We start from the raw sequence: 255,384 nt of genomic DNA, 5'->3' as shown, positions 1-255,384 counted from the left end.
AAAAGGTTAATGCAGGAGGAGCATTTGATGGCTCTGGGCCTGAACTCGCTGGAGTTTAGAAGGATGAATGGAATCTCATTGAAACCTACCGAATATTGAAAGGCCCAGATAGAGTAGATGTGGAGAGGATGTTTCCAGTAGTGAGAGAGTCTAGGATCAGAGGGCAGAGTCTCAGAATAAAAGAAAATCCCTTTAGAACTGAGATGAGGATGAATTTCTTTAGCCAGAGTGTGGTGAATCTGTGGAATAAATTGCCTCAGATGGCTGTGGAGGCCAAGGTGTTTGGTATATTTAAAGCGGAGGTTGATAGGTTCTTGATTAGTAAGGGCATCAAGGGTTACGGGAGAAGGCAGGAGAATGGGGTTGAGGGGGAAAAATATATCAGCCATGATTGAATGATGGAGCAGACTCGATGGGCTGAGTGGCCTAATTCTGCTTCTGTGTCTTATGGTCTTTGCTGTCTGGACTTTCACTTGCAGCAGGTCTATTGTGGCCACAGAACAAATTCCAAGTGCCAACATTTCTGACCGAATTGAAAACACAATAGGAAATTAGATAGGAAACAAAAAAAAAGTCCAGCAAACATGGATAATTAAGGGATTTAGACCTCCAAGTAATATTAAACATCATGGCCTCTTAGGGTGTAGATTTCCATAATTATTATCTTTGCAATATTGGCTGCAAACAGTAATTGTTGCTTTAAAACAAACTGCTGAAGGAACTCAGTGGGCGAGGCAGCATCTGTGGAAGGAAATGGACAATCGATGTTTCAGGATTTGTCCAGATGAAGAGTCTCGGCCCAAAACGTCGACATCCATTTCCCCACGGATGCTACCTGACCCGCAGAGTTTCTCCAGCAGTTTGTTGTTCACTCCAGATTCTGCAGTCTCTTGTGTCTCCAATTGTTACTTTAATGCTACCGCCCTTTTTAGGATTGTGTCATGTAATTAACTGGTGTCTGGGCTCAACTATATGAATGGAAAGTGTTAAGTGCCAGTCTGGGAGCAGCTCTTCGATAAACTACACTTACATTGTTTGAGCTCTTTGTTTTGCATGTGTATAAGACTACATTTTGTAATGGACTTAATTTGATATTAAGAATTCACCGAACACACATTTTACAGTTGCCTGGAGCCAAGTTAACTAAATGGCAAGCTACTAACAATTGCATTTCAATAGTATCCTCATGGACTCTATTAAAATGCAAGATGGCTGGTTAGGCATTTGTACCTTGGAGCTGTGTGGATCTGATATTGGATGACCAAATTTTCCATGATGGTCATTTTAGCTCCAAATTTCCATTGGCTGTCATCTCGAAGTTAGTTAGAATACTGATTTTCTCCTTTCACCACTAAGCTTCATCATTATTGACTTAATGAGACATTGTACTGACATGCATGCTGTTGGTTTTCCAGGATTTAATGTGTGTGATTGTTGGACAGAATTTTAAAGTGGGGGGAAGGTACTTTGCTACAGAAAGAGAATTTGATAGAATGCTTCCTGTGTTATATTTTTCTTTGGCATCTATCTCCAGCCATATCAGTTTCAAAGCAAGCTTTGAAGTGCTGGTAAACGTTTTCCTTGCAACTAATCATCACAGTTTGGAAGGAAGTTTTATGTTTTGGGTGTATTTTCAGCCCTAATGAAGGATCAAAGGCCAAGTTGCAAAGACTGACCAAAAATTCACTTAAGTAGGAAAGTGGGCGAGCTAAATCAAAGTAACATTCAGTTATGTATGAGTACAAGGAAAAGTACAAAATATTTTAGAAATATGGATTAAATTGATATGCAGTGTTTCAGCAGGTTAGATTGTATTTTCTTGCTTGTATCATACACAAGGCACTATTAGTAAACATGTTAGAACAGACTGGTAGTGTTGCCTGTTAGCAAATTCACACATCAATAAAACTATGGATCTACAGAATGCAGTTTAAATTACAAAAGACTTGATTTCACTTGAGATATTATGCAAGTCTCACCTGCAGCACAACAGGGAATCCTTCACTGGGTACAGGTATACCGAGGTCTTATAGTATGTTTGGTGTTCATAATCACTGCAAGTAAGGGCCACAATCTCAATCGATAAGAGGGCGTTACATTTACAGAGGGTTGAAATTAGATTGATCAGAATACCCAGGAATCTATGGAGATGCAGGGGCTAAATCTTGGCTTTTCATAATGATGTGAAATGTGTGATGGTGATTTGGCTGCCTGTCTTACATCTCTCTCTAACTTCAGTGGAAATAGAAATGAGGAGATACAAAATAAGCTGCCACTTTGCCTTCAGCTGCTTTATATCATACAATATGCACCCTATAAATTTGGGAATACAAATGGATATGTATTTGACAGAAAAATTGACTGAGGATTATGTTAGAGGCTGCTATTTTTCAAAAATTGGGGCACACCAGAAGGACAACTATAATTTCCCTTGCTCAGTTCATTCTTGCATTTGCATATTGACAAACTTGTGAAGTATCAAATGCCTTAAATTAATTTGTTATAGGGAGTGAAGAGTATTGGAGGTTCAGCCAGGCACTCAGACTCCACAGGAACATTTGAAGGGTACTAAAAATTGAAGAAATGTGACCTTAATGAAGTTTATGAGTTGACTGCAAGGACACTGCATTAGGATGGATTAGTCAAGTTTAAATGCTGTTATAGACATCCATGCATCCCATATAGCCAAAACCTCTGATAGCCATTGAAAGGGGGGGGACAGAGGTCCAACACTGTTCACCCTCTTCCCTAAAATCTTGGCCATGTTTTCCATATCCACTCTGTAAACAAGGCTAATCAATTAAAAATCTAACAAAACACTCATTTATTCTGCAGTCCCAGTTATTTCCTCAGCTGAACCCAACTCTGGGCCAACATTCAAATATTACAGGTCTTAATCCACTCAATGTAATGATATCCCAACTGTACCAATGAAGCAAAAGCTCTTTGCGTAGGAGATCACTACCCCAGCCCTGGATACACATGGTGCTATCATTCTCCCAACCATTTAGAGGTGGCTGAAACAAATGGCAATCAAACACAACACTTGATGAATTTAAGCCCATGCACTTAAAGTAAGAAATCAACTGGTGTAAATGAGAGCTCACGCTGCAATGGGAGGCAAGCTGCTACTGTTTTGTTCCTTGATGCACTCCTCACTGGTGCTCTTAGCTTTATTTGACTTTAATGTGACATTTCAAGAATGACAGGTGGGTATCTCAGGTCTTAGAAAATTAGGAATGTCCACTGACATAACAAAGTCTAATTCTAAAATGAATTAGCCATATGTGGAATTAACAAAGAGTCGATAATGAAGGAAGTACCATAGTGATTCAGAGGATAAGCAAGGCTCCTGTGGACTACAAAGGGTTTACGAGAACTGCAGAATGCCTCTATGAACAAGCAAAAAAATAAATACAATAAAGTTCTACTGTGAACTAACACAATGATAAGCTCAAGGATTTCACTGAATAGAAGGGAATCTGACGAGTCATGTGTGTCTGTGCAGGCGGGCAGAGTGGGCCAGCTCTCTGCATGGAATGTCTCTGAAGAGCGATTGTTTAAGCTGTTTTTGAAAACTGATGGAGTGGTTGATTTGCTGAACAGAGATGAAAAAAATTAAAACAAAAAACTTTTTTTTCCCCATTTAATCACAAAATGAAAAACAGTTCTAAAATGACACAGAATTGTAAAAATGTGAGGCAATCATGCTGTGGCCCAGCCTCAAAATATGGCATCGATAAAAACAGGTATGGTCCGTTGAATTTCATGATCAGTAGCCTCCAGCTACAGCAGGTGGGCCAATGGCACAATGTTTTGTAGCAATATACCAGTAGTACGCCAAGGCACAGTGCATTGTAGCAGTTGTACCTGTGGTACACAGCATCCAGGTCCATACCTCCATTTGGTGAGTTGCCATGTCATAGTCAATGGAAAGCACCAAGCTGAAGGTCCCATTGAGATATCTTGGGCTGCTCTTGCATGTATCCAGGCAACTGATTCTGGGGACACATAAGCAAATGCCATGGACTAACAATTGCTGTCTTGAAGACCTTGAATGAGAGATGAAAAGAAATGCAATTGAAGCCAGTAATCAAAGCAGAAAGCTGAAACTTACAATGAGCAGTTAAATATGATTTTCATCCCAGAGAGTTTCACCCATAGGACAGTCATCAGTTAGTAGAACTAAACTCCAATAATCTGGCATCGAATTGTTTGGAAATCCTAGTGGTTTGGCATCTGGTGCATTCATTAGTTTGGAGTGTGAGCTGTGGGTCCAGAGCATAATCGGGGTGTGTAACTAAAGCCAGGGGTCCTGATAGTGGGCTGATGTGCAATCTGAGCAGGGTTGTGGTCTGAAACACTAGGGCTCAGGAACATAGGTAGATTTGCAGCTGGAACCGGGGTCCTGAGCACTTGTATATTTCCCGCTCCCCTTAAACTCACTGGGTTCACTGCAAAATCTATTATGCTACTATGTAATATGTAAAAAAAAAGTGAAATAAAAATGTGTATTGGTATTAATAGGAATAACATCCAGTTGTGCAAAAAATCTGCCAGTCCAGCACCAAAGTCTCAAGGGTGCTGGATTATTGGAAATTTACTGAAGCATTTTTGCCTCAGGGTTAGAAAGTTAGAGGTAATGTATCACACTTTGACTCATGCAGATAGCTTGGGTTGACTTTCCAATGGAATATACAAAGAACATTTTGGACGAGGGCAAAAAATTTTCATTGTACCTTTCTCGTCCAGTACCAACAAAAAAAAATTAACTTATTGTTCAAAGGTGCCAAAAAAATTGAAATTGGTTTATTATTATCACTTCTACTGAGATACAGTGAAAAACTTATCTTGCATACTGTTCATACAAAGCGCACTGAGGTAGTACAAGGAAAAACAATACAGAATGCAGAATAAAGTGTCACAGCTACAGAGAAAGTGCAGTGCAGGTAGACGGTAAGGTGCAAAGTCATAACAAGGTAGATTGTGAGTTCAAGAGTCCATCTTATTGTACTAGGGAACCATTCAATAGTCTTATAACAGTGGGATAGAAGCTGTCCTTGAGCCTGGTGATATGTGCTTTCACGCTTTTGTATCTTCTGCCCGAGGGGAAAAGAGAAAATGTCCAGGGTGGGTGGGGTCTTTGATTATGCTAACTGCTTTACCGAGGCAGCGAGAAGTATAGACAGAGTCCATGGAGTGGAGGCTGGTTTCTGTGATGTGCTGAGCTGCGTCCACAACTCTCTGCAGTTTCTTGTAGTTGCGGGCAGAGCAGTTGCCATATCAAGCCATGATGTATCCAGATAGTATGCTTTCTATGGTGCATCAATAAAAATTGGTGAGCGTCAAAGGGAACGTGCCAAATTTCTTCAGCCTCCTGAGGAAGTAGAGGTGCTGGTGAGCTTTTTTGGCTGTGGCATCTATGTGGTTGGACCAGGACAGGCTATTGGTGATGTTCACTCCTCGGAACTTCTCAACCCTCTCAGCCTCAGCACACTTGATGGAGACAGGAGCATGTGCACTGTCCCCACTTCCCTGAAGTCAATGACCAGCTCTTTTGTTTTGCTGACATTGTGGGAAAGGTTGTTGTCATGACACCATGCCACTAAACTCTCGATCTCATTCTTGTTCTCTGACTCATCGTTATTTGAGATACAGCCCACTATGATGGTATCATCTGCAAACTTGTAGATGGAGTTAGAGCAGAATCAGAAAACCAGTACACCTGAGGATGGGGAGAGTTTCAGAAACAGAAAGGCAGATCAAGAAATTGATTAAAAAAAAGAAAAGTAGCATACGAGACTAAACTAGTGAGAAACATAAAAATAGGAGCTTCTGTAGGTAAATAAAAAGGAAAAACCAATAAGGACAAATGTGGGTTCCCTTCAGACAGAGGCTAGAGAATTTATAATAGGGAATAAAAGAATGGCGGGGGAATTAATCATAAGAGACACATGGTGTCTCCCAGAAATACTGGAGAACCACGTTAGTAAGCTTTGTTTTCTATCTGTTGACTAGCTCTTAATCTATGCTAGTGTATTACCCCCAATTCCATGTGCTCTAATCTGGTTTACCAGCCTGAGACATTATTACAAGTCGCCTGCAAATCCAAATAGACACTTATTAACTTCCACTAAAACTGATAAATCCCAAGCATTGGATAATTCACATTCTAGTGACTTCACAGAGATGGCTATGAAATTCCAGAAGGTTCCTGAAGGTTGGAGGGTAACAAAAGTGACCCGAGACAGAAAACAGGGAATCACCAACCCGACAGCCTGACACAGGTGGAAAAATACTGGAATCTATAATAAAGGATGTGATATCCAGACACACAAGAATGATGAGATTGAGCAGTGTCAACATGGATTTCTGACAAGAAATCATGTTTGACTAATTTATTGGAGATAAAATGAACCTGTTAAGCCACAGGGAGGGTGGGGGTTGTGATGTCCCTGATGGGGTTAAACTGTGGTGACCATGGGGATGAGCTGATTTTCACAGCATGGTTTAAGTGTTGGTTAACAAAAAACAAATTCTTAGGTTGACAGACCATAACTAGTGACGATCAAAAGGGATCAGTTCTTGGGCCCCAACTATTCACAATCTACATCAATGGCTTGTCTTAGGGAGAGAATAGGGCCCCTTAAAGATCAGCGAGGTCATCTATGTGTGGAGCCACAGGTAATAGGTGAGGTCCTTAACGAAAGTTTCTCATCCACATTTACCATGGAGAAAGACGTGGATGTTAGGAAACTCATGGAAGTTAATAGTCATGTCTTGAAGACAGTCCACATTACAGAAGAGGTTCTGGAGGTCTTAAAATACATAATGGTAGATTAATCCTTGAGGCCTGATCAAGTGTATTCTAGGACATTGTGGGAAGCTAGGGAAGAAATGCAGAGCTCCTCGCAGAGATATCTGTATTATTGATAGCCATGAGTAACGTGCCAGAAGACTAGAGGGTGTCTAATGTTCTGCCTTTATTTAAGAAAGGCTACAAGGAAAAGCCTGGGAACTACAGACCAGTGAGCCTAAAGTCAGTGGTAGGTAAGTTATTGGAGGAGATTCTATTAACACAGGATCTACATGCATTTGGAAAGGCAAAGACTGATTAGGTATATTCAGCATGGCTTTGTGTGTGGGAAATTGTGTCTCACGAATTTGGTTGAGCTTTTTGAAGAAGTGACCAACAAGATAGATGAGGGAAGTGAAGGAGATATTGCATGGACTTTAGCAAGGCCTTTGACAAGGTACCACATGGTAGGCTGGTCTGGAAAGTTAAATCAGATGAGATCCAGGGTGAGTGAGGCAAGTGGATACAATTGATTTGACAGTAGGATACAGAGGATTGTGGTGAAGGGTTGCTTTTCAGACTGGAGGCCTGTGACCATCGGTGCTGGGTCCTGTTCATCATTTATATGAACGATTTGGATGAGAATATAGGTGGCAGGGTTAGTAAGTTTGCAGATGACACTAAAATTGTGGTATAGTGGACAGAGCAGAAGATGATCTAAGATTACAATGGGATCTTGATCAACTGGGCCAAGGAATGGCAGATGGAGTTTAATTCAGATAAATGTGAGGTGTTACATTTTGGTGAGATGAACCAGGGCAGGACTTACACAGAAAATGGTAGGGCCCTGAGGAGTGTTGTAGAACAGAGAGACCAAGGGGTGGAGGTACATAGCTCCTTGAAAGTGGTGATGTGACACAGGTAGACAGGCTGGCGAAGAAGGCATTTGGCACACTTGCCTTCATCGATTAGAATATTGAGTGCATGAGTTGGGACATCATGTTACAGCTGTACAAGACACTAATAAAGCCACATATGAAGTACTGCCCTGTTACAGGAAGGATGAAAAGAATGGCCTCGGAGAGGGGTGACTTTTTGTGTGCACCTCCCAAGGGAATTATCAAATACTCCCATTTACAGTTACTACAGCTTAAATCTGCAGCCACAGACACTGCAGTAAGTAACATGGTTTCAAGTCATTTAAAATAAAACTGGCAATCTTTAGAACTGAGAGACTCGGGACTCCAGACCACCCCCGTGGGGAGTGAGTACAGCAGCTGGAAGCTCAGTGAATATCTCCATTGTCTCAGGAAACCTGGCTGCAGGGCAGGGCTGCAGGTAAAACTGAAACGCAGGGCCCTAAGGCCCCCCCCCCCCCCACCTTCCGACCATCCTCCTTGCTAATGTACAGTCTCTGAAAAATAAAATTGAAGACCTCAGAGCAAGACTGCAGTACCAGAGGGACATCAGAGACTGTTGTGCACTCTGTTTCACAGAGACATGGCTCACCCCCAGGACTCCGGACATAGCACTCCAGCCCGAGGGCTTCATCATCCACCTCATGGACCAGACAGTGGTATCAGGTAAGGGCAGAGGCGGCGGTGTTTGCTTCGTGATTAACTCATCATGGTGCACAGAAGTGGCAGTTATGTTTCAGTCCTGCTCCCCCAACCTGGAACATCTGATGGTCAAGTGTCATTCATCTTACCTGCTGAGGGAGTTCTCCGCTGTCATCCTGGTTGCAGTGTAATTCCACTTATGGCAAACTTCAAGCTGGCACTGGAGGAGCTGAGCACCGTTATCGACAGTCATGAGACAGCGCACCCTGATGCCTTCCTGATCATTGCCGGGGACTTCAACTAGGGCAGCTTGAAAAAGTCTCCGACAAACTACCACCAACAGGTCACCTGTGGAACCAGAGGAGCCAACACACTCGATCACTGTTACACTACCATCAAGAACGCTTACTGTGCCATCCCACACCGACACTTTGGCAAGACCGATCACCTGGATGTACTTCTACTCCTGACACATAGGACCGAGGCACCAGTGGTGAGGACCACGAAGGTGTGATCAAGGGAGGCGGAGGAGCATTTACAGGACTGCTTTGAATCAGTGGACTAGACCATATTCAGGGATTCATCTGCGCATCTGAATGAATAAGCCATGGCTGTCACTGACTCTTGTTGGCAGAATCTCAGATGGTGACGAGGAGATGTACAGGAGTGAGATAGATCAGCTGGTTGAGTGCTGTCGCAACAACAGCCTTGCACTCAATGTCAGCAAGACCAAGGAATTGATTATGGACTTCAGGAAGGGAAAGTCGAGAGCACACTAGTCCTCATTGAGAGGTCGGTGGTGGAAAGGGTGAGCAGCTTCAAGTTCCTGGGTGTCAACATCTCAAAGGATCTATCCTGGACCCAACACATTGATGCAATCATGAAAAAGGCACACCAGCGGCTCTACTTCATTAGGAGTTCAGGAGATTTGGTATGTCAAAGACTCTTGCAAATTTCTATAAATGTAAGGTGGAGAGCATTCTGACTGGTTACGTCATTACCTGGTGTGGAAGCGCCAATGTGCAGCATTGAAAGAGGCTGCAGAAGGTTGCAAATTCAGCCAGCTCCATCACAGCCACAAGCCTCCCGACCATCGAGGATATCTTCAAGAGTGGCATCCATCATTAAGGACCCTCACCATCTGGGACATGCCCTCTTCACGTTACTACAATCAGGGAGAAGGTACAGAAACCTGAAGACCCACACTCAACATGTTAGGAACAGTTTCTTCCCCTTCACCATCAAATTTCTGAACAGTCCATGAACCCACAAACATGACCTCATTGTTCCTCTTTTGCAGTATTTATTTATTTTTGTAATTTACGGTAATTTTTATCTCTTGCACTATACCGCTGCCACAAAACAACAAATTTCACAACATATGTCAGTGATAATAAACCTGATTCTCATTAAACTGGAAAGGGTGCAAAAATGATTTACAAGGATCTTACCAGCACTGGAGGGCTTGGGTTCTAAGTAGGCTGGAACTTTTTTCCCTGGAGCGAAGGAGGCTAAGGGGTGACCTTATAGAAGTTCATAAAATCATGAGAGGCATGGATAAGATGATAGCTGAAGTCTTTTGCGAGAGGGGAAGATTTAAAGGGACCTGAGGGGCAACCTTTTCACACAGAGATTGGTGAGTACATTGAATGAGCTGCCAGAGGTAGGTAATAACTATGGCATTTAAAAGGCATTTGGACAGTTACCATGGATAGGAAAGGTTTAGAGGGATATGGGCCAAATGCAGGCAAATGGGACCAGCTGGGTTAGGCAACTTGGTCATCACGGATGAGTTGGGCCGAAGGGCTCTATTTCTGTGCTTCTTGACTCTATATAATATTTCCACATTTGTTGATTATACAAACCTAAGTGAAAATATGAGTAATGATGAGGATGCAAATAGGTTTCAAGAGGATATGAACAAGCAGAGTGGACCATATGGCAGATGGTATACAATGTGAAAAAATCTGAAGCTATCTACTTTGATAGAAAAAAAACAGAAATACTATTTTTTAAATGACAAGAGATTGGGAAATGGTAATGTTCAAGAGGACTGGGTGGCCTTATACACGAGCCACTGAAAACTAACATGCAGATGCAGTAGTTAGAAAGGCAAATGCCATTTTGGAGTTTATTGCAAAAGGGCAGGGCCTTGGTGAGACCACAGCTGGAGTATTGTGCGCAATTGTGGTCTCCTTACCTAAAAGAAAGGTACTAAGAAAAAGGTGGAACAAAGATTCACTAGACTGGTTTCTGGGATGGTAGTTCTGCCATATGAGAACTGGTTGAGTGGTCTAGGCCTCTACAGAGATTAGAAGAGAGTTGTGACCTCATTGAAACATACAAAGTTCTTTGATGATCTCAACAGGGCCATTGTGGGGAGGATGATTCTCCCAGTTGAGAAGTCTAGAACTAGGTGACACAGTGTTAAAATATGGGGTAGACCATTTCGGAGTGAAAATAAGGAGAGATTTCTTAATTCAAATAGCAGTGAATCTTTGGAATTCTCCAACTGGCTGTGGAGGTTCAGGCACTGAGTTCATTGAGAACTGAGATTGATATATTTCTGGATATTAATGAAATCAACAGACATGGAGATAAGACAGAAAATGGTGTTGGAGTTAAAAAAAAGACAAGATCTTATTGAGAGGCAAAGCAGGCTTGAGGAGCCAGATAGCCTATTCCTATTTTTATATTCTTATGTTTTTATGTTCATCATTATCTCAGAGAAGGAGTGAAGGGAGATCCTACCAAAGAGGAAAAGTCAAGAATCTGCACAATCTTGTAAGATCACTATCAATCAGGTGTTTCATTCTCTGGGAGAGAGACTTTCACAATGTTTCTAGCTGACTTTCCCTTCTGGTCATATCATTTTCTTGTGTATGTATGCTGAACATCCATTCCCAAATATCTTCTAATTTCTATTTTTTTTAATGATTCATATTTAAACCATGTCTTCTTTACCAATTTTCTCATTTCTTCTCCTGAGTCTGTCGATTCAGCTCAAGCTCTGTAACTATGGTCCCACTGCTGTATCTTGCCCAAATACCAAATCTCCATTTGTGAGCCTCGATGAATGTTTGGATAGGATAGTCACCTTTACCTTAGCATCAACACAGGTGCATTTCATTCAGGAACATTACAAGAAACTGAGCTGAAATAAGACTAAATGGACCAATGGTTCAAGTCTTCCAAACCACCCCTCAGTTTCCTTACAATAATTCTGTAACTGGAATCCCTCTATCACTTGCAAGGCACAGTGACTAGTGATCAACGTGCCCATTCTAACATTACCAAAGACAGCTTGGCCTTCACCACCATTCAAGCTGCAACCAGCATTTGAAAGTAAATCCAGGACCTTTTTTTGTCTATATTGCTCAGAACTATGGCATCTGAAATTAAATGCCACCTCAGTGCTTGAATAACTCTAAATAATATGTAAACTTCTCCCACTCTGCCAAAAAAAAGCATTTGATTCTAATTTAGGTTCACTGAGCTTCACATCAGATCTGCAGGCAATAACCTCCCACAAGGCTACCTTTTAATCTTCTGTTGTTGAAGCTATACAAAGGACACTTCTTTGTAAAGCTTTCAATGCCAATGTGGACTGCCACCCCTGCCTTTCTTAAGGACCTCAACATACGCTGCCAGATGCTGATGCTCCCAGGTGAGAAAAACCTTCAAATAAATGAGGTGTTGTTACAAAGTCTGCATTTTCCTATTCCATTGCTAATGATGAATTCCCTAGGGTCGAGCATTATTCGTATCTGTGCCTATATTCTAAAGAGAAGATTGCATGATAGAAATCTTTCTAGAAAAAGTGTATATAATTGATCAGACAAATCTGGGCACCAGGAGAAACCACAGTACTATGGCTGCCATCTTATGGCCTACATTGTACATTGCATTGTGGAATCTGTCTTGAGTTCTCTCTGAGCAACTCCTGAATTGTGTTTCAGAACTGGAACAATGAAGAACTTCGATTCATTTTGTCAACTGAACCAAATGACATTTCGTTAATTTGCACTTCCTTCCCAGGTCGATCTGATTTTTTACTGAGGGTATGCTACCATTTAATTTTCCTCAGCATTCTTTGTGGATTCTGATCTCACTTCATAATGCACCTTTTAGATCTAGTTTGGGCAGGAGACCTACCACTAAGTCTTTGCAGAGAAGCTTGGAAACTGAAGTCTTAACGAATGCATGATTGGTCAAATGACATCTCCCTCATTCAATTACTGGAAAAAAAAACAAGCTTATTGTGCCTCTGTCTCTGCTCAGTTCATTACATCATCTCCACTTACAGCTGTTCCTCAGTATAACATGGAACATCTAAATTGAAATCTAGTTTCAGTATCTTAGATTTCCCCAAGCACAAAATGAATAGTTGGTCAATCTACATCAACTTTGCTCCACCAAGGCCCAGATAAGAGGGTGAATAAGGTCTTGGGTGAAATCCAAGGGAGCCTAGGAGGCCTCTCCTGCATATTCCTAAGATCCACTAAGATCCTCTAAGATCCTACCTCATATTTAATGATTTGTTACCAAATTAGATAACATGCTTATTCAAGCAAAGCACAGCTATACTAAGTCCTGATGCAGGGTCTTGACCTGAAATGTCAACATATTTCTTTTGCCTCCACAGATGCCGCTTACTGATTGAGTTCTGCCAGCAGTTTATTTTTGCACCATACAATGATCACTTGCAACAGAAAACACTCATCAGCCAGGGGCCTATCACGTGTCAGTAGGTTGTGCTTAGGAACAAAGTGACGAAACAATATACTTTCAGTGGGGTGTGACTTCAAACTTGGGCAACACATATCTTCAGAAGATCTGGCCGAGTGCTGCCACTGCCTAAATCACTCTGGAGAAGCCCAACACTGCTCAGCAAAATGTTAAGAAAGGCAAGAGCTTGCAACCTGGTCTGACAACAGAATGAAAAAAATTATGAGGCTGGAGGAACCCAGAAGGCCAGGCAGCATCCATGGAGAAAAGCAGGTGGTCAACGTTTCGGGTCAGGACCCTTCTTCAGGACTGAAGATAGGAAAAGGGGAAGACCAATACATAGGAGGGAAAAGCAGAGCAGTGATAGGTGCACAAAAGAGGGGAGGCTGGGTGGGCACAAGGTGGTGATAGGTAGATGCAGGTAAGAGATAGTGATAGGCAGGTGCGGGGAAGGTGAGGAGAGCAGACCCACTAGGGGTGGGTCACAGGTAAGGAGAGAAAGGGAAAAAAAGGGGTAAAAAAAAGATAAGCTAGGAAAGGGAAGAAGAGAAGAAGCATGGTGGGGATGGAGGGGGGGTTGTGGGGAAGGGGGGTGGGGATTTCTTAAAGTGGAAGAATTCAAATGTTCATGCCGTTAGGCTGCAAGGTTCCAAGATGGAAAATGAGGCGCTGTTCCTCCAGTTTGCGCTTGGAATCCTCCTGGCAGTGGAAGAGGCCGAGGACTGACAATATCAGTGATAGTGTGGGAGGGGGAGTTGAAGTGACTGGCAACAGGGAGATGCAGATTGCAGTCACAGCCAGAGCGCAGGTGTTCTGCGAAATGGTCACCTAGTCATTGTTTGAACATAGAACATTACAGGATAGTACAGGCCCTTCGGCCCACGATGTTGTACTGACATTTTATCCTGCTCTAAGATCTTTCTAACCTTCCCTCCCACATAGCCTTCCATTTTTCTATCATTAAGTGGCTATCCAAGAATCTCACCAACGTAGAGGAGGCCAGACTTGGAGCACCGAACGCAGTAGATGATATTAAGGGAGGTGCAGGTGAATCTCTGTTTCACCTGAAAGGACTGTTTGGGTCCCTGGATGGAGGTGGTGCAGGATCAGGTGTTGCACCTATGGCAGGGGCAGTGGAAAGTTCCCAGGATGGTGGGGGGGGGGGGGGGGGTAGGGTAGGTAGGTAAAGGAGTGAACTAGGGAGCCGCGGAGAGTGCAGTCCTGAAACGTTGATGGCCTGCTTTCCTCCATGGATGCTGCCTGGCCTTCTGAGTTCCTCCAGCATTGTAGTGTTTTTCATCTAGATTCCAGCATCTGCAGTCCTTTGTTTCTCTGACAATGAAATGGCACTTACAAATGAAAGTAATTTGTTTCCTAAACTTCCTTTTAGTATTGCCCGTCTTTCCAAATTGATATCCAGTAAATAAGAGCAGCATGGTTTGTGATGACATAATTTTTACTAATCCCTCTAATTCAATTTAGAAATGCTTCCATTAGTTAATCTGCACAATGAGAAAAATAATCATGTAATCCAAAACAGTGTCCAGAAACGAAGAGGTTGGAGACTGTAAAAGCTTGTTCACATAGTTATTAAGATGCAAGACAAAGCTACATGTGCCTGAGGTGGTGGCAAGGTCGACTGAAGGGCCTTTCCAGGACTCATAAGCTCATAATACCAAAGCGCAGCCAAGCAACACTGTCAACTGTTCGTCTAACACATCATCTTGATATTGCATTGAGATGAGTTTAAGAGCAGCATTGTTGTTTTCACTGGGGTAAACAAAGCATACTGTAAGCAAAGATACATACACTTTCAATTTAGCCTATGTGTAAGTGTACTCCCAAGACCAATTTCTTCTTTGGTCTCTGCTAACAATTTAACAAGTAGAGCATACACGAGGCAGACTGTACCTTTGAGGACAGAAATGCTCACAGTTTTGTTGGCTTGGACCTTGCACCCTTTGTTTACCCTGGTAACACTCTGTTATCCTACGGAAGAACCTTGCCTTGGATCGATGAGCTTGAAAGCTCCACCATATCGATTGGGGCATATGACTGCTGTTATTGAGAGAAGACATCTTGCGGTTTCAAAACCTGACGATTGCAGTAGGAGTCTCAAGCATTAATTTTGCCACAAGTGTTTCTTTGAACATCCCTTTGCAAAGCCAAATCAGAAGAAAAGAAAACTGAGGGTGAAGGCCCACATGACCCTTGCTCAATTTTATTGCTAAGCCAGGACGTACCAATTCCAAGTGCTAGCCCAGTTACATTTCAGTGCTCAGTTTCTGCTCCATAATGTTCCCTGTGGAAATTTCCAGTAGCAAGATACTTTCTGGAATCAGGTTTCTACACCGTTTCTCTGGAAGTGAGTGAGTGTATAGAGAAAAAGACAATTTTCCCTTCTTTGTCCATGATCCTCCAGCTACCATCGTCTTCATTGGCATCTTAGCCATCCATTTGCCAAGTGTTTCCAGTTTCAATAATAGCGGAAAGCCAGCTGTTTACTATTCAAAACATCTCAAGCATTTATCCTTGATGTGTGGGATCATTTTAATGTTCACCTGTGGCATAATTGACAGAAGACTTTAAATAGAGAATGGGTGCTTTTCTACTGGTATTGAGCTTCAAGCAAGCTCAGGAGCACTGCCTTTGGTCCAAATTCAGGTCAACCATTGAACATTAGCAGTGGTAAGAAAAACAGAAAATGCTGGAAGTACTCAAAGCTCAGGCAACATCTGTGGACAGAGAAAGAGAGTCAATGTTTCAGATCCACAACCTATGAAATCTCACCAATGCCAAAAGTCATCTCTATTTCTCTACTAACAAAATGCTGCCCTGCCTGCTGAGTATTCCCAAAGTTTTTCTGTTTTGATTTCACATATCCCCCATTTGCAAATGTTTTTCCCTTTTAATTATCAGGCTAGGTTGAATGGTGAGGTTGAAGAGCAAGGATGTGCATGCAAAGGGCGAGAGCAGGTGGAAGCTGTTTTACCTCTTGTTTTCATTGTGGGTCTGCTCCTAAACCAACAGTGGCTGCTGCTCACCTCTTCTAATGCTGTCCCACATGGCTATCAATCCATCTAGTCAAAATACAACACCAGCTTGTTGTTGAAAATTGCATCTTTAGTTTGTAGGTTTTTCCAAAAATAAAAGCAAATAGCAACAGTATCTTTGTGACTGAATGGTCTTCCTGGAATTGGAGAGGATGCATTTTTCCATTTCACATGCATGAAACTTAGGGATGGGTAATAAATGCTGACCTCGGCAATGATGTCCACATCCTGAAAAATGCAAGAATGAAAAGAAAAACTTCAAAAGAAGATTATGTAGACAAAATATCAAGCATTGCTTAGCAACTCAATGTGCTCTGAGAAAGCTAAATATTGTTTTGTTGCCTTAACCATGCATGGAACATTGTTCTGAACTCCTCTGTCTTTACCTTTCTTTGCATCAAAAGGTCTTCCTTATCTCTCTTCCTCCAAGGTTCAGTATCAGTGCCTCATGAAATAAGTCTTGTGATATTTTCAGTTTTTTATCTAGTCCTTCAGGTTTGTGGATAACTTGTCTGCAGTCTGGGTTTGTGGAATCAAGGTCAGCGATGGAACCGCAGACTCTTTCACAGATGGAGTGGGATGTGCTTGATGGGGTAGGTATGTAGGCAGGTGGTGAGGTGGTGCATTCCTTCTGCTAGTCATACAGGGCATTTGTGTGCTCCTGATGCATGGACTTCAAAGTTCTTAACAACATCCTGGATGCCCATTCTCTATTTTGAGCAGTCATTGGCCAGGGATTCCAAGGAGTCAATGGGAATGTTGCAATATTTTTCCAGAGGTTTTGATTACACTCTTGAGTCATTTCCTCTCTCTGCCTGGTAATTTCTTCAAACATCAAAGGTAGGAATAGAAAGTCTGTTTTGGGATCATAATATAAATGCAAGCATTAGTACTTATCTGGCTAGAAGAGTAAAACTTGTCATCTGTGATTATTTGCCTGTAATTCCTGAAGGAAAATGTGAATGTCTGTAGGGAAAGAGCAGGGGTGTAGTACAAACTGAATAGATATAGTATAGACAAGATGGGCTGAATGCCTTCTGTCTAGTCTACTGGATACCATGACTTCCTCCTTTATGCCCCTTTACCCCTGAACCTCTCTTTCCTTCTTTAAACCCATTTTATATGCTACTCTGACTAGGTTTTCAGTCACCCTAATTAAAACCTTTTTGGCTTCAGATTTATTTTTAAAATCATGCCTCAGTGAAGCATGTTGCCATATTTTACCACAGTGAATGTGTCATCACATTCAGGTTTTTGTTTTAACATGGGTCACCTCAGATGAGAATATGCTTAAAATTTGTGAGAACACACTTTTTATAGTCATAGTCACGGAGCACTATGGCACAGCTACAGGCCCTTCGGCCCAACCAGTCCATGCCGACCATGATGCTCACCCAGCTAGTCCCAATTTCCTGAGTTTGGCCCATATTGCTCTAAGCCTCACCCCTCTATGTATCTATCCAACTGCTTCTTAAATGATACTATTGTACCTGCCTCAGCCACTTCCTCTGGCAGCTCATTCCATATACTCACCACCCTTTGCGTGGAAGAGTTGCCCCTCATATCCCTGTTAAATCTTTCCTCTCTCACCCTGAACCTATGCCCCCTCGTTTTGGACTCCCTTACGCTGGGAAAAAGTCAATAACCATCCACCTTATCTATGCCTCTCATAATTTTAAACACCTCTATAAGATCGCCCCTCATTCTCCCACGTTCCAAGGAATGAAGACCTAGCCTGGCCAAACTCTCCCTATAACTCAGGCCCTCTAGTCCTGGGAACATCCTCGTAAATCTGTTGTACAACTACGCTAACACATCAGGGCATGTGACTGTGATTTGAAGGTAGCAGTGAGGATGACATTAATAATGCTCTGAATTAACCAAGCAGATACATGTCACTTTTCAGTGTTGATACCATTTTAATTGAATATATTTGTTAACCTTCTACTTTCCTTTATACCCTATTGATAATATTACCTGGGGCCGAGGAGCTTTCTCAGATGAATTGTCACAAAGTGCTCACAATATATAATGATTGGAACAAGTTTCCTGTTTTGGTCTTCAAGTAAAATAGAGCTTCCAATTCTGATGCAGTGTCATTTACCAGTAACTTGCTAGTCAGGCCAGCTTGGCTCAGTTAGTAGCAGTATCTTCTGGGTCCCACACAATAACATGACAGTTTGAAGAAGAACAATGGATTCTTTGTGCATTGATCACCATTCAGTTACTGAAATCTTCCAAAGAATGTGAACCTTATTGTGGTTCATGCAAGTACTTCCCTCATTTTTTTTATATACATTTCCCTTTAAAGGATCTCTTTCTGTCATTTTAAGAATAATCTGTTTATGTGTCACATGAATCCCAGACTTAAAAAATGCAGCATTTCAAGTGATTTATAGTTTTCATAACACACAGTTCCTAGATTACAACAGAGAAAACAATAGGATGATTCATCCTTGCAGAACTTCATTTTCTGTAAAGAACATTGGACTGTTTGGAGGCGAATTAAAATCCAAGTCATTCATTTCCTTCCACATTATGGTTTTGGTGTTAGATTTTAGGTTTAGCAGAATAGAATTTATCAACTTGATTAAGTCTCAGTCCAAAATGGCAAGAGTGCAATTCAAAACATTGTTGAGTTAGATTGGGTTTACATCTCCCACCATAAATTTTTACTTCAACTTGTTCATCATAGCATCTGGTAAGGAGGTAGTGGCTACTTATCCCAAGATGAAAAATTTTCTGACTATTCTCCCCATATTCCTATTAACATCCCCCAGGTTCTATCACTCAACTACACACTAGGGTCAATTCACAATGGCCAATTAACATATCAACCTGCACCTCTTTGGAATGTGGGAGAAAACTGGATAACTTGACGAAAACCCACACTGTCAGAGGGACAATGTGCAAACTCCACACAACCAGCACCAGACGTCAGAATTGATCCTGGGTCAGTGGAGCTATAAGGCAGTACTCCTACTTGTGGAGCCACTGTGCTGCCCTAACTGAATCCTGGTTGATTCTTCCAATGCATTCTGAACCAATTTTCTAACTTCCACCTCACAAACAAGCTCATTTAAAACCCATATTTACCTCATACCTTCTACAATACTCAATTAACTAGATAGATTCTGATCCAGCTTTGAGTTTAGAATTTCTCATTTTGTAATGAAAACCCTTCCTGGTCTTGCCCCTCTTTTATCACTTTAACTTTGTACACCTGACAATTTTTTGCATATCTTCAATTCTGGCCTTTTGAGCATAACCAACTTCATTTAGGTCACAATTACTTACTTATTACAACACAGAAGGAAGCCATTCAGTTCACTGGGTCTGTGCTGACTCCCAGCAGAATAATTCCTTCAATGTCATTCCCCTGTGACCCTGTAACTTAATGTGTCTATGCCAACATGGCACTCTGGGTGCTTTCAGCTATCTAGCTGCAAAGCACTCTAATATTTTTCATCTTACTTTCTCTTTAAAAACACTTGTTAAAACCTGCTACCTATCCCAATATATGTTATGTCGTTGAGTGTCAAAATTTGTCTGTTATTAACATTCTGGAGACGCACCTTGCAATACTTTGATAAAGACGCTAGAGTAAATGCACGTTACTGTTAAGGTGAGCATTATTTGAGGGAATAACGTTGCAGGGTGACAGAGAAAGAACAAGTGGATAGGATTGACTGAATTCCTCTTAAAGAGATTCAATGAACCAAATAGCATCCTCCCAGTATTTAATAACGCAATAACATTTTTGTAACACAATGTAAGTCAGTGGATCAGAGCAATTAAGAAAAAAAAATTGTTGAAAATACTTTGGTTTTACGAAGTCACTACCTTCGCCATATGAGTCAGAGCTCTTTGGCTGAGAGCAAGTCATCGACGTGCTGTCTATGGGGAGCGCTGTAGAGTGCGACCATGCCAGAGAGGGAGAGACAGAGGCGGGCGTATCCCTCTTGGTCATCGCACGCTCGTTGGCTGGGTTTTCCAGAGCGGCTTCTGTTATTGGGCCGCAGACGTTGCTGTTTACCAAGCTGCGGTCGCGGGACTGTCGGGATAGTAGGAGTTGGAGCTGGAGGACCACAGGAAGTCCTCCGAGCTGCCGCTGATGCCCAACGACAAGATGGCTGTCGGTGGCAAGTTGGAGCCAGCAGCCACCAGCACAACGGCGTCTTACACGTACAAAGGAGGATAGCTGGAGACGAAGGCTCCCGCTTTCGTACTGCTGGGATATTATTAGACCGATATATGGACAGAAATGGGGTCTCAGACCCTTCAAATCTTGAGACAGGGAGTCTGGGCTTCCATCACTGGCGGATGGTATTATGATCCTCATCAAAACACATTTGTGAATGCTTTCCATCTTTATATCTGGCTCTTCTTCCTTTGTTTCCCATTCACACTGTACATGGTGAGTGTTTGCTTGTGCATTTTTTAACCAATAATCGGACCTTTTGCTTTGAAATTCGCTATTGGGGTTTCGGAGATGAGCATATGCAGGGTATACGCTCTATGTACAGCGTGAAAGAGTCCCGTCTCTAAGAAGATAGACTAGGTAGGAGTAATACAGTGGGACTTTGGTCCAAAATAAATACATTCTGAATTGATTTCTATGAAAGAACTGGGATTAACAAGTTAATCACAATTAAGGTGTATAAATGATAGCTATTGTAAAATCAGCTTGAATACAAAGAAGGATTTTTTTTGGTTAAAAGCATTTAGGAGTCAAGATTTAGACACAATGTGATCATTGCTGGACTGCGTTGTGGGAGCGAAGTGGGACAAATTTTTATTTTCCTTTGATTTTTCATAGATTCACTTGTGTTTTTATTTAACGTGTTATTTTATTTAGAATTGCTATAAACAAGATGAAATTAACCTTTTAAACTGTTTGAGGCTTAGTTAAACATATTGGCCTTTTATGTAAACCTACTCTGTTATTCCGATTACAAGGATTGCCGAATTCTTTGCAGCCACTCTATTTTGCCAGCTGGTGTTGTTTGTTTTTCTATTTTGTTACTGGTTGTAATGTCACCTGATTCATTTAGTAGGTCATGCTTCCGGGAAAAAATGGACTTAATGAAGGTAAGAATAAATGAGTTGGATGTGTGTGCAGCATAAAAAGCAATCTTTCTGGGAATGGAAAGTTAATGTTGTTTCACAAATACACAATTCTAGTTATATCTAATGACGGTCTTTTTATGATAAATGAGGTACTATGTGTGCAGCTTTTGGAAAACGCAAAGTATAATAGTGTATAATATGATACAGGCTGCAATTATGTGAAATATAAGAATGATTTACATTTATGTGGCCTCTTCCGTGACTGCTTCAGTCACCTTCAAAGTGCTTAACTGACAATGAGATACATCTTGGAGAGTAGTTACTGTTGTAATATGGGAAACACAAAAGCTAATTTTCACACAACAAACTTCCACAAACTGCATTGAGATGATGGATAGATAATCTGTTTTAGAAATATTGAGAGGAATAAATGTTGAAGAGGACATAGGGGATAATTTCTTTGCATTTAGGCAAACTAGTGCCATGTCATCTGATGTAACAGGTGGTGTCCTGGTGTTTACCTGAAAGATGGCACTTGTGCTAATTCAGGATGCTGTCAGTAGACTAAAGTGTCAGATTGGATTTATGGGTTTGAGTTCTGTTGGTTATAGGTTTTGTAGCAGCAACAAACATTTATGGAGTGTCTTTCAAATAAATTGTCCCAAGGTGCTTGGCAGGGGATACAATTTGGGTAGAGTAGTTTCAGGGTATTTTTGCTTCCGAAAGAGAAAAATATGACTGTTTTCTTTGTCCCCTTTTGCTTGTTCATGATTCTGTGACTGATTTAGTACTGACAAGGGGAACACCCAGTCCCCACATCCAATACAATTTGTTTGATTCTTTCCCTCTTGCTTCATGCATATTTAGCATTATTAGATATTTCATAGTACCAAAAGTGAACACTGAGCAGTTAAGTAGGATTGCTAACTTTCCTGGATTAACCTTGACTATTAAAAGTAATCCATATGATAGGGTATAAGGGGATAAAAATATGCTTTATATGAGTGTAGTCATAAAATCTTGAGTTGTGCAGCACAGAATGGGTCCTTCAGCCCACCACATCCATGCCAACCTTTTTGCCCTTCTACACTTATCCCACTTGACCGTGTAAGGATTGTATCCTTCTATGTCTTGCCTATTTATCAACTTAAATGCCTCTCAAATGTAGTAATTATATCCAATTCCATCACTCATCTGCAGTACATTCCAGATATTAACCACTCTCTGTGTAAAAAAGCAAAACTTGCCCCTCAGATCCCCTTTGAAACTCCTTCCTCTCATCTTACACTATACCCTCCTGTTTGTGACACCCTGACCATGGGAAAAAATATTAACCATCTATGCCTCCCATAATTTTATATACTTTGAACATGTTTATTATAAAAATGCCGTTAAACTGAACAGAGTAATGAGAGGTGGAAAGTCATGTGATTAAAACCTTCAGGACAAGTTCAAATCAAAGTTGTTGACCTTAAGCAAAGAATTAGGTGAGAACTAGGTGTGAAGAATTAGGTGTGAAGAAACATGGGACTTTAGCGAGATCATTCTAAAATGTGTGGCCAGGATAGCAGACGCATTACTGTTGATGGAGAATTGTATGGCTGTAACACTTGAAGGAAAAAGTTTGCAGGTAGAGCTGGAAGAAGATTGCGAAGAGTGAAGCAGAAGAGGACACGAATGTGCAGTTTTATGTATTGGAAGATAGAAAATCCAAGGAAGATAAATGAGAATTGGAGGATGGGATTGTTTTTGTCTCAGTATATTGGGTTTAAGTATTTGAGTTGCAGTTGAGGCTCTGGAAAGCCAGCAAAGAGTGTGTTTGATCTGTGGATTTATGGATAATGCGTTTGGAGGCTATGGAGCTAATGGAGAAAGAATAGGTCATAGTGAGCAGTTTTTTTTAATAAAAAGTATCTTTTTCAGCATAATTTCTCCAAATATTAAATGTCAATGGTAGAAATAGAAATTAAAATAATACTTGCCAACAAAAAATTGTAACATATATTTGAATTATTATTACGTGTTGTAGTAAATTTGCCTTTCTTTTTGCATCTCCAAATATTTGCCTTGCTGGAACATGATAGTGATGTGGTGCTTTTAGATTGCAAGTGAGCAATTTGCAAATGGTACTACTTTGACTTCTACAGATTGCAATGTATTGTGAACTTTGATAGCTACTATAGTGAAGCATTAAAACACTTCCCAGTTCTGATGAAGGGTCTTCGACCTGTAACGTTACCTCTTTCCACAGATGTTGCTTGACTGGCTGAGTTTTTCCTGCATTTCTGTTTTTGTGGCATTGAAAACACCTCAATGTTTTGTCACTGCAACACTCTCATGTACTCAGTGCACATGCATGTTTTCAGCTGGATTTTGGAAATGGATTTAGGATTGAATTGGCCCAATATTTGTGACTGGAGAATGTGAGGAAAAGTAAAAGAATATAAGAAATGCCACATTATTTCAGTACCTCTGCTCTTCTAATTATGGAATTTGGGCATACTGTCAAGGTTAACTTTAATACCTGATCTGGGTTAAGAATGGTCTTCAAAGACTTGATGCTAATACTGGGTGCCTAAATCAAGTGTCGCTATTAATGATCTCTCAACTTGATGATTGTATTGGTTTTAAAAGACAAAAAGGTAGATAATTCAGATGACAGATGCTGTATCTCAAATCTTAGCCAGCATCCTATCATTGAAATTTTATAAGGTTAGGAGCCATGCACACTCTTAGAATATGAAAACAAGAAAGAGAGGCTAATTCACACCCCACATTCTGCTCCACCATCCAATTAGATCATAGCTGAACTTTTACCTTGGCTCAATTTTCCTGCACTAACCCCATATTCCTTGATTAGTTTGAGCCACCAAAGCCCTCTTTGACGGAGAATTCCAAAGATTTGCTACCCTCTGGTTGATGGCGATTTCACTCATCTTGCTCTTGAATGTTGTTCCCTTATTTTGAGATGGTGGCCCTGGTTTCAGACATCCCACCCTGTCAGAACTTATTATGTTTCAATATATCTATTCAATTGGAAGTATATATTTCCTTACGTTGGCAGACCAGGTTCCCAGATGCAGTCTTGCTAGGGCCCTGCATAATTGGCACAAGACATCTGTATTCTTTTACTCAAATCTTCTTGCAATGTAGTCCAACATTTTGATTTCTTGATTGCTTGCTATAACTGCATGGTAACTTTTAGTGTTTTCTGTTTAAAACATTCAGGTTCCTCTGAATACCGGCACCTTTCGTCCTCTTATCATTTAAAAATAAAACTTCGTTTCTATTTTTTCTACACATGTGGATGAGCTCTCAGTGGCAATCCTGCAGCACCCTACAAATCTCAGCTTCCTGTTTCAGAAATGAGCCATTTATTCCCAATCTGTTTTCTCTCCATTTACAAGTCCGTGGCAGTATGTTAACCCCAACATTGTGAGCTCTGTGCTTTGTGCAGCACCTCAACAAACATATTCTGAAAGTCCAAATATACCACAACTGGTTCACCTATCTTTTCTGCTAGTCAAACCTCAAAAACAAATGATTCACCTTCCATATCTCCCCATCAACTCTGCCCTTTATTACTATATTTTAAATGTTCTGTTAATACTTCCTTCATAATGGATTCCAACATTTTGTCTGCAGTGGATGTCAGGTAAACTGGTCCATGATTTCCTGTTTTCTGTCTTCCTGCTTTCTTAAGTAGTGAGGTTCTCTTTCCAATCTGTGAGAACTGTTCTAAAATCTATGCAATTTTGGAAGATGACAACCTGAGCATTCACTATCTCCATAACAACCTTCAAAACTCTAGGATGCAGGCCATTGGGTTCTGTGATTTTTTTTTTGCCTTTTAATCTCATTAATTTCTCCAATAATTTTTTTTACTGATGCTAATTTGAGTTTTTCATTCATTCTACATTTGGAGTCATGCTCCTTTCTTTTTGGGAGGCTTTCTGTGTCTTCCATGCAGGCAGATGCAAAATATTTGTTTTATTCCTCTGCTTTTTCCTTATTCCTCAATACAATTTCTTCAGACTTGGTCACTTCCATGACAACAGCAGCTTAACAGTAACAAAGCACAAGACACCTTGAGGGGTACTGCATTATTTCTTAAAGAAACTGAGATAATGGATTGACTTGACGTAAGCATCATGCATGTTGCAAATCTATAATTGGGGAAGCTGCTTTCATACCTAGACAGGCAAAATTCCAAGTAATTGATGTTGTATATTCTGACAGCTACTGAGACTAGTAAATTTGTGTGATTCTGTTACTGTGGTGGCTGGAGATGGAGCAAATGGAACTTGTGAACATCAATTTTAGTGAGTCAGTGGACACATTTGACATTTTGTATTAAGTGAAGACTGCATGCTATTACACAAATATTTCACTATTATGCAGCACCTTTATCCAATGTCGAGGGAAATCCCAGCTGCAGTGTTTCATGGAGGCTTCTCAAATACTAATGAATTTTCTTCAGGTTTCCAGATAAATGGAAATTTTAGCAATAACATACCAGCATTTGTTAACACCAATGGAAATAACAATATTAAATTATATTTTTCAATGAAGAATGGTGGAATAAATTGAATGAAAATTATGGGCATGTGAGGAAATAATAAACATTTTTCTCAGGAGAAGATGCAGCAAACATTTGATTTCTGGACTTTTTGATGCAATAGTAAGGATACTAATGTCAGTGTTATCTTGGATGTATTGGGTTGGGAGGATGGGGCACAGGTCATGGCACTGAGGGGAGGGAATAGTTGATGATCGTGATAGAATAAATTTAGTGAATGTAGAATTGGCTAGTTTTTCTTAACATGATCATTAATCAGTAACAATCTTTTTGGCTGTCTAGTGAGAATTATTAGTTGAGGATAAGGTTGGCTCACTTCTGATAATTCATAGATCATAGAACTGTACAGTGAAGGAAAAGGCCCCTCAGCTGACAATGTATGTGCCAAACATGATGCCAAATTAAACTCATCCCTTCTGCTTGTATATGATCCATATCCCTCCAATCCCTTCATATTCATGTGCCTATCTAAAAGCTTTGTAATGCCACTACAGTATCTGCTTCCACCACCATTCATGGCAGTGCATTTCCAGGCACCTACCACTCTGTTTTAACTTTAAACTTTTTCCCTCTTGCCTTAAAGCTATGCCCTCTAGTATCTGACGTTTCTACCCAGGGAAAAAGATTTTGACTGTCTACCCTATCTATGCCTGTCATAATTTTATAAACTTCTAATAAGTCTACCATTCGCCTTTGATGCTCCAGAGAAAACAATCCAAGTTTGTCCAACCTCTCCCACTAGCCAATAACCTCTAATCCAGGCAGCATCTTGGTAAATCTCCTCTGCACCCTCTCTAAAGCCTCCACATCCTTACTGTAATAGGGCAACCAGGACTGCACACAATACTCTAAGTGCAGCCTAACCAAAGTTTTATACAGCTGCAACATGATTTCTTGACTCTTATACTCAGTGCCCCAACTGATTAAAGGCAAGCATGCTATATTGCCTTCTTTACCACTCTATGTAGCCACTTGCAGGAAACTATGGACTTGGACCCCAAGATTCCTCTATATGTCAGTGCTGTCATGGGGCCTACTACTAACTCGATACTTCCCCTTACATTTGACCTCCAAAGTGCAACACCTCACACTTGCTGGAATTAAACTCCGGCTGTGCTTTCTCTGCCCATATCTGTAACTGATCTATTATCCTGCCATATCATTTGACAACTGTCTGTAACTCCACAAAATTTTGTGTCGTCTGCAAACTTACTAAGCAATCCATCTAGATTTTCATCCAAGTCATGTATATATAATCACAAACAACAAAAGTCATGATCATTGCGGAACACCACTGCTTACAAACCTCCAGCCAGAAAAACACCCTTCCACCACTACCCTGTTTTCTATGCACAAGCCAATTCTGAATCCAAACTTCAAAGTCATCCTGGATCTCATGCATCTTAATCTTCTGGATCAGCCTATCATGAGGGACCTTGTCAAATGCCAAGAGACAACATCCACTGCCCTACCCTCATCAACCACTTTTGTCACCTCAAAAAAAACTATCAAGTTCATAATACGAGACCTGTCCCACAAAGCCATACTGATTGTCCCTAAGTAGCCCCTAATTTTCCAAATGCTCATAAATCCGATCCCTAAGAATACTCTCCAATAGCTTCCCTACCACTGATGTGCGGCTCACCGGCCTATAATTTCTTGGATTATCCCGATTTCTCTTCTTGTGCAAAGGAATAACCTTGGTTATTCTCCTGTCCCCTAGACACCTCCTATGGCTAGTGAGGATACAATGATCTTCACCAATGCCCCAGCAATCTCCTCTTTTTGCCTCTCTCAATAACCTGGGATAGGACCCATCAGGCCCTGGGGACTTATCCACCTGAATGCTCTTCAAGAGACCCAACACCACCACCTCCTCTTTGATCTCAAAATGCACTAGCATATTAGTATATCCCATACTGATCTCACTATCCTCCACATCCTTCTTGGTGAATCTCGATTCAAAGTACTTGTTAAGTACCTCGTCCAAATCGCCTGACGCAGAGCATAAATTCCCTCCTTTATCCTTGAGTGGTCCTACCCTCTCCCTAGTTATCCTCACATTTTTAATATATGTATCAAATGCCTTGGAATTCTCTAATCCAATTTACGAAGGACATTTCATAGCCCCTTTTGAGCCTTCTAATTGCCTGCTTTAGTTTTTTCCTGCTTTCTTTATATTCCTCAAAGGCCCTATCCAATTACAGCTTCCTAAACCTTACATATGCTTCCTTTTCCTTTTTGAAGAAAAAATATGTTCCTGATTTAAATTGTCTCCTGAAATTCACTATTGAGGCTCGCACACGAACTTACCACCTCATTAGGAGGAGAAGCTGTTATTTGGTGCACTCAGATGTTGTGTATTTGAACTTGATTTGAATCTCAGTCTAGACTGATCTTTACATTTTAATTTCTTCACCAATGGTTCCCAGATTTGAAGATGGAAAATAGATTTCTGCTTTGTGTTTCAGAAATATCACTGCATAGCATCAATGACAGAATTTGACCAATGAGTCTCGGGCTGTTTTTGAGATCAAAAAGGAGGTGGTGGTGTTGGGTCTGTTGAAGAGCATTCAAGTGGATGTCCCCAGGGCCTGATGGGACCTATCCCAAGGCTATTGAGAGAGGCAAAAGAGGAGATTGCTGGGGCCTTGGTGAAATGGAGGTAGAGGATTTTTCTCTTGTCCTGACTAAAAGTCCACAAATATGCAACCGAGAGCAAATGGCTTCAACCAATAAAATGTATAAAACATATGTAGCACAGGAACAGGCCCTTCAGCCCATGATGCTGTGCCAGACTAATTAAACTAATAATGCCTAATTAAACTAATCCCTTCTGCCTGCAAATGGTCCACATCCCACCAATCTCTGCATATTAATGTGCCTATCTCAGAACCTCTTAAACACCTCTATTGTATCTGCACCCATCACTACCCCTGGCAGCACATTCCAAGCACCCACCACTCTGTATGTAAAAAAAAGAAAACAAACAAACTTGCCCTGCACATTTCCTTTGAACTTTCCCTCTGTCACCTTAAATGCATGCCCTATAGTATTGGACATTTCAACCCTGGGAAAAAGATACCAGTTGTCTACTCTTTCTGCACCTCTCATAATTTTATAAACTTCCATCAGGTCTCCCCTCGGCTTCCGCTGCTCCAGAGAAAGCAACCCTAATTTGTCTAACCTGTCCATATAGCACATGCCCTCTAATCCAGGCAGCATCCTGGTAAACCTATTCTGCACCCTCTCCGAAGCCTCCACATTCTTCCTAAAATGGGCGAACAGAATCGAATGCAATACTCCAGATGTGGCCAAACCAGAGTTTTAAAATGCTGCAACATAACTTTCTGACTCTTGAACTCAGTGCCTTGACTAATAAAGGCAAGCATGCCATACGTCTTTTTTACCACCCTGTTGACTTGTGCGGCCACTTTCAGGGAGCTATGGACTTGGACCCCAAGATCCTTCTGTACATCGATGCTGTTAAGTGTTATAATTAGGACAAAGGACTAAGTGATGCCGATGCTAATCAGTAACATTTTCTGTATTCATGTTGTACCCTCAACATTCAAGGAGGTTACTGTAACGGTTGATTGAATTAATGGACACTCAAACTATCAATGGCACATTCCTTTCCACTGCAGAAAATCATTTTCCCTAAGCATAATATATATTGTGTTGAGTTTTATTTGTGATTGTTCCCAGATGCACTATTTGGTTAATGTCTTTTCTGCTTTCTGCATATGAAAGCTAGAATTATGTTACAAGATTTTACTGTGCTGCTTCTCATCATGTGACCTAAAGCTTTGTGTTTAAACAGAAATGATGCTAGTTGCAGTAACATAAAGAAGGAATATATTGTGGAAAATAAAACTTTTTGTGCTTTTAAAATCTTATTCTACAAAGTTAGAATCATTTGATTCTGTGCAATTAAAGGGAAGGAAAGCACACCCATTTGCAAATATATTTAAACAACTTTCATGGCAAAACCATTGTAATATCTGGTGGGAGAAAAAAAAGTCTAAATAATTGAGAAGCAATATTAGTGGACTTTCCAGTGCTAGGAACAATAAAGAAACATTGGAATAGAGTGGCAAGAGACCAAGACATCAGTTATCTACCATCTGCTTAGATGAGAAAACAAAATGCAATAGCTGAGGCTAGAATGAGCTTTCAAGTTCCTTTGCTGAGTTTGAAATAGTAAGCGTTAGTTAGATTTTGTTCCAAAAGTTCAGAACAGGTCATTGGGCATCATTCATCCAAATGTAACTCCTCATTAATAAATACACAGAAATGTTCACTAAAGATTTCTGAACTACTGCCTTGTAGAGAAGGAGATTTCAAAAAAAAATTATTGAGTCAAAGCCTGGAGCTTCCTTTGCATTCTTTCCAGACGAGTCTATTTTCTAGAAGCAGGCATCCAGCTCCTCTTGAAAGCAAATAACATGCAAGGAAAGGTTATCAACCTGAAATATTACTTCTGTCTTTCTCTTTACAGATACTGCTTGATTGACTGTGTATTCCCAACATTTTAACAAGCATTGTGTTTCTATGGAATAGAATTAATTTGTTTTGTTATAATTTAGTTGAAAGGGGTTGATGTACTATTGTAGAAGGTTCTGTTGCAATAATTTGAATACCCTCCCACTGCCTCTTCCCTCACCCGCACCCACCAACCCCCCCCCCCCCCCCCCCGCCCCCCGCAGCTGTAACTCTTGCTGGTGGACACCATTTTGGTTTTCCAACAGCTTGCAGATAATCACAGGTCAAGCTCAAACTGTTATCGTAGAATTTGGTCAAATTATATTTTATTTTCTTCCCTTCGGTTTTCTGTTGTTGTGGCCTGTCTGATCAGGGTTAGGTCATTTCAGAGCCAATTATGTTGCTTTGGGACAGGAATCACCTTTAGTCCAGACTGTGAAAGGATTGCAGATTTCATGCTGAGGAACATTAATGAATGAAGTGGGCTTTTACGACAATTTGAATTTCATACTGCTGTGGTGAGATTTGAACTTGCATCGCTATATTGTAATCCAGGCACACAAAAGATGTACTTCACTGTGTGTTTCGATGTACGTGTGACTAATAAAGATATCTTATCTTATTAGCCTGGTAACGTAGACAGTGTGCCATCACAATACTAGTTTGCCAATTATATTCCAATATATTTACAAAAATGATTTTATGTAGCAATGTTTACAATCATTTTTTTTCCAATTGCTAATTGCAAGAGAAAAAGAAATGGTAATTCTCTTTCTTAACTTTTCTCTTGTATCCCTCAGCTATACAGAAGTAACTTGGGTTATGTCAAGGGCGGACTTTGTTCTCGCCTGTCTGTTTGCATGTTCATTTTCCTTCAGAGAGTAACTGGATCAGGAAAAAAAAATTTTTACCGTCTCTCTGACGAAGAGACACCGAAGCTAATTTACACTGTTTTTGTCCCGGAATTGAAATAGACTAATTGAATACTGTGTTCCATGTATCACATCATGGGAAACACTTTTCTCGTTGGTCACTAGTGGAAGATGATTTTTCCAAAAATGAGTTACACAAAGTTGCCCTCATGACTCAGCAAATTAGCTGAAAAATCACAGGCTGAATCTTTGGTGCTGACTTTGCCAATCTCAAATGGAGCCACATTATTGATTATAAATAGCCTTACTGACTTGTGTAAAGAAGGATTCAGAGAAATAAAATGATTCATCAATTTTACGATCAAGCAACCTGTAGGGAGAAAAGAAAAGGTGTGTTGATTAGGGATTGTTTTCAATTCAGCTGTTTCTCCCCCATTCAGTAGTCTACTGTTCAGTGATAATTTTTCCATTTGGTAGAGGTGGTTACAGCCTATGGAACCTTACCCTTTTACATAAAAGCATCACTGAGAAATATGTCTTGATTTTTTTTCTCTCTAAACCATTCATTTATGTTGCAACTACTTTGTTAAAAAAAGGTAAAAGATAAAATTGGATAGACCACCCGTTTTTGATATTGGCATAAAAATTAACATGGCAAAATCACTCCCACCCCAGTTGACATTGTCAAGTTCTCCTCAGGAACATCTGAGGATTGGTGTCTAAATTAGGAGAGCTGTTCCACCAATTAGTCTACGAATTGACACTGTGACATTTGTGGCAATTGAGATTTATGACAGTGCCAAAATTTGACATGCTGTCTGATTCTATGAGTGACACAGTGGCAGAATTCTCCATCACAATCCCTGGTATGCCCTGTTACACTAGCAGAATGGACTTATTAGAAGTGGTAGTACAGGGGTATGTGAGAGGGAGTAGCCTTGAAAGACCTCAGTATTGACTCCAGAACCCGTGAAGTCTCATGGCGTCAGGTTGGACGTGTGGAAGGATGTCTTCTGATTACCAGCTACCATCCACCCTAAGCTAATAAAACGGTACTCCTCCATGTTGAACAGCATTAGGATGGAGAGTAGCAAGGGCACAGAATATTCTTTGGATGGGGAGTTCCATGTCCCAGGATTAATCTGGTAACACTGCCAATGACTGAACTGATTGAATTCTCAAGGACAAAGCAGGGGTATTAGGTCAGAGGTAGTTACTCTAACTTGCTCACTGCTACTCAGTTTGCGTTTTGTCAGGATCACCTTGACTTGTCCTCCTCACAGTCTTGGTCCAAACATGGATCAAAGAACTGAATTCCAGAGATGAACTAAGAATGAGTGTCCTTAACATTAAGGCAGCATTTGAGGGTGGCATCAATGAGCCCTGATAAAACTGGAGGGAACAGCCATCACAGGTTGGTGTTACACCTTGTATCGAAGAGGATGTTCATGACTGCAGGTCAGTTATCCTGGCTCCAGGACATGGCAACAGAGGCTGTTAACTGCCAAATAATGACCATCATCATCAAGGGAGAACCTGGCTACTGACCATTGGCATTCAATGCATTACCTTTGCCAAGCTAACCCACCCTCCACCACCACCATCAATATTTTAAGGTTGGGAGGGTTGGAGGTAGTGTTTGGCCATCCAAGACAGAGTAGCCTGCTTGATTGGCACCACTCATATCAACTAAACATTCATTACCTCCAGCACTGGGGCACAATAGCTACAGAATGTGCTGTTATTTATCTTGGATATCTAGCAGCATGTTCCAAATCCATGTATTTTACCAGCAAGATGGACAAGGACAACAGGCATAGGGATCACCACCAGGTGCAGGTTGCTTTCCCAAGTCGTGCATCATCCTGACTTGGAATTATATCGCTGTTCCTTCATCATCACTAAGTCTAAATCCTGGAACCTTCTACCCAATAGCACTGAGGGAATACCTTTGCCAGAAAGACTGCAGCTCATCACCTTCATGATGGCAAGTAGGAATAGGCTTTAAATAGTTGCTCTGCCAGTGATGCACACATCCAGAAAATACATGAATAAAAAGAACAACAACTTTAGATTCATTTGAATGTTGAGATTTCATAATAATGTTGAGTATAAATTTTCTTTACATAGTCTGCATCTTGCTATTGGTGTTGAATATATTTGGCTAAAAAGTCAAAAAATTATCTTCTTTGCTTACTTGGTTCTTAAACTTAGTATTGGATTTATTTTCTGTCCTTAAAAGTTCCTGATGGAAATCTTAGATGAAAGCAATGTGCAGTATTGACCAAGGATGAAGAAGCTTTTTTGTTCAAAGTTTAATAGAAGGTTTTACCAGCCAAGATGATGTTGAACATTGTCACATACATTATTAGAATCGAGCTAAAAATTCAGTGGCAAAATTTGCTCTCTTCTGGGTGTTTGCCTGTTCACCCATTATCTCTGCACATTTGCTGACTCTCAGTGCCTTTAAACTTTAAGTCTTGTGTTCAAGCTTTGCTCACAGTTCCTCCCAATGCCTGACCACTCCCATCTCCACAACATCATTAAGCTTCAGCTGGTGTACAACCAAAGTGCATGCTTCACATTGTTCCAACTACGGCTTCAGCCTATTATTGGTGGCTGTATCTTTGTTGCTATGCTTGGCTGGAAATAACAGGTTAATACCAATGTAAACTGAGACATTTAAAAAGAACTTGTGTTGCGTGCCTTGATGTGACAGAAAATCATCCGTGTTTTAGCTGGTTCAGTTGCCTTGTGTTTTGTTGAGGGAGAAGGGAAACAGTGGTGGAGATGATATACTTGATGGGTATGAGAATGTGTAGAAATGCCCTTGGGCCTCTACAGTCATAAAGGTGTAAGGATAGTGATGAGCCAAGTCTTATTTACTTAGGCATACCTTCTTATTCCACTAAAGGGAGCCATCTATATATCTAAATTTGATGATTTTCTAATTGTTATAACTGGAGGTGTCTGATGTATAGGATTGCAAAAATAGTGAAACTTGATCCATTCTTATTCAGTCCAAATGCACTACTGCAAGAAGGTAATTTGCTGTGTATCTGTTGGTGAGAAAAACGCATGCTTGTTGGAATATCTCTGAACGGTTTGCAAATAGAGCTCGCAGTTTGTTATTAGGCAGAGGCTGTAGTTACTATGTGTGTGCAGTGCTTAAAATAAGTAGAATTTATAATGAATTTGCTGTTTGGGGGAAGAAGATTCAACCAGTTCTGCAAGACCTTTAAAACTAATCGCGAAGGCTAATGACTTAAGCTTATAGGTTGATCAGAGGGTAATATTTCTTCAGTATTGTAGTGGAATGTAGGCCTGGATTAATGTGGGACTTGACATCATTGGTGGGTAAGTTATTGGAAGGGATTCTGAGAGACAGGATTTATTTGTATTTGGAAAGGCAAGGACTGATTAAGGATAGTTAGCATGGCTTTGTGCTTGGGAAATCATGCGTCTCAAACTTAATTGAGTTTTTTTTTGAAGAGGTGAACAAGAGCATTGACGAGGGCAGGGAGGTAGGTGTTGTCTTCATGGACTTTAGCAAGGCTTTTGACAAGGTTCCGCATGGTAGACTGGTCCAGAAGGTGAGGTCATGTGGAATCCAAGGTGAGCTAGCCAATTGGATACAAAATTAGCTTGGTGAAAGGAGTCAGAGTGTGGCAGCGGAGGGTTTTTCAGACTGGAGGCCCGTGACCAGTGCTGTGCCGCAGAGATTGGTTCTGGGTCCCTTGCTATTTGTCACATATAGTGATAATTTGGATGAGAATGTAATTGTCATGATTAGCAGGTTTGTAGATGATATCAAAATTGGTGGTATGCTAAGGTTACAACAGGATCAAGAATACCTGGGATAGTGGCAAAGGAATGGCAGATGGAATTTAACTCGGACAAATGTGAACATTTTGGTAAGTTGAACAGTAAATGTCAGGGCCCTGGAGGGGTTCTTTAGAACAGAGAGATCTCTGGGTATAAGTACATAGTTCCCTGGAAATGGTGACACGGGTTGAGGAAGTGGCGAAGAATGTATATAGTATGCTTGCCTTCATCAGATGGGGCATTGAGTATAAGAGTTGGGATGTCGTGTTAGAGCTGTATAGGATGTTAGAGGGTGAGACTGCACCTGGAATATTGTCTGCAGTTCTGGCTGTCACGCTTCAGGAAGGATGCAATTAAGCTCGGTAGGGTGCAGAAAAATTTACAAGATTGTTGCTGGGACAGGAGGACTTGAGTTATGAGGAGAGATTGGATAGGCTGGGACTGTTTTCCCTGGAGTGACCTTAAAGAGGTTTATAAACTCAAGAGGGGCATGGATAAGGTAGATAGTCGCAGTCTTTTTCCCAGGGTAGGGGAGTCTAAAGCCAGAGGGAATAGGTTTAAGGTGATAGGGGAAGGATTTAAATGGGATCTGAGGGGCAAGTTTTTCACACAGGGTGGTGGGAATATGGAACAAGCTGCCAGAGGAAGTGGTAGAGGCGGGTACAATTACAATGTTCAAAAGACATTTGGACAGGTTCCTCAGTAGGAAAGGTTTAGAGGGATGTGGGCCAGATGACTAGCTCAGGAAGGTACCTCGATTGGCACGCACAAGTTGGGCTGAAGGGCCTTTTTTTAATGCTGTTTATTTCTATGACTCTATGATGAGTGTGACATTTCCATAAATGTTTAGTGCTGAATTTTTGGTTCCAATAAATATTGTTGGTGGACTTGTCTTGCCTTGCTTGCATGCTTTTCATCCTTCCCACACACCCCACAATCTTTTAGTTCCTCCTGTTTTTTCCTGACTCTTCTCATTTTGTTAAAGTTGCATTTCCATGGGCATTGTGTCTTTGTCCAACTCGTTATTCCTGTGGATTGGTTGCTAAGAAATAGCTGACTGATCAACTGGAGGACAACACAGCTGAGACCAAAGCTGCTATGCTAATGGACTTGTTCCTCCAATTAGAAATATACCCTATTCTTGTCATTAAAAGTCAACTCATTTGTTGACAAAATGAAAGGTAATTTAAGTTTTGAAAATTGTGAGATTGCCTAGCACTGTTTGGATTGGTAATTAATATGATCTGATCCTCCAGAGGCTCACTGGCATTAGAGAAAACCTGCCATGATTTCCCTTAAATTGTTCCTTGTATTTGAATTGAGGGAGACAGTAAATTGTATCATTTATAGAACAAAAATGTTGCTGATGAAGATGATTGCTTTTGGTACTGGCAGCCAGGAGGTGACACTCTTTGGGTGTGTCACTACTTTTGAAAACAAAAGCTTTGCACGCAATGCCTAATTATTTATAAATGGAGCATTTATGTTCTTGCCCTTTGGCTTTGATTTTTGTTACTGCCAACTTTTTTTTTGTTGTTGACAATTGAGGGAAAGCAGCTGGGAGCATTGTTGGATTATGCAGGCTGTTAGCAATGTGCAGTTCACCATGAATGATAAAAACAAACTGTCAGATGTACTAGGAATTGTATTTACACATTAACCCTGCAAGTACTGAGAAAGGTTGCTGATTTGACATATTTTTGTTCACACTAAAAATGAAATTGTCAAGAGTTTGTTAGAAAATTATATTCATAAAAATTAATTATAATGAATATCAGAGAATAATTAAAAAATGTATTGTCCAAAATCTAAACATTGCAGATGCTGGAAGTCTGAAATGCAAACAGAAAAGCTCAGCAGGTCAGGCAGCGTCCTTGAAGAGGGAAATGGTTAATGTTTCAGGTGTATGTCATTGTATATAATTGTGTTCAGGTGGTTCTGCACAATTAATATTTATAATTACTTTTTGAGCTCACATTAGATCAGTGTCTTGCACATTGCTAATGGAGCTGTTATATTCTGTACTTGTCAAAATGAATTTTCATTTCTAAATATTCATGAACTGAATAGAAAGCTTAATGGTACCTGTAGATTTAAACATTTTGTTAAATTAGACTAAGTTGGAGTAACATTTTGTTAAATTAGACTAAGTTGGAGTAAAGGGAGTTATGAGGCTCTCAGGCAGGAAATTGGAAGCATAAATTGGGAACAGATGTTCTCAGGGAAAAGTACAGAAGAAATGTGGCAAATATTCAGGGGATATTTGTGTGGAGTTCTGCATAGGCATGTTCCAATGAAACAGGGAAGTTGCGATAGGATACAGGAACCATGGTGTACAAAGACTATAATAAATCTAGTCAATAGGAAAAGGAAAGCTTAAAAAAGGTTCAGGGAGCTAGGTAATGTTAGAGATCTGGAAGAATACAAGGCTAACAGGAAGGAGCTTAAGAAGGAAATTAGGAGAGCCAGGAGGGGACATGAGAAGGCCTTGGCAGGCAGGATTAAGGAAAACCCCAAGGCATTCTACAAGTATGTGAAGTGCAAGAGGATAAGACGCGAAAGAATAGGACCTTTAAAGTGCAGCAGTGGGAAAGTGTGTATGGATCCGGAGGAAATAGTGGAAGTACTTAATGAATACTTTACTTCAGTATTCACTATGGAAAAGGATCTTAGTGATTGTAGTGAGGACTTGCAGCAAGCTGAAAAGCTTGAGCATGTACATATTAAGAAAGAGGAAGTGCTGGAACTTTTGGAAAGCATCAAGTTGGCTAAGTCACCGGGACCGGATGAGAAGTACCCCAGGCTACTGTGGGAGGCGAGGGAGGAGATTGCAGAGCCTCTGACGATGATCTTTGCATCATCAATGGAGAGGGGAGAAGTTCCGGAGGATTGGAGGGTTGTGGATGTTGTTCCCTTATTCAAGAAAGGGAGTAGAGATAGCCCAGGAAATTATAGACCAGTGAGTCTTAGGTCAGTGGTTGGTAAGCTGATGGAGAAGATCCTGAGAGGCAGGATTTATGAACATTTGGAGAGGTATAATATGATTAGGAAAAGTCAGCATGGCTTTGTCAAGGGCAGATCCTGTCTTACGAGCCTGATTGAATTTTTTGAGGATGTGACTAAACACATCGATGAAGGGAGAGCAGTAGATGTAGTGTATATGGATTTCAGCAAGGCATTTGATAAGGTACCCCATGCAAGGCTTATTGAGAAAGTAAGGAGGCATGGGATCCAAGGGGAAATTATGGATCCAGAACTGGCTGGCCCGCAGAAGGCAAAGAGTGGTTGTTGAAGGGTCGTATTCTGCATGAAGGTCGGTGACCAGTGGTGTACCTCAGGGATCTGTTCTGGGACCCTTACTCTTTGTGATTTTTATAAATGACCTGGATGAGGAAGTGGAGGGATGGGTCAGTAAGTTTGCAGATGACACAAAGGTTGGAGGTGTTGTGGATAGTATAGAGGGCTGTCAGAGGTTACAACAGGACATAGATAGGATGCAAAGTTGGGCTGAGAAGTGGCAGATGGAGTTCAACCCAGATAAGTGTGAAGTGTTTCATTTTGGTAGGTCAAATATGATGGCAGAATATGGTATTAATGGTAGGACTCTTGGCAGTGTGGAGGATCAGAGGGATCTTGGGGTCCGAGTCCATAGGACGCTCAAAGCAGCTGCACAGGTTAACTCTGTGGTTAAGAAGGCATATGGTGTATTGTCCTTCATCAATCATGGAAGTGAATTTAGGAGCTGAGAGGTAATGTTGCTGCTATATAGGACTCTGGTCAGACCCCACTTGGAGTACTGTGCTCAGTTCTGGTTGCCTCACTACAGGAAGGATGTGGAAGCCATAGAAGGGTGCAGAGGAGATTTACAAGGATGCTGCCTGGATTGGGGAGCATGCCTTATGAAAACAGGTTGAGGGAACCTGGCCTTTTCTCCTTGGAGTGACGGAGGATGAGGGGGGAACTGATAGAGGTATATAAGATGATGAGAGGCATTGATCGTGTAGATAGTCAGAGGCTTTTCCCCAGGGCTGAAATGGTGGCCACAAAAGGACATAGGTTTAAGGTGCTGGGGAGTAGGTACAGAGGAGATGTCAGGGGTAAGTTTATTTACTCAGAGTGGTGAGTGCGTGGAATGGGCTGCCAGCAACGGTGGTGGAGGCGGATACGGTAGGGTCTTTTAAGAGACTGTTGGATAGGTACATGGAGCTGAGAAAAATAGAGGGCTATGGGTAAGCCTAGTAATTTCTAGGGTAGGGACATGTCCGGCACAGCTTTGTGGGCCGAATAGCCTGAATTGTGCTGTAGGTTTTCTATGTTTCTAACACTGGTAATCATCCAGCCACCCACAGCCTCGACATTCTGCAAAGACATTTAGTTTGGTGGAGCTACACAACTTGTATGCTTCAGAGTGCATAAATTGAACAAAGCTAAACTGGAACATCATAATGATATTAGTGATCTATGGGAAACATGTTTCAGAGCAGTCCATAGAGTTTAAATCTTTTTATTTATTCTTAAATTTATCTTGTTCTGTTGTAACATAACTTCCCTATTATTTTGTGGCTTGGCTAACAAAGGAATGTCTCCTATGTAGACACAAGATTGCTGACGCTGGAATCTAGAACAACAAATAAATTGCTGGAGGAACTCAGCAGGTCGGTCAGCATCTGTGGAAGGGAAATGGATAGTCGACACCTTGGGTTAAGACCCTTCTTCTGGACTGAAGGTAGAGGGAAGATGGCGAGTATAGAAACGTGAAGGAAGTGGGTGGAGCAAGAGCAATGGGTGGGGGGGAGACCCCATTTTCTGAAAAATAACTTCTTGAATGTACTGGAGTGGAAGTCCTCATCTCGAGAACCGATACGGCGGAGACGGAGAAACTGAGAAAAAGGAATGGTATCCTTACAGGAGACAGGGTGGGAGGAGGTGTAGTCAAGGTAGCTGTGGGGGTGGGTGGGTTTGCAGTAAATGTCTGTCTCCTGAGGTGGAGATAGAGAGATCAAGAAAGGGGAGAGAGGTGTCATAAATGGGCCAAGTGAAGTTGAGGCAGAGTGGAAGTTGACAAAATTGATGAGTTCTGCACAGGTGCAGGAGGCAGCACCAATGCAGTCATCAGTGTAGCAGAGAAAAAGTTGGGGAGTTGTGCTGGATAGGTTTGGAACATTGACTGTTCCGGGTAGCCTTTTATGGGCTTTCTTCAGTATTGAACTCTCAATATATGGCAAGATTTTTTCACCTTATCCTCCATTCTCTGTTGTTTCAGTTCTATAGTTCTCCAGATTTGTATATCCCATTCCTTTTCCTTTGTGGAAATATATTTGGTCTGACCTATCACTGTTTCCTTAAAATCTTCCTGCTTCTCTGGCAATTCCGGTTCCAGTCCATTTTTGCTGAATCATATCCTAGATCAGTAAACTCGGCCTTTGCCAGTCGAGGACTTTGGACTCTTGTTATTCTTTGAATCTTATCCATAACCATGTTAAGATGGTAAGTGTAACTGAATTATGAACACTGCCATAAAATTATTCTCCCACTGATGTTCCTTCCAACTGTTCAGCTTCACTCATCAAAAGTGAGCACTAAACTGTACCTCCCCCCCCCCCCTCACCCCACTTCCCTTTGAGTTTGCTAATTAGTGGTTTAAAAAGTTCTCCTGGATAGAATTTTGTGGCCCCTACATTTTGTTCAATAATTCTGTCTCCTACTAGTGTTTATTTTAGTACTATCATAAAGTTGCCTAATATTTGGAATTAAAATTCAAACAACAAATTAATATGAAACTTTTGGAAAAAGTCACAGTAACCATGAAACCCACAGATTGTCTTAAAAACCATCTGATTCATTAGTTTTTCTCCCCTCTTCTATAAATCTCAAATAGTGAACTAATGTTAGAAGATTTCTAATCAAAATGCACATACAGCTTCAAGAGAGCTATGGAAGATTGTGACATAATCGGAAGATTGTGACATAATCATCCACAAGTTACTTACCCATTTCTCTAAATAATGTAAGATGGAGGAAAATAATCATGTTCTGAAGATTCATGACTTCAAATTGCTACTATTGTTAAGGAATCAATGGAAATGATGCAGGTTTGGGCCCAAAACGCCGGCAATTTCTCTCCTCCCATGGATGTTGCTCAATCCGCTGAGTTCTTCCAGCAGATTGTTGGTTGCTAGTAATCTACTCATGGTCAGTTCATGGGCACTTAGGGATAAGTAATAAATGTTTATGTTGCCAGCCATTGCCAGATTCCACAAACAAACAAAAATATCCCAGATTCTGTCCAAAATCGGAAGCGCTTTGAATTAAAATTTCTTTAATTTTCAAATGATGATTCAATGAGTTAGAATGCGTGGCTCTCCTTAAAGGACTGAAAGGAGATTTTGATATAAAGTAACGAATTACAAATTCCTGATTAAGTTGCATTCTTTTTTCAGGACCTAAGAAATATTAATGTTTGTGTATAATAACAAATTCCCTGTATATACCTCTCTTGAGGTAGAGGTAGCAGTAATCATATGTAACAGCAAATCCTCTAGGGTTATTACATGATTGAATTTTCCAGGCGTATGTTGAGGAAAATACTGTGGATACCTGTAATTATGTGCAGTTGTCATTTATTTGCTTTCGCTTTGTTTTTGACTCTGGCATTTTCTTGTGTAAAAAGATTGAAAATTCTGTGGAACTTGGTGGGGACAAAGGTGTATAGCCCTTGGCTGCTGATGTTGCTTTTGTCCCCTACTGCAGTTTGCAGAATCCAAACTTTTTGTCATCTAATTGAGATAAATTAATTTGCAGGCAGAGTTAGCAATTGGAAAGACAAATTTGAATATTGTTCTTTAATGTAAGAGGCTTGGAGAAAAGATTACAGAAGTCTTGATGCAATAGTACAAGACTTCGGTGAGACCACACAAAGAAAACACATGTTGTTTTGGTTTTTTATGCCTCATGAAAGACGTAGAGTCATAGAGTTATAGAGCATGGAAACAGGTCCTTCAGCCCAAATGGTTCATGCTGACCAAGATGCCCCATCCGAGCTAGTCCTATTTGCCAGCGTTTTGCCCATAACCTTCTAAAGCGTTCCAATCCATGTATCTATCCAGTGGTCTTTTAAAAGTTGTGTCTGACAGCTCATTCCACATAGATACCACCCTTTGTGTGACGGGGGAAAAAAGTTTCCCCTCAAGTTCCTAATGAATCTTTCCCCTCTCACCTTGAACCTATGCCCTCTAGTTCTTGATACCCCAACTCCAGGAAAAAGACTGAGTGCATTCACCCTATCTATGCCCCTCATGATTTTATATACCTCTATAAAATCACTTCTCAGTCTCCTACGCTCTAAGGAATAAAGTCCTAGCCTGCCCAACCTATCCTTATAATTAAGTCCCTCAAGTCCTGGTAACATCCTCGTTCGTCTTTTTTGCAGCCTTTGCAGTTTAATAACATCTTTCCTATAGCAGGGTGACTAAAACTGAACACAGTACTCCAAGTGCAGCCTTGCCAGCATCCTGTACAACTGCACCATGACCTCCCAACTTTTATATTCAATGCTCTGACTTATGAAGGCCACCATGCCAAAAGTGGCCTTCACCACCCTGTCTACGTGTAACTCCACTTTCAGTGAACCATGTACTTGTACTTCAAGGTTCCTCAGCTCTATAGCAGCTTGGATTTCTGACTGATTACTGTTATGAAATGGTTACCTTCACTGGATAGTTAAACATCAAAAGAATTAGAGGTTATTTTCATTGAAATGTTTGAGATTCCAAGAAGCAAGCTGCTGAGAGACTGTTGACCCTGACTGGCGAGTCTAAAACTGGAGGCATAATCTTAGATGCCAGGTCAGCCTTTTATAGCCGAGTTAAGGGAAGTTATTTTGATTAGATTGTGAATCTTTCAATTCTCTACCCAAAAGGACTGTGGATGTTTGGTGGCTGAGTGTTCTCGATGTTATGATTGATTAATGGATTTGTAAGAAAATTGAAAAATGTGAAGATTAAATGGGATCATGAATGAGGTGGAGGATCAGGATAATTTTAGTGACCAGCAGATAAAGCTTGAGGGACCTTGTGACTCACTTCTGGTTCAGTTTCTTGTGTTGTTAACTGAATTGAATTTTGCAATTTGTTTGCCTTTGGTGCAAAGGCCTGGTCAGTTCATAAACTTAAACCAATTAAAGCTCAGGACGTTCAGAGTGCGCTTCAGTTCCTTCCTTGAACAGAAGCCCAACCAGACCTCCACCACCACACACATTTATTTGGCTGGTTGAATGCTTTCCCATGCAGCTGCAGGAGATGCAATACCTGCCTCCTTTAACTTTGCATCATATAGGGACCTACACGATTCTTTAAGGTGAGACAGCTATTCACTTGCACTTCTTTCAATCTAGTGTGTTGCATTTTATGATCTTATAGAGGTGTATAAAATCATGAGGGACATGGATAGGGTGAATGCCCTCGGTCTTTTTCCCAGGGATGGAGAATCAAGAACTAGAGGACATAGGTTTAAGGTGAGAGGGGAAAGATTTAATAGGAACTTGAGAGGCAACTTTTTTACACAAAGGGTGGTATCTATGTGAAATGAGCTGCCAGAGGAAGTGGTTGAGGCAGGTACAGTAGCAGCTTTTATAAGACAGTTGGACAGGTACATGGATTGGAAAGGTTTAGAAGGTTATGGGCCAAATGCTGGTAAATGGGACTAGCTTGGAATGGGCACCTTGGTTGGCATGGACCAGTTGTGCCGAAGGGCCTGTGTCCATACTGTATAACTTGACGACTCTATTTGGTGTTTACAATGATCATGCTCTTGACTGGAGAAACCAAATGCAGATTGCGTGACTGCTTTGTAAAACATCTCCACTCAAACTGCAGCATTGACCCTGAGCTTCCATTTGCCTGTCAGGTTAATTCTTCATCCCATTCCTGCACTGACCTATCTTTGGCCTCTTACAAAGCCAATCCAAGCTTGAAGAACAGCACCTTGCCTTGTGTTTAGATTTGGGGATTTGGCATTGAACTCGGCAGTCTTGATAACCATCCATTCCTGTTTGTGTCAGAACCAGTCACTTCTAATGTAAGGTCATCCACCTATAAATATAGTTCACCTTTTCTTGCTCCACAGGTGCTGTCTGATCTGCTTGCTATTTCTAGTATTCTCTTTTGTTTCATATTCCCAGTGGCTGCTGTGTTCTGCATCTTGCAGTTCCAGCATGTCCTTTTTTATTTTCTCTCTCCAAATGCCTTCTTCCATCTTTAAACTGGACAGCACCAAAAGCATTTTGCCACCTGGACAACCTTGGTCTCTACCCTAATACAAATATTCCCTTTATTCTCAATGCTCCTGCCCCCTCTTTGCAACATAAAACACATGTCCTTTTTTCCTTTAGTTCTGATGATGAGTAATTGGCCTAAAACAGTAACTATGCTTATCTCTCCACAAATGAGCCTTTCCAGTATTTTTTCATTTTTATTGCAAATTTCCAGCGTTTGCGGTGTTTTTTGTTTCTCCTCTCCTGGATTTCAGTGATTTCACACTTCTTGCAAATCTAACCAGGAATTAAACTTTACACATGCCCCCTTGGTTTCCTGTATTTCCTTCTCTTGGCGCATCTGCTGAAGGCCTGCACTATCAAACTTCAATTCTAATAAAAGTTTATCAACCTGAACTATTAACTCTGCTTTTCTCTCCACATGTATTGTCTGACCTGCTAAGTGTTTCCAGCAGTTTGTTTTTGTACCAAATTTCAATTCAGGTACCTTTGGCAGAAGAATTTTATTTCAGCTGAAATTTGTTGAGAGTTGGCACAATGTTAACAGACAACAGAAAATCTTCTTGGAGGCATTGAATGGAGTATTCTGTTCAGGTAATAAAAATTATGACCTTCAGGGAAATGGAAAATCAGAAGAAATAATGGGAGTTTATTAGAAAGGTACTGTAATAACCATTGGGGATTTTAATCAACGTAGACTGGAAAAAAAAATGGACTAAGGCAGCCTATATGAGGAGTTTGTAGTGTTTTTGAGATAGGTTCCTAGAATAGTGTGCTCTGGAGACAACCAGAGAGCAGGTTATAGTAGTTCCAGTATTGTGCAATGAGATAGTGTTACTTGGTGAGCTCATCATGATTGGATCCCTGGATAGTGAACATAATGCAGTTGAAGCTTTCTTTTATTTTGATGAAAAGGATTGTGTGTCCAAGACTAATATTTTAGTCTTAAATGATGGCAACTATGAGGGCATGAAAACAGAGGTAGATATGGTAGACTGGCAACTTAGCCAGTGTCAAGGTGTAGTAGCAGATAATGAAGGGAATCTTTCAAAATACAAAGAATTTTGCGTCAGGACAGGAGGTAGATCGGATGATTAGACCAATTTTTTTTTTAAAAAAGCAAAGAATGACTACAAGAGTAATAAGGAAGGAAAACTTAGGATAGAAGAAAAAGTTTGCCAGAAAGATAAAAGCAGATTGTGAGAGTTTCTGATTGTTCCATAGAAATTCATAATGGAAGAGGAGCTGTTTTAAACGGGTATTTTACATTATTCTTCACACAGAAGATATGAGTAACACCCCAGAAATAGCTCTAACTTGAGAACTGGAAGGGAGATAGGAACTTGGGAAGTTGCAATTACCATGAAAGTGGTATGAAGTGTGGTTGAAGCTATGGGCCGGCAAATCTCCTGGTCTTGATGGGTTTCAGCCTCTAGTCTTACGAGAAGTGGCTAGCGAGATGCAAGAGACCACGGATGCTGTATTCTGGCCAATGAGAGATGGTGGTGTTAGTTTTAATTTTCCAAAATTCCCTAGATTTGGGGAAGGTTCCATGAGATTGAAAAATACCAAAACTAAATCCTTTATTCAAAGAGAGAGAGAAGGAAAAAAAACAGGAAACTTCATGCCAGTAACTACATTTGTCAAAGGGAAAATGTTTGAAGCTATTATTAAAGAAGTTGGAGCACAACACTTCGGAAAAATTCAGGGTAATGTGATTTTGTCAAAGGGAAATTTATTGAAGAAGTAACAAGAGCTGTGCTTCAAGGGGAATGGATGGATGTACTAAAATTTCCAGAAGGTATTTGGTCAGGTGTCACATCAAAAATGATTACAGCAAATAAAAACTCGTATAGGAAGTGATGGGCATAGAAGATTAGTTGCCAAATAGGAAAATGAGAGCAAGAATCAATGTGTTTTTTATTTTGGTTGGTAGGATATAATGAGTAGTATGCCTCAGGGATCAGTGCAGGGGGCTCAACTTTTTACATAAATTTAGATAAATAAATTGTCTAAAGGGACCAAAGATATGCTTGCTAAATTTGCTGATGACACAAAGATAGGAAAGTAAGCTGAGAGGAGGACATAAGGAAGCCACAAAGGGATGTGCAGAGCTAAGTGAATGACAAAAATCTGGGAAATGGAGTGTAAAATGGAAAAATATGAAACTCTCCATTTGGGCAGAAAAAATTTTAAAAAAGCATATTATGAAAATAGTGAGAAGTTACAGAGGGATCTGGGTGCTCTTGTACTTGATTTGCAAAATGCTATTAGGTAGGTACAGCAAGTAATTAGGAACGCTAATAGACTGTTCTTGCTGGGAGAATTGATTTGAAAAGTAAGGAGGTTGTACTTCAGTTAAATAGGGCATGAATGAGACTGCATCTGGAGAACTGTAGACAGTATTGGTCTTTTTATGTTAATTCATTGAAAGCAGTTCAGAGAATGTTTACTTGACTGGAATGGGTGAATTGACCTTCAAAGATTAACTGAATGGGTTGGCTTGCATGTGCTGGAGTTCAGATTAGTGAGGGGGACTTGATTTGAAATATTTAAGATGTTGAGGGGTTTTGACAGGGTGGATGTGGAGAGAATGTTTTCTCTTGTTGGGGAATCCAGACCAAGGGGTCACTTTAAAAAGAAAGGATTATCCATTTGAAACAGATAAGGCAAAATATTTTCTCTCAGAATTGTGAGTTTTGGAGCACTCTTCCTTGGGGCAATGGAACCAGAGTTTTTGAATATTTTTGTGGCAGAGGTAAGTAGTTTATTGATAAGCAAAGGATGAAAGGTCACAGCAGTGAATACGGAATGAGGTTACAAATGGATCAGCCGTGATCATGTTAAGTGGTGGAACAGGCTTGAGGGGCTAAGTTAATTAGTTCTACTCCTAATTCATATATTTGGAAGGAAGAACAGGGATTTGTGTTGGCTTTGGTTCTAAATGATGATCCTCTGTTGATGGTTACAGAAGATTGTCATTTAAACTGCCTGATGTCCGTATTGATCTTTCTTTGGTTTCACTTTCTCTTAATGGCAGCATGAAAGTGAATCACTTGCCAGGGAGGGGAATGAAGGGATTTGGTTATTTTAGGTGTGCAGTACTTGCAGACTATGTATCGATATGTTCTTGAACTGTTCAATCTTTGTGTTCCCACCTCTTGGGAGAACAATTTGAAGGATTGCTGTTTAAATGTTTAATTAGTTTCTATTTTTATATATTAAAATATGCCCTTAAAATATATTAATTAGTAAAAAGAGAGAACCTCTTTAGAATTGGCTCTGCATATGTCCTTTTTGCATTTTGAAATCATGTGTATCGAATGTTTGGAAGATTGTATGTTGAGGTGACAAATCTTGGAATCGGTTTTACAGCACAGGTACAGGCTTGCATTGATTTGCTGCCAGCTGACGACCCTCTTCATTTGCTCACTCCTTCAATTAAAATACTTTTTGACTTTATTCCTTTTAGTAATTACTTAACAATTGTGGTAGAAGAAGCACAGGGACCATTATCACATAATGTCATTGGGAGCAAAGGACTGCAATGTAACGTGAATACCAGAAGTGATTAAACATGAGAAAATCGGAGGAAGGGAGCTCCAGCCATTGGATTATGGTTGTATCGACAAGTCGAAGCAAACATTTTGCATTTATGTAACCTGTTTATAATTTCTCTTGAGTAAAACAAGTTCTTAAATTTTTAAGGGTTTTATTTTAGCCCTACCTGCTTGGCCCCTTTAAACATGAGTAAGTAAACCATAGTAGAATATTTAGCCCCTTGAATGCCATTGCGTGTTTGTGGCCAGTCTGTAAGCTAATTTCACATTTTTCTCATCCATGGTTACTTATGATTAAAAAATCTGTTAATTGTACTGTTAAAAATCTATTAATAGAATTTAGCAGTACAATTAATCTTAATCTTACAGTTAAAATTATCAGTTAACCAACAATCAGTTGCCATGATCTAAAGTGCTTCCCAAATTTCTAACATTCTCTGCAAACAGAACTGTTTTCTAATTTCATATCAGAAAGACCTGGCTAATTTTTAGTATCCCCAATGATAGACCGCCTAGCAGCATAAATATTTTTTCTCTGCTTGCTGTATTAGTTCCTCTTAATGTCTTTGAAAACTTCCACATGTTAAACTTGTAAATTCTAGAGAATACAATTTAACCCTCGGAGTCCAGGTGTCATTCTGCTGCACTCATTCGAAGATCAGTACACCTCCTGACCCAGTGATAGTTCCCAGAACTGTCAATACTCCCAGGTGTGGACTAAGCAGGCTTTTGGCTAGTTTAGAATGGCTCTTACACCACTGTACTCCAGTCATTAAGGTGCAAAAGTCAGCATTATGTCAGGCTCTATCCTTACTTGTTGTACCTGCACATGGCATTGTAATGATTTATTATGCTCCCTCTCTCCACCACCACCCCCCCCCCCCACCCCCTCATTTTTTTGGACTTCTACTGCTCAATATTGTCTTTAGGGCCTCGACTGCAATTTTATTTCAGGCATAAATTATGCAATCGTATTTAGAAGATGACTGGGAGATGAGTTGGGCTTGAAATTTTATTTTCCTTTTGTTTTGTAAAACCAGGTGTATTTCAACACTAGTTGGCCTCTTTCCTTTGCTCCCTCTATACACTAAACCCTTTGGGAACCCCTTTCCCCTCACTGAATTGTATTTCTATGGGCTGCTAATTTTTCATTCCCTCAGAACTCCTGTACTGCTGATCCATTGTCCTCTCTAAAAATGCCATGGACTTGGTCATGCATTTCCTGGACGAGTGGGAATAATTCGCCAGTTCTCACAAAAAGCCTTGAGTTAAAATCCACCATGATGCTACTTCTGCTTTTGTTAATCTTTTCTGTTTTTCTACTGCTTCATTTACCATTGTTATGTCTTTCCTGCAATATGTTGACCAAAATTATATACAATATTTTTTGCTGTGTTGAACTTTAGCAATCCAGTGAACTGATTCCTGCTTCAAGAGACACAAAATGGAGTAACATCTGATTTTTATTGGTAGTAGTGTCAGATTAAATTGAATTTCAATCCTAGAATTGCAAAACCCAGTAATTCGAAACCATGACTTGAAATCTAGCATGTATGCAATTCAGGAAGGAAACAACACAAGAAGTCTCATTAGAAGTACAGGCTTCAGCTCCAGCATGCTACTTAAGCTTTTCACAGACCTCTACATAGAACAGATGTGATGAAAAATAGCATTGATTCCAGCAGAAATTATAACATTTCCTGTTATGAGTTGAGCCATTAACCTTTGAAAAACATTAAGGTTTTGTGGTATACAGTCCTTTTTTTAATTGCAAATAACCATAGACTTGACTTCTGTTGGGGGACCTATAGTGTATAGCAACACACTTTTCATCGAGCATGCTAATCGGATTGAAGAACTTCCACAGACAACAAACCAAGAAATAAAAGTACTTCTTTCCCTCTTAATAACTTTCAGAATATTATACAGAAAGTTAAGAGGAAAGGCCAACAGAAAGGCAAAAGGTATGTCAGTTTTCATTGCAAGAGGATTTAAGTACAAGAGCAAAGATATCTTTTACTTGCTTTAAGTAAAAGATCAGCAATGATTTTGTTGAATGACAAAGCAACCCTTTTTTGGTTGGATGGTCTACTGCAGCTGTTTCTTGTGTTCTAAAGTCTGGAGCCTACATATAGGATTTAAGATTGAAGTTGAAATATTGTGAACTTCATCATAAAAATATTATGAAGTAAATGAAAATACGCAGGTACTTTAGTGTGAAAGTTGCAGAGATTCCCACGTTCTTCTGAGGGAGTGAGCTTATATACACAAAATTACTTCTTTGGTGCCAGAAAGGTGGTTGTAATTATGACTCATTATCCCATTTAAAACTCAGTTAAGGCTGTTCATTGAGGCTTAGCATTTTCTGTGTCTGTTACAGCAAAGATAATGCATATAAAGTTGAAGCTTACTGTAAATAATTGACTTATTCTTGATTGCCTCTGCAAATATTGTAATAACTCTGAAGAATTAAGAGCATTAGTGGCAGAGCGGAATTTCAGTCTTGCAACCATGGGTGCAAATGCCAGAAGTTGAAAGTTTTACAGTCCCTAGTTCTAACTCTGCCTGGACTTTGTCAGACAGAGAGATCTAAAGTCCTGTTTCTCCCTGTTGTGAGCTTTTTCATTCTGCATGCTGCTTGCTTTGAAGATGTGGTGATTCCTACTATTACTCTGCTTATTCAGAAGAAAAAAATGCACATACTGAAAATGTGATCCAAATTTTAGAAGCACACAGCAAATCAGATAGCATTAATGGGAAAAAAAGGCAGTTAACTTTTCGCATTTTGATCAAACATCATCAAGCTGAAATCTGTCTTTTCCTTCATAGGTACTCCTTGACTCTCAATCAATTGAGATTATGTCACTCAATTGATGGAGAAGCAATCAATTCACCAAATTGGAATTACCTTGCTTTCTGAGTGAGCATCCATTTGATCAGGTAGATGCCATGGTCATGTCTATACTGGAGCAGCTTGCCTCATGAAAAGATGCATGTGTCCTCAATACTTCGGGGTATTTCTTGTGTACAGTGCATTGGATCACTTCTCTTTGTGTATCTGAAGTGAAACAGTGGAAATAAGCTTCTAATTTTAAGAGGATATGCAATAATGGAAGGATTAACCCACCAACTGCAGAACAGTTGCCCTTAGCTACTCCCTATACGCTCATGACTGTGTGGCCAGATTCTGCTCTAACTCCATCTACAAGTTTGCAGATGATACCACCGATGAGTCGGAGTACAGGAAGGAGATAGAGAGCTTAGTGGAATGGTGTCAAGACAACAACCTTTCCCTCAATGTCAACAAAACAAGAGAGCTGGATATTGACTTCAGGAAAGGGGGCAGTGTACATGCACCTGTCTACATCAATGTTGCTGAGGCTGAAAGGGTTGAGAGCTTCAAGTTCCTGGGAGTGAACATCACCAACGGCCTGTCCTGGTCAAATCACATAGATGCCATGGTCAAGAAAGCTCACCAGTGCCTCTACTTCTTCAGGAGGCTAAAGAAATTTGGTTTGTCCCCTTTTGACTCTCACCAACTTTTACTGATGCACCATAGAAAGCATCCTATCTGGGTGTATCACGGCTTGGTATGGCAGCTGCTCCGCCCAGGACTGCAAGAAGCTGCAGAGAGTTGTGGACACAGCCCAGCGCATCACGGACACCAGCCTCCCCTCCTTGGACTCTGTCTTTACCTCTCGTTGTCTTGGTGTAGCGGCCAGCATAATCAAAGACCCCACCCACCCGCGACATTCTCTCTTCTCTCCTCTTCCATCGGGTAGAAGATACAGGAGCCTGAGGGCACGTACCACCAGACTTAAGGACAGCTTCTACCCCACTGTGATAAGACTATTGAATGGTTCCTTTGTACAATGAGATGGACTATGACCTCACTATCTATCTTGTTGTGACGTTGCACCTTATTGCACTGCATTTTCTCTGTAGCTGTGACACTTTACTCTGTACTGTTATTGTTTTTACCTGTACTACTTCAATGCACTCTGTACTAACTCAATGTAACTGCACTGTGTAATGAATTGACCGGTAAGACCTGTTTGTAAGACAAGCTTTTCACTGTACCTCAGTACAAGTGACAATCATAAACCAATACCAATAATGTTAGGGGTGGTGTCACATGTAAAACAAGTAATCTAGTGCAAAATTAGTTGGTGTTTGGAAAAATATGTGCTAATAATTCACAAGTAGTGCAGATGTGTGAAAGGTAAATTATCTTTAACTAACTTGATAAAGTTCTTTGATTAATTAACTAGTTACAGCAGTATTTGAAGGGATGTAGGGAGGCAGTATTAACTAAGGCACAGGAAGCAGAAAGGAGTGGCAAACAGTTGTTTTTAAGACCAGAGATTAGTGCACTGTGGTGTCCCCTGAGAATCTGTGTCAGAAACACAGCTCTTGTGTATGTTTAAAAACCCGGGCTTGGATATAAAAAAAACATAGTTTCAAAGTTTACCAATAATAAGGAATTTTAAAACACAGTAAATAATGAGGACAATAGTAATAAGCTTGAGGAAGAAATTGACAAGCTGCTGTATTGTCTGACTCATGGGGAGTGACATTTACAGTTGGGAAATTTGAAGTAATGTTGGTGAAAAGAAAGGAGCAGCAAATAAATTAAAAGGTAAAAATTTTAAGTGTTTCTGGAAGATGGAAGGTGTACACACATTTTAAAAAGAGGCAGGGCAAATATCAAACAAAAAAGGCTGATCAGATAATTGATTTTGAAAATGGAGCATGTGATACAAAACTAATTAAGATTTATGAAGCTTCTATAAAACACTGGTTAGATTCCAGCCTAAGTATTCTGGTTGATTTTGGGCACCACACTTAGGAGAGATGTCACAGAGTGCTGGAAGCACTCAGCGGGTCAAGCAGCATCTGTGAAGGCTGATGCAGGGTCTAGATCCGAAACATCGACTTGCATCTTTTACTTCCACAGATGCTGCTTGACCCACTGAGTTCTTCCAGCATTCTGTTTTTTGTTCCGGATTCCAACATTTGCCGTGTCTTTTGCCTTCAGAGATTTCAAGAGGATTCAGAAGAAATGCAAGCGATGAAAAGCTTGGTTATTGCAGAGACTAGATAAACTGGGGTAGGTCTCCTTTGAGCATACAAGGCTAAGAGAGGAAATAAAAAAGATACTGAAAATTGGAGGCAAGTGGGGGATATGTAAAGGGAGACTGTTTTCCATAGCAGAGGGACCAGACGTAAAAAGTAACCAGAGTTAGCCATTAGATCAGGCATCATCTATGGAGGGAGGAAAAACCAAGTTAATGTTAAAGGTGGTTGACTTTGCATCAGAACTAGCCAGTTCAGACACAAGAAGGACTGATTGTCTGAAATGTTCATATTTATTGTTGAATCCTGAGGGCTTCAAAATCTCTAAATGGAAGATGACCTGATTTTATGTTGAGCTTCGTTGGAACAATGTAGGGGGCCAAAGACGGATCAAAGTGGGATAGAGAATTTTAGTGACGAGTAGCTGGAAGCTCAGGGTTACCCTTGCAGACTGAATGGAGGTGTTCTATGAAGCTGTCACCCAGTCTGCACTTGGTTTCTCTATTGTAGTGGAGATTACTATGTTGTAAGCACTGAATGTTACGAAGGGAAAAAGTGCAAATGAACTGCTGCTTTGTCATGGAAGGAATGTTTGGGTTGTTGGATGGTGAGAAGTGACAGAAGGACTGGAGTTGAATCTCCTGCAGCACCATGTTGGAGCTAGAAGAGCTGCTGCCTCAAAACTCTAGCAATTCGAGTTCAATCCTGAACCCTTCTACCAATCCAGTTAAGTGTAAAGAATGAACAATTTAACACAACGTGCTTTAACATCATAAGCTTGAAGGAAATAAATTAGCATCTTGTTACTGTTTTACCAGGAAAAGGTAGCTTTTGATTGACTTTTGACAGTTTCGCAAGAATTTTCTGGAGAGTTGTTTATTCACATGTGCACATCCTTCTAAGAGAAATTTAGGAGTAATACAATTCCTTGCAACTTTTCTGCACATTGCCACAATTTTATAGCAGTGGAAGAAAAAAATGTTATACTTGTACAACAGGTGGCTGGGTCTACCTCATGACTCTGGGTGCTGCTGTGAGTACTGATGATGCCAAATAAACATTGATACTGAAACTTCCTCATAACAAGAATCCATCTGTGCCAGTGTAATACCTTAAATATATAAGATATTTCATTAAAATTTCACATCTTTAACTCTTGGTTTCAGCTGGCTTTTTCACCCATTTCTGCAATGTGTGCTGGCCATACTCTTATAAGATGAAGTACTGATCTTAAATTATTTACTGTGGTATTTTCAACTTGATCATGAAGTATTTTTTGTACCAGAAAGAACTGTAGAACATAAGTTGCTCAACCTATTTGATGGAAATGGAGACTTCTGCTATTGAAATTCCCTGCTCTGTGAATGTAACTGACCTCGGAGGCTTATGTTAGACTTCAAATGTAAATATTGAAAGTGACAGCTTCATTTGCCTTCTCTTTCTTGGAGTTTGGTCTATATATTTAAATGAAATGGCACCTCTACCTGCATATCCAATTAGAAATTGAGTATTTGATCATAAGTAGGGTGCATAGACCAGATGAAAAGTCGTGGAAACTGAATGGTATTGGTTTGGTAGGCAGAAAAACCTGAAAATTTTAGGGGGATAATAAATATCATATTGCCACAACATTTCCTGAAGTCAAAAATCAAGAAACTGCAGATGCTGGAAATGTAAAATAAAAACAGTAAATGCTGGAAATACTCAACAGGTCAGGCCACATCTGTGGGAAGAGAAACGGAGCTAACATTTCAGCTCTGTTTCTCTTCCCACAGATATGGCCTGACCTGCTGATTATTTCCAGCATTTTTGTTTTTTTTTGAGATTCCCTGACTGCGATCTGTTTTGAAGTAACCATGTGGTAGGGGTGCTGCCATCTTATGTTGCAGATGTGGAAAACCGTGGCCTAATCTATAAAAAGTAAATTGTTATATTTCTATATTACTGCAGGGCAAGGTATGTTTTAAACCAATAAAGCATCTTGCAAATTGCATGAAAGAAATGATCTGAGCTTTGCTGTTATGGAGTATTATATTTACAGCACACAAACTGTGTATTTGGCCCAGTAGCTACAAGTTTGTGTTCTTGCTCCATCTAAGTTTCCTTCTCTGCTTCTCCATCCAATTTTATCTTTCTATTCCCAATTTCCTTTGACATATCTTTTAGTCCATTGATTAGTGAATGTGGTAGCAAATTCTATATCCGAATATGTAGCAAAGTGTTTGACATCTACATTTATGATGTATTGCTGGATGCATAAAATTCAAAACTGTTGCCTTAAGAATTAAAACAGAAGAGTGCAGTGCTTTATTTATCTCAGTCTCATTACTCAACTAAATTAAAAGAGTAATGTAAAATGGATCGTGTGTTGCTATCTGGGGAATATGCACTATATGTTCCAAATCATATGGCTTGGGATTTATGTTAGGATGATATATTGATGATTATATTGCAAATGATGCATTGCATATTTCTTTGGATAGTTTTGAGGGTTTTTTTGTACCTATTTCTGGATACTTGGGTAGCAATGTTACTATCATCATCTTTTGAATTTATAGAATGGTCTAGATGTGTGGTTGATCCTTGCCAAATCTTCCTCATAAACACAATTCCAATTTGTTTCATTTTTTTATGTGATTACTTCAGTTCTTTTACATGGTACTCTTTCTATGTTAGAGGAATTTTCTGATTCCTTGGGTCAAAAGTATATCTTGAAGTTAGGCATGTGGAAGTGAAACAACAACAAAAAGCGGGCTGATTTCCAAGGCATTCCCTGACCCAGAGAGTAATTTGATTATCTTTGTCCTTAAGTATATAATACTTACTATACATCAATCTTTTTGGAAGTGCACATTGAACACTTAATTTGTTACCAGTAAATTTCAGTAAATTGTCTTCAAGCTTCTGTGAGCCCAGCAGAAATACTATTGATCATTGTGAAAGAAAATATATTTTATGCTAGTTTTGCTTGCTGACTGGAACATTTTATCTGCATTGAATTTCTTCATCAATAAAATTATAAACGTGTTGGAATTTTAACCACATTTGGTGAATTCTAAAAATGAATTAAGAATCTACAATTCCTTTTGATTCAATAAATGTGATAAGAAAAAGCAGTCACAGGCATGAAATTGTACATGGAAGTCTTGAACCTTTGGAAATGAAGGGAGATGGACCCAAGTTCGCTCTCCACCCTGATTATCTGCCATGGCTTCTCAGATTTCCAAAGCTGGATGTTGTTGAGGGAGCATTTATAGCCTGAATTGGTTCTCTAAAACAAGCTCATTTTGCATGGTTACTGTAATCCTGAGAGGACAATTTACAACACTATTTTCTGAGTCTAGGTTTAAAATGAGCTGATTGTTAGCTACTTAATACGTTACTCTTTTTGAGAAATTTGCTGTAAATCTTGCAATGACTGTGCTAAATCTTAAAGATTAAACCCCACCTCCAGAAAAATCAATAAATATATTATAACTTCTTTCCAGACAGAATTAGCTCCATATACTGGAGACATGGAGACATTCTTGGCTGCATTCCTGATTTAATGCTCGCATTGTTGAAAAATTACAGGGATTGTAACAGTTCTCCTCTAAAGATTTTCTACTGCAGTTTTGCAAGTAAAAGGTTCCAGTAAAAAGCAAAACTAAATCAAATAATTTTTCTTTTTCCGCAATCTGTACTGAAGTTGTCTAATATTTCTGCACTTAGTGGTCAGTGCAGTATAGGTTCACTGGATTGATTCCTGGGATGAGAGATTTGTCCTAAAAAAAATGATTGGGGAAATGGAGAGATCATCTATGATTTTGTTTTTTTTTGAGGACATGAATGCTGGTGGCAGATCTGAAGGAGAGAGGGCATTATCTGAGGAGAGAGAACCATTAACAGGATCAACCAGTAAAGGAAGTTGAATGGTCATCAGAAGCTTTTTTGGGAATAAGCTTGAGAGGGCAGGAGATGGATCAAATGGACAATATATGCTTGGAAATCAGATGAGGGGAAAGTGGAAAGAATCTATAAAAAGAAATACTTTATCTTTCTTTCTCCAAAATCCTCCTCAAATCCTACTTGTTTCACTAAATTTGAAGCACTGCTCGTAATAGTTCCTTTGGCTTGGTGTCATATTTTTATTTTATCACTCTTCGGTGATGCTTGGAATGTTTTATGATGTTACAGATGCTATAAAATACAAGTTGTGTTGACTTGATTCTCTTTTGGCATACGAGACTTAAGCTGCTCTTGTACTTTCTTTAAAAAAAAGTGGAATCCAGAAGGATGACTTGACTTTTGTTTATACTCTTGGGCTACAATAAAAAAAAGTCTCTATAGTCAGCTGACTTGGACACAGTTTTACCTGGATCTATGAATCTGCAGCCTGACTATAGAAAACTGATTTACCAAATTTACCAGCAGAATTAGTGAGAGCCAACGTAGATTATTTGAATAAACACACCATATTTTTAAAAAACCTGTTAGGAGTGACTCTTGTAAGAGTGGAGATCTGACAAATATTTGTATTTTTAAATACCCCTTTCCTGTCTTGAAGGCCTCTCTAAGCTTTTTTTCTTTGTTGTTCTTGGATCCTGTGTGTAATCATGCTAAATTGTTGGCTGAATTAAACTGCCCCACTGCTGTTCTCTGAATTATCCCTCTGTCTTTTTGGCTAAGTGTAGTTGTTTGTCTTGCTTTCAAAAACAGATACTGTTTTTTTTTTCCCTTCCCTCCAACCCTCCTTCCAAAGAGTTTTACCGGTTGTTTACTTGGATTAAAAGCACTGCTTTATGTATAATAGTACATTTATCTTGAATGTGTTTGCGACAGAAGAAAAGTGACTTTCGAAACTATATTCTGGTAAAAATCTTAAAAAGTGAGAAACTTACTATGTCAAATAGCTTCACAATCAGCTGACTCATTTTATTGTTCTGTGCCTCACATAAAACATTTAAAAAGAAATAAAATTAGTAGTTTGTGATGATGTGCCCAAAGTCTACTCAACCATTTAGCAAGATGAAGTGCACGTTTCAGTTCATGTTCTCCTTGGGGCCAAATGATCTATCCATCCTAGCCTTGAATGTACTCTCAAATTAAAGGATCTTAGCCTTTTAGGATAGGGAATACCAAAGATTCACAGAAAGATGTTTTTCTCCTCATCTCAGTGTTAAAATGATGACCCAAGTTCCAAAGTAATGCCTCCCCACTCCATTTCAGCCAGAGGAGAAAACCTTTCCCAATATACCCTGCCAGTACTACATAAACATTTATATTTTTCATTAATGTTACCTCTCATTTTTCTAAATTTGTGGGATTATAGACCCACTCTACTCATATTGTCCTTGCGGGGCAACATCGCATTCCAGAAATCAATCTAGTTAGTCTATTCTACCCTGCCTCGATGGCAAGTATGACCCTCCTTGAGTATGGGTGGTGAGAAAGAATAAACTGTGATCAGTATATGTGTATAATCTGATATGTTTTCAGCGGGTTTTCTTGTGTGGCAACATGCTATTAGGCAATTGGGGGTGTGGTGAGTAGTCTTCCAGGAAATAGTCTGGCTTTCACTATTGAGGTAAGAGTTTAACCAGAAGAGAGCAATCCCACCCAGAATGAAATCAGAGAACCAGAGGGTACTGTCACATGGGTTGTCATGTGTGACTCATAAAAACTGTTTTGCATAGAGAAACCTGATTGTAACCTGGGTTTTAAACTCAGAATTTGCTTTTGTGATGATGACAAGGCTGTTTAAATTGCCATCATTATTATGTAAAACTGGCAATGAGTTCTGCCATCTGCACTTGGATAAATGTGAAAATGTAGAACTTGCTGTCAATGACGCTCTACTACTCCATAGACTCTGCTGCTGCAGTCTTCATTGATGCAATCCACACAGAATCAGAAATTCAATTGTAATTTTACATTTGCCCACTTCTCGCTGTACAGACCATTGAGAATGTTCAGCCTTCTTCATTGAAGTGTAGTTCAGTTTTTAAGCCATATATAAGGCATTATTGATGAACAATTTCAAATGAGTAACTGATTCCTTGAAGATCTAAAAACTGGAGATGCTGGAAATCCAAAATAAAAACAAAATACTGGAAACACTCAGCAGACCAGGTAGCATCTGTGGAAAGAGAAATTGAATTAACAATTCACATTGAATATCCTTCGTCAAAGTTGAGAGAGGGAGAGAAAACCAGTTAGTTTTAATTGCAGGGAAGGTGGGATGTGTGTTGATTGTCATTCTCTCAGAATAACATGTTAAAAGATTTTATATTTACAATTTGTTCCTGAATCCCACAGGTATGTCACATTCCTTATTCATTTTTCATTAGTGAGTAAAAAGGTGAATAAAATATCAGCACTTTTTATCTCCTGCCTCTGAGAATTCATTATTCTCATTGGATACGCAGCTTGCTTGATGATAACACTTTTTTTCAAGGATCCCCTACAGAAAGCGCATATCACATTGGGAAAAGGGGATAATCTTGTCACAGAGCCAACCAAATCATTCGTGTATAATTTTCTCAGCACCTGCTGTACTGAACACTGTCCAGAGTTGGGGAAAGATTTGGAAGGCAGCAATGTCTTAAAGACTTAAAAGAAGAAAGGGTGGTTGGAGATGGGGGAGTATTTGCAAAGGCTTCAGAGCAAGAAGCTTTATTTAGGAGAGCAGTGGTGGCAGCTTTTGAGATCTGGTGATATTTTCATTCCATTAAGTTGTATGCAGCTGAAGCACTCAGCTTAGTAATATTTACTGAACAACTTCTTAACTAAAATTTCAAACTGGATGAGAGCATTCTTTCAGGCTTTGGCAGTATATTGACTATGAGGTGGACTTGGACAACACAGCATTCTCCATACCATTGCTCAACATTCTCCTTCTTTGAACTTTTTAACAGTGATAGTGAAATAAAGAAATTAAATAGGTAAAATGCTTCATTCACTGAAAGAAGTAAGAAATTACTTCCATAGCTACTATAGTTCAAGGGACTAAATACAACCCTCAGAAGAACAATACAAATTAGAACCAAGTCAAAATTGGCTATCTTTAGAGATATGTTAAATAAGTAATTTTAGATGTGGTTATGGTAGGTGTTGTATACTTGAAATGGAAAAGGTGACTTTGAAGCTGTTTTACCCAAAGCTCCATGTTGCCAGGTGATTTTCATTGACCCATTTTTGGCTCTGTTGCAGACTAATTCATAGACATTGATTTTTGTTTAGTTCGGGCTCCTTTATCATGGTAGAATACAACTGCCAGAATGATTGAGAAATGAACCTTGGGACCTTGATCATTTTGTTTTGTGTTTCATTTGATCCTAACCAAAGAAGGTCATACAACAATTTACTTTATAGGAAATTAGGCGATCAGTTAAGGCAATTTATGTAGGAAGAGGTTAGCTAAGGTTCCAATATTAGCACATGAGCAATGATTAGAGATATTTTGCAGGCATTATTTTGGTTTGTTGTTTGGCTTCTTTCCAAAGTTTCTGCTTAAACTTTCTGGCAAAGATGTACTAATTAATATTTTGGGTATAAACCCATAATTACAACAAAAAGCCCATTTTTCTCTTTTAAGATGCTGTCAAAGAATAACAATGTGTATTTGTTACACGTCAACCTTCATTGTCAAGTGGTCATCAGAGAAATTAAGCATGTAGTGAGTGCCTCCAATTCATGTCATGTGCCGACTTTTCTTTGTGATTTTGTTCCTTTTGTTTCCACTCAAGCTGTTCTAGTCACTATTTCCCTCCCAGCTTGCTCTATTTGATCAACTTAGTAGAGAGATCCCCTGTTGGCTAGGCACCCTCACTGACCTGCTAATCTTCTCATTCTGCTCAATTGAATTACTACTTCCCCCACAACTCTGAATGATCCACAATCATTACCTTCCTCCATGTGTTCTTGCCATTTATGACATTTATTTTGCATAATTGCATTGATGTCAAGTTTTGACTGAAATATAGCTTCATGGTGGTGACAAAGTCTCTCTGCTTGGCTTTCTGCTTTTCTACCTGCAGCACACCTTTTGGTTTTACTCCCCGTTTCCACCTACACTCTTATTGATGTTTTTATTTCTGACTCTATAGAGAGGTTAGATTGGTCATTTGTATGCAAGTTTTGAAAGTCATATGCAACAGCCATAAAATATATTGGTAAATTCTTCTTCTTTACCACGTATTGTAAGTATGGAATAAATCAGTGTGTGTATATAAAAAAAATTCCTAAGCTTTCTGGATTTTTTTGTTTTGGTTAAAACCCAAAACAACAATCCAAAGCTTAAAGTCCCAGAGCACATTGGGAGTGTTACCATTATTGCCAGATTTTTAGGAAAAAAAATTGTGATTTCTTAGTCTTCCTCTGGTGACCAAGGCTGTGTATGAGATGCAAGTGAGTTCTTGCTATGGAATGATTTGGATTGCCTCACTTTAGTACTGTTTTATTTGAAATCCCTGCGCTGTCATCTTTTTGATACCAATTTAAACTAGGTGGATAGAATGAAAATAGTAGGAAATGAGTTTAATTACTGATGTTTAGCGAATGAAAGATGAAAATGTCAGGTAATAGAGGTAAGAGGGCAGGTCATTGCTGGCTCATTTCTTTATACAACTAAGCTAAAATAAAAACTTTAAAACAAAACTAATTTCAGTTTATCATTTGCTATGAAAGTTTAGAGCAGAAGTTTAAGGTGAGGTGGGGAGGTTTAAAGGGGATATGAGGGGTAAACTTTTCCACACAGTAGTTGGTATCTGGTGGAAGGTGGTGGTAAAGATGGGCATTTAGGCAGGTACTTGAATGAGCAAGACATTGAGGGATATGGAATTAATGCAGGCAAGTAGGTTGTTATAGATAGGCATGATTGTCGGCATAGAGGCAGTGGGCTGAATGGCCTGCTTCTATGCTGTACAACTCTATGACTCTATTTCTTGCCCTCATTTTATGAATTATATTGGCTGCATGGTTAAATAGTGCTAATGGAGAATAATGCTCTGAAATTAAACTTGGTTTAATTATCCTTAGATTTTATTTGTCTTTCATCAAGGCATTTTTTATATATTGGCCCAGCCTGTGTTTAGATTTGCAATCAGTACAATAAACTTTACCTATCATGCACTTACATGTCGTGCAAAAGCATTGCATAATTGTTATAAACAAAATTGTTTACAGATATCTTTAGTAAGCTCCATATTTTGTCTCTTGCTCCTGATGTTTTAGACTTTAGATCTGGTTTTCTACTGTGGCAATATAATTTGACTTGAGCATTTTGAATTCTCAAACAGTACATTGGAAAATCAAGAGAATATTTTCCAGTAGATGTATAGATATAATAGTAGATTATATTTGTTAATAAATCATTAAGTTGAAAGAACAAATACTGACCAAAGCTCTAGAAAGTGAAAAGACTTTTCACTATAATGAATATTTTTGCAGTCAGCCTCCAGAATTGATCTCTGGTTAGCCATTAGAACATCTTAGTTTTAGAATCTTCCTTATTGAGGTTGATTCTGAATTGCAGTCGATTCATTTTGTCTTGTTTTCAGATCCCTGTCATATAGAATAAGCACAGGGGTACTGTGAGCAAGAGGATGATGCATTAGATTGTCCTTTTATTTCTTTGGTGCAAAGATTGAATCACAGTTAACACTATGCAAGCAGGAAGAAGAATGGCAAGGAATCATCTTATAATTTGTTTTTTAGGTAGATAGAAAGGTGGCTCTGTGCTGCCTGTCCCACCCTCCCTCTCTCTACTCCCCAAAAGAGAGAAAACGAAGGAAAGCAGATAAGCAAAAGCAATAAGTACAAAAAAAAGTGGCTTTCCTTTATTTTAAGTATCCATTTGACTGACATTCTGTATGCATTTCCTCTTCTTGCAGGCCCTTCCTTCAAGCATGATCATTGTTGGAAGCTACAGTGCTGTTATAGCAGCCGTATTTATTGTTCTTAAAGCAGTGAACTATCGGTTACACCGTGCACTGGATGAAGGGGAGATAGTGGATCGGAGCAACAGTGAGGTAACTGAAAGACGTGCAAAAACTGAACAGCAAGATGGATCCTCTAGAAGAAATAACAGCAGTGGACCAGGGTGAGTGAGTGACAAAACGTGTGCGTGATTCCAGTCATTCAAAAATGCTGCTTTTTAAATATACCCTGTTGGTTGCAGCAACTATTTTCCTTTGGCTTCTCATATTCTCAAAGTAGGCAGTCAATTGACTCTCATTACAATTAAGATATTGCTGAAAAATGAGTTAGGTTTTGTGCAAGTTGACTGAAGTCTTAATTGTCGAGAGATTATTTACCTTTCCTTTATAAGCAGTTCAGTATTAAGATCTTTACTAGTAATTTGATTGTTTATACATTAAATTTTAAATAAAATTGGTTCACTTTATTAATACCAGGTCTATGACTTGGTGTGACTTGAAAATTTTCATCAAGTCATATATATTCATATTCTATATTCTAACATTTTACTTCAGTGACCCATAATCTGATAGTAAACCCACCAAATAGAAATAAGTGAATCTTTTAAATGGTTTTAAAACAAGAATTTTTTTAAAGCAGTAAAAGCTATGAGGATGATTTGAAGTTAATATATGTGATGTAAGCTAAATGAGTTGTGTAAGTGCTGGAGGACCTTGTGATTTTTTTTTCTGGATTGTTTCTTGATATAAAATTTCACTGTAAAGTATAATTTTTGTTGACTAAGGGCCTCTGCGATGATTGTCCATTCTCTGTAGCAGAAAAACACGTTGAGTTTCTCAATAATTGATTAGTGGTTACATTTTATGATGAATAAACTTAGAATGTTGGTGTTATATAACTTGACCTGTTTTATTGGCTGCAAGTTAATGTGGTGAGAAAAAAAATTGATGTTCATCTCCTTTGGATGTCCCAGAGCATCTCGCACAGTCATTTAATTTTGACATGCAACCAGTGTAGTTGGCAATCAAAAAGCACACATGGTTTTCTGGATAGCTATGTGATAAATAGTAAGTGGCATTTGTAGATGGATATATGTTAGACAGGACAAGAACTATTCTCCACTTCAAATAGTGCCAGGGGATCTTTTAAGTTAAAAAGGTAATTAAAGCAAACTTTTAATCGTTAATTGAACAAATACTTTGGGAGGGAGATGTGGCAAATGCATCCCGCAGAACCAGTTAAAATTCTGATTTAAAAACAAAACTTCTAAATAAGCTGGTTAAAACTATGATTAAAAGACAGAAGTAAAGACTTTGTGGGAGAATATTGTCTTGGACTGCTAGGATCATAAGTTATCTTTGAAATGAGAAACGGAATGAATTATTGTCAGCTATTAACTCGACAAAGCTCCATACATGACTTCAGTTTAGCTTTGGTAAAAGAATTAATATTAAATCTTTATCAGTCTAGCAGTTTTGCTTTTGTTATCTTTCTGTATTATAATTAGGCAGAGCCAGTATAAAGTGTTAATTTTCTTTCCTTTGAGTGATCAAATGGCATTTGTCTTGTTCTAGGTTTATGTTCTTAAAATGATTATAGTAAGTTACCTTGCTGGGTTTTCATGTTGTCTTTGTCTTCAATCCCATATATTGGAAGTTATCTTGGACTTGCAAGGTTTTTAGAATGTACAAAGTGTTGAATACAGGAACGTGAGACTAAATCAATTACTGCATTTAAGAGGAAATTAGATAAGTATTCTAAATTGAAATTCTTTGTTTTATGACGCCCAAAGCACTTCGCATTCAATAAATTGGAACTGAAAGGTCGCCACATGGCAGCTTACATTTGTATATTATGGTCCCACAGATGATGAAATGAATGATCAGTCATACTGCTTTTGATTTGGTTGAGGAAAGAATATTGGTTCAATACACTAGGTGTACTCCCAGCTCTCTGAATAGTGCCAAAGAATATTCTCATCTGCTTGAGCTGTCAGGCAGAAAAGGTCTTGCATTATAGGGAAGAGCAGGAAGGTGGAATTGGAACTGGTAGCTCCAAAGTAAAAACAACAGTGGCCTTAAGGCGCTTGTGTAATAACACTACCGCCGTTCTTAGAAATAGGAGAATAGTTTATGATCAACAGCTGATCATAAGCAAACAGTTCTCTGCTATTTAATGTGGATTCTGGCTGATTTGGCTTGTTTATCCAGTAGTGTTTGAGATTGGAGGACACGTGATCTGATATTAGTACCTAATATCATTGGTCCTTTTAGGAAAATCCATAGTAATGTGTTGGTTTGTGTCCATGCTCTGCCATTGTTTGCATAGAGTAGCAGATGTTGGTTTACTAAATCTTATTTAAATAATTCCCACTGAGTTTGTCTTAGTAACAAGTTCTGTGTTAACTAGTACTGAGGCATTTTAGAACATAGTACAGTACAGAACAGGCCCTTTGGCCCACAATGTTGTGCTGATAAAGCTAATCCCTCCTTCCTACAGAATGTCCATATTCCTTTATTCTTCTCTCATTCATGTACCCATCTGAGCCCCTCTTAAAAGCCCCCAATGAATTTGCCTCCACCACCCTATTGGGCAACGCATTCCAGGCATCCACCACTCTCTCAGTACAAAAAAACGTACCCCTCGTGTCTGTTCTGAACCTACCCCCTCTCACCTTAAATGCGTGCCCTTTGGTATTGGATTGCTCAATAATGGGGAAAAAAGATATTGCTTGTCCACCCTATCTATGCCCCTCATAATTTTATACACTTCCAACAGATCACCCCTCAGCCTCTGCCATTCCAGAGAAAAGAGCCCAAGTTTGTCCAGCCTCTCCTGATAGCACATGCCCTCTAATCCAGGCAGCATCCTTGTAAACCTTTTATATGATCAGTAAAAATATTTGTGGATTGCAGTTCATAGACACCCATCTAATTGCAGTTACTTAGACCTATAAACTGTTGTGATAATTGAAGCTTTCAACATGGAATTTTCTGGATTCAGTAGTGATCTTACAGTAACAATGCTTGTGATTTATCTCTTAAAATTCTGTTAAAGGTTAGGCATCTTTTTTTAAGATTAAAATCTAGTTTGTCTCTTCTGTGTATGAGTCAAAGAGTTAACAATCTGCTGAATAAATGGACAAATGTTTCTCTAGTTTTAGTTTATATAATTCTGGGTAAAGCAGTGGTGTGATCCCAATTTTTTCTCTGCTGGAGGCAATTATTAAAGTGTCATTTGCGTACTTGCCATAAAGAACAGGATCCCATGACTTTAAAGTATACAAATGCAAGTTTTAATAATTGAAATTTGCATCAAATATTCATAGTTCGTACATCATATCAGTGTCTATGTTAGTATTTTTGATTTTTCAGAAAGATAACTATCTGTCATAGTGAAAACTGGCAATTTGATTATAATGGGTAATTACAATGCAAGATTGTAATCTGCAAGGGTATTTTGGCAATGTGAATGTTAATTTTTTGTTTTTGTTAACATGATATGGTTGTAAGACAGAAGACAATCAAATTGAAAGGATTTTTCTTCCAAATCGCTCAGGCTTGTTTTATAATGCTACATGTAACTCTCAGTCATTACATGGCAATTATAAGTAAAATTAATTGTGTATAAGGGACAACACTTCTTTGCATTGATAGGTGCGTAATTAAATCTGCTCTGATTCCTTCAGCAGCTGTCCAACACACTTAACTCAATTGTACTACTTTGAATTTGTTTTTGGTCATGGTGCCAGTGCAACTGAGAACATGTCATTCCCAGTTGATCTGAGGAGATGGTGGTTGGTCTTGTGCTGGGCTTACCACAGTGACATTAGGTTGGAAAATACAACATGTGAAATGATGAATAGTGGAATAACTAGCCAGTAATGTATGTGAATTGGAGAGAATGTTGATGGTGAATCTGCTTTTGATGCTTCTCGGTAGTGGAAGTTGCACATCTCGGTTGAGGTCTTCGGTTAAGCTGCTAAACTTGCAGGGGATTGTTGCAGTGCAAAAGTTTTGCTAGTTTGAATTGGCTGTTCAAACAGAAGAACATGAATAATGCTACACACAATCTATTTCTTTCAAGTTAAGATCTGTGTTAATGCCTGCATTCCTCAGAAGTCAAAGAATGATGATCGGAATCAAGAGATGCTGGTTATCTCTCCCCAGCCCCTCCTTCGACATGCAGCTAGTTCAATAAAACTAAACACCAGTAACTCCATATATTTTGCGCTAGATCCTGAGACCTTGTGTATAATATGGGTTTGTGACATACAAGGCATTGCACAACCATGTCAGAGGAGTATAGAGGGATGTAAGATGAGGAGGAAGGAAGACTGGAGAAAAAAATAATTTGCATTGAATAGTGTATTGTTAAGAGCAATTGATGCAGTGAGCTATTGCCATTTAGTTGAACTGGATTTGAAATATTTCAGACCCAAAACTGTTCACTTGTATAAACAGAACAAATTTTGTTTTCTGGACTATTTCCAGTTTCAGTAATGTCCACTTATGGCAGATGATTCCTGACGGGATCAATGAGAGACCATGGAATTTGAAATGCAGTGAATCCAGAAAATTACATACATAGCTGAAAGTATATGTAAAATTTGCAGTTTATTCAGATAATGTATTAGATTAATATATGAATGATTCTTTTTACCAAGGGTTAATTTTGGGGGAAAAAAGACTTAAAACAGTGCAATAAAAATTGTTTTGCTGTGTTTTGGCTTTTGGATTTGAGCATTGAAATTTGATTACTGTGCTTAGTATTAATTAAGACATTCATGGCAGTAAGCTCTTTACTTTGAGTACTAATTTGCCATCTGAATTGCATGTACATATTTATGCTTGAGATTTTCATTAAATGTGAGGCATTTTCTTCGTTCCTCTTCAGTAAGTTGTATTGTGTCTTTTTAGATGCTGAATTATTCCCGTGTGCATCATACAGCAGGTTAGAGTAGCAATGCATTGTACAATTAAACATGTAACTGCTACTGTATTTCATAACTCATCTGACATGCTATGGAAAATTACTGAACTGTGATCCCATGAGACATTAAGGAAAATCAAGGAAATTTTCCTCTTCTGGTATGGTTTCTATGAATCTGCTTAGGGGACCATTGGCAGAGAGCTTAGGAGCAATTTACATAGAGCAAGCCTATATCAAGGTTTTGGCAATAATTTGGATTATTAATATAATTTCAGCAAAATAGGATTGTTGTCTAGATGCTGAGTGTAGGTCACTGGTCTGAGGAGCCTGTGTAAGCTGATATGCTCTTTTCTGGCTCACAGTGAAATGTTCAGAATATCTCTTATTAAAAGTGGTTGCCATTTAACTTGAGAATAAATAATACTTTTTTAATAACGGCTTAGAACAGAGAAAATAGGTGTCTTAGCTTCCTAAAATGATTTTGTTCTTCCAATGATGTAAATACCTGAAAGATTATGGCTGGCACTCTCATGCATTGGAGTGGTATGACTGTTGTCATAGTTCATTTCATATCAGATGCTACCAGCTATTAGAGACAGGTTTAGTTTCCATTATTCTGCCTTGGATTCAAATCAAGGTCTGTGGAAGTATAAGATACTTTGCTGTAGAAGTAATAACAGGGTAGTTGCCTCGTTCAAACGTAAAACTTTGCAGGTTGGCAAAAAAGAAACTTGCATTTTGAAGTTACTAATTCCTTTTGCAGGTGAAAACCTCAACTTGGTGATGGTATTTGTTTGAGCCAGGAGGCCTTGGATTCCAGTCCCAATCCAGAGAATTAAGCATGCCATTTGACACCAGTGCAGTATTGAGGGGATGCTGCTCTTTTGGATGCACCCCCTTTCAAATGAGACATCCAACTTAGTCTGCAGGTCCAGTGAATGCAAAAGATTGCTTGGCACTATTTGAAGAGCAGGGGAATTCCCTGATATCCTGTCCAATGTCCATCCCTCAGCCAACATCACTAAAACAAATTACACAATCATTACAATCCTGTGCACAAATTGGCCGTTTTCTCTTCCGAAGTACATTATTTGACTGTAGAGAACTTTTGGATGATCTGAGGCTGTGAAAGATTCTACCTATCGATATAATGAGAGAGGGAAAAAAAATCAAAGGTTTCAAATTACATCATTAAACCATGACAGGAAAAGCATGATCAGCTGTATTTTGTAATGTGATTTTCTCCCCTTTTCCCTGCACAGATTTCCCCTGCCATGCACCTTCACCAGCCAAGAGGACAAGCTGCCAGGCCTCTACCAATGCTGTCAACCTGGGCACAAGGAGGTGTGTGAAAATGGCCCATGGTAACTTGTCCCATGATTCCCACTGCCGCCCCCGATTTTTCCCCCACCCCCACCCTTCAACCTCTGCTCATTGTTCCACAATTGCTTTCACAGGTGTTGGCCTTAACTCAGTGGTAGTACTCTTGTTGCTCTGTTTAAAAACTCTGGGTTTAGGCTCCAACCAGAGGCTTAAGCACATGTTGCACTGACTCCATGATAGCACAGTTTATAATTTGGTATTTTAACACGCAAGGCAGTTAAGGTTCCTTGGCAAGTCAGAACCCAAATTAGGTTTCTTTCTTGAAATCACTTTTTTCCCCCCAGTATATGCAAGGTAGAATAATATATTGGCAATGGAAGAAGTTGTTTGGTTCATTTGGGGACGGCTTGGTGACGTTGAACAGTTTGGTATTCATAGTGAACTCGTAACATATGACTATTGGAGGGTTGCTTCCTGCTCACTGAGCAATGCTAACATTTGTGATGTTTCTGTGCATAAAGGAGAACATGCTGATCGTGGTATCTTGCCAAGTTAGAAGTTTATACCTCTTGCCATCCAGTTTCAGAATAAAGCTGCATTTATCGACAATGTCGTTGGATGTATAAATTGTGCATGGATTGGGTTATTAAAGATATTCTTTGCTTATAATAATTTGGTTTGTCTGTACTTGAGCATGTACTGTACTTACTGTCTTGCCATCCAGATGGATCTCAAATGAAATTCGTATTGAAAAACTAACAAGATGTTATTACATGTTTATTAGGGAATAACTCGCAGTCATTCTGCAGCAGGTTTTGGATTAGAATGTAAATAAATTAAACTATTAAAGGAAATTGGAATGTTCTGCCAAACACATTTTGAGGAAAAAAATCATAACCTATTTTTATTTGGTGTTTCTTGGTTCCAAATCATTGTCGGGCACTGTGATGCTCCAGTTAGTTTTAAAATGAATGAAGGAATTTTATGGGGGAGTTGATGGGCATGTGAGAGGGAATAGCTTATAGGTTACATGAAATAATTGGGGTCTGCCTGTATATGAAACGTATAAAAATGAAAATGGGGATTAGAGCAAGGAATCAGGATAGAAGTGAAAAATACATGGCTAGTTTTCCTGAAGTTGAAGAAAAACATTGAGGCCATCTCCAAATGATAGGAAAAGCTTTCAAAATTTTTCCTGCAGTGAGATGAGGGTAATTTTGTGTTGAAAGACAGTATTCCCTTTTGATTTCTTTGGGGAAGCAATTTGATATTAAGGGGCAGAGAATTCGGAAGAGTGGTGGATTGAAATAAAAACAGTTAAAATTAAGAGAGCATGGTTAAAGGCAGTTTCTCTAAGTGGTTACATATAATTATTTGAGTGCCAGAAGAGTTCTCTCCTTAAACTGCTATTAATTGTGCAACGAATACAAGGTTACAAGGGGTGATGTTTAAATTTGTATACAGTACTAAAAAAGCATCGTAAATAATTTTGGAGATCAAAGGAGGTTACAAGGGGATGTTATAGTGCATTGAGGAAAGAAGTCATATGTAATTCTTTTTCAGGAAATAGAGCTAGCATACATGGAAAAATAAAATCACCAATTACTAATATATTGAATAAAGGATAGGAGATGTAAAAGAGTAGAAAAATTGAAAAGTGCATTAAGCCAATGGAATAATTGATTTTATGCCAAGGTATATATAATATAAAAGTGGGGTTACATGCATACAAAACCTCAGACCACGTTTGGAGTTGTGTACTTTTAAGTTGCATGTTGTAGGAATGATGTTAAAATATGAATGATAGAAAAATAGGGGGCTATGTGGGAGGGAAGGGTTAGATAGATCTTAGAGCAGGATAAAATGTCGGCATAACTGTGGGCCGAAGGGCCTGTACTGTGCTGTAGTGTTCTATGTAATAGAGATACCACGTGGATTCAGTAGAATGTTGCTGAGTTTGAGGAGATACAAATTTTGACTTCTGTTTCTGTTAGAATAGAAAATCAAGGTAAGTGATTTGCTGAAGGCATTTTGATATTATGAAAGATGTGACAAACAAGTGAAACTGTCTATACCAAGTGTTAGCAAATAAGAAAAGGTTTAGGGGTAAGTTGAGAGAGGTGGTAAAAATCCACAAAGAATTTAAATCAATATATATATTGTTTTCAGTGACTAGTACTCAGGGCACATTTTTAAGTTGACGAGTAAAAGAAATTGAGGCAACATGAAGGAACACAGTTTTATGCAATGATGGTTAGGGTCTGGGAATGTACTGTTTGTTGGATGCAGATTCAGTAGTAATTTTCAAAAAGAAATTGGATGCATATTTGAGGGAGACAAAAAAATTCAAATGGAGTCATGGAGTGAAGCTGATTGGATTACTCTTCAAAAGGCTATGTCCTAATGCAGTGGACCAAATTGATAGCATCAAAGCTGTAGTGTTCTTGATTTGATGACTATTATTCTAAGATGAAATACAAGATATTTAGGACAGAAAACAAACTTTCTTTTACATAAAAGATTCAGGCTGCAGAATGTACCATGTTTTGATGGACCTAGAATGGGTTGATACGTGGATGGAAGACTGCGATACAGGCAGTCTCCAAGTTACAACAGGGTTCCGTTCCTAAGAACTGTTTGTAATATGGACTGTTTGTAAGTTGGAAATGAACAAAAACAGTATGTGGGGAAAAGACCACAGAAGCAGCTGTGATGGGGGAGCGAGCAGGTGCAGGAAGAGTGGCCGCCAGCCAGCCAGCCTCGCTGACTCAGTGAATGAGTGAGTGTGCTTGCTTAGTGATTTTGGCTTAACCCAGCCCCCGATTGTTGTTTTGGCTTGGGGATGGGGTAAGAAGGCACATGGTAGTGCTGCCTTCTCCCCCCACTTCCCCACTCTTTCCCCCCCCCCCCCCCCCCCCCATTCTCACTCGGAAGATGTCTGCAGCCCTGCAGCATTTGGCAAATCCATCCCGCTGGTCTCCCAGATGCTCGATCGTACATATGGGGTGTCCATAAGTTGGGCGTTCATAACCCCTGGGAAGACCTGTAATGAAAAAAGGGATTAGGAAAAGCGAATGTATTAGGACTACTGCATGCAAAGAGAATAAATGCTTACATTTGGGCTGCACAGTCTGTTTCCATGGCAGAACTTGCATCCGGTTCTGTATCATTTTACATGAACAACAGAAGCAACAGTGTGCATGTAAAGCAGCTTTAATATAGCAAAGCAGAAGAAATGAAATAGTATGGATCCTTTACCAGCTCTACTTTCTCAGCTGATTCCTGCATCTGCTTTTCTTAAACGTTATCACTTTTGAATGTACTCTTTATCTGTACATCCAAAGCTCTTTAAAGGAGAGGGTTCCAAAACTTTACAGCACTCAGTGGAAAGGAATTATTTCTCATTTCAATTCTGACCTCTCAAAACGAAATGAGGTGCTCTACTTATGGATTCTACAGCTAGAGGAAATGACATCTAGCCTGTCACTTTCCCTTGGTATCTTGCATACTCAATGAGATCATCTTTGTCTTCTAAACTCCAGTAAGTATCAGTCAGTCTTGATCAATCTCTCCTTTTTGTCTCAGATACCATTTTGTGAATCCAACTGCACTGACATTGAGGCAGGTAAATCCCTTTTAGATGTAGGAGGCCAAAACTGGAAACTGGAGCTCTCAATAAAATGCTGATGTTATCTTAGCAAGACTTTCTTTCATTTGCACTCTGGTCCTTTTCGATAGAAGTCAATGTACCAATTGCCTCCCTAACTGTGTGCAATACTGCATGTTTATGTTCTGTATCCTGTCCATCAGCCCGCTAAGATCTCCACACACTTAATTTCCCTCTATAGACTGGCACTTATTATTTTCTTATGATAGAAAGTACATTTTTTTCTATTCCTACTACCAAAGTGCGTAACCACTCATTTTCCTATATTATGTTTTATTAAATGTCACCAAGTGCTGCACAAAATTTGATCCCTAGCCACAAGAGATATCAGGACAGAATCGAAGTAGGTTTTCAGCAGAGTGAGAAGTAGAGAGGCGCAGAGAGATCTGGAGGAAAATCTAGAATGTAGGTTATGACTGATGGTAGAGATTTGAAGTTATGCATGTAGATGAAGCCAAAATTTGATATACAGAGACCTCAGAGTTGAAAAATTTAAAATCAGGAGCCACAGTAGGTCAGTGAGCATGAGGATGAAGAAAGTTGGTTGGGTAATCCATAGTGGAGTGTTAAATGATAAGATATCTTTATTAGTCATATGTATATCGAAACACACAGTGAAATGCATCTTTTGCATAGAGTGTTCTGGGGGCAGCCCGCAAATGTCACCTTGCTTCCGGTGCGAACATAGCATGCCCACAACTTCCTAATCCATACATCTTTTGAAATGTGGGAGGAAACCGGAGCACCCAGAGGAAACCCACGCAGTCACAGGGAGAACGTACAAGCTGCTTACAGACAGCGGCAGGAATTGAACCCAGGTCGCTGGCGCTGTAATAGTTTTACGCTAACCACTACACTACTGTGCCTGCTCAAGTTTGCAAAGGGTAGAGGTTCTGTCTAGAGTTGGAAAGGACAGTAACTTCTGGAAAGGCAGGATGAATGAAGAATGAGAAGGGAAATTTAACCTTGACAGTCTTCTTCTGGATTAGAAGCTTGGAACACTGTTGTTTTATCCAACATGTGGTTTATTAAAGAGACTAATACAAGGTCCCATGGCAACATCCATGATTCAAGCATTGGTACTTGCTAGATTACTTCATTGCCTGAGCAAGGAATCGTAAGGATGCTCTCATCTCACCTCTGTCAACTTGGCAACAGAAATGCAACCAGAGGAAAATCTTTGCAGGGTCTTATCCCTTGCCATGGAAAGTACTGTTGTCTGCACCTCGCATGTAATCTGTGAGACCCTATCAACAGGAGTTGCTGAATTTCCACCAGTGCCTGGACTGCTCTGAAGTTTGTCATAACTGGTACCTGTGAAGAAACTTAGCTGGTCAATCAGAAAACACAGAAGATTGCTGGGGATAACCAGAAGATCCAGGAATGTATGAATTCTTAAATAACGTGGGTACTCTTAGGCAGGAAGGGTAATCATGTCATGAGGGGAGAAAGAATGGACATAGAAGCATCTGAAGGCTGATGTCCAACAAAAAACTTGGAACATAAAGAACAGATGGTATGTAGGTAAACACAGAAGTTCCAGCAATTGGCTGATCATTGTTGTTCTTTCAGCACCATCAAGACTATCTCTGCCTGGACATCTATTGACCCATCTTGCTGAAAAACAAGAAAGAGGGAGAGCTAATCAAAGATGAGAGAGGCAATGTACCTACGGGAAGCAGCACTTAAAAGAATTTCCTTGACTGAGACTTTTCTTGACTGAGACACTCTTTCCTGCAGTGTCCTTGACACCAGTTTACAGTATATTACTGACTTGGTTTGGCAAGAGATTGAAATGTCCAATTGACAACTGAAATGATGCTGTAGCAGACAAAATCGTTGCTGTAGTACCAACACTTGATCTCTTCTCCCTTAGCTGGGAAGAGGAGATATACCTGGTGATGCTATCTTCAAAAAAAAGATGTCTTTGAGTGAGGTAATTACAGAGGATCTCTCCACTGCCTGCCAAAGGGAAAGTCATGGCAAGGATCCCCATTCTCCTTTATGCATGGACGGCCTACAGGAAACACTTCAAAGTACTGAATTATTACCAAAGCTTTTAACACAAGATCTTGCAAATCCACTCGATATCCTCTCCCTACCTCCTTCTCCTTTTATAGGCAATCCCTTGGAATCAATGATGACTTGCTTTCACTTCAGTTCTGTAATTTCTGAGGTGGCTGGAGTCAACTCTGGGATTCACTGATTCAGTTGAAGAGGGCCAGGAGGTGCTTTAGAGGATGGGTGAATGTTTTTTTTAGGATGTTGTGCACTGCTTCCACTGTCTGCAGGTGGATTCCACTTACTCCCATTGCGCTTATTGATTTCCTGGATGGATCTTCCCCATTTGAGTGGTCACATCCTTTCCCATGGCAACATTCCCACCATTGAGTCTATGATCAGGCTCAATCAGCTGTTGTGGGTGGGTCATGTTGTTTGCATGTCTGGCTTCTAAACCAAATACTTCAAGCTTCTTCACAAGATTTTCAGGACAGAAAGTACATTTTACAACTTCCCTTGGGGAAAAAATATAATATCCTTTCGACTTGGAGGAATCCCTGGTCTATGACCATTCAAATTGAGGAGGTCAAATCCAAATCTAACAAAGGGAGGAATGACTATTTAACCACTTGTTGATCTGAGGCTAGAATGGAACAGGTCAATCTTATGGAGGTACAAGTGGACTATTATCAATGATGGCATAGGTATGATCCCATGAACTGACCTTTGGGCCAAGTAGGACACACATGTTTGGTTCTTCAGAGGCCAGGCAACAAAATCTATGATAGGTACCTGATGTGGTAAGTTTGATCATATTAATATCAAGTTGGAGAAAATTTCTGCTCATGCCTTACTGGATATTGAACAAACAGTGTGACAAAAAAGGGGCAATGGTGAGTTTGAGAAAAGTCTTGGGTGTCACTGGTGTACATGTGGACCCAAATATGTTATCAGATGATGTGAAGGAGCGACATGTAGATAATAAAGGGGACTAGAGATGGAAATTCCCGAAGGTTTCGAGAGAGATGATGCAGGAAATTGAAGATAAGTGATTATAGGTGATATGTTGGTAAGAATAGAACATAGCAAGAATAGTCCACCAACTTGGACAGTGGAGGAAAGGTGCCAACGACTGCACAGTACAGACTACCCCTGCATTATGGAGGGGTAATGTTCCTTGCAAACCGTCTGTATTGTGATTTTCAATAATGCCAACCTCCTTTTCCCATTGAATCCCATGTTATACATGGAGATGTGTTCCTACAGGATGTTTTTCTCTCATGTTCGTCTATTTTACCGGTGATGACAAAGTGACCCACCAATGATATTTAACAACTGAGGCCAACATTAGTCTCGGGGGATGGACAAGGCTCTTGGATTAGGAAAGAGTTTAGGAAGTGGGGGTATCAGGGAAAGGGATAGGATTCAAGGATTGGGGTTCATGGGAGAAGGGTTGTGCAGAAGGAGTTCAGGGGAGTGGTAGGTTAAAGCACGGTGACTTTGTGAAAGTGGAGTAAAGGCCAAGGGATTACTTGAAGGAACTGGTGTAAGATCTGGCTGTAGTCCCTGCGGTCTCTCTCAAAGAAAATGCCCCACAGATGAAAAGCGCAGCAGCACTGCACTCTGAGATGTCTGTTCACATGTATTCTGACTGGAGAAGGAGTGACAAAAGAGGGACTTGTCAATTGGGTTGGCAGTCACAGCCATGGTGATGACTTATTGCCCCACAGTATCAAATGACTAAAAAAAATCACTTGTATGGGTTTAAGTAATTCATAAAAGAGCCAAAAGAAACCAGAAGAAGAAAAAGATTCAATGTATCCCTGATAGAACAGTGGAAACAGATTTCATGGTAACCTTCTGTAGGAAATTGGTTTCGCAGGAGCATTGATAAAGAGTGTGGCTAAATGGACTGCTTTTTGTATAAAATGCCACAGATTCAGAAGGCCTAATGGCTGCTTTCTTGAGTCTGCTTTTCTCACTCTGTAAGGGCTGTTCAGTATTGTGGCAGTGGTGGGGAAAAACTGATCAAAGGGAATTGTGGGAAAGATGAGCATATACTTACAAGATGTCAACAAGTTCAATTACATGGTGAGGAAAGACAGTTTGGGGGATGGACCTACACCAAACAACATCTTGTGGGGTGGGATGCAGTTCAAAAGGGTCTTTTTTTATGGACGGGAAAGGGAAAAAAAAGTACAGAACTGATTTTATAAAGCCCCTTCCATGACCTCAGGTCATCCGCTTTGTAACCAATGATGCACTTATGAAGTGCAGATGATGTTGTTGTGGTAAAGGAAATGTGTTTGGCAATGTGCACACAGCAAGTTCCACAAGCAACATTGTGATGACCTGATCTGTTTTAGTGATATTGATTGATAATTACAAGCCAGGACACTAAAGTGGAAAAATTGTAGTCTACAGTAAATGTTGAATCCTTATGGATCAGTTGTGAACAAAGGCCTAACTTAAAAGAGTAAATTTGCATAATTTTTCATAAGTTTTCCTCAATATTCTCATTTTTTTTTACAGGGACCCAGGAGGTGGAATAGAAATGACTGAATTTGTACGGGAAGCAACCCCTCCAGTTGGTTGCAGTTCACGAAATTCCTATGCAGGTCTGGACAGCAACCACCAGGTACTGTGAACTCACTGATTCTGCAGTCACTTCCTGCTATTCAGAAGTGTTTTTTTTGTACTTGGTTTTCAACCTGTGAAGTTTTAGAAACTATCAGCATCTTTTACTTTAAAAATAGATCAGATTTAGTCCTGAAAATATAGAAATATACAATTTGAAAAGACAGAGCCCATTGTTCTTAACATCTTCCTTGTTCCATTGTCTTAATACTTTTCAAAATTGCTTTTGTAAAATGTAAAAATTGTAACATTTAGGTTATAGGAGTGGTGATATAACATAGATCACATTGGTACTTCCTATTTTGCAATTAATTACGCATTCATTAAATCCAAGCATGAAATTTACTTGAATCTTTTCATAAATTCTATTCACAAATCATCCATAAGTTTGCCAACCTCCTCTGGCTTCTGGATAAGCAGTGTGTTTTTTTTTTGAAGAAACCTCTTCCCTGCTTTTAATTTCCCTTTATAGCTTTGCCCCTCCCCATAGCTGTTATTTCCTCAAGCTTACAAAATATCTACACCCCTGCACTCCTGGTCTCTTGGTTATCCCTGAATTTATTTGCTTTATCTCTGGTGGCCAAGCCTTCAGCTCAAAACAGACCTATGTTCAACCACTGAATAAGTGATTAATTATTACTTGTATAAATATATTAATGGATTTATGGTCTGCTTTGGTGAATCTTTGTTGTATTCAGTATGATTGCTGGCAATTTTGGTTTGAATTTTGAGAGATGGAAAAGATGTTTTTGAAGAGATACTGAGGTTTAAGGAATTCATGAAATCATGGTGTAGAATTATACACTTTTATTTTCAAGCAGTCCTTTGATGCAATATTATTTGAAGTAATAAGAGATGGGAGAATTGGATAAGCAAAGTATTTGGTGAGCCAAAAGCATTTCTCTACATGTTTAGCTGAAGAGTAGCTAGAACTGCATTGGTCTTGTCACAATAGGCAGGACTATGCATTTACAGCATAACTTACAAATTAAATAATAAGTATAAGAATGGATAAGAAAAGTTATAATGCTTTAAAAACTTGAGATTTTCTCAGAGGTGTATGATTATTAGCATGTTATGTAGATAATCTCTTCATAAGTTTGAACACTGTGTGGTTTAATGTGTAATAACCTTTACTTGAATGACCATGGTTTCAGGTAGTCCAGGATTACTAGATCATAAATAGGGATTGTTGGATTTCTTTCTCCTCGGTGGGTGTCAGGGTATGAGGCAATGACTATTGGTTGTTTCAACTTATTTGGTGTTGAGCATTCCTTTAAAGCACAAACAGTATTCATGTTGTCATTTGAACATAGAGGCTACAAATATGGCTGCTGTAGAATGATTTATATTAAGAGTTTTCATCTAACATCTTTTAGACATAATGTAGAAATACTAGAGTCTTTGTATGGCTCTCGACAACACTATGACAGCCGTAGTTGGAGGGAGGACATGCATTGCACTATCATTATTTGCAGCCCACTCATTGTTGTACAGCAAACAAAGTCAATGTATCAGAAAACATTGTCTGTTTAGAAAATGTAAGCTACAGAATTATGATTCAAACCACACTAAATTGTCCCAATAAAAGCCAAGCTATTTGTTTAGGAAAATGGATTGAGTAGAGTTGAATATAAATTATTTGGAATGAAATGAAATTCAGCCACTCATACCATTGCAGTCATCAAGATTGATTGACAGGAGAATTATCTGGTCATCTTCAATCTGGTTGCAAATGGTATTGTAGTTGTATACAACGTTGCATTCTTCTTTGGTATGAATTGTAAGCCCTCATATCCATTCTGTAGATTCAATAAATGGCCTTTTGAGAGGTCAAGCGGAGAACTATGGTGTCCATTTGGGCACTTTTGAAGTCGTGTTCTATTGATTGGGGCTATTGGCTAATGCGGGTCATTGAGCATCTTCCCTTTGTGAATCAGGTGCCCTCATTGTTTATGATCCATGGAGATTCTGCTGGGAAATCTTCATCATCTCCAAGGGAGGTTGAAGCCAGGGACCTCTACTGTGTGTGTGTGGGGGGGCGGAGGGCGGAGTTTCGGTGGGTGTCGGAGGGATGGGTATGGATTTCAGTTACCAGGTAATTGTTCTCTGAATTGAATGTGTCTTGCAGTTCTTTCCATCTGGGTACTGTGTGCCTTGTGCTTGCAGCAAGGTTGTTATCTGCTGTTTCTCAGAAAGGCAGGTGTGATTGTAAACACTTTTGTATTGGGTTTGTCAAGTCATTCTTAATTGTATTGGTTGGTATTGTATTAGGGTCGTACAGCATGGAGGCAGGCCCTTCGGCCCAACTGGTTCATACTGATTAAGATGCCCATCTAAGCTAGTCCCATTTGCCTGCATTTGGGTCTTATTTCTCTAAACCTTTCCTGTCCATGTACCTGTCCTAGTGTCTTTCGAATATTGTTAATGTACCTGCCTCAACCACTTCCTCTGGCAGCTCATTCCATTTATGGACCACACTCTGGGTGAAAATGTTAACCCTTGGGTACCTATTAAATCTATCCCCTCTCATCTTAAACTTATGACCTCTAGTTCTTGATTCCCCACCCCTAGGGAAAAGACTGTGTGTTCATTCACTCTACCTATTGCCCCTGTGGTATGTATTTTGTTTTGCGTAATGCTGATTGCTTGAGGAATGAGTTTCAGTTTTAGGCTTTATAAATATGAGAATTGAGTGCATGAGTTAAAAAGAATGAGAAAATTGGAGAAGGTGATTTGTTGGTAATGACATTATGGATCATAATTGGAACACAGCATGTTGTGTTTGTGCTTCAACATAAAACATTAACGTGGCTATCTCACTAACGATTAAAAACTCAGGTGAGGCACTTCAGTGCTATGAAATAACCTTCAGTTTAACAGCAGAAAACCAAAGAAAATTAGGAAATTAGAATCAGCTAAATGACATTCAGATTCAGGAACCTAGCTATCTGAATTGTGAAGCACCAATCATAGAATTGTACAAATGCACAGCACTAAAACAGGCCCTTCAGCCCACCATGCTAATGTTGCCCATTATACACAACAACACCAATCCAATGCACCCTCACTATGCCTGTAGGCCCTCCATGCCTTGATGAACCAAGTACCTGTCTAGATGCTTCTCCAATGTTGCAAGAGCAAATACCTCCATCAGTATGGTAGTGAAAGATTGGCATTCAAACATAAAGCATTAGAATTCCTGGACATTGGACCTATCCAAACAAATACGATTTGACCAATTACTCGTGACTTTTTTTCCATTTTATGGAGAGCATTGGAATCGTGATTAGCAAAGAGAGGCAAAAACAGTAGACACTCAGTTGGAGTAGATTTAAGGATTTTTGTCCATATGGCTTCAGAAAGCTCTACATCTTCCTGTGATGACAATAGGACCATGAGGTGGAGCAGTATTCAGCAGTAGAGTGTGTAAGAGCCAGTATCGTGGAATATTGACCCAATCTGGGTTAGATTGGCAGCATGAAGTCCAGAAAGGCCATTCTCGTTGATGAAAGTCACTTGCAAGCATCCTGTTTCCTTTAGCAGTTGATACTTGTGGCAGCAGTGCAATGAGGTTGGCATAGACAAAGTTCCAGGATTTATTGCAAGGCATATTGCTGTGTCGTTGTTGAAAAGAGCTAGGACAAGCATTGATCCCCCTCCCCCATTCCAACCTCCTACTCCCTTTTGAGTCTTCATGCTTGGTTGCTCTTGTTGCCAAAAGAAATGCAGATTTTTTTTCAACAGGGTACAAATAATTATTGCATCATTATGGATCTAGTAAAAGAGTGGAAAACAGGAATGAGTAAACAACAAAAATGATGGTGCTAGGCAAAGGGAAATGACATATGTAGAGGAAAAATGAGATTAGACTCCTAGCTTAAACTCTGAAAAATTAAGGTAAGTGCTGGGGATACACAGCAGGTCAGGCAGCATTTGTTAGGAGAGAAAGCAAGTTCATGTCTCAGTTCAATGACCTTTCATTTATCCTGTCATTTGCAAGTTAACAAAGTAACATGTTAGGTTGATTATGTCACTTATTGTGTCCAGTGATGTAATGTTAAAATGACAGTGCTTTATTCAATTTTGACAACAATGCCTACAAGAGCATTCAAACTATAAAGTCATTGCTGAGCTAAGTTTCAAAGTTAATGCCCAACATCAAAGAATTGAATAGCATGGAAAAGCAATGAACTGTACAAGAATGTGGATGAGTAAACAAGATCTTAAACGATATTGATGAAGAACACTGTTTCATGATTTGCTAGGAAATTGGAATTGCAGTGTATCTTGCATTTCGGCAAATAAAGTTTTTGCAACTCTTCTGAAGAACTTCCTTTAGCAGATGGCTTAAGACTACTCAGGCAAACAAGAAGGAAAAATCTTTATTCATCCAAGTGACTTTTAGATGTAGATTTAATCACATTTTATGGGGACAGTTTGTGTTTTGGCTCGTTTATTGTGCTTGACCTGTTAAATCACTCTTAAATCATACCAGGATATTTTTCAAGTTATTTCTCCTCTTCAGTGGACATACAGCAAAGGTTAAATGCAGTACAACTCTCCCTGGTGAATGGGGCTGGCAATGTTGAAGGAATAATTATGATATTAGAAATGGACAGCAGAAAATTGAATTATATCAGTGTTTGGAATGTAATGTATTCCACATTTTCCTCTTCAACTGAGATTACAATAGTTTACAACTTTCAAGAAGAAAATGGTCAAAGAGAAAGATAAATAATTTAATAACATTCCACTAGGACAGCAAAAATGTAATGGGTAAATTTGTTGTTTGTGACATGGAGAAATTCATCTCTTGGCAAAGAATAAATTGAGTTACCTTAAAAACTTTGGGTCAGTAAAATTTGCTGGTTGATATTGCAATCATAAATCCACTTGCAGTTCCCAATAACATTCCACTAGGACAGCAAAAATGTAATGGGTAAATTTGTTGTTTGTGACATGGAGAAATTCATTTCTTGGCAAAGAATAAATTGAGTTACCTTAAAAACTTTGGGTCAGTAAAATTTGCTGGTTGATATTGCAATCATAAATTCACTTGCAGTTCCCAAGTGGATAAGGTGCTTTATTCAACTCAGCTGCATATCCCATTAATGTAGATGGTTAAACTTATTAAGTTACTAGTTACCATCTTGCTCAGCTGAATTCCTGTAGTATGAAACATGATTGCCACATTCTTGTTACTAAGAAAATGGTGATTATAGCACAATGTATTTGGGGGAGAAAAGCATAAAATGTGGGATATCAGAGCCGCTTGCAGACACAGATCCCCAGAAATTGACCTTGTAACTGAACCATAAGAACCTTGCAAAAGAGTTGACCCTGTGTTCTTTATGTGCAACATAAAGATAAGTTTGTATGGACTTTGAAAGCAAAGCAAAAAGAAAATGGGAGGAGAAAACATAGGCAATGCATCACTTACAAATACTTTATCTAAAAGTCTGAGTTTCCAATGGGGAGAATAGTCATGACTTCAAGCTTCCTCTGGAAAACCATTTTGACGTTAAATAATTTCTAAATCTGTCACTTTAAGAATTGCACTTGGATCCATAAGTTTCTCTCCCGCCTGCCTAGTCATACTATTAAAGAAATAATCAGTTGAGTTCTAGCTAAATTAAATTTTTTGGAAAATTACCCCAAAAAAACACAAGATTTCTTAAAATTTAGTGCAGCACAAATGAATCAGATTACAGCAGTTTCCTTATGCACAAACCTTTATTTAAGGTAGATTTGCAACTGTTTTTACTAGCTTTTCTGTGGCTGTTAATATAATAGGAAAAGCCCATTCCACTCCTGGAGCCTGTTTGGCAATTTAATTAGATCTTGATTGGCTTGAAGCTTAACCATGCCAAATTGAAGTCAAAGTCAAGTTTACTGTCATATGCACAAGTACATGTAGGCACAGGTGCAATGAAAAACTTACTTGTAGCAGCATCACAGGCACATAACATCAGATAAGCAGCATTCATAAGAAAACATAAATTATACACAATTAGAACCAAAACAAAACCATGTCCATTGTAGTGCCTTGGTTTTGCAAATTCTGATACCCTTGGCAAAAAAAAGCTTCAAATTTTTCAGCCAACCTAGATGGAACAGCTTTATATAGCCATGTATAGGCTAGGTCTAATTTTGAATAATTAAGACATTTTGATGGCGCAGGTTTGCAGAGTGAGGCCTGCTATCTGCACTCGCTGGTGACGTACATTAATACTGCACACTTTACCTTTCCATTTTGTTCTACTAGTCCATAGTGATATCTGGCTTTGAGCCACTATATCTCTCTGCTCTATCATGCTTCATTTCTGACCATTTGAAATAGACTTTAAACCCCTAAATGGATGGTCTCTTACAATCCCATATGGAACTTCTTCATCTCCCACATTCCTGCATACTTAATTGATCAATTCTTTTGTTGCCATTAACACTCCTATTCTTCTATTTCAATTGGGTATTCTATTCCCTACCTAAGGCAAAAGTGGCTTCCAATTTCATATGTGTTCATTTTCTTTAAGCATTTTTATCACACCCCTTCTGAAAGTCCATGTAAATAACATACATTGACATCGTCAGTATGAGTGAGGGTTCCATTGTAATGTAGGTGGTGAGAGGAAAAAGATGCTGTTAACTTGAGAGGGCAATGGATTTATATTCTATGGTGCCTCTGCTATTCTGCTTGGGACAGCTGTGCAGCAGTGGAATGACAGCCCTAACCCTTCACATGAATGGACTCCAAAGCCATGTTTCACGAGTCTGAGCTTAGGTGGCTGTAAACTGAGCTCCCACAGCAGCACTGATGTTGTGTGTCTGATGCAGTAGTGTGCAACTTCCGACTAATGTCTCATTAGCTGGGAACAAGTGATTCATTGAAGGCCAAGATTAGCTTTGGACTGTAGGGAAATAAAGGGTTACAGTGAATAGAATGGGCGGCATGGTAACATAGCGGTTAGTGATCAGGGTTCAATTCCCGCTGCTGTCTGTAAGGAGTTTGTACGTTCTTCCTGTGACTGCGTGGGTTTCCTCTGGGTGCTCCGGTTTCCTCCCACATTTCAAAGACATACAGGTTAGTAGGTTAACATGGGTGTAATTGGGCAGTGTGTGCTCATTGGGCCAGAAAGGCCTATTACCGTGCTGTATAAATAAAGTTTTAAATTAAAGATGCGAAAGTGGAGATGAGATGAGATGAAAGATCAGGTCATAATTTTATTGGATGGCAGTGCAGGCCTCTAGTTTATGTATAAAGCATTCCTATTGATTCTTCTGTTCTATATTAACTTTTGAATCAAGCAAATCATATGTAATATCTAAGAACTGTCACATCAACCTAGGTACAGCCTCGTCCAGTTATCTACAATGCTGTAAATTACCAAAGCATTCTAACTCATTAATTTATCATGAATTCCCCAGGCTTTTATCTTTAAAACTTCCAGCTGCAAAACTTTCTATGTACTTTGTTTTTGAACCCAGGCACTTACTGATTTTAGCTTGTATCCTTGACATTATCTGAGTCTTTATGAGTGGTTCTTCCTGACACAATGCATCTCAAAATTCTCCTCCAGTTCTTTTGCTGCTTTGAGTATCTAAATCTGTTTACTTTAAAGGCACTTGTTTTCACAATACAAAGTACTCTACTTTAGATTTGTTGCCAGTATATTAATGATGCTGCAATTTAGATATCAATCCTGTAAAATATTGGTTTTCTGTGCAATGTTTAGAGCTATTGATACTTAGATTCTTATTTCTTTGCCTATCTGTGTGTCCTTCCTTTACAATAATATGTACTTTGCTTGTTTTCTTCATTTATTTTCAGATTTTTGCTGTAATTGTGGAGGTCCATTATTTAAGGTTTCAAAAAGGTTTCCTTCCAACTGTTTTGCAGAAACCTCTGGATGTAGGATCTAAGCAGATTGTTTTGGTCATAATTTTCTAAATGTGCATGTGACAATAAATTTGTGTTCCATGGAAAGGTTGACTGAATAACTTCTTTATTTTTAGCGTTTAGACTGACATCTTGTTCACAGTAACAAATTTAGTTGTAAGGTGAAAATCCTGAACTATAAACCTTTGCCATTTTAATTATTTCCGATCATTTGTTATCAGGTTGCATCACCTCACCATGGAGCAGCAGCAGATATCAAAGGTATGAGATTTTCAGCTGAATGAGGTCTGTTCATCGGTCTGTTTAGTGGTGCTAAATATCCCAGAATTAAATTTCTCACTAAATTGTCCTTTTGATAATTTATTGCTGCTCTGTGAATGAACATGGTGAAAATAAACATTTTGGATCCTTGATATAAAGTTTAGGAGTCACTTGAGCCTCTTTTTAGCTGCTAGTTGAAACTGAAACCATATATCAAATGCTTCAATATATGTTATTGTGACCTCTGGTATATGGAAAATACTGAAAGCAGATAGTAACTGTGAGAGATGGAACTTTCAACAGAGCTTAAATTTAGCACTGAATTGGTGCTCTGAACTTTTTATATTTAGCAACAAGTAGAATATGCATGCATGTGATGAGTTCAATGGATCCCTGTGGACATTTCAACTACAATTGTATTCTCAGTGCAAGCTTTCAACAAATATCATTTGTCTTCATAAATCATATGTAAGGATTTTGCATTCTTTTGGTAACACTTTGGTTTATCATATTATAATAAAAATTGATTGTTAAAATACTGTATAATAAAGGTAACAAAGTACTTAGTGCATTGCCAAAGAAAGTTAAATCCTTGGTTTCACTTAATGGATAGTTTTTGGTTGTGGTACTTAAATTCCTGGCTCTTGTCTAGTAAAACATCACTCATGCAGTCCTGAAAGTGCAACCCAAAGTTACCATTCTTTAAAAATTGAACTAGTGCCCCACTTCAGGTGGGCATCAAAAAATAGCGTTAGGGAGATAATCAAAGGGGAGTTGACCTGGTTTCCTAGATCTCTTTTCAAAGAAACTTAAGATATTGCTGCTTCCCAAATCTGTGCCCATCTTTCCTGCACTTAGAGTTTTGACAATCAGGTATCTACCTCTGCATAAAATAGTGATTTAAAAATGATAAAATGTACTTTACTAATGTCACAAGTGACATCATATATTACTGTAGCCATCGTGTATTATTGCTTTCCAACTGTTCTATAGTCATTGGCTTGGTCAAACATGCCATCTCATCCATTGTCCAGCTCGGTGTGTCTACTTTCATTTTGTTCCACTTCCCACTCTGATTATAACCAGATAACTGTAACAATGACTTTCCTCCTTATTTCAAAGAATGCTCGAGGTTAAGCCTTGCGTGTTTTTAGTTACTTGAATTCGGTTTCTTGTTGAAAGCTACAAGCATGAGGTCAGCTTCCATATATGTAACATCCAAGAAACTTGAGGCTATTCAAGGCAAAGGAACCTGTTTGGCTGACACCCCATCAACCACCCTGAACAGTCATTCACTCCATTACTGGGGCATAATGGTTGCAGTGTGTACCATCTACAAAATGTACAGCTATTCCAGGATTCAGAACCATAACAATGAAAGATCAGCTATATATTTTCAAGTCAGAATAGTGTGCAACAGAGAAATCTGAAGGTGATGTTCCCTTGCACTTGTTACTAGTCCTTCTTGGTGGTAACTATCACAGAGGGATGCATTTGGAGTGGCTTAAGTAAGTAACTACTGTGCATTTGGTAAGATGGCCCACCCAAAGTTTAAATTGTTAGTGTTGCTCCTTTAATGTGATGTCAACATGAAGAACTTCCAAAATGGATGTATCTAAAATAGAACTGGCCAGGGGATGATGTGAAAATCTTGGGGAATATATTCCACCACCGCTCATCCCCCCATTGTTTGCCTGAATAATAGGTTATCCATAGTTACTTTTACTTTCTGGTTAGATATCTTTCTTAGTAATTGCATTGTGATGGAGTAGCACCTAAATCTCAAAGTACCTTTGCTCTCTGTACTTGGAACCAACACTGCAAGGTAGCTATCAAGATAATTGCATGCCTGTTTTTCTACAGTACAGACTGAGTATTCCATAGTAACCAGCATGTAGTATAAATTCGTGCAGAGGGGTCACTCCAGATCAGTATATACTTATACTGAATACACACATTTAACTCTGGATGATTGATTTTTCCTTTGTGTCCAATGTAGGAGATGAAGAGATGGGAAAAACTTCTGATGATATTAGTTTGAGCTTGGGCCAGAGCTGCAGTTTGTATAAAGATGCAAATGAAGAACAAGGTGAGCTTGGCCTGCAAGAATTTAACTGGAAAAACAATATAGTGTAACAGTCAACATGAACATAAATGGAATTTGAATATAGGCCTGCTTTTATAAGATGCAATGTAATGATAAATATTGCTTGGAATGAATTAGTGTCAATTGTAGTTTCCAGACTACAAAGTTAGGTGATGCATTCATTTCCAGAACTCTGCTACAAGATTTACCGTGGGGTTCATTTTTGTGTGAGCTATTTTCCTTCGCGCATATCAAAATCTAAACTTTAGGAAAGGAGTTGGAAGAAGAAAGATAAAGTAACATCAGTTGAACATAATGTATGAACATAATAGGAGGAGCCTATGGAGCCCATTTGGCCCCCTCGTGGCTGCTCTGCCATTCAGTAAGATCTCATCACCATATTCCTGCACTGATCCCATATCCTTGGTTTCTATTGGTATCCAGAAACCTCTTGATCTGTAACCAAGCCTCCAAAGCCCTCATGGCTTGCAAAGCTTCCATGTAAAGAGTGAAGAAATTTCGTCTCACCTCTGTCCTGAATGGTGAATCCCCATGACCCTCCTAGACATCCCGTGTCTACCCTGTCAGGGCCTGTTTAAAAAAAAAAATCTGCACGTTTCAATGATATCACCTCTTTTAAACTCGAGGCTCTCCTCATAGGACAACCTACCCCATCCCAGGGATCAATCTGGTGAACTTTCATTGCATTATATTCTTCCTTGGATAAGCAGACCAGACCTGTTCATAACACTTTGATGTAGACTCATCAGCTCCAAGACAGCGGAACAAAATATCTCTACTTGTGTACTTAAATTCTATGGCAATCAAGGTCAATGTGCCACTTGCCTTCCTAATTGCTTGCTGAACCTGCATATTAACTTCAAGTGATTTGTGCTGGATGCCACTGAATGCCAATACCTTTCAATCTCTCACCATTTAAAAAATACTCTGCCATTCTATTGTTTCCACCATATCTGACGACATTGCATTGCTTTGCATCACAGAACAGAGTTATGTGATGACAGGCCCTTTGGCGAAACAAGTATGCACTGACCATGATGCCAATCTAACTAATTCTATGTGCCTGCACTTGGTCCCTGTCTGTTAATATGTCTGCCTAAATGCCTCTTAAATGTTACTGCTGTAGCACCTTTTTCCACCTTCCATGGCAACAGATTTTAGGGAATGACCACTCTGTTTTTTAAAAAAAAAGCTTTCCTTGCACATACCCTTTAAACTTTCCCCTCTCACTTTAAACCTATGCCCACTAGTACTTGACATTTCCACCCTGGCAAAAGACTCAGGCTATCTACTATCTATTTTCATCTGCATGTTCTTGCCCATTCCTTTTATCAGCTTGTATCCACTGAAGCCTTTCCGCATCCCGCTTACAGGTCATATGCCACCTCACTTTGTCATCGGCAAACTTGGCTACATTACATTTGATCTCCTTACTAATCATAGATAGATTGTGAACACCAGAGTCCAACCACCAATCCCAGTGACGTCCCACTATTCACAAACTCGCCAATTGAAAATGGCCCATTTATTCCTGCTGTTTTCTATCTATTATCCAATCTTCAATCCACAGTAGTATGTTAACCCCCTCCCCCACCCCGCCACCAATCCAGTAAAGTTCCAATAAATTGGCATCCTTGGGACTTTGGTGGTTCCCGACTGCCAGATTCTCCAGATTATTGGATCTTACTCCTATTAATATCCCACTTTAAATTTAATTCACGTTTTTTTTAACATGTTACACAGTGGAAGAAAAAAACTTTCAGTGAACCTGGGGAGATTAAAAGAAACATGCGAAATAAAACCTGGCAAGTTTAAAGAGAGCTTGGGAAATAAGGCCCTGTTGAGTTCAAAAGCACCATTTGAATGGGGCCTCAGTGGATTGGGGAGTGCTGGAAACAGTACGCTGAGGAGTTTAAAGGGAGCATCAAATCTGTGCATCAGTTAGTTTATAAGAAGTGCTTGACATAGAGCCCTGGTGAGTTTGTAAGCAGCATGGGACTAGGGCCTGGTGAGTTTAAAGGGAGTGTGGGTCTGCAAATTAGCTGATGTGCGTCATGCCATTCGCCAATCACTTATTTCCATGTTGTCCAATGCTAGTCCTTAGTCTCCTAACAGCTGGTTTAAATTCATCGTCCTCATTTCTAAATTCCCTCATGGCATTGTCTGTCATCATTTCAGCAATGCTTTCCAACCTTCTACCCTCTCTGGCTCTTATTGTCTCTTTGACCCTGGCCTCTTGTGCAAGTCCCTTTTCACCTGTACCTCAGCCTTCTACATTTCCCGCTTTTAAGACCTTCTTTAAAATGAACTTCTTAGACTAAACATTACTATTCTGTTCATCTGTATTTCCTCCTTGCATTTCCACGAAGTGGCTTGGCAATGCGTTTCTGTGTTCAAGATGCAGGTCTGAAATATTAACTTTTTGATCATCATATTAATCTTAAAATCAATTTATGAAATAGGAAAATTTACAATTTGTTCATGATTATAAAAACAAAAGTCTATTTCCAACAATTTGTGTACAAGTTACTCAGAATGTAAGTATTAATATTTGCCATTTCTTCCTATAGACCTGGCACAAGATTCTAAGCTTTTCCAAGTGGTGGTGTCAAATGATTCCTTGATGTCTAATCAGGCTGTAACATCTTCAGGAGTTCAAGACTTTCCAAGGGATTCGAGTGACAAAGTGACCTACCATCACACAGAGCATTCATTGTCCGCTGCTTGTGACACAGAAGCAGCTTCCCTTGTACCTTTGCATTCCCAAACATACAGGAAAGATCACAGGCCAAGGGGAGTGCCAAGGACTTCAAGTTCAGCAGTTGCTTTTCCAGATACATCTCTCAGTGATTTTGCTCTCTTTCAACAAAGGAGAGGTTTAGATACTGTCTGTGAATTGGAAAGTTCAAAACCTGTTTCAGGATCCAAGGAATCATTGACTGAAAACTCTTGTTATGCTGGTGTTTTCCAGCTAGATGACTTACTCAAGGGTGGTACTTCCCAACCATCGTCCAAATCGGGACACAGTAAGCCTTTAAAAACAGATAATAGTGTTGATAGCCTCCAGAGTCTCAGTACCAGGAGTAGTGGGTCAACAGAAAGCTACTGTAGTGGCACAGATCGAGATACAAACAGCACCGTTAGCAGCTACAAGAGTGAGCAAACAAGCTCAACCCATGTGGAGAGCATTCTTTCAGAGCAAGCAGAAACTTCAGCAGATGAGAATAACTCAGAGAAAAAAGATTGCGAGAAAAGTGATGCTCGCAGCGGGTATAGTAGTGAACCAGAAGGTGAAAGTATTGTGGAAAGTAGCGAAAGGACTAATGGCAAAGGGAAAAAATTACATGCTGAAGCTAAAGAGGGAAGTTCCAGTCAAGATTCTGGGCAGGGTTCCAATCAGGTGCAGATTTCTGACCCAGTGCAGACTGGAGAAAGACTTGGTTCTGGTTCCGGTGATGCTAACAAAAATCCTCATGCAAACGAATTGACCGTTGACATCTTGAAGCAGCAAGGTGAATTACTTCCAGAGGCAGTGGTGGAACAGGCAGAAGAAGAGGTGGCTGAAAAATCTCACCTATCAATGGATAAACAAACACTAAAAGATGAAGCAGCAAAGCAAAAGGATGGGGATGTAAGACCCAAATCTAATTTTATCCACAGAGCTGCTTCTACGCACAAATCGAACCGAAGAAAGTCAGGGAAAAAACGAGCAAGCAGTTTTGACTCTAGCCGGCATAGAGAATATGTGTCATTTCGTGGTGTAGCTGGTGTTAAAACTGGCAGTAACAGTTTTTGTCCAGATGAAGATTCAAGTGACCAGAGTGACTTGAGCAGAACCTCCAGCATGCATTCAGCACATCGTTTCAGTTCAGACAGTTCATCCAGCACCACTTCCCATTCATGTCACTCTCCCGAAGGACGGTACCATGTCTCGAAAGCGAAGTACTTATCTCGAGAAAGAGGCACTGACTTTGAAGCTATGTTAAAGGTCCATTCTGGTTCAGAAAGTAGTGCGAATGCAAGGAGAAGGTCAACACACAGGACTCTCAGTGCAGCCAGTGCCAAAACTCATGCCCGAGTTCTCAGCTTAGACAGTGGCACAGCAGCCTGTTTAAGTGATCCTAGCAGACTAGGGACACCAGATAAAGTGAGGCCTTTAACTACATCTAAGTCAGACTTGGAAGCCAAGGAGGGAGAGGTGTTGGATGAATTGTCTCTTATAGGCAGAGCATCACAACTAGAATCAGTAACTCGCTCACGAAATAGTTTACCCAATCAAGTAACCTTTCCTGAAGCAGAAGAACAAGGAGCAACTAGTACAGGTGGGTTGTTAAAAAGTTCGACTTGATTGATTATTAGATGCATTCCCATGTATTACTAATACACAAATCTTTGATGTAAACTTATCAGTTTGGATCTATTTCCAGCTTTGCTTTGTGGGGAGCTTGTTAACTGATATAGTTATTTCAAAGTACTGGGAGAATTGCATTGAATTATTCCAGGTGTGTTTGTAAATGTATACCCATTTGTTGTCTGATCTGATCTCTGTAATGGGATATGTGTGGATACAATAATAATTAGCTGAAATAGCTGGAATCTACTTCCAGCAGCCAGCTATGAAAAGGAGATTAATAAGTAAAGGTTATCATCTGGTGTTGTACATTAAATTGATAAAAGTAAATTCATACAATTAGAAGTACATACTACTATAATGGTAGCAATATTCCTCAAGAAGAAGCAATGCATAAGAAAATAAGAGCAGTCATTGTTTTCACAGAATTTCCAGATTTAATAATAAATAAATGATACAGTTCAATACCATAATATATTAAAAGCCTGTTGGTCAACATATCTTTGGATAAGTACATGGATAGGAGGGGTTTCAAGGGATATGGACCAAATAGGGGCAAATGGCACTAGTTTGGGACTACCACTGTGGTTAGCATAGACGAGTTGGGTTGAAAGGACTGTTTCCATGCTGTATTACTCTGTAACTCTATATCTACAAACGCTATGCAAACAGATAATATAAAAGTATATGAAAAATGAACTTTACGAAATAACAGTCGAAAATGTATCAGTCTTAATCCTGGTGAAGTACAGATCATTTAACAGAAGTATCGCAAGTGTATTCCACTAATTGTTCAAATTTGCTTATCAAGTTTATCTAAATTTGCTTATTTGCTTAGAATAAGTAGTAAATGCTAGCTGACAGTTAGCTAAGTGGAGTCAATTTCGGGAAGAGCCAGAAGTTAGCCCCGATTGCTTGGCATATCTTTGTATTCCAGCATGACTGAAACATTGGTTATTAGCACATTGTTGTTTTGTGGGAGTTTGTTGTCAGAAAATTGGCTCTCACTTTTTGTACTTTATAACAGCGACTACTTTTCAAAAATAGTTCATTTGCTTGAAGTGCTTTGGCACAACCCTCGGATATGAAAGACATCATCTAATTCCTTTTTAAATAAGACAGTTCATTTGATAACATTTTGGTACCTGATTAAAAGAGTTTGAGTTTATTTCTTGCTGTGAGGAAGTGAAAATAACTTGAGTGTGCCTTCATTTTAGCTTGGCATATTTCTTTGCAGACAAGCAATTTAAACTGACCTCCTTACAGAGCTCAGCCCTAACTTAATCAAGAATTAATTGGAAAGGCCAATAGCCACAATGATTCTGAATTCTGCAAGAATCTGTCGTGGTTTCATTCCAGAAATATTAGGTTTGCATTTTAAAACTCAAGTGTAGCTTAAGTCCATTTCTTTTATTATGTATTTTTTTGGACAGTTTGTTTCTTGTGCAACTGATTTCTTTATTTGATCCCTTGAAATGAGTTCATTGCAGTTCCCCAAAACACAACTAATATCCCACTCAAAGAAAAACAGAATTGTTTCTAGTTCTCATTTGATTCTCTACACTTTGAATTGCAAATGTCTAATGGGATGTATTGGGTATGTGCTTAGTGGAATTGTAAGGGAGATAAAATTGGAATCCATCCAAGTTACTTCCTTTGGTTTCACAAATAATTGTCTTTAAATCCTATGTGAGGTCACGGTATTTATCATCTTAAAAATGCTCTTTTGAAGAGCATTTTTAAAAAATGTGTATTAAATCTTTCCATATCCTTAGTTGCCATTTGACTTTTACAAGCTACGTGACAGTTGCTGGTAGCTGGGCTTTTAGAATTCAGCCAGTGCCAAACTGACCTACCTGCTGACAGCTATGTCAAGTTGCTTTTGGAATGTGTTTGTAGTTTCTCTTTTGTTTACCCTATCAATACATTGGGAATTGTAACAATCACCCTTTTTCTGGGGATGTAGTAGTATGCCTGCTTTAAGGCCTTGCTGTGCCTACTGGTATGGAGAGAGCAGCTTCTTTGGTCTCTTGCAACCAGCTGGTAAATGTAGGTGACTGGGGACTGGGAGAGGCAAGGCTGGTGTTGCAAACCAAACCCAGCTTGATACAGCTGATCTTGTTAAATTGGATTGTGCATTTTTACTTTTTGATATTTTTTCAAACTGATTATTCTCTCTCCCATCCCCATCCATTCCCAGGTCTTGATAGCCTGGCAGGAGTATCTCCTTGTCTGTGAAAGTCTGTATTGCTTGCCCTTTTTCTGGTTTGTTAAAATGAAATTCTAATAACGTAGGCAGTAATGTAAAGATCAGATTTTAAACTTGTATGTAAATATAATAAAAAAGCAAAGCATATACTGAGACTATACACTTTAAATATAATGTGATAATATTTGTTATAAGATGCACTTGTCATTAGCTTACAGAAATGTCAAGTCCTGTGTATTTCATGCCCCGTGTGTTATGCTTCAAAAGCACACTTTCACCAATTACAACTCACTTGGAGAGACAAAATGTAATTCTACTGCTGAATGTTTAACATATTTAACATGAACGCAGTTAAAAAAAAATTGCAAATCTACCATCAAAATGTTAAGCACCACTCGAGTTAAAGGGGGAATAAAAATGAAAACATTAGATTGTTTTCTTTCTGATTATGTTATACATTGTATTTGCATAATGCCTTTAGCATCATAGAATGTTTCAAAGCTTTTCACAAGTGTTATCAGACAAGATTTGTTACCAACCCTTGCATGTTCTTGAAAAGTTGTTTCTTGCTACTGTTATTTTCTTAAAATTAATTATTTTTTAGTCATGAAACATTTATGAAATGGCCATTCTTGGATTTTTTTCTACAATAGCCTGTATTTCATAGGTTGGTTATTCGTGGTCTGCTGCTGCATAGAGTTTGCAGTTCTCACTATGTCTGCCCTAAATGTTAGTGGGTGTTTTGAATCTTGTATTGACAGAAAGCTTGATCAGAATTTTCCATCTAAGCTTCTCACCCCATTACTGTGAGATATTTTTACAAAAGATTGATTTTTCTTAAATGTCAAAAATGATAATTCTTTAGGAAACTGTCTTTCTTCCAGTAACTCTGTCTTCAACTGATTTGAATTAAGTGCTTTGATCTTGTTTCTTGTGTTGCCTTTATTCCTGATTTTGAGCAGTTCGTAATGAACCTGAAGAAAAAGAATGTTTTTACTGCTTTTCAAGATGATTTATTGAAGAGAGATTTTCTGAATTGTCTGTAGAAGAATTAAAAACTTTGTTTTGCAATAATAGACTACATTTGAGTTTTCCTCTGGCCATTAGAAGAACCCTTACTCCATTGTGTTCGTGTTTAATTCAGCAGTAGCTCTACTTTGCAATTCTCTACATACTGCTTTGTTGAAGTAGCTATTAATAATTGTCATTGCAAAGAAAGTTTTCAGTTTATCTTAAAGCATACACCATTCTGAGGTATTTGTGCATGTTTGCACCTATTTATTACCTATTACAAATTGAACTTGTAAATAGCCTATTATTATAAAAGCACTAATATTAATTGAGTTAAAGTTAGATTATTAAATAGATGGTAGAATGTGGCATAAGATTAATGGTGTGAAATGGGATTGAGTGGATTATCATACAAATGCTTAATAGTTATTATTTGGTTCATTTCTAATTTTAACATTAGTCAGTATCTTAAAAATTGGCTGCAAGAATCAAATCTTTTCAAAAACAATTTAAAAAAAAAAGAAAGCTGTTCATTCATAGTTGTTGCTTCCAGCTGACCTCGAGTAGATTTAACTTTTTGCCTTCAGCATTTACAGTAGAATTATGGGCCTCACATGCAAGGTGTTCTTATTCTTGAGCCAATCCTCACTGAAGTTCAATATTAAACAAATGAACTTAATGAGAATGATCAACATTGGCCTTAATTAAAATTGGACAATCCAGTTCCACCCTATAAATATAATTTCAAGCTGATAGAGGAACTGAGCTTGAGACTGCTAAAGTGAACATTTCACATTTCTTCTTCCTTGTACTTGGTGCTTTCATTTAATGGTAGTAAACATTTCAAACACCAGAGTGAACATGCTCCCAATGAATATACTTGGGATATGAATTGCATCCCTTTTTCATATTCTTGATCTTGGATGTAAATGAAAATTGGTGAAAAACTGAATGCACTTTGTAAACCTCAGCATTCAAATGCAAAAACTTACAATCAAGCATTTTATGATAAAAGGGATGTGAAAGATAAAAAGATGTTCTAATATTGTTTTTATAGCAATGCAATTATTATACAGATGTGAAATATTCTTGGGTGGTGTGCTGTTTGTGTACAAAAGGTTTTAATTTTTTAAATTATTTAAAATTACATCCATGGTGTTTTTCCTGTTTTGGTGATTCAATTTGCTAGCTTTATTGAAAGGCACTAATAATGAGTGTATTATAAATTTATTTTTACTCGCATCCTAGATATGTAATGCCAAATGAAACTTAACCAGCTTTTATCTTTTAACCCCTGTACCCAACCTAACTAGATGTACAGGAAAGTTGCATGATTGCCAACAAATATTACAACTAAGAATGATTTCTGGGAGTAGTTAATTGTTCCCCTGGCTTTTGTTTTGCTGCATGGCTACAGTTGCTTCCTGTGATATGTACGAGCAAGTGACTAAGCTTTGTTTTCTCTCAGGCATCAATGTTACCAAGTGCTCCTGTGAACAGACCTTGCATTCTGTTGAAGTTTTCAAGATTTCTTTAAATGGCACTTATTTTATTTAATAATTTGGAATGAGGAAAGCAAGGGAGGTAGAGCAATTGCAGCCAACTAGCATTGAAGTGCTGGTCAGCCGTTATCTATTAGAATGCTAGAACTGACCTGAGGGGCTGAATGACATCAACTCTTTATCTTAGATTGGGCCTTGAGCTTTCAACCAACAACTTAATGAATCAGGTTATCTTGTCATCTGCCATTTGAGAGACATGTTTTCCGGTTTGCTTCTTCTGTTAGAACAGTAACAAAATTGCAAAAGCATTTCATTGGCCATCAAGTGCTTTATAACCACCCAAAGTTGTGAAAAATGCTGTATAAATGTGTTTCTTTCTCCCGTTACTATAAGTAAGTGTAATCTTGGACAATATTTGTTGATTTTTTTTAATTAATAAGAACTCCAGTCCATTTTTTGACTTTAAAAGAAAGACATATTCTGTGGAACGTGCTCAAGTTCCTTTGTTGGCTGGCATAATAATTTTCCTGTTAATTGATAAGCAAAGTGCTTCTAAAGAAACTAAGGAAAACAAGCTCTTTATGGGAATGTCAATTAAATCTTTTTGAAAGTCAGTGGGATAGAATCCAGTTAAAAAGGCTACATGTAATTACATGCACAGCCTGTCTTTCAAAATGATCCACATGATGCTATATGAAATCTACTGCCTTTTAACCAAATTAGCACCTTGGACTTCCTGTTATGTTTCTGTAAGGATTCACACCCTGTGGAATCGGCTGAAATCAGCATGTCTGCTCCCTTAATGCAAAGCATTTCCTTTGAGAAATATCCTGTGATCATGGGACATTATGTTTTCATGCTATTTACCAGAAACAAGCAATGCATTGAACGTGAATTAAAAAGAAATCTTTATCTGCACAGTCTTGTCACTAACCCATTGCATTAGGGACATTACATGGAAGTTTAAAAGACACTCATCATTAAACATGTCAAAAAATGTGGCCTTAATATTTCCGGTAACCAGGTTGAAAGTCAAAATGTTTTCAGATTTAATCAGACCTTGCATATGAACTTATTAGGAGCTGGAGTAGGTCACTTGGCTCCTTGACCTGCTCCACAATTCAATAAGGTCATGACTCATCTGACTGTAACCTCAACTCCATGCTCTCCACTGCCTACCTTCAATGACATTTCACTCATTGCTTAACTCAGATCTGTCTACTTCTGCCTTAAAAATATTGAAAGGCTCCGTTCTTGGAGTAAGAGCGCTCCAAAGATTAGCACCACTCTGAGAGAAAATATTTTGCTCTTCTCTGGTCTTAAGCTCTGTATCCCAGGGTATAAAATATTCAGGTGAGATGGGGGTGGGTGGGGAAGTAAAAGAGAAAGTGGCACTGCATTGTTAGTCAATGACTACATGACTTCAGTATTGAGAGAGGATATCCTGGAAAGCTCCTCAAATGAGGCTATATGGGCAGAGATCAGGAACAAAATAGGTGTTGTCACTTTGCTGGGGTGTATTACAGATCTCCTGACAGTCAACAAGAGGTAGGAGAACAAATATGTAGGCAGCTATCAGAGAGATGCAATAAAAATAGGGTTATAGTATGAGGGGATTTTAATTTCCTGAATACTAACTGGGATTTCCTTAGCAAAAAATGCTCAGGAGGTGGAATTTTTGAGATGTTTTCAAGAGAGCTTTTGACACGGTATGTAGGTAGACTAACGAGGGAAGGAGCACAACTGGACCTTTAATCTTGGGGAATGAAGCTGGTCAGGTGGAGGGAGTGTCAGTAGGATAGCATTTTGGGAATCATGACCATAACCCTATATATTCCAGTTGTTTTAGAAAAAGTTGCAGATGGATCAGAAATAAACATGTTAAATTGGGGAAGGCCAATTTCATTTGAATAAGACAAGAGCCGGCTAAAGTTCACTGGGAGCATCTACTTGCAGACAAGTCTACATCTGCACAATGGGAAGCATTCAAAGGAGCAAAAGCAAGAATTCAGGGTAAAAGCCTGGGGCAACAAGTTCAGGTGACCCTGAATGTCAAAGTTTATTGAGACAGAGTGTTATGTACAAGGTTGTTTTAGTGATTGAATGCCTGTTACTAGTGGTGTTCCTCAGGGCCTAATGCTGGGACCTTTGCTCTTTGTAATATATGTAAATGATATGAATGTGGATGTTGGAGGCATGATCGTTAACTTTGCAAATGACATGAAGATTGGTGGAGTCCAGGATAGTGTGGAAGGTAGTCTTAGGCTACAGAGTAATCTCGATGTGTTGGTGAAATGGGCTGATAAATGATGGATGGAGTTCAATCCATATAAATGTGAGTTGATGCATTTTTGGATTACTAATGAGGTTAGGACATATACCATGAATGGTAGGGACCTGGGAATATTGAGGAACAGAGGGACCTTAGTGTACAAGTCCAGAAATCCTTGAAGGTGGCAGCACAAGTAGAAAATGTGGTTAGGAAGGCATATGGGATACTGACATTCATTAGTTGGGGAATTGAATACAAAACAGGGAGGTTTTGCTCTAACTTCATAAAACTTTGGTTAGGCTTCAACTGGAGTGCTGCATCCAGTTCTGGATGCCGCACCAAAGGAAGGATATAATAACACTAGAGAGGGTCTAGAGGAGATTCATTAGGATGTTGCCTGGGCTGGAATGTTTCAGTTATGAGGAGAGGTGGGTCTGTTCTCACACTGAAGTGGAGGAGGTTGGGGGGGGGGGGGGGGGCGGGGGGACATGATTAAACTGTATAGAAGTATCAGGAGTATAGATACGGTAGACTGCAGGAAACTTTTCCTCCTATCTGATGTAGATAAAATGAGAAGACATAGATTTGAGGTAAGGGATTTAGAGGAGATATGAGGGGGACCATTTTCATCCAGAGAATAGTGGGTACCTGGAATGCTCTGTCTGAGGGAGTGAATGAAGTGGGGATGCTGACAGCATTTAAGTAGTTTCTATAGAATCACTTAGGCATAGAAGAGTTGGGAGATGGGATTAGAATGGATGGGTGCCCATTAGTTGATGTGGTGGGATGAATGGACTGTTTCCATGCTGTATATCTCTGACTCCATGACTTCAATGAAGTCACCTCCCGCTATTGTAAACTCTAGCGAATACATACTAGCCTATCTAACCTTTTGCTCGTGAGACAATCTGCCCATTCCAGCTTTGAGTCTAGTAACCTGCTATGAACGACCTATAACCTTCCAAAGTGATTGCACACCCTTTGCTAAGAAAGGGCATCAGTACGGCACACAGTATTCCCAGATAGGTCTCAGCAATGCACTAAGTAAGCTCACAAACTTTGAATATAATTCCTCCAGCAATAAACAATAACGTCTGTTAACTTTCCAACTTGTGCTTGCACACCATTCTTTTGTGAATCATGCAGTAGGGCACCCAAATCCCTCTGCATTTCGGCTTTGTAATTTCTCATCATTTAAGTAATATTTTTCACTTTTTCCCCTCATTTTCTCATTTCCCACATTATACTCCAGTTGCCAGATCTTTCTCTGCTTCCTTAAGTAGGCTACAAAGAGAGATTGGTTATATTTATTTTAAGGATTCGAGTTTGCATGTATTTAATGCAGCTTGACACAGTGTCAGTGCATCCAAAATAAAAACTGAATTGAGAAAGTGAGCTGTGTAGAATAAGTGAACTGAAATGTTGCCATAGGTTGGGAACAGTATTGTTTAGAGATACAGCTATGTATATTAAATGAACCCTCCTAATTTTCCCTTCCCAGGGGTATAAATAAAATTCCTACAATATTAACATATTCACTTGATTCTTTCTTAAGTCTGCTTTAGTCCTAGAGATCAAATGCAGTGTTCTGTTGTTTACTGAAGACAGGAGATGGGTCTGTGATGTCAGAGGAATAATTCCCTAAAATCGTTATTCCAGTCAGGTGTTCTATATCTTAACATACTTCTGGATACTAAACAAAATCAAATATCCATCCATTTAAGATAAGATATCTTTATTAGTCACATGTACTGGGGACAGCCCGCAAGTGTCGCCATGCTTCCAGTGCCAACGTAGCATGCCCACAACTTCCTAACCTGTGTGTCTTTGGAATGTGGGAGGAAACTGGAGCACCCGGAGGAAACCAATTTGACGCTGAGTCTATTGCTTTCTTGGTACCAATACACTAAACAGTATAAAGATTTTTTATTAACTTTCTTAAAATTGTTTATGATTTTAAGCTTCTGTGTGATAACTCATAAATTTCTTTCACCTCATGAAAAGAGCTCCCAATGTTTTTCTTTCTTCTTGAAATGGAAGGCTCTCAATCCTATGGTGATCTTATGAATCTCTGCTCTATAACCTCATCATACCCCAAGCAGGGCAGAAAATTCTCGTTGTCGCCTAATCCACTGCTTGTACAAGTTGAAGATGAAGGGTTTCAACCCGAAACGTCAACTGTCCATTTCCCTCCACAGAAGCTGCCTGACCCATTGAGTTCCCCCAGCAGTTTGTTTATTGCTCTAGATTCCATCATCTGCAGTCTCTTGTGTCTCCAATTTGTACAAGTTTAGTTTTTTGCTTTTGTATCCTATTTATAAAACCTTGAATCTCATGTACTTTGAACAGTTGGGGAAATAAAACTGAGCCACATCACCTGACATGAACGAACCGAATTAAAATCAATGAAAGACTTAAAATAATCAAATCTATAAAAACGTTTAAGTAATCCCAGTTAAGTGGAAATAAATGTCAGCTCCATAATTCTTACCTCAGTGCTTTGTAGATGTCCCTTTCCTGTTTCAGGAGCACTATTATTTCAGCAGCAAGTCTTAATTTGGTGCAAATTCAATGAAAACCCAGCGTAACTGGTGGAGGATTGGAGCAAGTTTGCACTCTGCAGCTGCCCTCTAGAGGGAAGTTGCATAATTGCTGGCAAAGAGTGGCCTGCGCATCAGGTACTTCCAGCATTGGAGCAGGCTTCCTGAACTTAGTGGCATTTACATGGGAAAAATTACCACCAGTTTGATATGGAAGTGCTGGAGGCAAATTTTGATCTCATACTTGGAAAGTTCATAAATACACTCTGGTATTTTCTTTGTAAATTGCTCCATAATGTACTCAAATAATTCTATTAAACTGCTCTTAACCTTGTAAGAATGTCTTTAATGAATCCATGAGACCATCCTTGCAACATTTCTCGTTGAGTATTGATCCCACCACTCCCCCCTCCCCCCCGTGTTGTGGCCTTAGAAAGCTTAATAAGTGAAAAGTGAGGCTATAATCATCACAGGTATATGTAATACAGAAAAAATTACCTGGACTTGTCATTGAGCTTTAATTAATCTATTGATTTCTCTTTTTCAGATATTTTTTATTTTAACGACACAACTTATGCAAGATAGCTGCTTTTGCATATTGAAATCGTAGATGGGAATGTGGAGTTGAGGTTGTAATCAGATCGGCCATAATCATATTTAATAGTGGAGCAGATGTGAGGGGCCAGGTGGCCATCTCCTGCACCTATGTGCTCCTATGCATGTACTTGTGTAGATACACTCTGTTTCTAAACAGTCACCAAAGTTTTGTTAGTTCAGCTTGCTCTGTTTGGTTATGTACCTTTGAGTATGATTTGGTGTTTTTTTTTATCCTGTCCGTATTTTCCAAATTACTTTGTTGAATTCCAACTGCCTTAAAATGGGCTCGGGTCTCAGCTCAGGTTAAAATGCAAAATATCTGAAAATGGTATCTATTTTGGCTTAAACCCGCACACTGGTGGTTTTAACAGAGGTTATAATCAATTTGCTTGTGGGATGGCCATTTAACTATTATAACAAGACTTCCCACCATCATTTTTAACGTTCATTCTGGTTTTAGTTTATCTGGACCAGGTGTACAAATCATCCTGAAATTCAGCAGCTGCTAGAAAGCTGAATTCATGAGGTCCGTACCTATGCAGCCTGCATGTGAGTCAGGAGGAGCAGAAGTACTTTCCTCCAGCATCTGCAAGATTCATGTTTGACATTTCCCCATCTATTACTTTGTATTTTGAATATCTCTTGAGCATCACCACCCCTTCACAAAGATTTCTCTGACTTCCATAGTACATTTACTTGCTCTCTTTAGCTTCAACATTGTTGAATGCTTCCTGCTTTGAAGACCCCCAATCTGATTATCAGGCTGCCTGTGGATAAGAAACTGGTGGTGGGGGGGTGGTAATTTCAAGACATCTGGCGTTTTCCAGGTTTTTTAACCTCAGAATAACTTGGACTTTCCCTCCTCTTTACTCTCTCCTTCTCACCCTCACTAGGTGGGTCTTCACTCCTGGTGTTCTTGAGAACATCTTCAGTAACCCTTATATTTATGTAACTTTCTGCCAGCAAGCACAGGAAGTAAACGAGACCTTTCTGAAAAGATTTGCCTCTATCCTGTGTGTTCACTGGAATACATATCGTCCTTTTGGGGCTTGAGCGACAGTGTTCCAACCTTTATTTAGTAATATGTTGACTGGAATTGTATGTAGTACTTTGAAGTGCAGTATAACAAAGATTTGATACAGGTCTAACTTGCATGCTCATGAATTCTATTGCTCTTGAAAAAAAACGTTTGGTTTGCATTTTTCTGTGGCCTTGCTAATATGTGGCACAACTTGTAGTGTTTGCATTATGTGTACTTAAAGATACCTTCACTCTTCTTTCCTACCTAGACTTGCAATTTCTAAGTGTTTTTTTTCTTCTGTTCTTCCTATCAACATGTACCATCTAGCATTTATCTATATTGAACTTCATTTGCCCATTCTGCAAGTTTATTCATACCCTCGTCAGTAATGCCTTCCCTCCCAATTTTGTAGATTGCAAATTTAGAAACTATTTTTGATTCCAGAGTTTAAATCATTAATATAAATTGTGAATGATAGTGATCCCAGCACTAATGCTTGTGGACTATCACTTTTTTTGACTATTCACAGCTACTTTTCCTCTGCTTTGTTACCTGAAGCCAGCTGACAATCCATTTTGCCTTGGCAAAGCATTCTCAGACTTCAGTCACTAATTTATTATGGACTACCTTATGGAAGCCCTTTTTAAAATCTAGACGTTAAATTTGTTTCTTTACCATTGTTTCCTCTCCACGTTATCTCAAAAAATCTGGGCAAGTTTGATCAGGCAAGATTTCCCTTCTCAAATCCTTGCTACTAGTTGTGCTTTTGGTCTCGAGATGTTCTTCTATTCTCTACTTTAGCTGGGATTCCATTATTTTTTTCTGCCACTGATAGCTGACTGGTGCATGTTCTGTCCCTCTTAAATTTGTGTTATGATATATATCCATCTATTCTCTGGAGCTACACCTATAGCTAATAAATTATTAAGCATTTGTGGTAATACCTCTGTTATCTCTTCAGTAGATTATTTTAAAATGTGTAATGTAATCTATCTGAACCAGGTATTATATCCCGTTTTGAGTTTGATTTGTTTATTTAATACATCTGTCTTTTCTGTTTTAAATGAATTAATTTCATTACTCACCCCATAATCCAATGTTATGTCCACCTGTTCTATTTCTGATTTACTATTTCTGCCATTTCCTTATTACCTATCCTATTTTTCTGTCTGCTCCTTGATTCCCCTTTTCCTAAAAATGTAAGTTTTGAGGAGAAGAGTTTGGCTGGAGACAGGAGGAAACTCTAGTCCTTAGTCCTGAGCATCTGAAAGTTCAGTTCCTAGTAGATCATGGATCCCAGAGTATTTGGGTAGTTTTCCTATGATGGATTTTAATGAAGATAAACCTGTGCAAAAAGTAATACAAAAATATATGGTCAATGTTCTGTATAGTCTGTAACGTGTGACTTTTGGTAATTTTTCCACCCAATTCTCTTTATTATCTGAGTGTAGACTGTGAAAATCTAGTTCTGAAGCCTGTGGCGATGTATATGAGAAAGGTTAACATGAGACTTTTTATATGACTTGCCCTCTCTCCATCTGAATGTGTGATTGCAGCACCTCCACAGAGTGGTGTTGCTGAGAGATGAATCATTTGACAGAAAGTGGGTGTTAGTCCTCATTTCACTTCTCTACAGAAATGATTGAAATTAATTTGTAAGTCATTACGCATACTTTAAAAGTCATTACTTGAAGTTGCTCTAAAGATCTTTTGTAATAGCTGTAATAGTTGTATTAATAATTGGATTGGTTGCAGTTAAAATTCCCTGTTGTTCCATTTGTATGTCCTTCATAAATTGTGCAGAAAACTATCAAATGTGCAGTGGCTATGAATCCAATTCTCATTAATTGTGCATTGCACCAATGAATCTTCTATTTGAATTTTTTATAACTTTTTAAAACAGCTGGAGTTAATTTTCTTAGTTTCAGGTGTGTAGTCATTGATGTACATAAAATACATATATTTGCATATATATAAAATATCAGCATTACTGTTAAAGTTTAAAAGCAACCTGTTGATGACTTAAGTTTATATTTTATACTAGTTTGTAGTTTTGATATTGACCTAGAGTTACTCAGGTGGATAGGGTGTTGAGGTTTTCTGATATGTGACAGAATCTGTTGATTTTCAGTGAACTAAGCATTGCTGTTTTGGTACAGAATTGCCACTTTATGGGTGGCCTGTATAAATAGCCATTTAACATGAACAGAATAGAATTGCTCATCCTGTTTTTTGACTGAGTTGTTAATGCTTGTGTTGCTTACACCTATCTTGCTGTGCCAGCCCAAGCCACTGATGAGATGGTTACTTTTCGTCGTGAACGCAGCACGTTCAGGCGCCAAGCCGTACGGCGGCGGCATAATGCGGGCAGTAACCCCACCCCTCCAGCCTCACTTATTGGATCACCTCTCAGGTATGACCTAAAATGACCATGCGAAGTGCATGTCTCAAATATCAGTTGCATTTCACTACTTACTCAGCTATTTTTAACCTAAAGCATGTTCTGTGTCTTCAGCTGCTGCTGCATGACTTCATAAGCATGTTGGCTTAATGGAAGTGCATGTTTGTCTGCTGCTTTGTGCATAATGTTTTGATGTTGCAAATCTTGGACTACAGTTAAGCTTCTCCATTTAAAAAATGCCACCAAATCACTAGCTAGTGTTTGTTGCGACTCTAGTTTAAGGAATAAAGAAAACACACGTAGGTCTTAAACGACTAGTTAGATGATATCAATGTTATTTTGTAATTCATGGTTGACAAAATTTGCAAATTATTATTGTTTTTACCTTCCCATCTTCAGGAATGTCTTTATATTCCACATGAAAATAATTTCCCAGCCCTGAACACGCATGATAAATTCTGTCAACACAAGCTTCTAATTAATACTTACTTTTGATCAAGTTAGAATCCTGACTCCACATATTTAAAATGTTGTTGTCAAAGTGATGTTGCTTCCCCTCTGTTTATGTATGCATTTTCCACTGTTTGGAGGTTATGAATTGGAACAGGAGCATGGCTGGGACTCAGCCCAAGATGGATTAGAAGGGACGACAGCAGTGTGTATTGAAAATTGGTTAAGCAAACTGAAACCGAGAGTAGTAGTGATCAGCTTGTTTATCAGACTAGAGGGGAGTGTACAGCAGTGTTCTCCTGGAGCTTAGGATCACTGCTTTTTCTTAATATCTATTATGACTTGGATTTGAATGTACAGGTTACAGACACTGGATTTTCAGGTGATACAAAATTTGGAGGTGTGGTGAACTTTCAGGAGGGATAGTCATGGACATCAAGAAAATGTAGACATACTGATGCAATGGGCAGAGATGTCACAGATGAAATTTAATGCTGAGAAATTTAAGGGGTATTATTTGGATCCTTAAAGGACGCAATTCTAAAAGGGATACAAGCACAAAAAGATATTGAGCTATCCGTGCATAGTTCATTGAAAGCGGCAGGACAGGTTGAGAAAAAGATTAAAAAAGCATACAAATAGAGGCACGGAGTACAAGAGTATATGAGCAAGCAAGTCTTGATGAATTTTTATAAAATGCTAATTTGGCCACAACTAGAGTATTGTGTCCAGTTTTGGGTGACAGCTTCAGTAAAGATGTAAAGGTTTTAGAGGTATATAGAATAGATTATAGTAAGGTATTAAATTGGGAGGACAGGTTGGAGAAAATGGGATTGTTCTCCCTTGAACAGAGGAGGTTGTGAGGGGATCTGATATAAATATCTAAATCATGAAAGCTGTAGATAGAGAGAAACTGTGCTCATTGGCAGAAGAGTTAAGAACCTGGGGATGCAGAATGAAAATAATTGTCAAAAGAACCAAAATTACAATGAGAAGGAATTATTTTTACATAAATGATCAGGCCCTGGAGTGTGCTGCCAGAAGCCGGAGTGGAGGTAGATTGAATTTGAAGCATTTAAAAGGGAGCTGAAAAGGAATCCCATAGGAAAGAATTTGCATGGTCTTGGGAAAGGGCAGGAAAGTGGGAAAACAGGATTGATTTTGCAAAGAGCTGGCACAGATATGGTTTTCAAAATGGCATCCTTCCTTGTTATATTCATTGTAAAAGGACAAGTTGGGTGGAACAGTTCACTTTGTCAATGGCAGCAGCATAAAGTTGACATAATTAGGTGCGTTTCCAGTAATATTTAATTACCTTAAGCCCATTATGCCTTTGGCATCTAAGGCAGCAGTAAAGCTGTTCTTATCCGTAGGTGTTCAGTCTGTAGCTGTTTCTGGCAAGTTTTTCAGTAGTTTTCCAGCTTTGCCCCAGGTTTTTCAGTTCCACATCCATAGCTTTTTGCGATACTATTTTTGCTTGCCTCCAGGTATATTTTTATTCTGACCCTCAAGATCTTTAATCTGCAGAGGCTCATCACTGCTATGACCTGAACTAGCTTTCCAGTTTCATACATTGTCAGTTTGTTCCAAAAAACCAATTTTGTTTTGTATCTTGGTGTGAAGCACTTCATTCTTCACGCCAGTAGCTTCATTTTGGCTTTCACAACTGACAGTCATATGAGTCATTGATTCCTGAAGGCCAACACACACAGTAGTAGTTCCCCCCCCCCCCCCCCCCCCCCGCCTCCGCCCCCATTGCTGTTTCAGTAACATTCCTGGATTTTTTTTATGGGGCAAGGTTGCTATCTCTGTGCCTAATCCCCAACCTGAGGCATTAGGGTGACTGTTTTGTCTGGTCCCTGCTCCTAACTCCAATCTGGCAGTGAAAAAAAAATCAATCATAATGTGTGTGATGGTCTTCAGGAGTCGATGACTGAATCTACCAGAAACAAACGCCTCTGTTGGAATGGACTCAGGGATCATGAGAACACTCAAGCTGTTCAGCCAGGCCAAGGCAGGTTTTTCAGGATCAGCAATATTCAAATATTAGCATTTTGCTCAAGGGTCTATCAAGGGCTTCTAAGAATTGCAACTTGTGCATGATATTGCTGTGGTCAGCAAGTGGGTCTTGATATTATTTTCTAGATATTGATCCATGGGAAAAGTTAATACCTAATGAATAGGTTTTTACATTTCATAAAAAGAAACTCTAATTATTAATTATGTAACCAGGTAGAGGGCAATTCGTAGCATATCAACACAACTTTTGAACATTTGACTCATTGCAACTCCACCAGCTTTTGTTAATCCAGTTAGTTCCACTCCCTGCGTCTTGTCATCCTGCAATGTTTTCTTTCCCCCTTCATATACCTAATGTTTCTATTTTGAAAGCTGTGATTGAGTCTGCTTCTGTCACCCTTTGAGGCAGTGAATTCTTGATCATACTGCGTATTATGAGAAAATGTTTTTTCTTGTGCCATTCCTAATTCTTTTGACAATCACCTTTACTCTGTGACCCCTGGTTCCTGACCTTACTGCCAGTGGAAAGTTTATTTCTATTTTCTTTGCCCAGCTGATGATAAATATTTTTGTCAAATTGCCTCTCAATCTTGCCTGCTTTATGGAGAGTAAACCAATTTTGTGTGTGCATCCATGTAATGGTCCCTCATCCCTCTACCATTTTGTGCACCTTGTCTAAGGTCTTCATATCCTTTCTAAAGTTTGAACACCAGATCAGGACACTATCTTTCAGCTGCAGTTGAACAAACATGTAAAAAGAGGCTCAACAAAATTTCCTTGCTTTTGTGCTGTGTCACAAGTTACAAAGCGCAGCATCTTGTAAGACTTAGAAAGCTGTTTCTTCAATCTGTTCTGTCACGTTTGAAGACGTCCATACATATGCCTCCAGGTCTGTTTGTACCTGCACTGCCTCTGGAATTGTATCCTTATTATAGCCTTTCCTTGTTCCTATCAAGACGTATCACTCTGTTAAGTCCTGAATGCAAATGTCCACCCATTCCATGAGCCTGCCTATGCCCTTCTTGTAGGTGATAAATAGAAGAAACCAGAGCAGAATTTTGGTTTGACTTCTGTTAATAAATCTGTAGACTATGGTGAGAACCTGGTTAATTTCTCCTTCTCACTCCACCTTCATTGATATTCCCAGTTTCTGGTACTTCTCCCATTGAAACCCATGCAGGCTGTTTAACTTTCAAAAAAGTCACAGCCAAGTAAAAACAGAATGCTGCATTGAGCAGACCAAGCAATATCTCTGGAGACCATGCATGATGTTATTCCTCACCAGATGTTGGAGATTAACTATTTTTAAGCAAGCACATAAAGCAAGAGGAAAACGGGGAAAAAGAACAATGAAAATACTTGTGATAGGAAGTTGTAGCTAAGGAATCTTGTTTTCTCTTGTCAAGTGCAATGTTCATCATCCAACAGTCTGTTGTTGGAGACGGTAAGATCATGGTAACCTTTCCCCACCTCACCTGTTGTATAACAAGCATATAATTCCTCTCCATTACAATTGCTCTTAACTTTTCATTTCATACACTGTTTTCCTCCTTATGGAAGAGGACCCTTTAGAGTTGTCACAGTTGGCATCTAAAACTTGATCAAGTGAGAAGCTGAAACACTTGGAATACAGAACTTTTATCCTTTTTGTTCCCTCTCTTCAACTGATCCAGTTAATATTGGGAACAAGCTATTGCATCATGATGTAGCACAATGTAACATGCTTGTCACCTGTGGCCACTTCTTTTCTAACCTATACACATTAGATCTCAAGTATATCAAAATAGGAAGCCAATTGTATCAATTGTTGTGGGGGACACAGCAATTACAATCTTGTATCTGGATGAAATAATGACCTCATTTTTAACATTTTTGCATTCATTTTTTATCAGTTAACTCCCAGGTGTGCTTTAATCTATATTGACAGAAGATGCATTAGTATCAACTAATTGTTGAATTACAGATTGTCAAGAATGTTCGTTTTGAGTTTTATTTTAATATTTAATAGCTGTTGCAAGGAAGTCCTCTACAACAAATACAACTTTTAAGTAATGGTAAAGACATATATAATAGTTTCTCAAATTAATAATTTTAAAACTACCAAGATATTTAACCTGGATAATTATATAAGATGATAGAGCAAAAGTCCATAATTTAAAAACCTCGAGTGAAATCTGAAATTAGGTTGGATATATACCATAGATAGATTAGGTGATTTTAGTTTAATTAAATATTTTTTACATATGATAACTAGATGACTGTGAGTAGGGATCCTAACAGCTCAAACTTGCTTTGAAGCAAAGCATCGGTTTTCTTTAAATTAACTTTAAATTTGCGAAAGGATTGTGATACAAGGATCAGATGGGTTAAAATGGAAGAGGCCTAAATGTTCAGCTTTCCCAGGTTAACTGAAAATTTTGTGCAATAATTGTGAATCAAGAAAGGTGTTTCTTTAAAATCAACTAGCTTATTTTATTTCAGTAAGTGAGGCAGTGCCATTATAGTTTTGGAAGATGAGTCTTGCATGATTCTTTACCTGGAATTCCACACTATGTCCATTCTAATAATGAAACAACAAGAAGCCCAAATATTGCATTTCCTTGGGTATATGATCAGCTATTAAGAAATCCAGTCAGATTTAAGCTTAATTGTTCCCCCCATTATTTATTTTGCAGTTTATAAAATTTAGAGTTAAAAATACAAATTTGGATTTTGCATATGTTAAACATTTCATACATTGATATACTGTAATTAGGATTCAAAATTAATAAGCTAGTATATCTGTCAATCTATTAATATAGAGCCAAGGTCTTCAGACTGGTCTCTCTCATTACAGGACATCTCCCACTTCAACTGTGCAATATCCATTTTTGTACATGGAATTTGTGTTGAGTTGTTACATACAATATATAATACCCTGTACCTGCAGTGAAAATAACTACGTTTATAAGGTGAAGTGCAGGATTACATGTATTTATTACTTTTTGAGGAAGTGATTTAGGATTGGACACAAGATAATTTAGCAGAGGTTGGCCCATTGCCTAAAAGCCATTTGCTGCATTAAACATTCTCTTTTCTGTTTTCTTATTGATACTATTCTCTGCTTCATTTGATGGGTTGTATTCTGTGGGTTTGCAAACCTAAAACTGCATGAATTTCCAGGCTTCTACTGTTGGTATGCTTTTGTGTTCCAGTGTTAATCAGTGCATGGTCAACTCTGTTAGGTCAATGTTTCCTCCAGTTGTCTTTTGATGTGATGTCTTCGTATTCACTCTTTTTACTGTAGCCTTCAAGATAGTCAGCAGGGTCAGTCATCTACTTCCCAGATCAAAATACAGTCCTGTCCCCCATCACAAGCTGCTGTACTTAGCGCTAGCGCCTCTCTACTGGTCAGAAATGGAAGTGTCCACTTGGAAGCATCACATGACAGTGCCTCTGCTGTTGGTGGCTGCAGTTTACAGGATGAGTTTGGTAGGCAGCTAAGCAGACTACTGGAGTTAAATCATTATTATTATTAAATCTTGTTATAAGCAATCTGTAAAGAGAGAGTACTCCTTTTTGGGGAATGACATTGGCTAACTGAAAATTAAAACCTGCAACATATCCAAACCTCAAAACCACTCAGAAGAAGCAATCAGTGATAATGTTGAATATGGCATCTGCTTAAATGGTTAAGTGTGTTTACTGCAATAATTTTTCAGTATGCAAAATTCAGCTCAAATGTTTTAAGGATATACTGTCTCTTTAAGTTGCTGATTTAAGCTGTTTCATGCTTTTTTTTAAAAAAAAAGGAAAGTGGAACTTTGAATATTTCAATAGCACAAATGTTTGATTGATGATTAAGTACAATGTTCTCCAGATGTGGTAAATGTTTATTTTCATTTGCATGACTCGCTCCTGGATTTTTATGAGATCATTTACTTTGGATATCTGTTACATTTTCTTCATGGAGTACAAACTGAATGACGCAATTCAGCAGGACTTAACATACATGAAGGAAGAAAAATGCTTCAGCAATATCTCAAAGAAAATGTCCTAATGCTGGAATGGTTGGAAATTCAGCAGTGAGATTAAGGATTAAATAGTGATTTGGATCATCTTTTATCCTAGAATTACAGAAATTATATTTGTTTTTCTGTGTTTGAGTTAATTGGCAACTTGCATACAAGGCATAAATATGGTTGAAGAGTTGTTAAACTAGCAATAACAAAAGGAAATCCCCATATTTCTTTATGCTGTGGAATGATGCATTTAAAATTGAACAGGATCTTCGTAATTTCAGACCAATACTAGTTGAATTTCAGGGCTCAAAATATTTTTCTACTATTCAGGCCAATATTTATTCCTCAATGACCACAGGAAAAAAAAGTAGGGTTATCTTGTTAAGATAATGTAGTTTGTGGGTCTTGTTTTAAATTAGGATGCAGCATTTCCTACATTACAAAGTGTGTTCAGACATTCCTGGAACGTGCTACATAAGTACACGTTTTTTTTTAAACTATGGCCTAAATTTACAAGAGTGATCACTGATATGTAGCCTTGTGTTACTGCTTGCCCTATCATGAATTACGGAATTTGTTGGATGCTCCAATCTTGGATTGAAATGCACTGACTTGCTGTTGGACAGTGAGTTTGGTGCTTATGTGGCTGGGTGAAATGATGTTATTGGGGTGCGTAACTGACTGGAGAAATGAGCCATTTATTGGTAATCCTGGCCGGAGAATATCCTTTTCAAGAGTCAAGTCTCATCAACTTTGACCACAGAGTATACTGGTGTTTCATTGCCTCATGATAGGCCATTGACTCCAAGGCTGTTACAATGTTGGATGATCCAGCTAACCACCAGAAGGGATGAAAGCAAATCCTATTTAGGGTGAGTGGAAGAGTGTATTGATAATGGGAGTGAGAGTTGGCAAAGTCAATTGAACAAATATTGTAGAATTATTTAGTTCAATGGGGTGCAACTCAGGAAGATTATAAGGTATCTTACAGAGAGAAGGGTAAGTGGTGAGGTACTTTTACAGTCCCGTACTGAGGCACAAATTACATCAGGTAATAAAAAAGGAAATATAAGATAGGGATAATAATAGAAATGAATTATTATTGGGAGAGAAAATTACACGCCTCCAGACCATGGTGGAAGCCTTCCCTGTGACATGAGATGAAGAAAGCTCCAGGTCAGCCATAGAGTTGTACAGTGTGGACACGAGTCTGTGCTGACCATTGAGCACCCATAATGTTGCAGGGAATAGAAATTTTAAGGATAGTAATCTAAAATTGATAAAGACAATTCCAGCAACACGTCTCGTGTGACTAAAACGTCTCACTGATAAAGTTGATTTGGGGAGCAGAGGAGTCCCCGGTTCTGATGAAGGGTCTTCAACTAAAACATTAAGTCTGTTTCTCTTCCCACAGATGCAGCTGATCTGCTGAGTATCTTCAGCATTCTTTGTCTTTGTTTTGTGGTCAGATTTATTTGAAATAAATCATACACAACAACTTTTAGTATTATTTTCTATGTTCGGGTGATGAAGGGAAAGATATGCCCATTAATTTTTGAAGTGATATTTTAGTTGAGACTAATCTGTGGTCTCTAATCATGATATAATCTCCCAGATCACCATCCTTAGCAAGTTTGGTGACATAATTCATAAAAATTGTGATTTAGTGAGTTTACCTTTCCATTGCAAACCTGCTCAGAATTTTACATTTTCCAAAGTGAGCAGAGTGGCATTCTGGCCTATTTAAAAGTTGAAGTACTGACACACCAAAAGGCTGTAGAACTTTTTTAAATGAATGGAGGCGTAGCTTCAATTATTGTTTTTCATTTAAATTGTACTTTTGTGACATTTGAGATTTTTATTTGTTGGTTTGCTTAAGTTATTTTTAGATTTGGTCTTCTCTTAATCCCTGTATTTTAGGAGTAATAATTTAAGAACAGAGTTACTGACAGTGTTGTGAATTTTGAGGGCTAAAAATGTGAAAGTTAACATTGATCTTCAATTTATTGAATAATTTCTAGTTTTGATTTGAATTAGAATGAAGGTGTCAAATCTTTAGGGAAAGTAAGTATTTTTAAAGTGACATGCGGATGTCTTTCTCATTAAATGTGCAATATTTTAGTGGTTATATGGTACATTCATTTATTCATAACTGAGGCAGTGATGATTGATTGACAACTTACCTATTGAATGCTAGCCTTTCATGATTTTAGTAAGGTTACCTGAAACTTGTAAATGACCCCATATGGCATGGCATGGCATTATTTAAAATACAAATATGTGAGAAGGGACCAGGAGTCAGCCATTTGGTCCTTAGAGTCTGCACTGCCATTTAATAAGACTGCTGATATGGTTATTACCTCAAGTCCACATTCCTTTCTACCTATGGGAATCTTTCTCCCCATTGTTGATCTAGGATCTAACCATCTCTGCCTTTAAAAAAAAATTAAAATGTCTGTTTCCAATGCCTTTGAGGAAGAGGGTTCCAAAGATTTGTTACTCTTGGAGCGAAAATGTTTTATCTCATCTGTCTTGTGTGTGACTGCTTATCTTTAAATAGTGACCCTGAGTTACAGATTCTCTCATGCTGAAACATTCGACATTCACCCCCTTTCAAGATCTCTCAGGATCTTGCATGTTTCAATCAATCTGCTTTCAATCTTTTAATCCTGAGTGGATACGAGCCTCGCCTGTTCAACCTTTCCTCATTGTCAGCCTACCCATTCCAGGCATTCGCTTAAGAATTTTTTTCTGAACTGTTTTCAGTACGTTAACTTCTTAAAATAATGATAAACCCACTCATGCCTATATAACTGAAGCACAGCCTCCCTACTTATGCATTCAATTCCCCTTACAATAAACAATAGCATGCTTGTAGCTTTCCAGTCCCCTGCAGTACCTGCATACTTGCTTTTGAATATCATGCACGGGGCCACCAACAACTTTTTCATCTCGGGGCTCTGCAATCTCTCAACATTTAGATAATGCACTTTCTTATTCTCTGCCAAAGTGGACAATTTCACTTTTTCCCTACATTGTGCTCCATTTGCCAGATCTTTGCCCACTCAGCTAATCTATCCACGTCCCTTTGTAGCCACCTTATGTCATCTTCACGCCTTGCTTTCCATCCTATCAATGTGTGGGAGCATGTTTGGCAACCAATCCCAATCCCATTGTGGAAAGCAGATGTTCAAAGTCCCTAGTTTAATCTTAATCATAAAAATACATATTTAAGAACTGGCAATTTAATTTTAATCTTGAATCAACAAATTATTTCTCTGTCAGGCCACCACCATTTTTCTGCCTTGAAATGAGCTATTAAGATTTGAAAATAAGATTTTCATTTCTATTAATTTTGATGATGTGGTAATTACTCTATAACCCAAGTGGATCAGATTCAATTCCCTGGCACTTGGCATAGGCCACATTTATTTATATTAAAAAAAATGGAAATCCTACAGATAAAATTGATGCATTTATTGAAATCATCGAATACAATTTGTATCTTTTTGTGAACACAGGGTCCTGTGCCTCACCTGTACTTGAAGCCTGGCTATTAATAAATTGGTTTTATTCTAATGAATCTTGGGATGAGGTTTGGATTAATGGGCTCATGCATATTTCAAGACCCTTTCACAAAACTTGTTGTACAAACTCTGACTAGTTTTTTTTCAGTTCTACAATGGCTTTAATAGCAGTCTTTGAAAGAAATGGAGGCTGCTGGAAAAAAAAAGCTGGTGGGGAAGTTGATATTTTTCGAACTTTTCCAACTGTACTGTGTGTGGGCTGCTGCTGGCTCAATGCTTCTGCAAGTTATGGAGCTCTGGAACTATTCTGGTAAACCTTAATGTCCTTCCAAAAGCGTTCTGACTAGAACAGGGCACTCTGCCTGGGGCCTAAGCAGAGCTTTGTGAAAGTCCATCTCAACTTCTTTTCTTTTGTATTCATTATACTTGCTTATGAAGCCCAAGGTCCCATCTGATGTGCTCACTACTCTTTTAGTTCTTGTTAACTATACTAATCACTGTACATGGACATCCAGGTCCCTTTGTTCTGGCACATTCTTTAGTACTGTGTCAGTCTCTACATTGGCTCTCCCCATCCCTTCTCCAAAGTGCATCACCTTGCACTTCTCTGCATTAAATTTCACCTGTCACTTGTCTGCCTGTTCTGTTTACTTGCTAGCCTATCCCCTTGAGCAGAATGTTGATATTGTTTTCACTGTTGGCTGATTTTTGGTATAATTAACAAGTTGTGGGATGTTGCACTGTGGTCCAGTATCCAGGTCACCTACAATGTCAAGAAAAGTTGTGTTCTGGCACTGACATTTGGGGAACATCCTCCACTTCTGTAGAACAATCATTTACTATGAGTTGCTAGCTTTTTCCCCAAGCTGACATTGACCCTTCTATCCCATGGAATTTTTGTGTTACTTTGTCAATTGTTTTCTTAAAATCCATATAGACAGCCTTCAATTTCTTCCTTTTCTCAACTTTTGTTACTTTACCAAATCGATTAGTTCGGTCAAACATGATCTGTCTTTTACAATCGGTGCTAGCTCTCCTTAATTAACTCAATTTCTCCAAGTCTTTTTTAAACCTGATTATTGTTTCTAAAAATATTATCCACCACTAATGTTAAACTGTCTGGCCTATAGATATTATAAGTGTCCTTGCAGAAGGTCTCCAATTTGTGTGTGTTTAAAAATAATCTGGTTCCAGAAGCCATTCTATAAGGTAAAGTTTACGTAAATTGGATTTCACTGGAGCTGTTTACACATTTATGTTTTATTGTACACCTTGAAGGTTGTAGGTTCCTTGCCTATCTGTACACTGTAATGAATACACTATATTCTGCAAGAAAGCGTAAAGAAAAATCATGGATTAAATAAACTCTGAAGTAAAAATAGAAATGCGTGAATTAATTATAAAGTTATTTTAACATCTTACATACCTTAATTCCAAGTATTGGAAGGTACTAGTCTGATGCTGGCTAATTAATCAGATGACAAGGATGAGGTTGGGAATAGTTGTGCTGGTGCCACTGTAGTTGAAGATGCTCATGGTCATTCAACCTTCACTGTGAACTTGTCCAGGGAATACTGCCCAGCAGCCTTTAATTTTCATTGTACCAAGACAGACCATCTAGGATGATACAGCTGACCTTTGTGAACCTGGTAGTGTTGAGGTCCATCTTCTCAAGGCATTGCAGTCCTATGTTGGAATGCCTGAGTTCTTTGGCCAAGTCTTTCACAGTGAGCATTTTTGGTGGTTCCATGTGGGTTAAACATCTGCTGGGGTCTCACCAGCTCTTGACAGCTCTCTCCTGCAACATTTTGACCTCCCAACTTCCATCTCAGGCTTGAGTTAATGACCCAGCTTGACAATTTTATTGGCCATAGTTTCCTTGAAGCCCTTGAAACTGTGTGAACTGAGAGCACACTATATTCCAAACCCCATTCATATTTGTCAGCTTGTCCACTGCTTGGAACCACAGTGTTATTGATGATCTCATAGATACTGCACCCCCTCAAAAATTCCTTCAAAGTATTCCCATTCTCCCCTTCTGTAGCCTGGATCACATGAACAAACATCCTGCTCAGATAACATGCATCGAAGGTTACAGCACCCCTTGATCCATCTGTTGCAACAATGAGGTTATGTTTGGTGGCATGTACATAACAATGTCTGATAATCTCCTAAATATTCAGGCAGCCCAGCAGCATTGTCAACAATCATAGAGACTTTGAAGGGCTTTTCTTTGGCTTGGCAATACTCTGTCAAATGAGAGATTAGGTTAGTGCCAAAACCAGGCCTCAAATATGACAGTAGTAACCCAGGCTCTCTGGTTAGACATCCATATACTGGGGAGAGAGCACTTGGTAATCCCTTTTAGTGGCTGAGGGGTTTCAACACAACACACTAAAAGGTATTTCAACTTGTAGGCCCCAGCTACATTGTCCCTTGGCAACACGGAAGGATGATCCTTGGCCACATTAAATCCAGCCATTCATTCATTTTCTTTTACATTGTAGGTATGATGTGGCATTTTCTTCCAAAATAAATTTGTTTTGTTACAATTAAACATTTGCTCAGGCAAATAACTCTTTCAAAAATGATTTCAGCTAACGCTTCTGAAAAATTCTTGGCTGCCTTCTCATCAGGACAGGTAGCTTCACTACTCAGTTTCATGCAATGCAAATTCATATGAGCCATACACTCATGGAAACAATCCATGCCTGGCCATAATGGTTCCCTCTGTTTCATCCTTCTTTGCTTTCAAGTCTTTGTAAAGACTCTTGTCCTTCTCCTGGATCATCATGAGGCTAAGTGGCATACAGCATTGATTTTGAACTTCTATCCACTGTTAATAATTTTACCATTTGCAGAAGCAGACTTTTGCTTCGTAATCACAGTGGATTGGTGCTGAGTCTTTCGTGTGTTCTTTAATCTATTCTCTGTCCTTCACTATGGTTTTCATGGTGGACATGGCTAAACCCAAAGCACATTGTATCAAAGTTACTGTTGCATCAATATATTGAGTCACAGAGTCATACAGCATGGAAACCAGCCCTTTAATCCACTGAGTCCACACTGGATATCAAGCATCGATTTTCACTGATCTCATTTTATTCGTCCCACATTCCCATCTCCTGCCCGCACTTGCATACTAGGGAATGTTTACAGTACCCAATTAACCTACTGACTTGCACGTCTTTGGAATATGGGAAGAGATTCGAGCACCTTGAGGGAACATACGTGGACACAGAGACAATGTGCAAACTCTACACAGACAGTCCCAGAGGTCAGGATTGAAAATGGGTTGCTCGTGTTTCCAGCAGCTCTACTACTTGTGCCATTCTTTCTCTCCAGTGCCATTGCAAAACACTTCTACCACTTTGGGCATTATTGCAGCAACAAAAATTGAAATTGCTCCAACTTACTGAGCAGCTATATATATACAATAGACTATGATGTGAAAGGTAGCCATCTCCTCTAACCACATGGCTGCTTATGTGTACTTATCTGTAAAAACAAACAAACAAATAAATAAATTACACAAATTAGGATTTTTTAAAATAAAGCTGAATTTGCGCAAGTTGTTTCATAACCTCTGACAAACTTTCTTGTCATCCTAGTCAGAATATAATATAAAAATAGAAGCAGATGTAGGACACTCAGCCTATCGAGCTTGCCTTGGTTCAATGGGCCAAGATCCTGGCTGATCCTGTGCCTCCTCCATTTTTCCTTGTTACCTGCCTCTGTCGTCCAATTCCTTTCATTTTCAAAAATCTATCAATCAATGACCAAGCATCCACAGCACTCTGAATGAGAAAAAGAATCAAAGATTTACAATCTTCTCTCATTGAACTTTTCCTCAGCTCATTCCTAAAAGCCCCACCAGCCCTTTCCTGAGATGGTACTCTAGTTGTAGACCTTCCAACTGTATATATATATAAAAAAAACATTCAGTTGGCATCTATCCAATCCGTCCCTCTAAGTATCTTGTATATCTCAGTGAGATTAGCTCTCCTTCCAATCATTCTCGCAGTACCTCCTCATGGCACAATCTCTTCATTCGAAGAAGCAATCGAGTGAATCTATGCTGCACCGTCTCAAAAATATATTTGCCCTCCTAAATAAAGCTGCACCGTGTACTCTAAACATGGCCTAACCAAAGCAGTTCTCCATCTCAGCAAAACTTCACTACTTTTATCCTGAAGCCAACTAGCCCGAACTGGCTTAAACAAGCCTCTGCCTTGCCAACTCTTCAAGTCTATTCTAACACTTTGTTTTACAGCAGTATTAATTCTGTGCATAAATTGCACACCAGTGTGATCAGAGTAGCCCTTGGTGGCCAAGTGAATTGCTACACAATGATGTAATCACAGCATTTGCCAGGATCTTTGACTGGCACTTGCCTATGGTGACTGCATATTGTAGGAGCACAATCACTTTCATTTTCGGTGGAGGGCAGAGTTCACATGGAGCATATGTGTGTAGTCAAAAATACCCTGCCCTTTGAAGACTCATGCAAAGCTGCATGCTTTCTCTGTCTGCTGGAATCTGACAAGAAAGAATGAAATGTAGACAGTTCTTTGATTAAAGAGCCTCAGTGATCTCCCTTACACCACACTGGATGTCATGTTGCAGAATTTCTAGCTCTCCTAGAACTGATCAAGTTCAGGACTAGGCACGTAAGTTCAATTCTGCAGTTATTTGACAATGCACTCCTTGCTTGTTCTGAAATTTTATTTCTGGCAATAATAGATGAGGAATTTAATGAGATAGAGTTTTTGAAGTGAAAGGTTCACATGTTGAACCAGACTGACTTTAATTGGTTGAATTAGCCCCTACAAACTCTTAATGGACAAGATTGGCAATTGAAAACCCTTCTCTCCCCTTCCTCTGCCACTTCTTTTCTGAGGCAAGACCTTTGTACGTTGCTTCTGTGCATTCTTACAGTTATGATGTTTACTAATAGGATGCCTACAAACACTAGGTTTTCAACACAAATCAGAAATATTAAAGTTGGGGCATGGTCCATCAACACATGCAACGTGACTCTTTGTAGACTAATCGAAACAATTGAAAAAAGGCCTAGGCATCGATAGAATCACCTCAACAACCAGAAATTATCATCTGACAACTACTTCCTCTTCCGCTCTGTTGAAGCATTTCCTATGATGTAGTGCACCAAATCCCTTGGAAACCTTTGGTCAATTACCATCTCTCAAACTTTTTACTACCAGGGCATTAAGACCAGAATAAACCTTCATCTCTGATTGTCATCTTATAATTTCTTCATCTGTTCATTGATGCAAAAAAAAAGTGAGGTTTGCACATCAAATATTGAAGGAAGTGTATGCTGAGCAATGATGTCCCTTTTCTGAGTTTCAACATTGCTGCTGTATTGGATATCTGCTGTCTGTGGTTCCTGGATGATATTGGCTTTCCTGTTTTTAAACCTGGCAGGAAAATTATTATTTGTCAATAAGTTATTTTAATTTTTGCCATTAGTTAAAATTAGCAATGTTTAGATGCTGGTTAAACAACCAGATTTCTTTTCCTCCATGGGCATTCTCCTTAAGATGACAAATCATCAAATGGGAGAAAAGGTCTCCATGTCTCCACTGAGTGACCCATCCTGTTGCAATGTGATCTGTATGTTAAGTAGACTAATTAAATTTTTAAGTTGTTTACAAAAGAGTTTTATTTGTCATTGCCTGCTGTTCCTTGATTTTGAATAGAGTATATAATAGATGGCAAAAGGATGTTGTATCAGAAGAACGTGTATACAGTATATGTAGAGCTGAATGAAGGGAGAGTGCCCCTTTGTTCTGAGACCTTTGATAAAACAGGTTTGAAATGAATTTCACTGTGACAAAGAAGAGTTGATGGCTTTACATCAAGTACGCTCTGGTTGATTTTTCTTTTTTTCCATTAAAGCGACATTGAAAATTAGTTGTAATGTATATAAAATAAGTGACCCATTGTTACAGTCTATACCCCTGATGAAGTCGAATTTGATTCCTAACACATTTAGACTTGCCTTGCTAATACATGTGTAAAAGTGCATTTGAGCCATGGTGTAGGCCATTGGTCCAGTTCATCTATCCAAGTGTCATATTTTGCTTTCTGCAGAAAGTGTTTGTTACCAATTTTAGCATGTGATTAAATTAGCTGCTCTAAGACATGTAATAGAAGTTGTGTATGAGTGACCCCATACTATCTATGATTTATAACTACTTCTTTCCCTAAAGGAAACTGCTGGCTGCTTATGAAACCACAGTGAGACTTTAGAGCAGGAGGGATGATGCAGACACAGACACATTCATGTTGCGCCAAACATACTGTTTCACAGGCCCACATAAATGTCTGCTATTTTTGGCCTTTGTCCTCAAATCAGACTCCCTTTTGGTAAGAATGCTTCAAAGTTATTGCCTGCTGTTCAGCTTCTTTGCCTTAAGACTGGTTATTGGTAGAGAATCTTTCAAAATAGAATGGCAGTTAACATAAAAAGATGAATTTGAATAAGGAACAAGTAATATACTGTATATCTACTGAAGGTATTCAACAAATAACTTGTTTTTTTTTACTTGTATTACATTGTGTAAAATGCAAGTAAAACTCTGAAATCCAAGTGTCAGACCATTTATTATTGTCTGAATATCTTCAAGATGATATTAAAATATAAATGTATTTATTTTCATAAGCTACAGGATAACTTAACTGGATTGCAGTTTTTGGAACCAGCTGAAAAATGTTTGCAGCAAGGTTGTTTAAGTCTTGATGGACCGAACAGCAATAACTTTGAAGCATACTTCCCAAAAAGGAGTGTTATTTGGGGACAAAGGCTAGAAATAGCAAGCACTTATGTGGGCCTGTGAAATAGTGTGTTTGGTGCAACATGAATGTGTCTGCATCATCCCTCCCGTTTCTACTTTCAATCATAAGTAATATAATTCATATGTTCTTTAGTATGTGCATTATTCTTGTCAATCATATTTCCTATATTTGTTCAACTATTTTGTAATGCTCTGCTTTAAATGAACTGTGTTTAGGGTACATTGTTTGAGATTTGTGCTGATTTTATTACTTAAAAATAAGTTTAATGATCTTGCAATTATGTTAGGAAAATGCATTTACTTTAACATTGCTTGAATCATTACTTTGTGTTTTCTTGAACCAAAAAGATGCACTCTTTAGGCTGAAGCCATGGATTCTGAAAATTTGTTTTCAGCCTATTAATGTCTTTAATATCTTTTGCTTATTCTTCTAACATTTTTATTCAAAGGAAAATCTAGCAAAATATTTTGAAAGGTATAAATGCTGTACACTCATGCAGGAGATGGATGTAAAGTGCTTAAATGAAAATCACATGGATTTTTAAATAGTATTTTTTAGTGCTTTGTGCTCATGCTCTTTTGTTTTGAGCATTGCTTTTTAGTTCATTTAGAATAAAAATTATTATTACAGGAAGGGCCATTTACAAAAAAAACAGCGTGGAAGGTAGAAATTAGACGAGTCTTTTCCATCACAGATTTCTTTGAAAAAGTAGTTGGGCTCCATGTTGCCATATATGAACAAAGCATAGAAAGAAATGGTTACCCTATTGCATCTGAAGAGCTTAAAGTTGTTTTAGTGCTTCAATGCATTTTAAGAATGTGGTTGACCTCTGTGATATTACCCTCTTTACAAAGTTCTGATATCTTTAAATGTGTTTTAGCAGGTTGGGCTTTGACAAAAATTGTGTTGTTGTTGTGTCATTAATAGAGATACTCATTGCCATAGTGCTTCCTATGTGAATAGAACTATTTTTGAAATGTGCCAGGTTGCCTAAGAGTTTGAAAGTAAAACTTAATTCCTAAGATTATATGTCAGTGCAGTTAAATGTTGCTTCAGAACAAAATTAGGAAAGTGGCTTCTTAACCTCCATAATTCTTTATAACATAGAATGAGGGCATTCAGTACATTGAGTTTATGTCAGCTCATGGAGCAATCCCATTCCCCTACTAATGTTTCTTGTAACCTATTCTCCCCACATTCCCATTAATTCCAGCAATCATATTACACTGAGGGGAATTTAGACTATCAATTAACCAACCAACCTGCATGTTTTTGGGATGTGGGAGGAAACTGGATCACCTGGAGGAAGCTCACATGGTCACAGGGTGAATATGCAAATTCTGCACAAACAGCACCAGAGGTCAGGATTAAACCTGGGTCTCTGCAGCTGTGATTCAGCACAGCTCAACTAGCTATGCCACTAATTTATGGAAATGCAGTTAAATTGAATCATAGCAGTTCTGATCAATTAATATTATAGTTAAGAAAATAATACTCTGACCAAAATTGGTGATTGTTCTGGTTCAGATAGCAGCTCAGTTGTACAGTTTGTGGTTCAGTTGATTTTGTTGAATACGCTTGTAATAAGTACAGGGAGGAATAAGTTGTCGATTGACTTTTAAATCAAACTTTTCTATATCTAGGAATTATTTAAACCCCTGCCTTGTAAAGCATCTGTAATGCAGTTAACCTGTATGTGAAGAGAAAATTCTGAGATTCTGGAAATAGCATGTCCAAACTAACTACTTTATTTAAGAAGGCTGATATGAATGCTGGTCTGTTATCAGTTATTGAATTCCCAATTCTTAAAATTAGTATAAGAAATTTTAAAAAATGCACGATACTAGAATTTGAATTAACCACTGTGTTACAGGACGAGTCAATTTCCTTGTCAATGGTAATAGCTTCCTTGTAGGTCATAGGTAACCTAAACTCATGTTTTATAACTTAAGTGATTTAAATCCTGGACTTTCATTGCTTTAACTTATTTTACTTAGTTCGCTGGCAAGCTCCATTGCATAAGGTGCCGTGCTTGGATCTTTTCTATCTAAATCCTAGATTGTTACTGCACAGAAGCATCAAGACTGAAATGCTGGGTTCTGTGTGACTTTTGACAGGGTAGATGTAGGTCCTGGGCAAATAAATAGGAAAAGTTATGATGTATTTTTTATGATTAACCAAATTTAATGCCCTCTAGATTTAATCATTAATGTGCTTTTCCATTCCACACATTTCAATAAAATGAAATCCAACATCTCTTGTAACAGCTCTTTCATTGGATGTTCTGGCTCCAAAGATCTGTATTACTGCATTTCTTGCTTATCCTTCTGTATTGAGGATTTTGCCATTGAATGTAATTCTGTAGGTTGTTTCATTGACTACAGTTGCCACTTATCTCCTCATTCCTCTAAACTATCTATGGCTTCGTGTAGTCTTTTGCATTTTTCCATATACTTGTTGTTATTTTGATATTCCCTTTCAAACTTAAATGTGTGCATATATGACCCAGCTGCATTTAATCATAGGTATTGCTTTCTACATTTGGGTCATTCTTCCATCTACATTAGCAGCGACCTTAATGTTTTGTTGCAGGTGTCTTGCGTGACTTCATCAGATGATCTTTAAAAGTTCCAGACATGTATTGTTCACTTTGTTCCACTCAAATATCTACATTTATTTTCACAAATTTGTTTAAATTAACCATGCCTGGCTTGCTTTACAAATTCCTGTTTACTATCACAGTGTCCACTAATGATATTAAAGTTTCCTTGTTGTGAGAATATTTGGCCTACTATTAGCTGAATTAATTACAGTGTCTTAACCTAGATTAAAGATGAGTGGGGTTTGTTTTCAGTTGACTTTATGGCGTATATTTTCTGACACATTGGACAAGAACAGATTCAAGCATATTCCTGTCCAACACAGATGTATTGGAAATTTTATTAGCTTCAATAGATTAAGATGTTACTATTAAGAAACTACATTAAAAATAGCTCTGATAGCATCTCTTGACAGTCTTTCAGCAGAACTTCAGTTTAGTTGGAGATGATAGAAAATGCTGGAAATACTCAGCAGATCAGGCAGCATTTGTCCAAAGGAGAGAACGATTAATGTTTCAGGTTGAGAATCTTTTGTCAGAACTGGAAAAAGTTAGAGATGAAAGTTTTAAATTGTATTGTTGAGTCTGGAAAGCTATAACGTGTCCAGTTGGAAGGGGAGGTTTTGTTTCTCAGGCTTTTGTTGAGCTTTGGTAGAACAGTGTAGAAGTCTAAGATTAGTGTGGGAATGAGACAGAGGATTGAAGTGCATGTCACTATAAATTTGATGTCACATTTATGGATTGAATGGAGGTGTTCCACAAAGCGGTTGTCCAGTCTGTACTTGGTCTTCCCCGATGTAGAGGAGGCCATATCAGCGAATGTAATATTCCAAATCAAAATCTGTAAAACAAACTGCTTCATGTGAAAAGTGTTTGGGGAAAGGAGAAGGTGAAAGGGCAGGTATTGAATCTTTTGGGTTGCAAAGGAAAGCACCATAGAAAGGCGAGTGGAAATTGGTAGAGATAGAAGAGTGAACTGAAGCATTTTGAAGGAGACAGTCCCTTTACGTTGCTGAAAAAAGAAGAGAGGAAAATGCATTTGGTGTAACCACATTGGATTACTGAAAATGGTTGATTCCAGTAAGTAATCCAATGTATGAAAGTGAGGATAAGGTGAATCTGAAAGCAAAATTCTGCAGATACTGGAAATCTAAAATAAAACAGATAAAGCTGGAAATACTCACCAGGTGAGAACCAGAATGGAGAGAACAGAGTTTCAGGTAAATGATCTTTCATCAGCATTATTCCAGTGATAGGTCATTAACCTGAAATGGTCATTTTTTTTTTTACCTGATCTACCTAATTCTGTTTTAATAAAGTATCATCCTTTTCTCACTCTGGGAATGTGAAGTGCAAAGTTCATATTGACAATCACGTTAGAGAGAGATCCATCATTGCCAATAAAGGAAGATGTATAGATAGCACTGGTTTGGAAGGTGACATTGTCAGAACAAATGCAATAGGTGCGGAGAAACTGGGAGAATGAATGGAATGAAGTTCTTGCAGGAAGAATGGTAGGAGGAAATGTAATCAAGGTAGTTGCATAAATAATTGGCCTTGTAGTGGATGCTTGTTAATAGTCCATCCCCAAATGGTTATAGACAAATAAAGAGAAAGGAAAGTGTTGGAAATGAACCAGAAAGAAATTAGCAGCAATGATGAAGAAATTCTGTAGTTCAGAACAAGAGCAGTGTGTTCCACTGACAGCAATCAATGTATGGAAAGGCATTTGAGGGAGGGGATTTTAGTAGTACTGAAACAGCGAATGTTCTACATATCTCACAAAGAGGTGAGCATAATTTGGATGCGTACACATTTCTACAGCAACACTTTTTATTTGAGGAAGTGAGTGGCATCAAAGCAGAAATTGTTCAATGTGAGAAATTCAGGCAGGCAGTGAGGGGGAATTGGTGGACCTTTGCTGCTGCTTTGACTCCTCGAGGCATTCCAGAGCGGATGGAGGTAAAGAGGAAGTGGATGTCTTTGATACAAATGAGATAGTTGGGGATAGTAAATTGGGAAACATTAAAAGTGGCAGAGGGTGTTGGAAGTGTTGTGAGGGACTGGGATGGAAAGGGACAGGAAGAAGTGGATTCTCTGTGGCAAGTATAGGCTGAAATGATTGGTGTGGGTTTAAAACAAACATTCCTGCTTTTCAATGGTGTAAGGGGCCTTTTTGGCTCATGGACTTGGAATATGGCTGTGACAGTCAATGTGTCTGTTGTAGATTTCACAAACTGGCAGTCTTTTTGTCCTAAAACACAATTCTCAAACATCGATAGATTCCACACTCTTTCTTGTGAAGAAAGCAATGAGTGTTCACTTGGCATAGTGCATTCCTGTATTTGAAATCCTTGTTTTCAAAGTCAAGAATTGCTCATTGGATGTATGTTTTACAGGATTATGAAGAGCTCAGATCAAGTAATCAGCCAGAAGCTATTTCCCAAAGCAATAGGGTTGGAAGCCAGGGAGCATTAATTTATGAATTCATAGAGTTATACAGCATGGAAACAGGACCTTCTGCCTAAATCATCCATGCCGAACAAGATACCTTTCTAAGCTAATTCCGTTTGGCCCATATCCCTCTGAACATTTCCTGTACATATACTTGTCCAAATGTTTTTTAAACATTGTAGATGTACGTATCTCTGCCACCACCTCTATCAGTTCATTCCATATACCCACCACCATTTTTGTGGAAAAACTTGCTCCTCAGAGTCCCTTCAAATTTTTCTCCTCTCACCTTAATCCTATGCCCTACAGTTTTAGACTCCCTTACCTTGGGGAAAAAGACTATCTACCCTATCTATGTCCTTCATAATTTTATAAACCTCCATCAGGTCACTCCTCAGTCTCCTTTGCTCCGGGGAAGATAGTCCCACTTTCTAATCTCTCCTCAAAACTCAAGGCCTTCATTCCAGATAATTATCATTGATAGAAGAATTAGAAAAGAGATGAGGATTGTTTTCATGTGTGGAGTGGCAATTGGAAGGCAGACACCAACATCACATTTAAAAAGAACTTGGATGTGAATTTGAACAGTTGTGACCTGGAGGTCTATGGATCTCGTGCTGGAAGGTGGAATAAGGTTAGATGGTTCCTTTTGGACAGATACGATGGGCCAAATAGTGGTGGGTTCATGGTGTATAGGGTGGTATGAAAAGGTGTCAGATAACTGCATTTAACCTCTGCAAGGTAAATCAGTTCACCAAACAGAAGAACCACTCCTGCCTGCAGGCTTAATAACATTGTTGATGTTGGTCTTAAGTGAATGATGTGCTACAAGCTAAGAGGGACTTAGATGAGTGAGTGAGTGAGTAGAGTGGGAAAATTGAGATGGATGATTTGCTGACAATTTGCCATGACAAGAGTGCATGTACATTGTCACATAAGCAGTTTCTTTTAAGTTAGAATGTCTGGATAAACCCATTGAAATCAGTGGAAACAGTGAAAGAAGGTAGCAAGGGAAATTGGGGCATAGTCCCTGTAGTTTAAAAGGCTGAATTTTGTTGTCAGGAAGAAAACTGAAAAGGCAATGCATTCTGCAGTGCTGATGTCCAGTCATAACTATGACTTGAATAAGAGATGTGATTTGTTTTGAATGAGATGTGGGTTGAATAAGAGATGTGATTTGTTTTCAATACAGTGCAGGTGGAAGCAGTCTGGAGACTATGTTGATTTATGAAGAACAAAAAAGAGAAGTTCAAAGGAGAATCCATCATGTTACTTTGCCCTCTCACCCTGTCTACTCATTCAGCACAGCTATCATTTCTACCATCTAATCCATTGTTCACAGCCTTACACAAATTGTAGCGGGCAACAAGTTAAACCATCCAGTATCAGATCTGACTGGAGCACAATTGGACCCCAGCTCTCATGGGTTTAAGGTTTTTAGTTTTGTGGGAAATTAGCTGAATGAGAAAGAACACTATTATGATCTGTGACTGTTAAACTACAATGATGACTTGTATTCATATAGCACATTTAATATGCTAGCATGTCTCAAGGCAGCACAATCAAAGTAAATTGAGAAGGAAATGCATATCCTTTAACATTGGTTTGCAGATGGTGTGTGCAAACGTAACTTGTATAAAAATATACAATGGAACCCTTAGAGATTGCTTGTAAATTGCCAAAACAATGCCATGTGACCTATGCCTGTGTTAAATACTTTAACAATTGTATAAGAGGCAAACTTGCCAAAGAAATGTCCAAGCCATGTACAATTTACCAATAGACAGTTTTCGCTTGTTTTGAGATTTTCAGCCAATAGGCACTTTGATTTTCAAATCAACCCAATAATTTCAAGGAGAAAACACAGATTACTTACCACTGAAGTTAAAAAGTCTTCCAGGAAAATGGGAAGTAATTGTTTTACTTGAAGGTGGGGAAAAATAAAGAACACAACATATTTAGTGTCTTTTTTTACTTAGCTTTTTTTTTGGTTATTCATTTGAGAGATTTCAGGAGGCTAGAAGTCTAGGGTTTGTGGTTTGTATCCTCTCTCACCTCACTAACTAGGGAAAGAACAAATTCTGAAAATTAGAAATGTTGAATCACCCAATTACTGTATATAGCTCTCAATGTGTTTTTCAAATAAACTGTTCAATAAATCTTCAACTGCTCCTTTAGTTGAGGATAAGTGTATTTGTCCCACGAGATCTAAGGAAATCGCACTGAACAACTTAGGTACTTTGGCAGTTCTGTTTTAAACATTGGTTGCAAAACTTCATTTGAGCTTTCTTTTACTGATAGAGCCAAAGAGCTGATATTTTTAATAAGGAGATAGTGGAAATGACTTCTTTTTGCCGAAGACTGACACACATTTATAAAATACTTGCATTCATGTGAAAGAAAGAAGACATTTTCGATAAATTGTGTGTGTGCGTGTTGTGGGGGCAGAGGATTTGGAAGTTGGCCTATTGCTGTTTAGAACTGAAGGGTTTTGATAACTTTGAAATTTGTTTTAAGCAATGATGTTTTATTGTTGATTATATGCCATATGGATGGCATCTGTTCCCACCTCACAATAAACAGAGGATAACAACACAGCTTACTTTCTCCTGCTTTTCATCTGTGAATAGTTGTACTTATTTTAATTCTTCAAATAACTTTGTTTTTATCGAGTTTGATTATTTTGTTCTATTTACTCTGATTTTCACTTATTTTTATTGTTCTGATAGGTCCCACATGCTCTTAGTTACTTACAATTATTAATGACAAAAGTAAAGTGTGTAATCTATCAGTTTGCTGATGAAGCAAAGGTAGGTGGGCAAGTGGGCCATGAGGACAGTCTGCAAAGAGTTGTGGACAGTTTAAGTGAATGGACATAAAGGCAACAGCTGGAGTATAATGTGGAGAAAAGAGAGGTTATTCAGTTTCATTGGAGGAATAGAAAAAGAGCTCATCTTAAGATAGTAAATGTGGGTTAAAGACATTTGGATGCGCTGGTTCATGAAATTCAACAAGTTAGTGTCAAGGTACAACAAATGGTCAGGAAGGCAAATTTTATTTTGGATTATGTTGCCAGGTGGTTGCAATACAGAAGTAACGAGGTCCTACTGCAATTATATAGTACGTTGGTGAGACCATGTTAGAAATACTGTGTGCCTTCAGTCTTCATATCAATGAAAGAACATGCTTTCCTTGAGGAAGTGCCATTTGGCTTTAATAGATTTCTGATGTGAGGAAGTTATCCTTGGTGGAGAGATTGTATGATTAGCCTATTCTCACTGGAGTTTAAAAGAATCTAATTGAAAATTTAAGATTCTGGGAGGAGTTGGCAGAATGCAAAGAGATTTGTTTCTTTCGCTCTGGAAAATGTAGAACTCTGAGGCATGATCTTGGGATGAGGGGTCAACCATTTAAGACTGAAATGAGAAATTGGTGAGCTGAGGTGGTTATAAATCTTTGGAATTTTTAACCTCCAGACTCTGAGGTCAATAGAGTTTTGGACACTAAGGGAATCAGAATATATGAAGAGCCGAGAAGAAAGTAGGTTTGAGGTTCAGGATTACCTATAACATTAAATAGTAAAGCAGGATGAAGTGGCCACCTGGCCTACTCCTGTTTCTATTTCTTATGTTGTTATGTTCTTATTCTAGGCAAATTGTATGAAACAGGGGGCTGTGACATGTCGCTTGTAAACTTCGAAACTGCTGCAAGAAGGACGTCAAACAACTTATGGTATGTAACTCTGGTGGAGAAAAGAGGTAGTGAATTTTAACTAGAAAATACTGTGATCTAATTGGATCTTTCATATCTGCTCCTGCACGCTTTACTTGGATCATGGATTCTCCTGCTTTGATGTTCTGTCAAAACAAAATCCGCGATGACGTCTGAAGAATTTGATTCTGAGAGTTCCACTCTACTAAATTAACCAGATAGAATTTACGCACAGTGCTATTCTGTTTTGTTTATGAACACAATGATTCCACAAGATGATCTTGCATTAAATCTGGCCAGTCCTGATAAGAACAGGAAAGGCGAGTTATCTGAACTGTTGAATTCAATATCGAATCCTGAGGGTTGCATTTCCTCTAGCTGAAAGAGGAGGTACTGCTCCTCAATCTTGCATTAGGCTTTGATGGAACAATGTTAGCAGCTGAAGTTAGAGATGTCCGATTAGGATAGAAAATTTAAGTGAATGGCTGCTTGAGGTGCAAAGTCACCATTGCAGAATCAAGAAATTGCACCTTGAGATTAACTAGCATTTACTTTCTTCTCTAAGTTGGCACCAAGATTGATTGTGTCACCTGGACCACTTTGGTCTCCACTCTATCGTAAGCATTCCCTTTGTCCTTTACAAGTTTGAGTACCTTTGCTTTCTCACTTTTCTAATTCTAATGAAAGCTCATGGACCTGAAACTATAGTTCTGTTTCTCTCTGCAGATGCTGACTCACCTATTTAGTAACATTAGCACATCATTTTTATTTCAGATTTCCCACATCTGCAGTGACTTGCTTTTCAGTAAATATAATTCTCTGTTTCAATTGTTCCAGGGTTATGTCAAAACTAAATATTGAGAAATTCCAAAGGGGCCTAGCCTGCAACTTTCTGGCCATATTAACAAAATTCCTGTGGATTTTTTTTTCATTGAATTGGAAATCTTCAGTCTTGACATTTCCACAACAATTAGTGCTGCTGCCTCACAATTCAAGGGACTCTGGTTTGATAGTGATCGCGAGTGCTGTTTGCATGGAGTTTGTACATTCAGCCCATGAATGAGTTTCCTCCCATATCCCAGAGTTTAGCTTGCAACTGTAAGTGATCCATTGGTAGGGATTAAATGCAAAAAGAATCAAAGGGGAACTGATGGGAATGTGTGAGAGAGGATAAGTTGCAAGGGTGCATGGAAATAAGAGAAGGGAAACAAAAATAATGGGGTTGCTCCCTTGGGAGCCAGCAGACACCTGGCATGTCAAATGGCTTCCTTCGTTGTTATAAAAACATGGAGATAGTGGGAGATTATTTAACCCTTTGACTCTTTGGAAATGAAGCAAAGACGGGTGTATGTGAAGTTGGATCATGACTTATCCACACTTCACATGCGCCTGTCTTTGCTTCATTTCCCTTCCGGCCCTTACCTAACAAAAATTTATCAATCTCAATTTTAAAATGTCAATTGCCCCAGCGAACTTGGTCTTTTAGATTCCTGTTCTAGACTTCCTATACATTATGTGTATGTGTTGGGGTGGAGAGGCCAAGTTTCCTGATTCACTTAAAAATGGTCCTTTCTTTGTTAAGTCCCATGTTCTCTATTTTTTTAAACCTTCTATGACTGATGTTTTTAAAGAGTGGGACAAATTAGGTATCACTTGCTTTCAGGATCTGTTTGTTGAAGAAAACCTTTTTTCGTTTGAGCAATTGTCTACCAAGTATAATTTACCAAAAACTCATTTTTTTCGATATTTACAAATTAGAGATTTCCTTCGATCTCAATTACATTCTTTACCTATGAGTCCTGATAAAAATTTATTGGATGTAATTTTTAATTTGAAACCTTTCACAATGGCTCAATATCTAATATTTAGGACAGGTTATTAGGAATGAGTAAGGTGCCAACTAGATAAAATTAAAAACGCTTGGAACAAGATTTGCCGATGTCAATTTCTGAGGAACTTGGAATGAAATTTTTAAATTGGTTAATACTTTGTCTTTATGCGCTCGTCATTCTCTCCTTCAATTTAAAGTGGTCCATAGAGTTCACTTGTCTAAAGATAAACTATCCCGTTTTTATTCTGATATATCTCCTTACTGTGACAAATGCAATAATGGAGTGGCTTCTTTAATTCACGTGTTCTGGAAGTGTCAGTCTTAAAAAAATATTGGACAGAGGTCTTTCAAACTTTTTTGGTACTTTTTAAAATAAATTTCAAACTTAATCCTTTGACTGCATTATTTGGGATCGTTAGTGAAAAAGAAATAATTTTGAAGGCTTCTGATTTACACATTCTGCCTTTTATTTCTCTTATAGCCAGGAGAGCTGTATTGCTTAAATGGCAGGAAGTTACTCTGCCTACTCATGCTCAATGGTTACAGGATGTTATGTCATACCTGAATCTAGAGAAGATCCGTTGTTCAGTTTTTGAATCTAATGTAGACTTTCAAACCCTGTGGGGACCTTTTTTTGAATTATTTTCAAAATCTTTGATTTGGTGACTGAAACACAGACATTGGATTGGCTGACATTGTTACATTTCAAGGGTTTTTCCTTGTTTTTTTTTATCCAACAGCTTCGGTTTTTGGTTAGTGGGAGTAGATATTTTTAATAATAAAATATTCCGATTTTTCATTTATTAACTAACTATTACATGTGACTATTAATTCAGAGTATTGTGATCTTAAGTATGATTTAACACAACGTATTCTGTAATACTTTTACTCTCTTTTTGATGCATGTGTTCCTTTTTCTCATGGAATTAATAAAAATATTGTAAAAAGAAAGAAAAAAATGGTCCAACTCTAACTGTAAGGTTATGCCCTATTGTTCACCAGAGGACATTCCCTCTCTCCCCCAACCTCTCACCACCACCCCCCCCCCCCCATCCCTTACTTTTCTAAACTTTGGGGTATACAAACCAAGATTCTACAATGTCCTCATATCATTTTAAGCCTTGGCAACATTTCAATGGATCTGCATTGTGTTTCCGCATGAGGCTTAAAATTAATTACAATTCTCTTGAAGTAAAGGCTAATTTTTATTTTCTAATCTCTGTCTAGTAATTTGTATACTTGGAGACCTATGTCCATTTGCTCCTTTGCAGATGATATGAGTCTGAAACAAACCAGAAAATGTCAGAATTATTCAGTAGATCAGGCAGTATCTGTGGAGGGAGAAAAAGAATTTGTGTTTCGGGTTGATGGCTTTTCATCAGAACAAGAAATTAGAAATAAAACTAGTACCAAATTGGAGAGAAAGTGGAGAGGATAAAAAGAATGATCTGTCATAGGGCAAAGAGTAGGGGAGCTTAAAGTCCTCCTTATTCCAAAGTAAGATCCTTACATTGAACTCAACTCTGTCTTAGTCTGTCAGTTTTCTTGGATAACCTCTTCCCTTTCCCTTGTTATTTCTAACAAGTTGTTATTTCTAATAAGTTATTTCTAACTTGAGAGTCAGCTGAAAATTGGATATGCAATGCTCTATTCCTTTTTTATGGTTAACACCATAAAAAACACCACTTTCCACATTATGTCAATCAGAGAACATTCCCTTTGTCCCTACTTTGCCTCAATAATGGCTCAGAGCTGGACAGCACACAAAGTAGTAAATTTCTTGAACAAGTCAGTATATTCAGGCCTTCATACAGTGTACACTGAGGGGCACTTCAAGTGAGAGCTCAATACTCCATTGACCCAAAAAACTTGCAGCAATTTATAGTATTCACGTTACAATAGTTACATGTGGATTGTACAATTTCATGATAATTCATCAATAACCCACTTTGTAGTGTTTGATATTTGTTTATCTCTGCTAGAGTTGCCTCTATCTACCTGACGGCCATTTCACCTGTGCTTTAATTTATGATCTTGATTTTCTGTTCTGACTCCGCCTATCTCATGATAAGCTCTCCTGCACTTAGCCTGCGTTCCAACCATCATTTGTTTATCTCTGCACCAGCTAGCTATGCCTTGCAATCTAAACACTTTCCTAACCTGATTTCTGTCTCTTCCAATGTGACCCTTAAACTGTCTCCACTTTTCTCTTCATCTCTTTCTAGTTGGCACCTATATTGACCGTATTACATATTTTCATAATTTTCTTATGATCTCTAGGGATTTTTCCTTTACCTCCGATCTCTCCATCAACTAATGACCCTGAATTAATTAATTATTCATGCTATACATTTGATTTTGACTAATAAGCTTCAACCAAATTCCATTCATTTGCATCTCCTCATGTGAATGGTCATCTTCAAAACTATATTTGAATTTGACAGATGCATGTCATCCTAATAACACATGAATGAAAGAGCTAAAATCACGAGAAAATTTATATGAAGGAGACCTGGATATTCCTTTCCCACCATATTTATTTTGTCCTTCTATTTGGTAATGATTAATGTGCGTTACACTGTAACTACATTTGCTTTCCTTTTCTTGACATTATTCTCTGATTTTAAAAAAATCTTTCAGTCTCAATCTTGAAAATTTTAGAGATAAGAACAATAATAGACCCCTCAAATATGTGCTGCTGCTCTGCTGAATCATGGCTGTTCCATATTTGTCTTTAGGAGACACAAGGGACTGCGGATGCTGGAATCTGGAGCAACAGACAATCTGTTGGAGGAAGTCAGCAGGTCAGGCAGCATCTGTGGAGGGAAAGTACTTGTCTGTTTTGGGTCCAAACCCTACATCAGTTCTGAAACCCTGACAATTTTGGACCTGAAACCCTCACAATTCCTCCCCCCTCACAGATGCTGCCTGACCTGCTGAGATCCTCCATCAGATTGTTTGTTGTATTTTTCCATCTCTGCTCTTTCCATCTATTTTTGGAATTTTCTCATGTTTGGGGTACAGTTTATTGCTCTGTTGTGAACTGTTAGTAGACTTCATAAGAGGTCTCCCTTCATGACTGTAGAAAATGAATTGTTATGAAACAATATGAAGTTGATAGATTCACAGTCAAGCTCAGCTTTATCTTTCTTCAATTTTGGCACACGTTTCCAGAAGACTTGTTAGGTAGTGATCAGGAACAGAATCTCCAGCTGACTTTCTCTTTCTGTTGCTGTTCCAGGATGTTTCACAGCAATTGCAATGGTCCCAATTACTGCTCTTGTTGAGAACATATAATGCATTATAGTCTTGTGATTAACCTGGAAGCTTTCCAACCCTTTCTAAATTGTTTATTACTGTTGTTGATAATTTTCTCTTAAATGAAAGGAGGATCACACAACTCCTCCATTGTTGTTGGTGTAATTTTTAACTCGACTAATCTGAATAATGGGGCAGAACAGATGGGTTGCTAGTTTTCCCATCGGGTGAGAAACAGCAGAGAGGTAACAGTGAGCTTGTTAGAACTGAAATTCTGCTGGTAGATGACTCAAAAGTAAAAAAAACTGCTGTGGTGGGAACCAGGCCTAAACCACTTTGCCACCTGAACTTGATTGTATTTTTAAACGTGTGGAATGTGGCTTGAAGTTATGACTCATCATTTGTTTGAAAGAAACAAAATGGGACAGAGCAATAGTGATGTTTTTAATAGCGCTATTCCTCAATTGAAGGTTAGGTTGTATTATTTATAGCTGAAAGGCTGTCTAGCATTTCAGTTGTATAATGTTAATATGACATCTTGTGAAGATTAAAATCTTCCTCTTTTATTTTTTGAGATTCAAGTTATTTATAATGTTGCCTAAGATCAAAAAAAATTAAAAAATGAAAGTCAGCTGAGGTGCTGAACGTTTCAAAATATAATTTATGATACTCTTAACCAGTTACAAAACAATTAAGATTTATACTCTTCATGTACTTATGCCATAATGTTCCCTACCACTCTCTCCCCTTTGCAGGGAAACAGACTCCCATCTATCAAGCTCTACCTCAGTTAGATTTTATCCACATGATCTAGTAAGTATTGGATATAAAGCTGTGCGTGAAAAAGTATTGTTGGGTTGTTTGCAATGTATGTTCTAGATTTGCTGCAGAAAAAGGAAATGCTACATAAATACTGCAATCTGGTTACCATATTAGTAAATAAGGTATTTAAATCTTGAGTTAGATCAATCATGAGACACATTTATATGTTTCTATGTAGCATTTTCTGATTACCCGAGCCAGAGTGTGTACTAAAAATGCTAAGTTGGGCATTTGGATACCAAGTAAACCTAGTACATGTTTTAAAAAAACAGGTTTACATTAGGTGAAATAATGGTGGATGTATGTCAAAAATCTCGAATACACATTGCATTCTGATTTTCTATTACCCACATTATAAAGGAATGAAAAGGCCAAATGATTTAAACAATAAACACCTACTGAAACATAAAGCTGTTAATTTGTACCTTTGACTCTGCTTAATTATAGTTCCTGATTTCTGTTAACAGGCAAGTTGCATGTCCTGATTAAAAGTAATCCTATTCTCTGAATCTAATATAAAACTATATTGCATTGCCAAGTACTCTTTGAAATGATTTACAGCATAGAGGTTGTCAGACCAAAAATAACTTTTCTCATTTCAATAAATAATTAAGCAAAAGTATACAAATATAAATTTTCAAAAGAAATGTAATTCAAAAAGAAATTCAAGTTTAACATCTACTTCGGCTTGAAAATGTGTTCAGAATGAAATGTGTGGATAAGCTTATTTGCTGGAACACATCAGTTTGGCTCAAAAGAACATTGCCAATAATTAAATGTGAAAGCTTTTTTCAAATCAAAAACACAGTGCAACTTCATACATTAGCATCAAGCAACAACCAAGCTACTTGGAGGAACTCATCGGATCAGGCAGCATCTGTGGATGTTGATGATAGTTGATGTTTCGGGTCAAGATCTTACACAGGGTCCTGATGCAGGGTCTTGACCTGAAATGCCGATTATCCCTTTGCCTCGGTAGATACTGCCTGACCCACCAAGTTCCTCCAACAGCTTGTTTTTTTTGCTCCAAATCCCAGCATCTGCAGTCTCTTGTGTCTCCATTATACATTAGTATGTTTCTGCTTTAACCTAACCCACTTACAGTTGTCTCTTCCACAGATTCGACTGAACAGGCTGTTGACAATTGATCCTGATCTCCTGGAGCAGCAGGACACTGACCTTAGCCCAGATCTACAGGATCACACACAACCACAAGAGGAGGCCCAGAAAATCAAGCACTACTATCGGTTCTGGCTTCTTCCCAAGTTATGGATTGGCGTAAACTTTGACCGCCTGACCCTATTGGCTTTATTTGATAGGTAAGAGATTTAGCCATTCAAGGGGACATAGGTGCATGTTCACTCAATGCCAGACTTGTGTGCCTCTTTACAAAGTAAAAAGTTCATATGGAATAAAGCTTAATTTTTGTTTTTGCCTCCATTTTTTCTAATGGTATATAGTTCCATAGATGTTGATGACTCTGATTTATTCACTATTTCCTCTGTGAAAGTTTAGATAGCGAGTGTTAGCAGGTCATTTATCCATGGAGGTGATCACAGTTCTTCAGAAATGTTCTCACCTAGTATCTGCACACAAGTGCTTTCAACATTTGATGGAGAATGGAAGCTCTGACTTGAATTTCAATGTCTAAAATGAAAAGACACTGACTGTATTTGAAAGTAATGTGGTCTGTGCTCCACCTTGCATTGGCACAAATTGTCTTGAGTGAGGCTCAATAACTCTCACTTGAGAGTTCCCTAATTCCCCAGGTTACCCTTTACAGGATTGGAAAGGTGACCTTGCTGGCCCAGGTGGCCCTAAAATTGAACAGTGAGGCCCTGAATAGTGGCAGATCCTCCAGTGACATAACTGAATCACATGGCTGGCTGGGAACAAGCCTGCCCTCCATCTATTAAAGTTGACTGTTGAATTCTCTTAACATTCAGAAGCATTCAAGAAGTCAAACTTAAACCATTAAAAATTATTAATATTTATAAAATAAAAACAGAGGAAGCACTTAAATACTTCTGAATAGCTCTACCTGGAACTTTCTGGGTGTGGCTGCTAATAATTATTTCAAATTTTATTCCAAATTTATTTCAAATTATTTTAAATCCTATTCCAAATCTTAATGCAAGTTTAAAACAGGGTTTTTTATGAGATAAAAATCAAAAAAATTGAAGAACTGAAGGTCACAGGAAATGTTATTTTGATTTTTGTTGCAAAGCTTTATGTTATCAAATGAATTGGTCTTTATCCGACTAAAATAAAAGGTGGAAAGAGATTTCAGACTAACAAATTGAGCATTCTCATTCTGTTACTTCAAGTCCGCAATCAATTGTTACTGGGAATCTTGCACTCTGCAGTAATTTAAAGCTCTGATTTTGTTTATAGGATCAAATTTAACACCAACCACTGCTAAATATTGGTTAACTGCTGCTTGCAGCAATTACTAGATAATTGGTTGCATTGTTGCATGCAAAACTACAATTTGCGAGAACACCCTTTGAATCTAGAATTGGTGCTTGCTCATTAACTTGCTGATTGAGATGATCATGATTTTTCTCTATACCTTAGAGTTTGTTGTACAATAGGCAAAATGAAACTCTTACGAATACTGCACGGTAGCTGAAAGCTGGAATTAATGTTGTGTGTATTAGGGATCCGGAGGGACAAGGGTTTTTTTTCTGTTTTTGCTGTAACAACTATCTGTAATGGTTTGTTACAGCTACAACCTATACATCCTTAGTGAATGTAATACTTCCACACAGATTGTGCACAGCGCATACATAGTCTTAATATTTGGATATGTTTTTATTTTTAAGTCAGTTGAAATCTTATTTTGTTCAGTTAGTACAAAGTGTGTGATTGTATGATGGGGTTACCTTTGGAGCAGACACTTGTAGTCTTTATTATGTTCTTGTGCTTTTTATGATATAATACATTTTTAGCCAATACTTTTCTGAACACATATTCAGGAAGGTAGGGGAAAAAAAAGTCATCTGCACTTTTGACCATTAACACCTGGATGTGGGTGGATATGTTGATATTTTTGGGCACTTCTACATTGTAATTTGGGTAGTCCTGATCCCATTTAAGCATTTTTCAGATTACATACTCCCTATTTATAGTTGAACCCTGCAGTCAGTCTCTTCTAGGTTCTGTTCACATAGGACTGGTCTCAACTGGAGATCTGCATGAATTCCTCAGAAAAATATAGATGTAACTTTATTACTATGCAATGAATATAGATCATTTATTTCAGGCAGAGGTTACTATTAACTGAAAGATCAACACAGTGGCACCACTATGACACATCTTGCTATTCAGCTAGTTGCTCCTTTCCATCTCAAATGTATTGTCCAGTTGCAAGTGATAACAGGTGGTCTGCTCTTCAGGGGCTTTGGGAACAATATGTGAAGGAAAATGCACCCTAGTTTACTTGCCTACCTCCGGACAAATAAGCAAGGCAATCTTTCAAAACTTGTTAAAATTCCAAACTATTTGATGAAATTCCCATTCAGTTGTTACTTGGTCCGGCATCTGTTCTTGTGACAAAACAGTTGTACATGTCTGTAGTTTTTTAGTTCAATGATGTGCTGAGATTTTACAGCAGAGTAAGAAAGTAAATAAAGAATTATGTCATGTTCATCCTTTTCTATTTGGCAAATAAAGATAGGTATTGCTGGTTTGCAGTTTTCACAGGAAATTGGATTGAATCCTGGAATTGAATTCTCAAAAATATAAGTAAAATTTTCAGAATAAGTTGAAACTTGGCTCCATTGAAATAACTAAAAACCCGCAAATTATCTTGAGGTGTTGCTGCACTTGCCTGTATATCTTTCGTTATGTTTAAATTTACTTAACAACTTGCATAAGTTGCAAGCTGGATTATATGAAGTTCCCAAGTGAAATAGATCAGTTCTGCTTCCTATGCTTAACTTCGATTACTGTAATAATGTACTGGAATAATATGTCTGATCTGCCCTTAGGAATCGTGAAATTATGGAGAATGTTTTGGCCATTGTTCTGGCAATTCTTGTTGCCTTCCTTGGATCTGTTTTACTAATAGATGGATTCTTTAAAGACATTTGGGTCTTCCAGTTTTGCCTGGTTATTGCCAGCTGTCAATATTCACTTCTGAAGGTATGTGTTATTTTATTGTTGAGGAATATTACATGACAAAATGCCAACAAATTACGAAATGAATTACACTTTGTTCTTTTCATTTTAACAGAGTGTGCAGCCTGATTCTTCGTCTCCGAGACACGTAAGTTTAACTAGTTTTTTCCTGGACAAATACTTGCTCTGTTTCTTTTTCTCTGTTATTCATAACCATTGATTTAATTTGATGTATTTCGATGGGGGAAAACAATGTGTTACAATATCTTGCAGTGTAATGGTTATTTCTGTCTTTGGTTATAATAGTTTCCTGGATAGGAAAAGCAGATAAACTTACAGACATATTTGAAACTATAAATGTACTTTCCAATATATAGTTATAATTTCTCAGTCACAGTTGTTCACAGTTAGCTACTTCCTCTAGATGTTCAAAGGTTGCGTAAAATGAATGAATAAGTGTAAATACTTCATGCCCAACTGTTAAATCATTTATTTCTTCCCTGTCAATCTGAACATGGAGACTTAAATGTCATTACTTTAGAGTGGAGCATGTTATTGTAAGCTTTTTATAAATTAAATAATTAAAAGGCATATTAATTTATATTTTTTTTAAAATGGTAGAAGTACGCTGGGTTTGTTAGCATCAGAAAAATATTGATTAATTTTCTGGTTAAAAGAAAAACTGACTTGCCGTTGAATATATCACATTTTATTTCAGATTAAAGATCTTTATATCTTCATCACTGGTGTGATTAAGTTTTTTAATTCTGTATTTTTATGATATTAAATTTTAACTGGAAGTACTGGTTTAAGCTCTGCCATTTGACTGGCTGTGATTGAGCAATACATTTGGTGAAGCACCCTATTTTAGAGAAGATAGCCTGGAAATTATTGAAGTTTGATCTGTTTTTAGCTGTTTAATTTATAATCGGTTGACAAAAGCATGTCACCTCTTAAGTAATTGTGTTCATGTCTGATTGTTATTGGTGCTGTGCAGTTGGAAAATTGGCAGAATAGAGAAATTTCTAGATGGGATTTTCAATGAGTTTTTTTCCCAACACTTCTTCCTGATGTAAAACTATTCAAAATAATATTGACAGCAGTGTGGCATGCAAGGTTTGTCTAATATTTTTAACCTCACTTGTGTGAAAAATGATGGTCCTTATTTAATCACAGAACAGCCATGTTTTAGTCATCTCCTCTTCGCCTTCCCCTTAAAATGTGTTCTTTAATGGCTAACACTCAAACTACATTCTTCTATGACCTACTGCGACCTCAAACACATCCTGGCTAATGTACTTGGAATCTTTTACCGTGAAGATCAAAGTCACTGTCAGCTGCTAAGCATCATCCTGGGCTGCTGCTGCTGATCTCTACCAGAACTCTGTTTGCTGCTCGCCCTGTGTCAGGGAATCATCCAGACCCCAAACTCAAAGAGAGCATTTTGGCTACTTTTCTCTCAGCCTAAAGCAGCAGACAGAAGAGGCAAGTTTGCAGGTAGTCCCAAAGTGCAGCCATTCATAGACTGGACTCATGTGTTACAACCTCCTGCAGGGCTGCCTTGAAGCACTCTTCAACCCCCCCCTTTATGGTCTTTGGAGTACCGATTCATTCAGAAACAATACTCTACTATAAATGGAAGGAAGGGTGTTGCTTGTATACCACTGTCAGAAATGGCTGCAGAGATTGAACCTGCTTTGTGGAATGTTGGCAGCTGCCAACATTTTACATAGGGAAAGTCACATTGAGACCATTGTTAGTTCCAACATAGTGTAGCAAGGGGAAACCAACAATGCTGTCTATGAAACTTGTAACTGAAGATATCAATCTTTAGGTGACATTCAAAAACAACAATAGGGTGATCCACCATCCTGTTTTTTTGCTATCTCCTTTCCTTACTTGCTATTTTGAAATACCATGTTGCAGTGCTTCTGAGTCCATTGAGTTCTAAGTTACTACTAAAAAGTTTTGCTGTTGTAGTTTATGAATAATGTCACGTTTGATTTCATAACCTTCAGTTCTTCCATGAGATGCTGAAGTCAAGTAAATTGAAAGATTGAAATAAACTTAATGTGTCATCTAATTCAGATGTTATTGTTTCCAGCGATACTCTTTGATTTGAGCATCTAATCTAATCTGACATTTCAATGCTTTTTCAAAAAAAGTACTATGTTGTTGTGGATATTATGTTTCAGCTGCTGTGAGACATTAAGCTGTCATTTCAATGAAAAGGAAGATCCCATAACATTACTCAAAGAATAATGAAGTCATTGTTCTGATGTTCTAACCAACATTTATCACTAAAACATTGCTGCAGACTAAATAGAGTAACTGGTTATTTATCACATGGCTTTTTGTGCCAAATTGGTTGCCACTTTTCTGATACTAAAGCAATTATAACTCATTGTAACATAATTGTATGGTACTTTTATATGCTTGAGGGTATGAAAGATATGGCAATTCATATTTTTTTTTCTCTCTATAAATTATTCCACACATACAAGGTTCACATGTAGATGTGGAAAGTCGATAACACCTTAAATATTCCTACATATATTCCCATATCAAGTACGTGAACAGAAGTATAAACTAAGGTTAAAAATGTTGAGAACAATTTTAATTGAGAAACTGTTAAGGACTTATTACACACCACACTGGAGGGATTCTTCACATTATGGGGCCAGATAAATCTCGTGCAATACCACAGTGTGTTCAGGGACCATTATTTCTGTAGCTGAATACTATGAAAATATTCTCTCAAGTCATTGAGCTATTTTCATTTGGGTAGTTGATAGTAGTTTTCAAAACTAAATGCAGAAATTCTTGGCAGTGAATCTTGATCTGCATAATTCCCTAAATGTTATCACTATTTCCAGCAAGTCATCTGAGCAGAAAAATTAAAAATTGCAACTTTACTCAAAGTTAGTCACCATTGTGTTGATCTCTTTGATTCCAGAATCAAATGGCACACAAAGTTGTCTTATCACTATGTACCAAATTGGAAATTATGTGGAGACAGGTCTGATGATTTCTGCCAGAAAACAATGTTACCGGAAGGCACTATTCTGTTGCATCTAAAACAGAAGTACCAAATGCTTCAAGTACTTGGGCATTTAATTTGCAATTCACTGCATTATAAATGACCTAAGATTTCTCCTCCAGTCTTGGCGGTTCTGCTGTCTGAAGCCTGATAATTCTTGTCTGAAAGCTGGTTTAAACATTGTGCGGTCTCCCAGTGTGCTCTGGGAAAATTATTGGGTCCTTCAGCAACATCTCCTGATTGATAGGGACAGGTTCATCCTCTTCTTCAGGTGTGTCATAGAGTTGTACAGCATAGAAACAATCAAAAACAAACTGCTTGGTCAGGCAGGATCTGTGGAGGGAAAGGAATGGTCAATGCTGCCTGACCAGCTGAGTTTCTCCAGCAATTTGTTTTTTGCTACAGACACAATCTTTCTGGCCCGCCATATCCAAGCTGACCTTTTTGCCCATCTGCACTAATCCCATTTTCCCCCATTAGGCCTGTATCCTTCTGTGCCTTGCCTATTTAGGTGCATGTCTAAATTCCTCTTAAAAAGTAATTGTATTTGATTCCATCACCTCCTCTGGTAACATGTTCCAGAAATCAATCACATGTCTTCATATTATCAGGGAAACGTATCCAACTTTAGTCACCATTGAACAGCCAGCTGAAACTTTCCCAAGGTTTTAACCAACTTGGACAGCATTGAGTGGCCAATTGGAAACTTCCCAGATACTTTAACCAACAGAAGGGGACATTATAGGCAGGAGATGGTAAGCTCAAAGAACAAGGCAGTGGGTGCACCTCCTTTGGAAGGGGAGCGCCAACTTGAGGGTATGGGTTTTGCAGTTAAAAATGAACTAGTCTGGCATCTCCCCCTGTCGCATAAGGAAGCAACTCATCGTCCTCTTGGTCCCTCTAATGCTAAACCAAACACTATTGTCATCAGTACTTTGTTGTGAGTGAGAGAACAGATTCGATGGGTCTCAAAAGCAAGGACTCTCAACACAGTCTGGCAGTAAATGATTTTATTTACAAAAGACGAGCGTGGGAAAATGGTAACGGGAATAACACACACGCGTACGGTTTATAGCGAGCGTGGGAAAATCGCACCAGGGATAAAATACACACACACATACACAACGACCTAGGTACATACAATCAAGGAAGAACAATACGATACCCGCCACCCCTTGGCTCAGTGCACTCACGGCTCTATGCTACTAGGGACACTAACTAAAATGCTCCCAACCCTTTAACAGTGCACGCCTCACCAACGACTTCTCCAGCGCCATTCCACGGTACTTGGCTTGGAGTGAAGCAGGGTGGTCCCTTGAAGATGGCAAAAGAGAGCGAGCCGAGCACACGTGGCGCCCTTTACAGTGTTGGAGGGCTGGGGGGGTCCAGCCCAGGTAATTTACAGGGGGCCAATGGCTACGTGCCAGCAAGGACTAATCGATTGCAAAGGCCAATGGCCCAAGGGCAAGTACAAAGGTACTTAAAGGGGCCAATAGTGTGCGCTGATGGGTGGGGTGGGGCCAAACCTTGATTTGCAGTGGTGTGTCTTCCGACCAGGTAGTGGGCAGTGCTGTCACGTGACAGCCATGACCCTCCACAATACATGCTTATGCACCAACCTTGGCATCTGTGGATGCCAAAGAGGATTTCTACTCTGACAAGATCACTAGATCACAAGACAGAGGAGCAGAAGTAGGCCATTCGGCCCATTGAGTCTGCTCCATGAGCTAAACTAATATAATTCCTATCTAGCTCCAATATCCGACCTTATTCCCGTATCCCTTGATACCTTGACTAATTAGATACCTATCAATCTCCTCCTTAAACACCCCCAATGATTGGGCCTCCACAGCTTAACGTGGCAAAGAATTCCATAATTTTTAAAAATCAACAGAAAACAAACTAGTTTAATGTAGGTGTGGGTTCTGGCAACTTCTGGCATGTATCCTCCAGGCACAGTTGACCACAAAAAATGGGAGCTTGCTAATAGTTACTGGCCAGTCATGAGTAGGCAGCCAAGAATAAAAAAATGTAGATTTTTCTTGATAATATTGTTAACTCAATGAAATACACAACTATGTGCATTTGGATCATGAAAAGGTTTGGATCAGCCATAGTTGGGACATTGCATCTAGTTTTGTCTGCAGCATCTGGTCATTGAAGCTGAGGTTTGACAGATGGAGCAGTGGAAGGCAATGTCTCCAGTTAGACCTCAAGTGTAGAAAACTGGCAGAGCTAGGACCACATTGAAAATAATATTTATGAGGACGTGACAGGGATGTTATTTTTTTTAATTATTAAAGTAATGGCTTGAGTAGATGTTAAGATACTTGAAACATTTATAATGATGGGACTAGAGGTCTTGCCTTTAATGAAAAGCCAGGTTACATGGAGAACTATCACTTCTTGCAGGAGATTAGCAATGACTGTGCTAGGTTTTCAATAATCACATTATTTTAAAAGCCAAAACAAGTGCACGCAATTGAAGAAAATTGGGTTCATGAGGGTTGGTTAAATTTTGCTAATGATGTAGTACACAGACATAGAGTCTATTGCAACAAGTCACCACCATTTGGCCCGTTACGGCATAGGCAGATATTCAAAAGGACAATTTGGTCCCCACACTCTTGTTCTTTTCCCATTATTGTTGCAAATTAGTCCTCCACTTAACAGTTCCAGTGGAATCTGATGTCCCCACTCTTGCAGATTGACATTCCAAATCTTAACCTCAAGTGCGGTTTTCCTCATTTTCCCTCTTTGTTTCTCGCCATTTTATCAAGATTCCTGAATGAGAAAACCCTAGCCTCTTGAGGGAGACAAACTGACCCTCATGGGTAATATCAATCCCAGTGTTGGAAAGGATGCAAATCTCTGGAAAAGCATGAATGAAAAAATAGGCAGAAGGGAAAACTCCAATGAAGTTGTCCTGACAAAATGCTGAGTACAGGCCAGTCATAGCCAATCCCATGTTCTGCCAGAAATATAACCACAAATCAAACTATGTCATTAGAATATACTGTTGTACAAATGAGAGTCTGTAAGAATCTCTGCATCACCCGTGCCATAATGTGCACAGCTGATAGATGGGATTGATCGCCACCTAATCCACTCTGTTATTTTCATCAGTATGGCCCAAAAACAGCTGAAACCAAAGAAATGTTGCCACCGGAAAATTCAAGTCTCTGTAATTTGTAACCTGTAATGAAAACTGTTCTCCCACTATGCCTCATAAACTGGTGATCCCACCAGCAGGAACTTCAGAACCTTTGCAGTGCCTGGATTGCCCTGAAGTCTGTCAAAATTAGTACCTGTGAAGAGGCCCATGTCTTCTACGCCAGGACTGATTTAATGAGATCCAGGAGCTAATTAACTGCATCACAGGTGCTCCTGGTGGGCGAACTCCATCACACCTCAGAGTGATCAAAACAGCTCCACAGGCACCTGAAGACCAACAGATCTATGATCTAAAGAACAGATTGTGGTGGAAATCGCACAGATGATGCAGCAGCTCACTGATACCCAGGATATGCACGGATTCTTCTTCATTGTTGAGACAGTCCAAGGCCAAGAACGGATGAGAGCTTATCGGAGCTAGAGAGGCCATCAGCAACTGCTGGAACACTTTGAAGAACTCCTCAGTTGAGACTCTGTCCTTGACTCTATCCCACAGAGCACTGACCAGTCTACTGTCACTGCCACCCCACACTGATGACAAGTTAAAAAGGCTGTACAATCTCCCATGCATTTTTGCATGGGGATAGTTTCCATGTTGACACAAGAGACAGCAGATGATGGAATCTGGAGCAAATAACAAACTGTTGGAAGAACTTGGTGGGTCAGGCAGCATCTGTAGAGGGAAATGGACAGTCAACTTTTCGGGCTGAGAGGCAGAGGGGAGGCGAGATGAGGGGAAGTGGTGGAGCAAGAGCTGGCAAGTGTTAGGTGGGTTCCAGGTGAGGAGGGGTGACAGGCAATGGAGGTGGGAAGAGTGGAAATAGCGACAGAGGCCGGGAAGCGATAGATGGAAGCGACAAAAGGCTACAGATGATTGAAACTGAAAGAAAAGAAAGGTGGAGCATGGAACCAAATAAGGGAAGTGTAGTGGGTAGTTTCCATGTTTTCCTCTTGACTGCTTGAGTTTCTGATTGTTCAGGTTCCTTCCCATATTCCAAAGATGTGCTTGTAGGTTAACTAGCAACCTACCTCTTGGTATAGGTAAGTGGCAAGAAAAAATCAAAGATGTGTTGATGGGAGTGCAAGAGAGAATGAGTTACAGGGAAATAAAGGGAGGGCCTCTTGCTGTGTCATACTAGTTAAGTAAGTCCATATGATAATGAAAAACGACAGACCTTTGGAGCAGATGGTATCGCTGCTGAAGTTCTAAAACTTGGCAGACAGGTACTTCCAACATAAATTCACAACTTTGTCTCCCACATTTTGGAAGAGAGGGACATATCTGAGAATCTCAAAAGTCATGACCATCTTCAAGAAAGAAAAACTCCAATTACAATGACTACAGAGACCACATCCTGGGTGTAGACAAAATGTATTTTGATATAGAAAGGGATTCCATCTATACCACCAACTTTCATCAGCCAGGTGAGCACAAAATGAACATGTGGTTGAAGATCTAGGAAAATTGTGTAATCATCCTTGGCTTGATGATGTGGTTAATTGTTGAAGTTGATATCAAAATAGAAATCTAGAATTACCAAACTATGAAGCCATACTTGACAGTTCATTTCTTCGCACAACTTTGTTTTATCATATCAATAAATCTGCATGATTTCATCATACTTTCATGAAATTAATGTTGAATACAGCAATTAATTGCCTTAACAAAGGTCTAGGTTAAAATTCAGTTTTTGCAGTGTTAAAATGGAAAATTTATTGACTTGATCTTCTTGGGTAGATATTTCTGCCATTCTCTCACTGTAGCTCTTTACTTTTTATTTTCCAAGCATACAAAAGCCCACATTTTCTCAAACAAAAAAAACACATTATTTTGTGGCCTATGTGTACGACACATTTGCCCCATAATTTACAATGGTTCACTATAGTGTGTTTTGTATTTTGCTTGGAAATCTAGTCACTTTCTTTAACATTCTGCCTTTCCCTTTCTGTTACGGGGTTGAAATCAATATTAATCATCATTTAAATGGTGTTTTTTTAGATTAATTCAGAATAACTTGGCTTCTTGAAAAAGTTTGCTTTTTTTTTTACTGTCCTCAAGTTCTCTGTTTTTGAAGATTAATATTTTGATTTTTTTTAAATTGGTAGGGCACAGTAATACTGCCACTTTAATAGTGTACAGCAGTTTCTGCAGTGCATCAACATGAAAGCACCATTGTAACTTGGGAGCTCAGTTCTGATCTGACTTGGCAATGCAGCATTATGAAAATCTTTGAGATGATATTCTCACACTGCTCAATTTGAATCACATGGAACATAACTCAGTAATTACAGTGCCCTGATAACATGTGAATGATCCATGAATCAGAACACTGACTGCCTGGTAGCCATCAATGGGGATACTGCTAGTGTCTATAAGGCCTCATGCACTTCATGGTAAAAATAGAAAAATGCTACAAGTACTCAGCAGGTTAGGCAGCATCTGAGGAAGAAGCAGGATAGAATTGAAGCAGGTCTGTAATAATAACTTTTCATCTAACTGGGTATTACTTATGTTTTCAGCTTTTAGTTCAAATTTCCGGAATCTAAAGTGTTTTTCTTTGGTGCATTTTGTTTTGTGTGTTGGACAGAGTATGACTTCAACCAGGTAATGTAGTTGAGATTTTCTTGGCTTTACTCAGCATTCTGAGGTTGGTGTTAAGTCTCAGATCAGTAATACAGAATAACCTTTACCTTCAGCTAAATGACATTTATTCAATTTTTGTTTTCCTGTAGGGTCACAATCGGATTATAGCCTACAGTAGGCCTGTCTATTTCTGCGTATGCTGTGGCCTGATCTGGCTGTTGGATTATGGGAATAAACATACATCAGCAACAAGATTTAAGCTGTATGGAGTGGCTTTTACCAGCCCTTTACTTTTGGCTTCTGCCAGGGATCTTGTCATGGGTAAGGAGTAGTGGATCAAAAGCTTGAGGATTTGGAAAAAAAAAATCTTCTAATCCATTAAAATTATCTTTAAAAGGTTTATAAAGCAAGGCAGGCTTTTAAAGATCCAATTAATGGGCCTACAAACTAGCTCTTCCAGTTCAACAAAACCTATGCATTTTGTTTTTATATTGTAAAATTACTCTGGCATCATGTTCACCAGTTTTAAATTGTGCTGACTTAGTAGAAGCACGCCCTTTATAAAGTTTCTTCTCTGGCAGTTTCATTGACTTCTTGCTAATAAATAAAAATTTGCATAAAGTGATGTCCACTTCAAAACCTGCATTAAATTGTCCTCAAAGGACATATTTTAAAAGAAAATATTGATATTAACATTTACATTTTTAATTTGCACATTGAGCAGTTGATGACAGTCTCATATATTTTACATAAATAGAAATGTTCAAGTTTAATGTTTTTCTGTTTTACTACTGAAAAAAAATCTGCAAAGTGATGATCCCCATGTTACCTTGGGGTTGCGTTCCTAAAAAACAGTCCGTATCATGACTTTCTGTAACACAAACCCTCTTTATCCATTGAATCCCATGTTATAAGTGGAGATGCATTCCTACAGGATGTTTCTCTCACATTAAGCCATTTTATCAGCGATGACAACGTCATCTACCAGCATTATTTAACAGCTGAAGCCAGGGTTAGACTTGGACAAGGCTTGTGGAATAGGAAAGGGTTCAGAAAGTTGGGATATCAGGGAAAGGGATGGGACTTGAGGATTGGGGTTCGTGGGAGAAAGGTGGTGGAGAAGGTGTTTGGGGACAAACATTAAAGTGTGGTGACTTCGTGGAGTAAAGGCTGAGGGATTACTTCAAAGAGCCAGTGCAAAAGCCTGTCCATGGTTGCTGTGACTCCCCACAATGCAGTGTGTCAGAGAAGATGCCCCGCAGATGAAGGGCATGGCAGTGCTGCACTCTAGGACTGTCCACGTGCTCTTGGACTGGAGAGAGGTGGTAAAGGAGGGACTCAGCTGTGACTGCCAACCCAATCATTGTGGTGACAACATATCTAAATCTTATTGCCCCACAGTATTGAGTGACTAAAAGTAAAGAGTGACAGAATTTGTTGTTTTCATATTTTGTGTTTGTTTTATTTATTTCCATATAAATGTTGTGAAAGTGAATTTTATTCCCCATTTCAAGTTCTGGGTAGTGATTTGTAAATTCCATGAGGATGAATTTCCGTTACCCGAGCTGCTGTGATGTGGGGATTGCCTGTGCACCAAAACTTGGAAGGGCACTTTTGATCGCTTGTTTTACCAAAGTTTTGATACTGTGATTTTAAATGAGAAAGAGCAGAAAATAACAAATTTAAGTCTCTTTATCATCCATATTCCATAGAAACTGACTAATGAAGGTGGTGGTTCTGATCATAATGGGTAGAGACCTCCTCTCAATAAAGTAAATGCGCAAATTGTTCTACCATTTGTGCTCAACTACGGACGCTTTCCTTGTCCTCCCAACTCCTAGTCTTCTATTTGTGGAGCCTAATGCGAATGGCAAGTGTAAAAGAAGAGAGAGGGACATAAATGTCATTCATTACATAGGAACAGACATAGGTAGTGTAAAAGTGCTTGTAATTGAGGAGGTAGATTCAGTGAAATTGCTGCAAATGCACACTGTACTCAGATTGAACAAAATTTAAAGTAATGGATAAAATTAAAATTATCTTCAAAATTGTAGAAGATAGACATGCATTACCAACTTGGTCCTTTGACTTTTTTTTGCCAGTACAGAATTCAGTAGTTACCAGATGTTATGTTTGAATAGAATCATATGTTTAGCTACAGCTTAATTCCCTGTATATTCTAATGAGAAACCTGCTGGTTTACAGGAACAGTATAGACTGAGGTTGTCGCTTTGTAGCCACGGTTCTTAGTCACCATTACAGGAATAGGAAATGTAAGTACTTTAAACAAAAGCAGTAGTGAGTTAATCCAGTATTGTAACATTCCTTAATAGATGTTGTTAAGGAATTTTTAAAATGTATGTAAACTGTAGAGGTTTATTGGCATTATTAAGTAGGTTTTCTGTAAATTAGTGTTGAACTAAATCTTCTGCATAAAAGCACAAAATGTTAGTCTTGCATCATCTTGTATTATGGGTCTGATCTTTGGAATTGAGGTAATGATTCTTTTTCTAAGGCATGTTTTGCCCGGGAATTTGCGAATTTAGGGGGAATTAGGCAGTATCGAACAGAGGTCAATTGGGTGAGCCAATTTGAAGGGAAAGGAATGAATGGCCAGCGGGAGGCTTTTAAGAATGAGATATCAAGAGTCCTGGGGCAGCATGTTCCTGTTAGGGTGAAGGGTAAACCTGGAAAGTTTAGGGAACCATGGCTGATTGGAGATATTGAGGCTCTGGTCAAGTAAAGGAAGGAAGCATGCATTGGGTTTAGGAGGTCGGAATGAGTGAATCCCTTGATGACTATAAAAAGATTAAGAATACACTTAAGAGGGAAATCAGGAGGGCAAAGAGAGGGTATGAGATGGATCTGGCAGGTAAGGCTAAGGAAAATCCCAAGAGGTTCTATAGCTATATAAAGAGTAAAAAGGTAGCTATGAAGAGAGTAGGTCCCCTTGGAAATCAGCAGGGCTAGAGCTGCAGGAGATGGGTGGGATTTTTAACGAATATTCCTCCTTTGTGTTTACTGAGGAGGAAATCATGGTTGCTCAAGAGATAAGGGAAACTAGTGGAGATGTTTTGGAGAACATTCATATTACCAGGGAGGAGGTATTTGCAGCCTTACCACACATTAAGGTGGATAAATCCCCAGGGACTGACTGAGTGCATCCTAGGACATTGTGGGAGGCTAGAGGGGAAATTATGGAGGACCTTACGGAGATTTTTGCTTCACCTTCAGCCACTGGTGAAGTTCCTGAGGACTGGAAGGTGGCTAATGTTGTTCCATTGTTTAAGAAAGGTAGCAAGGACAAGTCAGGGAACTGCAGGCTGGTCAACCTGATGTCAGTAGTGGGGATGTTTCTGGATGGAATTCTGAGGGACAGGATCTACCAGCATTTGGATAGACAGAGTCTGATTAGGAGGAGACAGGATGGCATTGTGCATGGAAAGTCGTGCTTGATGAACCTTTTAGAGCTAGTTGAAGAGGTAACCAAAACAGTAGATGAGGATAGGGCAGTGGATGTTGTCTATTTGGACTTTATCAAGGCCTTCGATAAGGTCCCACATGGTAGGCTGGTCTGGAAGGTTAGGTCCCGTGAAATCCAGGGAGAGCTGGTTAGATGGATTCAAAATTGGCCTGGAGGTAGGAAGCAGAGAGTGGTGGTTGAAGGTTGTTTCTCAGAATGGAGGCTGGTGACTAGTTGTGTACTGCAGTGTTCGGTGCTGGGACCCTTGTTATTCATCATATATATAAATGATTTGGATGTGAATACACAAGGCTTGATCAGTAAGTTTGCGGATGACACAAAATTAGGAGGCATTGTTGATAGTGAAGAAGTTTATCGTAGATTACAGGGTGATTTTGATCAGTTAGGGAAGTGGGCCAAGTAGTGGCAAATGGATTTCAATACAGAAAAGTGTGAGGTGATACATTTTGGAAAGTCAAAAAAGCATAGGGCTTATACTGTGAATGGTGGGGCACTGGGGAGTGTAATGGAACAGAGGGACCGAGGAGTACAAGTTCATAGTTCAGTGAAAGCGACATCACAGGTAGACAGGGTGGAGAAAAAGGCATTTAGCACACTTACCCTCATCAGGCAGGGCATTGCGTATAGGAGTTGGAACATTATGGTGCAGTTGTATAAATCGTTGGTGAGGCCACATTTGGAGTACTGTGTACAGTTTTCATCACCCTGTTATAGGAAAGATGTGGTTAAACTGGAAAGAGTGCAGAAAAGATTTATGAGGATGTTGCCAGGACTGGAGGGCCTGAGTTTTAGGGAGAGGTTGGGCAGGTGAGGTCTTTATTCTTTGAAGTGTAGGAGAATAAGGGTTGATCTTATGGAGGTTTATAAAATCATGAGGGGCATAGATAAGGTAGATGGTAGCAGTCTTGTCCCCAGGGTAGGGGAGTCCAAAACTAGGGAGCATAGATTTAAGGTGAGAGGGGAAAGATTTAAAAGGGACTTGAGGGGCAACTTTTTCACGCAGAGGGTGGTGAGTATATGGAATGAGCTGCCAGAGGAAGTGGTTGAGGCAGGTACAATAGCATCATTTAAGAAGCTCTTGGATAGGTGCATGGAGGGGCGGGACATAGAGAGATATGGGCTGAACACACAAAATTGGGACCAGATGGGTGGGCACCACGGTCAGCATGGACTTGTTGGGCCAGAGGGCCTGTAATCCACACTGTATTTCTCTATGACTCTGTTAGAAGCCGGCAATCATCATTTGGAAGGCACAATTTAACGCAGACAAGTTAAAAGGAATTTTGGTCACCATAACTGACCTTCATGGTGACCTTCATAAAAAATTTTCAGTTTCGTGAAAGATTGTAACCTATAGTTTGATTTAAGTGTAGTGAGAAGAAACCTTCAGAGTGCAAGATGATTGCAGAAGTGGAATGAAGACAAGGCTAGGAAATAAATTCCTTTGTATAGTGACTGGTTAAAAGATGATTTCTGATCAACTAACTATTATTGAATCAGAGACTGATTCATTCTTTGAAAAGTAAATTAAATGGCTGTTTAAAAAGCATAATATTGAACCAAATGAGGAGCAAGAGGGAGAAATAAGATGAGTAGTCCCTGGAGAACAGTAGCATAGATTCAAGGAGGGGAATGAAATTTCTTTTACAATCATTGTAAAATATTTGTTTTGGTTGTAAAAATATATCCAGTGCCAGTAATAATCCTAGTAAAGCGTGACTCTTTTATAATCTAGACTGCTGTTAGGAGTGCCAGTGTCACCCTTGATATCTGATAGTTTTGTGCCAAAAATGAACCTATATGTTTTAGATTAAAGCACAAGAGGTTTACCTGCATTGGTTAACTTCAGCTACAAAGAGTACTGAGATGGCTTGTTCCCCTCCTGGCTTCATTGCTGGTATTTGGAACACCTAGCATTCTCTCACTTGTTTTCTAATATCTGTAGTCAATCTTAATTATGTTCGTGTCTTACTGACATTTTCTTTTCTCTTTATAGCTTTTACTCTATGTTTCCCAGTGATATTCTTCATTGGTTTGCTTCCGCAAGTAAATACATTTGTGATGTATCTTTGTGAACAATTCGATATTCATGTGTTTGGTGGAAACGGTACGTATTCTGATATTTGTAAAGCATCTTCAAAACAAATTATTAAGCATTTGCAGATGCAGTTTCCATTTTCATTTGTCTGATGTTTTCAAAAATTCTCCTCAAATTGACAAAAACCATTGCAATTATATCAAAATCTTTATTGCGATGAGATCTCCCTTCATCTTCAGTCCCCCATTCAGTGCGTTATGCACTCTGAGAACCCAAATTGAACACTCATCTCATGGTTTCAATCCTGTGTTTCTGTCAATCACTTATCTCACTTGTTCTTAACTATTGAGATGATCTTTTCTTCAATCAGTAATTTTGGTAGGGCGTGCAAAAGCCTCTCAATCCTCCTTGTGAAATGGTTCTTTCTGCTCTTTGTCTCGAGTCACTTCCTTTACTGTATTTTATATGTCCCTTTGCCGTGTCAGTGTTTCATGATTTAAAATGGCTCTATCGATGCCCCAGGTTCAACATAATCAGCTTTAGGTTTCTGATTTAACATACAGCAAGAGGGTAGGCATCCAGTTTAAGTATTTTTGGAAGAACTCCCCTCTTCTTTGAGTAATGCATTGGGATCTTTTACAAACACCTGAACAGGCAAGCCTCACTTTGGTAATATTGGGTACCTTTCACAACTTCTGCTTTGCTGTATTGAAGCGTTGTTCTAGATTTTGGTTCTTAGGGCTTCATTTGAATAAGGTAAGAATACTAAAATGAACTAGATCATTGCCTAAGTACCACTAAATTGATAAGCTTAGTCATATGAAATGGCAAAATTTTGGTAGTGGGAGGTGGATAGAAATTGAGCAATACTTGAAGTATATTACAATAAGTATTCATTTAGTATAGCTGTGTTTTTTTTTCAAATGGGAAATATGGTTAAGCAGAACTTCTGAATGCAACCTCATTACATTTGATCTTAAATATTTTGTGTTTAAGTAAAAGTTCTTATGAGTTTGAAACAAGGTAGCCAGTGTAAAATTTAGATCTAATTTTTTTCAGGGAAGTATTCAATTGTCTCTTGTGTTTACATTTTTCAGCTACCACAAATCTCCTTGCGTCACTCTTCAGTTTCATTCGTAGTGTTTTGGCCGTAGCTTTGTTATATGGGCTGTGTTATGGTGCCCTGAGGGTAGGTACTTTTTATTGACCTCTGTTTTTGAAGGTATTTCTGTGTGATGGAGGTAATTGCTCTCAGCAGCAACTGTTCTTAAGAGTTGGAGTTTCAACTTCAGGGTATTCCTCTGGAATGTTTTTAAACCAGATATTTTATTTCTGTTCAGTGTTGCCAAATTAAAAGGATGTTTGTAATGTACATTGATTTGATTGATTGAAGTAGTCCACCTCATTTTGCATCACATCATTTAGGATCTTTCTTTCTTTTTTTTCTTTTCCAATCTTTTTATTAATTTTCAAATTAATAAACATAACAGTAGTAATTATACATGATACAAAGAGATCGGGATTACAATAATAACAGTTAATGTATACAGACACAAAGAGTAAAATGTGTAATCCGAACCTCCCAATCTCTTGATAATTGAGCATGAAAAAGATTTTAAAAGAAATTTGATTATATGATAACACAAACCCAAAAAAAACAAACCAAATAGTAATAATAAACAAAAACTAACCAAAAACTAAACAAAAGCTGGGCTGTCGTATTTCATCGGTTAAAAGCATTATTATGTCATTAACTCCGCTCCTCTATATTGGAATAGAAAGTTATTGAAAAGGATTCGGAAAAGGTCAGCTTACATCATATGAAAATGCTGAATAAATGGGCTCCAAGTTTCTTCAAATTTAACCAAAGGCTCAATAGTACTACTGCTAATTTTTTCTAAGTTTAAACATGTTATAGTTTGGGAAAACCATTGGAATCTAGCAGGGGGTTTAGGATCTTTCCATTTAAATAGAATGGATCTTCTGGCTATTAATGTAACAAATGCAATCATACGACAAGCTGAGGCAGATAAATGGCCAGAATCCATCACTGGTAACCCAAAAATTGCAGTAATAGGATGAGGTTGTAAATCGATACTCAATACCACTGAAATAATATCAAAAATGTCTTTCCAATATTTTTCCAAAAGAGGCCAGGACCAGAACATATGTATCAGGGAAGCCACCTCAGAATTACATCTATCACAGATAGGATTTATATGGTTATAAAAACAAGCTAACTTATCCTTAGACAGATGGGTCCTATGAACCACCTTAAACTGTATCAAAGAGTGTCTAGCACACATTGAAGAGGTATTAACTAATTGGAGAATTTTCTTCCATGTCTCTATAGGTAAAAGTATCTGAAGCTCTCTTTCCCATTCATTTTTAGTTTTATCAGGTATCCCTAAACGTATTTTCATGATCAGATCATAAATTATTGCTATCAAGCCCTTCTGATAAGGGTTAAAACCTAAAATTTTTCTGTAATTTCAGTTTGATGCGGTATCGGAAAAGTAGGTAGAGTAACATTTAAAAAGTTTCTAATCTGTAAATACCTAAAAAAAAAAATGATCTAGACAAATTGTATTTATTAGACAACTGTTCAAAGGACAAGAAACAGTTATCAACGAATAGATCACGAAAGCATGTTATTTCCTTCGTTTTCCATAAAAGAAAAGCTAGATCAATTCTAGATGGTTGAAAGAAAAAATTGAATAGAATAGGACTTGATAAGATAAATTTATTCAATCCAAAAAATTTATGAAATTGAAACCCTATTCGTAATTGTATGTTTAGTTATTGGATTAATTATTTGTTTATTCAATTTAGTAAGTGCAAAGGGGAGCGAGGCCTCTAAAGTAGAAGCCAATGAAAACCCTTGCACTGACTCACGCTCAAGATACACCCTTCGTGGACATTGAATTACATCTAAATCTTGTGTCCAAAAAATTAAATATCGAATATTAATTGCCCAATAATAAAATCTAAAGTTAGGCAAAGCCATACCGCCATCCTTTTTTAATTTCTGTAAATATTTCTTACTTAACCTTGGGTTTTTATTCTGCCATATATATGAAAGAATTTTAGAATCAATAATATCAAAAAAAGGATTTAGAGATAAAGGTTGGAATTGCCTGAAATAGATAGAAATTTAGGTAAAATAGTCATCTTAACAGCATTGATTTGACCAATCAATGATAGGGACAATGGGGACCATTTAGTAAGCAATTGTTTAACATGATCAATTAAGGGTAAAAAGTTAACTTTAAATAAGTCCTTATATTTCCTGGTAACTTTAACCCCCAAATAAGTAAAATAATCAGTCACTAATCTGAATGGTGATTGCCTATAGATTGGAACTTGCATATTTAATGGGAAAAGCTCACTCTTATTAGGATTAAATTTATAGCCAGAAAAACCACTAAACTGAGCAAGCAGTGATAATACTGCAGGAATGGATTTCTCAGGGTTAGAGATATAAAGTAACAGGTCATCTGCATATAATGATACCTTAAGCATCCCATCTCCACGAATAATGCCAGATATGTTGGAAGAGTCACGAAGAGTAATTGCCAAGGGTTCCAAGGCAATATTAAATAGTAAAGGACTTAAAGGGCAGCCCTGTCTAGTGCCTCGAAAAAGCCTGAAAAAGGGGGATAGGATCTTTAAAGTCACCAGACGAAAGAGACTATAAACAATCTAGATGGGATTTATCCAAGTTCCAAAGGCAAAATAACACTCTATCCTACTCTAGTCACTTATGAATCATGTTTTGAGTCAGGCAAATTCTTGCCATTCCCCTCATCCAAGGAATTCTACCAGAATTGTAAGGGTAGGACTCTTATTCTAACAAGATGCTACAGGCAGACTGACAAACAGACAAACCATTCACAACATGTGGTTATGTCTGGCAAGTTCTATTCTTTTTCCTTCACTGCTTCTTAACTGAGCATTTCTAAGATCAATTAAGAGGTAACCACTTCCTGTAAGTTACGTATGAGCTGTACCAGGTAAGAATGCCAGATTTCCTTTTCAACATGACTTCAGCGAATCAAATGATTTCTATGACAATGGAGCAGTTTCATAGTGCTGTTGATACTTGTCTTTTCAATTTCCAGATTCATTTACTTGTCAATGGCATGTGGATTAGATGGTTAAGTTATTCAGAGACCTGGAGTAAAAGTCTTTGGACATAAATTCAAATCCCATCAGGTGATGGGGAATTTGGATAATCTTGAACTAAATATGCATTTATAGAAAAATATTGGTCTCAGTAATGGTGATCATCGTTAGCATTTAAAAAAAATTATCTAGTTGCTAAGTACATCAAACCACTACTGTAAAATATACTAATTAGAATACCAAATAGACCTGCCTCATCAACCTCTGCACCAGATTTGAATGGGGCAAAGTTGCTTCAGCCTAACCCTGTTGTAATTTGGGGACTGGTTTTGAAATTGAAGGAACTGTTTGATAGATGAGTCGAGCATTAGCCTCACAAAGCTGTTCTATCATGAAGTCCACTGGTTTGAGTCATACCTTGCACAAAGATGTCTGTGATTGTTGAGGGGCAATTATTCAAGCTCCAGAACATCACTTTAACAGTTCCTTAGGGCAGTGTTATTGGCCCAACCATTTTCAGCTAATTGCATCAATGACCTGCCTTCATAAAGTGAGAAATAGGGCTGTTCACTGATGATTACACAATGTTCAATTCCAATTGTAACTCCTCAGAAAATGAAACAGTCCCTGCCTGTATGGAACAAGATCCGGATAACATTCATCAAGGGCTGATAAACACAAGGCAATGACCATCTCTAATATAAGAGGGTGTCACCGCCTGCTCTAAACATTGGCATTCAGTGTTGTTGCCATCATTGAGTGTTCCGCGATCAACATTCTGGGGATCTCCATAGGCCAGAAACTTGACTGGATTAGCTGTATAATGACTGCAGCTACAAGAACTGATTAGGGCAGGTGGGTATCCTGCTGTGAGTGACTCACCTCTTGCCTGCCCAAAGCCTTTCCAACATTTGGGTGATGAGTCAGGGATGTGATGGAATTGTCTCCACTTACCTGGATATGCAACTCCAGAAATCCTGAAGAAGCTTGACACCATCCAAGGCAAAACAGTCTGCAAATTTGCCCTCGTGAACCAACCTTTACCACAAATTGACCATGGCTGCAGTGCACCTTTTACCAAATGCAGTGTAATTATTGGCCTAGATTACTGGATGGCACTTCCCATATGTCAAACTTCTACTACTGGCCAACACAGTATAAGTAGTCACTAAGAGAGAGTGCAGTGGTTCAAAAAGCCACCTTATCAAGGGCACTTGGGGATTAGCAATAAATACTGACCTTCCCAGCAGCATCCACAAATTTTTTAAAAAATGTAAAAATGTCACCACCTTTTGTGAAGGAATACAGATTGTGTTTATTACTTGGGGCTCCCAACTGCAGATTTAGCATATTACTCACTTTTATAGCACTGAGACTCCTGGGATTTTGTTCCCTTGGAAACTTTGCAAGTAATGAGTCAGAAGTAAATGAGATAATGTGTGGAATCCAGACAACTTTCAACTTGTCTGTCAGACTAAACCTGACAGGCATACACATGGGGATATTTTCTCCTGGTTCTGTAATTTAACTTGTGTGCTTGTAATAAATGAAAGCTATTTCATGGCACGTTAACAAAGAAAATAGAAATTAACGGTGTGTTGTCAAATTTTTAAAAATACTTAAACTTTGAAAGCCTTTTCCTTTTAATACACTATTATCTTGACGGGATATTCTTTCACTGTTGTGTCAGTATGAAGCCAAGCAAAAACCTCAAAATATAGCTGGACTACAGTTGAGCATAATCAATCAGATTATATTTTTTTTGAATGGAAAATGTGATTATTTGCTATCATAGATTTGCTAAAAGCAGAAGCACTAACTGCCATCAAAAGGATGGATATCCAAGAAACTAGGAAGTTCTCAAAACAAAGTTATATCAGGGGATTGGTCAGAGTTAGTTTTATTGCCAAAGAAGGTAACCAGTGACTTGAAACATTTACAGATGTCGTGAATGAGTTCCAGTAGATTCCCATCTTCATACCGATCATATATTAAATTATCAAGAATAAATTTAAAGATGGAATTCATCAATTAATTTTACGGTAATGGAATTTTGCTGAGAAATGAAGTAGTTAACCTGGTTAGAGGGAAGGAGGTATTAATGTTCTTGTTAGATTTATTTCAAGGCCTGAGGGTCCTTTTAATCCTCATTAGCAGCTTGGATTCAGCAGCTGAATTCAAACCAGAAAACTTGCTGATGCCACCAAAATAGGAGGAATGGTTATAGGGTCAGAGGTTGCAGCCTAGAAACAGGCCCTTTGGCTGACTTCATTCAGGTCTTCCCTTAGCAGCCTCTGCTCCTAGAAAAAGAAACTCAGCCTATCCAGTCTCTCCTCTTGCTGAAATAGTCTATCCCAGGCAACTTCGTGGTGAATCTCCTGTGCACTCTTTCTGGTGCAATCACATCCTTCCTATAACATTGTTTCCAGAATCACACATGGTACTCCAACTTCGGCCAAAGTAATATTTTCTATAGTTGTACCAAAACATCCCTACTCTTATGTTCTGGCTAATGAAGGCAAGTATCCCATTTGCTTTCATGACCTATAAACCACACTGTCTTCAATAATACACTTAGTTACCTCTGGAAATATTCAATCAAATTAGTCAAAGAGGATCTCCCCTCGATAAAGCTTTGCAGACTATGCTTGATTAATCCCTGATTCTCCAAGTGTAGATTAATTATCTGTTTCAGAACTTTTTCCAATAATTTCCCTGCACTGATCTTTGGCACGCCTGCTGAAATTATGTGGGTCATCCCTGCTGCTTTTGAATGAAGGTATCATATTTGCTATTCTGCAGTCATCTAGTACCTCTTATGTGGCCAGAGAAGATTTGAAGAATTGTGTTGGAGCCCCAGCAATCTCCTCCCTTTGCCACCAGATAACAGCCTGGGATTTATGTTATCAGGCCCCAAGGATTCACCCATCTTGTAGCCCATTAAGACACCTAATACCTCTAGTAATAGAAAGAGAGGCCATTCAGCCCATCTGGTGCCTTCCAGTGTTTCTGCTCCACACCAGCCTACTCCCATCTCACCCAGTATGAATATTCAGAGGAATAGAGAGATGCAGCACCGAAATGGGCCCTTTGACTCACTGAGTCTGCACTGATTATCAACCAGTCATTTATGTATATTTTTAAATTCTAGAATTCCATTGTCCCCCACCCCTGAATTCTCCAACTTCTTCGTAGTTAAATATAGATAGGAAATACTCATTTAGGACCTCGCCACCATTCTTTCACTACAAACACACACGTGTTGTTATTTTGATCTCTAATGAGCATTATCTTTCTCTAATATACCCCTTAATTTACTCATAAAATTTTCTTTGATTTTGCTTGATAGTGCAGCGTCATGTCCCCTTTCCCATCCTAATTACTATGTATTCCTTTACATTTTCTATATCTTTTAGAGCTTCTCCTGTTTACAGTTCTCCATACCTACCTTTTAAACTCCATTTTTCTTGTGATGTCCCTTGACATCCAAGGTTTCTTGGACTTGTTGGCCTTGAACACGATGGCTCTGAACTCTCACTATTTTTTGAATGCCTCCCGTTAGTCACATGTAGGCCTGTTTGAAAGTAACTGCTCCCAGCCCAGTTTTGCCAACTTCACTCTTAGCATATTGAAATCTGTGGAAATGGATAGGGGCTACAAATGAATTAGATCAAGTTTGTGAATGAATGAAACACAAATAGATCATTGTTGATGATTGGCACTAGTGTAAAATATTCCACATACCAAGAATAATAAGTAGCATTAGTATCCTGAATGATGTTGAGTTGCAGAGAATGCAGTTGATAGAGTGGATTTTTAGTGGATTTGACACCCAAAACGTCCACTCACTGAGGAGCAGTAAACAGGCCAGAAAATGTATTATAGCCAAACCATTAATAAACAAATTTAAACAAAAAATCAGTGCTCAAGTCAGACATTCCATCTCGATCTATTCTGAGGAAGCCACAAGAATTTTATCCGAAAATGTTGCTTTTTAGAAGATGCTGGAAAAATTTGGTTTTGAAAGGAGACAACTAGATGATTTTAATAGAGCTACAAGAAAAATAATAATTTCATCAGGAAGGTAGTTTAGGAACTTCTTCAGTAGAATAAAAGGTTCAGACTGGTGAAAAATCAAGTATTGGTCTCAACAGGTTCTTCATCAGGAAAATTAAACAAGATTCTTCAATTCTTAGATGTGCAAGTAACAAAGATTCTGTGATGTTTTGTTGTACCTACTTTCTATTTTTATGAATTGTTATGGGTCTGATCATTTTGCTAAATGGTGATGGGTTGTTAACTTTACATTGAATCTTGAGGTTTTGATGCCTACCACAAAGTAACAATCGTGCCTTTTTACTAGTGATGCTTGACCATTTTTGTTAAATCATCCACTGTGTTTGATCAAATTGCATGATGTTAAACCTAATTTGAAATTACAGATGATCTGCAATTAAATATCACACTCAAGAATTTGAAATCTTGTTTTTTTGCTGCTACCTTCCAGGATTCTTGGGATGCACAACACATTCCAGTTCTTTTCTCTGTCTTTTGTGGCCTGTTGGTTGCAGTCTCCTATCATCTAAGCAGACAAAGCAGCGACCCCTGTGTACTGATGTAAGTGATTCAGTTTCAAGAAGTAAGCATTCTTGTTTATAAGTTCACATAATGATAGTCGAAAAATAAAGGAAAACAAGTAGTTTGACTCGTACGTGAACATTTGTGCTTGGAGATCTTTCCATTAGCATATTCCACAGCAGTTACTGCATGACAATCAGGACCAGGAGGGTTGTCGTTTCATATAGAGGACTGTCCAAATGCCATTTTACATTGCAACGATTTGGAGTAGATAATTCCGTCATAAAACCAGATAATTTATTTTTGTGATATTGGTTGAGGAATAAATATTGATTGGGAGAACTTTTAATTTTTGTCCAAATAGTGCCTTGGGATGCTGTTTTAACCCCCACCCTCCATCCAGAAAAATCAGATCGAGCCAGTCTAATGTTTCACTTAAAAATGACAACTTTAACAGTAGACTTGCTCAGTTCTGCATTGAAGTGTCAAGTGTAGATTATATACTTAAAGCTCCGCAGTTGGGTTTGAACCTTGATACTTGAACTCAAACATGACAGCTAAGTACAGAGCAAAAAACAAACTGCTGGAAAAACTCGGTCGGTCAGGCTGCATCTGTGGAGGCAGAGGGATGTTCAACATTTTGGTCAGGATCCTACATTAGGATCTGGATGAGGAGTCCTGATGCAAGCTCTCAAGCCAAAACATTGACCATCCCTCTGCTTCCACATATGCTGCTTGACCCACTGAGTTCCTCCAGTAACTTGTATTTTGCTCCAGATTATGTCTCTCGTGTCCCTAGCTGGATATAGATATATTTACAACCAAGATCTATTTAAGCTGTAACGCAAATAGAAAATGCTGGAATTTCTCAACAAGTTGGGCAGCAATTGTGGAAAGAGAAATGTTTTGTGTCAGTGACCATAGAGAATATTGCAGCCAATAAATAAGAATTTCTGTCCACCTATTCTATTGAAATTTGTGGTAATTTTTTCTTTAGAAAATGAGATGAAAATGTATTTTATGACAAGTATATCTCATAGACCTGAAGTTGAGTTAAATCCTAAATTGATGTTCAAGTTCTGTAGGTCAATAACACAAATTTATTTGATGTAGTTAATAGATGTATATGAATGAGAGGATGTGGAAGTAGAAATATCTAAGCCAGGTACACAGTTATAAGACATTGTTTCTCTTTCAGAGATAACCCATTTGATGATTAAGCCTTAGAAAGTCAGCTGAATAGTCATTCTTCAATTTACAAAAGGGATGTATTCCTGGAAAATGTTTCCTTAAGCAAAAAACTATAAATGAATAAGGCTGGGTGAGATGTAATGTGAATATTTTACTGCAGTGTATTTGTGCATGTGGAGAATGCTGCAGTATTTATTATAGTGAGAAAAATCAAGAACACTTATCCCAAAGAATCAATAGTGTTATAACTAAAATTTGAAAATTGAAGTCATAAATTGAGGAATACCAGTGTAAAGGCTGCCACTTTCAGTAGAAATGTCATTGAGAAATATGAAACTTGAAATGCAATTAAAGAAATGGACATGCTTGACATGTCCGTGGGTTGATAGAAATTCTATGTTTTACTTTCCTAATTTGACAAATCTATAAATTAAATGTTATTTGGTAAATTGGTTTATTATTGTCACATGTACCAAGATACAGTGAAAAACTTTGTTTTGCATGTCATCCATCCAGATTATTTCATCATATCAGTATATCGAGGTAGTACAAGGGAAAAGCAATAACAGAATGCAGTATATACTGTTACAGTTACTGAGAAAGTGCAATGCAGGCACATGAGAGCTTAGAGTTCCTTGGAGTGAACATCACCAATAATCTGTCCTGGTCCAACAATGTATACACCATGGCAAAGGAAGCTCACCAGCGCCTCTACTTCCACAGGAGGCTAAAGAAATTCTGGCAAGGTGCAAGGCCATGACGAGGTAAATTGTGAGGTCAAGAATCCACCTTATTGTGCAAGAGGTCTGTTCAATAACCTTATAACAGCAGGATAGAAGCTGTCCTTGAGTCTGGTGGTACGTGCTTTCTGGCTTTTGTATCTTCTGCCCAATGGGGGGGGGGGGGGAGAAGAGAGAATGTCCGGGGTGGTTGGGGTCTTTGATTATGTTGGCCACTTTACCGAGGCAGCGAGAAGTGTAGACAGAGTCCATGGAGGAGAGGCTGGTTTCCGTGATATGCTGAGCTCTCTCCACAACTCTCTGCAGTTTCTTGTGGTCTCAGGCAGAGAAGTTGCCATACTAAGCCATGATGCATCCAGATAGGATGATTTCTATGGAGCATCTATAAAAGTTGGTGAGGATCAACAGGGACATGGTCAATTTCTTTAGACTCCTGAGGAAGTAGAGGTGCTGGTGCGCTTTCTTGGCTGTGACATCTAAGTGCTTGGACCAGGACAATCTATTGGTGATGTTCACTCCGAGAAACTTGGAAGGTATCAATCATCTCGACTTCAGCACCATTGATGTAAACAGGAGTGTGTGCACCGCCCCGGTTTTGTATTTGGAATTAACCATTCCTGAATTTTACTCCAAGCAAGTGTGCTGTGACTGTTGCCTCAGAACAGCAACAGCATGCATGAACCACTTGGGTACTGTTTTTCATTAGTTACTTGGTGTAAGACCTGCCCAGGTACCTGACTGCCACAATCCTTTCTATTTCAATTAAATGCAGGAAGGAGCATTCATGGAGCTGAGGTTCGGCTTTAGGTTTGTAAGAAGTGTACAGCTGGTGGTGCAATTCCTGTTCAGAAAGAAATGGTTTGAAGAAGTTATTTAGCAAAATAAATATGTCATGGGAACATGGGGCTTAAGTCATGAATATCTTGAAGGAAAAAGCAGCAGAGGTTTTGCGTAAAATATATTCTTCAGAAGTAAAAGCAGGAACTCAACTGTCACGCAGCAACAGGGAAGAGAGAATGGTGTTAATATTTAAGTTCAAGGATCTCCCATCAGAATATACATTTTCTGGAATTATGAGAATTTTCAGGCAGAAAAACTGCCAGGAGAATTGTTGAGGTCAAATATGACACCATTCATCAAAAAAAAAGGCGACAAGGCAATTTTGGACTGGTTATTTCTGGTTTAGTTGGTAAACAAATCTATAAGTAAGGGTATAATTGCTTAGCACTCAGGAAAACATCATTAATCAGTGTTAGTCAATAAAGGATAGAGCTTGATCAATTTTATAGAGTTTTTTGTGTTGACGTAAATGCTTTCAATCTGGTTTATGGGTATTATCAGACAGCATTTGCTCAATCAGATTATGCTGCTTATGGAGAATTCTTTTTGTAAAATCAGTTAAGAAGCCATTGGCTGTAGGGATAGAGGATAGAAAATTGGGTAAAGTAAATGAGAAGTGGAATGTTGAACTTGGAAGATGGTCTGGGTTTTCAGTTCTGTTATCCCTGTTTTACTGTGTAAAATGGGCACCTATATGTTTGTTGTGGATTCTGGCACATATCCTGGCATCAAAACACAGAAGTGCCATTTAACATTATTAAATTGGACCGCTCAGTGGACTTATTTAAAATCCTTTAGCGAAATTGATCTGTGCACCTGCCCAGAAAGTCATTGGACAGGTTATCAACATGAACTCTCAGTTGCACTATTTAAAGAGATAATGCATTAAATCTTTGTTACTCGCTGATAATTCCACAGGTTGCTGGTTAACTTTTCCTCCTATTGTGAGCGCCATTCTGCATTTCATAAATGAATTCCGTCTTTTGGAAATAACTTTGGGCTAATACTGGACTGCTTTTGTCCACAGGCTTGGGTAGTCTGCCTTTGTGGCTAGGGAAGTATGGGATACAAAGAGGAGGAAACATAGGAATAGCATCATCAAAAATTTGTCTTTCTTGACCTCAGCTGTTCACAACTAATTGGAAGTGTAGACATTGTTGTAGAAAACAGTGGCAACAAAGAAGAACATGATAATTTAGTAATTGGTTTCAGCAATGTTGACAGAGCCACTGGGGATGACTTGAAATAAGTATAGATAGTGCTGGAAGAACTCAACAGTACAGGCAATATTCGTGGATAGAGGTAGAGTCAACATTGCAAGTTGGTGACTTTCGTCAAAACTGAAAATGAAAGAAGTGTGTTTTAAGTTGCAGAAAGGAGGGATAAAGAGAGCAGAGGAAATGTCTGTGATAAGGTGCAGCCAAAGTTGTAAAGGTAACCATTACTTTAAATACTGGCAACAATAAGCAGAAAAGAAAAGAAACAAAGCAAATTTGAACTGAAATATCCAGCAAAACCAGTAGACGGAGGGAAATAAAGGTTGGATACATGAAATTGTTTAATATTTGAAGTCGTTGAATTTGGTATTGAGTCTTGACACCTACAACGTTCTCAGGCAGAAGATGAGATGCTGTTTTTTGATCTCAGGTTTGGCATTGTTGGAACAGTGTGGCAGGTCAAAGACAGAGGTCAGAGTGGAAGGGAATGAAACATTTGAGTGATAGGCAACTGGAAGTTGGGGTCACCCTTGTGGACTGAATGGAGGTAAACTGCAAAGTTGTCACTCAATCTGTACTTGGTTTCTCCAACGTAGAGGAGACCACATCATAAACGTATGACGAAATACACTAAATTAGAAGAAATACAAGTGAATTTCTGCTTCACTCAGAAGGAGTTCTTTGGGTCCCTGCATGGCGGGAAGGGAAGAGGTAAAAGTGTAGATGTTGCTTCTCCTCTGATTGCATGGGAGAATGCCATGATCTGCACTTATTCAGGATAGTGCAATAGAATCTTTGTTCATCTTTAAACGTATCATTCAAAAATAGCACTTCTGAGAGTGCAGGACTCCTTCAATTCTGTGGTAAAGTGTCAATCTATAGCAGAACCTGAGCCCACAAAGTTTTCAGGTGGTACACCTCCCTTCTGGACCTTTCAGGAAAAATTAGCAGTCTCTCGGGGTTGAGGATGACTTTGCTTCCACTCCAGTTCTGAGGAGCGGAAAAAGCCTGTGGGGTGAGCAATGGCCAGGAGTTCCACAGTGACTGGAAGCCAGGCTGTGCTACACATACTTAGTATGCATAGGTAGATGGCATGCATGTATGTGCACTCGCATTCACATTTGCACACTCCCCTGCACTCTTACACTATGATCATATGTGCCCACGCATGGATATAAACACACACAATATTGAATATTGCCCACACCTTCTTCCTCAGTCCCTCTAGCTTAGTATCTCTTTTGCTTCAATACCTCCTTTCTCTGTCTCCTTCCCTCCACCCACCCTCCTCTGACTGCCTCCCTCGACATTCTGCTTCCTTTGGCTCCCTTCCCAATCAGTTGTCCCACCCCTACTCCAGCCTTGAACCATCTTCTATAGCACTATCAGCTGCCAATTGTTCGTGCTTATGTAGAAGGAGGCTACTCTCCAGCTGCTGCCAGTAGACCTCTTCAGGGCTGCTCCCTGAATGCAGATTGCACTCTCTTCCTCTTGACCTCCAACCACCATTCCAGCAGACCTTGTCCAGAACCACCGAAAACCACTGGGTAGCCTGTTTCCTCTGAGGCTAGGTAACCCAATTCGGGGAGGGTTGAAAAATGCTGTTGTCCTGACTCTCAGGGACAAATCATCAACAGAAATATCAAGCTTAAAAATAACACAATGTTAATTGAACATTAAGAATACAGAGAACTGGGAATACTGAAGACTACTTGGGTGTATTAAATAGTGAAGAAAACTTCTCCATCACTGAAACCTGAACACAAGAAATTAGAAGCAGGAGTAAGCCACCTGGCCCCTTGAGCCTTTCGGGTCTTTTGATATGATCACAGTTGGTCCAATACACGTTTCAACCCTTTCATGTGGGTTACCCATAGCCCCAAATTCCTTGATTTGTTTGAAAATTTATCTCCCTTCTCTTTAAATATCTCCAGTGATGTGACCTCTGAAACCCTCTGATGTAGAGAATCCCTGAGATTTGCTGCCCTCTGGAAGATGTTTTAGTATTATTCAGAATGTTAGTATTTTCAGATCTCAATTGTAATTATCCTGAAAAAAGAAAGAAATTTCATTTTGAGTAGATTGTCACTAGCATTCCAAAAGGGTCTTTGGAGCCAACTTTATTTGCTGCCTACATAAATAGTTCATAAACATGCATCTATGTTGCCTACTTACATAGAACTCCTCTATTGGACAAATCAAAATGCAGTCCAGCTGGCAGTCCAACATTGCGAGTAGGACTAATCCCTAAACACTCACTGCATCATTTGTTAGACATTAGGTAATTTTTAAAATGTCTATTTTTTTTAAACCAGAAAAGAGCAGAATACGACATTCAGTAAATAGTTCACTATATTTAAACACCCCTGCTGAACAAAACAGAGTTAGAATGAGGACTTTCCAGGAACATGAATGGTATTAACATTTCTGAAGCTGCTGCAGTTTAATGGGGCCACCAACAGCTGTAGGAGAGTACTGCAGCTGTTTTATGTGGTGATGCAGGTGTAGAGAAATAATGCAATAAATCCATGGGTTTCTACATGTATCATTTGTACAGTACTACAGTTAAACATAAACATAACATAGAACATTACAGCATAGTACTCTAAAGATAAATCCAAGAGCTTATAAAAATAATTTTAATCCTAAATAGATCTGAGTGATGACAAATCATGGCTGCTGTGAACCTCTGCTTTATAAGTAGGTTAGGTTTCATCCAAAAATTAATTGCTTTGCCAGTGAAATTTTCTGAAACATTGTCTTCTATGATAATAGTCTCTCAGAAATTAATGTAGTGAGAGAAAATTATTTCACCTACTAAATTTGTTTTTTAGGTAAACAGTTCATAATTAATTAGAATGCTCCAGTACCCAGTTATATTGCTGAGAAAAGATAAACTTTCGACCTCAATTGTGGGGAAAGTTACTAAAATATCATTCAGTTCAATTCTTGGAATTGAAACTGTCACATAAAGTTCATTATGGATTTAGCAAGGTTTGTTCATTCAATTTTTAGGAGGCTTCTGGCATGTTGAAATCAGGAATGTCAATGGAAGTTTTCTATAGACTATCAGAAGGGATTAGATAGGGTTCTGTGCATGGGATTATTAGCAAAAATCAGAAGGCATGTAATTCAAGATGATCATATAACCTGGGTGAATAATTCACTGAGAGGTTGGAAAAGTAGAGTTAATGAGTTCCATCTCTGATTGGCAGGATTTAACAGGATGTTTTCCCAGGGAGTATGTACTGGGACCTTGGTCTTTATTTTTGACCAAATCACTTGTGTTTAGCAAAACGTGTAGATAACTTAAGTTACTAATTTCTGGCAGTAGGAAGTTGCAAAAGGACATTATTTTCCCCAATTCACTTGGTCTGCTAATACCAAATAGAGTTCATTATGGGGCAAATGAGAAAGTTAGAATTGAAGAAGCTGTGCAGAAGTTCAGTTGTACAGAGCCTCTGTTGGATTGTATCGAGAGTACCACTTTGTTCTGGCTGCCAAGCCTTGGGAAAGGTAGCTAACTTTGTTAGGAGGATAGCACAGAATTAGAACATAGAACAGTACAACACAGGAACAGGCCCTTCGGTCCATGATGTTGTGCCGAACTAATTAAACTAGTAATTAAGTGCCTAACTAAACTAATCCCTTTTGCCTACACATTGTCTATATTCCTCCATTCTTTGCACATTCATGTGCCTATCTAAAAGCCTCTTAAATGCCTCCATAGTACTTGCCTTCACTACCACCCCTGGCAGCACATTCCAGGCACCCACCACTCTCTGTGTGGGGGGAAAAGAAACTTGCCCTGCACATTTCCTTTGGACTTTCCCGCTCTCACCTTAAATGCATGCCCTCTAGTATTAGATGTTTCAACTGGCTATCTACTCTATCTATGCCTCTCTTAACCTTATAATCTTCTTTCAGGTCTCCCCCTCAGCCTGTGCTGCTCCAGAGAAAACAACCCAAGTTTGTCTAACCTCTCCTGATAGCACATGCCCTCTAATCCAGGCAGCATGTTATTAGAATGGAGACGGAGATCTATTATTAGAACATTTCCTAGTATACAGGATTATATTAATAACAACTTGGATAATTAAACAGCAAATGCTGGAAATACTCAGCAGGTCAGGCAGCATCTGTGGAAAGTGAAACAAACCTATCGTTTGAGATCTGAGACCCTTTCTGATTTTCAGCAATTTGGATAAACTTGGTTAATTTATTAAATTAGGATAAATCTTAATTTAGAAGATTAAGGGATGATCTGACCAAAGTCATAGAGTCATGCTGCCAAGGTGAAAAGTTTCTCATTATCTAGCTTACCTGTACCCTTAATAAATTTGTATACCTCAGTCAGGTTTCCCCTCAGCCTTCTCCACTCCAAGGAAATCAAATGGCTCATCCAAACTCTCCTTGTATCTGAGATGTTCCATCCTAGGCAACATCTTTGTTATTCTCCTCTGCACTCTATCCATTGCCATCCCATCCTTTTCATAGCGTTGTGGCGACATATCTTCAGTTGTGGTGACATATCTTCAGCTGTGGCCCAACTACAGCTGTTTTGTGTTCTTGTACCATCATCCTTGTCCTCATGTTCTCTTCCTCTCTGATGAAGGCGAGTGTCCCATCTGCCTTCTTAAACACTTACCTGTTCATGATGTTACTTTCTGGAATCTTTGATCACCTACATCAAGGTCCCTCTGTTCTTCAGTACCAAAGATTCCCTTGTGGGACCTTGTCAAAGATAATTAGAGATTCATAGAGGAGTTACAGAGGGACTATTTACTCTGGGAACTGGTTAAAGGGTGGAATCACCTGATAGTTATTGAACAATCTCCACTGAAGATGCATGTCTGCAGATGAGGATGGAAGCAATATCTACTCCCATAGTTAAATAATCTGTTGGCATTCACTTGGATGAGGCACAGGAAGGTGATTGGTGCTTATTGAATTATGTGTAAGCTCAGAAAAATGCTTAAAGTGCAACTTTGCCACATAGAGGGTAGTGGACATATTTAATTGAGCTGGCAGAGGAAATGGTTGGGGTAGGTACATTAACAACATTTAAAAGACACTTGGACAGGTACATTGATAGGAAAGGTTTAGAGGGATATGGGACAAAGCTTTGATGGCCACCTTGATCAGCAGAGCCCAGTTGGTCCAAAGGGCCTGTTTTCGTGCTGTGTGACTCTGACTCTGACAAGGGAGTTTTTTGAATTCCATTGCTTTAGAGGAAATAACGACTTCAAAAGTTGGTGAAGTGGTTTGAGGGTGTATGAAGAATTGCAGCAGCCTCTCCAGTCTTCAAAGTTATTAACCTACCAACCTTTTACTCATTTTATTCCAAATCTCAATTGTTTATTGACTGGAGGAACTCCATTTGCCAAGAATGTATACACTGAAATTCTAATAATCCACAATCTGCGTAATCAGAAATCCCAATGGTTCTGCACCTGGTTCACTACGTGATGTTTGTCACACTCACTTCTAACTCACCATTATCTCGGTTCCCTTTAAACTTACCACGTTCCCTAGAAAATTTACAATAGTACTCTAACATCTAAATAGAACTAAAAAGGATAACAAAGGACTGCCGATGATGGAATCTAGATGAAAAACATGATGATGCTGGAGGAACTCAACAGGCCAGGCTGCATCTGTGGAGAAAAGCAGGCGGTCAACGTTTCAGGTCAGGACCCTTCTTCAGGACTGAAGATAGGAAAAGGAGAAGCCCAGCATATAGGAGGGAAAAATAGGGCAGCGATAGGTAGACAAGTGAGAGGAGGCGGGGTGAGTACAAGGTGGTGATAGGTAGATGCAGGTAAGAGATAGTGATAGGCAGGTGCGGGGGAGGAGGGGAGAGCAGATCCACCGGGGGATGGGTCAAAGGTAAGGATAGAAAGGGGAAAAAAAAAGTAGAAAAAAGAGGCTAGGAAGGGGAAGAAGAGAAGAAGCATGGTGGGGGGAGGGCGGGTTGTGGGAAACGGGGTGGGGATTACCTAAAATGGGAGAATTAAAAAGGTTGTTGGGGTATTCATAGGAATAATAAACAATAATATGCAAATTCTTCTCGTCCTATACCACCAAAGTCTTGTGCTTGCCAAATAAATGGGGTTTTACTGTACGACTATTAAGAAAATGTGTTGATGATACAGCTGTCTCAGCGTAACAATTGAAATGGAAATTGTTATCTTCAAACTTTGGTGGTTGAATGAAAAGATGAAACAGTCTAAAGCAGTGAAAATGATTGCATTATGTACATGTTTTTAAACTTATAGTTGACAGTTTTGGGAAGAACACTTGCATATTTTGGCCTGTATTAGTATTATAATCTATTTCAGTGCTCCTAGGAAAATATCGTTGAGGGTTCCTGCCACTGGTGATTACCATCCAGTAACTGCTCTGTGAACAACAAGCTTTTTATATTTCAAACATAAAGTTTATCCATAATAAAAGAAATATGCAAGTACAAAAGAAAAAAGAAAGCACACAGTGCATGGCTCTTTACATTTATAGTGTTCAGTCTGAATGTTCACAGTGTGGACAACAAATAGTTTATGCAATGGTAACATTTCAGTGCAGAACTGAGGAATGCTGTGTGATGGGAATCGGTATTTCTGAGATGTAACATTGATTGAGGTCTCATCTGCTAGCTTAGGGAAGTAAATAATGTTCCCACGAGGAGGCAAACAAATGTCCCTGCTCTGAAAACACTGAAACCAATTATCTGGTTGTTTTATATTGTGGAATTTTGTACTGCTCACTTTACCATGTTTCCTACATTACATTGTGAGAAGTGCTTTCTAAATACAATTTCTTGTTAATTTGTCTGTCTTTTTATTTCTTCTCTTTGCTTCCTCCATCCACTTTGGTTCATGCCCTCATTTCCTCCTGACTTCCACATGAAGAATGGCCAGTTAAGCAAAATGTTATTAGAAACCAAGAGAGCCAAAACCAAATCATAGCTATAATTTAAGTTTTCTGCTTACCAGTTCTGATTGCCCAAAGTACTTATGGGTTACTATACTATCCTGGAAGTTCCAGCTGAGATATGGTTAAAACATTTTATTAATTTGTAGAACGGATTTACTGCTGTCCAAACTCTTGCAACTTAACCATTTTCAACTTGACTAAAGGAAAAGCACAGAGGGAAGAAATTGGGGTAGAAGCTTTATGGAGCAAGCAATGGATTATCCCACAAATGGAATTAATATCAAGGAAATACTGTGATGTCAGGAAATACTCTTTTATTGTTGTGTTTGTTTTGAAATTGTAGATCTTTAGTGAGGTCAAAAATTTTTCCAAATACTGATGATAAGAATCCTGAAGACCCTCTAGCAGATGTAAAAGATCCCCTACCAGAAAAGTTGAAGCAGTCTGTTGTAAGTAATTATTTTTATGTGCACTCCTGCTACTTTGTAAATAATTTTCAAATATTTTTCTTTGTTTTTGAGATATATACAACACAGTCAATGCTATATTTATTGTCTCTCCATAAAGACCCATCCAAATTGTGGTCATGGGTTCCTTTCTGAAGGACATCAGTACACTATTTGTGTTTTAATTCAACAATCTACCTAGTTCCATGATATTCTGCTCATGCATGGCCACAAAATGTCTCCATTCTCAAAAAGACGGGAAGACAGAAGGTGGGGAACTTCAGGCCGCATTGAAGTAACACCCTAGGTTTTTACGGGGCTTCCTTTCCCTATAACTTGTTATTTGTCCACCACTGTTTATAATTGAATGTGGTGGGATTGGGAATTTTGCTGCCTTTAATTGGTGTGGGATCACTTAACTTGGTGTAAAGCATGCTGAATTAGTTATTTGGTAAAGATGTAGTCCTATATTGAAGCTTCACTGAGGATGGCATTTTGTTTTCATGAGCACCTGATCCTACTCTCCTACACAAGTCACTGAACAAGTGTGGCTTGATAACAATGGCAGAGTAAGGAATACACCATATGAACGTGCATATTAGAGGCCACTTGGCCTCTAGAGCTCACTCTGCCATTTAATAAGATTGGCTGATCTGATTGTAACCTCAACTCTGCATTCCCGTTATCTGTGGTAAACATTCGCCCCATTGTTTATCAAGAATCTCCCTCTGCCTTAATAATATTCAAACTCTGCTTCCATTATCTTTTCCAAAGATTAATGATCTTCAGAGAGGGAAAAACAATCACCTCGTATGTCTTAAATAGTGACCCCTAATTTTAGATTCTCAAACTATGGGAAATATCCTCTCCACATCCATCCTATCAACACCCCTCAGGACCTTGTATGTTTTAATAAAGTCTCCTCTCACTCTTCTAAACTCCAGTGGATACAAGCCTAGCCTGTCGAACCTTTTCTCATAAGGCAACCTGCCCTTCCAGTTATTAGTCCAATAAACCTATTAATTTTTGTTTCCTCCAGAATGAACGTTTACAGTCAGACCTAATAGTTTGTGCAGTCATTGCCGTGCTTTATTTTGCGATCCACGTCAGCACTGTCTTCATTGCCCTGCAGGTAAAAAGTTTCACATTTCTATTTGTGGGACCAGAATCCTATGTGGCCGGTGGTCAATACAACTGACTAGAATTGTTGGTGTCCTATTTGCAAAGAATCGGGAGAAAAGTAAGCTTTGAGAAGAGAAATGTTCTATGGAATGGCCCATATTCTGCTCATGGAAATTCTCTGCTTGTGAGGCACAGATTTATTCCCGTTGTGCTCTAATTAGTCACACAAGTCAAAAATAGAAATCTGCTGGATTGAACATCAAGAGTAAAACTGGAATTGGAGAATTTGCTATATAATACTGAAAAATTATATTTACTGAACAGACACAGAATTTTCCTCAATTCGCCAGTTAGGAGCTGTATTTTCTGGAATATGCATTTTTAAAAAGTAATACTGCAGTGATCTACAAACTGCCATGGAATTGCAGGTTACTTCATATTTGGGTATGGGACAGAATTACTAAAAAGTCATTCAGGTTTTGAATTAAGTATGCAACAATCTTAATTCTTAACAAAGTGCACCATTATTAAGAAGCAAATCAGGAGATTATTGATATGTCATGAACTGTAAATTTTCAGACTTTGCTGGTTAAGTAATGCTGCTTTGCCAAATGCTTCACATAAATGGTATTTTGTTCAGAGCATTCTTTTCTAAGATTTGGCAATTTTCACATTTGTTGCCCATTGGCTGCATTATTTCCACTAATTAATAGTGGACTTATCTTTTAAAGAATATAATCTTTGTTAATGCTGTGTCATTTGATCCCTCTGGCCTAGAGATTGGACAATTTAATCTGTCGAGTACTATTGCTTCAGGTGATAAATTATTCTTAGTGTGTGTGTATCTTGGTTAAATCAAGATAGCAGGAGAATGTCAATGGAATATTAGCCAATACTAGAAAAGGAAAAATTGTTAGTTATTAATGTTTTAATTTATTTAACATTTTTATGAATTTTGTTCTATTGATTTTTCTTGAATTACAAAATCTGTAAAATGCACAGAAAACAAAACTACGTGATTGAAATACTCTGGTGGAAACTCAGGCATGATCTGTGGAGAAAGAAAGTTTGTTTTAAAGTCAGTGATCTTTCATCAGGTCTGGAAAAAGTTAAATTGAAACACGTTCCACCCTGTCACAACTCTGCCCTTGTTTTTTTCTTTCTCTGCATCTTAAAACAGTTTAGCATTTATTTCTTCTGGTTCTGATGAGAGGTCATTGACCGGAAATGTTAACACTATTTCTCTCTGCAGAAGCTGTCTGACCTGCCTAGTGTCTGGAGGATTTATGCCTTTAATTTCAGATTTCCAATAGCTGTAGTGTTTGTTCCCATGAAATACATACTGCTGTTTCTTCTGTGTACCAAAAATGAAATAAATATGTAGAATAAACCTTCTAGTAATGCCAATAAGCTTGCATTAATATTAGGTTGTTAACTTACCTCTATGTTTCATACAATGAATTATCATCGTTTGACTATGCTGAAGAAAATGTATTTATTGCATATTTTTCTTGTCTCCCAGCCTGTCCTCAGCTATGTGCTATATACCCTGGTAGGTACAGTGGGACTTCTAACCCATTACCTGCTACCTCAGCTCAGGAAGCAGCTCCCTTGGCACTGTTTCTCTCATCCACTGCTGAAAACCAAGGAGTACTATCAGTTTGAAGTGAGAAGTAGGTATTCCTATAAAAGCTATAGAATGAAAAAGCTGCAATGAATTGTAACTATCCATAAAGGAGGGATGAACAGTTCATAGATTTAATTGTTATATATCAAAAGTTGTCTGACAGTAAAGTCAATACAGCATTTACCAAGATAATGAAACATAGTCTTGTGACTAGTGCCATTTTAAGGGAAGGTGAAGTTTGAAATAATAGCGGTCTTTAAGAGCGCAAAGGGGCATTATGTAGAATTGTGTGAGGCAGTATGCAAAATCCTCTGGGAAAAGTAATGTTACAGAAAAAATTTCTAACTGCACATTCTTGTCAAATAAGGGATCTTGTCTTCATCTTGTTTCAAAATGTTCAATGTATTAAAAGACAAATCTGTTAATCCTTATATATTCATTACCAAACAGTACAATAGTATCATTTAAGAAGCACTTGGATAGATACATGGAGGGGCGGAGCTTAGAGGGATATGGGCCGAATGCAGGAAATTGGAACTAGTTGGGTGGGCGCCGTGGTCGGCATGGACTCGTTGGGCAGAAGGGCTTGTATCCGTGCTGCATTGGTCTATGACTCTAAATGTATGCACTGTATATGTAATAATTATTTTGTCATAATTTTCATTGATAGTCCAATCATTGCCAGTAGGGATACTCCTGATTATTAATATTACATGTGCTTCAAATAAATTGTTAAAGCATCTGCAGAATGACTGCATTGGCCTTGGCTATGCTCTGGTAATGTATTGTTTGGCTGCACATCCTTCAGAAAGCCACTTAACTGTTTTCTTCTTGCAGATGCTGCTCATGTTATGTGGTTTGAAAAGATTTACGTATGGCTGCTTTTTGTGGAAAAGAATGTCATTTACCCATTGATTGTCCTCAATGAGCTGAGCAGCAGCGCAAAGACAATAGCTAGTCCAAAGAAACTGGACGCAGAGTAAGGTGTTTCTCTTTATTATTCTCTATGTTTTTATTCCTTTTTACTTCTGTGCTGTGCCGTATATTACTTCTGGCAATGCAAGTAGGTAACTTCATTTAAAGGTCCTCAGTCAGGAACTTCATGGAAATGACTGCTCAAGAAGCGCAGGGAACAGGATAGGGTGCCGCTGCCATGAAACTTGTGCTGTTTATGTTTTGGTTCCATCAACTTCTACAAATTGGGAAGTGCTGTACCTCTGTTTGTCTTGATTCCCCAGGATTATCCAAAGAGATTGGATAGCTATTTGTGAACCAGCAAGCAGCTATAATTCTTCATTCATAGTATCTCTAAAATGTTTTGTGTTATAAATTATTTCCCGGACTTTTTTTTAGTGTAATCCAGTGAACCAGGTTTGCTCATAAATATTGATATGGAACCTTACTGTGCCTAGACTTCCAGTTTCGAATGTTTGCTGCCATTTGATAATTTAAACTAATTTTTCAGTGTGCAACTGTAATGGATCATATCTGTATTTCTTGTGGGATGAGATTCTTTGATCTGATTAACAGTAATAATCCCAAATAGGTAGCAAAGAGTGACTGGGAAATTGGATTTACTTCACAGAGGTGCAAAACTTATTCAAACATTGAGTTGTTCATTGTTAAATAAGCAAATCTATTAAATAGAAAAATTGCCAGCTGTACTGGAATAGAATTTGCAAAGTATTCCATTTATTTTTGACAATCGCATTAATGTTTTAGTTTGCTTAGCATTATGGTTGCACAATTGTGTTAAGTATGGTACTCTCAAGAATCAATTCTATGCTATCCTCTAGGTTTGGTGCATTAATGATCACCATCGCAGGGATGAAATTGCTTCGATCTTCGTACAGTAGTCCTACTTACCAATATGTGACTGTTGTTTTCACTGTGCTGTTCTTCACCTTTGACTACAAAGCTTTTTCAGAAACTCTGCTGCTGGACCTCTTCTTCATGTCTATATTATTCAGTAAGGTATGTTATTAAAAGAACAAAACATAGTTGCTCGATGTGAGACAAAACAGTAATTTTCGAGTATTGACTGGGACAGAAACAGCATTCATAGTGGGGGTGGTGGTGCACAGTTCAGTGATTTATTTCAGTATTCCTTGCATTGTAGATCATAGGATAAAAGAGATGCTTGTAATGGTCTATTGTGTCCCATGTATCTTGACTTTGTAAATAAGACTACTTTGGCATCAGGAACCTTGGTGAAGAGGACAGGTAAATGTATATCCTTAAGAAAACAGATTCAAGGATTGGGTAAATAATTTAACAGGTCTGAGAAGGAAGTATAAATTGGAGTGGGTAAATTAAATGTCAAAAAATTTGGATTAAGGAAGAAAAGAACAGAACAGCAAGGGTTTTAAATTATTAACATTTTTTCATTTCACTTTTTTTAAATTTCCAACAACAAAATAATACCTGAAGAAGTGAGACTCTATGCATGAAATAATAATTGATCTGCAGTTTCAGAGATGTTCATTGGAAATAATTAATACTGTTTGTATGGTTGAAAGGATACTCATAATGCAATAATTTACAGTGATGAATTTAGTTTGCACAAAGGGAATAACCATCTTATTTGGTACATGTCAGAGCTAAGGCATACAACAAAAAGGTGTGTTTATGAAGCTAGCCTCAAAACACCATTACTTTAGAAGTAAAAATGGCAAATACTGCAAATGCTTAGCAGGTAAGGCAGCGTCTATGGAAAGATAAACTGAGGTGATATTTCAAGTCAAAGACTTGAATCAGAAATTGTTTTAGATATCTGCATTACCTGGGCACTTTCCTCAGCTGAAGTAAATAACTCCAACCATGTGTCTACAGCTCCTTTTGTCTTCTTTCTAGTTGTGATGAAGGGTCTTCAACCTGAAACGTTAGCTCTATTTCTCTTCCCATAGATGTGGCCTAACCTGCTAAGTATTTCCAGCTTTTTCTGTCTTTATTTCAGAGATTTTGTTTCTTTTACTTTGGTGTGGTTAATGAAAAAATTATTGTCTTTGATCCAAAACTTTTTCCCCTGATGATGTTTCTTGCACTATCCCCCATTAGAGTTTTTTTCATATAAGAAAATGGTCACTTAAGTGGTGTAGCAGCTGTGATTGAGAAAATTATTGACTCTTTCTGCATAATTTTATATATAGAACTTCCTGTCTGTTAATCTGAATATATGTTATAAAGAACTAATTATCTTCCTAAATTATTTAGAATAATCTGTTCATATGATATAGAAATTTTCTCACAGCATTTGTAGATATAGTATGGGCTAAAGGGTATGTAGGATCTGTGAGTACATTTGTCAGTGGTCATGATGCATTTTAAAACATATTAAAAGTATGTTCTTTCCAATTCCAAATGATTTGCACAAAGAGATGCCAACAGAGTTCTGCGTCCAGCAAGTACTTGTCATTTGGCAGCACTGTATTGCATACCATTTCTAGTACAGAAGACAGGGTTGCTCACTGGTACTTCATTTATATATGAATTAAATACAGTGTTTTGTTAATGCGTAATGTGAATTCAAAGGTTGAAATGTAAAAATGTGTTTAATATTTTCCATTTTGTTTTAGTTATGGGAACTTTTCTACAAATTGAGATTTGTCTACACTTATATTGCTCCTTGGCAAATCACATGGGGATCAGCGTTTCATGCTTTTGCTCAGCCTTTTGCTGTGCCTCGTATCCTTTACTCATGCTTAGAGAATGGTAATATCGTTGATATCAGGATTTTACAGACAGTTTTGTGAATTGTGGATTTGCTTTGTACTTGGGCCAGCCTAATGCTCAGATGAGCTTTAAAACTCCTGTTGAAATATACCTCAAATGACAGTAGCAATTCAAGCTGAACAAGCTGTAGAGAATATCCAATAAACTTTAAAAGCACTGAAAACAATTCACTTCTATCAATGCTGTAATAAGGGAATGTTTGTTTTAAAGCAATGAGAAAATTAAAGTAGTTCCCAAGCCCAACCATAAAAAAAACATGTTTGTATAGTGTCTGCTGTATTTTGTTTTTTTTCCCACACTTTAGTTCTGACATACACACAATCTAACTGGGAATTGACATGTTGATTGCTGAAACCAGCTTTACTAAGTTTACATTTTGCCTGAAAACTGAATTCCAGAAACATATGATTTGTACTGCAAAGAGGTCCCACTGCAGAGGTGCATGACATGCCTGAAGTCTCATTCAGGTTGGCATTGTAAAAAGTTCAGGCACAGATTTGATTCTAAACAAATAATGCTGCCAGCATGTGAACTTGGGTTACATAAAGTATTTCCCTTAAGCGTGGATCTAACCTGTTTCTTGTCAGGATCATTAATTATTCCATTGTTTCCACTTTAGCAGAAGTAGACTAAAAACAATTGAAATAAATGCCCAGATATTCTTATTAACAAGACAGGGAGACAATTCTAAAGCACTCCTGATATTGGGCAAAATGTGTTTTCTAATTCACCCCGAAAATAGATTTTGATGGAAGACACTGTTTGGTCCACAGGGAGATTGCACTACAGCTGATGCAGTTACAATATGCTTTTCACTCCTTAACTATTGCTTTGCCTCAGATTCAGCTATGTTATTTGTTCAGGCGATAGTATCAGCTTTGTTCTCAACTCCTTTAAACCCATTTCTTGGAAGTGCAATATTCATTACTTCATATGTACGACCAGTCAAGTTCTGGGAAAGAGACTACAAGTAAGTGCTTTGTTTAAAATATAATGTCACTAAGCACTCAACACATGCAGGTAAAAGTACAGTGTCACTTTAAAATGAAGGCAGTTTCCACTTAAATATTTAATAAAATTCCATCCCTTGGAGGCAAGGCATTTCTTTTACTGATCTTTTGTTTAATTATTTGAAATTTTAACACCTATAGGCTTGTAACTTCACTATGAAAAGCATTTTGAGAAAATGTCTCCTTCCCTCTGTCCCTCCCACCTCTACTGCACTTGCCTGACACCCCTCATTCTCTTCTCTTTGCCCAACACCCTCCCTTCACTCTGTTTTCCTCACCCGAGCACTCTGCTCTCCTCTCCTCTCTTTGTCTGACACCCTCCCTCTACTCGCCTCTCCTCGCTAAACCCCCTCCCTTCACTCTCTTCTCCTCACCCAACCCTCTTCCACCGCTCTCCTCTCTTTGCCCAACACCCTCCTGCTCTTCTCTCCTCTCTTTGTTCGATCCCTTCCCTCCTCTCTCCTCTCTTTATCCAACCTCCTCCTTCTGCTCCTCCACTCTTTGCCTGACCCCCCTCCCTCTGCTCTCTTCTCCTCTCTCTCTTTTCTCCTCTCTCTCTTTTCTCCTCTCTCTCTCTTTTCTCCTCTCTCTCTTTTCTCCTCTCTCTCTTTTCTCCTCTCTCTCTTTTCTCCTCTCTCTCTCTTTTCTCCTCTCTCTCTCTTTTCTCCTCTCTCTCTCTTTTCTCCTCTCTCTCTCTTTTCTTCTTCTCTCTCTCTCTTTTCTCCTCTCTCTCTCTTTTCTCCTCTCTCTTTTCTCCTCTCTCTCTTTTCTCCTCTCTCTCTTTTCTCCTCTCTCTCTCTTTTCTCTCCTCTCTCTCTCTTTTCTCTCCTCTCTCTCTCTCTTTTCTCTCTCTCTCTCTTTTCTCTCCTCTCTCTCTCTTTTCTCTCCTCTCTCTCTCTCTTTTCTCTCCTCTCTCTCTCTCTCTTTTCTCTCCTCTCTCTCTCTCTCTTTTCTCTCCTCTCTCTCTCTCTTTTCTCTCCTCTCTCTCTCTCTTTTCTCTCCTCTCTCTCTCTCTCTTTTCTCTCCTCTCTCTCTCTCTTTTCTCTCCTCTCTCTCTCTCTTTTCTCTCCTCTCTCTCTCTCTTTTCTCTCCTCTCTCTCTCTTTTCTCTCCTCTCTCTCTCTTTTCTCTCCTCTCTCTCTCTCTTTTCTCTCCTCTCTCTCTCTCTTTTCTCTCCTCTCTCTCTCTCTTTTCTCTCCTCTCTCTCTCTCTTTTCTCTCCTCTCTCTCTCTCTTTTCTCTCCTCTCTCTCTCTCTTTTCTCTCCTCTCTCTCTCTCTTGTCTCTCCTCTCTCTCTCTCTTTTCTCTCCTCTCTCTCTCTCTTTTCTCTCCTCTCTCTCTCTCTTTTCTCTCCTCTCTCTCTCTCTTTTCTCTCCTCTCTCTCTCTCTTTTCTCTCCTCTCCCTCTTCCCCTGCCCCTTCTTGGTTCTCCTTCTACCACTGCTGTTTCACCAAAAAGTCCTTTCCCAATCCTCCACCTCCCTGTCCTACCTAGACTTGCATTCAGTTTTTAATTCAGGAGCATTTCCCAGAGTGTTTCACAAATTATGGCCAATGCATTTGATTTATGTGAACGATAGAAACCCTGTCCCTAACACTATTAATAGCAGAGTAGGTGGCAAGAGCTCCTATTTCACTTTTTTTTGAAGTTAATCTACATTTGTCAGGAGTATTTTGACTGAGGAATCAAAGGGTACTAGTTTTGGGTATGAAAGTTCTGGATGAAGCAACTTGATGTTCAACTATAGCAGGAAGCGAAGTTCCTTGGTTGTTGTGCCTCAGCTATTACATCAAAAGAGCACTTTTTCCTTGACAAAAGTAATGTTTTTCCTCAATTTTGCTCATTGGCCATCCCTAAATCTCCTAAATTGGGAGATGATGACAAATCAAGGACAGTTCTCTGTCAGGCCACATTGATCATTCCTTGTGGCTCATCATGCATACGACTTTTATGGCCAGCAAATAGACGATTCATCAATTCAAACTGTATTTGAAACTTGGTAGCACAAGGCCAAGTTTGTCTCTTTCACTTTTCTGATGCCAGGCTTCTCTTGATGCCACTCTATTGGGGATTGTATGGATAGTTCTGGCTCCTGTGGTTTATGTCATCTTCCCTTCCCTCTCAGAGAGCTCCTAGCTGTACTCTTACCTGTGATTACAGTTTTTAAGAAGGAGTTTTGAGGGTTATGGATCCAAACCCTACACCTTTACTCTGCTGCAACTGACTTAATAAATCATCGTTGACTGCTTCAATTTTATTTTGTGTTAATTTAAATTAACATTTATTGTGTTAACTTAAATTTATTTTGCAGCACAAAGCGGGTGGATCATTCAAATACCAGGTTGGCATCCCAGCTTGATAGAAACCCAGGTAGGATACACAGATATTCTTTTCAGAAAGTAACTGCTATAATACAGGTCCCTCCCAGTTTACAAATGCCTGACCCATGTACAGCCCGTACATCTGAACCAGCGTTTGGGAAGCCAGCAAGATGGATTTGCCGGCTGCTGCAGGGCCAAAGGCATTTTCTGCTGGAATGGAACTCGGTTCAAGGCCATATTTCCAACTTGTGAACTGTATGAATTATGAACAATTCACAGGAACGGAAACCTGCTGTAACCTGGGGAGGACCTGAAATGCAACTCAAACTAAATCTTCATTATATAGTCAAATTATGAAGGTATTTTATGTCTGAATAGATAATGTAGCATAATTTGTATAAATGTTAACTGCATTGTGTTGCAGTAGTTTGTTTACTTCATGGTTATAAAATTGTAAAAAAATGTTGTTGATTCCCATTAAATTCACTTAGGAAATCAACCCTTCATTTTGTCTATCTTTTGTTTGGAGACTTTCACCCAAAAACATTTTTTTTCCTTCTAGATTCCAGAAAACTTGTCCTTTCTATCTTTCATTTGGTATAGATTTTCTAGATTCCGACCTCAAATCTGAATGCAAGCAGGCAATTTGGCCTTCAAGGCTGCTTTGCCATTTATTTAGATCATAGTGGACCTGCATTTCCTTCATTCCAAATGTCTGTTCATCTCAGTCTCGAAAGTTTCAATTTCCCTAACAATCATGTAATTTTGTGGGAGAAATTTCAGATTTCTGTGAGCTTTTTATGGAAAAAATGCTTACGAATTTTCTTCTTAATTGATCTAACTCAGTTCTTAAAGATTTATGTTCCCTTGTTCTTGTTTCCTTAGAACAATAGAACTACTTTATCTCTCTACGAAATGCCTTTAATCACTGATCTTCTACCCTCAAGGAATTCAAACCTAGCAACCTGCACTCGAAATCTGGTCCTCTAAATTGTAGGATCTTTCTGATAAAAGAAAGCAGTTCTCAAATCATGTTTTACCCCCACTTTTAATTCCAAACATCCCTGACTTCTCCCTTTGTCCAAAAAAAAAGTCAAGGTGATTGGTGAAATTTTTTGTTTACAAATAGTGGGTGAAGTGTTCAGAATAGATTCTTAGTCCAATTCAGTTGGATTAAGTATCAATCATCCTATGTATTTAATGTTACTAATTACTTTGCTCATTTGGAACCTCAATCTTACTACAGGCAATGGTGGAACAGTACCAAACGTGCACTTTAAGAACCGTTGCCAGTTTTTCTTAGGACACTCCAAAAAAAAATCTGGGTATTGCTTTGTATATGACATTTCTGCATTGCAGTACTGGGTGATGTGTGTTCACCAAAACAGGAAAACATTTTCCCATACTTAAAAAAAAATTGCAAATTTTAAATCTTGGTTCAAATATGTTAAATGACCTACAATAAAATTTTCAAATAAAATATGTTGTTCATAAGATATACCTTCATAAACATGCCTGGGAGCAGCAGCTAGTCAGTGCATTTTTTTTTTCACCCTTGGAACCCGAGTTCAAATTTATTCAAGCTAATTCAATCTAAGTCAAATTTCAATGAAAGCTGTTAAGGTCTTAAGTATAGTACAGGCAATTCCAATCTCATTTCTAGTGGTGTATTGTGGCTAACCTCAGGCTATAAAGATTACTGGTGCAGGAAATAAGAATATTGGATTAAAGAGTGCTATTGTGAGATTGCAATTCAGATGCATTCCAGGAATAGAATAGAGAAAGTTCTTCAACTTTATACCACATTGCAATTCACCATTTTGTGCTTGATGTTGAAATGAATTGTTTGTTTGGTGAGTGTCACTTTGATCACATCCCTCAACTTCTTGCATATCTTTTTCTTTCCGTTCCCACCAGTTCATTTTCCATGCTTCTTACAGCACCTAAAATAGTCTGAACCAAACTTCTCTATTACCCTGAAAGATATAATTGGCAGAATTTTTTATGTGTTCCGAGGCAAAGATTATCTGCTTCTATTACCACAGCACTGTTTCCCTCTTTACCTACCTTATTTTCTCATTGCCAAACTCAACTAATGAAAACCATAGACCACTACAGCACCGAAAACAGGGCATTCGGTCCTTCTAATCTGTGCCGAAACGTTATTCCGCTAGTCCCATTTACCTGCACCCAGTCCATAACCCTTCAGACCTCTCCCGTCCATGTATCTATCCAATTTATTCTTAAAACTCAAGAGTGAGCCCGCAATTACTACATCAGATGGCAGCCCGTTCCATACTCCCACCACTCTTTGAGTGAAGAAGTTCCCCCTAATGTTCCCCCTAAACCTTTTCCCTTTCACCCTAAAGCCATGTCCTCTCATACTTATCTCTCATAATCTAGGTGGAAAGAGCCTACTCGCATTAAATAGTGTCTTTGTTGGTTTCCAGCTTGCCTGAAATTCCGCAGGTATCCTTTTGTTCACATGTAGTGTTCTCTTGTTCTCGTATACTGACCTGACCCCAGTCCCTTAACAACGGGTTTATGCATCTTTCTATTCTCCTGCCAGAACTTGCCCTATCATTATTAATTAGATGTGGATGTCATTCTGGAAGTAATAATTTACTCTTTGAAACATGTTCTTCACCAAACGCCAGTCAGTCCTCTCATTAATTAACATTTTCTTTAATAAATTGTGTTTCTTTCATGAATTAAGATGTCGGTCTGACTTAAGAGTTTCAGGGACATCTGTAGGACATGCATTTCCTCACCTCATGTCCTCATGAGTTGAGTTCCCAATCCCAGCCGTGCTGCTGTGGAAAAGTTGAGGAGGGTGTAGATAGTTTAGCACAATGGGCAGTCAGATGGAGTTGAGAAATGGAAAATTAAAAATAAGGAAAGAATGTCTTAAATGCTAAGACTTCATAAACAGCACAGGTGCAGAAATATCATAATTTGAAAATGCATGTGTTTTAATAAGCATTGAGGCAGGTTTGCTTGAGGATTCTGCAAGAGAGCAGGGAAGTTACTATGGGATGAGAGGAAGCAGCATTTTTCTTGGATGTTAAAGCAAACAATATAATTCTGTTCCGTTACTGAACTAGTCTTCTGAGAATTCACAGCATATTTAATGAGTACACATTGATGCACACATTGCTGCATTAGTTTACTCACTCGTGTGAAATTATTCTATTTTCTGTTTTAATAAAGACACTTTTCAACAGGTTTGTTGAAACAATATATAAGGAAATGTAGTCCTGGTGCTTCAGCATTCATTTCTGAAATAAACTCCATTTGCTACCTATTTGCATATCATGTCTTCTGCACTTTTCTGTAACAGCATGGCTGTGATTGGGAGCATGGATTATGGAAGATATGGGAAGTGATTTCAGTACAGCTGCTGAATGATGAAACTGCAAGCAAGAACATCAAAGATCTGTTTTACAAATTATCATTGTATTTGAAACTGCCTTACAGCTTAAAATCATCATTTTGTATTCCTGTGTGTATCTCTGGCTTCTCCACACTCTCTGATTCATTATGAATGAAGAGTTTTTGTGCTGGTTATTTACATGTCTGGTATTTGGGTTGTTCCAATGTGAAATTGCTTTGGACTCTTAATTTAAAAAAATGATATTATGTCTTGGCAGCAATGAAAGGATTGTAACTTTTTGAAGGATTTTCGGAAATATAATCACAGCGTATGACATGTTGCCTTTAACAGTGTCTATCATGTTTTGTAGGCTCAGATGACAACAACCTGAATTCCATCTTTTATGAGCATTTGACGAGATCTCTGCAGCACAGCCTCTGTGGGGACCTGATGTTGGGACGCTGGGGCAATTTCAATACTGGGGATTGCTTCATTCTTGCCTCTGACTACCTCAATGCACTGGTTCACCTTATAGAAATAGGAAATGGCCTGGTCACCTATCAGCTGCGGGGATTGGAGTTTAGAGGTGAGAGACCAACCACCTGTTTGAAAATTGCTCAAATCCTAGGGTTTTCTCTCTAATTGATGAGCAAAAGGCAATGGGCTAGAAATTTTAACACATGGCTAATCCATTATTTCCAGATTACCATACCGAAATGCAATTGGGCACTGGCAGGTGTGAATTGCAGATCTGTGATTTCTGTTTTAGGTGGGCACCGAATGATATAATTTGACAGGCAACACTTCATTTGACAGTTTTTACTTGAAAATTAAGCATGTTCTGAGGTGTTCGTATTGCTGGTGCTCTCAGAAAAATAATATTGTGCTACCCAGGTCCCAACCAGTGCTGGGTCACCACTCCAAGCTCTCCTTCATGGTATGGCACTCTATATCACGACTGTACTGCCTCTTCCATTGCTCCCCCCACCCTGCACCAAAATTTCAATTAAATATGATAAATAAGCCTAGTGCCTGCCTCTTCCCCTCTCAACTTGATGCCTGACCAAGGCACTAATTCAACCCTGACCAGTGCCTTTGATTGATCCCTGTTATAACTGGCCTTTTCTCTCCCCAGAGTATCTTTCCTTCCAACGCTCTGTAATGATATGTGTCTAGCCTCATTTGAATTTTGCTGTGGAGTGCCAGGACCAAAATTGTTGTTGGTGTGCCACGCAATGAACCTTTTAACATTTCTCTCTTGTTGCCAATGGATTTCAAGGCAAATACCTATTTTCCTATCCTTGCATTAGTGAGTGCTGCAATTTTGATGTTGGTCTTTAAGAGCAGAGTTCTTTCAAAATAAGTTTAAATTGGAAGTTCCTTTCATTTCTCATTTTCTTTCTCTGACTATGATGCGGGGGCACTTCTGCGAGGCTACATCATGAGAACCAGCAGGCTACTCAGTATTGCAGAGCTGGAGGAGAGTGACACAATTGAGCTCATTCTTGTTTATACCTCACTTTTGTTCTGCTTCTTACATACACAGCACACTACACTGGTGCCCTGGCTGAGATTATCTGACTGAATTTAAAAACATGGAATCAAACTTGGTATCATTTTATTTCCTTTTTGTGATGCAATGTGAATTCATATGGATCCTGGACAAATGGATGCATTGATTCTTTCTGCTTTAGCATGTTATTGAATTGTAAATCATCTGGAAGGAAAATTGTGGTTACGTAGAACCTTTCACACAAAGTGTACAGAAATGCTTAGAGTGGTAATTGAGATAATTTGGTAGGTAGTTTAAGTACTGCAAGATCCCAGAAAGAGAGGAATTACCTGGTTATTGTTTTAGGGAATGGGTATGGATAAGGATAACTATGAATTGACAAAGAGAACTCTCCTTGGAATATTACCAGGAAATCTGGAACAACTACATGAGATGCCAAATAAAGTCATGGCCATTCAGTAGGCCATTTCTGAAAGAGAGTCTGTCCTGCACTAAAGTGCCAAAAATTATTATATGTTAAAGCTTCTGGTCTATGACTTGAGCTCGTGTCCATGTCCAAAGAGAACAGTGTTAGTTCAGAGGCCAGACGACATCAGAGTGCAGACCATGTCAACCAGTAAAATGTAAGCATGCATGTAAAGCTAGAGCTGGGGCCCTAAGAATAAATAGGACTGACCACTGCAGCATTATGCTACACAGATGAGAATTTATCAGATGCAGATTCACCTCAATGCTAAAGGAGTTGATCTCATTGTGAAGAGCTAAACTCAGGGAAGGAAATATTTGCCAAGGGCACTGATCCTTTCTGGCAAGCTTGAGTGTATGGTTTTTGGGTAGGATTGGAGTGAACTTGAATTTGATATCTCATATCTGGTTAAATAGCCAGCATTGAGTGCTGTAAGCCTGTCGTTAGGGCTTTTGAAGTTCATTGGCGACAGGTAAGAGATGTTAAAGGGTGATTGCATGGAATACCCACAACAATTTTGGTCCTGGCTCTCCACAGCAAAATTCAAATCAGGCCAGAGGCATGTCATTATGGAGTATGAGAAGGAAAGCATTAAGGAATGATGGGTTGGGGCTAAGAATATAGTCAATCCTTTAATTATTTTAACGAATGCCATGATCATCCCTCTTTCTTGCAGGCACCTACTGTCAACAGAGGGAGGTGGAAGCAATCACAGAAGGGGTTGAGGAAGATGAGGGATTCTGCTGTTGTGAGCCAGGTCACATTCCTCACATGTTGTCTTTTAATGCCGCTTTTGGTCAGCGCTGGCTCGCTTGGGAAGTTCTGGTCACCAAGTACGTGCTGGAGGGCTACAGCATAACTGATAATAGTGCTGCTTCCATGCTGCAAGTGTTTGATTTGAGAAAAATCCTCACAACTTATTATGTTAAGGTAATGTATTCAACCGTTCTGCAAATTATCATCGACTAATAGAGGATTGCATTGAACTTTTTAACCTTACTCGGGTTGTATTGAATGGTATGTAGTAGCTGCAATAAACCCATTTTTAGAGTGTCTATAGTTCTAGGGATTTTCAGTTGTCAATCCAGGATGGTGGAACACAGGTTTAATACTTTCAGTGCATGAAAAGTTTTATTAAATGTAACTGTTTTGTTGTTTATTCCATATCTCTTGGTCCAAGCAACTGGTCTGCCACTTCTCTCTGGTAGTATGTCACAAGGCCCACTCCTGGGTCTCATAACACTTTAGTTAGCATTTTACTTTCCATTGCTTCTTCCAGGCAAGATAGATTTGAAGTTAATTGAGGCAGACCTTATTCAGTTGACTTCGCAAGGTAAAATTTCCCTTGGGAGAATACGCAGATTAAGGGCACCCATATCACGCACCCTCTTGCAGTGTTCAGCCAACGTTTGCTTTTCTTTAGTGTTAAACAAACTGCTTGGAATGGGAGCAGGAAGGGCTTGGGAAAAACTAAGATTAAATCACACAAACACAATAGTGATACAAAGCACCTTCAGTGACAGGATTAACTGGTCACTTGCCATGGTGATCAGAGAGTCTGAAGTTTTGATTAGTTGTTAGTCCTTCCTTCTCAAATAAAATTTGTGTAATGATGAGGGTGAAGCTGGAGATCCAGCCTCAAAAGAGAGACCTGGGAAGAAGGAGCACAGTATTCTGATCAATTAGGTCAGAAGCATTTCCCAATTGCAGTTCTGTAGCAGCTAGTAAGTTAGTTTATACAGCACTAAGTTGGAGAGCATTAAGGAAAAGTGTGCAGTCCTTTCATTATGAGATCTCTTAAATCCAGTCAGTACCACTGTGTCTGCTTTGTGGTCTGAGCAGCTTCATCCCTTCTATCTATGACAGAAAAATGCTATAGTTTTCGTGTAAGTTTTTAATAATTTGACAGAATCTATGAGGCTGAAAAGGGCTTTTGTGGCTGATGGAAGAAATTCTGCTATAATACAATGTGGATTACTCTCAGAAGTTGGATCTTGCTCTGTTTCTATTGAGAAATTTCAGTCCAGTTTTTTTTGTCCTTTTTTTTGAAATTTTCTTTTTAGTTTGGTTTGATTATTTACAATTTTTTTATTGATTTAGGGATTTTTTTTCTTTCTTATATACACAATAAATCTTTCTCTTTCCTTTCTTTTATATTATATTTATCTACTAAGAGATCGTGAGAACTAAAGTTTTTTTTTATATTTTATTATTCCTTATGATTATCTATGCCATGATTGTTCTCTTGATCTCTTTGTATTACAAGTACAATCATTGATGTTACATATTAATCTGTATTAATTTGGAAACTAATAAAAAGATTGAAAAAGAAAAGATGTTGGATCTTAGAGTAGTTGCAGTTTCACTCTGCATTTGGTTAAGCTTTATTGAAACTGGGAGTACTTGGTGCTGGCATGTGATTAGTAGCAGAGTGTTAAAGTTACGGAAATAATTTATCCATTAAAATAATAAAAATATAATAGTACACAATGACAGTAGACAGTGACTACATTTTATACAGCAAATTGAAGAATTCTGTATTTACTCAGGTGAGAGAGCAATCAGGAATGTATCTTTCTGATGTAACAATTTTCTTTGTATGTTTACATTTATGTTCACAAGAGAACATAATGTAAAGTATTGGTATTGGTTTATTATTGTCACTTGTACCGAGGTACAGTGAAAAGCTTGTCTTACAAACCGATCGTACAGGTCAATTCATTACACGGTGCATTTACATTGATTCAGTACAGAGTGCATTGATGTAGTACAGGTAAAAACAATAACAGTACAGAGTAAAGTGTCACAGCTACGGAGAAAGTGCAGTGCAATAAAGTGTGAGGTCACAACAAGATAGATCGTGAGGTCATAGTCCATTTCATTGTATAAGAGAACTGTTCAATAGTCTTATCACAGTGGGGTAAAAGCTGTCCTTAAGTCTGGTGGTACGTGCCTTCAGGCTCCTGTATCTTCTACCCGATGGAAGAGGAGAGAAGAGAGAATGTCCCAGGTGGGTGGGGTCTTTGATTATGCTGGCTGCTTCACCAAGACAATGAGAGGTAAAGATAGAGTCCAAGGAGGGGAGGCTGGTGTCCGTGATGCGCTGGGCTGTGTCCACAACAGTCTGCAGTTTCTTGCGGTCCTGGGCAGAGCAGTTGCTGTACCAAGCTATGATACATCCAGATAGGATGCTTTCTGTGGTGCATCTGTAAAAGTTGGTGAGAGTCAAAGGGGACAAACCAAACTTCTTTAGCTTCCTGAGGAAGTAGAGGCGCTGGTGAGCTTTCTTGGCCGTGGCATCTACGTGACTTGACCAGGACAGGCTGTTGGTGATGTTCACTTCCAGGAACTTGAAGCTCTCAACCCTCTTGACCTCAGCACCATTGATGTGGACAGGTGCATGTACACCACCCCCTTTCCTGAAGTTAATGACCAGCTCTTTTGTTGATATTGAGGGAAAGGTTGTTGTCATGACACCATTCCACTAAGCTCTCTATTTCCTTCCTGTACTCCGACTCATTGCTGTTTGAGATATGGCCTACAACGGTGGTGTCATCTGCAAACTTGTAGATGGAGTTAGAGCAGAATCTGGCCACACAGTCATGAGTGTATAGGGAGTAGAGTAGAGGGCTGAGGACGCAGCCTTGTGGGGCACCAGTGTTGAGAATAATTGTGCCGGAGGTATTGCTGCCTATCGAGCGTAATCATGTGGAAGTGAATAATCAACAGTGAAATTATGTCAAGAACTAGAGACATAGGGGAATTTTTATTTCAAGTTTTTCTTGGTTATAGTTCTTTTCATTTGGGAGTATTCAGGAGCTGAACTGTAAAAACTCAGCAACATAGCATTAACATGCAGTTTTGACAAACAGCAGGATGTGTGTCAAGTCAACTGGATCTTGCTGAGATATTTTCAACTGTGCCGCATCTGGGAGAGCTCCAAACACTTCTCATTGAAAGACAGAGCCCATCTCTGACTGTATTTACATTAGTGCTGATGAGAGCCTTGGCAGGGACCGTCATACTGGTCAGAGCATAGCAAACAAGGATCGTGGGAGATGGGGGAGAAAAAAACAATAGAATAAAATCAGTTAATAAGTCTGGAGCAACAAGATGGCTGAGTGTTTAGATGGTGAAAGAGTCTATGGCAAGTCAATGCTTTATTAAGATAAAAGTCTGATTAATCCAGCAGTCATGGGACATAGGTGGTGCCAGACTAGCAGGTTTTCTGTACGATTGAATGATACTCCTATTACTACCCAAACACACTTTTTTTCCACATGTTACACAGTTGTGTAATTTTCCCAGCGAGTCTGGTGAGTTTAAAGGGAGTGACAAATATATTAGCACTCTGGATCCTGGCTCTGGCTGCAAACCCACCTGCATTCATGACCCCTGCTGTTCCAGCCCTCGGCCCTGTCTCCAGCTGCATACCCAGCCCAGTCTGGCCACACTCTGATCTCCACTCACATTCTGGATTAATGAACGAATTATCATGAGTTCTGAACTATTGGATGCTAGATTATCAGGGTTTAACTGTTTGGGATGATTATTGTTAATTTGAATAGCTGTTGTTCTATGGGAAAAGTTATAGGCATATAACTTCAATTGTTTCACCTTCTGTTGTTTTGTTTGCACCCAGAGCATCTTATTCTATGTAACAAGTTCTCCCAAGCTGGAGGAGTGGCTTGCAAATGAAACAATGCAGGATGGGCTTCGAGCATGTACGACCCATAATTATGTGGACGTGGATCCCACCTTTAATCCCAACATCGACGAGGACTATGATCACAGGCTGGCTGGTGTATCAAGAGAGAGTTTCTGTGGGGTTTACCTAAATTGGATCCAGTACTGTTCTTCGCGAAGAGAAAAGGTATTGGCTACCGTACCTGCCTGGCTGAGAAGTGGATTTGGTAGTAGCTTTCAAAACCAAATTGGATAAAAATTGACAGAGATCATTTGCAAGGGGAGGAAGGAAAAGGCAGGAGAAACAAAGGACTGCAGATACTGGAGTCTAGATGAAAAACACAATGATGCTGGAGGAACTCAGCAGGCCAGGCAGCATCCGTGGAGAAAATCTATTGACCGCCTGCTTTTCTCCATGGATGCTGCCTTGCCTGCTGACTTCCTCCAGCATCATAGTGTTTTTCATCAAGGAAATAGCCACATGAATGAATGAATGATAGAGAAATGGAGGGCTATGTGGGTGCAAAGGGTTAGATAGATCTTAGAGAAGAATAAAATGTTGGCACAACTTTGTGGGCCGAAGGGCCTGTACTGTGTTGTAATGTTCTATGTTCTAAAAGGCAGGATGTTGACTAACTGGATTGCCCTTAAAAATGGCTGGTGCTGCCAATGGGATGAGAGGCATATTTCTGTGGTGTACCATACCACGATTCTGTAATCAGCATTTCCCGGTCAAAAAGTCATGGCTTGTGTGATTCTCTGGCCTTTCTTTCTACTCATTTTCTGTGTATCCATGATTCACTGGGCAAGGTTCCTTGAATTTCAACCATAGCAGAACAGTGTACAAAGTGTGAGGTGGCTTTGGCTCTTCAGTGCACTGCTAGGGTTATTTGAAAATAAATAGCCCTGTTTTCAGATACTACTACTTTCTGTGTAATTAGTCATGGTTAACTATTTTTTCAGTTGCCAGAAGTGCACAAAGATGCAAAGCTTTTAATATTGTGGATGGTTAGAAATGCTATACAGTGACATAGCTGCTGGTGGTTTTCCTTTTGAAAATGTTGGACTTGAGTTACATGTGCAGTTGCTGTTTGAATTCAGCTGCAATTATTGAACAAATTTATAATTGGGATTCCAGACTTTAGTCCTGTATGCATTGAGAGCTGCATGCAACAACCTGTTGACTAAATTATGTGGCCAATATGGAAATTATAAAACCCCTAGATATTTCCCAATGCCTTATTTGTAATTATTTCAATGTAGTTTGCAAAATGGCTCCCAAAATAATAGGTCTTATAGTGAAAAAGAGAAGTGTGAAATGACAAGATTTAAAGCTTGATAGTATTAAATTGATGCATTCTGGTCGATGAGCAGTGGAGTATTAGACAGCAATACAATAAAGTACATAATTAACATACTTTTTAAAAATATAATCTTTCTTTAATAACCTCATGAGGCAGTCTTTCTTGCATGTTTTAGCATCTTGTAGTTCAATAATAGGATTTCCACTTTCACCTCATGCTGATATTTTCTTGATTAAAGTGCTCCTTGGTGGCTGTCTGTGAATTTATGCGATGCATGTACTCATAATTTCTTTCTCTTAATGTTTTCAGCCCTTGTCTTCAGAGAGAGACTCTCCATTGGTGATTCTGTGCTATGGGCTCAGTGTGCTGGGGAGGAGAGCTCTTGGGACAGCTTCCCACCATATGTCCAGGTACTCATTTAATGATAGATTATGCACTAATGCTGGAATTCTGCCGATCAAATGTACATTCATAATTTTAAGTGCAAGTGGTTGTTACTGAAATTACTGGAGGACTAAGACGCAGTTGTCACACACTAGTTGTAATGATAAATATTTGATAAGCTCCAGCTACAGCAGGTTTATTACCTAATCCTTGGCTTGCTTCCAGATGTGGTAATTAGGAGTCAAACAATATTGTGGAAAAACTTAGATTTCAGAATTTAGAATAAGTTAGGAAAGAGACTGTGGTGCCACAATTAAGTGGTAATTCATTAGAAAAAGAAATTGACCCCAGAAATCCAGCAAAGTGCTATTCCAATTATTTAAAAGATGTTTCATTTCAAATTATTTTGAATTGTTCAGTTGAAACTGCTCAAAATGCTGACCAATTAGTTTAAAGCTAACATCTGCGGAAGGAGAAGCGGTTAATGTTTCAGATCCAAGAACCTTTGTCAGAACTGGGAAAAAAGTTATTTTTCAGTGGGGGAGGAATGTGTAGAACAAAGGGAATACCTCTGATAGGGTGATCCAAATTTCTTAATGGGGGACAGTTACCAGCGTGTTAAGCCTCTTTGTGCGTGTAATGTGTTGAAAGCAGGCTGTAGGACATGCCTAGCAGACCAGACTACACAAATAGAATAAGAAAAACTGAGCTAACATGATAACAAGCTGAAATGGCCAGTCCTAACATGGACAGGAAGAATGAGTGAGCTATCTAAGATGGAGGATTAGATACTGAGTCTAGAAGGCTGCGACATGCCCAAACAGAAGATGAGGTGGTGTTCCTCGAGCTTGCGTTGGGCCCTTTTGTAACAGTACGGGAGGCCACAGATAGACATGATGGAGTAGAAGTGGGATCGTGAGATGGGAAGTACACAGGGGGACTGAGCTGGGTATGGTTAGAAATGTTATAAGTTGACTTAACGACTGAAGAGTTGAGTCCTACCTCCAGCCTGCAGCCACCGTCTTCTGTCGATCCCTACGTGTTTCCATCTGATATTATAGACTGCTGCTTTTAGGAAATGGGGCTATCCTGAAGGTTCTGCCCCAGTCCCACAGTTTTGCTGGAAAATTGGCTTTCTGTAAGGTCAGGTGAACAGCTAATTTCTTTTCAGATATAGGAAGTCCCATACTAAGTAAGACTGTGAGCAGCTGTTTGTGTGGCAAGCAGCCAGACAGAAGTGAACATGGGTTGCAGGGAAGGCTGTGCGGATGGGCTGGATGGATCCAATCTACGTGTTGGACATGGCCCATGTCCTGGATGTTGTGCATCACAGATTTAGGGGTTGACTGGGCATAGGTGGAAGGTGGTTCCACTGAGATCAAAGTTTTCCAACTTACACTAATAATTTGTTTGGGAATTGGGCGAGCAATTTTGAAGTATGTTGTAAACACCAAATTGGGATGTTTAGTTAATGCAAAGGAATAATGGAACAATATTCAAGAAAAAATAACTTGTAGAATGGCATACTAATTAGAAAAGAAATTTCAATGGATTTGAAATGCTACTTTTTTTGGTCAGTGACCCAGATTGATTGGATATTGAAAGTGCATAGCATGGAAGAGCCGGGGGATTAGTAGATACGATGACACAGTTTGCTAAAAAAAAATCAATGCTGGTTAATAATTTCATGTTTAAAAAAAATGAGCAGAAGGCAAGATAAGAGTTTAAAAGATATCAGTCCTTCATTTTTGTGAACTTCAGTAGAAAAGATAATCAGGAAAGCATACTAAAATATGTGGATGCCAGCTGCTCCTGTATATCATGTGCTTATCTTAAATATTAGAATTCCACTAGTAATTGAAATAAGGCTTGAGCTGAGATTTTGCGATAGAGGAAATGAGATTTTACAACAGAGTCTTGCTGTGCAGTCTCTCCCAAGAGAGAACTCTCTGCTAAGGTTTTCCAAAGGAAGATGGCACTTATCGCTATCAGGGTTCTATATCTTTAGTTCTAATTAAGAACCTCAAAAATGCTGCCACAAGAGTGATGTTACCTAAATCATATCACCTTTGTGATCATGGTCTTCACAATGTGTTCACTGCACAGTGGCTGCTATATTTAAAATGTCTGCTTCAGAACGAATTCTTTTTACCCACTTGGTTTATCAAAAACAAAATGGAATATGAAATAAAACAGGTGAAGGTTAGAAATAGCAAATTTTTGAAATATGTGAAGAGCAAGTATAGCTAATTTCAAATTGATGGATGCTATCATCTGTTTGACTCCATAAAGTGTTTTGACACGACAACTGGAATACCGAGAGCCTTTGTATCCACACAAGTATATTCTAAAATTTTAACCTGATTTTCATCTTTTAAATTCTGATGGACCTGCCAGCATTTCCTCTGTCAGTATCCTTTTTAAGACTTGACAAACTGCAATAGCTGAGAGCCAGTCACTTTTTGCCAGAATGCCAGAACCAGCATTCCTTTTTGACTTCTCAAGTATCTGGCTGTCATTATCCATTTGTATTTCTCTTTTTACTGCCTCCATTTCCCCATCTCTGCACCTATATTGTCATTTGTTTTGAAATGGCAGGGTCTACAGCTTCTTAGACTATACAAAAGCAATAGTGGATTTAGAAAACATTTCTTGGGCTTTGCATTACAATGTAGATGTAACCAAGGACCTAATACGAAGGAGGAATTAAATATATCTTCACAATTTAGTATTAAGCATCAGTGCTCAATTGCATTGTACCTATTACAATCTTTTTGTGAGATTTATTGACGGTCATTTCTTAAATGTAACAGATGATGAAAATCTCACGTGTTTCTTTTCAGCAACCTCGAATCTTTCCTGTATGGTCTGCATGCATTGTTCAAGGGAGATTTTCGAATATCCTCTGTTCGGGATGAGTGGATATTTGCTGATATGGAGTTGCTGAGAAAAGTGGTAGTTCCTGGAATACGAATGTCCCTTAAGCTCCATCAGGTAAACGTGAGACTTTTGTGCAGAAGTTTTAATTAGTGGCCGTCATGACCTACAGGAAGTTGGTTTTCTGTATCCAGGCAAATAATGCTGAATAACCAGATAAATCTTTAATTCTGACCTTTAACTCTTTATTAAAAATGGATGATTGAAACTTGATTTGGCTTCTCTAAATGTCTTGTACCAACCAGTTCAAATCAAAATAAGTTTAACCAATTAACCCTTGATGGGACAACCTCCAAGTTGGTGAGCAAGTCAATTAATTCTTTATTGCCAAATGATCAAAGTAAGAAGCTGGGACATGAGTCATGTGCTGAACATAACTTGCTACAAATCACCCCACTTAATGTTAAGGTCAAGTGTACACAGATGCTTAATAGACATGGATAAATAATAGAAGTTAACTTGTATTTTGGCAACAAATCATTGGCGGCAAAAGCAGGACAGGTAGGGCATTGATAAATGCTGAATATTAACTGGAGTGGTAAGGGAAGTCTGAGGTTATGAATCTGTAAGAAACCTTTAAGAATAATTTTATTGATTGTTCATTACTTATTGCCTTGGACTGCCAGTTCTTCAAATACTCCTGGTTTGAACTTAGATGTAGAGCTCTCTATTCCTTCAACTATCATCAATTGTTCAAATTCTAATTAGATTACATATCCATTAGCCCTACTTTGCCTCCTATTCTTTTAGCTAATTTCCTACTCATTTCCTTTAAATATTGGTAGGTGGGCAAACAATCCCTAACAATGTAACACTTAAAGTTATGTGATCCTGTCTTTTATGATTTTGAAGCTTTGATGCATATGTTCCAATTTTTATTTGTGAGAATTTTTAATAAATGTATTTGCTCAGATAACATTTAAGCTGCTAGATTCCAGGGCCCCTTTGAACTGATGCCTGACAACACAGGCCTTTGAAAACAGAAGGTTTCAGCATGGAAATCATTATTTCTTTTTGGGGATCTGTCGTCATGGGCAGTGGTAAGCAGTGCAGATTCTGGCAGTGACGTGGCAGTCATCCAAGATGAGCTAATAAATTTTATTGCATTTTTTGCAGCTTTGGTTCACAGTTTCCTAGTAGTCATTTGTGGGAAATGCAGTTGCTTCTAAGAGTTGCAGGCTTACTCTGGCACACATATTGTGGCTGGCAAATATTACAAATGTTGATGTAATGCTTGATTAAATATTCTTAAAACTTATCTCAAATAATCAGCACAATCAAGAAATACACAATTTGCCACAAGATTGTATTTATTGAAGCATTAACTATGTTGTGATCAGAAATTGCCTGGAATATTCCCAGTTGTAACAAGATATATTAAAGGATTTATTTGAAATATGGTATTGATTTGAGCAGGAAATATCTAGTCAACCTTTTCAAACCTTTCATCAAGTTGCTGCATGTAATTTGAAAACTAGTAGTACTAAATCTGTTCAATTTTATGAAGGTAAGAATTACAAAATCCATTTATTTGATTTTTCATCAATGCCACTTTTTTTATGGGTTTTTGGCTTTTTGATGGTGTAATTCATAGAAACATGTAGCACAGAAACAGGCTTTTTTGACCCAACTGGTCTATATGAACCATGATGCTAATCTACTGTAATGCCATTTTGCCTGCATTAGGCCCATATTCCTCTGAAGTACATGTCCAAACACCTTTTAAATGTTGTAATTGGTTCTGCCTCTTTGGAGCTTGTTCCAGATATTCACCACTCTCTGTGTGGTAAAACCCACCCCTCAGATCTCCTTTAAATGTCTCCCTTCTCACCTTAAACAGTGCCCTCTACCTCTGTACTCCCCTGCCCTGGGAGAAAGATTCTGATTATCTATCCTATTTCTTCACACTTGTTTGGATTAAATTCCATTTACTGTTGCTTTGCCCAACTTTCCAGCTGATTTATATCCTGCTACATCCTTAGACAACTTTCTTCACTATCTACCAAATCCTCCAATTTTCGTGTTGTCTCCAAGCTACCTGCATTTTGATCCAAATCATTTATATATTACAAAGACCAAAGGTACAAGTACTGATCCCTGTAATGATCCATTTGTTATGGATTTCCAGTCATAAAAACACTCATTCACCACTACCCTCTGCCTCTGATCACCAAGCCAATTTTGGATCCAGTTTTGCCTTAATCTTCTGGATAAGCCTACCGTACAAGACTTTGTTAAAAGCCTTATTAAAGTAAACCACATCTATCGCTCTACCTATATCAATTTTCTTAGTTACCTTCTCAAAAAAACTCGATCAGATTTGTGACACATGATCTCTCCTGCACAAAACCATGCTGACTCCTAATCATTCCCTGCCTTTCGAAGTGAACATGAATCCTGTCCTTCAGAATCTTCTCCAACAACTTCCCTACCACTGATGCAAGACTCACCGATTTGTAGTTTCAAGGCTTATCCTGTGAACAAGGTGACAACGGTAGCTATCCATGGGGTGTTATAGCTTGATGCTAAGTATGGAGAAAAAATTTGGTGAACTTCCCTGTATAAAATTCAGAAACCTTGAACTGCCTGTAAAATAATTGCAACATATAGATGTTTTACTTTCTTGTTTTTAAAATAAATGTGAGCTTTTGAAATAGAACAGGTAGATAATATGGTTGGTTAGAAAGGCAGGTGGGGTACTGACCTTCATTAGTCAGGGCACTGAATACAGAAGTAGGGAGGTTATAAATATCTAACTTTATAAAACCTTGGTCTGTCCTTGGCTAGAGTATTTCATGCAGTTCTGGTCGCCATGCTATAGGAAGAATGTAATAGTGCTGGAGAGGGTGCAGAGGAGATTCACCACGTTGTTACGTGAGATGGAGCAGTTCAGCTGTGAGGAGACAGTGGACAAGTTAGGTCTGTTTTCCCAGGGAGCAGAGGAGGATAAGAGGGGACGTGTTTGAAGGGTATAGATCAGAGACTTTTCCCCATGTCAGATGTAGATAATACTAGAGACATAGATTTAGGATGAGGGAGAAGAAATTCAGAGGAGATTTGAGCAGGACCACCTTCATCCAGATAGTACTAAGTACCTGGAATGCACTGCCTGAGACAATGGTTGAAGCTGGGTTGCTGACAGTATTTAAGAAGTGTCCAGATGAGCACTTGAATTGCTGAGGCCTAAAAGACGATGGACCAAATGCTGGGAGATGGGATGAATATAGGAAGGTGCCCAGTGTCTGGCATGAACACGAATGGCCTGTTTACATGCTGTACAATTCTATGAATCTATGAGAACAACTACATAAAATGGCAGAACATTTTGTTCAAGGTAACTTCAATTTATCTGCTCAAAAAAAGTTTGAAAAAAAATATACCCTGATAAGAAAACAACTGAGTGGCTGCATTTATTTGGTTATCCATTTTTACTTTGTTGAGATAGGAGCAGGTATATCTAGACTGGCTTCAAGGCTGGTCTGATGTCACAATGTGAACTGTAGTCAACAGAACCATTATGAATTATTACAAATCACCATACTATTAGTGGACAAATAGTCTTTCAATGAAGACAATAAAGAAACACAATACATTTTATTAGTCAGTGAAGAGCAAAATTATATGCCGAATAGACCTTGCTGTCTCTTTCAGTCCTGGCCCCAATGCTAACCGGTACTTCTATTATTTAAATGGTTTTGTAAAACTAGCTTTGCTTTGAGTTCAACCTGTTTATCTCTTTAGGATCACTTCACCTCGCCTGATGAATACGATGATCCAGCGGTGCTGTTTGATGCCATAACATCCCATGAACAGAACTTGGTCATAGCTCATGAAGGAGACCCTGCCTGGCGAAATGCGGTGCTCTCGAACTCTCCCTCACTGTTGGCACTACGACATGTTATGGATGATGGGACCAATGAATATAAAATCATCATGTTGAACAAGCGATATCTTAGCTTTCGAGTTATTAAGGTGCTTTGCTTTGAGGTTACATTATTATATCAAGTGCCTTGAATAGTTGTGGGCATTATGCAACCCACAGTGCTTTGGTGTATATACTGCCCAGAAGACCCACCAACAACGGGTTCATTTTCAGTTTCATGCCTCAAATGTATAGCAATTGCACAAGTGAGCTGTAAGATCTTGCTGGTGACCCGTGCATTTGAAAATAGTTTATAGCTGACATGAAATACTTTTAAAATTTGATCTTATGGCCAGAGTTACCAACTTCAGAAAACACATCTTCTTTGGGAGTGTTTTTGTGCTGCCCCTCACCTGGTCTGCTGAAATCTGCTAAGAAACCTCCGAGTAGAGTAATAAGAGTTTCTACCAATGTCTTGAATAACAAGAAAATGTAGTGGTTGTAACCTTGGCGTTCAGGATTGGCCTGGCATCGTCATATTTCCAGAAGTGATCCCAGAGGAAGGGCTCAAAACTGACTTGCTACCTCCATTTACTCCTCTTGCACTCACTACCCTAAATGAGTTTAATGATTCCTCTTGCTAAAACGGGCATTTTGTGTTCAAGATTAACTGGGCAACTTGTGAAAGCCACAAAGATTGTCATGTGTGATGGAGACAATTTGCGAAAGACTAGATTTATATCAGAGAGTGCTGTTAACACCAGACTCCTTGTTTAACATCAGCAGTACTTCTAGCAGTGTAAACCACTATTTTGGTATTGATTTATTATTGTCACTTGTATCGAGGTACAGTGAAAAACTTGTCTTACAAACCAATCGTACAGGTCAATTCATTACACAGTGCAGTTACATTGAGTTAGTACAGAGTGCATTGAAGTAGTACAGGTAAAAACAATAACAGTACAGAGTAAAGTGTCACAGCTACAGAGAAAGTGCAGTGCAATAAGGTGCAAGGTCACAACAAGACAGATCGTAAGGTCATAGTCCATCTCATTGTATAAGGGAACCATTCAATAGTCTTATCACAGTGGGGTAGAAGCTGTCCTGAAGTCTGGTGGTACGTGCCCTCAGGCTCCTGTATCTTCTACCTGATGGAAGAGGAGAGAAGAGAGAATGTCCCGGGTGGGTGGGGTCTTTGATTATGCTGGCTGCTACACCAAGACAACGAGGGGTAAAGACAGAGTCCAAGGAGGGGAGGCTGGTGTCCGTGATGCGCTGGGCTGTGTCCACAACTCTCTGCAGCTTTTTGCGGTCCTGGGCGGAGTATTTGCTGTACCAAGCCGTGATACATCCAGATAGGATGCTTTCTATGGTGCATCTGTAAAAGTTGGTGAGAGTCAAAGGGGACAAACCAAATTTCTTTAGCCTCCTGAGGAAGTAGAGGCACTGGTGAACTTTCTTGGCTGTGGCATCTACATGATTTGACCAGGACAGGCTGTTGGTGATGTTCACTCCCAGGAACTTGAAGCTCTCAACCCTCTCAACCTCAGCACCATTGATGTAGACAGGGGCATCTACACCGCCCCCTTTCCTGAAGTCAATGACCAGCTCTCTTGTTTTGTTGACATTGAGGGCAAGGTTGTTGTCATGACACCATTCCACTAAGCTCTCTATCTCCTTCCTGTACTCCAACTCATTGCTGTTTGAGATACGGCCTACGACGGTGGTATCATCTGCAAACTTGTAGATGGAGTTAGAACAGAATCTGGCCACACAGTCATGAGTGTATAGGGAGTAGAGTAGAGGGCTGAGGACGCAGCCTCGTGGGGCACCAGTGTTGAGAATAATTGTGTCAGAGGTATTGCTGCCTAGCCTCACTTGATCGCGGTCTGTTTGTTAGAAAGTCAAGGATCCAGTTACAGAGGGAGGTGTTGAGTCCTAGGTCTTGGAGTTTGGTGACAAGCTTACTTGGAATTATTGTATTGAAGGCAGAGCTATAGTCAATAAACAACAGTCCTATGCAGTCTTTTGGAGTCCTATGCAATCATTTAATGCAGAATTTCAATACAAATTCTAAAAAATGCCAATATCCTCCATTGTTTCAGTCCTCCCTGATGATTGATTTGCCCCTTGCTTGTATTATAAACTGCAACCTTATCTTTTGGACAGGAAGTGAACTTTTTTTTGTGGTAACCAGCAGTGAAATCTGTTATCGAAGTTTAATATAAAATCAGTGCAGCTTTCTTGGGTGCCTATTTGCAAACTGACCCGCAAACCACAGTCTTGAGTGCCTGTCAATTCTTATATATCAGTCAAAGTATCGAGGGAACTGCTCTTTAGAAGGTCAAGGGAATCGGACCATGAGACTCCTCCTGCTTATCTGTTAAGAATACTTTCAGAGTAAAAATAAATAAATGGTGGTGTTTTGTATGACAGGATATATATATATATATTTTATAGACATAATCCAACAAATCCAAATGTCCATTTAAAAATGATAGAACAGAATAACAGTATCTTGGCTCCTCTAATGTTGGACAACATTTCAAGATGCATTGCAGAAGCCTTTTCCAAAATATATTTTATGCTGTGGAAATTATATAGATTTTGCAGAGAATGTTGAAAAAATTGCTGAGAGGAATTTGCTGGAGGAGGAAGCAGAGATGGAGAGAGATTTAGGGAGGGCGTACCAAAAGGTAGAATCAGAGCTGAAGATATAGCTACTGATGGTGGAGCAATTAAAATCAGGGAGGTCAGAATTGAAGGGGTTTATATGGCTGGAGATTGCAGGAGGTGAGGGCATGAAGAAATTTAAAAACATGGGTGAAATTTTTTTAAATCAAGGCTGTACTTATCTGGGATTATGGGGTGGCGAGCTGATGGGAGATCAAGACTGAATGCAAATTCAGATCCAGCAGAAGATACTTTTTCATATATTTTATAGAAAATAGAATGAGGGAGCCAGGACCATAAGAGCAATGCAATAGCCAAGTCCAGAACCACCAAACCTGTGGATGAGGTTTTAAGCAACACATGAGGTAGGGCAGGGCCAAAGTTGGGCAATTTAACAGAGATGGAATTAACCATTTCACCACTGTGATTCCCTGTGTGATCCAAAATTCATTGTAAGATCCAATTTAACATCAGTGATTGAACAGTGCAGTTCAGTCTCCTATAGTGGCCAGGCAGATGGATTGAACCCATGGATAGGAACCAAAGATAATTGTCTTTTATCTTTCCAATACTTAATTGCAGGAAATTTTTCTTCATTCGGTATGAGCTATCAGACCAGCAGCTTGGCAATTAAGACTTTGGAGGGGAACATAAAGTTGTGACGAGGTGAAGGTTGTCAGCAAACACACAGAAACCGACTCGTTTGTTTTGGATGATGTTGCTGAGGCAGCTTGTGGAAGAGGAAGAAGCTAAGGATGCTCTCTGGGGAAGCCAGAGGTGGTGATGCAGGAAAAGGAAGAGAAGCCGTTGAGAATGATGCTGTGTTTCATCTGGACAGACAAGAGTGGGAACGAGCAATTGTGCTCTGATGCATTTGGACAACTCGAGAGATATTCAAAGAAATAGTATGATCAGACAGGTTAAGGATAGAAAGATTGCATTTGCACAGTCATGTAGGATATCATTTTGTGTATCATTTTATCTCCAGCTGTTCTCTTGAGGTTGCCATTTTAGAAATGAAATTGTTGAGAACTTCCTGCTGGGGGAGAAAAAGGTCTAAACTTTAATGGAGAAAGCCAAAAGTTGTACATATGTCAGACCGTAAAGTTGAAGTGACGGAATTAAAGAAAAAAAGCAATGTTATGGAATCAGTGATCTCTGTACTCTAGTGTTTCACACTCTGTCCTTGTCTGTGTGCAGGTGAACAAAGAATGTGTCCGGGGATTGTGGGCTGGCCAGCAGCAGGAGCTGGTATTCCTGCGAAACCGCAACCCAGAACGAGGAAGCATCCAAAACGCAAAGCAAGCCTTAAGGAACATGATAAACTCTTCATGTGACCAGCCAATTGGTTACCCAATTTATGTTTCTCCACTCACAACCTCCTACTCTGACACACATGAGCAGCTGAAAACTATCCTGGGGGGGCCCATAAGTATCACAAACATAAAGAATTTCATTGTGTCTACATGGCACAGGTAACTCTTCAACTTGTTAACATACTTTTATTTAGGAAATGGAAATATCACTCAATGCATGTGGCCTAACTAAGAAGGTTTTTACTAATGGATACAGGAATTACATAAAAGATATCCAATTGGAGCTGACCGTAACTTTCTTTCTTGACATTTTTAAATGTAATCTGAAGTTTTGCTTAATATCTAGCATGTTGTCACTGGCACGAAATTGTTTCATTCTTGAAATTGATGCCAGTGTGGTATCCCTCACTTTATGAACTCCGACAGGTACACAACAGGGGATTGCTGTTCTTGAAACAATGATGGTTCCTTATAATTACGCTGCATGTTTTGTTTTTAAATAGGTATATTTTGGATTGGTGGTTTAGAGTACTTTTACTTTTGATACTTGGCTTCAAATCCAACCTAGACTGAAAGAATGAAATTTCTGTCGTGTATTCTCTTTGCTAACTATGAGCAGAGTGGTCTGAACCCATAATGTGTATAGTATATGGGTACATAATGCTATAATGTTGGCACATTTCAGTGCAAAGCTGGAAACATAACTTTGTAGCTCTCCTGTGAGGACAGGGCAGAGGTATTATGTTATACAGGCCATCCCCAGGTAATGAACAGGTTCCGTTTTTACAGACGTCCATAAGTCTATTTTGTCTGCAGGTCAGAAAATACACAAAAATCACTTGGTATGGTAACCATACCTCCACAGTATTGGAATGAGTGGCATCAAAAGCATGTAAAACTGATGAGAAAGAACAATTACTCAAAGTGGAAAGAGAGGAAACTGGGTTCTGCCATTCATAGGAATGAATATATGCTTGTACGTTGGTCTTTTAAATTTAATAATATTACAGGAGCTTGTTTGTGCGTGCAGGTGACGGTAAGTTGGGCATTCTTAACCTGGGGATGGCCTACATTGGGTTATCCACTGATTGGGATGAAGAGTAAGACATAGTTGTGTTGCTTCAGTCTGCACTTACCCAGTTGTACGGTGCTGCTTGCAACTGGGTGTCATGATCTCCTTTAACAAAAATTGCAAGTATCCACAAACTCTAACAGGTTTGTAACTGTTTTCTTCAGGTTACGGAAAGGATGTGGTGCTGGTTGTAATAGTGGTGGAAATATTGAGGATTCTGATGCGGGAGGAGTCTCCACTGCCAGTAATAATGTGACTGCAAATGAGTCCCAAAGTAGTACTTCCCATGGAGGCTCCGGACCAGCTGGATATGGACTTGGAGCAGGTCTCCAGCCTCCAGTTACAACTAACCCGCCCATATTGGGTAAGGTTGTGGTAGTCTGTAATATATTGCATTTTTTTTAAAGTCAAGTTAATAATTGTAATCAAAGTCACATTAGTAAAAATCATACATTCAGTGAGTGCAATATTAACGTTATTGACAGTGATGGGGATTCAGTTTCCTTATAGCCCATTGTAGATGTCTTGAACAGGGAGCTGTCAGTGGAAACCCTGGATGATTCTAAGGACTGTTAGAGTGCAGTGGAATTTTAGAGGCAGATGTTACTTGACACAGTAGAAAATATCTATGGCAGAAATAAAACAGTTCTGCCTTGTCGTTCTGCTAGCTGTCACTTTAATTTATGATGACACAGGGCATCATTCAACCCATCACATTCATGCTGGCTCTCAGGGGAGCAATTCCAGTAGTTCTGTTCCCTCTCTCCTTTTTCCCCTTGTACCCCTGAAAATTATTCTCTCTCAAACATGCCCATCAACTCCCCTTTGATTCTTTTTGCCATTAATTTACACTAAGGGGTGATTTACATTGGCCAATTAACATACCAGTATGTCTTTGGGATGTGGTAGAGAATATGCAAGCTCTGCACAGACAGCAGCTAAGGTCCCGATTGAACAGGGTCCCTGGAGTTGTGAGACGTGAAATCAGGCATAATGTTTTTAATGGAAGCTACTTTCACTGAGCTTGGATGCTTCACATGTTCCAAATATAACTTTACTATCCTGGGTGTTAGCTCTTTGGCAACAGTCTCTCTGAGTCAAACCTCTTTGTAGTTTTGTTGAAGTCTTTAGTTTCTCTCAAAACCTGGGTTTAGCCTGACATTTTACACTCCCGTGACTAAGATGAATTGAATTCTGCAGTTATAACAGCTACCGTATGGACAATTCCCAGGGTGCATTAGCAGTACCTACATTTATTATTTTTCTTCTAAGTTCTATTTAGTTATTTCAAGATTATTTGAAGGGAAGCTTCATGGAAAATTTATGTGATGTATTGAGTAACATTTACATTGAATTCCCTTTTAAATAGAGGATACCTTTAATGTTTGAGGAAGTGGAGAGGAAGGATTTAAATTAGCATTTTCTGTTTGCCTTCATAGTTTCAGATGGCATTGAATCCATTAAAGATTTTTCATAAGGTTGGGTAAGGAAAAGAAACCAAACAGTGTTCTCTTCATCTTAATTTGAATTGTTTTCTTTTGGGGAAGCAGGAAATTTGTTTCACTTTGAAAGCAAACAAAGTCTCTACAAGCAGTCCCCAGGTCATGACAGGGTTCTGTTCCTGAGAACTGTTTGTAACTGAACTGCTTGTAATTCGGAAATGAATGGAAACAGTCTGTGGGAGAGGATCACAGAAACAGCTGTGACAGGAGAATGAATGGGTGTGGGCAGAGTGGCTGCCAGCTAGCCTGACTCAGTGAGTGTGCTCAGCGCTCCCAGCTCTGCTTAGTTTGACCCCCAGCCCCCAATTGTTGCAGTGTGGGGAGAGAAGGACGCAGAAATGTCCAGTTTCCACCCGGCAGAAAATGCCTGCAATCCCACAGCATTTGGCACATCCATCCCCATCCATCCCATTGGTCACCCAAATGCTTGTTTGTACTTATGGGCTGCCCATAAGTTGGGCATTTGTAACCTGGGGAGAACCTGTATATGTGATCTGCTAATCATCTACTTGACAGCCTTATTATTATCATATTTCAGTTTATTACTGAATGTACAAGAGTGTGAATTAATACACTGTTCTAGTTAGATGATTCTTTGAAATTATTTGTGTCCAGAGTATTTCTGAAAGGTTGAAATGTATTTCTTGTGTTATCAAATTTTGAATTTAATCCAGGTTGGTCTATGTTTTACAAGATTCTACTTGTCCTTGGTTTCAACAGGGACTAGCCACAGCAGCCACTCAGTACAATCCAGTCTTGTCAGACATTCCCCCGCACGTGCCTCAGTTGCCAGCCAGTCTTCATATCGTTATAACAGCCGCCACTCTTCCTTACGGACGTCTGCCACTGGCCTGGTACCATGTCGCCGTTCATCCACAAGCCAGTTATCGTTGCGAAACCTGCCCAATTCAATCCAGTCTCGACTCTCCATGGTGAACCAGATAGAACCATCGAGTCAGACAGGCACTCTGAGTATACAGTGTGGACTGCCTTCTTCCAGCAGTTCCAGTCAGAGTATTCCCATCTGCAAGCGCAACACACTAGCAGGACTTCTGGGATCAGAAGGTGTCACCAGTGTAGATGTTCAATCCGGCAGCAACTCAAGCACAGCATTTAACACACCTGCCAAAAAAGATGGACCGAACTACAAAGTCCAGGTGCGTGCACATTAACAAATATTGTGTGTTCCCCGCAAGTTGGAAACAACCTGTTACAGCATCATGTATTTACTATTGTGTCATTCTATTTGAATCTTGGTGCCAGCCATAAACAACACTGTAGAACAATACATTGTCAATGTGAGCTATAAAACTTGGGATCTAGCTGATAAAACCTGAACAGTTTGGTTTTGATGGAGTTTACACTCTCATTTGCTTGATGAGAGTTCAGAGGCTGGGAAAGGGGTGTCTAGCATTATTGCCCCTTTTAAGAAATTTGAAATAAGAACATCTGTTATTAACTGCAACTTGAAATTAATGAGAACTTGTATTCAATTGTCAGTGTGGCTATAAAGCTCCATAGAATATTCTTTAAAAAACTCAGGGCAGAGATCTAAGCCATACCTCATGTAGGGTATAGGACTAAGCGACAGGATCTACCTCAATGTTGTACTCTCTTTCCACCTTTCTGATTTTGGGCAAATTTGCCAGTTATCACTGGGTCATCTGTGAGTGAATTAGTATCCCTTCCTCTATTTTAACATAACTATATACTTATGCTGGAGTTTCTGTCTGATTAGTTTATTGTATATTGCATGTTGGAGAGGGGAGAGAGAAGGAAAAGCAGTAAAACTACTGAGAAGAGTTGTTAAAGCTATAGTGTTGGGAGGAGTTGGTTTCCTGGTGAATATTTACAGTATTGATGTACAATTCATTTACATATTCAACTAAAACACTTGATATTCTTTCACTTCTGCAACTTGGGTTTTACATGTAGTTCAGGCTTCTTAAAAGTTGTACATGAATGAGCTGATTTTAATTCTGGCATTGTCAATATACTTTACAAGAGACAGGAATTGATTTAAAATAGATCTGCAATATAGCAACCGAGGAATTCCTAAGGACAAGTGTGAAAAGTAAGAATGCTCTGTTAATTTAATAGTAGTTTAACTTGTTTGCATGAATGCAGTATGAACAATTTTGCTGAGTATTATCCATATGACAAGTCACTGTGCACTGAGTATTTTGTGTGAAGCTCGACAAAGATGTGGTAAGACATTTTTTTAAATGTAATAAGTCTTTATTTCACTTCTTTATTTGGTAACAACTGAGGGTTGTTGCCATTGTTTTAGGATGAGCTATCCTGGGACAATCCCTTGAGTGTTATGATGTCGTGAAATGGAGATTGTTATGAATTTTACAATGTAGACTGACATTTGAAAATGAATCATGTCTTCAAGTAGACACGATTGATATTGTATATTCATTTTTATATAAGCATCGTAAAATATCAGGGAAACAAGCTACGTTAATCTTTTGTGAAAGAGTCACAATTAAATTCATAAAGGGAGTGCGTTGCTTGTGACTAGACTCTGAACTATCTTTAAATCAATCGGCTCTTATTAGAGCTCATAGTGACTTGTCATATGGACAATACTCAGCAAAATTGTTCATACTACATTCATGCAGTGTCATTCATTAATTTGTTGAACACATTAAATAACTGCGAAAGGAAGCAGAAGATAGCTTCTCAAAGTAGTAGTTCTGTTGTCAGTTATAAGTCTCTGTTCTACCTGGTACCCCTTCAGCCATTTCCCTGGCAAGGAACTGTTGTTTAATGGTGAACCACAGCAGTCTTTCCAATGAGAGCCGCTGCAACTGGATTCAGCAGTGGGACTTAAAAAAAACCCTCTATTTTAATCAAGTTCGAATCCCTGGGGACAGCAGGATCACTTCTCTCATTTTTTTATTGCTACCTGAACATTGTACTAAAGGTGAAATCTCTGGCAGCCAATGACCCATAAGGCCATGTCCCACACTGGATCTGTACGTTGATCCTTAAGTGCAACCCAGTAAAAGTAAGGCTGGCACAGTGGTGCAACTATCTGAGCAGCTGCCTCCCAGCGCCAGAGACATGGGTTCATTCCTGACCTTGGTTGCTGTCTGTATGGAGTTTGTACGTTCACCCTCTGGTTTCTGCCAGGTTAGAACGTTACAGCACAGTACAAGCCCTTCAGCCCACAACGTTGTGCCGACATTTTATCCTGCTTTAATATCTATCTAACCCTTCCCTCCCACATAGCCCTCCATTTCTCTATCATTCATGTGGCTATCTAACAGTCTCTTAAATGTCCCTAGTGTATCTGCCCCCACAACCTCTGCCAGCAGTGCGTTCAATGCACCCACCACTCTCTGTGTGGAAAAAAAAACTTACCCCTGACATCCCCCTTATACCCTCCAATCATCTTAAAATTATGCCCCCTCGTGTTAGCTATTTTTGCCCTGGGAATAAGTCTCTGACTGTCCACTCAATCTATGCCTCTTATCTTGTAGACCTCTATCAAGTCACCTCTCATCCTCCTCCTCTTCAGAGAAAAGCCCTAACTCACTCAACTTATCCTCATAAGACATGCTCTCCAATCCAGGCAGCATCCTGGTAAATCTCCTCTGCACCCTCTCTAAAGCTTCCACATCCTATAATGAGGTGACTAGAACTGAACACAATACTCCAGGTGTAGTCTAACCAGAGTTCTGTAGAGCTGCAACATTACCTCGTGGCTCTCGAACTCAATACCCCGACTAAAGAACGCCAACACACCATACGCCTTCTAAACAACCCTATTGACCTGCACGGCAACCTTGAAGGATCTATGGACGCGGACCCCAAGATCCCTCTGTTCCTCCACACTGCTAAGAGTCCTGCCATTAACCTTGTATTCAGTCTTCATATTCGATCTCCCAAAGAGTATCACTTCACACTTTTCCAGGTTGAACTCTTTCTGCCACTTTTCAGCCCAGGTCTGCAACTTATCAATATCCTGTCGTAATCTACAGCTGCCTTCTACACTATCCACAACACCACCAACCTTTGTATCATCAGCAAACTTTCTAACTCACCCTTCCACATCCTCATCCAAGTCATTTATAGAAATCACAAAGAGCAGGGATCCCAGAACAGATCCCTGCGGAACATCACTGGTCACCGACCTCCAGGCAGAATACGCTCCATCTACCACCACCCTTGGTCTTCTATGGGCAAGCCAATTCTGAATCCACACAGCCAAGCTTCCCTGGATCCCATGCCTCCTGACTTTCTGAATGAGCCTTCCATGAGGAACTTTATCAAACCCCTTACTAAAATCCATGTACACCACATCCACTGCTCTACCTTCATCAATGTGCTTTGTCACATCCTCAAAGAATTCAGTCAGGCTCGTGAGGCACGACCTGCCCCTCGCAAAGCCATGTTGACTGTCCCTAATCAGCCTATGCTTCTCCAAATGCCCATAAATCTCTAAGAATCTTCTCCAGTAATTTGCCCACCACTGAACTAAGACTCACTGGTCTGTAATTCCCAGGGTTATCCCTACTCCCTTTCTTAAACAAAAGAACAACACTTGCCACCCTCCAATCATTTGGCACTACTCCTGTGGCCAATGAGGACACAGTTCCTCCCACATTCCAAAGATGTGCAAGTTGGTAGGTTAATTGGCCACTGTAAATTGCCCCTCATGTGAGTGGGGAGAATTAAAAATGGGATTAGTACAGGATTAGTGTAAATGGGTGGTTGGCGCAAACTGGTGAGCTGAAGGTCCCATTTCTATGATATGATTCTGTGACTTTCCACTGCAGCCCAGCCATTTTAGTTCTCACCAGGTGACGTCTGCAGCTGTTGTGCACCAAACAGCAAATAGACTCTGTAAATTCCTGATTGAGGACTGTAGCATGTTTGGAAGTTTTGTGCTATCTTCCCACATATGTTTCTGATTGCAATGAGATCCATCCTTCAGATAATTGCAAGTTAGCCATGTTGAGGCCTGAAAACAGCACAACTATGGGCTTTTCTTATGTCCCATGGACAGCTGAACATTAATGCTTTTGAATGATTTAATTCCTCATGAGATAAAATGTATCACACACAAGCAGTATTTTGTCCAAGATAACACACTGCATACATGAAAATGTTAAATATTGGTGAATTTAATGAAAATTTCCTGTGAATTGCAGATTCTGTGAAGTTTAATGCTGATTGGCACTGTGATTTGTTTCACTTCAAAGAAAATTAAATTTCTAACATCACAAATCATAATTGCTTAGCTCAGAGAGCTGCTAAGTTGCACCCTGTGCTGTAGTCATTGGGCAGTCTCTTTTAATGATCTAGAACACAGTATGCTGTGGAAGTTCCAGTGATCAAAGTGAATACCAACAAAGAGCTCAAGCAGTGCTTCACCCAGCACGTCTGTGCTGACAGCTGGAAACCAGAGGAAGAATTAAAACTTTTCCTACTCAAGATCAACATAAAACTTAGAATCAAATATTGTCATGCAAAGGTATTCAGTAAATGCTATATGCTGCAATATGTTATGAAGCCACTTACAATGGAAGATCCTAATAGGTTTGTAAATTGAAATTGCTGATTGTACCATTGACATTTAGAAATGGACTCCACGTAGATTTTCTGTTCAAAATAATGTGCCAGTTGGTGATGTCTATGTTCCCCCCCCACCCTCCGGTTACTTGCAGATAATTGACACTGGCCAAATCATGGAAGCCATCAATATGTCCAAGAGGAGAGAACTGCACTGGCCAGATGAAGGAATCAGAATGCGAGCTGGTCGAATCAGCTGGAAAGACTGGAGCCCTCGGGAGGGCATGGAAGGCTATGTAAGTCGCAACGTCCGTCAGTACTTTCTCTATTGAAGCATCAAAAGTGCAAGGGCAACTGGAGCTCATTTAAGCCTTGAGGGCACCAAAGGCCAGAATGAATATTTTTTTGAAAGATTTAGTACAGAGCAGGACAGTGAGGTTGAGATGGAAGGCACTGACTTTTGTAGAGAGGCTGAGGGAGCAGTATAGTATATCTAAACGAAAATAGGGCAATTGATGATCAAAGGATTTGAGGCTTTCTTGGAACAATGCATCATGGAACCACTTGAAGAACAGGCTATTTTAGATCTTGTTTTGGGTACTGTGATAGGATTAATTAATATCACAGTGAGGGATTCTCTAGGAAAATATAAATAGAATTTTACATTAAGCACAAGAATGGTGTGCTTAAGTTATAAACTGATATCTTGACTTTAAAGTCAATTACATCAATATCTAGATGAGTTTATTGATACTGATTTGGAATTTGAATGAGAGTTTAAGGAGGTAATGACAGATAAAGAAATATTTTTATTTTCAATTACAGTGCATTGAAAAATTAAAATTGCACAGGGAAAGTGATTAATCCAAAGCTGACTGAAATGGTTGATATTATTTAAAATAATAGTATAAATCATTAAATATATTTAAGACACAGTTAGATAGAGATTTGCATGGTAGGAGAATTAAGGGTTATGGGGAAAAGGCAGGTAGGCGGATCTGAGTCTACGGCCAGATCAGCCATGATCTTATTGATTGGTGGAGCAGGCTCGATGGGCCAGATGGCCGACTCCTGCTCCTATTTCTAATGTTCTTAGTAGTAAGACTCACTAGTGAGAGCATTTTTGAACTTAGCAAAGCAAGCATTTGAGGAAGAAGTTGGACTATAAGGAAATATAAAACCAAAAATTAAGTTTCTACAAGGATGTAAAAGAGAGTAAATGCAGTTTGCTTAGAGCTAGAGAGAGGAAAGAAATTATAATAGAAAAAGTAGCTGGGATGTTAAACAAACATTTTGGATCCATTTTCACAATAGAAGATGTAATAAGAAAATCAGAAATAATGAGGAGCCTAGGGCCTGATAAGAGTGTGCAACTTGGAAGTGATAAATGTTAATAAAGAGAATGGACAAGAGAAATTAATGTAACTAATAGCTGAGAAGCTCCTTGGATCTGATAGCCAGGGTTTCAGAAGAGGTGGCTGCAAACACTGTGATGAACACGCATGTCATGACTTTCCAGAATTCGCTGGATTCTGGAATAGCCCCAGAGGAATGAAAGGCAGTAAATTTAACATTGCTGTTCAAGAATGGAGGGTGAAGGAAAACTGGGAATGACAAGTCTATTATCTTGACACCAGTTGTCAGGAAAATGCTGGAATCTAACATTATGAATGTGGTCTCAAGGTACCTTGAAATCATTGTTAGTGTGAGCCTGGTTCTGTAGAAAGAATATTGAGTTTGACAGATTTAATAGTCTTTGAGGATATAATTAAAAGGGGAATCAATAGACGTAGTGCATCTGCATTTTTTAAAAGCATTTGATAAAGGTTTACTACAAAATAAGGACTCTTGGGGTTGGGATAATTTATAGACTTGCTTATGATAAAAACTTAGATGAGAATATGAATTGTGAAGATGATACAAAATCTGCAGAGGTTAAGGGAACAGCCAAGAAGGTGCCAGATGGTATTTAATGTGAGGATACTAATTTTTGTAGGAAGAAAAAGAAAAGCAATCTTTTTCTATGATGAGTAACTAGCAAGCATTATTGTACATGGATTCCCACTTAGTGCTACCCACTGAGCAATGGCTCATTACAGTGCCCTTCATCCTCCCATCTGGATATTCATAGGAACATATCCCCATACACTTTAGCAAAGGGCATTCACTGGAGTTGCATGCTATAGTTTGGTAATCTGGCATAATTCCTACCTTCTAATGGCACTCTCCTATTAAGAATTACCCACAACTTAGTGTGGAGAAACTGCCTGTGAGGGGTAGTGTCAGGCAGGCTGCGGTGAGTAGTGTGGCCACTCAGATGTGGGCCATTGCTGGGGAATGGCAACACTGCTCCATGTGTTGACAGACCACCCAGATCCTACAGTCTCACTCATTGCCTATGATGGAAGTCGCTGTCTCTTCTCTTTCTATGGCTTTGCAGTTCTCCCCAGCCTGGAGATTTCTCTATGGTAACTAGTTCAGTGGAGAGGAAGAGATGCCAGCTTCCATTGCATCCAATAGGATGGTCTGGGCACTCTGTCACAAGCCCCCATTGGCAGCCTTTCCACACACTGTCATGGGCTCATTGTTGGGAGAGCACAAGCACAGGCAGGGATTCACACCAGGTTTCTGGTAAGTAGCATGCAGTTCAAGTGAAAGTCTACCTCATCACATCAAACGGTAGCTGATTTGTTATTGGGGAAGCACCAACTGAAGGCAGTGGATCGCACTATTATTAAAAAAAAACTGTTGCAATAACCCCTTCTGCACTGATTTCATTAGCATCATGGTCCTGGAAATGCATTCTGCATGCTAAATGAGGTATCAGAGTGCAGGGCATTTAAAGTGCTGAAAGAAAATTTGTGGAAACAAGTATTTAGGAGGCAGATAAAACACAAGAAGAAATAGAAGCAGGTGTAGGCTTCCTAGCCCTGGAGCATGTAACTTTGTGTAGATCCTGTCTCAAGTCTACTTTCCCACCTGATGCCCTTGGTGTCCATAAATCTAGCAATTTCAGCCTTGAAATGTGCTAAAATGCCAAATAACAACAACCTACTAAGGTAGAGAATTCCAGAGGTTTACAGTCCTTATGGTAAAGAAATTTCTTGCCTCAGTGCTAAATGGACCACTCCTTCTGAAGCTAGGCCTAATCAGGGCTCTCCAGCTAGAAGACACAACCGCCTGGAACCTACCCTGTCAAGCCCTCTCAAATAATGACCTTTTATTCTTCTACAGTGTTAACAGACCAATTCTATTCTATTTTTCCTCCTAGAATAACTTCCCCATTCCCTCAGTGTTGCACTTAAGTAAGTGCCAGCATAGAATATTCTCCAGACAGGGTTTGAAAGCAATCTTGTGATTCCAGAGTAATAGTGTTTCCACTGAGCTGTTGAATTGTGGGTTCCTAGTCTCAGGTGGTAGCAAGCAGTAAGATAAATAAGAAGGAACAGCAGATCTCTCGCTACTGGTATTCTATGCAATACGGAACTGTCGCATCAACGTTACCAGCACTGAGACCTGATCGTTTAAAAAACATACTGCAGTCTGTTTTGTTAAGATTTTCATTGTTGAGATTTTTCCACGTTGGTGGTGTTAGGACTTGTCCCTCTTCAACGCACAGGCTGAGCTTGCATTAATTCAAAATCACTTGACAGGTGAATACCAGCCTTTATAGCTTAAGTACACAGGGAACATTGCATGGTGCAAATTGGCTCCTCTAGAGTAACAGGCAAAACAGAGCAACGGATGCAGGTTTTTCCTCTGAGTTTCAGTCTATATCATTGTTATTTACAGCTCCTCAATTGTGTAATCATACTGGAAATTCTTAACAGATGAGAGTAAAGTTCACCTATAAAATTAGACCATACAATGACTTAGCCACTGCAAAAGGAGAAGGTAGTTCAGGATTGAAAAGGTTTCCCCTGAACCAGGAGTGTTGTGTGTTGTTTTAATTCATGATAGGTCATTTTAGTTCTGAAGCCTGTGTAAATGCAAAGATAGAGCAATGAAATTATTGGGTGTGAAAGGTGTGTCACTATCAAGTGAGTTAATCTTTGACTGTACCCAGTTTGATGTGCCTGCATGACCTTACAGGGCTCTGAGCTGATACAAGTTCCTGAATTCCTTCTCCTGAATCATTTTGTATAAACAGGTTGTCTGGGGCAACCTTTTAATAAGGGCAGGAGTGAGAAGCAAGAATATTTATGAACTGCTGTACAGAACTTAAAGTAATATAACTGCTACTACCCCGCACCCCCCCTCCCCCCCCAAGATGTGGGGATTTTCCCTTAAGTGTTCCAGTTTCTGCCTACACCCTAAAGACTGGTAGGTTAATTAGCAACTCTAAATTATTCCTACTCAGTTAGTTGGTGGAGATGGGTGTTACATGACATGGTAGATAAAAGGTTACAAGGAAGTTATTGGGGAAATAGGATTGTTCTCAGAGCTGGTGTAGACTCATTGGGCCAAATGGCATCTTTCTATGTCATAAGAAAGTATTAAATGTAGGTTCAAAACTTCCCTTTGCTGAAAGGGGACCATTATGTTGGCTCTGACTGTTACTACCATATCGTATACCATACAAATAAACTGGGAAATATTAAAATGCTTAATCATTTTGAAAAGACAGAGGCTGCCTTGATCCAGATTCCCTAGTCTTAATGCTTCTCTAAGAGAAACTGCTGAGCATTAGACATCCAATAGCTTTCCTATGAGGAGAAAAAAAAGTGAAATGGCTCTCTGTTAAATTTATGACTAGTTTCAAAGTGGGCTCGATGGAATAGTTGTCCAGATTATTAGAAAAGCACAACATGGAGAAGTAGGAAAAACTAAAGGTATTCATTTGTATATTGAAATAATACTCAAGTACATTATAGAAATAAAAACATTGCACAGAATCTGGATTTTTATTAAGTTATTTGCTATTTCATATTTTCTTAAATTGAATACTTCCTTTCCTCCATAATTAGGTGATTCACCGTTGGGTGCCTTGCAGCAGAGAGCCTAGTAGCAGGTCCCACATTGACAAGACGATCCTGCTGGTTCAGATTGAAGACAAGTATGTTCCTATCATTGAGACTGGGGTCCTAGAACTGGGAGCTGAAGTCTGAAATACTTGTGGGTGATGTAGACCAGAGTAAATCTCACCCTGCCATCCTGTGGTCCAAATGCATTACTGCAGCAACTGGAGGTGGGAAAGATGATTCAGAATTTAACTCCTTGCAGTCAAAAGCTTTGAAGGATGTTGCTTTGTCAGATCTCAAATGAGGTGAAAGGAAAACTGCATGGAGGCAGAACTCAGATTTAAAATTTATAATTTGTCTTTTTAAAATATATAATTTGTCTTTTTAAAATAAACATTTAAAAATTCTATGCATCTCATATGCTTTAAAGAACATGTTTTAAGTTGTAAGTAGATTTTGTTGAGTATTTTGTCTGTGTTTATTTATTTGCCAATACTGAGAATGCCATAGTTTCATACAGTGCACGTTTAAGCTCTTTTCAAAAAAAAATTTGAAGTTATTGATAGATTATACTTCTGTTGACCTTACAAAAGAAATATAATGTTTAGTTTCATCATTTCACTACTGTCTCATTCCTTCTGAGTCATGACTGTGTTAAAGACAACTGCACTAATTAACAACAATGCACTAAATATTCTGAGGTTACTCAGAGCTTTTTATTTATATAAATGCCATTATATTTTAAAATGCCTTTCAGGATGAGAACTTTATTCATCAACTCATGTCATGCTACAATCTCGCCTTTTCTTTTTTCCTTTGACTTGAAATTTATTTTTATTTGTTTTCAATAGAACCTGTAAAGTTGTATAATTTTTTGATATTTATTACTGTGAACATTTTTCGTTATATAATCTTTCATTTGTGTATTCAGGGAAAGAAATTTTAAGATAAAGTTAACAGTGGGTTCGGCAGTAGTTTTGCTGGACTGAATTGCAAAATGACTGGATACAGTTAACTGTTTCCTCACAGGCCGTGCAATTTAAACCCCTCCCCTCTGTATCAAAGCAACAACCACCACAAAACATATATCAAAGGGGATGGGTGCTTACATGTATGTATACATAAAACTTGTAAATAATGTAGTTGATGTTTAAATAAAGATGACAGAAACCTAAGTGATTTTTTTTTGCAGTGTACTGCATCTGAAACTAAATACAGTATTGAAATTATGATCAATGAACACAATTTTATAATAAAGCAATTCCTTCTTGGTGCAAGATTTCTGCCTCTAATTTAAGCTGCACTTGTTTCTTTTCCTCCAATCATAACTTTGGGGCATTCCAGGCCAATCATACTTTTAAAGAATACTTTTTATTGGCCCTATCACTTAAAATAACGAGGTATATTTGCCTTTATTTCAAAGGTGATGTTAGTTAAAGGGCTAAACATGGACAATGACGGTCTTGTTATTGCAACTTTATATCAGAAGTAATATGAGGGCTAGAGCTATGTGGTCTTGGTGAAACTCGAACTGAGCAGTATCAAGCTGAATAAATTTATGGAGCAGTGATTAGCTGGATCAGATTTGTCTTTCTTTTTATGGGCTAGACAAATCTTAATGAATAATCCACTCAGCAATTCTGGCTAAAGATAACTACAAATGTGTCAGTCTTATCTTGTACTGAGCCCTACAATCATTGAGAATGGGGGCATGCACAGAGCCATCTCTTGTTATTGCTTAACTATTCCTGTCCATTCACACCCATATGAGACAGGACTGCTGAATTTTTATAGTCTCTATTGGTATGTCCATCTGTAGTATACACTCCTGCTAAACAGCAAAGGCATAATCTTACACTTAACATCCACGAAACAACTGTCCTCTACAAACCTGCTCCTGTTGTACAACACTGTTCTTTGCCAATAGTCCATGAGAAGCTTTTGAAAATACAGATGATTTCCCACATTTTTGGGACCACCTCTCAGTGAAGGCATGTATGGATAATAAAATTCATCATCACCTTCAATGCACCAAAATAGCCTTTAGCTGTCTGAGGAAAATTGAAAATCAAGATCACAAAGCTTTTGCTTCAGTAGCAATTCCCTACCCTCCTGTATGTATCCTATTATAGGTACCTCAAAGCATTAGGGAGATACTACTAACATTGCCCCTGTAAAATTCTCAATCCATAGGAAGGATAGGAAAACCAAGGTTAGCATTTCTGGGGAAGTAGGCCTGAAACAAGGATTGATGGCAATAGCAGAATACAGGAGATCCAATGCCACACAGTTACATCGGAATATATTTTGCCATTGCTGGTAGCACACTGCAACTTCGCTTAGAAACTGGATCTCCACTTTTGTACTAAAATATTGCATTCTGAATTACTAACATTCAGCACAATGAACGCTATCTACATGTGAGAACAAGATCTTCTATCTACAGACATCAGGTGGTTAACTCTTACCCATATGTTCACATTCCTCTGCTGCACTTCAGTTGATGAGGACAGATCATGTAAATTTATCCCTTGTGAGGGTTCTCTCACCGCCTACCACGGGCCAATTCTGGCAGTTAGGTCAATTGGGACACAGCAGTGTGGACAGATCTTGCACTGCTGACATAATATACCCAGGGAGAATGACACAAGTTTCTTTAAGTTAACTACACTGCAAAATAGAGATAAAAAACAAAAGCTCAAAAAAAGATGAAAGCCATGCAGATCTTCAGTTAAGATTTAGTGCCAGGAAAATTAACTTTCTACTTTCGTGTTTGATTTTATATACTTGTTGATCTTGTTTGACCACAATAAACTTTGCCAAATGGAGCGTGACTGCCAGCTCCACTCAGATTTTCCACTGGTCCTTGCTGGTAGATCTTCATGAAAATATACCTTACTTGACTTTAACATTTTCTAGCTGTTTAACTTAATCCTCTGTTTCATAACTAGTCAAAACATGCCATAAAATTCATCTTTTTTCCCCAATAAGTATCTGGTAGCTTTTCCAGTCAACAAAACAAAATGGTTATGTTTAATCAGAATCTCTTAACAATAGAATAATTGACATAAATATATAATTCAGTTAATTTATGAATTACAAATTACCCTTTGGCTGATACAAGAATCAGTCAATTAAAAGAACAATTATTCCAGATACTAAGAGCTTGATACTTAAGAACAGATCAGTGCAAAAATCAGTAATGACCATGGAAATTGAGAAATACAGTATATCAAAAACCAGACAGACCTATTGATTAATGGTTTGCCAAATCCTTGTCTAGTTGAATGAAGGAAGCTCCAATGGTTAAAGATGTACAACTTATAGTAAAGTAGGATGATTTGACTACACACTTAGGGTTTGCTCCTTATGCATACAAGCCTGCGACTTTCCTGCCAATTATGATTAAATAGCAAAAATACAAGCAGTTGGGGATAACAAGAAATGCCTACATTTGGGAACCAAAGTTCTCATGGTCGAATAGTTTACTGATTAAACCTGGAATCAGGATTACGGTTTTATTCTGCTCTACAAAAACTACCATCATTGTTGCTCACAATTTGTAGATATTGGTGCCTCTGTTTATGCCACAGGTTGCCATGGAAATCTCTCTTTAAATGTCCTGACCTCCTTACCATGGGTCAGCATTCAAATAGTATGGCAGCTGCATTGTGTGAGATTCACAAGTCATATTTTAACATTCTTAAATGGGAGAAAGCTGAAATTACTTCTTAAAGCAAGGATGTTCCAATGTGATTTTTTTAAATGATTATATCTTATAGCAGTACCCAATTAACACATCAAAAATGCCTGAAGTCTCATTTCTAGACATCATTTCAGAGTCACACTTCTAACAAATAAATTCCTACCAGATGAAGCATGCGCACTTAACACTCATTTTATACAAACATCCAGAAACTACCTGCATTAAATGGTTTGATATTTTTGATCCAGTTGGAAACTGCTGATCTACTTTTCTTTTTGTAATTGTAGCCACACGCAACGAACTACTAAAGGAACACACAGAGGCAGAAATTGCTGAACTCAGAAACCCTTTACTGTTTCAAAATCGTGCACTTAAATCTCCCATCCCATGGGCCCCTGCTACCCGCAGGGCGGACATTACGTCCAACTATCCCCGGAGGGTCTGCCCCGAGCGGGTAGTTCCAAACGCGCTACTGCATGTCTGCCCGCGGCTCCCAATGGCGGTTCGAGTCTCGTGTGTGCGGGCCGCCACACAACACCGCCCCCCCCCCCCCAGAAACATCCATCGGGGGAGTGGAGCCCCCAGTCTGTGTGGTTTGCCTGGGTGGCCGGCCTCGCCAGTGCGGTGCGGGTACCCTCACTGGTTGCTCAATGTCCAAGTGCGCCGGTTTGAAGCGGTCCACTGTAAAAGTCTCTTCCCGGCCACCCACCTCCACGACACACATGGATCCATTGTGCCGGATCACCTTGAAGGGTCCCTTGTATGGCCGCCGTACATACCCCTGCGAATAAAAACATACTCACAGACTCGGAGGTCTTTAGGGGTGAAGGATGGCGTGGGACCATGCCTGGAGGTCGGGACCGGTGCCAGGGTCCCTACCTTGTCCCGCAGCCTCGTTAGCACCGCTGCTGGAGTTTCTTCCGAACCTCAGGCCTCTGGTACAAACTCACCCGGGACTGTCGGGGGGGCGCCGTAGACCAATTCCACCGGAGGTGCCCAGGTCCTCCTTGGGGGCTGTGTGGATGCCCAGTAGGACCCAGGAAAGCTCATGTGTCCAGTTGGGGCCCCTGAGGCACGCCATCAAGGCCGACTTGAGATGCCAGTGGAATCGCTCTACTAAACCGTTGGACTGGGGATGGTACGCTGTGGTGTGATGCAGCTGGGTGCCCAGTAGCTGCGCCAGTGCTGTCCACAAACCAGACGTGAACTGCGCCCCTCTGTCGGAGGTGATGTCCGTTGGGAGGCCAAGAGTGCTGAACTCAAAAACCCTTTACTGATTCAAAATAGCACGCTTAAATCTCCCATCCCACGGGCCCGTGACCCGCGGGGCGGACGTGACATCCGACTGTCCCCGGAGGGTCCGCCCCAAGCGGGTAGTTCCAAATGCACTACCGCATGTCTGCCTGTGGCTCCCGATGGCGGTTCAAGTCCCGCGTGTGCGGGCTGCCACATAATCATATTTAGCAAAATAAATAAGTAAAAGGAATTTACTTGGTTCTCAAATGAAAATGTACTATGATTACTAAATTGGTTCAGAATAAAAGAGTAAGTAGTCTGCTTTTTAGAATGCCCAACTTAATTTTTTTTTAAAAAATTCATTTTCAGAATCTGGACAGCACAAGGAAATTCTATGTGTAGCAGCCAAATAAAAATCTGACAAAACAGACACTTGCTAGAGGACATAAAAGCACATCAGAACAGAATGGATTTTGAGTAACATAATTTGAGAGGATACTAGATTTCCTTCTTTAAAGGATATTAGTCAACTTTTCTTATTAACAGCGATCTGACCACTTGCACACTGCTTTTACTGCTCTAACCCATTTTTTAAATTTCCACTTTTCTTGTCTAAACTTAACTCAGATTCTCAAACAATGTTCTTTGAACTTTTTGCCTCTGAATGACTAATCCAGCAAATTAAACACTACATCTCTATACCTATGTGACCAGCCTATAAGTGGAGCCAAAAATTCAAGTTTATACATGAAAAAATTTTAAACCTTTATGTTCTATAAAGTTAATTTCCTCTGGTCAGTTTAGTGGCATCACAGCAGCAAGATACATTTTTAAGCAAAACAGATTTTAATTTTAAAAGTTGTGACCTGAAGAAATTTTCCTGTTTTCATTGTAATTATTGCATAGTGAGTGGGAGGAAATCCTTCCTCTGCATTTACTCAGTCACTAAGACAAAAGTAAAAGAGGAAATCTTCTTGCTACATCAGTGAAGAGCTAACAATTGTAACATTGGAAAGACCACTTCTATTTAAGAGGCTGAAAATCAAAACTTCCCATATATGCAGGGCTCTGCTCCCAAACCCACCCTCCACCATCTCCACTTGCACTATAAATTGGGTCAAATTAGTGCTATCACTTTAATTAGCTGTCTTTATTATATAATACAACTATGATTTTAACTATTTTACAAACATTGACCATTAAAACATGACTTTAAATGGACAAATTCATTTATTTTCATAATTTCTGAAGAAGTTTAAGTTGCAAACCTGTGACCAAATAACATTGCTGCCCTCTTTTCGGACACATTCCTCTGAATAGAGCAGGAAGTGACAAAAGGCATATTCAATATGTGTCATTAGAAATGGTGCACTTAATTCAGAAAAAAACAGATTGATAACTTTAAGTTAATTTATACCAGGCTAATTTGATATTTTTCCTTTATGTATGCTTTGGTACAGTTCCATGATTGCCAGCTACTTTTATCATATTGCATCAGGAGGCCACTCATTTGTCATACAAGCTCAAATGAGGAGTTATGGCAGACAATTCAACTGTTGGAGCTACTGTGGTCAAATCAGATCCTGCCACAAGCACACTTACTTTCCAACCCTGCATAACAGTTGAGAATCAGCAAAGCCGGAACCTGGACTGATTTTTCCTATCTCGTCCAAAGGAAGGCAGCAGAGTGCAGCATCTTTACTGCACCTAACCAGAAATCATCAATGTCAACACAGATGAGGCATCAAATATTACACTTGGCCTGCAAGACACAGTTTATAGGGCAGTTATATTTACCATTCGAGTCACCGAGGAAATTTACTTTAAATATGATGTTCTTTTAAGTTACCATCATACTCAAGGCTGAATATTTGGCTTTTTTTTTCCCCTCTAAATAAAAACATGGTTCTTTCCTTTTTTTTCTCCTAAGTTAAAAGTTTCATCTTGCAATAGTGGTAAAAGAGTCTAATGTGAAAAATGGTCAAAATGCTTTGATAAAATTCCAGTTCACCCAATTAAAAGTGAGTAATTGTACCAAGATCCTCAGCGTCTCTACTTCAAACATTAATTCTGTCCTTTCTACACTGTTACATCTCGGAAACAGTCTCAGGCAGTTGTCTAAATGTTCCACATGGAGCCTTTGAATTTTTGATCAGTTACCCAACTTCCACTGCTGCGATCCAGAACCATCACAAATTGCCATGGCAACATATCCTTTAGGACTATCAGGATCAATCACTTTTAGACACTGTCCAGCCGATATCTGATATAAGGAATTATTAACCTGAAGAAATATGAAACAAAGGTTACAGCATAAACTTTAGTATTAAGTACAGTGCTAGTCTTCTCAAACTGAGATACATGGATAAGAATGTACAAGGCATGGTTATAAGTCTGCGATGACACTAAAATTGATGGTATAGTGGACAGTGAAGAAGATTATCAAAAATTACAGGGGGATCTTGATCAGCTGAGTAAGTGGGCCGAGGAATGGCAAACGGAGTTTAATTCAGATAAGTGCGAGGTGTTGTATTTTGGAAAGTCAAGTCAAGGTATTCTATAGGCCCCCCGGTAGCAGTAGGGATACTGAGGAGCAGATTGGGAGGCAGTTTTTGGAAGGATGCGAAAATAACAGGGTTATTATAATGGGAGACTTCAACTTTCCAAATATTGATTGGCACCTACTTAGTGCCAAGGGTTTAGAAGGGGTGCAGTTTGTTTGGTGTGTCCAGGACGGATTCCTGACACAGTATGTTGACAGGCCGACGAGAGGGAATGCCATATTAGATCTAGTTTTAGGCAATGAACCGGGACAGATGACAGATCTATCGGTGGGTGAGCATTTGGGGGACAGTGACCATTGCTCCAATAACCTCTAGAATTGTCATGGACAGGGATAGGAGCAAAGAGGACGGAAAGATCTTTAATTGGGGAAAGGCGAATTATGAGGCTATAAGGCGAGAACTTGGGAGTGTAAATTGGGGTGACATTTTTGAAGGGAAATGTACTATGGAAATGTGGTCGATGTTCAGGGATCTTTTGTAGGATGTTAGGGATAAGTTTGTCCCGGTGAGGCAGAGAAGGAATGGTAGGGTGAAGGAACCGTGGGTGACGAGAGTGGTGAAGTTAGGAAGAAGAAGGCAGCATACATAAGGTGTAAGCAGCAAGGACCGGACAGGGCTCATGAAGAATATAGAGTAGCAAGGAAGGAACTTAAGAAAGGGCTGAGGAAAGAGAGAAGGGGACATGAAAAGGCTTTGGCGAGTAGGGTTAAGGAGAATCCCAAGGCTTTTATCTTGTACGTGAAGAGCAGAAGGATGGCTAGGGTAAAGGTAGGTCCGATTAAAGAAAAAGGTGGGAGATGTGCCTGGAAGCTGTGGAAGTGGGTGAGGTTCTCAATGAATACTTCTCTTCAGTATTCACCAAGGAGAGGGGTCTTGATGATGTTGAGGACAGTGTTGGTGAGGGTAATGTTCTAGAGTATGTAAATATCAAGAGAGAGGATGTGTTGGAGTTGTTAGAAAATATTAGGGCAGATAAGTCCCCGGGGCTTGACGGAATATTCCCCAGGCTGCTTCGTGAGGCGAGGGAGGAGATTGCTGAACTGTTGGTTAGGATCTTTGAGTCCTCATTGTCCACGGGGATGGTACCGGAGGATTGGTGGGTGGCGAATGTTGTCCCCTTATTCAAGAAAGGTAGTAGGAATAGTCCAGGGAATTACAGGCCTGTGAGCCTTACGTCTGTGGTGGGTAAGCTGTTAGAAAGGATTCTAAGAGATAGGATCTATGAGCATTTAGAGAATCATGGACTGATTAGGGACAGCCAGCATGGCTTTGTGAAGGGAAGATCTTGCCTCACAAGCCTGATAGGGTTCTTTGAGGAGGTGACCAGGAAGATTGATGAGGGTAGTGCAGTGGATGTAGTCTACATGGATTTTAGTAAGGCGTTTGACAAGGTTCAGCATGGTAGGCTTCTTCAGAAGGTCAGAGGCCAAGGGATCCAGGGAGGCTTGGCTGTGTGGATTCAGAATTGGCTTGCCTGTAGAAAGCAGAGGGTTGTGGTGGAGGGAATGCATTCGGATTGGAGGGCTGTGACTAATGGTGTCCCACAGGGATCGGTTCTGGGACCTCTACTTTTTGTGATATTTATTAACAACTTAGATGAAGGAGTGGAAGGCTGGGTTAGCAAGTTTGCAGATGACACAAAGATTGGTGGTGTTGTGGATAGTGTGGAGGGCTGTCGAAGCTTGCAGAGGGATATTGATAGGATGCAGAACTGGGCTAACAAGTGGCAGATGGAGTTCAATCCAGAGAAGTGTGAGGTCGTACACTTTGGAAGGACAAACTCCAAGGTGGAGTACAAGGTAAATGACAAGATTCTGGGCAGTGTGGAGGAGCAGATGGATCTGGGGGTTCATATCCACAGATCACTGAAAGTCGCCTCACAGGTAGATAGGGTAGTTAAGAAAGCTTATGGGATGTTAGCTTTCATAAGTCGGGGGATCGAGTTTAAGAGCTGCAAAGTGATGATGCAGCTTTACAAAACTCTGGTTAGACCACACTTAGAGTACTGTGTCCAGTTCTGGTTGCCTCATTATAGGAAGGATGTGGAGGCATTGGAAAGGGTGCAGAGGAGATTTACCAGGATGCTGCCTGGATTATAGAGAGTATGGATTATGAGGAGAGACTAAAGGAGCTAGGGCTGTTCTCATTGGAGAGAAGGAAGATGAGGGGAGACATGATAGAGGTATACAAGATATTGAGAGGAATAGATAGAGTGGACAGCCAGCACCTCTTCCCCAAGGCACCAATGCTCAAAACAAGAGGACACAGCTTTAAGGTAATGGGTGGGAAGTTCAAGGGAGATGTCAGAGGGAGGTTTTTCACCCAGAGAGTGGTTGGTGCATGGAATGCGCTGCCTGGGGTGGTGGTGGAGGCTGATACATTGGACAAGTTCAAGAGATTGTTAGATAAGCATATGGAGGAATTTAAGATAGAGGGATATGTGGGAGGAAGGGGTTAGATAGTCTTAGGTGTGGTTTGAAGGGCGGCACAATGTGGTGGGCTGAAGGGCCTGTATTGTTCTATGGTTCTAAGGTTGGACTTTCACAGTGAATGATAGAGGTCTGGGGAGTGTTGTGGAACAGGTAGGCCTTGGAGTTCAAGTTCATGGTTTCCTGAAAGTAGTCACAATCTACAAGGTGGCAAAGGCAGCTTTTGGCATGCTGGCCGTCATCAGTCAGGGTACTGAGTATAAAAGTTAGGAGGTCATAGTGCAGTGAGGCTGCACTTGGAGTACTGTGTTCAGTTTTGGCCGCCCTGCTAAAGGAGAGATATTATTAAACTGGAAAGAGTGCAGAAAAGATCTACAAAATTGCCAGGAAACTGAATGACCGAGTTATAGGGATAGGTTGGACAGGCTGGGACTTACAGCATAGGAGACTGAGAGGTGATCTTATAGAGGTACATAAAATCATGAGGGGCATAGATAGGGTCAATGCTCACAGTCTTTTTCCCAGGGTTGGGGAATCAAGAACTAGATGGCATACGTTTTAAGGTAAGGGGAAAGATTTGAAGGATTTAATAGGAACTTGAAAGACAACTTTTTCTTTAAACAAAGGTGGTAGGTATGTGGAATGAGCTGCCAGAGGAAGTGGTTGAGGCAGGTGCAATAACAACTTTTTAAAGACAGTTGGACAGGTACATGGATTGATTATGAGCCAAACACTGGAAAATGGGACTAGCTTGGATGGGGCATCTTGGTTAGCATGGACTAATTGAGCCGAAGGGTCTGTTTCCACGCTGTATGACCCTTTGAGACTGCTACTTCTTAGGAAATGGCAAGTTAACTCACTAAGCGCCTTGAGAATACACGTGAGGTTATCCAGATTTAGAATGGCGACGGGGGAAGAAAATGGATTGGAGTTTCTATGAAGCAGGGAGGGTGGGGGGGGGGGGTGGAAGTGGTCTTTCCTACATTGTTTCCTAATATGTAAAACTATTACATATGGCACTCAAACACAAACTAATGACTGCCATGTGCTAGGCTATTCAGCATTAATTAAAAACAAATTATTAAATCTTTTCATTTCAAAAGGTTTTCTTTTAACATTATAATACATTTTTATAGCCCCTTTGACATGACATATCAATCTTGTATAACATGCAATTTTTCAAACAGATTTGACACCAAGCGTCTTAAGAAAATATTAGGGCAGGTGAAAAAGTTAAAAGGAATCTCTCAAGGGAAGAGAATGGGAAAGGCACAGAGGAAGAATTTTAGAGCAAGGGAGTCTGTAGCTGAAGGCATGGTTACCAATGGTGGAGCAACTAAGTAAAGAAGTTAGAGGTTGAAGAGTGCTGATATCTTGGAGGATTGTAGCGGTAGAGTGCATTACAGTGATGGAGAGGGGCAAAACCAAGGAAAGACTTTAAAACAAGGATGAGAATTTCTCAGCTAAGATGCTGTTTAATTGGAAACCATGTAGACCACTAAGCATGAGAAACATGTGAACAGAACTTATTGTGATTAAGGATATCGGATGCAGAATTTAATGAGGGTTGCATTATGAAGACCAGTCAGATATACAGGTATGTTGCACCAATGATGTTTAGAAGTAGCAAAAGCAGCAGAGTCAAGGAGACTTGGTGATGGCACAAACATGTAGTCAGAAGCTAAATGGTCAAATGTAATGTCAGGGATATAGAGTCTGGTTTAGTTTCAGATAGTTGTCAGGAAAAGGAATCGAGTCACTGGTTAGGGAATGGAGTGTGGGGCAGGGAGTTGAAGACAATAGCTTGTCTTCCCAATATTTAGTTGGAGGAATTTGCGGCTCTTCCAACAGGGATATTGACTGAGCAAACTGACAATTAACAGACAGTAAAGACGTGAAATAAATGGTGGAAAGTTAAAGCTGGGTGCCATTGGCATTTTTGTAAAAAGTGCTTTTGGAAAATGTTTCAACATATAAATGAGAAAAAAGGTGGTCCAAGGATGCACCCGAGATAATGGAAAAGGAGAAAAATGAAAATAGAACGAAGCAGAGACCTATTCCAGAGATAAGCCAGTAGCATTTTCCTCTGATCTATTTAGTGCTTTATTGGATGCCTGAATTGATCCCTGAAGTTCTAAAATTTGGTGTTGGGAACTTTTGAGCAGGCACTTCATATTCACAGCCTCATCTCTCTCTCATCTGGGAAGAGCAAGTTACACCAGCATACCTCAGAAATACTGAATCGTGGTCATCTTCAAAAGAAACAAGTCCAACGGCAGAAGTGTCTTCCTTATAGCATATGTGAAATAATTGCTAGGTTCTTCCTCAGCCATTTCTTCCAAATGGCTGAAGAACTGCCTAAGTCATAATGCAGATTCCATCCATCCATCAGGAGATACAATGGACATGACCTTTACCACGAGACGACTCCAAGAAAAATGCAGGAGCAGCATTAGCCGTTGTATGTGGTCTTTTTTGATTTCACAAAGGCCTTCAACTCCATAAACCGAGTTTATAGGGAATCCTCCCCAAATCTTGCTACCCTCAGAAATTTGGATCTATTTTACTTCTGCTGCATGATGATATGCATGATTCAAACCAACTGTTCTGCCACGGAGGAGACACAAGAGACTGCAGATGCTAGAACCTGGATCAACACACAAAATGCTGGAGGAACTCTTGACCCTAAACGTTGGCTGTCCATTTCTCTCTATCGATGGTGCCTGACCCACTGAGTTCCACCAGTATTTTGTGTGATGTTCCGCTACAGATCCAATCCCAGTGCAGAACTGTGTTAAGGAAGGCTGTGTCAAGACTATCTATCTGCTCAATCTTCCTCACCACAGTGTTGCACTTTGACTCCAATAAAGTCCCCACTGGAGTTAAACTAATCCACAAGATAAATGGAAGGTTATCAACCACTGCCACCTCTACTCTAAAATCAAGATCACTATAACCTCAGCGATGGAGCAGCAGTACACAAGTAACACTTGCGTAGGTGCACAATGTCATTGTTGACTCATTCACTATAGCATATGAGAAAGTGTGTTTTACAGTAAACATCAGTAAGACAAAGGCCCTCTACCAAACTGTACTACCACATAAAATTGCTGCCCACCTTGCCCCCAACTTCCATCAACTATGATAGCCCTGAAAAATATGCATTATTTTCCACATATCAAGAGCCAGCTCTGAGCAAAGGGGATCAACGGCAAAATTCATAGCATTTGGCCACAAAACAAAAAAACTGTTCAAAAGATCATGAACACAAGCCCAGAACTAAGCTCATGGTCTACCAGGCAGCAGTGGTTCTTGCCCTCCTGTATGCTTTGGTGTCTGCTGTGGGTAGACCATCCTACCTGAAAGCACTGGAGAGATACTGCACATAAAGGTTTCTAAACAACCCATCTACCTGCCCTGTTAAGCACCTCTTGTTCCACTGCAAAAATCATAACAAGCTGTGAACTATCCTGCTGCTTATCTACATCCTGCCATCCAATGCTAGAAATCAAATAGTGTGCCATTTCACAGTTAGGTCAGTCATATCCTTGCTTAATAGACAAAAAATTATGAAGCTATGATATTGTAATAAGTCTGTACATACTTCACATGGTAAAATAAAAAATACACTTCAGGTCAGGAACAAATCTTACCCCTAAAGTCCACTGCTGTGATCCTCCACTACCATGACATTTCATGAGACGAGGAGAGTCTGATGAGTGGCCTTCAGATGTGTCCAAACAAAGAAGGTTGGCCAGAATCAGATCCTGTTCTTCATTATAAATCCAAACCTAAAAACATCACCGACAGGAATAGAAGGAACACATAAACGTAAAATATATCGTCAACCAGATTTTAGCAGGTGATCGTAAGGTGATCAAGGAAACCCAACAAGTTTGAGTTTAGGATTTTCCAACCATACATAACAACTGAGAAAAGCTATGTTTATACATTTTCACTGCAGTTAGTAAATCAAGAAATTCTAAAACTCTGCACATAATAAATATTATCATTTTGGGTATGTGTCTAGTTTAGAGAAACAAAGGAGTGCAGATACTGGAATCTAGATGTGTCTAGTTTACCAGTGCAAATTAAACATTTTCACCATTCCCATAGGGATTTTTCCATGACACCCCTCCATCACCACAAACACCTACTCTACTTCCTACCATTACACAAGTATTAAGTGATGCATTTTTCTTTCCCTTCCCACCACTCAGGGCTCAGGTGAAACACTTACCTCTTTCAATACAGTATCCCATATTTGCTGCTCACAATGTGCTCCTCTCCACATTGGGGAAACCAAACACAGTTTGGAGCGTAATTTTTTTTCTGCCAGCAAGACCCAAGCTTCCGTGACGAAAAATCTTTGTTCCATTCTCACTCTGAACTTTTACTCCATAGCTCATGACAACCTACACTCATCTAACAAGCAAGTTCAAGGAAGAAGATTGCATCTTTCAACTGGGGACATTTTGGCCTTGTGAACTCGGTGGCTTTAACAATTTTAGGTAATGATTTTTCTATTCCCAGTTACGCCTATTCTACAATCATATTTTGTTTTCTTTCTTGTCCCATTGTCAGCCCTCTTGCCTTCATCATATTTTCCCCCATTTAATCTCCCATAGCTTCCATCTATTGCAGATCCTCTTCCACTCCCTCTTTATACGTCTTGAAACTTGTCATATCTGCCTTTTTCCTGTATTACTGAAAAGGTCAATGACCTGAAGCACCAGCCTTTTCTCTCTCCATTGGGCGTGGGGACTTTGAACATCAAGAGAATGTTACTCCAAAGTAATCTAGAATTTTAAAAAAATCATACTTTACAATAGCCAACCCCTCATCATCCAAAGCTATCAACTGGCTTCTCTGTGAATTTAAAACCCAAAACAGTTGCTCACCTGATTTGAATCTGTCCAATCACAATCTTTAACCACCACTTTTCCTCCTTTTTGATCAGGATATTTCTGGGCAGCCAGACATTTACTTGTCTGTAGATTGTACAGCTAAAGAGACAGAGATTAAAAGATTTGTATGCAAAATTTAAGCTTTTCTCCACGAAAAAATTCTCACATGCAGGTAACACTACTTTTAACTGTATAGTGGGACCTATATTCAAGTAAATGCCCCCAAGTTTTTCTCTGCAACGCTAGCTAGATTACTGTGCCCACCTAAATAGGGGTTCATTGAAATACAGTTCTGAAAATTCAGGTACATTTGTTTCAACAACTGAAAATATTATGTTCCTTCTGCATGCATGGAAAAGCATATAACACACAAAGTCATCCAGACTTTCACATCAGCAACAGCTTTCAAAGAGCAAGTGCTTTTGTCTCAGTCCTTTCCCTCAAACTCCGGCATTCTTTTTACAATAATAATGGAAAAAGAAACCCCTCAGTAGGTCAGACAGTACCTGTGGAAAGCAAAATAGTTAATATTCAAGTTGATGACATTTCATCAGAATGTTCCCTCCCTTATTTATCCATCTCTAAATATATATTAATGTATTTGTACATTTCCCCTTTGAAAGTTATCATTGAATCTGCTTCCACCATTTTATCAAATGCTAACCCTAACCACATTTAACATAGGAAGTTTTTCTCTTATATCACCTCTGCTTCTTACATCTCCACCCTCTAGTTATCAACCTTTCTGCCATGAATATTCTTATCTTACTTTCTTTGTTTGAACACTTCACAATTTCAAGCACTTTTAGCAGCACTCTTAAATTTCTTTGCTTGGAAGGAGACCAAACACAGCTTCTCCAGTCTATTCACATAACTAATTCCTCATCTGTGCAACCACTTGAACAGTTGAAAGGTCAACCCAAAGCATTAAATCTGCTTCTCTCACCCACACGTCTCCCCAAACCATTTAGTACTTACAGTATTTTCCGATTTTATTTCAGATTTCCAGCACCTGCAGATTTTAGCTGCTTTAAGGTTTAATCTAGTTTTGGTGGCCAAATAGCTTTTATACTCCATAAAGCCCACAATGCCTCATGAATTATTGTTTTGTTAATTAACAATTTGTGTGAGAAGGTATTTTGCCACTTTTAAAGTTGTACTCATTTGCTCTTTCTCCATTTTTCATAACAAAATGTACATCTTCAGTTTCATGCATGAAGCACTTGTGGAATCATTCCACTAGGCTCTGCCCTCTTAAATCCATTACTACCACCTTCCTTATTGTTTAGTAGCCTTCCGAGTTCTGTGTCAACCAGGAATTTCAAAATTGTACTTCTGCTCTCCAAATCAAAAATAGATGTGGTCCTGGAATGAAAATTTGGGAATATCACTGTATGGATTGAAGGGATTTTATACTGTTTTATGGTTTTTATTATCATTTGCAATTTCCACACTTTGTATTTCCTTGCAACTCTTGCCCATTGACTCTCAGAATACCCATTACTTCCATTCCCACATCCTGCAATCCATTCTCTCCTACATGCCCATCAATTGTTTTCTTTTGCACACCAATCCCCCAACTCAGCACTCTGATAGTGAGACTTGGATCTACTGTCAACAGCCACAGATAATAAAATATTCTAATTAGTTAAGTTTATAACAATTTATAGAGAATTAGGGTTAACAAGCAAATGTAAGCAGAATATCCAGTATGTTTTAAGTTAAGAAATCCCTACACTGATCTGGTTGACCCTTCTGCTTATACCTGATGCAGATTATCTGGACTCTGGAGAATGACTGAGTTAGAATAGTTTTTTTTGTTTCCCCCCTCCATTCCCCATTTCTCATTTCTTTTTTCCCTTTTCCTTGGAGCAGACTCAGTGGGCCGAATGGCCTGCTTCTGCTCCCTTGTCTTGTGATCTTGTGAGTTAATACATGAAGCCTAAAGTAAGGATCAAAAAGATTGCACCTCGATTTGAAGAGAGACATGCAGTTTGTTATTTGCAACTTATGCAAGGAAATTTGTGATTCATAACTGTGCCTGGTTTCATGTGTGCTTTTCTTATAGGTTTGCAAAAGGAAGTGAATCCATGCCCTGGTGCTGGAGGTAGTGTGGTAGAATTGTCCATTAGTACAGGAGATTACAGATAACTTTTAAAAACCCAATTAGTTCAGTTGAAATTGTGTCAGAAATGATATTAACCACATTTACCTCCTTTTAACATCTAACTACTGGCCACCTACTGGATTTATAAATAATTCTAGTAATGATATAGGATGCATTTTGTTATTTAAACCTTCTTCTAATAAATATGTTTCTGATTTAGCTGTCCAATTTAACTGAGTTTATTCCTGCAGTAAAACTCTGATATTCTCGCATCCTTCAGACTTTGGATCATCCAGATGATTGGATGTTACTCCTATAAATTTTATTTCACTCTATTTTTTTTCCTAAACTTGTTACACAGTGGTGTAATAAATGTTTCCAGCGGCCTAGACAGTTTGAAGGGAGCAGGAAATATACAAGCACTCTGGACCTTGGCTCCAGTCACAAACCTACCCAAATACTCAACCCCTGATGTTCCAGACCCTAACCCTGGCGCTGGCCACACATTAAGGCCCCAGTTCAAATCCCAGCTTTGGCTATGCATCTTGCTTTCACTCTGGACCCTTGCCTCACAGCCACCCTAGTTGATGGCACAGCATAATTAAAAGAATACCACTCAAACAAAGAGAGCTAAAACATGGGTATGAAAAATAGGTGAAAATATTTAGAACAGCTCAAGTATAGGAGCATTGTTAGAAGAAACAGTACCACCTTCATACCACAAATTATTCACAGATGTGTTATTTATAAATTACAAAACTTTTAAATGAGAAAGTACTGAATTATTTCACAGACCACATCAAAAATCAGAGACATACATGGCTATGGGCAATTTATCTTTTAAATTACTGCAATTCTGAGTATCATCCATCATGCTGCTTATATCGATTTCAGATCAAAACCAGACAATGTTCATTAGTTCCAAGGTAGCTTGTTGCAGGCACAATGTTAAATAATTATTATTATTATCTGATGGAGACAAATGGTTTTTTATTACACTGTGGCTGTCATTCTACTCTATTCGTAATTATGAGTCTGGGTGCATGACAGGTGCAATCTTCAATTCATTTAATCCTACAAATGAACAGCAGCATTGCAACCAAGCTCCTGGTACTGCAATGTGCCTTTTGTGTACAATATGGATTTTGTCTTGCACTCAATTTTTTTTTTAAATGTGAGCAATTCTGAGGCATCCACTTAAAACAGGTGATTCTTCTCATAGTAAATTGAGCATAAAATTGTGGAATATATTAAAAACAAAACACACTAAACAACTGGTAATACAATCCAACACTTTGGTTAAGAGCATACATAATGCATACTTTAAGCTTAAGCAATATTTCCCTGAACTAACATATGCAAGTAGCATTTCCATTCTACATTTTCATCAATAAAGGGACAGATGTGATTCAGAAAATACAATGGGTTCAATTGAAGCAGGTACTGATTTTATTACATTTAACCTTTCATTCTGATGAAAATATTTCATAAGCATTGGCCACTCTCCTACATCATTGGCTCTTATTCTGGATGATCTGAAATGCATTGTAGATGCCATTCTGCTTTAGGTGCAATTTAAACATTCAATGTCTGGCATGCAACCATTGTTCTGGGGCTCCAACATGGCTTCTGGATACACTTCTTAAACTGGTAGCTACCAATCATTTATTCTATTTTGTTACTCATAATCTTGAGGGTAAAATTACTGCTTCATTAATGAATGAACTTCAATTTCAGTTTTTGACAGTTATCAAGCCTGATTAATTTTGAAAAAAGCAGAAACTACTGCTGTTCCACGTGTGATGCAGTAACTATTTTGCCACAGAAGTAGCCATACCTGCTGCGTACTTCCAGCATTTTCTGTTTTTATATTAAAGAGTTTTGCTTATACTTGCACATACATATAGCTTCTAATTTGAGGTCAATGAAATGAATGCAGATTAGGCCAAAGTAATACCTCAGGCTAGAAGCTTAATTCAGGGCTCTGTTTTACTCCTGAAGAGTATTATTGCAGGCCTAAGTTGAACACTGAATTTCAATTTTTTTTTTAATATAAACGCTTTTCCAGTTTTGAACAATAGTCCAAACATACACTTGCTAGGGCAAGAAATTAAGTTGAGAGACTTGAGCTCAGAACTGAAAAACCTTATTGTCACAAAAAAAGGATAAAATACCAGTCCCATCAGCAAAACAAAAACCCAAGTCTGAAATTTACTCATTAGTATCTGATCAGAGACACTAGTTACATTGCCACTCAAATTTAAGAGAAGCAATTTACAACTAAAATGTAAAATTAACTACTCTTCAAGGATCATAAATTGAAGATGCAAGTTGCATTTATCAAAAAACTGATTAGCTACAATTATATTTTAGAATCTTGAGGAACTGAGAAAAAGTTCTACAAATGCTGAATAAGAATTCTGGAAAGTGTGGTGCCTGGTTGATTACTTCCATAATAACCAAGATTAGTCAGCTTGAAGGCAAGTCCTAAATGGAACCAGTTTTTGGCAAAGGCGGTTTCTCTTGGAGAATAATACAGATTGACTTTCTTATTAGTGCCAAAGATGGATCAAGAACAATCAATAATTATAATACTTCCTGTACTGCTGTGCCCATGTACATTTTCATTTGGATCTCATTTGCTTCATAAACTCAATTCATTTAACTAGACTTAGTAATCCAAGAAGTATGTTTTCAACAGAAGCAAAATATTCTCTCAAAGTGCACAGAATAACTGAAATTTCTTACACTGGTACAAGGCTATTTGCAGATAATGTGCTATGATTTTGGACACTACCTGAAAATTAATATATAAATTGTGGCATCAACTGAACTGGCACTTGAACACAGCCAAGAAGAAACCTTCCCTCAACAATGGCATAAAAATTTATAACTTTAATCTGGATCAGTTGAAGAAATAGGGCAAATGGAAAGACAGCAAAGAAAGAGCATATGATAAATGGGATACAAAGAAAAATTGTTTCCATTTCCTCATTTTTAAGTTTGGCTAGAAATTTATTTCAACCTTTTGGACTCGTCCAGTGACCCTCTGAACATTAGAATTGCATTAAATCTGTATTTTTCCCCATAACTTTGAATTCCTATAATTTTCACTTCCTCAGGTTAACCAAAACAAAACATGCAAGCAAACAAAAATAGCTGAACATATTAGAATTCCTCCCCTTTCCCCAGTTACATCCTATTCTGTACTTTTTATTTTTATATATTGAGAGGGAAACCAACTTTTGGATGTATTTTCTTGAAAGAAAAATATGCACACACATACAACTCATTTGTTGAATCTTACCCTTCCCTGCTGCAGTATTTTAGATCGCTTGGGATTTTTATTAACAAATAGCGCCTGTTCAACTTTTGTTTTTTCATTTGGCCTATTAACTTCCATTTCTGGGTAGACATTGTCTAGATACCACTTGAACGATGTACAGTTCAGCTTCTTTCTCAACTCTATACGTTCACTGATGTCACCATAACTTTGCTTCCTCAACTCTGGTCTCAAGGATAAGAATTGCTCCTGAAATGCACAAAACAATTCTGTGTGTCAGTACTAAGTAACAGCAACTTGATAAGAAAATGGCCCAGGTAGTCACATCTTCAGGTTTCCTCCCCAATTCAAGCCCAAGCAAGATTTATCAACATTACTGCATTGCAAAATACATTAAGTAATTGAAGCATGCAAGAAGATTTTATAAATAACTTAAATATTAACTTGTATTTATAAGTCATTATTCATGACTCACAGTAAATCTCAGTTTCAGTTTAGTTTTCCTTTAATATAAAAATTAAGAATTTGACACATCTGGCTTGCTTTCACCCTATGGAAGCTACTTCACATCTCACTGGTTATGAGAACTATGATAAATAAATCACACTTCATCACTTGTGCAACCAATAACTGGAGAATCTTAACCCTTGTGTAAATGATAGTGGATTAACAATAAACTGAAAAAATTCTAAAGGTCAAGTAAACACGAAACAACTATGAATAACTGTGAAACAAATAGAAATTTAAGGTTTTGCACTTCAAAGTAAGAGAGCCTATCTTCTATCTCCAGCAAAATAATTTAAGCCAAAATGAAAACTTTAGCTTTGAAGCCCCAAACCATTTGAGAATGGTCTGGAACAAAGTGGAAATAAAGCTACAGATGGAATACTCTAAATGGCTCAGAAAAAAAGTTATTGCCTTAGCTGTCTGAATTTGCATTAATCACAATCAAGCTTTCTCTTTCCAAAGTTAGCTGACCTCATCTATACAGCAGTGGTAATAATAGTAATCCAGTATTACCACCTTGCCAAAAAGGCACATCTGGATTCAAGGTGAGTACAAGGACAGATTGTAACGTCATTGTTAGCCTCACTCAAGCCAAGGAAAACCTTGGGAGTAATGGACTAACCTCCATTTCACAGGTCTAACAAAAAAAAAGCAGTAGTGGCCCAGAATTTGTTGTATTTAACATGCTGAAAACTCTGTGTTGCCTTTACTCTGGTATAAAACTGATGAAAAGCTGCTGGCATTTTTCCCACATGTGGAAAACCTGAAAATTGCTGTAAGCAATATCTCAGTCCCCCACATGGGGGCACTATGTAGTCTTCACAGATGCAAACACAATCAGATTCACTAGGATGTTGCCTGGAATGGAGGACTTCAGTTGTGGAGAGTTAATGGATAGGCTGGGTTTGTTTTTCCTGGAGCAACGAATGCTGAAAGGTAACCTGATGGATGTATATAAAATAATGAGAGGCATAGATAAGAGTAGATAGAAGCTTTTTACCCATGGTAGTGTATAAGTTCAGGGAGAGAGGAAGGAGTTTTAAAGGAGATTGTTTTTTTTCTGAAATACATGTGTTGATATTGGGAATGCACTGCCAGAGGTGTTGGAATCTATACAACCACCATTTAAGAGACATTAAGACAGGCACTTAAATAGGCAAGGCATGGAAGGATATGAACCTACCGTGGGCAAAATGGGATTAGTGTAGATGGGCAAACAAGTCAGCGTGGATGTGGTGGGCCGAAGGGTCTGTTTCTGTGCTGTAGGTCTCTCTGACTCAGTGCTTGAATGTGAACACAAATAGATTGCTGCAAAACGAGAGAAAATTGAATCCCTGGAAACTTTAAAAAGATGGAATTGAAAATTGGACCTGGAAAGCAAGATTTTCTTGCTTTCAGATTTGTTTTGGAGATGTTTCCAGTCTGGGCAGTACAAAAAATTCTGTACTTATCAAGAAAGCTTTACTCTAGCCAAAAGGTGAAAAATAATAGTGTTGTCATGGGTCTGATGTCAAAATTTTAATAATAGGGAAAATTAACAACCAAGAACTATTCATTGCTTTTGCAAGAACTTTGCAAAAATATTTTAGTGATTATATCTTTGAAGTTCTGGAAAGTTGAATGAATCAGTTTTTATTTTTTCCTGCAAGCTCTGGTTCCCTGCATCACCAGGTCTAATCCTCATTAAACAAGGGATTCCATGGACTACTATTTTCAGCTCAGATCTAAGACTGAGTTTCTATCTTCATAAGTAATTCTTTTCTTCACTGAACCTCAACTGCTCCTATTTAACACAGAGACTAGAAAGCAATTCATGGGTGCAATACTGTGATTCAGTGAAGCACAGTTCAGCATTACAACACTACCCCATTCACGAATGCCAGATACAAAATCTAAATTCATGCTGGACTCCATTCATTTATGGAAACTTTTTGCTGATAAGTTTACATACAAACTAATACTCTGTTGTTAGCAAGTACCATTTGGAAAAGCACAAAAGACCTCAGTTCAAAAATTTAGTTACTGGGTTAGTAATAATGTAATTATGGACATATTTGATAGTTTAACTTGTTAATAAGTGCTAGGGAAAAAATTAAATGTGAAATAGATCTGAATAAATGTGCATAATCCACCCCCACCCCATGTTAGTTGATAATACTTTCTCTCCTCCTGCACTATCCTGTTCATATTTTAAGCTACTATCATAATTCAACAAAAAGATCCACTTAAAATACCCATCCTGCCATTCTTACCAATTGCAACATTTAATGTAGTTGATAAAATAATTTACAATGTCAAGTTGAGATTAAAACCTATATACAGCTGTCTGGGAGCCATAGTTATTGAATATAGCAAATGCAGTTTTCATAAATGCTTCACTTCTTTTTCATAGTTACCTCCAGATTTCAAGAATGTAACCTTCCCCTGCTCTATTTGTGTAGTGCCAAACAGTGACTATGTCCACAGGGATATAGTCATAGTCATGTAATACATAAATGCCAATACTGGCAATCCCCAGGTTATGACAGGTTTCCATTCCTGAGAACAGTCTATAGTCTATACTGTTTTTAAGTCAGAAAAGAACACACAGTGTGTAGGAGAGGATCACAGAAACAGCTGTGGTGGAAGAATGAGCAAGCATGGGACGAGTGACCACCAGCAACCTCAATGATTCAGTAGTGAGCAAGTGAGTCTGCTCAGTGATCCCAGCTCTGCTCAGCCCAGGAAGAGGTTGTGGAGAGAGAAGACATGCAGAATGCCTGTTCCCATCCAGTAGTATAATCGCTGAAGCCAGCTCATGATGAGACAGAGTACATGAAGGAGATAGAGAGTCTAGTGGCATAGTGTCAAGAAAACAACTGTTTCCTCAATGTGAGCAAAAAGGAAGGAGCTGGTCATTGACTTCAGGAAACTGGGTGGTGCACATGTCCCTGTCTGCATCAATGGTGCTGAGTTGGAAATGGTTGAGAGCTTCAAGTTCCTAGGTGTGAATATCACCAACAATGTGCCCTGGTCCAGCCATGTGGACGCTATGGCCAAGAAAGTACACTGACACCGCTACTTCCTCAGAAGGCTAAGGAAATTCAGTATGTCCCCGATGACTCTGACCAATTTTTATAGATGTACCAAAGAAACCATCCTATCCAGATGAATCACAGCTTGGTAAGGCAACTGCTCTGCACAAGAAATTGCATAGAGTTGTGAACACAGCCCAGTCCATCACGCAAACCAGCTTCACCTCCAATGACCACATCTATGCTTCCCGCTGTCTCAGTGAAGCAACTAACATAATCAAGGACCTTTCCCACCCTGGTCATTCTCACTACTCCCCTTTCCCATCGGACTGAAGATACAAAAGCTTGAGAGCACGTACCCTCAGACTCAAGGATAGCTTCTATCCTGCTGTTATCAGACTCGTGAATGGAATTCTTATATGCTAAAATATGAGCTCTTGATCTCCCAGTCTACCTCGTCATAGCCCTTGCACCTTATCTGTCTACCTGCACTGCATTTTCTCTGTAACTGTAACACTATATTCTGCATTCTTTTTACTACCTCAATGTAATTATGGACAGCATGATCTGTCTGGATAGCTTTCATTGTACAACCTTGTCATTGCATTTTGGTACTTGTAATGATAATAAACCAATCCAAACCAGATGGCTGTCTGCAGCCCTGGCAAATCCATCCCCATCCATCCCACCAGTCTCCCAAACACTCGTACGTATGTACGGGGTGTCCATTAGTCAGGCTCTCGTAACCTGTGGAGGACCTGTAATATCCAGCTCCTTATCAGACTCCACGTCAATGGTTTTCCTGTCAGTATATTCATATCTAGCCCTGGATGTGCTATAACCTCTACCAGATAACAGTCTTTGCAATCTTTAGCATTTGCCACACCCAAAACATCAGCTGTACATTTTCTTGTTAACTTCCTATTCAGACGATACCAAGCCTTTCAAAGGCCTGCTGAACACATAATTTGAAGTAGGTCACGTCTCATCATAGGCAAGTGAGGTGCAGGATACCAACATTTAAATTGAAAAGCTCATCCTTAAAGCAGTCTATGCTGTGTCATTCAACGCATGAACCTTTGCCCATTTGAAAATTCATCTTTCAATTAAGCTTTTAGCCACCCTTCCTATGTCAGTATCCATCTTTCTCATATTTATGCAAAGTATTTTCTTTCAAAAAGTCATAATGCAATCGACAAATTGTATTGTGTCATCGGGTCTTGTACCTTACACCAGAATTGATGAATAAAGAGCTTTTTAAATACCTACCTTGTATTCATCCATCCAGACATAAGCCAGACGCAGGGAGTTGTAAGCCATGGTATCCACTCTGCCTGGTGAACCATATGGACGCCATTTGCGGAAAATATGTCCAACACGTGAACACGGAACTATTTTCAGCTGCCCACCACACATCCAAATCTGAGCAAAGATGTTATAACACAGGAGAAAATTCTTTCAATTTAGCAAGAATAATAGATTATCTGGTAACTAGTTCTTTAAACTGATTTAGAAAATTTATGATAGGAGTGAGAAATAAAATATCTATTGACTTTGTTTCATCAACACATGCTCAATTCATTTTCATTTGCTACTGATAAGCATTATTATTGATCAGGTTTATAATAAAAAAAATCAGAGACATATCCTACAAGGAACACATAGACTGCTAACTTATTCAACGGAAGTCAGAAGTATAGATTAGACAATGACAATGGTGCTGTAGTGACCATACTTGCTAATGAATTAGTAATTTTACTAATCGAGATGTTGGCCACAATTCTTGGAGAAAAAGAAGGAACATTACCCTAAAGGAAATTTCCAAGTTTTCCCCTCCCCAAATATCCATGCCACTGTCATATTGCCCAAGTTTATTGAAGTAATCCCGGTTCATTGCAAACAGTCCTCCTGCCATTGTAGGTGATCTAAGGGAACAAGAACATTCTTTGAAACATCATGCCTATGCAGCTGAGTCTCTTTTCTACTTTCTTTTGATATGTGGTACCCATGCATTCTATTAAAGCACAGTGTATTTCTTCAAATCCATTCCTCCATAGAAGTATCATTGAAATGAATTATCAAGGTAATTACTTGAATGGTTCAGTTGCTCCATTAGGTCCATTCAGCAATGCAGCAGGCACAGGATCCCATTTGAAGTGCAGTCCCCAATTAAACCCGCCTTTCACTATTGGAGATGAGCTGTAGATTAGTGTATCAGCATTGATGATATCAATTAGTGGGCACACTACAGTGTGGTAATCCTCCTTGATTACAGCCAGAAGAGGTTGCAACCACATCTCATTGACTTCACAGTGACTGTCAATAAACACCAGCACATCACCTGGAAAAATATAAAAAAGCTATAGTTTTTGATCAAAACAAGTCAACCAAAGCTTTAAAAAAAGATTAAATTTAAGACAACTACATAAATCTAAACCATGATGACCAGAGCAGACATAAATGACGGAATACACTTTGGGACTGTATTGTTGGGAAGTTGTCCACCCAAACAGTGATCAACCTATAAATGGGTTCTTGATCTACAGTACTACAGGCAAAAGTAAACCAAAACCATTTGATGTTAAAGAGTGAAAGGGGCTGACTACAAGTTATTTCTGAACTCTAGAGCCTAAATGATCTTCCTGACCACAAGAAATGACAACATACAGCAATCAGACCAATTCCACTCCAGGAAAAGGGAATTCTTTCAATAGGCAAGTATTTTTTGTTCAAAAGGTAGCGATCTACATTGGATATTTTAATAACCCCCAAACAAGAACTCTCCCTGCATTGACTGATATCCCTGGTGTCCGCACTAGTATTTACAATTTACTCAATATCACAAAGTGATCTTGTCATCACCACAATGGTGCACACAAATTGGGTTACATGCTTCCTAGTTTACATACTACATATTAAAAGTACTGCGATTTTAAAAAGAATTCATTTTCAGGATGCATGTAATGATTACCTCAGCATTTATTGCTTATTTCTTAATGACTTCAGTGAGGTGCTGGTGAACATCCTTCTTGAACTGAGTGAAGATACTCCCAGTTTTGATTCAGGAGTTCCCCAATTTTAGACCTTGTAATAATGAAGCAAAGTAATATATTTCAAAGTAAGGACAGTGCGTGACTTGGAAGAAAACAGCGGGTAGTGGTATACCCATGTGCCTATTGCTTTTGCTTCTTTATAGTAGAAGTAATGAGTTTGGAAGATGTAGTTGTGTACACAGCTGCATTTTTTGAGGAATTCTGAGTGGAATTGAGCATCATTACCTTAATGTGAAAGGAAGTTCACTGAAAATGTTTGCACCTATGATACTATCATGAAAAATTCTAGCAGATATATCCTAGGGCTGAGGTGACTAACTTTTCATTGAATCTTTTTGTGCAATCAATAACTCCAACCATTGGACTATTTTCCCTTTGATACCCAACAACATCAGTTTTTCCGGAAATCTGATGCAACGTTCAGTCAAACGATGTCTTGATTCAAGGCCAGTCACTTTCACCTCACCTTTGGGATTCAGCACTTTTATCCACGTTTGGTCCTATGGGCTAATTACACCATCTAGCTTCAATTCTGCTAACACAAAGGAAGGCTGCAGTCCCACAGGATATGGCTGCTATCAGGGAATATACAGTATTTATTTCAGATAAACTGATTACTCCATTGCATCACCAAATTGATAAACAAAACAAAGAGAGCACTTCCAAGCGGTAAGGATATATAGCAATACTGATTCCAGCTTACAAGTATTTGGATTACACCAGTAGGTATTTTTACAGGCATTGAACACAAGTATGACAGATCCAAAGGATAGTCAACCTGCAAAAATGAGCTACTGTATAAATTGAACTCAAAGGAGTTAGCTTGGCAACCAGAATGGTCTTTCTTTACTCAAGGTGTCCTGATGAGAGGCCCTTCATTTACTTTAAAACATGGAGTTCTGCCATCTGCATAAACTGCTGTCATTTATAGAAGACAGTTAGATTTTAGTCTTGCAATATGCATATCAACCTTCAATATCTCTTCTCTCCCCTCACTGCCGCCCCCCCCCCCCCCCCACCATTTCAGGATTATTGTATACAAAAAAAAACTCACTAAATAAAGTAAAAATCCAGATTGATAGATAGTGATTCAGAAAAAATTGAAGTGTCACTAAACAAAAGACAAGCTGTTGAATTCCAGATCTGGTACCTGTTGCATGAGACGATCCAACTATTCTGCTCCGTATTAATCCTTCTCGCATTACATTCCTTATCAGCTTCACTTTAAAATGGTTATCAGCAAAATGCTGCTCCAACTCATCTTTCAATTCGACTGAAAGAAAAACAGAAAGCAAAAGTTCATCTAAAGGAATGAAGGTGCAATACAAACATACAAGCTGTGGTGGAATTGAGGAGGACTTGGGCAATAACATTTGGATTCTTTTTTAAAGTCATTTCCAATTACCCAGGATTTTAATGGACACAACTCGTTTGCGAAGGTGAAAGAAAATAATATTTACTTACTGAAATCACTCCTGTCGTCTACTAGGATAATTTCATGCAAAAGATGGGCAGGAGTTCGATCCAAAATGCTATGAATTGTCCGAAGCAGTGTTGATAATGCTTCATTATAAAAACAGATAATGATGCTTGCAGATGGTAAATTGATTGGGTAGTTTTTTTCTTTACATCTATGAGGAAATGAAAAACTTGCATTAAACGGTAATACTTCTCTTTATCCCTTCACTGCTTTATTGAATAAAATTACTGTCTAATTACTACAAAATGTAATCATCTATCAACTGAATACATCAGCAACTCCAGGATATCATCAAATAGCAAATTAAACTTTCAAATGTTGGTTTAAATTTTATACGTTCCAGAGATCCACTACAAAGATGAATTTGAAAGATGATAAATCACCCCTTCCACTGTTGAACTATAACCACAATTACACTTAAGCTTCACCAAACATAATATTGGGCAAAGACAACTTTGTTTCAGACAATTCATAGCATTCTGGATGAAACTCCTGCACTTATTCTTTACCATGGAATCTGATGGGCATTTTTAGCTGGCATTTCAGGACAACTGAGGCTAGACTGATAACATGCAAATGTTGAAACCCATCTAATTACAAATGGCACTAAACATTGCATTATGCTATCTTCCCATTAAATACCATTTTAAACATAATAATAAATAGCCTATTGGTTAAGAGTTCTTATAACAATGAAGTGGCATGATGATGGGATGCTATGTTTATAAATCAAATAAAGTAGCTACTTTGACAATGGACTCCACCTTAGTAAGATTAAGGGCCAAGACTTGTTAATATATTCAATAAGCTGTTATTGAATGCTACCAGCTAAGATAATTCATAATTCCTATTCTGCTGTATTTAGTCATATGCAAGTAATTCCACTTAATTATTGTTAATGATCATAAACTCACTTTTTAAAAAAAAACAAAAAAGCTTTATACATATTAGAAACTCACTAGCTTCCTGCATAAAGCCCTTCCTAATATTAAAATTAAATCACGATATTCACATTGTACTTGACTTTTCCCACAAAGATTACCATATAATAGGTGGGCCAACTGAAGTGAATTCTGAACTATCTGCAAATTTCTATTATGCAGAGGGATCTCACCATAATGGGAAAATAACAGCGATTCCACTGTAGAACAATGTGCAAGTATGTCCAGCAAAAATTAATTTAATATTAAATTAACTTAAATTTTATGATTCAAGTGTAATATTTTCTATTAAGTAACCAGAATTGATGTAGAAGTTAAAAATATGGGACTCACACTTATTTAGTGATGTGTGAAAGACAAGCTGAAAGAATGTTAGCGTCAAACTTGCCTTGGGTCTCTGGTATCAGGTATATCCCGATGATAGCCCAGACGATTACTGATGAGCAAGTTGAATGCGTGTTTCTTGAACCCCATATCCCGTATCTCCTGATCGGCTTCATTGAAGATCCTTCCTGAATAAAATAAAATGTACTGAGAAAAAAAAGAGAAAGAAAGAAAGATTTGGATTTCATATTTGGCATATTTAAATATGTTGACCCAGACATAGCAGTCTTAACTCCTGCAACCTTAAATCCTTATTACATCTGCAATTTTGCTATGAAATTTAATTCAATATTCCTTCAAGTGCATATGCAGTCTATATATATATTCAGCTACTCCACCATGGATGAAAATCACAAAAAAAACTACAGGATGCTGGAAATCTGAAGTAAAAACAGAAAAAGTTGTAAACACACAGCAGGTCAGGCAACATCTGTGGAAAGAGAAATAGAGTTAACATTTCAGGTCAAAGACCTTACGTTAGTACTACAAGAGAAAACAAGTTGATTTGAGAGGGTGGAGGAGGGATGGATACAACAAAGTAAAGATAAAGCAAGACCAGGGTTGCCCTGGGGACAAGCTGCAAACAAGGTTATATAGTTGATGGGTAAATGGGGATAGTTAGGGAGTGAGAGCACAAAAAAAAACAAAAGTTGCCCGCAGGTCCAGTGATGCTAACGGGAAGAGGAAAACTGAGTGAAATCACAGGTGGACTGCACAGATTTGATACAGGAAGAGTTATCTGAAATTGCAAAACTTGATAGTGTTCTGAAGGCTGTAATATGCCCAGATAAGGTTCTGTTCCTCAAGCTTACAACAGTGCAAGGAGGTGACAAAGACAGAATGTGTGGAGAATTAAAATGGCAAGCAAAAGGAAGCTCAGGATTGCCCCTGTGGGCTGAATGAGGTGCTCCACAAAGTGTTAACTCAACTGCATGTGGTTCTCTGAAGTAAAGAAGACCACATTATGAACATTGAATGCAGCAGAATAGATAGAGGGAACTGTAAATAAGTAATTGTTTCACCTGGAAGGGCAGTTTGGGTCCCTGGATGGTTAGAAGGGAAAAGGTAAATAGACAGGAGTGGCATACCCTGCAGATGCACAGGAAAGTGCCATAATAGGAATGGTTGGTGGGGACTGAAGGGTCCAGGGAACCATCCTTTTAAAGTGCTGAAAGGAAGATGCATTTGGTGGCAGAAATTGCAAAGAATGATCTGTTGAATGCAAAGACATTGGAATGGAAGGAGAGGACCAAAGGAACTTTATGTTTGCTCTGTCCAGGAGAGGTGTATAGAGCAGAGGCATGGGAAAGAGATGCAGTCAAGAGTTCTATCAACTAACTCCTCTCTGACAATCTCCATTAACCAAAGCCAGATAGCTCATTTACAGCTTATCCCCACAGCTACCAGAAAAATTATCTGTGGAAACAGTTACTGCCTGATCTGATGAGCGTTTCTAGCATGTTGTGTTTACTCCACAGCAGATATAATTTTCCACTGCTTCATAAGCAGTGGCTATCTACCAATACAAAAAAGCCATTTACAGATCCCTAAAGTACTGCCCTTTCTTGCTTTCACTGTGTTAGTCAGAAAGTAAAGAAAAAAACACTTAGCAGGTCACACAGCAGCTGTCAAGTGTTCAAAAATTCAGTGCCTTTCCATTCCCAAAAAACACCATTGACCTTAAATATTAACATTTTCCTCTCTGCTAAAATCCTGTCTGATCTCTTGAATATTTCCAGAATTTTCCATCAAATATCTGTGCTGGTTTATATTACAATAATCTGCCATCCAACTACTTGAAGATCCTGATTGTTTTGCACTTGGCTTGCTGGGTGCTGATAGTCACACTGACTCTGACGCATGAGGGCCATTGTTCCAGTGCTTTCTTGAAACTCAATGGATTCACTAGAAAATTAATTTTACTATGTAACATCTAAAAAAATTGAATTAAAGTGTGTTGGGGTATTAATAGGAATAACATCCAATAATTCAGAAAATATGCTGGCAGGCACCAAGTCCCATGCATGCCAGATTAATAGATTTACTGTAGTTATTGTGTAGCTATTGTTATGATAGATCTCATTGACTGCAATAATTTCCACAGTCCAATAAAAACTATGCTGAATCCATTAGTGCACAACGTTTGAGCATAAATTACAAATGGGTTTAAAACAATTATATAATGAACAGTACTAATGAACTCAAGATAAAACCAAAATTGGGATTCTACAAAACAGTTAATGAGTTGATAAGATTTATTTGCACATGTACTTAAGTGTTCTGTCCAAGCACAGACCACTTACCCAGCTCTGGAGAATGTTGAAATTTCTTGAACTCTTTGTGTATAGGTTTCATAAACTTATCCCCTTGTTGCAGAAATTCAGGAAACCATTTTTGACTCCGAGTTATTGGAGGCTGGAAATTCTGAGCAACACCTGGATTCCCCTGGAAGGGCACATTATTCAAAGTATATTTTTCCCAGTTTAAATTGAAATAGACGAAAAGGAGGAAGGTCCAAATCAAAGAAGAAAACAGACATCCATAACAGAAATAGTGGAATCTTATACCACCCATGACACTCTAGCATCGGAGTCCCATTGTTCTTGATCTGAAAGAACCAAAACAAAATTAGGACAGAAGTTTGTAATTGCAAAGTCCAGATAAAACATAAGTTAAGAAACTGGAAACTACAGCAATGTGTCTAAAATATATAAAAACTTAAAGTTTTCTTAATCTAGCTAAGGCATTACAGAAGACAAAACTGTTCTTCATTGAATAAGAATACTGTGGGAGTGCCTACAACCAAAGGATTGCAGCAGTTCAAGACGGCACATCCACCTTAAGAGTAATAAATGACAATCACATCCCACAAATGTTAAAGTTTTTAAAAAACGATTTGAATACCAGTTTTATCTACAAGATAATCTATTTTAAAGTGATATTATTTAACATGCCAAAGCACAACTGAGGCAAATGGGCCAAGAGTAAAACGTACCCCCACCCACAGCTACAAATGTGCGAACCCATTCAACAAAAACGCATCGACATTAAACGTTTCTCTCTCCACAGATGCAGCCTGAGCTGTTAAGTAACTCCAAAATTTAGTTTTTATTTCAAACTGGACGACCAAACAAGATTACCACCAGTCTCGATAAAATTGCCTCGATATCCCAGAGATGAAATCCACAATGTTGACATTGCAACAATAATAAACATTCAAATACTAACTCTATTCAAATTCCAAACCACCGTATCTTAAACGCACGAAAGCAGCAACACAAACATAACATTGGTTAAATTCCTTAAACCTGAAATGTGTTTACACTCGATGTAGAGTCTTTCTCCTCAACGTTTAACGGGAAAGCCAGCAGATTGCAATATTTCATAATAATATGGAAAGCAAGCTCAAAATTTTAGGAAAAATTTTAAAAATGACACCACTCTTCATCGTTATCGTGACAAAGCTCAGCAGCATCGCTAAAAAGCTGACAGCATCGGCGCAAGCAAGGCTTTGATTGACAACGCTGCCAACATTGCAACAACTGCAGTGGCAGCCAACGCGGCCAATTTCCATCAATGCCAAGGCTAGAGGGGCTTCTCCCTCTAAAACTTGACGCTCTTCGTCCGCTCCTGAGCACGAACAGAGAGAGGGGAGGAAGGAAGGAGAAGCCATGTAGACACCATCAGCACGGTACGCCAACCCGGCAGGTACACTACCTTGCCCGTGGACAGTCACCCACGCAACTGCCTCATCCGCCCTCGGGGCTCTGCGCTTCATTCGCCGGTGGTGGTGGTGGTGCGCGCACTGCGCAGGCGCGAACCCGTCCCCCCCAACCTCCGGGAGCCGCCGCCGCCAGCGCGCGCGTGGCATCACAGCACCGCGGCTCAACCGCCCCCGCTCGCGCCGCAGCGCTCACGTTGCCAGGGGGACCACCGCACTCGCCTGATTGGCCGCCGCATTGCATAGGAAGCCTTCGCGCCCTTACCTATTCCACTCCCCCCCCCCCATTCCCCCTCCGGGCAATTCGCTTTCCCACTTCCCACTGAGGCGGCTGTTCTAGGAGGCAGAGGCGACAGGTGATTGACACTCTGCCGGCGAGGGGGCGGGGCTCCGGAATGGCGTCACCGGGAGCAGGAGACACGGTTTGAAAGTGGTGCAACCTGAGGTTTTAACGCCTAGGAGTGTAATGTCCAACCTTTCTGTAAGTGACAGCCAGTGGGGAAATTTTACGTCAAGATACACAGGCTGATTGGCCCAACTGGTTTACGTCCAGGTGTTGGCTTCACTTAACCTCTTCACACCTATCCAACGCCTCCCCATAACTTACCAATTCCTTCCTCCCTCGGTGCATCGTGTATTTCTCTCTCTTCCTCTTCATATCTACATTGTCTGCTTCATCCACTCCTTATGGCACATTCCATTCTCGCTGGGCTGTGCAAGGAAGTTTCTTCTGAATTACATGTTGGTTTTCATAAGTGATTATGGCTTCCAAATTGGGGCTTACTATATGGTTGGAAACTTTTTTCTCTTCTACTTAATCAAGGCCCATCATTTATAGGGCCGCTGTCAGGTGATCCCTCAGATATCTGGTCTCAAGAACGTTTAAAAGACATGGATATGAAAGGTTTAGTGGGCTATAGGCTAAATGCAGGCAAATGGGACTAGTGTAGGTAGATAACTTGGTCAGCATGGATGAGCTGGTGTGAGGGGCCTTTTTCCGTGCTGTATAACTCGAAGAACTGAAGATTCCCAACTCCTCACATCCTTTTCTGGTTAATGAGCCTCTCAATTCTGACATCAAACTTATGTATTTTTCATATATGGTTTTAATCATTTGTAATATGAAAACCAAAACAA

The 255,384-nt window shown here is 38.9% G+C and overlaps 2 protein-coding genes across 10 annotated transcripts; one reads left to right on the top strand and one right to left on the bottom strand.

Annotated features, from left to right (window-relative positions):
* Positions 1-20,251: 20,251 nt before the first annotated feature.
* On the top strand, positions 20,252-222,174 carry pcnx1 (pecanex 1). 9 transcript variants are annotated; one of them, XM_052031321.1, is made up of 37 exons: positions 20,418-20,553; positions 39,562-39,693; positions 62,747-62,955; positions 77,248-77,353; positions 85,474-85,513; positions 87,513-87,602; positions 90,191-91,942; positions 105,407-105,536; positions 111,280-111,464; positions 131,047-131,128; positions 136,952-137,009; positions 138,123-138,337; positions 141,011-141,164; positions 141,256-141,288; positions 150,088-150,259; positions 155,419-155,529; positions 156,558-156,649; positions 164,093-164,202; positions 175,428-175,533; positions 176,570-176,662; positions 178,175-178,325; positions 179,117-179,258; positions 180,076-180,253; positions 181,855-181,963; positions 182,852-182,981; positions 185,331-185,389; positions 189,084-189,299; positions 191,369-191,622; positions 195,335-195,565; positions 196,992-197,092; positions 199,910-200,060; positions 203,745-203,975; positions 207,739-208,013; positions 209,091-209,290; positions 211,149-211,585; positions 216,110-216,250; positions 220,922-222,174. In XM_052031321.1, exons 3-37 carry the CDS (start codon positions 62,762-62,764, stop codon positions 221,060-221,062), a joined length of 6,870 nt encoding a protein of 2,289 aa, XP_051887281.1. In that variant the 5' UTR covers positions 20,418-20,553; positions 39,562-39,693; positions 62,747-62,761; the 3' UTR covers positions 221,063-222,174. The 9 variants fall into 9 exon arrangements, with proteins under 9 accessions (XP_051887262.1, XP_051887253.1, XP_051887316.1 ...); XM_052031302.1 differs by lacking the exon at positions 39,562-39,693 and having other exon boundaries at positions 20,252-20,553; positions 138,138-138,337; XM_052031293.1 differs by lacking the exon at positions 39,562-39,693 and having other exon boundaries at positions 20,252-20,553.
* A 4,800-nt stretch (positions 222,175-226,974) lies between these two features.
* LOC127578867 (polypeptide N-acetylgalactosaminyltransferase 11-like) lies at positions 226,975-254,399 on the bottom strand. The gene is made up of 12 exons (XM_052031393.1): positions 254,244-254,399; positions 252,830-253,134; positions 250,531-250,654; positions 249,186-249,352; positions 248,872-248,994; positions 246,760-247,009; positions 246,476-246,593; positions 245,938-246,090; positions 241,172-241,396; positions 235,752-235,856; positions 234,504-234,641; positions 226,975-228,141 (listed from the first exon to the last, which is right to left on the bottom strand). Exons 2-12 carry the CDS (start codon positions 253,098-253,100, stop codon positions 228,010-228,012), a joined length of 1,806 nt encoding a protein of 601 aa, XP_051887353.1. The 5' UTR covers positions 253,101-253,134; positions 254,244-254,399; the 3' UTR covers positions 226,975-228,009.
* Positions 254,400-255,384: the final 985 nt, after the last annotated feature.

Source organism: Pristis pectinata, chromosome 1, assembly GCF_009764475.1.
Source record: "Pristis pectinata isolate sPriPec2 chromosome 1, sPriPec2.1.pri, whole genome shotgun sequence".
NCBI classification, from domain to species: domain Eukaryota; kingdom Metazoa; phylum Chordata; class Chondrichthyes; order Rhinopristiformes; family Pristidae; genus Pristis; species Pristis pectinata.
The sequence above is the reverse complement of the archived record's forward strand: the minus strand, read 5'-3'. Positions and strand labels throughout refer to the sequence as shown.

Bases quoted from the DNA above. Each gene is read 5' to 3' on its own strand.
- pcnx1 (XM_052031293.1), top strand. From the start codon at position 20,401: ATGGGGTCTCAGACCCTTCAAATCTTGAGACAGGGAGTCTGGGCTTCC. The intron at 137,010-138,122 runs GTAAGTATTGGA...ACCCACTTACAG, and splicing joins GATTTTATCCACATGATCTA to TTGTCTCTTCCACAGATTCG. The intron at 181,964-182,851 runs GTATCCTTTACT...GCTTTGCCTCAG, and splicing joins TCAGCCTTTTGCTGTGCCTC to ATTCAGCTATGTTATTTGTT.
- LOC127578867 (XM_052031393.1), bottom strand. From the start codon at position 253,100: ATGGGTGGTATAAGATTCCACTATTTCTGTTATGGATGTCTGTTTTCT. The intron at 248,995-249,185 runs GTAAGTAAATAT...TTTTTCTTTCAG, and splicing joins AGACGACAGGAGTGATTTCA to TCGAATTGAAAGATGAGTTG. The intron at 234,642-235,751 runs GTGAGCAACTGT...TGATGTTTTTAG, and splicing joins ATTGGACAGATTCAAATCAG to GTTTGGATTTATAATGAAGA.